The sequence below is a fragment of the Canis lupus genome, chromosome 29 (genome assembly GCF_011100685.1).
Source record: "Canis lupus familiaris isolate Mischka breed German Shepherd chromosome 29, alternate assembly UU_Cfam_GSD_1.0, whole genome shotgun sequence".
Taxonomy (NCBI): domain Eukaryota; kingdom Metazoa; phylum Chordata; class Mammalia; order Carnivora; family Canidae; genus Canis; species Canis lupus.
The window spans coordinates 13996386-14284743 of NC_049250.1; positions in this window are offsets into that span (position 1 = coordinate 13996386).

Here is a 288358-nt window from a genome sequence, read left to right on the forward strand (position 1 = left end):
ATATATTCAAAGGATCATATACCATGTTCCAGTGAAATTTATTCCAGGGATGTAAAGATAGTTTGACATCTGAAAATCAACCCATGTGACACATTACATTAACAAAATGAAGAAAAACAATCATATGGTAATATCAATGGATGTAGAAAAGGCACATGACAAAATTCAACATCCATTTATGATAAAAAGTCTCAGCAAAGTGGGTATAGAGAGAATATGCTGCACCACATTAAAGGCTATAAACGACAAGGCTACAGCTCACACACTCAATGATGAAAAACTGAAATCTTTTCCTCTAAGACAAGACTGCCCACTTTACCACTTTTATTCAACAAAGTACCAGAAGTTCTAGCCAGAATAAATAGACAAGAAAAAGAAATGAAAGGCACCCAGTTTGGAAGAAAGAAATAAAATTGTCACTGCTTGTAGATGATGGGATAGTATATATTGAAAACTCCAAAGACTCCCCCAAAACACTCATAGAACTAATTAACAAATTCAGTAAAATTTCAGGATACAAACTCAATATACAGAAATCTGTTTTGTTTTGATACCCTAATAATGAACTATCAGAAAGAGAAATAAAGAAAATAGTCCCATTTACAAAAGCTTCGAAAAGAAGATGGTGAAAGACATGAAAGAAGATACAGATGAATGAAAAGATATTCTGTGCTCATGGATTAGAAGAATTAATATTATTAACATGTCCTTACTATCCAAAGCAATCTAGAGGTTCAAAGCAAACCCTACTAAAATTCCATTGGCATTTTTCAGAGAGATAGAACAAGCAATCCTAAAATTTGTCTGGAACTACAAGAGATCCTGAATAGTCAAGTCAAGGCAATCTTGAGAAAGAAGGGCAAAGCTGGAGGTATCATGCTCCCTAATTTCAAATGATGTCAGAAAGCTATAGTAATCAAGACAATGTGGTATTAACATAAAAACAGACACATAGATAGATAGGATAGAATAGAGAGCCCAGAAATAAACCCATGCATGTATGTCTGATTGGTTTGTGACAAGGGAGCCAATAATATACAAAGGGGAAATGAAAATCTATTTAATAAATGTTGGGGATGCTGGACAGGCACGTGCAAAAGAATGAAACAGACCAGTGTCTTACTCTGTTCACCAAAATGAACTCAAAATGGATTAAAGACTTGAAGTAAGACTTGAAACCATAAAACTCCTAGAAGAAAACATAAGCAATAAGCTTTTTGACACAGGTCTTGGAGATGATGTTTTGGATTTGATAGCAAAAGTGAAGACAATAAAAAGCAATAATAAACAAGTAGGACACCAACAAACTAAAAGTTTCTGCACAGCTTTAGTTATTAGGAAATCATTAAAGAAATGAAAAGGTGACCTACTGAATGGAAGACAATATTTGCAAAGCATATATCTGATAAAGAGTTAATATCCAATATACGTAAAGAACTCATGCAACTTAATAGCAAACAAATCCAATTAAAAAATGACAGAGGATCTGAATAGACATTTTTCTAAAAAATAACATACAGATGGTCAACAGGAATATGAAAAGATGCTTGGCATCACTAACCATAAGGGAAATGCAAATTAAAGCAGTAAGATATTGGGGTGCTTGTGTGGCTCAGTCAGGGTCCTGGGATCCAGTCCCACATTAGGCTCCCTGCTCAGCAGGGAGCCTGCTTCTTTCTCCCCAACCCCTCCCCTCTGCTCATGTGCATGCTCTCTCTCTCTCTCAAGTAAATAAATAAAATCTTTTACAAAAACCAAAACCAAACAGAAAACAAAACAAGCAAGATATTGCCTCACACCTGTTAGATTGGCTACTATCAAAATGGTAAGAAATAACAAGTGTTGGCAAGGATGTGGAGAATATTCTATAACTATGTGTGGTGATGACTGTCAACTAGACTGATTGGGGTGATCATTTCATAATATATAAAAATATAAGTCATTATGTGGTATACCTGAAAACAATATAATGTATGTCAGTTATAGTTATACCTCAATAAAAAAAATTAAAAGCCAAATGATACCAATAAAACAGGTAAATACATTAAATTAAAAAAATTTTCAAATAAAAACTACCTAAATGTACAATGTCTCAGCTCTTGGTACAATTGCAATAGCTTTGAGGGCTTAGGTAGTATCTCAGCGGGCTGAAGCAGACCAGTGCTACCAAACTGTAATATATAATGTTAGCCACATATATGAAAGCTATACATGTACTTTAAAAATTTCTAGTGGCCAAATTAAAACAGTAAAAATTCATGTAAAATTGATTCATGTTATTTAACCCCAAGTTATCCAAAATATTATAATTTTAACATGTAATCAATAGAAACATTATTAATAATATATTTTATATATTTTTTGTGCTAAGTCTTCAAACCACTCCTGGTCCTTCTTCTGCCCCAAAGAATGTAGGGCAAATTGAATTACTTATCCATAGGACAATCTCTTCTATGTTTTGCAAAAGATCCTATTTTCTCCCTAAGACAGACATCTTTTTGACATTCTAAATATTCAAGTTCTAGTAACTCTTCTTTTGAGTCTTCACATCTTCTTGATCACTGTCCTCTGGACATCTTCCAATTTTAATATTGGCTTTATAAAGTTTGATTCTCAAAACTGGTCTTATGAGTATGTTGGACATCACCCCTCCTTATTCTGAATTTATGCCTCTATTAGTGCAACAAAATATTAGATAAAACTGCTAGTTTACTAGCTGAGATAGTAGACTCAGTTAAAGGGTTCAGGGTGAAACTGTCAATTTCTTTTGCCTGAAAATACATTGAAGCCAGGGTGTATTTACTGTGAAGTGATGAAATTTTAGTTTTAGGATCTTCTCTTGATTGGTCCCCATCAAGCCTCTGGGCCTTAGCCATACCTTCATATAGTCATATATATATATTTTTTGTAAATTTTACAAAAGTAACATATCCTATTATCTTTTACCACTCTGATTTAACCTTGCTTTCTTCCCCATGTTTGGAAAGGCTGTGGATAGTTTTGGAATTGAGCTAAGGAGGGGCTGAATTGGGAATACATTTATTTAAACTGGTACAGTAGGATAACTATGTAATTTGCGATCATTTCATGTATAATTATTACAACTGGACACATTTATGTGTAGTCGTTTCAAGCTGACCCAGTGTAGGAATGGGTTCCAGAAATCTTCCTCCTTTCCCCTAGGCCTACTCACCAGCATCAAAATACAACGGCAGGCAAGGGAAACAAAAGCAAAAATGAACTATTGGAACTTAATCAGGATAAAAAGCTTCTGCACAGTAAAAGAAACAGTCAATAAAACTAAAAGACAACCTACAGAATGGGAGAAGATATTTGCAAATGACGTATCAGATAAAGGGCTAGTATCCAAGATCTATAAAGAACTTATTAAACTCAACAGCAAAAAACCAACAATCCAATCATAAAATTGGCAGAAAGCATGAACAGAAATTTCACCAAAGAAGACATAGACATGGCCAACAAGCACATGAGAAAATGCTCCGCATCACTTGCCATCAGGGAAATACAAATCAAAACCACAATGAGATGCCACCTCAGACCAGTGAGAATGGTGAAAATTAACAACACAGGAAACAACAAATGTTGGAGAGGATGTGGAGAAAGGGGAACCTTCTTGCATTGTTGGTGGGAATGTGAACTGGAGCAGCCACTCTGGAAAACTCTGTGGGGGTTCCTCAAAGAGTTAAAAATACAACTTCCCCATGACCCAGCAATTGCACTGCTGGGAATTTACCCCAAAGATACAGATGCAGTGAAATGGCAGGACACCTGCACCCCAATGTTTATAGCAGCAATGTCCACAATAGCCAAAGTGTGGAAGGAGCCTCAGTGTCCTTTGAAAGATGAATGGATAAAAAAAGATGTGGTCTATACATACAGTGGAATACTACTCAGCTATTAGAAACGACAAATACCCACCATTTGCTTTGATGTGGATGGAACTGGAGGATATTATACTAGGTGAAGTAAATCAATCAGAGAAGGACAATCATTATAGGTTTCACTCATACAGGGAATATAAGAAATAGTGAAAGGGATTATAATGGAAAAGAGGGAAAATGAGTGGGAAAAATCAGAGAGGGTGACACAACATGAGAGACTCCTAACTCTGGGGAAAAAATGGGGTAGTGGAAAGGGAGGTGGGTGGAAGGATGGGATGACTGGGTGACAGGCACTGAGGAGGGCACTTGACGGGATGAGCACTGGGTGGTATACTATTTGTTGGCAAATTGAACTTCAATAAAAAAATATATATATTAAAAATAATAAAATAAAATAAATACAATGGCAGGGTCAGAGGTTCTATATCAATATAACTATATCCTAGAGACCCTAGTGTATCCTATAGAAGCTAATCTGTGAGAAGTTCTTTTATTTTTTATTTTTTTAAAAGATTTTATTTATTTATTCATGAGAGACACACACACACACACACAGAGGCAGAGACACAGGTAGAGGAAGAAGCAGGCTCCATGCAGGGAGCCTGACGTGGGACTCGATCCCGGGTCTCCAGAATCAGGCCCTGGGCTGAAGGTCACACTAAACCGCTGAGCTACCCGGGCTGCCCAAGAACTTTTAATCATCCATGTACAATTGAAGTAAATGTACAAATGTAATAAATAAGAACAAAGGTATCCTTATTGACATAGTTAAAACAAAAACTCTCTTTTGGCAGATGTATACATGGCAATATAATATGTAAAATTATCACTATATATTTTTTTGATGGGCTTACACAAAATAGAATTTATCAGACTTCTGTGCTTTTAGGATGCAAATTTATAGCAGTACTACAAAATAGGTCTTTTATAAGAAAATAACTTGGCAGGTATTTCCCCAAATTTGACAATACTCCTAAAAATTTATGTGACATTAAGTGTAATGAGTTATGAAATCAAAGGAACCCTTTTATACTATAAATAATAAAAAAAATTTGGTCAACCAAATCAATAAAAGATTAAAGTATCTTTCTTGTCTCTGTAGAAAAATATTATAAAATTAGTGTCATATGAAGAACTGATTTAAAGAGCATGTAGCCAAAAATGTCAGGTAGTAAGTTAATATAAATATTATGTTATTTTTCTAGTTGTTGTGATGTTTTGGTACTTATCAGTTTTTAAAAGTTCATTGACATTTCTTTTTTCATTCTCATTAAATGATTGCTTAATGAATAATCAATATTTAATGAATGGTGAATACTTAATTTTGTGTTGTCACTTTGCATTCTATAAGAGTCCCTCCTTCTGTCATTTCTACAGGTTTCAGGCCACACAAAATCTGAATCCACTCTTGCTTTCAGCAATCCTGCTAATAAAAATTATTCATCACTCAAAACCTAGATCAAATGTCACTTCCTTTATAAACTATTTCCTGAATCCCTAATTAGGTAAGAGCTACTTTAGAATTGTACAGTGATTTGTTTGAACACCTTAAAATCATTATTAAAATGTGCTTCATTTTTTTTTTTTTTCTGAGTGTCCTGCATTATTTGTATTATCACCTGTCTTCATTGTTGGAGAAATGTAAGTCTTAAGCAGAAAAGGTTGGCAGGGAAGGCACTGGGATCTGGAAATTGATGCAGCCCATTGGGTTTCCAGGAACAGACCCAGGAGCACGGTTTCAGGTAGACAATGCTGCTGGTGTCAAAGAGGCTAGATGGTAGGTGAATCACAGGGACACTGAAGCTCTGAAGCTCTTTGGCTTATCGTAAACAGCAAGCTGATGGTCTTTATCAAGTCGATTTTTAACACTACTCATGAAGGCTCCAGTAGAATTCAAAGTTAGAGGCAAGAATCAATCTCCCAAAAGACAAAAGTATGCAAGGCCAGATATCAACCTTAGAGAAATGCATAGCGAGCAACAATCTTAGGGTTTTAGTCACTGTACCCAGAAGAACACTAATTTCTAACAGAAGAGCAATGAGTTACAGCTACTGCACCAAGTGGGCTAACTTGATTACCATCTGGATACTTTGCATTCTGCATACGCTAGAATGGGTAAGAGCATAACCAGAGAGCACTGACTCTGCTAATAGGGGTGGAGTGGTCAGAGCCCTGAGAAGGGCACTATGATTGAGGAGTAGGCCAGATAATTGTTTGTGATGTTCTTTGATGGCAGGAACTGTGGGTTCACTTGAATCTTCCTAGAAAAATGTTGAGCACTGGGTAAATACTTGGTATTTGTAAAATTAAAAGGAAAATGGTTTTTAGACATCTCCTATCCTGTGTACACTCCAGAGCTTGGCATTGCCTTTCTTGAAATGTGGCTCCCAGAAATCAACAACTGGCATGTAACAGTGAGAATTTATACTTCTCTAGATCTTGCTGCAATACTTTATAAATACTATGTAAGATTATATCATTATTTTATGGTAGATATGGGTATTATTGGTTTAATGAACATCATGAGCACCTAATATGCTTATAGTTAAGTAAGGTTTCTTTGTTTTCAAAAAGGTATAATTTCAACTTGTTTCTCTGATCTTAGACATGTAATTGATTTCTTCAACCAAAATAGAAAGAGAGAGAGAGAGAGAGAGAGTACAAACAGGGGGAGAGGCAAAGGGAGAGGGAGAAGCAGACTCCCTGCTGAGCAGGGAGCCCACATAGGGCTTGGTTCCAGGACTCAGAGATCATGATTTGGGTTGAAGGCAGATGCTTAACCGACTGAGCCACCCAGGCACTCCCAATAATGTCCTTTGATGATTTTTTCCCTATCATTAAAGAATCCAGTTTAGGATCAGGTATTTCATTTAATCGATATGTTTCTTATTTGACTTTACTCTGAAAATTTTTCCACTGGTTTTTATGACATTGGTATTTTTGAAGAATTTAGCATTTTTTTCCTGTTTTCAAAATGTGACTTTCCTTATTTTGAGATTGCCTAATGTTTTCTCATGGTTAAAATCAGTTTATACATTCCAGGATGGACCAGAAGAGATGTTATAGTCTTCGTGTATCATTTCTGGAAGAACATCATGGCTATCTGCTCCTCATTGGTATATTGATTTTGATTACTGGGTAAAATGTATAGTTATTATTTTTTTATTGCAACTGCTAGAAATCTATAAGCAGACACTCTAAGATGATGCAAATTTGATGGTCCTCATCGAAATTTCCCCTGTGTTTAGAATCCATAGATAATTCTTACCTGAAACAATCTTTACTCCACAGGTGCTAAATGGTGATTTTTCTAACTCTGCCTTTCCCATCACATTTACCCTTTGGCTCTCAAAATTATACTGCAAGCAAGAGCTTTCTCTTCCTATTAATTAATTAATTAATTAATTATTAATTTGGAATCATGAATTCCTATTTTTGCAATGTCTATAATTAATTACCAACCTTAATTATTTTGATATTTAAATTGTCCCTGTTTTGGCTGGTAGGAGCTCCTTCATATCTTTGGGACAAATACTCACTGGTTTGTTGTTGTTACAAGTTGTTTTAACATTTACTTATTTGAGGGAATAATAAAATATCCTGGGTTCATTTTGTTCCCTTCATGGTACAGGTCTGCCAGTCATTACTCTGAAAAGAACTATTTCTATTTGGCACAGAATAGTATTAGAGAGCAAGATGTTATTTATTTTTGATAGAGATCAATATCATTTTTCTAAATGAATTATTCCTGGAATCTACCTCTTTTCCTTTTGAAAACAAGAATATCTCCCTTATCCAGTTCTCCTACAACTTCTTCATAATCACTGTTGTTCTCTTAGAGATTATATTAACAGGATCCTTTATACTGGAAGATGTGTTTCACTTTGATCCAGTGACTTGAACTCATTTTCTATTGTTGGATACTTTTTCTTTTTTAAAGATTTTATTTATTAATCATGAGAGACACACAGAGAGAGGCAGAGGCACAGGCAGAGGGAAAAGCAGACAGAGAGATGGAGCAGGAGATCCATGCAGGGAGCCGGATACAGGACTCGATCCCCGGGCTCCGGGATCATGCCCTGAGCCAAAGGCCGACGCTCAACCACTGAGCCACCCAGGTGTCCCTATTGGACACTTTTTTATTAGCCCTGTTTTCAAGCTCAATATCTTCATTACAATGCAGCTTTCTTTCTTGTGTTGCCTGTATTATGCTGAATAATGAGAATAGAAACCAAGTATGATATGATTTGATTACGTTTTTCTGGCACCCTTTAAAAATTGAATATAACATACATATGGTAAAGTACCCAGATCTTACATGCACAATTCAATGAAATTTTACAAATTAAGTATACCTGTGTAACAATCATTAATAGCAAACTATAAAAACTTGCAAGCAACCCAGAAGCTTCCCTAATGCACTATCTCATTATTTTTCTCAAAACAACCTTTTCTTTCAATGTTTGTAGTTTTCATTGTGTAAACCTTGTACTTCTTTTGTTAAATTTATTCCTGGGTATGTTCGATGCTTGATGCAACTGTAAATGAAATTGTTTTCTTAATATAATTTTATTTTTTTAAAGATTTTATTTATTTATTCATGACTGACAAAGAGAAAGAGGCAGAGACACAGGCAGAGGGAGAAGCAGGCTCCAGGCAGGGAGCCGGATGTGGGACTCCATCCTGGGACTTCCAGGATCACTCCATGGGCCAAAGGTGGCGCTTAAACCCCTGAGCCACCTGGGCTGCCCTCTTAATATATTTTTAATTGTTCAGTGCTAATGTATAGAAATAAAATACATTTTTTCTATATTGATCTTTGTATCCTGAAACCTTGCTGAACTCATTTATTACTTCTGCTGTTTTTCTTTTTTTCCTATAGATTCCTTAGGTTATACACGCACAGACACACACACATACATGTGTCTGCTGAGATGCTTCTGTAATTTTGGCCCGTTATTCTATTAATATAGTGTAATACATTGCTTGATTTTCATATGTTCAACCAACTTTGCATTCCTGGGATAAATCCCACTGAGTCATGGTGTATAATCCTATTTATATGTTGCTGGCTTTAGATTTTATAGAGGATTTATACTCATGAAAAGATATTCTGTAGTTCTCTTTTCTTGTGATGTCTTTGGTTTGAGTGTCAGGGTCATACTGGCCTCCCAAGATGAGTAAGGACTCCTTTTCTATATTTTGGAGGTTTCTTAAAGGATGGTATTAATTCTTTACATGTTTGGTAGAATTCACCTGCAAAGACTTTTTGTTTTGGCTTTCCTTTGTGGATTTTTAAAAAATTACTAATTTAGTGTATTTGCTTGTTATAGGTCTATTCAGATTTTCTATCCTGTTTTCACTTTCAGCAGTTTGCATCTTTCTAAGATTACTTACATTTCATCTAGATTATCTAACTTGCTGACATACAATTGCTTATAACAGACCCATATTGTCCTTTTTATTCTGTGATTAGTAGATTATTAATCTTATTAATCTACTATTGTTTATCTTGATTCCTATTTCATATTTTGTCAATTTTGTTGATTGTTTTAAAGAATCAACTTTTGGCTTTTCTAATTGTCTCAATTGTTTTTGTATTATTACATTATTTTGATGCTCTATTACGTATTTCTTTTGCTTGATTTTGGTTTAGTTGCTTTTCTTCTTCTAGTTTCTCTAGGTTAAAATTAGTTTATTGATTTGAGATCTTTTTTTTTTTTTTTTTTTTTTTTAGAGAGAGGGAGAGGGGGTAGGGTAGGGGCAGAAGGAGAGAGAGAGAGAGAATCTTAAGTAGGCTCCATGCCCAGTGCTGAGTCTGATGCAGGGCTCCATGAGGGTCTTGACTCAGGGCTCGATTTCCCAGTCCCGAGATCATGACCTAAGTAGAAATCAAAGTTGGAGGCTTAACTAACTGTGCCACTTAGGTGCCCTGAGATCTTTTCTCTTTTTCTTTTTCTTTTCTTTTTTTTTTTTTAAATATAGGCATTTACAGCTATAGATTTCCCTCTAATAACTACTTCACCTGCATCTCATAAATTCTGGCAGGTTGTTTTATTGCTTTCATTCATCTCAAAGTATTTCCTCATCTTCCTTATGATTTCTTCTCTGATCCACTGATTATTTAGGCATGTGCTGTTTAATTTTCATATATTTGTTAATTTGCCAAATTTTCTACTCTTTTGGATTTTACATTTCATACCAATTGTGGTCAGAGACACATTATGTATGATTTCAATCCTTTTAATTTTATTTAGAGTTACTTATTGGGCTTATTATAAATCAAGTGACCATATCTATGTGGATAGGATTCTACATTTTCTGTTTTTTCTGTTGGTCTGTTTGTTTATCTCTGTGTTATTACCACAAATATTTTAGTTATGGTAGCTTTTTAATGAGTCTTAATATATGGTAAGTCCTCCAATTTTGTTCTTATTCAACATTGGTTTTGCTGTTGTTAGCCATTTGGGTTTTCATGTAGATTTGTAATCATCTTGTCAATTTCCACACAGAAATTCTTTTGGGATTTTGATGGACTACATAACACCTATAGGTTAATTTGAGGAAATTGCTATTTCTACCAAAATGAACCTTTTAATCTATGTATGTTCTACCATTACTAGTTTTCTTCAATTTATCTCAGTGAAGTTTAGTTTCCGGGGAAGGTTTTTGACACACCTTTTACTGAAATTATTGCTAAGTACTTGATGTTTTTGGTGCTGATGTAAACGATATCACTTTTAAAATATAATTTTCTATTATTTATATTTAGACATATTATTGTATTTTGTTTATTGAACTTCTATCCAATGACCTTGTTAAATTTACTTATTAATTCTTATAGTTTATCTGCATATTCTTTTGGATAATCCACATATATAATAATTTGCCTTTAAACAATTAGTGCATTATTATTACTTTTAAAGTCATTATTTGTATAAAAAATAAAAGCATTATTTGTATATATATATTTGTCATATTGCATTAGTTAATTCTTCCAGCAAATGATTGAACTGAAGTGATAGAAGGTATAATTGTCTCATTTTTATTGCATTGAGAACACTTTCAATATTTTACCATTATTATGATCTTTGTTTTTTTTTGAAATGTACTTTACATGTAATACAGTAATGTTTCACCAGTTTTCTATTATATTATATATATTACATTATAACATTATCACTAGTTTCTATTATATTATTATATTATCATTAGTTTCTAGGACTTCTTTTGATTTACTTCAATTCATTTTTAAATTTAATATAATTACTGAGAAATTTAATTTTGCCATATGTTTTTAATGCACATTTTTAGATAACTGTAATTTTTTTTCTTTATTCTGTTGAGAATGAAGTAACTAATTACTTGATTTTATGCTGTTAAAATAACCTTGCAATATTGGTTTAAGTACCACTTTGCCATGATATATTATCTTTTTTTTAATACAGCTGTGGTTTATTTGCTAATATAAATTATTTTTACACATGTGTTCAGAAGAGAGATTGGTCTATAATATTCCTTTTTAAAAATATCTTTGGAAGAATATGGTATTAAATTTATGCTGGTTTTGTATATTGTAGTTGATAGTGTTTCCTCATTTTTTTATCTTCTGGGTCAGTGTAGGATGATGCTTTTTACCTTAGATCTTGAAGAATGTACCAGTTACTCCATCTAGACTTGAAGTTTCCTCCTCCTCCTCCTCCTCCTCCTCCTCCTCTTCCTCCTCCTCCTCCTCCTTCTTCTTCTTCTTCTTCTTCTTCTTCTTCTTCTTCTTCTTCTTCTTCTTCTCTTCTTCTTCTTCTTCTTCCTCTTTTAGGTTTTATTTATTTATTCATGAGAGACACACAGAGAGAGGCAGAGACATAGGAAGAAGGAGAGGCAGGTTCTCGCAGGGAATCTGATGTGGGACTCGATCCCTGGACTGGGATCACATCCTGAGCCGAAGGCAGGTGCTCGACTGCTGAGCCACCCAGGCGTCCCTAGGCTTGAAGTTTTCTTTGTAGAAAGATTTCAAATTATAGATTTGATTTTTTAAAATAAGAGCAGTACTATGCAGATTTCTCCATCCCCTTTTTGCTGAAAATCTTAGTAAGTTTTATTTTCAAGGAATTTGTTTATTTTTTCTTTGATTTATGGTTTTATTTTTTCAAAAATTTGAAGACTTTTAAATTATATATTGTTACTGATTTGTAATATAATTTTTTTCTTTAAATTTATTTCTCAAGCTTTTTACTTCCTTAGAGCTTTAGACTTTATCTCTCTTTCTCTCTCATTCTCTCTCTCTGTCTCTCTGTCTCTCTCTCTCTCTCTCTCTCACACACACACACACACACACAGTTTTAGATAAGATTATAGAGGAATAGAGCATAGTGTGAGAAGCCCACTTATCCATAGTTGCAATCTTAGGAACACCAATGTTTAGGAAGAAGAAAGGGATCCAACTAAGAACACAATGAAAGATTCGAAGAAAGAACTTTTTATTTCCACAAAGCTAAGAGATTAGGGCTGCAAAAAACAGTATAGGCCTTTGTGCAAATAGATACTTATTAGCTGTTATAATTTCACTCTTCCCCATAATACTGGGATGTTTAAAAAAATGTGGCTGAAGCAGCAATTTCTAACTTTATAGAAGCCTTTACAAAATCATATCTTATGTCATAGTTCTCCCCAAATCCTAATAGGTAGAGTGTTAGAATATAAGGAATTCAAGGTGACCTTGGAAGTCAGTTCTCTCTATTTGAACAGACAAAAGTTAGAAAAAAAAAAAAAAAAAGCCCAGCAGGGAAGCAAAACCAAGCCTGGCTTAGAGGAGAAAATAATAAACTGCAAGGAGGATTCTTGGAGCATATAAGAACAGAACATGGATAAGGATAAGGAAAGGTCTAGTTTTCAGGAGAGACCAAGATGAACTTTTTTCTTAGGCTAAAGGCTTAATGAGCTTTTCCCAAAGTCTAGAAACTCACATGTTTCCCAGTTTGAAGTCATTAGCATATCACAGGCTGCCCCTTTTCTAGTATATAAAATTGTGATAACATTTCAATAGAAGAAGTGGGAACCTGACCTGCTGTGTTTCACTTCTTGCCTCATTAACATACTGGAGGGTTCAGGGAAATAAATTTATTAAACACATGGCTTTTTAATTTCCCTTCCTGGATTTCTAACATTTCCTGCTAGTTCAGGTATTCTTTCTTGGAGAAATTGCACTGGAATGTTTATATAAGATGCTTGTTGAGAATATGTCTAAAGCTTTTTTATAAAGACTAACTTGCTTTTTGCTAGATTTTCACTGGGGGAGTTTGTTCCATTTCAGGGGACAGAGTTTGATCTGAAGCTAGCTGTGTAACCACACAACTGTGAGGTACTGTAATGGTGAAAAGCTGTGTGGGATGTAAAAGTTATCTCTATCTTCTCTGGTCCTGTTAGTGCCCAGGCCTGGGTTCTGCTAAGAGCCTCAGTGAGTCTGTGTAACCAAGTTTGATAGAAGCTGATCACTACCCCTTTTTTAGTATTAAGATTTCCGAAGAAAGGGAAAGCTAACTTTGCCTGGAGGAATGTAGAGGGTGATGTTGGGGTAAGTACATGCTTCTGAGTGAGAAGGTAGGGAGCAAGAACATGCAAGGAGAGGGTGGCAGGAGGTTGTGATGTGATCCATCCTGACAACCATATGCAGCTTGAATGAATTCTTCCAAAACTGATGAAGTGCTTAGAAGTGAGTAGATGTCACTGGAAACTGGTGCAAGTCCTGAGCTGCATGCCCAGAGGAATATAGGAAAGGAAATAAGACAGACTATGAGAATGATGCTGGTTTGATCCCTAGAGTTGGGCAGGAATTATGGGATAATTGTCAGACTTCCAGCAGTCGAGGAGTAAGCTGGATTTCCAGCCAAGTAAAGCCTCGGTCTCCAAGAGGCAAGGGGCTACATCTGACACTTCCAGTACATTTCTGTGGCATCTCCTCTTTTCTTTTTCATTTCTCTATTCTCGTTGTCCTTTCCAGCAGAGTCTTCAGAATGTATGAGAAAAACAGCTCTCAAAGTTTGTAAAGATCAAGTTACTTTGAGGGAAATTCAAAGAAGAGATTTAAACTTGAAATTTTTGGAAAATCTGAAATAGATTATATACAGCTGGAGGGAGTGACATAACTGGAAGGTCCAATGTGCTCTACGTGAGGCAGGAATCTGCATAGACAGTAATAGCAGTTCCCTGATGCTAAACCACTTTATTTTCCCTTATGCACTGTGCATTGATTAACATAGAAAAATTTCGATTTGGGGGGCATATGTTGGTATCCTACTAAATCATTCTATATAGTATAAAATATGATAGCAGTAGCTATGATCAAAACAATCTTTTTGATATGAAATGATACGTTATCCAAATAGTTTTCTTCCTTGCTTATGTTTATTTATTTCTGGTAGATGTATATTTATCTTGCACCTGTCTCATATGTATGTATGCATGCATATATTTTTAAGCTGGCCATTTGATTTTATTTTTTTAAAGCTTTTTATTTATTTATTTAGGAGAGAGACAGAGAAAACTTGAGTAGAGGGAGGGGCAAAAGGGAGGGAAAGGAACAAGTAGATTCCCCATTAAGCATGAAGCTCCACAGAGGGCTTGGTCCCAGGACCCTGAGATCATGATCTGAGTCGAAGTCAGACACTTTAACCCACTGAACCACCCAGGTGCTCCTTAAGCTGGTCATTTTAAAACCTCTTTACTTTCATTTTATGAGCTATCATTTAAATTATTAGTAATTCTGTTCAACATGGAGTCATCTACAGATATAATGAACACAAATCTAAACTTTATTTATTCAAATAATACCAGCTGCAGGAGCCTTTTGGAGGACATCATTTTGTATGTGTGCAGATTACCAATGACTTTCTAATTACCAGATTCAGTAATTTCTTTTCTGGTTAATCTATTACATTTGAGTTTGGTGATTAACTTCTTGAAACACTCTTTTCACTTGAATTTCTAGATTTCACTCTTCTCTGGTTCTCTTCTAACCTACCTCATTGTCTTTTCTCTATTGCCATTCTCCCTGTATTTAAATGTCCCTACTATGTTAGAGATGAAATTTTAACTTTATCTATTTACTTTGCCTAGGCCATGTTACACATTCATATGGATTTAGCAACTATTTTAAGCCAATTATTTTCAAATCTTGATCTTAAGCTATATTGTGTCCCCTTTAATTCCAGGTTCGTGTTTTCACTACCTATAGGAGTTCCATAATCAGATGGGCTGCAGACATCTTTTTTTTTTTTTTTTTTTTTTTTTTTTTTTTTTTTTTTTTTGGCTGCAGACATCTTAAACTCACAACTTCAATAATAAATTTATCACTTCCATAACTCTCAAGTTCCAATTCCTTCCTATATTGTACTCTGTTTTGTGTAGTGGTACCATGGCCTACCCATGATTTATTAGATGTAGTGGGGTGGAGGACTCCATACCCTTGGAATATGGTTGGATCTGGCCAATGAGGAGCCGGCAGTAGAGTGAAGGTTGGATTACTCTGCTGTATTTGTGTTTTGGAATTGCTCTTCTGGCAGTGGCTTCTTCCATGGCTATTCTTGCTGAGGGTACTCTCTTCCACACCTCCAGCTCTCACCTGGTTTTGGTAAAAGCGTTTCCTCAAAAGATAATCTTTTTTTCTTCTTAAAGTGAACAAGTGAAGATAAGGTCAACCTTTTTCTAATCACGTTTCTTTAAGTAAATATATAATTAGTGTTAGTACCTACTGAGCTAAGCTTTGTGAAGAGACAGATTAACTTTTGGAAAATGTACTTTGATTTCAGGATGCTCACCAGTAGATGGTGAGCATCTACATAAACAAATGTATATATAGACACACACATGCACATACATAATGTGGAAGAAATAAAAACTAAATCTCCAAAGAGATACAAATAAGATTTAAAAAGTCTGGCAATTGACACAAATGTGCAAAATGTGGAATTTCTTAAGATGCTGATAGTGCAAATATCTGCAAGGTATTTTTGAAGTGGTCAATTGAAATGCATCTACCCCCCCCCCCACTAAAAAAAGAAAAAAAGCCCTCCCCAAATTGCCCCCAAATCAAAATGTTTCCTCTTTCTGTTGTTTCAGGGCTAGGTAATATCTTCGTCCCATTGCTTGTCTTTGGATATCTAAGTATCTCCTGTTGTTTCCTTCAACTTTGACCCTATGACTATGTATAGTCCCTTTGTTAATTCTCCCCAAATTCCCTCTGAGTTTCCTTTCTGTTTTCTACCAGACCTTTATTGATCAGTGGTCTTAGAGTCTTTCACATTGAAAACCAGGCAGGTCCTCTGGCTCTTGCAACCTATTCTGCCTTCAATAGAGATGTGTTCCTCCAATCCCTACCCTTTGGAATCCAACTCTGACTTTAGTCCCTTGATAGTATCCTGGCTTGAGGCCCCCACTTCCAATAAGGTATTCAGGCACTTTAACATTTATAAACCTTTAACTATGAAGGGAGCCTAGAATTCGAAGGCATTACCTCTACAAGCGCCACCTAGCTGTCTATCACTTTTCTGTCACTCATTCATTTACTCTTCATAAATTCCACAAGATCAGGAACTGGTTCTTCCTTACTTCCAACTCTATTTCCAGAGTCACCAAAGCTCATTGCAGGCACTTGATATTTGTTAAGTGGGTGAATGAATACATAAATGAATGATTTAAACAAAAAAAATTTTGACTACTATTTGTGTCTTAGGTCTCTGTTGGTGTGGGGAATTGTTTATAAGGGTGGCTACAAAGCTTCCCTGATCCTGGGCGCCTGCCCCTTGGCCAGGTGACTTTGCCAGTCCTCTTACCACAAGGTGGTGTCTATTTCCCCCCATCTGTACCTGGGCTACCTTCTGACTTGTTTTGACCAATAAAACTTGGTGGAAGTTATGCTGTGTGACCTCTGTGGGAAGCTGTATGAGGCCTTGCAGCATTGCCCAGAGGCAGAGTATAAGGAGCAAGTTGAGTCAACTAGAGGACAGGAGGAGGGCACATGGAAGAGGACAAAGGAAGCCCAGCTGACAGGTGGCACTTACTGCCATACCTGTGAGTGAAGCCAGAGACTTTCAGCTCAGCCAACCATTCTAGATGAATGGTTGAGTGAGCCCAGGTAAAGGCATGACAGGAACCACCAGTCAACATGCAGAATCACATGAAATGATAAATTGTTACTTTTGCAGGCACATGACTTAAAAGATGACATGACTTTAAAAATAAACAAGTCAATGTCATTCCCTTTAAGGAGCTTATAATCTACTGGGAAAGACATGTCACATATACTAATAATCTCTGGTTCTTGTTTGAGTAGATTATGGATACAATTGCAAAATCTTTCTCCTGGAGTTGTGAATAATTCTTGGCAGCTGAGAAAAGGACATCTAACAAAAATAAAATGAAGACAGAGAGGCCTTGAAAAAAACCTCACATTTGGCCTAATACATGTGAAATATTGAAAATGCGGAAACACAGAGACATAAAGCTGGGGAATCGGAGCCATTTATTTTATGCATTATTTGGGAAGGAGGTATGAAATTAGTATTGTCCTAACCATCTCAGCTGTTCTCCATGGAAGCACGCAGGAAGAATATATTTACACTGGGTTCTATACAGATATTACATGTATTTTACATACAAGTTCTGACAGACTCAATTCAGACCGGGGAGTAATCTTTCAGATACTTTTTATTGCATTTATATTATAAATTCCATTTGGTGGGTGAATATCACTGTAAGCCTCGGCATTCATATGCTAATGTTATAAGTTGGAGTTGTCAAGAGAATTATGCACAGGCTTGAGTACATGTGTGTGTGAGTGAGTGATATTTGTGTTTGCCAAAGCAGCATGTGCTCCTGAAGGGAGAGTGTGTCTTATCTTACTAGCTGTCTGGTCTCAGTTTCTCTCTCTAATGTGCCAGGAAGAAAATGTCTTTATCACTGAATATTTTGGTGATGCACAGATTCCAGGATGCCCTCCAGTGGTATGAGACATCTGTGTGTGTGTGCGTGCATATATGTATGTGTGTGTACATAGACTTATTAGAAGTAGGGGATTAGGATACTTTTTGCTTCTATGTTCTCCTTATTTCATGGGATAGAGTAGCATTCTCTCAGAATTTTGAACTCCTTTGGTCACTATATTTATGAGATAATTTAACATTCCACAGACAAAAGGAAAGTGCTCTAGTCCTTTCACTCTTAACACTTAAATTGATCCTATGTTTCTGTAAGAACAATAACCTTATTTAATTGGATATTCTCAGTGGAAATCCTTCTATATGTGTTTTAAATTTTAGTAACTTCATAACAATGATAAGCAGCAGTAGAAGGCATAATGTTTGATATAATTGTAGGGCAGAGTTTGAGAAGTGAGACTAGAGGCGAGGCCAGGGAAGAGGGCCAATTCATGTGAGGCCAGGGATGCTCTGCTAAAGCCTTGGGCATTCTTTGGTCAGTGGGATATCACTGAAGGATTAGAAACTGAGAGTTAATATCCAGGTTCATATCTTGGATGGTTCACTCAATTAGGGGTTTGGAGGAAAGATTTGTCCACACCAGAGTGGATCTTCTCTCTCACCAACTCAAATAAGGGGTTTTACCTACCATCAAATGTTTCTTACCAAGTTTGCCAATTACTAGAATGTGGACCGTTGTTTCTCCAGGTCCATATATGGTAGTTCTGCATCAGAACTACCCAGGGATGCTTGTTAAAGAAGCTAATACCTAGATCCTATCTCATATTTGCCGAATTAACATCCTTGTAGATTATTTAATATTTTATCCTGATTTTGTTCAAACTGTTTCCTTTATCCAGAACACACTTGATTTCTCCCTTTCCATCTCAGTCATTTTTTTTCAAAATCCAGCTAAATGATCACTTCAATCTTGAGTCAGGATAGAGTTGACCATTCCTTCCATTGTGTTCCTAATATTCCCTTTAATTATTTTTACACAGAATATACTGGCACATTAAGGCACATCTTTATTCATATTTGTATTCTTCCCACTAGATCTTTAGAGAACAGTGATTATGACATATGTGTCTCTGTTTTCTCTCTGCCTACCATAGATGTTTAGGGGCTTTGTAAACATTGTTGGATAAATATACAAATAGATGAAAGTTTTTTGAATGCATCCACATTTCTAATTTTTCCCTAGCTATTTGTGTTTAAGTGTTTATTGAATGCTTTTTTGGTGCCTAAGTATCTGTTTACTGCCAGTGGAAGGTCATAGGTTTCTGGCTGGGGGAATATAACACATCGAGTTGAAATGCATGTGCTGTGGTTCATTTTGTGATGCTGTGGAAGAGATCAGCATTGGTTAGTATCTCAGACAGCTAGGTGAAGAATTTGGGATTTGAAATGGACCTTGAGTGTCCAATAAAGTTTAGAAGGATGAGTAAAAACCATGCTATTCACAGTCAATGCTGAAGTAGACATGTATATGGAAGAAGTCAACTTCAAAATAAGAATTGAGGGTAAAAAAAAGATGAGTGAATTGAAGAGCAGCAATCTATAAGTATGGAAGAACAGATAGATAGGTAATTATTGGAGGAAAATAAAGAAAACCTCTGGCAACATCTAAGAAAATCATTTGTTATACAAAATGGAAAAAATATGATGTAAATAGCGGGAACCATAAAAACCAAATGAAAATATTCCAAATCATGAATTTGTCTAAATAACCCGAGCACATCTTGTCTAAGGAAGGAAGCCATGCAAAACGTGACATGTTTGCACAATGAATAAGGCCACTTTGTCCATTTTACCCTTTCTTAAGCTTTACTGTGACTTAAAAATGAATCTGGGACCTATAAATCTGCCCCACGCTGGACATGTGGGGACTGTCTTTCAGGTTGTACCCGGGCTTCCAGTCTCAGGAGTTCCTCCCACAGAGCAACTCTGTGAGGAGGCATGTTTTGGTGGTGGGGAGCTGGTGAAGTTTATCCTATAACGTGAAGGGTCTCACTGGTGACACCAGAAGCTATTCAAAAGTCAGAGAATGAGGCCTAATCGAGGGTCCAATCACAAATAACCAGGCATAGTAGAACTCTTGTTCCACATGAATTTCCCGACCAATATGCTACTTCTATTATTTGTATAAAAATTTCTCTACCTGTGAGTCTCATTCTGGTTGGCTTTTGCTGATGAAAACTTTGACACTATGGATGAGGTATATGATTTTTCCCTTGGCAGACTCATCTGTAGCTTTGGGCTGTCCAGGCTTGTAATGATAGAGCCATCTTATATGTGAAGCAGCCTTGGACTTTCTGCAGAAGTACTTCCAAAGAGCCAGATGGATGGTGCCAGAAAGCAAACACTGAGGCAGATGTGCTTGCCTAGTCAATGCCTAAAATCCAGAGAAAGTTGAAGTGCATATGACTAAGATATCACAACAAAAATGACACAGATAAGCTTTGAGAAAGTAGCATTGTACAAACAGGGTTTACGGTTTGTGAATTATGGGGCCAGATAAATGTGAACTAAATCGTCAGGACAACTTGGAAAATTTTTGCTGCATGAGAGTTCCCAAAGATTCATTTATATTTCATTTCTCTGTGATGTATAGCTCCATAAATTCTGGGCAAAGGGAGAAGGAGAAAGACTTGCACCTGCATTCCAGGAGTTCCTGCCCACCTTGAGGGGTGCTGATTCTGCCAGTTATCACTTGGAGGCCATGCGTTTTTGGAAGAGGAAGTGGATTCTTGCAGAGTGGCCGTGTATGGGTTTGGGAGAATGGGGGTTCAGCCTGACACTGTACCATTTACAGTGGGGACGGCCTCAGATGACCTTAGTTAATATTCATTCTTTTATAAAACTGGATTTGGCTGACAAACTACATGAGTTACTGCATCTTTTTATTTGTGTGAAGTAGAGATGGGAAATTTATGGAATAGGAAGTGATAAATCAAAGAGATGGGAATGAATAAGAAATGGCTCTCTTAAACTTTTGTATTTGTTGATGCACCAGCAAAAAATAAACAGCCTGGAAAAGTGAAGACAGTAAAATACTTTTGAGTTCCTTCTAGAGATGCATGATATAAATGGGATGCATTATATTCATTTATGCTCCTAGAAGGCACAATTTTTTTTTTCGAGTGCTCAAAAGAAAGAATGATTTGATACATGGGGAAAAAGTGCTAAAAGAAACTTTTAAAACATTTGCCACTGGAACATCATTTCAAACCTGTCAGAAATGTGGGCAGGAAATAGAAAACTTCTGCCTTGACAATGTTTTTGGGAAAATGGGCCAACTAAACATCATTTGAAGGCAGTAAGGAGGAAAATGCTCAGAAACACAATTTTATTTCCTTTTACAAATTCTTCCTCCAGAGTTTCTAGTCACTCACAAAACAGATGTCATTTTTGAAAATGCAGAATTGCAAAACACAAAAAAATCAGCATCCTTCAAGAATACTGTTGTGCTTTCTTCTTATTTGCTGGTAGAAAACATGTGTGTCTTGAATACCAATTATCTTTTCAGTTCAGTATTTTCTTCAGAGAACAAAAACTTTCTGGTACAGCTGCAAAAGCACAAACAAAATGGTATCACAGAAGAGCAACTAGCACCTTGGAACCAGATGTTTATGCTATTTTGTCATCTTCTTTTTAACCCTCTGAGTCCTGAATGAGAGTGAGGAACATTCTGGAATATTATTAGCTCTCTTTGTGTGAGTGTGTGTGTGTGTGTGTGTGTGTGTGTGTGTGTTTAATGCTCTCTTAGCTTGCATTGGAGGACTGTAAGGAGACAAACAGGCCTGCATTCTAATCCCAGCACTGCCATGTATTAATCTTGTGACTTTGGGAAATTTAATGTTTCCAAGCTTCATTTTCTCATCTGCAAAATGGCTATAATAATATTTGCTTCAGAGTGTTGTTATGAAAAGTAAGTAAGACAATGCATATTAAAATACCTAGCATAGCATGTGGCATATAATAGGTGCTCAATAGATGGTAGTTATCAAGAGATTGTGATTTATTTAAAGTCAAAGTCTTGTTTCTCAGCCCTGCTCTACTGATCTGTGATGGTGCTAGGCACACAGAATATTTACTATTCAGGTGATAGTTCCTCTGCTGCATTGCATAAATATCTGAGGTCCTGTGTGTAGGCACTTTTACCTATGCTGTGGCAATTGTCCCAGAAACCCATATAATTGAGTCATTATTGCCATTTTTCTAGATGCACCAAGTTCAAGGCAATTAGTAGTATGCTGGGTTCAAATTCAAATTCTAAGTCAAGCATTGTTTCCAGGGAGACTTCCTAAAACAAAACAGAATGAAACAAAAAACCCAACAACTATACAAAACTAAACCAATAGGGGTGAGAATATGTTAGTGTATCACAGTATGTGTTTAGTGGAAAAGTCAGTCTGCAAAAGCAGGGGAAGGCAGGCAGCCTCTGGGGCTCTGATTCAATCAGGAAGCCTCAGAGGTGCAAGTGTTCAAATGGGAGATTTACTATGATCTGGGGGTATGAAGCCAGAGGCTGCTTCCAATTGAAATTATAATTTCATTTTTCCAATCCACAGAAAGTGCATTAGCTATAATTTATGTTACTTTGAGCCAGGCTCATCCACACCTTTGGTGTTTTGCAGGCTCCCACTGACTTTCAGAAAAGGAAATTTAAAGGTATCTACATAGTATGTGCTGCACCTTTACTGACACACGGCCAGGAACTACAAACTTCTCTAAGAAAAGGAACTTTTACATAAAAGGCTCAATTCCATACCCTTTAGCTTCATGTAGACTAAGTAAAAGAGTTTTTTTTTTTTTTCTTAAATGAAGTTAAAAAGTAAGGTACTGAAGTTTCATTAGTGTGAACGGAATTGATTCAGAAAACATCCTTTTGGGGCAGCCTGGGTGGCTCAGTGGTTTGGTGCCACCTTCAGCCCAGGATCCTGGAGACCCAAGATCAAATCCCACGTCAGGTTCCCTGCATGGAGCCTGCTTCTCCCTCTGCCTTTTTCTCTGCCTCTCTCTCTCTCTCTCTCTCTCTCTCTCTCTGTCTCTCATGAATAAATAAAATCTTAAAAAAAACACACCCTTTTTTCACAAGCTCCCTTTAAAAATCAAAGAGGACACAGGGGCAAAGGAAAAACAACCTATCCATCTCCCCAAAGGAGGGAGGTATTTGTATTAGATGATGAGTCCAAGGGCAAGGACAATATGCTATTTCTCTTACTGTCTATCTTCTCAGTAGGTATTTCTTTTTCACAAAGTCAGGGAAGTTTAATCTGAAATTAAAATTCCCGATACTTTCTGCATGAAGGTTGGAAGTGGGGGCTCAGGCCCTTGAGGTTGCCCTGGATGAGGTTGCCATGGCTGCGTTTCTGATGGATGTAGTGACTTTGAGGAAGAAGAGGCTGGGAGGCCTGGGGACAGTGCCTGCCATCAGGGCTCATGGGGAAGAGCATAGCCAAATTGAAGCAGAGTGGCCCTGAAAGACCTTTGGGGTGGAAATCACAGTCCTTTGCTTGAATACCTCTTGCTGCTAGGTGACACAGGCTTCCTCTTGTAGATGTCTGTGCTGTTTCTCCCCAAAGAAAGCCCCAATTGACCTTGCAGTTGGCTTTCCATTTTGCTCCAGCTGGAATGCTCAAGGAAGCAGAGTTTAATTTCTCTGAATCCTGTATGTCTCTTTGCTCGATGCCTTCTAGGTCAATCCATGTTTTTCCAGAGTAATGGTGGGGAGCAAAATTGGCTGGTACCAAACTCCACTCTGTCTTTAACTTTTGGAATATTTTTCTAGATTATAATTGGTGTTGGAAACAAGAGACCCTCTGCAAATTTTACCGATGATCTGCTAGTCCTAATATAATTGGGTAAGGAGGTGGAGATAGAGTCTTGATCGTATGACTTGGAATTGATGATGGTATTCTTGTCACAAGTGAGATTGGAAAGTGAAGAGGTTCTTACTCATCTCATCTACCTGTTGACATAAAGTCACTACTCCTCAATGTTAAGGCCACCCTTTTATTCTGGAGTGGTTTTGGCCCACCAATGGATGATGAATTTTTGCCGTGATGAGCCATGAAAACTATTCTTTAAGATTATGGGACTATGAATAATAATTCCTATCTTCATTAGGGTGACTGACCATCCTCATTTGCTTGGGACTGAGAGGTTTTCTTGGATAAGAGATGTTCCGTTTTAAAACCACCACAATATCAGGGGTGCCCAGGTGGCTCAGTCGGTTTAGCTGCCTACTCTTGATTTTGACTCAGGTTGTGATCTCAGTGTTTTGAGATTGAGCCTGGTGTGGGACTCTGCGCGCAGAGTGGAGTCGGCTTGAGATCTCTCTCTCCCTCTCCCCCCACTATTTCCCACACTCCCACTCTCTCTGAAATAAGTAAGTAAATAAATAAATAAAATCTTAAAAAAAAAAAAAACAAAGAACCACAATAATACCAGACAAATATCATCCTATCACAGGAAGACAGAAGAATATAGAGAGCTGAACTGAGAAGCAGAAGACCTGATATTAAGATTGGACTGTTAATTGACCAGATGTATGGCCCTGAGTAACCTTTCTCCAGGACAGTCGGTTACTGTGAAAGGAAAGCTCTGGCTGGATGGTCCATGGGGTTCCTTCTGGCTTCAATGGCCCATGATTTCAGGACTATTTACAAGGTCTAGAATGGAAGTAAAACAAACAAAAAAAGAGTTCTTTTTTGTTTTACCTATAAATGTCTTAAAGGTTGTATTTCATCTTGCCCAGGCTGGAAACCTGGAAGTGCCTTCATCTCTGTTGCAAGCAGCCCGTGCTCATGCGTCTTCCTGCAGTCTCCTAGAGTTCAAAGCAAGGACATTCAGCCTCCTGTACCCACGCACCCTGCCCTGCTTATTGGAACTGTCTTCTGCACTCGGCGCTCTCTCACACGCCATAACCTTGGTTCAGCCTGCCATCAGCTTCTCCTTGGACCTATTTGGCTTCTGCTTTCATGTTTCCTAAAATAATAGAACTAGGTTATTTATATATTCCATGGTTTAAACTTTTCATTCATTACATTAGCCTTTCTCCACAAGTCCCAATTAATTTGACCTACTGAGGCTTTACCATGCTTAACTATAAATCAAAAATTATAGTTACATGCTGAATTTGGGCAAATGTTCTCTTTGTGGTAGAAAAACTAACATACTTCTTGATCACAGTCTTATTTATACTTCTAGCATCAGCCCTAATTTGTAAATTTAAACTAACCCCTCTGTCATAACTGGAAACACACATACCGTGTTGAAGTCCTACTTGTTTTAAAATTTTTAATCTGAACTTATACTTTTTCTATTTTAAGGTAGCTTTTACAATTTAAGCATAAAATTAGAGGGGATCCCTGGGTGGCTCAGTGGTTTAGCGCCTGCCTTTGGCCCAGGGAGCGATCCTGGCTGGAGTCCCGGGATCGGGTCCTGTGTCGGGCTCCCGGCATGGAGCCTGCTTCTCCCCTTGCCTGTGTCTCTGCCTCTCTCTCTCTGTGTCTATCATGAATAAATAAATAAAATCTTTAAAAAAAATAAAAAAATAAAATTAGAACAGAGACCATTTAAAGCAATAGACAAAGGAGATGTCACTTGGCATTTAAAATAAGATTAGAATTATTAATAACAGCTAGTAATAGGGGTTAACTGTAATGGAGTGCTTACTATGTCCAGCCGGCATTTTTCATGAATTATGTCATTGTTTCCTAACGGCACACAGAGAAACACTTGAGGCACATAACTCTCATTGATTGTCTGATCAAGGAAAATATATACATTGATTTGTAGAAAGCAACATTTTCCTGAGCTAAATTAGAGGGATGGTTTTATTATGTTGTACTTTTCTGTAGCCTTTGATAACATACAGAAAACTTTTTTCAATTATGGTGTTGCAAAAGCCACGAACACTTTTCAAAAGAGTGCTTCTTGTTTTGACCTATAAAAGCTTAAGTAGTGACATGAAATTGTGATTTAGCAGAATAATGAGTTCATCATGAGGGGCTGAGTAATTTTCTTTTCTGATAATCCATGTTAATATAGGGGTAGAGTTCAGGGACTGTAGAGCGGAGGATTGGCATGCCCATTTGAACATTCTCTCTAACATCAGATGTCTTGAATAAGCCACTGCTTAAGTTTCTAGCTTATAGTTAGATCATGATCCATTTCTTTAAACATAAAGCAGGTGTTCTGTGCTTCTGTGGCTAACCTAGGGCCATATATGTTAGGTACCAAACATGTTGGCAGGAAACTGGGTATTCTCTTTTGGTTTAAAATCCAATTCTTGTTTTCTCCTATGCAGAAGGCCTACCCACTTGAATATGGGCAAGGATTCCAGGGCTACCTGCAGTAAAGGTAGTGGTTTTCTCAAAGAAGAGCTTTAAATCTTCTCAAACACTTATACCATCAGTTGTCAGGGGTCCTAGAGGGCAGTTCGATATACATGAAGTAAGTCATTTTAGCATGAAATAATTTTAAAGGCATTTGTTATCAACAGACCGTCTTGCCTGAGAAGGAACTACATCCTGATAAACTAGACAGAGTGAAATCAATTGTAAAAGGCATTTCCTTATAGTTGAAAGAATTGATGCATTGTGTGGAGTTACTTGAAACTGGTGGAGTTAATTGAAATGTAATTAATGTTGGGAAATACCTTCCAATTCACTGAGTTTGCTTTTAGGCTCGATGTTTGATACTGATTTGCATTTCCTGAAAGTAACCAGGAAGTGAATTGATTTTACACGATAATTAAAACATATCACCAGAGTTTAAAAAAAAGAAGTATATTGTCCTGTAGTGTATGTGTGTGGCAGGGGAGGGGTGGGCCATATACCCAGTGTATCTGTTATCTATAGTAACAAGTTGTTTGATGGAAATCAATAAAACAAGAAGGGAATTAGGACATCATTTGTTAATTAACATCACTTGGTTAACATCATTTACATGGACATTTATATATACTATGAAAATATTTCTGCTAATTCTGGTTTTAGCTTTAATATCAAGATATAGTAGAGTCTAATATCACAACTATCCTAAATTTTGTATACATTGGCATTATTGTTCACAATAACAATAGCAATTAATTTTGAATAATAGTTGTAATTTGCCAGGCACCATGTTAAGGGATTTGCACATATGAATTTACTTGATTTGATGTACCCTAAACCTGGGAGGTATATATTTTACTGTTATCCTCATATTACAGGTGGGAAACTGAAAAACGGAGATATTAACACAGTTAGTAACTGAAGAATCCTGGATTCAAACCAGGGCACTCTGACTTCTGAATCTCTGCTCATAACCACTAGATAATATTGCTGCAGTCATAGATTGGTGAATTTCATAAATGGTTTTAAATTGCTTTGATCTGATATTTCATGGAGATAAAACATTCTATAAAATTGATCATGGTGAGAAAATTATGGATAAAACTCTCTTATTCCTCATAAAGTTATTCCCTTTGGAAAAAAAAATGTGGTCCTAAAGTTTGTTTAGAATCAATCTGTCATGTTATTTGAAAAGAGTGTCTAGTTTCCCAATAAGTCTATTGTTTGAAACAGATGAAGCATTTTTCTTTTGGAAAACAAGGCAAACTCAATTTTATACTCTTCCTAAGGGGATTATGCCCCCGGAGCTAATTAGAGTACATAATTTTTAAACATTGGGTTTACTTGAGATAAATTCTTAAAAGATTCTTTGATAAGAGACCTTCTCCTGGGGTCATCTTTTCTAATAGTAAGTGATTGATCAGATATTTCAGAGTAGATGGAGTTCCAGGCTCCCAGCTGGGCCAGTTCCTGGAACCTACAAAATGCAGAGACAATGATGGCTGAGTGAAGTGACTTGTCCAGTCATCGACAGAGACAGGCATTTCCAGACTCCTTTCACAAGTCACGCAATGTCTCAGAACCTGCACTTAATTGCTCCTTACAGCTGAGCCCAAAACCTCCCACTGGGGTCTATTGTAATTATTGCACTCTAGGACCTTTTTTTTTTTTTTTTTTTTTTTTTAAACTGAAAGAATTTGTTGGTTAAAGAATCATTTGGCTATACCAAATAGAATGTACATTTACTAGGTTTTAGACAATCAATATTTATTAAACCAAGACATACATTGGCAAATTCTCTCTTCCCTTCTTCCAAGTAATGGTATAATAAAGCTGATTTAAGCCTATCTATGATGGAGATTATATATAGAGAAGAAACTTCTCCCAAAAGACAGGATGAGTTAAGTACTATCAAATCAAGTAGAGTAGATTAATTAAAGAGTTGGAAAATTCTCACTTGACTCAGCCTTCATATTTTTGTAATAAATAATAAGATAATTTAAAATGAAAATTATTAGAAATTATTATAGCATCAATAATTTCATTATTAAAAGCACATTCTCTCCTGTCTGCTCTCAACTCCCAGATGATTAAACATGTTTTCAAGTTGCTAGAGGCAGGTAAAGGCATTCTGATAGTCCAAGGAGGTCAGAGTGATATTTTTGAAACAGGAAAGTTGTCTCAAGTGTTGGGAGACTATGGTATGGTGCCATAGGGAAGCTGGATACTTCTATTATTTTCTTGGAACAAAATTCACTCATTATTATTTTAACAATATATATTGAGTCCCTACTGTGTGTGCTAGGTGCTTCATACAAGATTGTCTGTTTTAAAAGTGCCATGGGTAGAAGCAATTAATAGGTAATAATAAGATAATTAAGAGTATAAATTATTTGTTCATCTTTATGGTATCAATAATTGATTTACATAATGCACCTTTCTTTCCTGTCTGTGTTCAATCAAAAATAGAATGAAACATATTTGGCTACTTAGTGGGTTTTTAAAAAATCATTCTCAGCATATTTACAAATGGGAAAATCTAAGACATTAAAACTCTGTGACACAGTTTTTAAAATTCATAACTGAAGACAATGAAAGAGCATACCTGAAAAGTTCACAGATGTCATTGTATTCTCTATTGTTGAAGTACCCAGATAAATATACAAATCTGGCTATTTTCCTATTTTGTCAAGATAATCTCTTGACACATTTCCAAAGGTCTCTCAGACCTTTATGAAATAGGTAGTATTTTCTAAATGCCTCACAGAAAGATTATGGTATATAAAATCTTACCATTTTTGCATTTATTTAATAAAAATCTACTGTGTTCATTTATATTAGCATTGTTTTAGGCAGAGAGCATAACGTGATAAAAGGATGCATTCTGGTTTTCGAGGGATTCACAATTCATCTAGGCACAAACAGGTTGAGAGTCAGACATGAAAATGAGCATGGTCTACAGTGATGAAGTGCTATAATAATAGAATAAATAGTGACATGTCACAGAATCACAGAGGAAGAAAGCATCTACATTTGAGATTATTGATATGGTATAGAAAACAACCCTCACTTTTCCAATTAAGTAGCCCAAACGTTTGGGATACATTATTAGTACCATAGCACAAAACAGTTTAATTTTTATTAATTCTAGACTTTTGAATTTATAATCATGAAGTTTTACTTAGAGTATGAAAAAAAGCATGAAGCAATCTGCTATTGGCTTTTCTATTTTGGTCTCTGACATCGAGGACTTTGTGAGGAGAATGTGTGAATGCGTAATGCAGTGTCCATGTATTATGCTTTTCAATTTTTGAAATCAAAGTACTCAATCAGCATTAATTAGGAGATATTGTGCTGTAATTTCCAAGTGCATGTACAATGGGTAGTCTTCTAAATTGTGTGCAATTTTCCTTTTCTTTCGAATTTCCACATGGAGCTTTCCCTATTATATATTAAATTGAGAGGCAGTTAGTTTCACATTCTGGGCATCCAAACATTAGGCTTTTTTATATTTCTATGTATCATGTGCAAAGTATGCCTACTCCTGAAAAACTTGATCCTTCTTGTTCTCTCCACAGCACAGACGTTATAGGCCTCTGGTAATAAACTTGGAACTGTTCCTTTTGGTTTTATAAATCATGTCTCAGGGATTCTAAACCACATTTAATTACACATGACAGAAAAGCTTCATGTGCTAATGTTCTTTTGGTTGACCCACCATGAATTCCTGCTAAAATTTTCATAAGCCTTGGAGACTATTCTCCAGAGTATCCCCCAGAGCATTTCCTGGACACCGATGATGCAAGAGTTTCCCATCCCATTGATGGTTGTCCCAGAGCACCCCAGGATGAATACTTCCATTCCCTGAAAGCTGCTCATGGACCATGATGCTACTATCAATGGCTGAAATGTGATGCAGTTTCCCCTTCAACTTCCTCCAACTCAGCCTAATGGAGATTAAGATCCATTAAGAGCTCTTTGCTGCATGTGCAATTTCTATTGATCAGATTGACTCATTTCATTTTAGCCAATGATCCTATTACAAAAGCTGCCTCCTTCCAACGTTTTACCGGCACAGGGAAACCTGCAAATGCTCTGTACTGTAACAGGCGATACAGAGAGGGATACTGGCTGGGGCTGTGTTTTCCAGTCCCTGCTAAACATCAGTGGCAGCAAAGAATTCTTGCATGTTTGGAGGAGTTTTATCATCATTCATCCTTTTTTCCTCTTTTTTTTAAAGATTTTATTTATTTATGCACGAGAGACATAGAGAGAGAGAGGGAGAGAGAGAGAGACAGAGACAGAGACAGAGAGCGAGAGAGAGGCAGAGACACAGGCAGAGGGAGAAACAGGCTCCATACAGGGAGCCCGACGTGGGACTCGATCCCGGGTCTCCAGGATCATGCCCTGGGCTGAAGGCAGCGCTAAACCGCTGAGCCACCTGGCTGCCCTCATCCTCTTATTTAGGATTGGTTTAGAGGCTAGAAGTCTCTGATTCACTTTGAAATGAAGCATTTGATTGTGAAACTATGTTACCCACAATATAGATGTAGACATAGTTCAGTATGAGCAACGCTGTGGCCTGAAAATGAGGTTTCCCTCAATTGGAAACGTGAGGAAAGCAGTTCGGTAGAGGAAATGTTTGCCTATAATGATGCACTGTATTAAATTAATACTTATCTTGTTTGTAAGAGGAGGTGTTAAGCTAGTGGAAGACAGTATTGTTTTAGTGGTCAACACTAAGTGGAATCACAGATTTTTATAGGTTGTAAGAAGTGGCCCTTCTAGGAAGAGTTTATGGGAAAAGATAAGAGTAGAAGTAGTACTGGAGTGTGGCTACTCTGAGTGGAGTCCTTCGGTGTGTAATTACATGAATATATTATGTGGTAATAATGGCTTGCATATAAAGTCCCTTCCTATTTCCCAAACATTTTCACATAGATGAGTAATAAATTCAACTGCCATTTATTGAGCACCTGTCATATATTATATCTTTAGCATATATTGTGACATTCAATCGCTTTAAGTACCCTCTAAACTTTAAATTACTACCAGATCTGTTTTTTAGAGTAGGATATAAAAATACAGGGCAGTCAAAAGACTTGCCCAAGGTCCTGACCTGGAAGTGTCACAGCCTGGTTTCTGAGGACAGATTTTTGTTTTGTTTTTAAACCACTCCATAATTAAATTGGCTGGATTCTTTCAATGGTTTTGCTTGGTGGGTAAGCTATTATTATTAACTCTAAAGCTTAGCAGAGATAAGCAGTCTATCTTAGGTATTACAGGTGATGACAGTAGGGTCAGGGTTAGGACTTGGCCTGATATACCATATATCATAAAATTTTATAATGAAATCTAGATACAGTTACAGAATATTTGTGTATATTTTATGCTATTCAATAATTATGAAAGTAAATTTATGCAGTTGAAATTCATTAGCAGTGACTAGAATTCTAGTCTTAATTCCCTTACTTTTATCTCTATCCCATAACCTCTATTCTAGCTGTTTATAAAGTAAAGAGGCTGTGATATTTATTGAGCTTCAACGGCAAGGTAGACGGAGAGCATTGTGTTAGGTCCAAGTTAAAAAGAAAGGATGAAGGATGGAAGAGTCTTACTTATGTAGAGGCAGTAGAAATTTTTTGAATTTTTTTCATGAGCAGATAACTCCTGATGTAGAGCTGTGATAGTCTCCTCGAGGTGATAAAGTATTTATTAAATCTATTTGCCAAAATCACACATTGAGCTTAGGAATAACTTTTTTGTCTTGTTTTTTTTTTTTTTTTTAATTTAATTGGACTACTTTTGGAAGTCCAAGTGAACTACTTTTCACTGGAAAAACTATTATTTTAATTATGAAATTAGACAAATGTGCTGTTTCACACAGATGTGTCTTAGTTTGGGGGTGAATTGGAACTACAATGGATGGTTTTTGTTAAAAATAACAAATAGCATTTGATTTTTTTTATGGATTTTATTTATTTATTCATGAGAGACACAGAGAGAGAGGCAGAGACACAGGCAGAGGGAGAAGCAGGCTCCATGCAAGAAGCTTGAGGTAGGACTCGATCCCGGGTCTCCAGGATCATGCCCTGGGCTGAAGGTGGTGCTAAACTGCTGAGCCACCCGGGCTGCCCAACATTTGATTTTTAATCAAAATTGTCTGAGAAACAAGTGAAAAAATGCAGAATGCTCTTAAGCAGGAAAAAATGTGGTAGCAATCAGTTCCCAAGAACATCCTACTGCCTAAATTCTAGCTTCTCATAGCTTAATCCTTCATGATACTACCTATACTATGTCACACATGGGCAGGAAAAGTGATTGTAAAGCATAAGGAGAATATAAATCTTGCTCTGTATATTGAAAAGTTCAGATGTTTTCTGGCAGATGTGCATCTTCTAGGATTGCGAATAGAAACAAGTAATGATTTGGGCTGGGAAACAAGCCAATGGCAGCAAAACATTTTTCTTGAAAACAGTAGTTGACTGATCTGGACTATGCTAAGTTCTTAGAGCTTGAAAAAAAACTAGGGCTTTTTATATTTATTGACTATACACAGAACATATTTTGCTTATTTCCTTATGTCTGCATAATATTTCAAATAGCCACTGAAGAATATGTATTTTTAAAGACACTATTTTTGGGCTTCTGAGAGCTGCTCCAAATGATCATGTCTCTTTTCTTTGAAAGTGGCATTAAATAAAGATATTCCCTCATCTGGTATATGTTGAGAGGAAGCAAAAATCTCAGAACTAAGAACTATGCTTTAGTGACTTGGGATGTATAGGTGTATGCATGTACTTGGTATATTAAGATACTGAAACTTTAGGGGTGCAACTCCCAAGCAGCTTGTTTTTCATTCCCTTGGCCCAGCCCAACATACCCTTTCTGACCCCCGCAACCCCTGATGAAATTCAGCGAAGGCCCATTAGTTTTCCTGGTTCTTTAAAATAATAGCAAGTTCTCTGGTACTTCTCATCATAAAAGAAGCCTTATTTTAGTAGCAGAATTACCTAGTCTATTGTGATAATGACAACTCAGAATTTGACTGGAGATTAAAGCTGTTTCATCCTCCAGCGTGAGGTGTTGCAGAAGGAAAGCTACAGTGAGGACGTGTGGGTTGGGCTGGCGTCTTCTTGATTTCTGTCTGGCCTTCTCCGTGGCAACCAGCCCCACTTGGGACTGACTCTGGTTCTTCCAGAGTTGGAGAGAGTGGAGATAGGGCCTCCTTGACTTGTATTGCCGTGATCTGCAGTTGACATTCTCTTAGCTTCTTGAATACTTAAATGGGAGAAGTATGGGTATGCCTACCTTCTTGCATAGGTCGCTTTGTGGAATCCTCAGAAATACCCCCACAGCCACAGGGCCTTTTGGTCTTTCGACTCAAGGCTATTAACACCCTTCAGGGGGTTGATGTGCAGAGTCACCTGAGACAGAGTGCTTGATCATCTCTTTCAGGAATTGTGAGTCGTTAATCCCTCACCCCTTTTGTAATGACGGGTGTCCTTGGCATCTATCACTCTGCTCAGTTTGCTAAGCTTGAATCAAAACTGAGGGAGAAAGAACATCCTATTAAAAATATTCTGTTTCACACAAACACTGAGGTCAGCAGCGTGGTGTGCTGGAGCTGTCTGAAATAATCTAGAAGTGGCCATGCTGGGTTGTGTGCTCTATAACCTTCCCAGGGATGCTGTTAGGTACAAACTGTCTTTATCCCTATCTTACAGACAAGGAAACAAAGCTTAAAGGAACAGCATAACTTCCACAAGGTCTAGCAGCTATTGAGTAGGGTTGAATTTGGAACATGGCATGAGTAGAGCATATGAATTTTTAGAAATGTCCAATCTTGAATCCATCCCAGACCTACTATACCAGAAACTCTGGGAAGAGACCCTATGATATGAGTTGTAGTGTGACGCTACCAACAATGCTCACCTTTGAGAACCACCACAGTACATATAGTGGTGGAAGATTGAATTCTAATCTTTGTTTTGGCATTACTTATATATAGAAAAGCACAGAAGTTCTATCAAGCCTGTGTTTCGGGTAGCTGTCTATTGTTGAAAGATCTTTAGGTTTCTTAATGAGGGAAACTCATATTGAATAAAGTGCTACTATGGGGCAGATACTGTTCTAAGTGGTTTAGATACAATAACTCCTTTAGCCTTCATGTGCTATTGTCCCCATTTCATAGCATAGAAAAACCCAGATGGGGCAGTGTGGATATCTGCTCCATGTTCCAGTAAATAGCAGATCAGAGCTACTAAGCAAAACTATCCTCTTAGAAGGATGAGTCACCACAGTCCTGGTGACCTAGCTGTATTTGGGTCCACACTGAAATAGCAACATACACCACCGGTTCTTTTCTGGAAGTAAAACCTTAAAACTCCTTTCTCTCAAGACTTCTGAAAGGTTGGATGAGAAACACATTTATAGTGGTTTTCCATAAAGAAAGCCATTTATTCATTCTGCTAGATACTCTGAAATCTATTCTGGGATTAAGCCAGAGCATCATGTGAATTTGCATGCTTGTAGATACACTTTTATAAACTGCATTTTAGCATTATGCCATTGACCTACATTGACGAATGTTACAAGAAACAGTGTTACAAAATGCACTGTATTTACTGTAAGAATATTGCTAAAGAAATGTCCCACCCTGGTACTCGGTAACCTCTTTTTGAGAATCTGAATGAGGATTTTTTTTTTTTTTCAGTCATTGGTAGCAGGAATAAGCTTGCTTTTCCTGAGCATCTGATTTCTTTTTGTCTTGTGGACATGGAAAACTATATAATCACACTTCTGCCTTTGTATTATGGTCTCAGCTCTGTCTTCTCCCCACCCTGAAACATATATTGAAGTTCTAATTCTCAGTACCTTAGGATGTGACTATATTTGGAGACAGGGTCTTAAAAGAGATTATTAGGTTAAAATGAGATAATTAGCATGGGCCTTAATCCATTATGACTCGTATCCTTATAAGAAGAGGAAATTAGGACATAGGAAAGCACAGAGGGAATACTATATGAAGACAGAGGGAGAAGACAGCCAGTTACAAGCCAAAAGAGGAACCCAGAAGAAATCACTCCTGCTGGGACCTTTAGCCACCAGAATTGTGAAGAAATGCATGTCTGTTGTTTAAGTCACCCAATCTGTAGTACCTTGTTATGGTAGGCCTAGCAAATTCAGTACCTTTTGTACTGGCTGTTGCAAAGCTTTACTCATGAACCACATCTATAAATGCAGAGGATTGAATCTCAGTCTTTTTATGTATTACCCTTACTTCTGACTTTTTCTACTTTTTCCTTTTCTTATTTGCTCTTTACCTGTTTCCTTATTTACTCCTTTTCATCTCTCCTGCTGCTACCATACTTACTGGGTACACCATATGGTGTTTGGCATTCCTATGGGCTGCCTACTGGCTTTGCTGCATAGCTGGCTTGGAAAGATGGGCTGGAGCTCTTGTACTCTTCCAGGACCTGGAGAGAGTCATGGGTTATGACTCTAGGCTTGTGATGATCTTCTGACCATGTGTTCCCATTTCTCCCTTATGTGGCCGTGCCACGCACACTTTGCCCTGACTCTTGAACGCAAGCTCCAACACTCAGTTTCTTCTTGGAGGCAGCCAGTCTTGTGATGTGTGTCCTGAAGTTGACTTATATGACTGTGTTCTCTAGAGTAATCCAACAAATCCCGCATCTGGTACCTTTCCTGCTTTGAGCTTTTATATCTCCTGAGTACAGAATATTCTTAGGGCTTTTCCTATCTCTTTGTAGTAGATACATTTGCTTTGTTTCACTTTGTTTTGTTTTGTTTTGTTTTGTGGCATATCCTGGATGGCAGTTTTCCTGCGTGGCTGTGTCTTTTTGCAGCTTTATATCTTCCTGTTTTTCAGAATTCCTCTCAATTTCTTTTTTTTTTTCCTCTCAATTTCTTACTCATTATGAGCTCTTCTTTCAAACACACGTATATTTAGTTTATTTATAATTTAGAAAAATAAATAAATACATATTTAAGTTTTGTTGCCCATAATTAACTTTTGCTTTAAAATCTCTTCTACTACTTCTAAGGATTTGTCTGGGGAGGGAGGGATTGTGGAGTGTACTTAATCCACCATGCTGAAATGGAAATGGGCTTATCTTTTATATTCTGTCTTCTACATTATTTTGTGTGTTTTCTTACTTCCCTTTTGAAATGAAGTTGTTTATGCATATATTTATATCTAACTAATACAACAGGCCATATGCATGACTTCGGACTAGTTTTTGCTTTTTATTTTTTTTTAACCTATCCATACTTGGTTCCTTAAATGTAAAATATGAGAGATTCCTAAGTTCCTGCCAGATATAAGTGAGGTCCAGGGAGACCATGGATTCTTGCATCTGTCTTAAGTCCCATATTGCTGTGGTGATACATATGAAGGACACATATTCCACCTTCAAAATATTGCAAAAGATGGTAAATTTCTCCTTGAGGGGCTAAGAGATGGATTATGCTTCTCAATACAATACCAAAATTTTTCCAATATACTCTTTAGACGTCTCTACTGCTAAAAACTCACTTGCTGTAGTAATTGTTCTCCCCAAATCTCTCTTCTTCCATGTCTCCCTCAAAACTCTTGGTTATTCATACACACCCCCTCCTCTGCTTTCCTCTCCTTCTGGTATCAGGCAGTTTCTTCTTTAGTGAATCAAATTCCTCTCACTTTTTTCCCCTTCTCCCAACCTGTCAGCATGGCAGCACAAACAGGAACTTCTTTAGAAGGTGGGATGTCTGGGTGGTTGAACGTCTGCCTTCAGCTCAGCCTGTAGTCCTGGAGTCCTCAGATGGAGTCCTGCATCGGGCTCCCTGCAAGGAGCCTGCACCTCCCTCTGCCTGTGACTCTGCCTCTCTCTCTGTGTCTCTTGTGAATAAATAAATAAAATCTTAAAAAAAGAGAGAAAAGAAAAAAGAAGGTGGGTAAGGAGAAAGGCTTTGGAAACTTGTACTTTTATATCTTTGTTCCTGTCAGGCAAGATGCTATGACTCCTCATAGACATATAATGCAGGGCTCTGTCGGAAGTACTGTTTTCAGTGGGAAATGTGCAAAGAGGCAGCAACAAATTGAGCTTCCTCTGCTGCCCTGGGACCAATTTGTAGAAAGAGGTATTTAGAGTCTGTCTAATGATTTTGCTTTCAGCATTCAATTGGAAACAAGTGCATAACAAAACTTACTGATTGATAACTGGAGCCCTTAATTCTGGTGCTTGGTGTGATCTAAAATGATGTCCATGTTGACACGTGAAGATAGTTAACTCACCTGCTTGCCATCATCATGGTGTGCATTAAAATTCTTGGAGTTGAAGTATAAAGTAATCATCAAAAGGCATGGACTTGGTGTCTGAAAAAACTACATCCCAGCCCTTTTTACTTAATGTGAGAACGTGGGCAAGTTAATTTTGATGAAGCTCAGCTTCTTCATTTATAACAAAGGAATAATAATGATACTTTCCTTAAAAGTGTTACTGAAACATAAAATAAGGTGATGTGTGTAAAGACAGTTGAGGTCACTTTCCTTGGGTACACAAATCCTTAGCACAGCCTATAGGTTCCTGCAGGATCTGATTCCTTATAAAGCCCGATTTCCAACCTCCCACCCCCAAATTCCAGTATGTGTTCCACACACTAGTCACACTAAATAATGTGTTGCGCACAGACTAGGCACTGTTCTCTGGGGATAAAGACATGAAGAGACATGGCTCCTGGTTTGGAAGCACTCAAAATTTTATCAGAGGGCAAGAGACTCATAAACAAATTAATAATCTTGGTTGTTAAGCATTAACTAAACTGTTAGAGAAAGGAAAAAGATACAGCTGTTAATTTTGCTGGGATAGAAGGTGGATGGGAAGAAATACAATTGATCTAGACAGCTCATGTTTGTCATGAGGCCATAAATACAATTCCAAAAAAAAAAAAAATCACTGCAAAGGGAGATGTTTTATATAAAAGAAGGAGCAAGAAGATTGAGGAGTCCTAGAATCATGACCAAAGCTGGGGAGCTAGTGTGGAGCTATTCCTCTTTTCCCCAGCAAATGAAACTTCCCACGCATCCCAAGAAATGGCTTCACGGGACAGGTGGAAGACATTCCCCACATCCCAGCTGGGTAACTCGACCTTTATTTTATTAAAAAGCCAATATTATAGATGACATAGATAGTTCTGAGCATTTGGATTACTATGACTCAGTTTTGAGCAAGTGCTCTGGGTTCTTTATATGCAAGATTTTTAAAAAAAAGATTTTATTTTTTTATTCATGAGAGACACACACACACACACAGAGGCAGAGAGACCGGCAGAGGGAGAAGCAGGGTCCCTGCAGGTGGAGCCTGATGTGGAATTTGATCCCAAGACCCCGGGATCACAACCTGAACCAAAGGCAGAACTCAACCACTGAGCCACCCAGGCATCCCTATGCAAGATTTTCTGTGTAGCAAGGCACCAGCCCTAGGCATGGCTGGGTATTTTCAGATAGAAGCAAGGTTTCTCCATCACTGGAGATGGTGTTAAGTCCTCATGGCCACAGTGTTTACAAACATAGCCCATCTTTCCTGCCTTAATACTTTGGCTTATTTTGCATCCTTCCTCTGGAATTCCTGTCCTACCTTCTCTCTCTCCAAGATCCAGTTCAAAAAATACTTGGGCCTCTCCCTCTAGTTCAATGGTTGGCATGAAGCAATGACTATGTCTGACGATTTTGGGGTCCCTATGGTCCCTCACACTCATTAGAGGCTCCACAGTCTTAGCAGTATAAATGACCTAGAGCCTTAAATTCCCATCTGTGGTGACAAGAATGCCTTCTACCTTTCTGGTACAGGAAGGCACCCTCACATGAAAGGTGATTTCCTGCTTTTGGGGAGACAAAAGAGAGTCAGTGTATCCTTCTGTACTAGCTGTTTCTTATATTACTTTAATTCAAAATAATCAATATGCCAAAGTAACGTATTTTGGGGTGGCATACTCTGCTCTCCTTTACTTCAAGTGCAGCAATCCTTAAGCTAATATTCCAAATTTTTACTTCATTGCTAAACTGTATTGTCTTTTCTGAATGTTCATAAAGAATCCTGATTGTCCCAGTGCAGTGAATATGCCACAATAATACTAATTTGGTAAGAGACACCTGAAGCTTCTAAACAGTTAGGTGGTAACAGGATGGGAGATTTGAGGTCTATCTTTTCACCCTGTAGTTTGTAATCTGAGGAGATGGAGTACAGAGAAATCAAAAATTGTTACGGGGCCATAAAAAATGCAATGAGTAGAATGTGTACTTAAAATAATTTCAGTGAAGTCTCTATAATGAAGAAAGGTTTTTGTTTTTCTTTCTTGTATCATACAGCTTTAGTATTAAAACCAAATAAAAATACCATGAAACAAGCTAGTAAAAGGCATTTATTCTGAAAAGCAAGTGTAGTGTAGTGTACATTCTGGGATCAAAACAAAATCAACCTGAATTCTTATTTATTCTGCTGCACAATAAAAGGTAATATTCAAGATGACAATATTCAGGCAGTGTATGATTTTTCAAACACAAAAGATCTCATTATATTTATAGCATAATGTCCTTAAAAAGATGGAAGAAATAAACTAAAATTCAGATCAGGAAGATCTCAATAAAGCTTGAAATTAACAGGTCTTCTTGTCTAGTAATTGTTAGAAAGACCTGCCAGATACCTCAACATTCTATGCCAGGAACATTTTTATTGCGAAGTACCACTAAGTACCAAATGATAACATGACTATACATAAAATACATATGATTATATAAAAATGTGTACATATCATATATAACATTTATTAAACCAATTGGTGATCAGTGCTCTTGCTTTGGAGACCCTGAATTTCAGCAGACTTGAAATATTACATATTCAACACCCTTGAGAAGCCCTAATTATACAACTCGCCTACTGGGTGACCTTTGAAGTCAACTCACTGAAACCTCAGTCTCCAGATTTGTAAAATGGAGATAACATCTTCCAATAGCTCCACAGAATGAGGAATATATCCAAGAACCCTTCATAAACAGTAAAGCCCTATCTCTCCGCAAGGACAGCCTTATGATTAATGGACGATCATGGAAAGAGGTGTTTTTGTGCTTGTTGCATCTATTTGTAATTGTTACTGTTGTAAGATGGTGCTTGTAAAAAATAGTTGACCTTTAGAGGTGGGTGTATCAATGGCACCAGTTAAAGGAACATTAACTAATTGATCTGGGAAAGTTTTTTTTTCTTTTAAAGATTTTATTTATTGGACAGAGGGGGAGCACAAGCAGAGGGAGGGGGCAGAGGGAGAGGTTGAAGCAGGCTCCCTGCTGAGCAAGGAGTCCATTGAGGCGCTTCATCCCAGGACCCTGGGATCATGACCTGAGATGATGGTAGACACTTAACCGACTGAGCCACCCAGATCCTCCTAACTTGGAAAAGTTTTATTACTTTCTCTGTGCCAGGCAGTGTTCTAGATTCTGGAGACACAACAGTGTACAAAACCTGGAGCTGGTGGCGAAATGGTCATGCATTCAGTTGTTTGATACGCCTAATATGAGCACTTCCTATAGCAGAGGAAGCTAGTCAGGAGAGTGCTCCACCTCCCCAGCCTATACTCTTTTTCACATTTATAGCTTAAAGTTTGTCTTGCAAAGCATGTGAAGAAACATTGAGCAATGTTCATACAGAGTGTGAAGAATGAGGATGTGGATAAATTATCACATCTAGAAATTTGGAGACAAAAACCACTTCCTAATGTGCTTTTTACAAAGCAATAACATTGCAACGATCATGAATAGATGCCAAAAACACCTCTTACCATGATTTTTCATTAATGATAAGGCTATCCTTGTGGAGACATAGGGCTTTACTGTTTACAAAGGGCTTTTGGATACATTCCTCATTCTGTGGAATGGTTGGAGAATGTTATCTCCACTTTACAAATCTGGAGACTGAGGTGTCAGTGGGTTTTCAAGTGTCACACAGTAAGTAAGTTACATAATTCAGACTGAGACTCACATCTTCAAGCAATTCATGAACATTGATTTCGTGGGCACCTTGATATTACACTCTTCATGGGTTTTGCTGGTTTGGCATGGGACCATGATCCCTGGAGATTTTACTTTCTCAAATTATTACAGTTAAAGTGGCATGTGCTGATTTGATGGATATTCTGATGTCCTGATGGTGAGAATTCCAGGAGAGTCCTGAGTAATATATAGAACACACTGAGTTACTGGAAGTTCCGGCATTTGGATCTGAGCTAATGCCTAGGTTCTGACCTATTTCATTCATTACCAGAGTAGGTGTCAGATTTCATAAGAGGAGGATGATAAATTGCAAAAACCATTATCCTGGCTAAATTCCAAAGCCAACATTCATATATTAGCAATTTTCAAATGGACAAAGTTAATTCTTTAGAAAATAAAATCAGTACTGGACAGTACTTTCTTTGGATCTCATAACCCTGGATGGAGAACTCCATTCACCCGGTATGGGCTCTATATCGGGTGGTACATATGGGGCAATATAATATTGTACCTGAAAGTTTTGCAAAAGGAGTTGTTGTTTATCTGGGGATGGTGGTCAACAGCACCAGCTCCTGAGGACATTTGACACAAGCACATACACAAAAAGCCTTTGGATTTCTAAGTAGAACTCTCCATGGAAATGATCTAGACCAATTTTTTATCGACAATGACTTTTTTCATTCTAATACGACCATCTGGAATTTTGTGGGTGTGAATTTAACCCATGTTTAAAGATGTATACATACAGGATGTGTACAGACTGGTTATTTGTGAAATTATTCTATCTTGTCACATGATTTTACAGGATGAAATTAGAAACAAAAGCCCTCAGAAAATAAGCCTTCGAGGGTTCTCCTAAAGTGAGGAGATCCATTTGAATCAAATGCTGATAGCCAGTCTAGTTGCTCATTTGCAGTCTGAAAGTGGAAGAGGCACCACTGCTTTTGGAGAAGCTCCTGATTTCTTGCTTTTATGTAAGGTTTACAAGTTTCAAAATGCTTTCACAATTTTTAATTTGTTTGTTTTTCACAAAAGTACTCTGTGTGGTGGAAGGGGGTAAAACAATTCTCATTTAAAAGAGGAAACTTTGACTCAGGAAAGATAACTATGAAACCTAAGGTCAAAATCAGCTGAAATTCAGGTCTTGGTATTGGAAATTCAGCTCTTAGCCCTCTAGGCCCATTTTCTTTAGATACAGAAATCTCCCCTTCCCTCCAAATTAGGTGCTAGGACTTTGCACTGGAGTAGTTTTAAATTGCCACTGGGAAAGCTGGTAATTGCAAAACAGGAAGTAAGAGAATGTGATAACTCTGATTTCAGCATTAATTATGCATCAAAGAGTAAGAAGTGAGTCAACGGGATAGCCAAAAGTATATGTGACACACCACTCACTGTAATAGCTGACTTTGGGGCCTGGTAGCAGCATCCTCACTTAGAAAGTATTTTTATAGGGATATGGTTCTCAGGTTTGACCCCTCCAGGATGATGGAAGTCTGTCTGGTTTCCAGAAGCTGACCTAGGGTGTTCTGTGCCCCAAGCTTCTTAATTCTGGTGAAAGGAGTACAGTGGTCCAAAGGACTCAGGTGCTATCTAGTAATAAAAACACAAACTGGAGACAAATTTGCTGATGATCTCTAGGTAATGGCACTAGATAGCTACCATTAAGGTAAACTTATCTAATGTGCAGTTTGTTGAGTGATCCTAGTTGTAATTCAATATACCTTTCCCTATGTGCATAAATCAGGGCAACGGTATTTCAAGTTAGGCTGTACAAGTAAACATTTTTAATATGTGCTAAGCTATATTAGCCCTAACTTTTCCCCTCACTTTGATATTTGTCTTTATAGAACCAAAGAAGACACTAGGAAAAAAGCAAAACCCAGTCATTTGGGGAGGTTTGTTTCAGTTTAGAAGATCCTCCTCAACAGCAGAAACAAACACTTTGAACCAAAGATGAAGACCAAGATAAAGGGAAAAAAAAATGATTCCCTGCTACCCATCATGAAAACACATGCTTAGTCTTTTAGACTAAATTTAAGGAGAGACGTTATATATATATTTTTTCAACTTGCCAAGATATGCTAAACACATTAAACAAACCCAGTCCTCCTGCTCAAAATGTATGAAATTTCTATTCCATTTTTAGGGTATCTGCACACAGCTGACATATCTGTTTGAACTGAAAAATTGCTACTTGTAATTTCTTATTCTTCATGTATTTTATTCTGAGCCAACATGTCAATTTTGATTGTAAGTGTATTGTGTCTGTACCACAAATGGGAAAAAAAGTGCTGATAGATTTAATTATGTTTATCTGAACATTGGATAAAACAAAACAAAACACCTTTAAGATGATCTTTTAAGGATTTTCCAAACTGATTGGAGCTAAAAGTCATTAATATTTTTTCCTAATATGAGACTGTTGTGATTTATACAATTTTGCCATTTTGAGATATATATTTCAATATCTGATATTTTAAGACAATGCTACCAATAGGTTGATTCTGGAATACTGATTATATCTAATTATACACCAGATGCTATTAATTTTTCTCTCAGTAATGACTTTTTAATCTGTTCCCCTACTTCTTAATGCCATGGTTCAAGCTTTCCTTTCTCCTCTTTGCAGTTTTTCTAATAGCTTCCTTCTCTGGAGCCTCTGTAACCCTAAGATAAACTTATTCCAGAATGCTTCACATTGCTGTCAGGGTTATCTTTTAAAAATACAATTATGGTCATGTTACATCTCAGCTGAAGCTTCTATTGGATCCCTCTTGTTTTCAGAATAAGTCCAAGAATAATACAAATAATAACAGAAGCTAAGTGTTCCATACAATCATGTAGCAAATTTGAATAACAAATATTTGCCATTCTAGTGGATACACAAGGTATCTTATTTTGAATTAATTTGTTTTTCCTTGATGATCTGTGATGGTGTAGCCTTATCATGTGATTATTTGTCACTCATATATCTTCTTTGGTAAAATGTTTATTCAAATCTTCTACTTTTAAGAAATTCTGTTGACTGATATCATTTTTAATGATATGATACTAAAAACATTCCCTTTAAAATCAGGAACAAGGCAAAGATTCCCTATTATCACTGATTCTATTCAATATTGTATTGGAACACCTAGCTAGGCACATACATAGATCTTGGACATGTGACAAAAGCAGAAGTAAGGAAAAGATAGACCACTTAATAAAGGATGGTGAGATGATCAGTAATTATCTTTTTGGAAATCTTTTTTGGAAAAAAAGAACCTGCGTAGCTGTCTCAACTATACACTAGAATCAAACCTAGGTAGAGTAAAAATGTAATCTGAAAGATGAAACTAAAACTTTTAGGAAAGAATGTTGGAGACTATTTTTATGTTTGGGGGGCAAAGAAATATTTCAGAAGTAGACACAGATAGCACTAATCTCAAAAGAAAAGAATTGATAGATTAATTACATTAAAATATGACTGTTTATTAAGCCACCATAAAGAATGTGATCTATTTAGGAAAAAAAACAAAAACAAACAAAAAAACCCAACAACACCAAAACAAAGAGTAAAACAAAAACTGGCAGAAATAGAGAAGGAAAGGAAAACACACCAGTCTCACTTATAAAGAAGTATTGATATAAAAGTCTAATATAAAATGTTAGTAGATAGGGGATCCCTGGGTGGCTCAGCGGTTCAGCACCTGCCTTCGGCTCAAGGTGTGATCCTGGAGTCCTTGGATTGAGTCCCGTGTCAGGCTCCCTGCAAGGAGCCTGCTTCTCCCTCTGCCTGTGTCTCTGACTCTCTCTCTCTGTGTCTCTCATGAATAAATAAATAAAATCTTTAAAAAATATATTAGCAAATAGAATCCAGAAACACATTAATAGGTTAGTGCCCACTATTATTGCTTTTATTTAAAATTTCTCAGAAGTGCCAACCAAGGGATACCTGGGTGGCTCAGTGGTTGAGCGGCTGCCTTTGCCTCAGGGCATAATCCTGCAGTCCTGGGATCGAGTCCCACATTGGGCTCCCCACAGGGAGCCTGCTTCTCCCTCTGCTATGTCTCTGCCTCTCTCTGTGTGTCTCTCATAAATAAATAAATAAAATCTTTAAAAAAAAAAAATGAAGTACCAACCAACACAAGTTGTAGAGGTGAAAGAATCAGAGGCACAAAAATTGTAAACAAGGAGAAATTATAATTATCTACAGGTGATGTTACTGTAATTCTGGACAGCCTGGGTTAGTCATCCAAAATTCAATTAGAAAAAATGAGGGAAATTACTAATGTGACCTACTCTCTAACATAAAAACCAATAGCTTTCCAGAATCAAGCCACTGAGTAAGACAATATAAAGAAAATGTTGCATTTATAATATCATGCACAAAGCTAAATACCTAGTCACAAGCTTAATAAGAAATACATAGGACCTATATACATTTTTTAAAAACCCTATTTAGGCATATAAATGAAAACTTTAATAAACAAAAAGCTGCAACTGTTTCTTGAATAAGAAGATTCAGTATCATAAAGATGTAAATCTTCCCTAAATTAATTTATAAATTTAATAGAATCACACTAATAAAACTTATTAATTTTGGACTATTGTTGGAGCTGGTTAAGCTAGTTCTAAACTCCATTAAATAAATAAAAAATATCGGATTTTAAAATAGAAAATCAAAATTAATGGGGCTACATTAAATCTGCCAAATACAAGAATGTATTAGTGCAATATTTTTTGTACTGGTGTACAAAATAGTCAGGCCCAAGGAATAGTATTGGAGTCCAGAATTGGTAAAAATATACAAGATAAGTTAGTCTGATACTACTGAAATTTCAATCAGGTGCCATTGAGGGGGAAAAAATCTGAATACTTATTCTTAAAATGAATTCCAGATTTGTCAAGAATTCAAATGTTAAAATTAAACCCATTTTCCTCCCTGCATCCCCTAAAGCAATTCTGTAAAAATACTAGAAGAAAATGGAAGAATGCTTTAACAGTGGAATCAAAAGCTTTCTCTTTCTAGACAAGACAAAGTCAGATTAGAAAATATATTTGTAACACGTATAAGACTCTGAAGCTTGACTTTCTTAATATGTGATAATTCCTGCAAATTAATAATACAAAACCTAATTTCAAAATGGGCAGAAAATATATCATTCATAATAAAATAAATCTAGGAGATGCTTTTTATGCAAAGCATTTTTGTTTTTTGATACAAAGATCAAAATTAGTACTGCACAGTGTGGACAAAGGGTAGGCAGTGATCACTCTCACATAGTTATAGTGGAACTGTAAACTGATGTAAGGTTTTCTTTTTTTTTTTTTTTTTAAGATTTTCTTGATTTATTTGAAAGAGAGAGATAAAGAAAGAGAGAAAGAGAGAGAGAGAGGGTGCACATGCATACAAGCAAGGGAGGAGCAAGGGAGAGGGAGAAGCAGGCTCCCCACTGGACAGAGAGCCAGAGCCTGACCTAGGGCTCCATCTCAGGACGCTGAGATCATGACCTGAGCCTAACAGGTACTTAACTGACTGAACCACCCAGGTGCCCCTGATATAAGGTTTTTGTGAGAGCAATTTGGAACTATCCAAATTTTTGACAAGAAAATCTCATTTCTAAGACTAAATTTTAGGGACAAATTTTAAGAAACTATGTATCAAGTAGCAGGAGCAGTAAGGAAAGAGTGGATAAAATGTAATGATCGATCAGTAAGTGACTGGCTGAACAAATAAGATAAATGTAATGGAATACAGAGAAACCGATTAAAGGAGGAGATAGATTTATTATGATGATGAAGAAAAATTCCCCAAGAAATTTTATTAAATGAGCAAAACAAGATGTAAGATAATACATCAAATATATCCTTTGTATAAATACTGATATATTTAGTCCAGATTTTTTCTGAAAGAAGTCACAAGACTCTATTACTAGTGATTGAATCAACAAAGAGAAATTGGATTAGAGATGGAAAACTGATTTACTTTGTATAGTATCTTTAGTACTACCTAACCTTTCAAAAAGTCATATTTTTGTATTACTAAATTCTCTAGATGAAAAAGTAAATATTTTGAAAGATATTATAGAAAAATAAAAGGGAAAAGATTTGGGCATCTCTTTGATGATGGGACTCTAGAGATGACTTTATGGGTATAGAGCTCCTTGAGGTTCTCTGGGTGTCTCCTTCAAACATGAACTAACTAGTGGAGATTTGAGAAGCTCTCCTTTGGTTTACTCATTTTGCTCCCACCCATAGGACAATGTCCCATATCATCTGCCTTCTTTTGCTCTTCAATTTTTGTGACCTCCTGGCTTCCCACCTAGATTTTATCTCTATCTTGACCTCTTGCACGGTTCTTGATCACATGTTTTCTTTCTCTTTGGTGGATTTATGTGGAATGCTTACTCACTGGTTTCTTTCTGGCTCTCTCATTCTCATATTCTCTCATCTTATTCCTGGACATGGCATTCTTTCTCCTAGGGTTGAACATAGATGGAATTTGAATAATAAAAGGAAGTGTTGTGTAAAGAAAGTCAGGCAATAAAAGAAAGACTTTTAGCAGGTAATAGAAAGTGGAGGGAGAGGGTGTCAATCTTTAGAGTATATAAAAGTCTGATTGTTTTCCTTAACCTCAGGACCAGTGGGTTAGAGGGGCTTTTATTCATTCTTTCTTGAGCTTTGCTGAAAGTGTAGAAAGCACACTAGAGTCCCCAGGTGTGGGAAGGACAGGGACATGTGAAACAGAATGCTTAAAAACTGGGAAAGAGAAGAGAGGATGGGTGGGTTCTTGGGGTGGGAGATGGGTGAGGAAAGCAAGGCAAAGACTCTCTGGAGAAGTGAGGATCCTGAGAAGAAGGATAAACTAAAGTTAACGTATGGACACGAGTAGCAGGAAGAGGACGCATGGATTTTGTCCTCTTCTTGGTTTGCATTAGGTGCTTGAACTGGATTTGAACGGAACCGTCCTTCATAATCTGCTAGATTCTTCATGTTGGATTGCAGTAGACCATGTTACCCTCCTCTTTGAATATTAAGGTTATAGCAAGGGATTGCAGATTCTCTACTACATCTTTTCCCATGGTAAATGATAACGGTTAAAATTGAGCATTATTTTTGATAGTGTTGAACCTTACCTCCATCCCGTGCTCCTGGAAAGAAGCAATAGTTAAGAAATCCTCTTATCCCTTATGACACCAAAAGCACAGACAGCAAAAGTAAAAGTAGATAAATTGGACTATCAAAATTAAAACTTCCTGTATCAGAGGATACAATCCACATATTGAAAGGGAAACCTATGGAATGAGAGAAATTATTTGCAAATCATATACGTGATATGAGGTTAATAGCTAAAATATATAAAGAACTACAATTCAGCAATGAAAATACAGCCCAATTAAGAAATGAATTAAAGACTGAATAGATATTTGTCCAAAGAAGAAATACAAATGACCAATAAGCATGTGAAAAGATGCTCAACATCATTAAACATTTGTAAAATGGAAATCCAAACCACAGTGAGATACCACATCACACCCATTAAGAAGGCTACTATAAAAAACCAGAAAATAATAAGTATTGGTGAGAATATGGAGAAATTGTAACTGACAGAGTCTCTCCTTGACTAATAAGCCTTGGGTGGATTTTCTGAATCCTCTACTCAACTAAGCCCTGACCTTTGAACTTCTGTGTATGTCTTTGTATTGCTCAGTATCAGCAAGAATCCCTTCTAATCAGTTTAGCTAAAATTCCTCACCCTTGATATCTGAGTTTCTCATCCCCGATGTTCGCCTCAGATGACATCTGATCACCCTGTCCTGATCTCAGTGAGAATTTTGTCAAGTCATATTAGTTAGAATCTTCCTTGCCCTGATGTTTCCTTTTAGTAATCTTCCATTCACTGACCATGACCTTGCCTCTTAGCTATCAGTATCTATTTGCCCAGGCTGTTTTTGGAGTTGAGCCTGCTTCTATACTGAGGTCTCTTTTCCCTATTGCAAAAGTTCTCAAATAAAATCTGTTTTTACCACGTTAACTATTAGATTCTGGTTTTCTCTAACAGAACCCTTGTGTGCACTGTTGGTGGGAATGTAAAATGGTGCAGCCGTTGTGGAAAACATATGGCAGTTCCTCAAAAAATTAAAAATAGAATTACCATATGATCCAAGAATTTCACTTCTGGGTATATAGCCAAAGGAAATGACGGCAGGGTCTCAAAGAGACATTCGTAGAGCTAAGTTCATAGCAGCGTTATTTGCAATAGTTAAAAGGTAGTTGCAACACAAAAGTCCATTGAACAAAAAGTGATACATACATACAATGGGAAATTATTTGGCCTTACATAGTTAAGAAATTTCTGACACATGCGACAGCATGCATAAATCTTGAGGACATTTTGCTAAGTGAAATTAGCTAATTACAAACAAACAAATACTATACAATTCCACTCATTAAAATACCTAGAGTAGTCAAATTCACAGAGATAGAAAAGTGGGATGATGACTGCCAGGGGGTTGGAGAAATGGGGTAATGAAAGTTGTCTAATGGGTATAAAGTTTTCATTTTGCCCAATGAAAATGTTTTGGAGGCTGGTTGCACAACAATGCCAATAACACTACTGAATTGTGCATATAAAATTGGTTAAGATGGTAAGTTTTATGTGTATTTTACCACAATGAAAAATTTTTTTAAAAAGATGAAAAAGAAACACCTCTATTCTTTTGTGTTCCAGGGTTACTTCGAAGAATTCCCTCCTTTCTCATATGACTTAAAGAAGCTAAGGGATGACACCCTAGTTTACCAATGACAAGGCCAGACAGATCTTCCAAATTTCTATTCTTAGCCTCATATTGATTAGCTAACTGTCTGTCCCCACTCATCAATTTGGACAAAATACCTAACAACTTGACTGGATCAAACTGTAGCCACCCCCCCCCCCCGCCCCACCCCCCTTCACAGGTTTCAGATCTTGATGTACTCTTGAGCTTAAACAAACATTGGAAATGGGAAGCAGTGCCTCCTTAATGACTCTTCCTCCAAATTGACTGACCACAAAGATATTTCCTGCTCAGCTCTCCATGTCCCCCTACCCCATGTCCATTTCGATCTAGCCTTGCTCATTCCCCCTTATATAAGAAAAACTCTTTCTGCCTTAACTTTGAGAGACTTCTAGATCTTAAAGTTGGGATGCTCTTACTATTGTAATAGTTCCCCAAACTCCTTTCAATACCTCTTGTAATAGAATAGTCTCCCCTTACCTAAGCCTGGATTTGTTTTTATTTGACACTCTTTAAATATGAGAATGACATTTGTCCCATTTAAACATGTGAAATACAGTGAAAAGATATTTGATGTATGAATTGCTTCTATACCATAGGTAATACACATATAATTGGAATATATGAGTCTAATTGTGTAGTATATGTGTAGACATGCTTTAAGTGTGCCAGCTAAACTTTATTATAATGTTGTCCTAGGGTATTATAATTTTTCTTTATAAATCTGCTACTTGGAAAACAATTACTTTGTTTTACAAGCTGTCAGGTAACACTTTTAAGCTGGCAGTTTCATTCTGGAAAACATTAAATTGTGGACACTTAAACACCTACATAAATGACAAAAAAGTTATGCTTAACTGGTTCGGTTTCCTATGTGAGATTTTATCTCTGTGCATTCTTAAGTTGCCACCTCTTTATATTGACTCTGTGAAATTATACTCAAGAGTATAAACAAGTGTTCTTCATAGTAAAAATTAACATTTTTTTTTTTTACTATAACTAGTACATGTTCAAAGTGTTCTGATTTTAGATTCACGGTGTTTTCAAATAATTTCCTTTTGGTTTTTAAATTGTGGTTGTATGTTAGGATCCCACATATGGGTATTCTGATAAGCCAGTAACCATGTTAATTAACTGAGCCAACATTCTTACCAAGACATCACCAACAACTTACTTTCAGAAGACAAGGGCAACAGACTTTTCAGGTCAAATCTAAATATTTTATTTTATTGTTGTGAAGATTGGCTCATTTGGGATTTTTCTTTCTCTTGTCCTTTTTCAGACATCTTCCTACTTTTAAGTGGTAATTTTTAAGGAAGAGATGATGAACTGCTATCAAAATGAGAAAGTTTCTGTTTTTTATGGCCTTGTAATTTTTATGCTAAAATTTTCATACATTCATTCACCCATTTATTGAGTTCTATGTGGGGGATAATGAAGATTGTGACATGGCTCTATGTAGGAATGTCCTTTACCTTAGCACTGCATTGATTTCTTCTTCTTATTCCCACTCCAGTCCTATCTCAGCCAGGATGTGACACTTCCGCAACCATTCATTCCCACTGCCCTTGCATTTGACTAACTTGGTCTATTTATGAATTTTCAGGAGCTTTTTAAAAAGATTATATTTATTTATTTGAGAGAGAGAGAGGGAGAGAGAGCAGAGAAAGAGAGAATGAGTGGAGGGAGGGGCAGGTGGACAGGGAGAAGCAAACTCCCCGCTGAGCAGGGTGCCTGAAGCAGGGCTTGATCCCAGGACCCAATCCCAGGACCCGAGCTCATGACCTGAGCCGAAGGCAGATGCTTAACTGATCAAATAAGCTACCCATGTGCCCCTGAATTTTCAGGAGCTTTTATGTTCTTATGTCAGATGCACACGAATCTCAGAGGTGTTGGACATCTTTTATTTTTTCCATTATCTTTTGTTCCTAGGTCCCAAATCACCTAAACTCATTTATGTGTTGAATTCATTATATTCAGAAGGAACTGATAGTACTTTCTGGAAAATCAGCAAAAACCTTTTCTTTGCTATGGACTTGGAAGTTTTTGGTCAAAACAGAACTATGACCTTTGGTACTATCAGATCTAATCTCCTTACTCCACAGCTGAGGAAATTAGGTCAAGAGAGATTCAACACTTTTCTGGTATTCCATGTGCTATTGAGTGGCAGAGCAAGGCCCCAGACCCCTTGGTCATAGCCATAGGCCCACATGATTGCACTGCCTCAGGTTCAAGCCAGATAAAAGTCAGGCACCTTGCATATAAAGTAGATCATCAATCTTTCTACTTTGCACAGGTGACAGAAAGGAGAAATTGAAATTTACACCAAAATAATTAGATATATTTGGACTCTCTGGGTATCACAGACTCTGAGACAGTTACAGGTTGGTGTCATTCAGGCAGGTGGTACCTAAGTGCAAATAGATGTAGTCTATGTGACCTTTTACCCAAACTAGATCTTTTTGTTTTCTACTAAATGTTTTCTTCTTCGTGGCTGGGGCCATCTTGATTACAGTTTCTTAATTTAACGCTTCTCAATTGTCATCACTCTGGTGGCTCTGTGACGTCAGGCTCTGTGATGTCAGGCACTAGGGAGACACATTTCAGGTGGCCAAACTATGCACAACCAGCTTTTGAAATGATGAAGTAGGACTGTCACAAACAGCAGCACTACAAACTGGCACCTCTGCAGGCATGCTTTCAGAGAAGAACTAGCTTTAACTAATAAAGCGGAAAAAAAATCCATTTTAATAATAAAAGTTGAATCCTCAAAGAAGAAGCTGGGAAGAGCATGGCTCTGAAGAGCAGGACAACGGGAGGGACTGTGTGATTACCGCCTCTCCAGCCTCAGGGTTTGGTGGCGAACAGAAGTACCTGAACATCTCATGACTTTGGTTGCCCCTTCTGTGAAATAAAACAAAGGCATGGGGCGCTCCTTCGAATACTTCTAATGACAAGTTCTGTGAAATTAGATCCCAAAATTACGTGGTTAACCGTCAAAATTATTATCTTGACTAAGCCTCTGCCCCCTGGGCTTGTCAGTGGCTCAGAAAAGGTGTTGTGACTATGTACTCATAGTCTCAGACAATCTTTTCCCTTTAAATGTGATAAATGTCCAGGAAAAAAGATTCCAAGCGATGTCATACTTAGGTAGGAGTTACCTTAAATATCCCAGAGTTCAGAAGGTTTATTTCAGGCCATTGCTGGGGTTCGCGCAATCTGTCTGTTTGTTCATTTCTCCATGAGACCCTTTCTGTTCTTGCATCTAACTCAGTGTGTTGTGATAAATAATGCAGTGCCTTCCCAACAGTTGCCTTAGCCATACGAGGGGTACATTTTAAAAAGAGAACAAGCAGACACAGAAATGGAAATTAACCCCAGGCCTGCCAGCCTCCGTCAGGAATAATGGCGTCACATAATTCCAGGGTTAAATGAGAAGTAGGTGCCTTTTTACTGAGTTCGGCTCTTTGTCCTTGCTTTAGTGTGTCATTGTAGCGACTGTCATGTAAGGTTAATGACAGCCCCTCATTACCCTTGTCAAATATGTAATAATGTGGCCCAACAACGGGTCTGAATGGCTTCTGCTTGTCAAACCCCTATGTTTTGCCTAGCAGATGGTCACTGTGTTTGGAGGGGCCCTCGCTCAGATCCATCACACTGATATCCTGAACACGTGTGTGTGCGGGAAGCATTTTCCCCTGATGGGACAGTGTGTGGCTAGAATACTAATTGAGCACAGCAAGACGACTGCAGACTTCACCCTCACTCCTCCCCCAAATCCCTGTTAGTTTTCTGTTAGGCTCCGGGGGGAAAGAGGGAAGATAGGACCTTTCTTGCCTCTCTCCTTTATTATTTCCGGCGACACACAACACTTTTCAGCTGTGATACGCACCCGTTTTCAAACCCTTTATTTGGATCACTTACGATGCAGCACCCATGAAATTTAGACACATTCTATTCTCGGAGACATGGAAACAAAGGGGGGAAAAGCCTCAGTGAGGAAAGTGGCAGGGGGCAGGGTTTACTGGAAAAGAGCTACAGTCCAGGTGGCAGGAAGCTAGGATTCTAGCCTGTGACCTTGTGCAAAGTCACTGCTCCTTCCTCTGCTTACTCGTCCAGGAAGGTGGCCTGGCTGCAGGAGGTGAGAGACATACATGAGGCCAGACACATGAAGGATTCGCTGTCCGGCCCCAGGGCTTATCCATTGGGCTCATATTTCTCATCCTCAGGGATTTGTTTCCACATGATGTCACTCCCTTTCTCAGAAATGACCCGTGGCTCCCAATCGCTTGAGAAATCAACTTAAACTCTAAATCACATCAGTGGCATTAATTGCTAGGCAAGTGACTCTTTTTCTCTTCTCATTCTGTTTCCACGAGTTCTGGGGGCCACATATAACTCTTCAGACATCAATCTATCTACCTGTTTCTGTACGTGAATTTTTTTTTTTTTTTTTTTTTTGGCTTCCAGTCTTTCCTCATGCCTTATCTCCCATGTGAAATTCTCTGATGCTTCTTCTAATCAGTTCCTATTCTTGAAAATTGTCACTTGAAGACCTCCACACAGCTCTGATAACCCCTGATTCTCTGAATATTCCTGATAAATAAGGTATTTCCTTAGTATACATTCAAAATAACAGAGAGCTTAGAAAGTATTCCATGCAATCACTTCATTTTCAAGGTGAGATAGTCAAGTCTGCCTTGGTCAAAGCCAAGGTCAAAGAGCTTATATGGTAGCAAGACCAGTACCCAGGTCTTTTGATTCTAGATTTTGCTTTTCTTTTTCCACTCTAGCACATAGCCCAGTCCCCTCACCTCTCTATAGAAGAGCTTGTTGTTGTCATTTGTTCTATTCCACAATGGAGCACATACTCCTTGAGGGGAGAAACAGTGCCTCTTCCCTTTGAGGCTCTGCAAAGGTCAATGGGCACTGGGATGGATGGTTGCAGGTTGTGGTGTTAAAGCCAATCCCTTTTGTAATCTCCACAACATGTATCATTTTTACCAAATTATCAGTTGGCACCAATTTCTTGGCACTAACCTACAAGTGATATTTTCTTTTTCATCTTTTGCATGACTCATCCCTGAGGCCAGCGAGTCACTGTGAAGCAGTCATCAAGAGCAAAATGTTGTGTTAGGTCTTACGAGAGAGAGAAAACTACAGCCTACGACCGGAAGGCATTGGCCAAACTATATGCCATTGGGAGTGCAGAACACCCACCCCTCCACCTAAACCCTGTGATGATCTGAGAAGTAATGCTGATATAAACTAGAGGGAATTGCACTCAGCCTTTCCAGGATAGAAAAGGAAATAAATCCCCAGGCCTTTCCCACCCAGTCTCTTCAGAGTGAGAGATGATTTCACTTGATTTTAGATTTGGCATTTGCTGAGTGTCTTTTTTTTCCCCTCTCATCAAATATGTGGAAATTTTAGCATAACTGTTGAATAACTTTGCTTCTGAAATTAGCTCTAGATGACCAGAGAATACTTCTGCTCTCTTTGATTCTAGATGCTCCTCCCTCAAATGTTTTTCTCATAGTGTTTCAGTTAGTTGCATTCTTGCTCAAAATCATGCAGTATGTATGTACGACCTCTATAGCTTTTCTAAGCCACAGGATGATGTCCTCTGATTATCAGCGAAGATATACTCTGTTCTTATTTAGCAATTGCTCCTTACTCTCTCAACATTTACTCAACATCCAACATTACAAGTATTCTAAAATATAAAAATACGTAAGACAAAATCCTTGGTCTGTAAGCACTACTATCTCATGGGAAAGGAAGTAATAGAAACAGATAAACCTCGTCATTCAAGGGTTTCCCCATCTACCCTAAACTTCTCTCATCTGAATGGGTCGTCTCCGCCTTTATCCCCAAATCTTACCACTTGTTCTCGGGAGTTCTTGTCCACACTCAGCCACCTTCTCTATATTCCCAAACTCTCCTCTGAAAGCTGCCTCCATCTCCTGAATCCTTCTTTGGCACCTAGTTGGTCCATAAGGACATCATTTTCTTAGGAAGGGCTCATTGCTTATTTTCTCAAATGACAATAACTCACCACAGAGGTTTGGATCAGTGTCCTTCTCAGTCCCCATTGCCAATTCTGGTTATTATTTATGCTCCACCTTATACAAAATCCAAGTCCATCCTACTCCTCTGAATCTTATGCCATCTGCCAAAACCACCTGTCTCTCCTCAGTGTGCAGTGTGCCAGTAATCTCCTGGTAACCAGCTCCTTGTTTGTCACTGAGTTCTGGATCCCACGGACAGCCGCAGAGATGACCTCTCCATTCCTTCCTCATTTATCTTTAGTGATTCTTTCCTGATTTCAATCTCAGCCATCTTCTCCCATAGTTGCATTCTGGATGTTGACATATCAGGACTCCCACTACATTGAAAATCACAAAACAAAATGGCCCATCTCCCCCCATCAACCTCCTCTTAATTCACTTGTTGAAGTCTACCCTGGCAGCATCATTCCATGGATTTCTACCTTCTATTTTCCTCTCATTTTCTTCCAGCTACACTTGCCTTCTCATCCAGTGAGGATTCAGTGGTACATCATTGTAATCACTTCCTTGCAAAAGCCCTCCACTGCCGTGCCCCTGTTTTCATCCACCATATTTTCCATCCACAATATTTCTTGGCAAAATCCCAAACCGGGATAAATCCAACCATCTGTCTCCCCCATGGCTACATCTGAGCAGTTGATTGTCAGTGGTGAAAATTATAAACTGGGAAGACGGGTGTTCCTTCAAATGTGTTGATACTATTTCACAGGAGAACGTAACATGGTCCAGAAATCTATGTTAGTCTAGTAAGCTTGCCCTAAAAGGTCACATTTATCTCTTCCTCTTTCTTCAATCTTATCTACATCTTCTTCCCCTAATATTTCTTCCCCAGTATTCCTGCTCCCTATCTGGACCCATCCAACTTACTGCTCACACAGCATTCAAGGTGAGTTTTAAAAAATCCCCAATGGATCCCATTTGTCCCCACTGAAACCACTAAGCCAACGTTCCCATTGTACTGGAACAAAGTGCAAACTCCTCAGTGTGGTCTGGCTCTGACTATATGTCTAGCTCACAGCCTAGCTCCTCTCTAGCCAGGTCCACTGCTTCTGGCTGCCATACTTGCTGCTTTCCCTTTGCCTAGCTCACTCCCTTTCCTGTTTCAGGTCAGATGCTGCTTTCTCAGAGGGTGTCCCTGAACCCCCTCAGCTTCTCTTTTCATATACTCTTCTTCTTGTTCCTTAGAGCATCCTTATAACTTATAATCTATATTCACATATGTGATTCCTTGCTTAATTTCTGTATCTTCCACCCCACTCCATCAAAAAAGAAATCTTGTCTGTTTTTTTGTTCAAAATGGTTTATTCAATATATAATAGATCTATTGCCACATGGCAGGAGCAAAGTAAATATTTGTTGACTGAATGAAAAGTGGTAGGGATGAATTACTGTTCAAAGAGAACTTGCCTGATAAAATTGGGGAACATTTTCACCCAATAATTTTAAAGGTCTTTGAGTATGGAAGCAGGAGGTAGAAGGGTCAGTGTCAGGGTGATGTGATGTGAGAAAGACATGGCCACTGTTGTTGGCTTTGACCATGGAAGGGGGCTGTGAACCAAGGAATGCAGGCAGCTTCTAGAAGCTGGAAAGAAAATATATTCTCCCCTAGAGCATCCAGAAAGGAATGCAACCCTGCTGACACCTTGATTTTATCCCAGCAAGACCCATTTCAGACTTCTGACCTCAAGAAAGAATGCTGAGATCATGAATTTGTGTTGTTTTAAGTCACTGTGTCTGGTAATTTTACAGCAGCAGTAGAAAACTAATACAGAAATGAAGTTATGGATGTAAACTGAAGTCAGAGTGACGAGCCCTATCACAAAGCTGAGCAGTCTGGCCTCCATACTTAAGGAAGTAGGGGAAGGGCTGGGAGTAGGGGAAGGGAAAGACCGTGGGAGCAGCATGGTCCAATTTGTTTTATGGGACCACCCCTCCGTATCAGTGTGGCAGCATTATGCATTGGAGGCATATCGATAGCAGAGGGACCACTCTGGAGACTTCTCAAATATTCCATGTGAGTGATGAGGAAAGCCTGAACGAAGGCCCTATGGGCATTTTGGCTCACATGCTATTTAACTTTTACGTTTTCATAAATTTATGTTGTTTCTTGATCTAGAATAAAAGTTCATGAAATACAGTGGCTTTTAAATATACTGGTTTATGTCTTCCTGAATTCCTAATAATAGGTACTCAGTAAATATTTATTGATCTCGTAGCAGATTATGACCAAGCCAACATCTTTATTTCTCTGGATCTGTGCCAATTTCTTGGGCAAAGGAAGAAACCAATTGTCCCTGTTGTTCTACTGACTGGCTCCATCTTCTAGGGCCACAATTTTCTGGTCTTTAAAACAGGCATTAAGACAATTTCTACTCTCCAAATTTCAAAAATGAATAGGATAAGCTTGAAAACAACATCGATTATTGGGAGAGGCAGCCCTCATTCTGAGGCTCTAACTTCAAAGCAGAATCCTTAAACCACATTGATCATGCAACATCTGCCTATCTAACTCGGGCTCAACTGAAATCACTGGGACCTTAATTTTCGCCTGCTTTTGAAGAGAGTGTGACAGAGGATTATAAAAAGCTGTGTGGTGGTTTAGTTTGTAACTGTCTTCCTTTTCCCTTGTCTAAACTACTTAAAAAAAATAGGACAGCTGTGGAATGAGCCAGTTCAGCAATCTGTTTCTTGCCTATCATCTTGCCTCACTCTCTGTGTGTTCCTCTGGGAAGGAATCCTGGGGAATAGATGGCAGGAAATCACAGGCAAATTCTAGAACTTCTTAGGGGGTGGGAACAGGCCGGGAAAGCACAATAGAAACTATAAAATGCAAAAGTGCAGCCAGCTACTCCCTTGGGGCTAATTGGAGGAAGCTGGCCTTCCTCCTAGGGAACTGAGGCATTTGAAATTAATTGTTTCCATTTTATACAAATAGTTCATCTGAAATGAAAGGAATAAAATACTCTAATGTAACCTTAGGCCTCCTTATAAATATGAATGTGAATGGAAACACGTATATGTACATACCAGAGAAATCAAGCAATATCAGCGTTTAGTCGAATGACTGACAGGTGTTTCTAGGAAGTGGCACCGTCATGGGTGAGTGAACAGGATGCTCTTGTGTGTACCCCAGTTCCCCAGTCCTGTAGCGTCTCTATACTGGGCACTATACGGTATAGCATTCGGGTGCAGCCTGTCTGGAGGTGACCGACAAGCCCATGTGCTTAAGCATCTTATCTGCTCTTGGTAACTCGTCTCTAAAAGCAAAAGAATCTCTGGTGCCCCTTGTCCACAGTGGAGGGACTTAGCTTTTAAAATGCAGACCCGAGGGGTGCCTGGGTGGCTCAGTCAGTTAAACGTCTGCCTTTGGCTCAGGTCATGATCCCAGGGTCCTGGGAAGGAGCCCCGTGTAGGGCTGCGTGCTCAGCAGGAGTCTGCTTCTCCCTCTGCCCCTCCCCCTGGTCGCGTTCTCTCACTGACTCTCTCTCTCAAATAAACAAATAAAACTTCAAAAAAATAAATAAATAAAATGCAGACCTCTGTTTATGTGGGTGTGATCCATTCAGCTGCCCCAAATTTGCCCAGAAAACAGTGCACCTGTTTCTTCTCCATTTGGGCCTAACACTTCCTTACCTCAATATATGCTTCTTCCTTCTCGCCCTTTCCACAGACATCCTGTCCCAGGCCCCTATTCTTCTATTTAAAAAAAATTTTTTTTTATTAGAGTTCAATTTGCCAACATATAGCATAACACCCAGTGCTCATCCTGCCAAGTGCCCTCCTCAGTGCCCATCACCCAGTCACCCCAACCCCCTGCCCACCTCCCCTTCCACTACCCCTTGTTCATTTCCCAGAGTTAGGGGTCTCTCATGTTCTGTCACCCTCACTGATATTTTCACTCATTTTCTCTCCTTTCCTTTATTCCCTTTCACTAATTTTTATATTCCCCAAATGAATGAGACCATATAATATTTGTTCTTCTCCGATTGACTTACTTCACTCAGCATAATACCCTCCAGGCCCCTCCATGTCGAAGCAAATAGTAGGTATTTGTCGTTTCTAGTGCCAGGCCCCTATTCTACGCTCTGTTTTAGGGACCCAAGGTCCTCTGGCATGTTTCTGCGCCACCTTATCTTGCTCCTCAACCTGACCTCGTCCCTTATCTCTTCCTCTGCTTGAGAAACCTCCTCCTTCTCCAAGTCCCCTCTGAGGTGCCATTTCTCCTGGGAAGCCCGAAACAAGTTGTAATGCCTCATCTTCACCCATCCAGTCAGATTAAATCACTACTTGCCTATCATCTGAGCCTTTTCACTTGGTCATTTATTCTTTTATTTTTAGCATCTCTCCCACATGCTGACTGATGTTTTGGGTTTTTGCCCATCTTTCCCACCAGAGGCCCTTGGGGCCTGGAGTTACACCCGCTTCATCTCTGCCAGCTCGGCGGAGGCTGGTACGTTGCTGGCGTTCAGCAAACGCAGGGGGCAGTGAGGTGACCCTGAGCGATTCCCGCCAGGCCCACCCCCTTCTCTCCTCCCGGGTCCCTCTGGAACCAGGTGTCAGAGGAAAGGCGGGAGGCTGCCTCGCGGGGTACCCGCATGCGGGGGGCGCCCAGATCGGGGAGCGGGGTCAGGTCAGGGCCTGCCTGAGCATGGACTCGTCCGAAGGTAGAACGACGTAGAACTCCACGTAGGTCAGGCGACCTGCGGCGTTTGCCAGAAGCAGAACCGAAGAAGCCTTCCTCTCTGACGCGGTATCGGTGTTTGAATTTACAAATTGATGTCAAGTTGGTTTCCAGGCTCAATTTGGAGGCATTCGTTTTTATCCACGCTCGCCTATCTGGAGAGCAGGAAGCATTATGTCAAAGGCACGCGCGTGTGTTCATTTTTGTCTCCCTCCTAAGGAGAGAAGCACTTACCAATTTGGGGACGAGGGTTAAAAAGAGCAGGATAATAACAACAAGCAACAAGCGCATAGCAATTTGCAGCCCGCGAGCCCTTCAATCCGCTATCTCATTTAACCCTCAAGACAATCTTGTGAGGCTGGTATTATTGCCCTCACTTTGCAGAGGAGGAAACTCAGGCTAATGATGTTTAAGTGACTTGTCTAAGGTTATATATAAAAGCACCAAGACTGACAGAATGTTATTTATTCAGAGTAACCTAGAGTGAATTGAACTCCGGGATGATTATACCGGAATTTTTTTTTCCTCTAATAATATGCAACCCTTACTAACTGCTTACAATGGAGCAGACACTGTTCTAAGTGCTTTACATGTATTAACTCATTTAATCCTCAAACCACGGCATGCGGTAGGAACGATTATTATTACCCTCATTTTACAGATGGGGAAACTGAATTCCAGAGAGGTTAATTATCCTGGTCTTGCTCACATAACTGATAAATGACAGAGCGAAGATTTAAACTGAGGCAATCTGGCTCCCAGGTCCATATTCATAACCACCGTAGTCGACTGCCTCTTGGGGAATGTGGTGCCAATATGAAGCAGTGACTCTAATGAATAGTAATGGAATGCTTTCATCCTTAAATAAATGTTTAATGTTTTTTAATTTAAGACTTTCAAAATCAACAAAAACGTTTCAGACACAGAATCCACCGCCTCTCGGATCTCACCCTCTCTTCTCCCTTCTACATACACCCCACTGCCCGGAACAGTGCCTGGTACAAATGAAGGTCCGGGAAAATATTTGTTGAACGAACGAAAATAATGCCTCCTGGTGTTTAATTACCAGTGGCGGAAAAAAATAATCCTATTGACTGGCTGGAACATCAGGCCAAAAATTTATTTCAAACTCCTCCGTACTTAAACTGAAACACTCTTTACAAAAAAAAAAAAAAAAAGATTTTATTTATTTATTCATGAGAGACACAGAGAGAAGCAGAGACACAGGCAGAGGGAGAAGCAGGCTCCCTGCAGGACCTGGATGTGGGACTCGGTCCCAGGACCGTGGGATCACATCCTGAGCCAAAGGCCGATGATCAACCACCAAACCACCCAGGAGTCCCTGAAACACTCTTCTTTTCCTTAACTATTCCTATTCACCTTCCTGATACCAGCTTATATGTCACTGGCATTGCAAAGTCTTTCCTATCCCGCTGCCCTGCTCCACTACCACCGCCAAGATAGAAGCAGAAATTCCTTTGCTGGGCTGTGGAGCTTCCACATTGTCCTCTTATATAGGATTGGTAGTATTCATGTCAGTTTTCTAAGACTCTGGTACACACACACACACACACACACACACACACACACACACACGCTGTAATTTCCATCGAGGCGAGGATGGTGTGTTTCATTCATGTTGTTTCTCTGGGGACTTGAATTGTAAATGTTGCAATGGCAGATATTTGTTGGAGGAATAAATGAGTGAGTGAATCAACATTAGCAGCAGTCACCCAGACATGTTCATTGATGAATAGGAATTTAGAAACAAAATGCATCGCCTTAGCTAGACAGCCAGTTATTAAAATCTCCTCAACACAGTTATCCTAGCACTTGAAGGACTGATGTCAACAGCAGAGTCCCTACACATTTTCTTCTTTCATTTAGAAGGGCTCATAGAGTGGTTACTGTGGTTTCTGATTCTTGCTTGTTAGCTCTTCTATTGAGGGTTTTTGCAGGACCTTGACCTGCTCTGACCTGGATCTGGTTTGAGGTTGGATATTTATGGTGCCGCCATGAATTTTGCTTTTACTTTTTAGAAAAAGGAAAGTGTAGAAATTAGAGATGATCACACACACACGTGTGTGTGCGTGCACACACACACATTTTTCTCTTCTTGATCAAAATCTCCAGATTAACTCTCTCTATGGGTTCTTATATTCATGCTTCCAAGAGTGTTTGTTTATTTGTTGGATTGAGGGTTGGGATATAGAAGGGAGAATGGGAGAGGGTGTATTTCACTGGGACATCTAGTAGAGGTAAATCAATTAGGGAATATTCAGTGAAAGTTTTATCTTGAAAGATCCTAACTTCAGATGCTATTAATATTTAAACCATACTAGCATATTAATATTTATTTGCTTTGCTTTATGTGTATTTTGATTTCTGGCTTTTAAAGTCTGAGTTTGAGAATGCACCTGGATTGACAAAATTAATTTTCGTGAAACTATCAACACTGTGTTCCATTTCACTATGTCATAGGCCTTGAAGATTTCTGCTCAGGTGATTCACTTCTGAAGAGTCTTTTTTTTTTTTTTTAATGAAAGTCAAACAGTCACTATTTAAACACAATACTGCTCTCTGCTTCAGATCTTAAATTGATCTCCAGACAGATAAAATTCAAATGTACTTATTTTCACAGAAATGTAATTCCTAACATTAAGGAGTCTGTAGAAATTTCTTGTTCCCAGTTAAAGAATTATTTGTGCTTGTGGTTTTTTCCTAATGGTATGTAATTTATAATTTTCTAGTATATAGTTTTTAGAAATCTATCCTACTCACATAGTCCCAGTGGAGTTTTTTTTTCCACAAAGACTTCCTTGTTTTTTAAAGTTATCAGTCATAATAGAATATTACAGGTTTTGTTTGTTGAGTTAGAGATAATTTTACAGTGTAGTGTGATGTCCAAGTGAGAAACTTGAAATGGTTGTACTTGGGATCTTCCTCCATCCTTGTATTTTCTTTCTTTTTTTTTTTTAAATTTTTATTTATTTATGATAGTCACACAGAGAGAGAGAGAGAGAGAGGCGGAGACATAGGCAGAGGGAGAAGCAGGCTCCATGCACCAGGAGTCCGATATGGGATTTGATCCTGGGTCTCCAGGATCACGCCCTGGGCCAAAGGCAGGCGCTAAACCGCTGCGCCACCCAGGGATCCCCATCCTTGTATTTTCTAAGTTGGTTCTGGTTTTCTGATTTTGTAATAATATCCTTTAATTTCTTTTTAGTTCTAAAGGGTTTTAAGAGAAGGAGACAGAGACAGCTAATCGTCTCTCAATATTGGCTCTTTTCTTCCTATTTAGCAATGGGATCCCCTGAGTTTTTGTTGGCTAACTTCTGTAAAGACTACACTTCGAAGGACTACTTGGCAGGTGTGGCCAAAGGACTACATGTTGGCCAATAAGATATAAGCAGAAGTCTCATATGACTTCTACAAACGGTCTTGTCAGTAAGGGTCAAACTAATTTTCTTTTTTTTACTTTCTTGCATCTCCCAGGTTAGAAGTCAATAAGGTGAAATCACATGCTGATGACAAACAGCAGAGTAATAAGATAGATGGGACTTTCACCTACCAGCCTTGAACTACCCTCTGCTGGACTTGGTTTGCCTCAGATAGTTTGGTCATTAGCTAAGCTTTATCTCAAACTCTATAAAGAGCTAGACTGGATTTAATGAGACCTTCACAATTGTTCAAAGTTGTGTTGTTAAATGGTTTGTCCTTGCAGAAATTTTGGAGTTGGATTCATGACTGGGATCTATACTCTGGGACTTGTGTGAAGTCTGAGGATCCTGGGTGTCACTTCAGGAGTCATTCCAGTGTTGTCAGTTACTCTCCTCAGGCATATTGTATACAGGCAGATTCAGCATGCTGCTTTTGACATCTCTCTCAGGGATAGTGAGGTTGTTTCAAGGGAGAAGTTACTCCCAGATTTCTAGCCATCAACATGTGATATTCATATTTTGAGCTTAAATATGTCTCCATTTGACCCCAAAGCAAAGATAAACCTTCCCTCAAATCCTAATAATTACCTAAGAACATCCAAGTGTTCTTAAACACTTAAGCATCTTATTAAAATTCAGTGGAGGCTTGGAAATGATTCTGATGGCATGACTTTTAGAAGGGGATTTAAAAATTGTTTAGAAAGAAAGCTTATTAACATGGTGGAACAACTTTATGACAATTTCTTAAGGGACTTTGGTTATCTCTTTGATGGGACTATTTTGTACTACCTCTTTAAATCTAACAGATTATTTCATTTTATCTTTCCATATATTTTTATCTTAAAGAATATAGTGATATAAATAAGCAAAAGTGTGTCTAAAATATTAGTGGGACTAGGATCATTGTGTGTCATATCAGACTATAAAATATATGGTGGCATTAAAAATGATATTTCCATGGCATCTGCAGTTTGAAGGGTAACAAAATACTCATGAATTTGTGTGTGTTTCTCATATACAGACAAGGTTCTTAAAGTTCTAGTCTAAATAATCTTGGTTATGGAGAATGTCCCAATTTTTGATAATGCAATTTAGCATATGAAAATAGTGTTATTGGTTTCCGGTATAAATGAGTATTTTACCCATACTGATACTTTTGGTGTCTCCTTCAATGTAAATCTATACTTGACAGTAATTTTTGTATTGTGATTGGAAAAAAAAGTCGGGAGTTTAAGGAGTGGTTATCCCTGGCACTCACCTTTATAGGTTAGAGGTCTCTCCTTTGAGTGAATAAATCAATAGACACGGCTGTAGAGGGACATAAGTAAATGGCTCCCTTTCTAAACCATGTAGCATGCAGAGACATTTTTAAAAAATACTAATCATTGTGTGTGTGTGTGTATATATATATATATATATATGATAATTATGCCTCATAATTAAATATTTTGAAGATACATATCTCTGGTTTTCCTTAATATGTCCAACTCTTTGAGGCTTTAGCAAAGTACAGCAATTATTGGCAAAATTAAATTGTGTTCTGATTGCCCTCTTGGTCAATTTACTTAGTGTTAGAGAGTTGGGGGTGAGAAAGCACTTATGTAAACAAACTCTGATAGAAAAGGCATAGGCACAAGCATCATTCTTGAATTCCCTTAAATCTTAAAATGAAGGCTCATAGTCTCCCTAAGAGTACTATTTGAAGAGGCTCAGAGAGCATCTGGATTCCCCTGCCCCCAGACTAGAGTTCCCTCTGAATTGCTTGAATACTTGGGTTAACCCAGAGAATTTATGTGAATTAGGTAGGTTCTTTTCTTGTTCTTTGTTTAGATCTAGCCAACATAAAATGCTGACAATTCTTTGTTTAAAAAAGCAGTTCTGCCTTCTGTGTCTTGCAAGGTAGATACCCACATGGCCATTTATCCGGTTTTTAAATTAGTTGTGTATATATCTTAGTGTCTTGTAGGAGAAACAGCATTCATGAGTGGTAGGTGTGGATATGGAATCTCAGAGCAAGCACGTTGAAGGAAAAATTGTGGATGGGATCTCTATATCTAGCCTACTAGTCCGTCATTACAGCTTTAAGTTCTGTTTTCACATCTTGTTCTTTATTTTATCTAAAGTCTGATTGAGAAAGATAAATCGTGAGAAAACTGAGACATAAATCATCTAGACAAAAGAGAGTGTATTTTTAAAGACTTCTTGGTAAAAAAATTCCATGGTCTCCCATTTCAATGTTTAACACACTTCATGCTTCATAGCAGACTCCTGAATCCAAATTTTGGGAAAAACATCTTTTCTCTCGTATAAGACCCAGGTTCCTTTTTGGCAACTGCAAACATCACCTCTCCCTTGCCTTTCCTATCTTTTGCTACAATGTGGGAGGTGTAACAAATGAATGCCATGGAACTCAAGTCACACTTAAGAAATACTCAAGTATTTCTGTCCCTTGGTCTGCCTGTTTGTCCATCTCTCAATCTCTCCATATGGCTTTTGTGGGTTGTGCTCAAAATCTCAGCCTTCAGGCTTCTCTTTAGGGGGGCAGGGTGGGTAGGGATATTAACTTTGGGAAATCTAGGATCACGTCTTTACAACTCACAGACCTAAGGGAAAGAGGAGCTGAAGAGAGTTTATGAGTCTACGATTTGTTGGTGTGTGGGAGGAAGTGCTGAGATTTGCAGCCAACCAGAACATGAAGTGGGGGAGGATCAGTTCCCCAATGGAAGGTAATGAGGTGCTATTTCCAGTGGGAGGAAGAGAATGCTGGAGAGATAGAAATAACAGATGTCTACTCTGAGCAGAAAACTAGAAATACCTAGTACATTATATGTCTATGTCCATATCTCTATGTCTGTACCTATATCTTACCTACTTATCTATAAGTAGGTCTCTATCTCTGTTTATGCCAATATCTTCATCTTTGCATTTCTACAAATGTCAATGTCCCTGACTGTGTTTCCAACATTTGACCATGTCTCTATCTGTATCTTCACTGATGTGTATAGGAGTAATTTATTCTATAGCGCTTCAAAATATGTTTCTGTTAAGGATGATCCATTAGGTGAATGTAGCCACTGGATACCTATTTTTTGAACTCCAACAGTGTGCACAGTCATAGGAATATAAAAAAATCAAGTTAAAATGATCCTTGTCCTTTATCTCTTATTCTTCTCTCATCCATTAGAATATATGCTGCTTCAAAGTATGTAAAATATCTTTATAACATCTTCCACGTGGTACACACATATTATTTGATGACTTTTTCTTTATATGACATTAGCAGGAGGAATACTCCTGGAAGAAGATACATTACACTTTGTATAATTGGAAGTGATTTTGTATTGAAGATATAAAATTTCTTACCTGAAATCTTTTCAATTTTTTTTTCCATTGATGTTTTTAGCCATTGGTTTTCTTTTCATTATCGAGGAAGGTGTTATTCCTCTAGAAAACATTGTTGATTTTACTTGCTAAGATGCAGATTATACAACTAATTTTTAAAGCCTGAATCTGGTAAATAAGCTCAAGATTAATGTAGAAAAATATGACTAGGTAATAAAGATGTTTATGTAATGAACAGTTGTTTTATTGTATTTGGCAACGTGTTCTGAAATTTTTTTATTCCAGAGAATGCAATATAGTTTAATTTAAAATGTTATATAGAATAGTTTGAATCTCTGGTCTAAAAGATGGTTTATAATGATGAGATGAAAAATGTATCCATTAGTAACAGCAGTTTGATAGGAGGCCACATATTTACTTTTATTAATTTTCACTTTTTCATCTTAAAATGAATTAACCATCTTGATGGTTTGCTCTAGGGGTTACTGTGTGAAATTATAAGTCAAAATGATTATGGTACAAGTGGAAAACAGAGTTTATGGCCTTTCCAAACACTTAAACTAGTTTCTGATATAGAACTATATGAATTCTACTTCTGAAATGTTTCTTCATATCATGGTATCTCATACATTATAAATTCTGTGCTGCAATTGCTTATATAAAAATGAGACTCAGGATTTACTCACTTCCAACCACGATTGGTGGCAAGTGAATGAAATATTCTCTAAACTATCTTGAGAATAAGAAAAGGGGGGGATCATTAATTTAATCATATAACCAGTCCATGTACAGACTGGAGTGGATCTAGTCTCAAGGTAAAAAACAGAGCCTGAAGGAGCTTCTGACCTCAGCCTGTCTATATATATATATATATATATATATATATATATATATATATATATATATATGTTGGTTTGTTCTGCTTTTTCATCTCTCAATCTCTTTACCTTGCTTTTATCATGCACCTCAAAGTAACAAATTTCAGGCTTCTCTGTGGAGTGAGAGATAGTAACTCTGGGAAATCAGGGATCAGATCTTTCCAACTCTTGGACCCAAGAGAAAGAGGTATTTGCTGAGAGTTTATGAGTCTGCTGTATGTCTGGGTGTGGGAGAAGGTGCAAGATTTGCAGCCAACCAGGACAGGTGATGCAGGAAGATCAGTTCTCCAATGGAAGGTACCAAGGTGCTCTTTCCAGCGGGAGAAAATGGATGCAAAGACAGAAATTGAAGATGTCTAATTTCAAAAAGAAAATATTCTGGATATTTTTTACCAGTATAGAGCCTCATGCAAATTACTGAGGGCCCCAGAAATTGGTGTTGAAAGTTCCTTTATGGACCACAAATGCGAAGTAGTGTGATAAAGAACAGAAAAACATCTCCTGGCATCAGATAAATCTGAATTAGAATCTCAGCCTTATCTCTGCCACTCTATGGACTTTGTAATGGGCCGAATTGTGTTACTTCAAATTGATACATTGAAGTCTGACCTCCAGAACCACATGCTAGGACCTTATTTGAAGATTGGGTCTTTACAGAAGCAATACAATTAAAATGAGGTCATTGGGGTAGGCCCTAATCCAGTTGATTAGCATCCTTATAAAAAGGGGAAATTTGAATGTGAAGACTTACTAAAAGGGAAGATGATGTAAAAGACACACAGGGACAGATGGCCATCTCCAAGGCAAGGAGGCCAGGAATAGATCTCACCATTTCAGCCTTCAGAAGGAACTAACTCAGATTCCTAGCCTCCAATCTTAGAGATAGCACATTTCTGTTGTTGAAGCCACCCAGCCTGTGGTACGGTGTTATGGCGGTCCTTGGGAATGACTACAGCGTTGAACATCTTACTTAAATTTGTAGAGTCATTCAGTAAAGACTAACATCTATTCGTTCTCCTCTCCCTTCACCTTTTCCACCCATTATCCTATAATCTGGAAAACTGCTGACCAATTTTGTGTCCTTTCACCTTTTTCAAGAGTAAAATAGGTTTTAAAAATATCAGGTTGCCTCACTACAGATCCAGGTAAGAGTTCAAGTAACCTATTTGGAAGGAGGAAGGCTCAAATGGGTTATTAAAGGAAGGGACAATAACTATTACCATAGATTAACATATTGCATTTTAATTGAAACTTTATTAAGTAGGGAGACATGCTATCTTCGGAGCGTAATTGCTAAGGAGGTACATTCTGGAGTTAGACTACCTGCATTTTATTTTTTGTTTTTTAGAATATTTATTTGAGAGAGAGAGAGAGAGACAGACAGACAGACAGACAGAGCATGGGGAGGTGCAGAGGGAGAGAGAGTTTAAGCAGCCTCTACACTGGGTGTGGAGCCCGATGCAGGGCTCGATCCCACGACCCTGAGATCACGACCTGAGCCCAAACCAAGGGTTAAATACTTAACCAACTGCACCACCCAGGCATCACTACCTGCATTTTAAATCTCTGCGCTCATTCTCTATATAATTCTGGGTCATTTACGGTGTGATGTATCTCAGTTTCATCTTCTATAAAATGGGAGATAATAGCTGAGTTAGATCTCAGTGTATTAATAAATACAAAGTGTTCCAAACAGTGCATGAACGATTGAAAGCTTTCACTACAGCCTGGCTTTGGTTAATTTGCCTCTCTTACTTTCAAAGCTGTAATGGAAGGACGATAGTGAATGTTCCAGGGTGGGAAAGTGTAGATCATCCTGCCCCATAACACCCACCATATACTTATATTTCTAAATAGTATCACTGCTGCCTTGGCTTGGGAAATTAGCATTTTAAAGGGCTCTCCTATATAAAGAAGGAAGCAGAACATTCATGGGGCCGCTCATTGTCTCCAAGGCATAGAAACACAACGATCTATTTCTCTCTTGGCTAAAACTTCTATAGGAGCATCTCAGGAATTAATGGTAGGATTACCCAAGAAGCACAGTAAAATCATCTTTTTCCTGCCTCATTTATCCATGAACACAGCTCTGACTGTAATTTGGGTCCTTTATCTTTAATGCCTGGGCAGCGGTAGAATGAATGCCCTTTGTACAGGCAACACACCTGGGAAATGCTGCCATACGCTCCCTAATGAAAGCAGTGCATAGAACAAAAGGCAGGCTATGGGGTCTTCATAGAGACACCAGAAAAGCACCGGCTGTGCTTGTGATGATAATGGCGAGAAGGCCGCTCGTACCTGAACATACCTTTTAGCAACCTGGTCTAACACACACATTTCTCACTCTAAACCTTTGCTTGATCACTGGGACAATACTTTCCTGGTAACCTTGCAGGAGGACAGACTAACTCAGTGATATAATTGCCTGTGAAGTAATTTATAGCTTAGGTATTGGTGCAAGTCAGGCTAAAAGTGGTTTATCATCCTTGGAAATTTTGCCTTAGTGTCCGGGCGTAATGGAGATTTGTGTGGTCTGTTTTCAAAAATCTGAAAATCATTCTTATTTTTGATCTGCAAATAAATGGCAAATAAGATATATTCACTTACAAGATTTTTATGACTTATCTCAAACCTGTATATAATGTGACATGTTGTGTCAATGACTACTAATTTACCACAGAAATCAATTTATTTGGTGTGGCGCTGCATTTCAAATTTATTTACATTTTCATTTTTTAATTTATGTTAGACTCCGCCTTTTTCCTCTCCCCCAAAACAGATCTGTGGGTCAAGCAAATTTGAACAGTAGCTTAAAGGAATGATCTCTCTTAAGCAAGTATGTAGTATCTCCCCTGAAGTCACTGGTATAGAGTTACATATAATAGCATACATAGTTCTTACATATGAATTCAGATGCTGCATGGGGTATGCTCTGAAATCTAACTCCACAGGGAGACCAAATGATCAAGGCCAAGAAATCAGTCCCAGGTATGCCAGGAAAAGGGAAGAGATTTCTGTCATTATGCAACTTATTCATTCGATTCTCTGTAATATTGTATATATTTACATATTATATAAGATTATGAATAGCAAATCACTCTTAAAAATTACTCATGCTTCTTATACTTCTACCTTAAATGTGGCATTTCTTTAGGCTTCTCACTCGTCACTTGTTTTCTTAAAATTTTCATTTTCACTTACACATGTATTTTTCATTTACACGTGAATGTTCTGCAATTTCTATCTTGAGCTTCAGCTCTGCATCTCCAACTGCTTCTTAAACAATTCACGCACAGCACATCCAGCAAAATCAATACCATTTTAGCTCCTCCTCTGAGCCAAGCACTCTGCTAGGCCCTGCTCGGATACAATGAGGAATTAGGCACAGCTCCTGTCTTTGTGAATCTCTAATAACCACATATAAATAGATATCTTCAATAAGGCACATTGGAATAAACAATGAATGAGTTTAACTAAGCATTCTCAGATCTGGGAAGAGAGAACTTGACGTTTACTAGGGGGATTTGGGAAATACTATGGGATGAATAGGATAGAATGGGGTCAGACTTTGACAGATACAGGAAAGATGGGGAGGAGCTTTAGCATTAGGAACGAGGCTGAAAAACCAGCCCTGTCCAGGGAACCCTGAGAAAGACAAGAGTTGCAGCTGCTGTGGAGACTTGGGGGGTTCTCAGGCAGGGTGGGAGGAGACGGGGAGTGAAGTAACATCAGATGAGGTGCAAATGGCAGGTGGGGCTCGCTCTCCCTCAGAAGGTTTTAAGTGCCAGGTGGAAGAGGTTGGGCTTCATTTGGAATGCAATGGAAAGACATGGAAAGTTAAGTAGGTGTGTGTGTGTGTGTGTGTGTGTGTGTTAGGAAGATGTCTGAGGACAGAGGGAAGGATGGATTTGAGACAGACTATAGGCAAAGAGACTGGTCAACAGGTCATTTCAGAGAAGAAGAGAGTTGAGTGTAAAATCCCCACTAGTACTTCCTAGCTGTGTGAATAGATGCAGGTCCTTAACCTCTCTGAGTGTCTTCCTTCAGCCTCTAAGAGAATGGCTATAAATTTTCAATGAGAATGCATAGACAGTAGTCATTATAGTGGCCGGCATTCTAAAATTTTAGCTAGAATTGTTGTCATTAGTGGTATACCTACAGGTTTTGATAGGCTCAGTTCAGTACAAGAAATATTTATTCATCTAGCCATCTAGCCAATCAATAAATTATTCAGCACCTACTTTAGATATAATCATGAACAAAAAGTTCCTGACTTCTTAGAGGTTATGTTCCACTGCAGAGTCAAACAATAAACAGGTGAATGAATAAATACTATGTTGGGTGGTGAGAGTTACTATGGACCATATATCCTGCTTTGCCTGGAAAAATGGTTTATATGTCACCTGTACTTGTCATTAATAGTGCCTCCTTTCAAACAAAACAAAACTTAGATGCTGAGTCCATTTTGGTGGTTGCCAGAGGGAAGGGGGTAGGAGTATGTATAAAATGGGTAAAAATGATCAATAGGTACAAACTTCCATTTATAAAATAAGTAAGTCATGAGGATGTTATGTACAGCATCGTGACTGTAGTCAATAACGCCTATTTGAAAACTGCTAAGAGAGTAGATCTTGAAAGTTCACCTCACAAGAAAAAAATGTTTTGTAAGGTGATGCGTGGTAACTGGATTTATTGTGGTAATTATTTTGCAGTATATACATATACTGAATCATTATTCTGTACACTCAAAACTGATTTAATGTTATATGTCAATCATAATTCAATTTAAAAAAGTTTTAAAAAGTACCTCCTTTCAGCTGCATAAACATCTCTTTAGCTAGTAAATTATATGGTCATTTCAGACAGAATAAATAACTAAGCAGAGCAAAGGGGAGAGGGAATGCTGGTACAGGTCTGGGGGATTACCATTTTTAAAAAATTAGCCAGGGAGGGTCTTACTATTTTGGTGTCTTTTGAGCAGGGATCTGAAAGGAAGAAGTGCAGCATGTATATACCTGAGAAAATAAATTTCCAGGCAGAGGCAAAGACTCTGAAATGAAAGCATGCTTGGAATCACCAAGGACTAGTAAGGAGGCTGGCAAGGCTGGAGATGAGTGAGGTCAGAGGCCCAATTGCCTGTGTCCTTGTGGGCTACAGTAAATACATTCAGGACTTTGGCTTTCATCTGAGTGGATTGGATGCCATTTCAAAATTTGACCAGAAGAGTCACATGAACTAACTCATTTTTAAAGGATCACCTGTGCTGCATGGGATGGCAAAGGTGGAAGCAAAGATGTGAATTGGGACAATGTGGCAATACTTGAGAGAAGAGATGATGGTTGTTGGAAGTAGGGTGGTAGCAGTGGAAATGGTTAGACATGCACATATTTTGAGAATATAACTGGCAAAATTTGCTATGGGTTGATTGTGGAGGGAGAAGAGAGAAGACGTAAGAAAGACTCCATGATTCTTCTCTTGAGCAACTGGAAGAATAGAATTGCCATTTAAAGAGATGGGAGAAGGAGATCCCTGGGTGGCGCAGCGGTTTAGTGCCTGCCTTTGGCCCAGGGTGTGATCCTGGAGACCCGGGATCGAATCCCACGTCGGGCTCCCAGTGCATGGAGCCTGCTTCTCCCTCTGCCTATGTCTCTGCCTCTCTCTCTCTCTCTGTGTGACTATCACAAAAAAAAAAAAAAAATTTAAAGAGATGAGAGAAAGAATACAAAAATACTGATTTGAAGGGATAAATGTGCCCTGATTTTTATAGAAGTATTATCAACAATAGCCAAACTATGGAAAGAGCCCAAGAGTCCGTATACCAATGAATGGATAAAGATGAGATGTACACACACACACACACACACACACACACACACACACACTGGAATATTACTCAACCATCAAAAAGAATTAAACCTTGCCATTTGTAATAACATGGATGGAGCTAGAGAATATAATACTAAAGGAAACAAGTCAGTCAGAGAAAGACAAATGCCACATGATTTCACTCATATGTAGAATTTAAGAAAAAAAAATGAACATATGGAAAGAAAGAAACAACAAAGGAGAGAGAAGCAAACCATAAGAGACTTTTAATGATTGATAACAAATGGAGGGTTGATGGAGGGAAGTGAGTGGGGGATGGGCTATATGGGTGATGGGCATTAAGGAGGGTGCTTATTGTGATGAGCACTGAGTGTTGTATGTAAGTGATGAATCACAGATTTTTTTTTCAAAGATTTTATTTATTTATTAATGAGACACACACGCACACAGAGGCAGAGACACAGGCAGAGGGAGAAGCAGGCTCCATGCAGGGAGCCTGATGTGGGACTTGATCCGGGGACTCCAGGATCACGCCCTGGGCCGAAGGCAGGCGCTAAACCGCTGAGCCACCCAGGGATCCCCTGACCCACTGAATTCTATTCCTGAAACCAATAGTGCACTATATGCTAACTAACTAGAATTTAAATAGAAGCTTGAGAAAGAAAAAACTAACAAAAAATAAAAAATAAAAGTATGGTAAAGAGGCAGGAGTACAAAATTCTGTGATAAGGCAGTTGGGTTATATGAGTTTAGAATTCAGAAGAAGTTCAGCTGAGGATATAAATTTGGCAGTCTTCATAAGGTAAGTGGTGTTTAGAGAGATGGGTCTTGATGAGAACAGCTATGGGTTGAGTATAGTTAGGGAAGAGAAAGGGTTCAAGCACTGAGCCTGAATAAACCCGCCTCAGGGCCCGGCGTGAAAAAGAGGAACCAGTAGGAAGGAGGACCAAGATGGTGGTGTTCTAGCGGCCAAGTGAGGGATAGACATCAAGGAGGGAGTGAAAAGCTGTGTCCAATGCAACAGATAAGGCAGGTGAGTGACAATGTGGAGTTCCTTCACAGGATTGGTTTTGGCGTCGTGAAATGAGTGCCAACTATATGCTAAATACTACAGGCACACTGATATAATTTCTCATACTATTTAATTTCCCCAGCCCATTCTAGTCTCCTAACCATTCACTTAGAATTAGTAATCAAGGGCCATTGGACAGGTTCTTTCAGGCAGGCATAATTGTAGACACCAGGAAGATAGGGCTTATTTTCTTCTGAAGAGCTCCAGGAATGAGCTCTCTATACCCCCTGCCATCCGTTCCTGTGTTTGATCAACCTGAAGGCGGACACGTTTTTCATGTTTAACTGGACTCTACCTTTAGGCCCATTTTGTCCTGTCAGGTCCTTGGCCAATGTGGAGAGCAATCAATCACTATCACTTTCATAAGAATGCCCTTTGTGGACTTGGAACTAGTAATCTGATCACCTCTTAACCTGGTTTTCTTTAGGATGAACAATGCTATTGCCTTTCATCTTCACTTAAAGGCCCTATTTTACCTTTTTCACGTGTATGAAGATAGCATATTAAGTAAGTATGGGCCTCTCTAGGTCTTCTTACCCCCTAGTCGGGCAGATATATTTTTTATACCATTTATAATCCACTGGCATACCTTGACCTAGAAGGGGCAAAAGAATGAATTTCTCTGGCTCTTAGGTTCTGTCATAGACCTGACCTTAGTGTGGGTATGTGTGTGCACTAGCACGTGCTAGCAGTGAGAAGAGAGGGAGGCAGGGGGCAGAGAGAGAGAAAAGGAGAGAGAAAGAGAGAGAGAGAGAGAAGACAAGAAAGCACCTGACTCCCACTTTAGCTCAAAGAGAATCACTTCCCTCCTGGTGGCTGCTCGCCAGCCAGTGTGGTTGGCTGGTTGTAGTCATTTGTTAGCACGATTTCATAATTCAGTATACCTGTATGCCCTTGAAATGGCTGAAGGATTTGTCTTGCTTCTTAACCAGATAACAAACTGGAGCTTTATTGGAGGAGCTCGGCTTCCTATAACTGTTATTCAGTTTGTCTTGCTCCCAAAACACCGTGTCCATCCCCCAAGCCTGAACCTTTGGACCATCACAAACAGTGACAAGTGGGCAGAAACAACCTTAGAAGGAAAATACTCCAGGGCACCTGGGTGCCTCAGTGGTTGAGCATCTCTCTTTGGCTCAGGTCATGATCCTGGGGTCCTGGGATTAAGTCGCACATCAGACTCCCCAGAGGGGCTGCTTCTCCTTCTGCCTATGTCTCTGTGTCTCTTTCTCAGTGTCTCTCATGAATAAATAAATAAAATCTTTAAAAAAAAGAAGGAAAGTACTCCAGATCTTAGATGCTTCAGAAATCCAGTGGTCTTCGGTAGGAATATTGCAGTATTATGGCTGAGCAAGGTTCCGTAGCTCACCAAGCTTTTGTCAATCACAGAGGGTTGTTCAGCCGGTTGAGATTTCACATATTATACATCCTCTGACATTAATTATACCCCACGCACTTAATTCTGTTTTGGCCACTCATCTTGGCTAGCCCAGTGATAGGTTAATCAACATCCAGGGTTTATAAACTGTCTGACTTTAGTTTTTCCATATGTAAAATGGAGTATCCCATAACTGTGAACTGGAAATGCACTTTGATATACGTTAAGAAAAATAAGGTCTGCGCAATGAGATGCTTTATTTGTGTGGATAATCCACACGATAGGAAACCAAGGCATCTTACAAAGAAGATTTATAATTGTTTGGCTGCACCATAATTGTATGCCCTAATTGTATCTGTGTCTGCAATCACTGATGTGCTGATCCGATTTGATATTCTGAAGCCTTGATTTTTTTCAAAGGTTAAAGCTGAAAATAAAAGCAACACTGCTTTGTAATGTCTATTGATCCTGAGTTTATAATAATGTCTTTGGCATTGTGGGGGAATCGTTGCTTATCCTGACAAGCACAGTTTGCTTTTAGTTTTAGCTACAGAGGCTATTAAGTGGGCAGGTGAATGTTCTCTGGAATGTGTTCTTCTTCCAAATGATTCACATTTAACTACACAAAATATGTTAAAATGCTAGGCCTCCGTGTCAGAAACCCACAAAAGCAAGAGGAAGAGAATCCAGCTCCTCTCTTCTTATCTCACACATGCTGACTGCAGAGGCCTCTGAACAGCAGGGAGGCAGAAATGAAATTTATCACTAGATAAGCCTTCCGAGATAAGGGCGATGGTATATCTAGTAGATGGTATTTTCCAGAGGGCAGGGTGAGGCTCCCAGACCCTAGAATCACCACATTTCTCCCTTGCTGAGCTTGGAGCTGAAAAATAGCAAAGCATGCAATGGTGCACAAATGTGCACTGAAATTTTTAAAAATGTTCACTGACCTTTAGGGAGCTTTCATGCTTTTTAAGAATCTACTGACCTACAGGCAATTACTGCACATAAATGCCTAGTTTCTGCTGGGAATTCAACTTTGGGCTTTTGCCTGCTGTTTCTCTCCTTTCCCCCTTTCTCCAAGCAGCCACGTTCTGCAGCAAGATGGCAAGGGCTTCAGCCTACAGGGAGAGCATGGGACTCGCCTCTCTGCCTGGGCTGGCTCCGTACTGCTGTTTGCTTGCAAACATTCAGTTACCAGCAAACGTGGAGTCAGCTCTGCTTCTGTTCCACTCAATTTTCTTCACCCCATGCAGTGGGCTTTTCTCTTCTGCTGCCCCAGCTGTTCTGGCTTTTCCCAGGGTGGCAGAGTCCGCCCCAGCTGCAATCTGTGCTTCCTGCAAAGTTCCTTAGCCGCCTCCTTGACCTCAGCTTCCCTGCCTAGAGTTTTCATTTCCTGAGCCTTCCACACCAGCACTGATAACTTAGTGCTGGCAGCTGCAGCAGTAGCAGCAGCAGCAAACGACGACGGGATTAATGGAAACAGTGGTGTGGCGTTGACTCAGGAGTCAGACCTGGGTTCAAATTCTGCCTCTCATTGTTACCTTAACGCAAGATGCTTAAACTCTGCTGGTAGCCTTGGTTTCTTCAAAGAGAAGATGATGCCAGTCTGTTGTAAGGATGAATTGCAATAATGTGTGCAACTCCTAGCTCATAATAAGCCCCTCTTAGCATCAGTATTCAGCTCTGCTTCCCTTCCTGAAAGTACACTCTGCTCAAGGTAAATGCTCTGGGACCAGTGCACAAATGTACAAGATAAACAGCAACCCTGCCTCTGCTTATAAACCATTTGAGGGTTTGAGCCTAAGTGTGAGAAAAGTTACGACCCCATCCAGGGTTTAAATGACGTTTGAAATGTTGCGATGAGAGAAAAACCACAAGGTAGAGAGAACTGATGAGTTAATGTGAAAGGTGAGGTGTTGTCAGAATGCACTGTGTAATAATCAAGTAAGAGTTTATGGGAATGAGGCAACCTGAACCGGGTCTTCAAGTAGAGTTTGAATAGGAGAGAGAAGGGCATGATGGGTAGAAACAACGCTGAGCAAATGTGGGGAGTTGGGGAAGCGCAGGTGTGTGGGGAACATAGAGTTCCTATTTGGGTTGGAGCATAGAGTTAGCTCTGCTACGGTGGGAAAATTAGCTGACAAGAAGTGTTGGGGCCGGGGCTGTGCCTGATTTAGCAAATATAAATTTAGGATCCCCAGTTAAATGGGAATTTCAGATAGACAACAAATATTTTTTTAGTCTAACTATGTCCCAGATACTGCACACTTATAAAAAAGATGTTTGTTGTTTATCTGAAATTCAAATTTATCTAGGCATCCCACATTTTATCTGGCAATTCGATGTCAAACACCAAGCCAAGGATCCTGCCCTTGACCTCACATCACCGAAGGTTTTAAAGAGAGGAGTAAATGGATAAAAAAGGCATTTTAACAGAAATAAACTTGATAAAATGCCAGAATGGCTTGGAGGGAGAGAGAGAGAAAAAGAGAAAGAGAGGGAGAGCTTAGATGCAGGAAGATTGGCCCTATGCATCCTTCGCCATTTTAAACCCTTGCTCCCATACACATACACATAGTTCTCCTAATAGCTTAACAGTCAAAGACGTTTTTTTTTTTTTCTGAAATTTAGAAAATTATGCAAGGTGAGGATGCTGGATGAGAGTTTAGTGCTAAACATGGGAGAGGTTTCTAATTAACATCAATCCAGTCTCCAAGGACTATTAATGCGACCCACAGAGAGCTGGCAACAGGAACTCCTCATATATCATCCGTGGAGGGGCATCATCCCCAGCTCTTTCTAGAATTCTGTCTGTGACTATTAGTGATGAGCATGTTTCCTGGAACACTACTGCTTTGTTTTGATTTCGAGTCCACGAAGAGAAGGAAGAAGTTTAAACTGTAATGCTTGCCTCGGATATTTCTATAGACAAACTTAGAAAACACTAGCACATAATATTTTTTCATTTTTAGAGATTTATCTGGTTGCCATGAAAAATTAGGTGTTCATATTGAAAGCCTTTTTACTCTCTCAGAGTAAACAAATCTTTAGGGTTTTTGTTTTGAGATAACGGAATTTCTAAGGTTATGATTCTAAGACAATTTTCAAAATGGATTTTTTGCTTTTTATCCACTTTTATAAAATTTATCAAATTTGATCTAATTTGCTGAAATTCAGCCTGTTGAAAATAATAGTATTATATAGCTTGTTGATGGTTTGATTATTTGCTCAAACAATTTAACTAAATATTTTCACTGAAAGAGAAGAGACCCAGGTAACTCTTCCAACCCTGAAATTGATTTAGAAGATTCTGAAAATAATGCATGTGTATGAAAATCTTTCATTTTCCATTGATTAAGTGAGAAGTTAAAATATGTATTTGCAGAATTCTATTAATTATATAATCATCCAAATGCTCACCTTTGTCACCCGGCACAAAGAAAAGTAGATATTAATATCAGATGCTCTGATCCTATGGTCAGTTGAGATCTTATTCTCAAGACTTTTTAATAAGGATATCGGGTGCATATGCCTCGCAATCACTTTTTTTTTTTTTTTAGATGACCTGGTGACTCTTATTTTAGTAATTGATAAGCAGTCTTTGCTCCCTAGAATCCGAAGTTTGGGGTGGCATTAAGCAAATTGTTTTTAGCATGTGATGTTTTCTCACATAGAGACACTTAATGCGTGTCCCAAAAGAGACATTATTCTTTAACTGCTTACTTTATCTTCCAAAGGCAGTGTTGTTTCTCAAAATGAGGATGTTCAGGTGCAAAGATGCAGATGACAGAAATGCATCTCTATTTAATTCTTAGGCTAAAAGTCCACCAAGAAATCTAATCAGTAAAAAATGCATACAGACTATGTAGACTCATCTTCTAGGATTAATCTAGGTCCATCAGTTCAGAATATGAGCTCTAGATCACAGTGATAGCCAAGTGTGTGAAGATGCTGATGCAGGTCTAATTGCTGCAGTGGCTTGCCCGTGCTGAATGCTGGCTATGGACATGCACCTCTCATCACCCAGGTGACAGCAGGGTTGAATCTGCTCACCAGGGAAACACACCTTTCCCAGTTGCTGTGCTCGGAACTCAGGAATTTGAGACCAAGTGGCCAGAACCATCTGCTGGATAGAAACTAATCCTTTGAGTTTCATTTTGGTTGAAGATTTTGCTCCTTCATTTGGTTAGAATTGTGAGTACCATTCTCTGTATGGCTAGAATCCTTATCTTGCAGTTACTAAAGAATATTCTAGAGAATCATGCAAATGAACTCGAGTTTAGGAAAACTGGCCTTCCCTTCAAATCCTGTTTCAAATTCCATAGATTAGTTTTGGAGTTATTTTTGAAATGCTGCTTAACTCTTTTGACCTTCTTCACCCCAATTTAATCGTTTCAAAACTTCGGATTGGTTTTACTCATATTACCAATGTTGAATCCTGATTCTCCTTCCCTTTACAGAATGAGATAATGTACGTAAATGCCTCTAGCAAATGCACACAAGAGTTACTCCATGCAGATTCTCATGAAAGCTAAAGCAAGAAGGATAAACAGAGCAGTAGTCTTGATTTTTTTGAGCTCATTCCAAAGTTCTTCCCAAATTTTGACTTATGGGCCATTGCTTACTTTTATGACTACCTAGATTGTGCTCCCCTGGCTTATATTCCGTTTTTCATGCTTTCAAATATATACGTATATATATTTGTGTGTATATATATTGTATGTATATTTGATATATATTGTATATATTATGTAAACAAATATGTATTATATAAACTTTCAAGTAGTTTTATTGCAGACTAGGTATGCTCAGATAAGTATTAGAGAAAAGCTTCCATTTGGCTTAGGGGTAAGAAGATCAACATTTCCTTTCATGTAGAGAAGGCTTCTAAAGCCTACTTTTTGAGATCTTCTTAAATAATTTGGGATAATTGAGTCTTTCAAAAAATAGACCTAGTGCCCTTTGCCTAAGGCTAGCAAAAAGCCTTTTTTGGAGATGAGGTAGTTTGCCTTTTTAAAAAAAATCTGTATTATATAAGCCAAGGGTCTTTGGGAGAAGACAGGCTGATATACACATGCTTTTTTTCTTTCTTTTCTCTTCTTTTTTTAAAGATGAATGACCCACCAAAATTTACCCAAAATATTATTAACATATGCATTTTCGCATGATTGAGAATTCTAGAAATTGTTGGGTAACCTTTTAGGGTTCTCCAACTCTGGCAGTCTGCCACATGCACTGAGGGCAGTCTCATGAAGACAATGCATTAAAAAATTAGTTACTCGATGCCAACTAAGATGCTTCTTGACCCAGCCAAGAAGTCAGCCACGTTATCCATGAAATCATTCCATTAGCATGTAGAGCAACACTGATTTTTATAAGAGATGAAGTTAATGTCTTATGCTCCCGTTAGAGGAAGCTGTGCTGTGTTGGATTAGCAGGGATAGCTCTCCGAGGAGATGAGGCTGAAGCTCAGGGTAGCAGCCAGAAGGATGGTGGGAAGTGATAAGAGATCTGCCACTGTTGCAACCAAATGGGAGTCTGGATAAGTTGAAGAAAACTGCAGGAGACCCAAAGGGATGTTTACCACATATAGGAGCCCAGAGCTGTCCAGGAAAGGTGGTGCCCTGGTATGCCAACACCCTTCCTCAATTTGATAGTTAAAAATGTGCTAAACAAAAAGCCTCATATTTTAAAAAAATCCCTGAAAGTTCAGGAATCTTCTCTTTGGATGACATCTTTTTTAAATATAGGAAAATCTTGTTGCTGCAAATGAGTGTATAAATATTTCAATACTTTAAAAGCTCCATTTAAATGATTACATGTCAAATGGGTATATCTTTTGTCTCTAGATCGTCCTACAGGCTAAACCAAAGGATGCCTGTATTAATTCCCTTTTGCGAAGACAGCATCCAAGTGTTTTACTGACTGATGAATGTAGTGAAGTAGATAGAACCTGCTAGTTTAGCATCATTCCCCGAACTAATGCAGCACAGATTGGAGTTTCTGGAGTAAAGGTATCTCGTGTTTATGTATTTTATTATTTTGGCACAAAGTGGTTTTTGTTGTGTTGGGAAGCCACATGTAAACTCGTGTCCGATGCCTTCTAAAATAAAAATTGTTAGCATAAAATAAAAAAGATTAGCATTCCAAACATTTCCTGTGCTCCAAAGGAAAGCTATGCCATGCAATCTGAAATCCTTCCAATAGAGGGCTCTATGGGTTTGATTTAGATCAAGAAAGAAAGTGAGAGAAAACTACTTGGGTTTAGGTTGCTATAGTAAATTCTGTATTATCCTTAAAAATAGAACTGATAAAAATGGAGTCAGTTGAGTTGAACTGGAAGAATCATCCAAAGATTAAATGTAAGGTCTACTCTTACAAGGCAGAATTTCGTAATTCTTTGAATTGATGTTCTTTTCAAAAGGCAAAATACATTTTACCGTCTCTAAATAAGAAAGTAGGCAAATTAGAGATATTCGATGCTTTGAAATACTATTAATATTACCTTATTTCAGTTACATTTTAAAAGAAAAAAGGAGCTACTGCATTCATTTTCTCTTTGGAGACATTTTATCTTTACTGTTGTCAAATAATTTAGTGTTGGCGTAAGGCGATGTATTATGTACGTAAAATGCATTGTAAATATTTAATACACAAAATATGTGTTTGTATGCACGCAAAATGCACAATGTTACTAAAATGTTTTACAAAAACAAGTGATACTGTTTAGAAAGGTGAAGTACAAAGGCATAAAAATAAGCGCCTGTGAAATATATTTCTTTACGTAAGCATACATACTATGCAGTCTACTTTTTCACGTTAGGCCTAGCTTCTTATTCTATTTTCAGGTCGGAGAAGCTTACAAGATGTGCATTAAAGTGGAGAAAAGAATAAACTAAAGCAAATTACTTTTGGACCACAGATCCTTGTCTTCTGATTTTAGGGAATATTTTATTTTTGTCTGATCTCCTTCAGTGTTCTTTGAGATGCATAGATGCATAGGCTCATTATGTTCTATGAGCAGACAGCTTTAAAAAATTTTAACTCATCTTATTATGTCTCGTTGAAAATGTTTATTTCATTTGGTATAGGGATGCTTTGATGGCAAACTAATATTCAATTTAATGAAATAATTTTGAAGTTTGGATACATTTCCTAAAATATATCTACCTCAAATTCCCAAATTGCTGTTTTAAAATATTCTGTAAATGTCATTTAGAAATACTAGCATCTTAATAAATGCCTATATTCACTTCCAAAATGTTTCCTTCTAGACCTTGAATACACATGCAGATTATAATTTAATATTCTGGGTAAACCATTAGTATATAAAGTATGTAAAAAGAATTTATTTTATATTTATATTCTTACGTGATACTCTCTCAATATATCCTGTATTTTTATATCTATATTTCTTCAAAAGACATATGGTTATTTTTACTGTAATGGCTTTGACCTGCTAAGATTTTGCTATGTGTGATACTTGGATCTATAATATTAAGAAACAAATCCTCATTTATTTTGAATAATATGTTCATAACCTATATTCTTACTATAGTCTGTTATCAAGCAAATAAAATTTAGTTTGATTTTCTATAAAAGGACTTTCAATGCTTTTTTTTTAAATTTACAAAATATTTCGCTGAAACAGAATAAATACAATTGCAACCTAACTGTTCATCTAGAAGAGTTTGATTAGCAATTATATTTCCATTTGTCTTTTTTTCCCTATGAATTGAGGAACAGAGACTTCTAATAAAATACAAAGAAGATTCAAACCAAATTACTTATTGTTGTTTCAGGTATTTTTAAAAGTAGAGATGCTTTTTTGATATAATTTTCACTGTGGATAAGTATGTTTTCTAATTTTTGCTTTGTTTTGTTTAAAATGAGCCTGTCAGGAGCATGAATGACGACTTTCAAGAGATTTCCTAATAAAGATTCAGTAACAGCAAAGAACTTTGGCTTCATAGGGCTGCTATTTTAATATTGTAGGATTTTACCTTTATCTCCAGAATTCTTTCCTACATATAAATTCTTCCAGAATATTTCCCTCCTTACATGTAGGGAGAATTATTTGGTTTGGCTTATTTTTACTTGTCAAGAGTGAACTTAACATCATAGGTACTATGCCCTGAAAGTGTAGAGGGCAGAGTGAATATGGAGCGCATCTAGAATTATTTGCTAAAATAATTTTCCTTTTTTGTCATGGGTCCAGATATTTACATAACTTTTCCAGGTGGTGGTTAACCTTTGCTAATATTTCAATCTTTTTATTTAAAACATGATCATCTCAAAACACATATGAAATGCTGAGTAAGGGTAATGTGGCTACATCTTAGGCTCAATTTCAGCTAAAGGTAACAATCACGTTTAAGCATTCTCTATATAATGTCAATAACACGTGCATATAGGTAAAATTTAATAAGGAAGTGGAGGAGTAGTGTGCCCCACCGTGTTTACAGCAAGGCATAAATCCGCGTTATTTGCATGTGTGAGTATTGCTTTGTATGGCTAAATGAAAAAAAATAACCAAAAACAAGAATATTTTTCTAAAACCCGAATGCACAACTAATGGTTCGCTTCGCGCACCTGCCAGTTTGGGTTGCTATTAAAGCCACCCTGGAAATTCTCCTTTCTTTGTGCAATATTTTATGCTTTTCTTTTCTTCAGGGCAGATTGGTTCTGCCTGCATTTTATTCCTGAACCCACGTTCATTCAGAATGGATTGGCAGACTTAAATGGTCTATCTAGTGCTGCTGCTGCTGACTAATAATGCCCCTCCCCCAAGCCGGCTCCCACCCATCATACTCGGATGATTCTCTCTCCCTCTCCCTCCATCTCTCCCTCTCTCTCTCTCTCTCTCTCTCTCTCTCACACACACACACACACACACACACACTCAGGCACCAGTGGCCCTATTGTCAACAAAGAATGCATAATGGTGAAGTACTCAGCAGTAATTTTGGTGATGTTTCGCCTTGCATGTTTTGAAAGTATTTCTGAAGAGTATAAATAAATGTGCCCTAAAGTCTCCCCCTTTCTCTATGTCGAGGTGTGGAGCTAAGCTCTCATCCAAAGGGGCAGCCTCAGAACCACAGTGACCAGAATGCTTTCAGGGAGCAAATGTGTGGCTTGATGGCTTCCCCCCTTTTCAATAATATTAGCACCACATAGATTTAATAATGGGGTGTTCGAAAACATTTCGATGATGGGGCAGTTTCTCTGATCTGCAGAGGAAAGCATCTGATTTGTTCGTGTACCAATTAATTATTGAAGCAACAGAAAGTACAGGCTACTATGTGTGCTTCCCTCTTGCAAGAGGCGGTAGTGTGTGTGTGTGCGTGTGTGTGTGTGTGTGTGTGTGTCTGTGCTCTTGGGCTCATGTTTATACATATGTGTATATTACTTAGAAAAGAAACTTGGCCAGAAATTTCCGCATTTTGACCTTGAAAATTATTGGGAGATTTTCTCTGTCTGTGTGTCTGTTAGAGTAATATTTGGATATAATAGGACACAATCCTCGTTTTTTTCTTTTCTCTTTTAATTTGTTCTTTCTCCACACCACATAAATGGGCCTCACAGCCAAACATCACCCTTAATTTTAATGTCTATTTCTAGCTTGTATTTTATTAGCACCTTTTCTGTTTTACAGTCTACTCACTGATATGGCACCAGATCTGTTGTGAGCAAACAATACGGTTTTGTTTCATGTTCCAATAAATATTATTCTACTCTGTAATGCATTCCTTATATTTTGTGCTTATTTCGTTTGGTTTGGCTGGGGGTGAGTACTTCATAATTGTCAGACCCGAGTTCCTTTTTTTCAGTCTAGGACTCCCTAAAGTTTTAAGGTAAAGGGAGAACATATTCTTGGGTTATTGTAAAATTTGTTGCTTTGTATTGTGACAATAGTGTTCATATGCCTGACATCCTCATAATAATATTAAGCTCTATTTTTTAGTGTGATGTACTTTATACATTTGTATAAATGTCACAGCCTGTAATCACTTCCTTTGTCATCGACGATTAATCTAAAAAAATCGAATAATTCACTGCCCCTTGCCATTTACATATCGTCTGCTGCCATCTGCTCTTCTCAGCAGCAGTAAATGATGGGTAATTAACTCAGTGCCTTTGTCTTTCCCTTGCTGAATGTCTGACACATATAGATTTTCCTCTGTGTGCGTATGTGTGCGCGTGTATGTGCAAGTAAGGGGAAGAGGGAGGGAATGAGAGAAGAAAAAGCAAAAAAAAAAAAAAAAAAAGAAAAGAAAAGAAAAGAATGAATGATAGTGCAAATATGGAAGTCAGCACAGGATCATTTCAAGAGAAAAAGCCAAACAAAGATATTGGGTCAAAGAAGGGGCCATATCTCATGACCTTAAGCCTTCTCAAGCTGAAAGGAAGAACTGCTGGAACAGTAGCTGCCTTACACAAGCACAAGGAGCATTTTTCTAAAACCTCAGTGGTCAAGGTCAATATGCAAAATCAAGTAAAGGCTCCATCAGCCATCTCCACCTAACAGAGTGCTAAGAGATTGTGTAAATGAGACTAAGCATAGGGTACCCACAACCCACATAAATAAATGTTCTAATTGACTTCTGAACCAGTAGCCAGAATCTGTGTTTTGAGAAATGATTATAGAAGGAAAATCTGTTGATCCTGATATACACGTATATGTATACATACATATATACATACATATATTTGTGTGTATATATTTATATATATATTGTGTGTATATATATGTATATGTAAACTGAAAGTATATAAACTGAAAGTATCAAGGAAAACTTACAAGGGCTTATAAAACGGGGGATGTACAGATATGCTTATTTTAAAGAGAAACAATATCACTATCTTGGATTTACCCAAACTTCCTCTTAAGTTATTCCTCCTGGTATAGCCCAAGAATGCTTTAGAAAGGAAACCCATGCTACTCTCAAGACTTTCTAATATAATTCTAATAATTCTTGTTGGGAACATAATATCTTATACTATATGAAAATTATTTGAAGGTGGCTAATTTTGATAACATTAAATACAAATAATGAAAAGATAAGATTTAAGGAAGGTCAGAATTTGTCTTGCTCAACATAGTTTTCACGTTAAGTGAAGTTAGCCTACAGGCTGAGTACCTATAAGTTTGCCAACATCATTTTCACTTGGAATTAGTAAAGCTTGCTTAATTAGAGATGATCTATTTTTGCTGTAACTTAAAGGAAGCCAAATGCAATTCTTGTTCTCAAGAAGTTTGTCATTTATATATGTGGGTATATATATGTGTGTGTATATATGTACACATATATACTTAGATTATTCAGTCAATCAAAGGAATAGGTTGGAATACATAATAAGATCTCGATCTTATATTCTTTACGATGTTTGTCACTGTGTGTTCTCAAAGTCTGAGTAATCTTTGAACTCCTCACTGAAGGGGGCGGAGATCAATATAGAAGCCACAGAAACTCTTGGAACCCATTTCAGTCTGCGTGAGACTTTCTGTTTGATATTTCCATCATGTAATCCTAGTTCTTTTTTTTTTTTTCAAGGATTTATTTATTCATGAGAGACACAGAGAGAAAGAGAGAGAGAGAGGCAGAGACACAGACAGGGAGAAGCAGGATCCTCGCAGGGAGCCCGATATGGGACTAGATCCCCGGACCTGGGATCACGCCCTGAGCCAAAGGCAGATGCTAAACCGCTGAGCCACCCAGATGCCCGGCAATCCTTTTTCTGTACCTCTACTTTTCTGTCTGTACAATGGCTTTGGAAACATTCTCCTATTTTTCTAAAATAATATAATTAAAAGTAGTTTTGTCACACATTTAAGCAAACTTATTCTTAATGAAACCATAATGCATTTGGTAGTATTTCTAGTACCTCAATAAGACTATTAACATATCTATGAGTTGTGAATGTTTAAAAATATCTATCTTTTGGCTTCATTTTGGTATTTGTGACTAACCTTTGCTTCAGTATCTATCAGCACTGAACCTCTAAAGGTTAAATGATTTGTTCGTAACCATAAAACAGCCGGACATTACTGGAAAGTCATTGAATCATTGGATTACATTTCCTTAGTTAGTTTCAAATGACTTGCAGAGACAACTTAATATATACATTATGTGATAAAATGGCTAAAAAATACATAATTACTAAGTCACTTAAATGTAAGAAAGGAACATTATAAATATATAAAAATGGACTCCATATCTCAGAGCTATTGTGTTAACTGTGTGAAGTACATGCACTTTATGAAACTATTTAAATTTCATAAAATTTTTATGACTTACAGGTAAATTTGTCAGCATCTAATTGAGTAAGAGATTCTTGAAAGCTTTCACTGCAATTGTTAATTCAGCATCATTGTTCTCTCAGGCTGTTACGTGACCCAACAGGCTGGGAGAACAATATTGCTGAATATAATTGGCATATGTCAGCAAAATATAATTAGTAACAAGCCTCTTTCTGAAATGCTCTTTTTGTTGGTTTAAAAAAGTTGAATACTTCCTCTTGGATTAAATTATAGCTTGGGTTTCTCTCTCATTTGATTTTGCTAGGTCTCTAAAAAAAAAGGTGAATTAATTTAAATTTTGGTATGAAAAGTATATATTGATTTCTTGTGCTGTGCAAAGTCTGTGAAGACTTGGCTTTCCTTCAATGGGTTTTCAGTTTAATTTTGGGCGTGAGAGCTTCGTATAGGAAATACAGGACAGTATGCTATCCAGCGTTATCATGAATTCCTCTCCCCTCATTATTCTGTATTGACCCCTCACCCACCCCCTGGAGGTTTAGAATAGGTGAGATGACAAGCTATTTCTCCAGGACTGTGGCTGGGTAGTTACTAAAATAAAGTGTTTGAACTGTTTTCTTTTTTGTGTGTGAGATTTTTTTTTTGTTTGTTTTGCATTTTAAATTTTTTTTATTTACTTATTTTTTTATATCTAGTTTTTTGAATTGTTTACCTTGGCACCTCCCACACGCTTAACTTCAGGGGTTTTATGGCTAATATTGATAATGGAGGAAAATGTGTTATGATAATCTTCTACCTCACATTATAAAAAGAAGATCTATATTGCTCACCATGGGAAGGAAAAAATAATAAGGTCATATATAGCACTTTTTTGACAGGAACAAAAAATATTTGCCAAATTGTTCTTTTTTTTTTTTTTTTTGTCAGAAAAGGAACTCCGCAAAATTTCTTTAGAACCCAGGATTGGAATGAAGCATCATTTTAATGGAAGGCTGCTTTAGAGTCTATCTAAAAATGTAATCATTTCACCTAAGAATGTTATTACTGCGATCGTAGCCAAGTCTGAGGGAATGGTCCTACCTGACCCAGCCCACAGCTTTTGAGGGATAGCCCTAGAGGAATAAGGCAGACGAGGATACAAATGCTTAGCCATTCATACTGTGCAAAACCTGCTCAGGTGACCCAGCAGAGAGTACTTAATACACAGCAGAGACCACTCGCAATCATGTCCTCATTGCCAAGGTCCTTCTCCTGTCTTCACCTTCATCTGACTCTACATTCTATAGTCCTCATTTGCTCTGTCCCTTTAGATTGAAGGTTCCTGGACACCTTCCCTGCCTTCTAGGCAGTCTGCCCCTAATCTTCCTGGCCTACTGTCTTCATCTTCTTCTTCCACTCCTGGGTCCTGTGTGTCTGGGAGCTTGTCTTCCATTCTTCAGTCCTCCAAACAATCTATGACTATCTGCTTTTTTTTGGGCTCTATATTTTTACTTCACAAGGATCATTTTATTTATTTTATTTTTTTAAAGATTTTATTTATTTATTCACAAGAGACACAGCGAGAGAGAGAGGCAGAGAGAGAGAAGCAGGCCCCAGGCAGGGAGCCCAACGTGGGACTTGATCCTGCATCCCCAGGATCATGCTCTGGGCCGAAGGCAGCGCTAAACTGCTGAGCCACCCAGGCTGCACCACAAGGATCATTTTAAACATAGAAGAGCTCTGTATATAAAATGGATTTGGGGAGCAGAGGGAGCGTGGTAGGAAGTAGATCCTTCTACACAATCATAATCTATTCCAAGTCTTATAAGCTACTATACTTGATTCAGACTTTTGGTCTTAAAGGCATGTGCGATAGAATATAACCATCAGGCAGAATTAATTGAGTGTACTGAAAGGTCTGGAAAGCTCTAAAAATCATCACAATTACAGATTGGTTTTGGAGATTATTTTACAATATACACAAATATTATATCATTATGTTGTACACCTAAAACTAATATAATGTTATATGTCAATTCTATCTCAACAACAACAACAACAATAAAATCACAATTATTCAAAGGAGATTTAGGGATAAAGGCCAACAACAAATTCTACTTTTTCAGAGGTACTTATCCATAAGAAATAATATAGACAGAGGCCCAATAAGCTCATCGCAAATAAGCAGGCTGTCACAGAAGGGTGTAATATAGCAGCAAGCTCTAGGTAGATCAAGTGATAATGAAATCTAGGACTTGGGAAAATTTGATAAGTGCCAACCAAACTTCCAAAACAAATGAATCAAAAGGATGACTATTTGGGATTACCAAAGAATGATGTACTTTATTAAAGGGCTTTCAGTAGCTTCAATAAAAAAGTTAGTTACCCTTGTTTATCAACATATGAGCTCTTCAAAATAATAGTTTATATGTTATCTTTCAGGGAAGCAGATTGGTAGAGTGGGAAGAGAGCAGGACTTAGTTTGCTCATCTATAAAACGGGTCAGTAACTTGCAAAAAACATTCTGGCAATGTGAGGATGCCATGAAAAGGATGATAGGCATGGGTCCTAGGTATTTTCTCCCTTGCTTTAACCAGAATAACTCCAATTTGTGTTTTCTAATTTGTGATTTGCATGTGATTTGTTTTTTAAACCAAAGGCACACCATAGATAGCTAAAACAACAAGCAGAGAACCTCTTGTTCTGATGAACTCAGGAAGTGTAATAAAACATATAAAGGAAGATAAATTTTGAAACAAGCAAACCTAGTTTGAATCCCAGCTCTGGCTCTGAGAGAGTAGGCGAAGACAAGGAAGGTATGCGAAAAGTAATATTTTAGAAAGATAGTCTTTTGTTATGAAGGATGGGTTGAAAGGAATAAAGTCTGGAAGCAAGAAAAACAACATTTAGGAGATTTTTGAAATCATCTGAATATAAAATAATGAGCCCAACTCAGGCACTGACAATAGAGATTGAATTGGGAGTGCAGATTTAAAAAAAAATACATTTAGAGAGTTAGAATCCATAGGAATTGTTGAGGTTTGTGGGATGAAGAAGTAGTCAAGACTGCCCGCTTTCTGAAGACATTGACTGAAGAGAAAATCCAGGGAGAGGAGCCCTTCTGAGGAAAAGAATGATGATTTCACATTGCACATATAGGGTTTGAAAGACAACTGGACATATTTACTGAGGTCTGCAGTATAGAAACAAGATCTGGGTAATACAGAGAAAAACGAACATTTTCATGTATGAAAATAGAAGTCACTAGAAACCATAGCAAAAAAATTAAGACCTTTTCAAGGGGGAAGGGTCTGTGAGGTAATTAAGCCTGAATGCCCTCAGGCATTCATTGTATGTAATGAATTAATTTTATTCCTTTGCATCTAGAACGGTATTAGTTATATAAAACCTGTATTAGTCAAGATTCTCCAGAGAAACAGAACCAATAAGATATATATATGGGGAGGGTTTATTATAAGGAATTGGCTCACATCATTATGGAGTCAGAGAAGTCCCATGATCTGCCATCTGTATGTGGGAGACCCAAGAAAGCCAGTAGTGTAACTCAAACTGAGTCCCAAAACCTGAGAACGAGGAGTGTTAAGTGCAGGAGAAGATTGATGTTCCAACTCAAGGAATCAGGCTGGAAGGGATGAATTTTCTTTGCCTTGTTGTTCCATTCAGTCCCTCAATGGATTGGATGATGCCCACCCACACTGGGAAGGGAAAGCTGCTTCACTGCATCCACCAATTCAAATGCTAATTTCATTCAAAAACATCCTCCCAGATAACACCCAGAAATAATGTTTAGCCAAATGTTTGAGCATCCCATAATCCAGTCAAGTTGACATGTAAAATTAACCATCATGCCAACTTTAGGTGAACTGAAAAACGAGTCAACTCATTTGGTGTGTGGGTTTTGTGATTCATATAAAAAACCCTACTTAGGATGAATGTGAAAGGAAACCCAAATTCAAAGCCCTGACTATCAGGACTTCCCTGATAGTCCTGAGAAGCTCACAGAGCTGTGTCTAATACAGACCTGCTAACAAATAGCATTAACAATAAAATAGGTAAGTGTAACAGCATCAGGGCTGCTGAACAAGTCACTTCTGGTCTCTGTCTCACTCTCTATTTTTCTCTGTCTCTGTCTCTCATCTTCCCTCTGTCTTGGCTTCTTTATCCAGCTGGCACTCTTCATAACATAGTTCTGGGCAGCTCCAGGGTATGATCATCCTCAATTTAGCAATCCCCTTGGAAAATGCACATCTTTCCCACCATGTCTAATAAAATTTCCTGAAATAATTCACATTGGCCTGGTTTCGATCTTGTGCCCCTTTCTGAAACAATCTCTGAGGCTATGGGGAGAGACTACACTGATTGCTTGGGCCCAGGTCACAAACTACTAAGGGAATATGATGAGTTCAGCAGAACCACGTAGACTGGAAACAGGGGGAAGAGAATGCTCATCCAGGATGCCGTCTTCATAAGAAAGAAGCAGTGCTATAAAGATGCACACCTGATTGCCACAAGGAATCAGTAACCAATATTTCCTTTGAAGTCAGGAACTGAAGGTTCCATGGAAGGAACCTTCATGATGAGCTGGACCGTAGAGGTTGAGTAGGATTTCACTAAGCTCCTAAAGCAGTATTTGGAATTGTGACATACCTGGTGAGAGTGATATAACTGAACTGTAAACCTATCATCTTGTGCTCAATAAGGAAGAGATAGAAGGCCAAGCTTCAAATTGTAGCCAAATTTATGAAGATAACAATAAAATAATAAACAATAATAAATAATCATAACACCTGTAACTACAAAGAATGATACCACATACCCTTTTGTATCCTTCATTATTGGGCTGTGAAGCTTCGAGAATATGAACTAAAAATGAGATGATTTTATAATTTTAAAAAGAGGGTGGGTATGGGGAAATGCACTGATTTTGGAAGAGCAAACCTAGGTAAGCTTTCACAGTTGGGAAACAGAAAAAGCAGTATCACATTCTCAGCAGATTTGTTTGGGGAGCACTTCTCATAAGCTGAGAAGGGTAGAGGGTAGAGGGATCAGTAGTTTGCTTTAAATTTATAAGAGACCAAATTTCTGCATATGGAAGAAAGATCAGAGAGTGGGCAGATGGACCTACCAAAGTGAAACTTTTTCAAAGTGCAGAGGGCATCCCAATGAACAAAATGGACAATTTTACCTAAGAAAAAATGGAATTATTAGAATGTCCTTAAAAGTACAATAATTGCAAAAGCAAATTGGATTGTTTTCATTTTCATTTTGAATATGACCTAGAGTTTTTTGGGGAAAAAATAAGCTAAGAGAGAATGCTTCTACCTATTCAAAAAAATTTCAACTTGAAAATAAGAAATCAGAATTACTTCAGGCTTAAAAGGTCAAATGGTTTATAGCAATGGTACTGAGGAGATGCTTTTGGAAAGTAAATTGTTGAATAAGGCGACAACTGTGAACATGTTAATTTTGTATAACAACGGTTAATAATTTCATAGAGAACTTTAGAGAGTCTCAAAAAAGTAAGTGTATAATTATGGGGGGGAGGGGATGTTTTTGTGCCAATAAGTCATCTGCTCACTGTGACAAAAGTAGAGTTGGGCAGTTTTTACATATATTCATGTAATTTGAAATCACAAATTTGAAAACCAATCTTCATACTCTATAAATACTACAAATGATTGGTGCCACAAAATGTACTCATCCATTTATGTATTAATCATCCATTTAACAAATATTTCTAGTAAACCCTCTGTGTCAGGCACTTTTCAGAGTGCCGGGGAAAGAAGAATCAATAAAATACAGCCCCTGATTTGGGGAACTCAGTCTATTGAGAGTGGGAACGTGTAAATACATAATTAAATCCTTCATCCATGCCTGAGGAGTTCAATTAACTTTGTTTCAAATGACAAACATTAGGATAATTTGGTCCTAACAAAATGTTACATTTTGTTTTAGAGGTCCTAAATTTACCACCATTTAACTATTTTGAAATATTTTGGAACTCTTTCTGTAGTTACTCCTTTGTTTCTCTCTCCTTTTTTTTTTCCCCCTTTCTTTGTTTCTTTTCCTTTTCTGCAGCTACTCTCTTGTTTTACTTGTTAAATAGATGCATTTAGGGCTACACTCTTCTGGAAAGGCACTGGCGATATGAAATTCGGCAGGAAGAGAGTGAGCCATCCATTTCCAAGGTTTGTTCAAACCTTGTGTACCCTACTTTTAAGTGAGTACTAGGGCTACTTCACCCATGATGAACAAGGTCAAGTTTCTCTAGGCAAGTCCTAGAAAAGGTTTCTGAAGAAGCCTTGGGAATGGATGGCTCCCTCTCCTCCTGCCCAATATATATTTTTTTTAAAGATTTTATTTATTTATTCATGAGACACACACACACACACAGAGAGAGAGAGAGAGAGAGAGAGAGAGAGGCAGAGACACAGGCAGAGGGAGAAGCAGGCTCCATGCACCGGGAGCCCGACGTGGGACTCGATCCCGGGTCTCCAGGATCATGCCCTGGGCTGAAGGCAGCGCTAAATCGCTGAGCCACCCAGGCTGCCCATCCTCCTGCCCAATATTATATCAATGCTGCCTTTCCAGAAGAGGATGGCCCCCAGTCTATCTATCTAACACAAGTGAAAGAAAACAGTAGCTGCAGAAAAGGAAAAGAAATAAAGAAAGAGGGGGGAAAAAAGGAACAAAACAGTAGAAAGAGATTCAAAATGTTTCAAATTTTTTAAAAGGCAGTAAGCTTAGTGTGTGTGTACTACAGACCCAGAGGTAGAAATCTTAAGAAAATGAAATTGCTAGGAGAAAACTGTAGGCCAACCAGTTAAAAAAAATCATTTTTCATTTTTTGAGGGCAGAATGAAGACAAAGATTCCAATTGTAGGCAGCATTAATTGAAATACAATATTCAGGTCATGGGAAATAAAGTCATCTTCATTGCTGAGCACCATTTTTTAACTGGGACATTGACAAATTCCACTAAATAGAGAGAGGGGAAGTATAAGAATAAGGAAGATCTAAGTTTCCTTCCAATTCTAATTGTTGAGGTCTAAGTTAATTTAGTATTTATCCTATGGGTTAAATATAGTCCCTAAGTAAAAGAAAAGAAAACAAACACCTTCTCTCTCTACTCCACTATATCTCTTTGTGTGAAGGATGGATTCCATAGACCTTATTGAAAGAGTTATCAAGGTCTGTCTGTATGAGTTTGCACCTAAATGCCATCTTGCAGGAATCATTTCCATGATTTAAGCCAATAGACAGTAGAAGTTTGAAGATCTAGAATTGGAATAGAATGAAGGAGTTTGGAGGACTGTGAAGACAATTACCTTTCTTTTGATGCGTATTTCTTTCAGCAAAAGTAAGCATTTTACCTTGAACAGTGTGCATGATTTTTTGCTTGGCCGTTCCACTTTTAGAATTGCACTATACGGAAATCATTAAAGATTTACACAGAGTTTTCTGTAAGTGTTCATCTCAGTGTTACTGATAACAGTGAAAAAATAGAAATATCACACATACCAAATGTTGGAGAACAGGTTAAACACTCCACCCAATGCAATGTATAATGAATAGTTGAGATGGGAAGCCATTCATACTATATTGTTAACTGAAATAAATCAGATTAAAATTTGTATGCATATTATTTTTTGCATTATTTTATCCAAAAATATGGAAGGAAAAGAATTGAAAGAATATTATGGTAATTGTGGCTCACTCTGGATGTGGAAATTATAGGTCTTTTATTTTAATTTTCTCCCATTTGCTTATTGTCTAATTTTTTTCTCTGTGAAATCATATTGCCTTTGTAATGATAAAAATGTATATTAAATTTAAAAGCATATATATTTTTTATTTAAGATGGAAATATTTCTTTTAGGATATTTTATGTATGTATATGTAAGGGATAAAAATCATATAAAGATATATACTTGAAATAAAGACAGAGCCTCTCTTTCTTTCATGCCCCACAAGTAATCCAAGACCAGACATGGTCAGTCCTATGTTCTAATCAAATGATCTTTTTTGGTTCTTTAAACACACCCTGCTTATTCCCATTTTAGGATCATTGCTGAGCTAATCCCTCTGCCTTGAATGTTTTCCAGCATCTCCATGGTTGGCTTCTTCTCATCTTTCAAGATTTGGCTCTGATATCACATTCATAAAGTGAAATTCTCTGACTCCCCTCCTTCAAGTGTCTTTGCCCAATGTCTCCCTCTCTTGTTTCTGTTTATTTCCCTCAGAGCACTGATGACAATCTGTAGTTTTCTTTCTTATTCATGTGTCCACTAGATAAGTGCCTGACTTCTCTGGAATGTAAGCTCCATGAAGGCAGAGAGCTTTCCATGATTGTTGGACCTTCAAAACCTAGCCGAAGGCCTGGTCTTTAGTGAATATAGAATGAATTACTCATGAACATTTTAGCAAGAAAACAGACATTACAACTTTCATCAAAAAAAGCTGGAGAACCAGTATCCAGTGTTAGGTGGAGATAAACTAATGTCAAGACCCTAATAATATTGTTTATTATCTAAATATAAATTTTTATATATACATAAACTATAGATACATACCTATAAATTTATAAATGTATACACATACATACACATTTATAATCTACACATATTTAAAAACTGTGTGTATATATTTATATATACATGTAAATATTAAACAAAATTTCAATTCTTTTCAAAGTAGAGAGAAGATGGTAATCAATACCTTCTGTGGGTCCATCAACCACCTTTAACAGTCATCAACTCATGGTTAATCTTGTTTATAAACAGAACCCCTCACTTCTCTCTCTGTCTGAAATATCTTAAAGCAGATTCTAGACATTTTTTTCTGTAGTTTTAATGTGTACTTAAAAAAATTAAAACAACCATAATTTCATTATTGCACCTAAAATTAACAATAATTCTTTAATATTTTAAATATCTGGTGTTTTCAAAAATGTATGTTAAAAATCTTTTTCATCTGAAACATTTGTTCTTGAATACTCTTTCACATCCCATTTTTTAAAAAAAATTAGCATTTAATTCTTAAGTTCCATGTGGTCAGAAATAGATAACATTTTTTCCCTTTTACTTGGATAATATTTTAGCTTTCTAAAGTAAACTCTTTTTCAAGTTGACTCAGGGATAAAATAGCCAGTTTTTTTTTTTTAATGCATTATCATTTGGTGGTGGTTGTGGTGGGGGGTTCTCATGAATCTTTTTATCTTTCTCGATCTTCTCATTTTGTTAATCTGCCATCAGATGATAAATTGCCTTCAAAGAGTAAATGATCCTGAAACTCTTTCCTAATGAATAGTCTGAACTTATAGATAGTCAATAAGTATTTGTTGATTTTATTTTATTCTGATATTTGGTTATTAGGGATAGCATAGTTTCAATAGTAATTTGTGAGTTGCTATACAAGATTAATTTTGGTTTAGCTATGTAAGAGTTATCTTGCCTTTCTTTTCCAACAAGCTGCTAGAATTATTGTAATTTTTCCCCCTCTTTATAACCTTAGGCTCGTCCAATTTCTTAAAGCAGTTATAGATAATGTTAAGCAATTGATTGTGTTGCGAGTTGTTACTAAGGACAAGAAACATGTATTCTTCATGGTTGTAATACCCTGGCAGAAAGGAACAATGTAGGAACAAAACTGTAAATTTTGGTGAGTTGCTGTAGATATGGCATCTTTGTGCCAGGTTTCCAGTTGTCAATAAATTGCATCGTTGGTCCTCAAGTCAAGATGCTCAGCTGAAACATGAGCGTGAGAACTCCCATCTGTGGTTCCCTCACTTGGTGAGTAAGAGCAAGCTAACTACCCCTTACCTGCTGCAGCCAACAATGTGTGCTACTTATCAGCCAGTGGATCACCAAGCCTGGTCTTTTTTCCCTCCACTTCAAATATTACATTCCATCTATCTAACATTGTCACATGTTCATCAGCTAACCTCAGACTAGAGGATCAAGGAGTGATGGAAACATCCCTGGAGACTTGGAGATTCGCCTCTGGTTTTGATGGGATATTATTCTGAGGATTCACACATGTATTGACCTCAATGCTGGCGAGGTCAACATGACAATGCAGTGTGTATTGATTTGCTTCAATTCAGAAATTGCTCATTTATCGTTTATATTTATGTAAATAAAGCACTAGTCTTTCATCTTCCAATTATAACATGTTACTGAATTAATGTGATTAAAGACAAAGCTGGACTAATGTTAGCAGGGTCTTTCTTTCTGTCATAAAGTGCAAAGGAACAATCATGTAAAATTAATATATTTCTAAGGAGGTGACTATGCATCCCAGTGTCAGTTATTATAAACTCCCTCCTATTTTTCCCCCCTCCTGTTCAAGCCAATTTCATGCTAAAATACCTTGACATAGTTTCTTTTTATTCCAGGCGCTTCTTCCTGTTCTATGCCTGCATCTCCAAATTATATTATGTGGTAGATTTTTCTATAAATGGGAATATGATATCTTTGAGATGAACAAGGTTGGCAGAAATTTAGCATCCGAGGAGTTTTGAATAGGCATGTCTGTTATTTTTATTGAAATATTTTCAGCTATCTATTTTTCTTAACACAATAATAAAAAAGACAGTGTCTGGAGTAGGAATTACCAGTTCATACATTTGGCAACTGAGCTGCTTTTTCCCAGGTCATTGCTTTGTTGTCTAAGCTTGAAATCACATTTTGGAACCAATAATATGGAATACTCATAGCTATGACCCAAAAGATAAATCTTTTTTTTTTTTTCCTTTTTATTGGGGGAAAGGAAAATTCAGTTTAGGAATGAGAGGGATTGTATAGTTCCTGCTCTAATCTATGTAACAGAGCAGCTCTGGCCACTGAAGCATAAACAAATATATACGGTACATTTATAATTGGTTTTATATCTTGGCTTTTAATATTGTTTGATACAGAAATCATTTCACTGAAACATTGCAGTAACAAAGGCCTTACGTACGTGTTTCACCTCATCCCTTATCCATTCAGTATAAAAATAAATTGAGAAGTGTATTCTGTAGGACAGAACTTATGGAAAATACAGTATGGTTGATATTGTGGTCTATTTCTTAAACTTATCAAACTAGCCCACTACCGGAAGACATTCACCATGGGGACAAGAGATTCATTCCTAAGCATTCCCTTTGGCTGCCAGGTAAGGGTTATCCAAGAACTGACAGCAGCATAGCATTTAAGGGCATCAGTCTGGTACAAAAAAATGAATATAGAAGAGATGGAATCACTGGGTATTGAGCAGCGGGGAAGGAGATGATTTGTGCTGCCTGCTGATGTATAAAGGTATATTATGCACAATAAGAACAGCTTAGCTCTCTCGGCTCCGTGGCTTACCACACTCTAGAACTGAAGGTACATAATGTGCAGGATAAGTTTATCTTCCAGCATGGCCTGGGCAATTATTTGGTATTGATTTTCTGAAAGTTTGGTCTTATATGTCAGCATTTTGTTGGCAAACTTTGCAACATAATCCAATCAAGTCGGTGCAGAGATGAATGCGGGTAGAGATAAACCCTAACGAGCGAGTCCTTTGCATGGTCGGTAGGTAGCCTCCCTACATTAGGAACGCTCTTGCAACGGCACTGTCTCGTCAGGGGAATTGTAATCTTGGGGAATCCCTGTGCCTGATTGCGGCTCTCCTCCCAATTGTGCACTTTTGACCTCTGTATTGATTCTGTCCTCTCATCAAAAGCGCTGATGTAATTCCATGTGCTAGGATCACGCAGTGATTTGCATTTAGGAGCTGTAACTGCGCGCTGACCCCAAACCATTTCATCAGAATGAAAGTAGCCCAAATGGCAGATGCGTTTCCCCATAATATTAAAGTCTATTGTGCCATTTGGTGGTTTTTTTTTAATCATATATAGAAAAAGGGCATACATCACCCACTCCAGATTCTGATTTAATTCCAACCAGAAATTGAGAAATTCTTTAAATCATAGCAGGGATCAAAGGGATTTTATTGATTTCCACATTCAGATCAATAAATAACATTCCTATTTGTTAAAGCTTAACACAGAATGCTGAAACCGTCTGAATATTTTTTTCAGCAATTCTAGTGCTTTAAAAAATTATTGTTTTTTTTTTTTTTCAGGGTTTTCGTACTAACCTATACCCATAATGAAGCCTCTTTAGAGACCATCTACCTAAATATGTTAAATAGAAAAGACATTTAATAATTTTCTGAGGAAAATAGTAGATATTTCATTAAAAAACCCAATGCAATTTAAATATTGACTGTTATCTTATTTTGTTTCTCCTCCCCCTCCCCTTTCCCTTTCTTTTCTTCCCTATCCCCCTCCTTCAAGTAGAGTGAAAAAGGGGGGAAACTTCTGAAGTATAGACACCTAAAGAAAACTTCATTAGAAATTGATGGAAATCTATAATTATTTGTATTGTGTTCTGCTTTCCTATCTTCCCTTTAGTTTCTATTCTTCTTTATTAATTTCGATCAACAAATGTTTACTGAAAACTTATATATAGGTGCTAGAAATTCAGTAATGAGAAAAACAGATACAGTGCCTCATGGTGCTGATAGTTCAAATGGAGAGACAGTCAACAAAGAATACAAATAATGGTGAATATAAAAAGAAGGGAACAGTTTATATTAATAGCTGACATAAGAAATTGTTCTATGAATGGAATCTAATTATTTGGAAACATACTGAAAGGAGTTTGGTGGAGAGGAGTGAGGATATTGACGGTCCTAGGTACGGATGGATCCATTCACTGAACACCAAGGGAATGATTGACTAATTATCCTATAGAAGGAGAGGAAGAAGATGCTTAGTAGAGGGAGAACCAAAAAAGAGAAAGCAAGCTGTGGCTTATTAAATGTTCTGCAATTCACAGAAAGTATGGGGATATTCTGTATTCCTATATACTAAGAATTTGGAGGTTCAAGCCAATAGTCCATAGCCTTTTTTTTTTTTTTTTTAAAGAGTCTTCAGTAAGTGCTGTGAAGATAAATTACAGAGAGCATGAAAGAATACAAAAGGAGTTTTAGTTTAGATTGGAGCAGAGTGGTAAGACAAAACAAGACCTTTTGATTTTTTCAGATCTTGGGGATACTTAATTTCATTTAGGAAGAGTTAGATCTCTCTGTGAGAAAATAATTGCAAAATTTTCCGAGTTTACAGAAATATTAAATTTGGAATTTTTTAAAAAAAGATTTTATTTATTTATTTTACAGAGAGAGAGAGCACAAGCAGGGGAAGCAGGAGAGGGAGAGAGAGAAGCAGACTTTCCAAAGAGCAGAGAGCCAGATGATGCAAGACTTGACCCCAGGACCCTGAGATCATGACCCCAGCTGAAGGCAGATGCTTAACCAACTGAGCCACCCAGGGGCCCCTTAAATTAGGAAATATTGATAATAATTTAGATTGCATAGGAAATTCATAGTTTCAATTGTTTCAATAAACCTGTAAAGCAATCTTGTGAAAAAGCTTATGTGAGACCACCAACATTCAGACAGTGACTTGCTAAAGGTAACGGATAGTAAGTGGCAAAGGTAGAACTTGAATCCGTATCTTCTCCCTATAAACACTGTGCTCTGTCCACTAACTTTGTAATACAGTATTTGAAGTTGTAAAAGCATTCGCCAGTTGGTTTTTCTTTAAATTGTTGTTGATACCAATAAGTAGAAAAGTGTTCAATTTTTTTTAAAAAAACATAGATTTTATTTAAATTTCTAGGAATATATATATATTCCTAGAAATATATATATACTACGTTGTGGTTTACTTCTAGAGACTGTACTCATGGCTGTTAGAGAATAGGAGAGGGTTTCAGATCGACTGTCCCATACACTTCTTATTGGCCCGGAAGAAGCAAGTGATGGGATGGCTCTTTATTGGCAGGGGATCTCTAAATTTCTGCCTTTAGAAGCCAGGCTAAAAATAGCAGCAGCATTATAGGGGAAAGTGACAAAAGCCTGCCCCGAGACACGCTCCTACAGAGAAATACTATGGTGTCATTAAATAATCATGTTGTTGACTTTTGTCTTGAGGGAGGGTGGTTTAGAAAGCCTTTGACTAATCCTCTGTCTCTTCCGTCATATTTCTGTGATTAATATTTTATGACAGAGGCTCAGTTCTATGAATAACAATCGACAGCATGATTGTACTTATTAATCATTATTTAAATCAATTATTAGATAACAGATAATCGAGTGGAGGACTGCCCCTTATATAAGTAGAAGATGCTGATTATCCAAGTTTATGACATGTGCATTGCTCATTTATTATCATTGATTATTTGTAGTTTAATTCAGGGACAAGTCATTGAACTCGGACTCTAAGCTCAAAGTTAAAAACCCAGCTTCACCACTTTATCAGGGGCCTGACACCAGTTATTTAAACTTTCTAAGGCTTCAGGCTCATCATCAAGAAAATGGGGTTAATGATGTTTATAAAATACTTTTCAGGATGAAATTAGATTATAAATATGAAATAAAGTAATGCAGGTTTTTGTTTTCTTTTTTTTTTCTTTTTGCCTCTTAGTTTTATTCATATGGGAGATGAATAGAGCAGACCAGGGGTGGTATCAGTGACCAGGGAATGGTATGGATGAGGTTAGACCAAGAAAGAATGCGATCAGCTCCTTTGGTTAGCATTTAGATATTTGGACTCAGATCACAGGATGAAATTCACGTGCATACAGATGTCCTGAGCTTCTCCTCATCTGTGAGCTTCCCACATTGCCACTTGGTTACATTCTCTTTAGCAGGAGTTAAAAGTTTTGATCCAGAAATGGAAGATTGAACCAATGATTTCAGTCGAGGCCTTCTTAATTTATCTTAATACCATGTGTCCTTTTTGTTTATTAAATTCACTGAGAGTGTTCTTCAGAAAATTAAAGTCCACGAGTACAACTTTGCATGTGAACACAATGTAACTGCTTCATCATGATAAGAAATACTTGCAAGAAAAAGTGAATGTTTTTATTAAAGAGCACAGATTTCACCTCCTCTTCCTGGAAGCTCTCTAGGATGATCTGAAGCTACTGATATACTGATTCATTTCCAATGATGATAATTTTAGGAAATGTTATATGGCATCCCGCCTCATATTATCTTATCTTAAATATCAACTGTAGCAGAGAACAATGGTGATGAATTATAAATAGTTTGGGGATTGATATCAAGGACATGTAGGCCAAGAAAGATAGACCTTTAAATTGTGGGTGATCACCGTTTACTGTCTTTCTATATCAGCTTAGTGTTTTCTTTTCAGTTTAGAAGTCTCTTTCATATTGATTGTCATCTGTGTTTCTTTACAGAAAAGAGAATATGTTTTAAAAATTGTTTTATATATTGGAAAATATTACCTTTGACATCCAGGTGTCTTATGTGTGCGTTTTGATTTGCTGCTAAGAAGTATGGGCCATGGCTATTAAATTAGTTGATCCTGAGGCTGGATAGATGTCAGCATTTCATGAGTTAATTCTTACTAGGATGAAATACAAAAGATTAGAAGGCATACTAAAGATTCAGCTTTTCTTCATGATTAAAATCTTTCCAATAATTTTTTAATGAGAAAAAACATTAGGAGGCAAGTCTAGCATTTAAAATAGCATGTGATTATTGCAGCATGTGATCCATACTTGTTTATGGTGTTGAAACCTTTTTTGCCAGGGTTGCTGTTGTGTATTATGAACCTGCATATTTGTGAAGAAGCTATACACTGGATTAGCTTTTGAGACCATAAATATAACATAAGACAGGAAGACATTTCCTGAACTTCAGTAACAATTCGCTTTGCTTTTGATAACTTCAGTTGTCACCATTTAGTATTTACAAAGCAGATTTTAAGAAGTTCCACAGGGCCATCTGAAGCCTCTCTTTGGTTAGAGTAGTCAGAAGGAAAGCCCCGGATACGTCACAGTGCTCTTCCCATGTCACAGGTGTGGGAGATGAGGGCCACAGATGGTGAGGGAGCAGATGTGCCCTGAGGGCCAAAAGGGTGACCAGCAAGGGCACTGGCTTATGGGGGTCTTAGAAGATTGTGGTGGGAGCCACTCCTCCAGAGTGTGAAAATCTGCCTACCTATCCCTCATCATGCTCAGAGCCTTTTTAAGGGTTTGAGCTTAGCTTATGGAACCATGAACATCTGGCTTTTTTTCCACCCTCTGGAAAAGCTCCAGTCCATGCTCACCTGAGAGGAGGTGAGCATCACTAATCCAGCTGCATTCCTGCTGTATCTCTCAAGCAAAATGATGAAAAGACTACATGAAATAGAAACACTTTGATCAGCTGGGAACGTTACCAATAAGTATTTTCTCTCCAGGTTGTCTAATCAAGTTCACCGAGTCTTTAACCCTGTCCTGCGTTGCATTTTGGGTACATTCACAAATGGTGATTTTTTTTTTCCTTTGGGTTGGTTTCTGCTACCTACATGTACAGAGAAGCTGAACACTTCAACCCTTCCATAGTGACAGTTGATGTGCGTGATTGTTTGCTGACGGTGATTTGGAATATTGATGCTTTAGAAAAAAGAACTACATCGAACAGGCAATCCGCACAGCTCACAAACTACACAAAGAACATTTGATATAAATAAAGTGTCAACCGGGTGCTGCAGCTTTGTGCAGAATCATTTTCAAATTTTCCTTTTTGAATTATTAAATAGACCATGTCAGAACAACTCTGATTATTATCCAATCCATATGCTTCAACACCAACCTTTTATGTAATATCAAGTGACTGCAGTGATCAATTGGACCAATCATGAATGCGCCCTCGTTCTGGAAATGATTCAAGCACTTCGCCACACTGCAGCATCTTATGCAGATATGCAAACACCTGCTGCATTGCTTATACAGGAGGCCACAGCAGGATCTGTCTTTAGGAATGTGTGGAGGCTGTGAAAATATATTTAGTTCCTTATCAAGAACTTTGAGCATAAGTCCATCTTTTTGCCATTTTAAGACTGTTTAGGTAAGTTAGATATAGCACAATTATCCAACTATGCATCTATACAGCAGAATTATGTACATAACCTATATTGTAAATAAAATGTGATAATGCATATTTCTGAAAACTGTGGTATAAAAATAAAATGTTGTTTTTGGTTTTTAAAGAAATACAGTGTCTACTGGAAGCAGAGACCGAGATACTCAGGCATGTAGCCACGTGTAATTTATAAAATGTGATAAAATGATAATCTCTCACCTACACTAATACACAGTTTATCTAGATAAATAACTCTTAGAATGAATACTGTGGATGCCTTTAGGGTTTTAGGCATTTAATTAAAACGGAACAAAAATATTAGCTGTCAGCTTTGGGATTTTTAGCATCTTCTCTTGAAAAGGATATTCTTTAGTCTGAGAACAGATTTGTGACATTCACTGGGAATAGATGTGAGGTGGTGTTTTTCTAATCCTCAAGAAAAAAGAGGCTAAAAATGCAAGATATAGAAATCTTAAGATGAAATGGTTACTTGAGAATGCCTCCATTGCCCACTGCAGCTCCCTCCCAGGACCTGGGACTGAGGGAGGAATTCAGGGAGCCTCTGATAATTGCCAGTGATTGGAGGCAGCACTGTGGCCCGGGCACTTTCGCCATCGTGCTGGTGCGTTGCCATCACTCACAATGACTGCAGAAGCAGAGGGCTTTCTTCTTATTGCCTGTGTGTGATTTTGACGTTGGACACAGGGAGGCAGGGCAAAGCAGTGGCAGAGACCAAGCGTAGGGAAGAGCCGGTGGAGGCCCTGAAGCAAAAACTGCCTTCCAGAATGCAGAGATTATAGGAGGCTCTACTGCTGCCCCCTTAACCCTAAAGATACAACCTAAGCTGCTGTGCAAGAGACTTGTTCAGAAATTACTCCTTTTAATTGTTCCATTGTCTACTGAAGATTGATTTGACTTTTCTTTGAGTCAATTTTTCTGGGAAAGCACTGGTTTACCTTTATGTGATAAAAATTCTGTCTCTTTAAATGCATAGATTGCACACTGTGTATACATATCATGTGTGTTTCTTTTGTTTATTTTTGCTCTGTCTTATAGGGTTTGGAATACAAAGAAAGAAAAGAAAATCCTTCTATTGTAATGCAGTGGTACCCTGTTGTTGAACAAATTAATCTGGATATTTGTCCACAATTTTGATAATAGATGACACGCTGACAAAGCATGAAATTATTACTGTAAATGAATGTGGTGTGAGATTTCTATTTTTTTCACATAGTAGACACAGTGTTTATGGAACATGGTTTAAAGGCTTTATTGCATGTGTGTAGATGTTCAGCACTCTTGAGAGAGAGAAGAAAAGGTCTAAAAACTTAAGAAAATAATTTGAATAAGGAGTTAGATTTTATAAATCACTTTTAGTTCTTGTTTGGAATATTCATTTTTCGCTGTGATTTTACTTTTGGATCTGGAAATGGACTATATCCTAATAAAATAATGATTGTTATGGGACTTACTCTAATTTGTGAAATAAAATTTCACAGATCTGGAACAAAGATGCTGTTCAAATGGGCAAATGTATGATATGTTGATAATGGGTAGCAGACCAAAGGTGGTAGGTCAGAAGTGTGTATATGTGTGTGTGTATATGTGTGTGTGTGCCCTGTCTCGTCATACCAGGAGACTCATACAAGAGTTACAATCAAAATCAAAATATAACCCTTATAATTCTAGTGGAAGAGAAATTTAGGTAGTCAGTTGTTAATAATCCAAATCAATAAGCACATTGTCTTTTTCCTCCAGGTACATCTTAGCCATGAGCGCTGAAAAACACTAGCCCAAAAAGGTGTATTTCAACATTTCAAAATTGTCTTTGGTGGGGGGAAAGGGGGTAGGGATGCTATTCTATATATTTTCCTCATGGGCAATGGAAATAAGCTCTTATGATTCCATGTTCTTTTAGCCATCCACCCCTCCCCCCTTCATTTGATCACATTATTCACACAAAGAACCAATGAGCCGTACGCCATTACCTTAAAATCCTATATTAATGAGACAGCTACAGTTTTTAATCATTTGAGTTAAGCCTTGAATATTCTGTTTGTTAATATAGTGCATCCATTTAAAATGAGGACAAGCCTTTTATTGTAATATTTTATTTGCAAATAATGAATAAAATACTGATTTTTTTCTTTGTAAAGTTGTCAAACATTCTGAAGAAAGCATTTTATTTTTGAAGAGTTAATTTTATCTCTAAAAGCATGGTAAAATAAAATGTGTCCTGCAGGGTCAATTAGGGAGATAAGGGCCTGGGATTTGGTTTTCTCGCAAAATTTTTTGGATGGGAATAAATATATAAACAAACCGGATAGTAAGCCAACCTTGATTATTTAACAAGAATCGAAAACGTTTGAGATAGCACTTAAATTGTACCTAAACAACTTATACTTCGTATCTTCTGGAGATGTGTGAACAAAAGGAAGATTTTTTTTCTTTCTTTCTTTTTTTTTTTTTTTTTGCTTAATCTTACATTACTTTGCCTTTGTTTATTAAAACAGCTTAGAGAAGTACTTGAGATAAAGTTAATATAGCACCATAATTTAACTTTTTTTTCCCTTCTAGCTAATAACTGTTCTCTGACTTCAAACATGACATGCAGGCCACCTTGATTCCACGGATGTCAACACCGTATGAATTAGAAAATGGTCTTACCTTTTATAATTCCTGTATAAAAAGGCAGCAGACTTAACCTCTTGAAAGTTGCCAAACCATTTACAAGTGGGCTATCATTATTTTTTCTTTTATAATGTTTTTTTATTTGATGAAAAATCTAATAAATGCTGGGGTGCTAGTAAAAAAAGGGGGGCTAAGCTATTGAATTTTGAATGCTTCTTAATAAATACACACAGTGAGCTGTAAAATATTAATTCTGAATAGGAGGAAAGGTGTTTTAAAATGGAGTTTGGTACTGTTTCCATAATACAATGACATTCACAAATGAAAATCATGAGCAAAATTCAGGAAAAATTAAAAGGAATTTCCATAAGTAGGGTTTTCATGGCTAATAAAAAATACCAGAGAATTTCATGGATGCATAGCATCCATATCACTGAACTATACCTTAAAAACAAACTTAAAGACACAGAATGAGTTTTCCTTGACTTGTGTTTCTCACATCTCAGCAACTTAATCTAGGATTTTTTCAGTATTCATGTAGAAGCCACTGCCCAGGCATTTATAAGAATTTGGGGGTCTGCCTAAAGCTAAAGTCACAATATGTGGGTGGATGGCAATGTTACTTCATTTGCATGGGAAGACAGTAATTTTTAATGCCCCTGAGATTACAGACAACATAGAACAGAAAAACCGTTTGGGAATACCAGGCTCCCATTGCAGCTCTTCCCTTGAAAAATCCAGCTATCTCACCAGTTTATACTAACCAGAATGTACTCAGTTACCCCCTCTGCCCCACTCTTGACTTGTCCTCCCCCCTTAGTCACATACAGACACCCTCTTACTTGGAACCTTTGAGGCGACTTCTTTTTTCTTATCATAATGGTGATTTCTGCATAAATAATCAATCAGTCAACCAAGCATTTGATCCTATTAACTGGCCAGGGCTACCAAAACCACAAAATTTTGCTAAGCTCTATCTGATGCATTCTTCTATAGAAGCAAATATATTTTTCCCCAAGTAGTTATTAGATACTTTATTTTAGATACTGCCTTCTTCTTCTTCTTTTTTTTTAGCAACAGAATCTAAGCAGCCTGATTGGAATTTCAAATGATCGTCACACTGAATTTGAAAGTCTGTCTTACACAGAATGTAACATTTTTCTTATATTTTAACCAAATAGAGACAAGAAAGTCCTTTTTCTCTTTTTCTAGCCAAATGTATGTTCAATATTATTAATTCAAATAGAAAAAAGAACATTCCACGTCTCTGACTATTTAATAAGATTTTTCAGTCTTTTGCTAGGTTATCAGTTGCTTCCTCTCTCATTATGAAGTATACCAATTTTGCTTACGTTCCGATTTGGTTTGTTCATAAGGGATATAAAATCCATGTTGTCATTTACCAGCGCACACAAAAGCCAGTTTGTTAGAAAACAACACGTTGCAGTATTTTATTTATTTATTTATTTATTTATTTATTTGCAAGAAAATGAGTCTGAGGTATCTGCTTACACTTAGTTTTCCTTTCTTTACACACGAAGAAGCAAACACTGTCCCTGTCAAACGATAAATGAGGCAGAATTGGTGACGTGTGTGTTTGTCAACATAAGCAAGATCAAATGATTGCTCAGCAGGAAGAAGCCACGGGAAAGCCAATGATTTTTGACTAATTAGCAAAATAATAATAATGTCTCCCTAATGATTACCTTGTACGGGGTTGTGGCCTTTTATTAGACAGATATTCCATCAGTGCAAACTGGTGTTTTGAAGACAAATTAGCAATTTTAGTTGAAATCATGGATGTGCAGAATTTCTGGGAAATCTTTTGAAACATCCTGTCCTTCTTTACCACTTGAGTAATTGAGAATGAGAACCTAGCTGGACTTTTTTTGTTTCCCACTGTCATATTAACAAAGTGCACTTCCGTTAATATTCTATGAGAAGAAGCAATGTGTGTTTTTGAGGACCATTTAAAATACAAGTTCATTCTATCCTTTCGGGGAATTGTGCCAGAGGGTTTCATGAGGAATAACTTGATTGAAAATAACAATGTAAACCAGATTTTTTTTTTTTTTTTGCAACGTGCTAACCAAAGTTATAGGGCCCATTACCATGTGTAGCTTTATTTTAAGTAATCTTTTAGGAAACTTCAAGAAGAAATAGATAGACCTAAATTCTTGCCCTGGAAAATGTCGCTGTAGCTGACATTTTCTGTGAAGTTCAGTAGTCAACCACTATTTATAGGAAACGGTGAAGACAGGAGCATCTCTCAGGTCGCAGGGCGTGTGCTGAGCTCTGTGGATTATCTTGCCTGAGGCATATTCGCAGGATTCCTGGCTCAGGACAAAGCTACATATTTCTCGCTTTCCTGTGTGCCAGATTTACACCTTAAAAATAGAGATCAAGGATGAGTGAGCTTGAAACCAGGGAATATTGTCTAGGAGAACTTAGTTTGTCATATGGTGTCTAGGTTGGGAAATGCTACATGGACTTTGCTGATTTGGGCATTAAAACTGCTAGAACTGTATTAGAACTGTATTAGATTTTCTAAAGAGAACTGATAAAACTTCCAAATGATCATGGGCAAAAGTATCTCATGAAAATAAAAAGCAGACATGATGATAAAGTTATGGCTTTTCTAGACTAACAAACTACTTGTTTATTTGCTTTTAAACATTTTTACTCTTTAAATAATATCAATTGTTATTTTTCACGTCTTTTCTATTGTGATCGTTTAACTGACATATAGATTCAAATAACAAAAACAATCCTCCCACCCATTTTCTTTCTATTCAAATCACCAAATAAGAAGTTTTATTGTTGGGTAAGTGTTGTTTGTCCTTACAGCAGTGAATACAGGACTTGTGGTTGCCTTTCTTTTATTTTTATTTTTTGGCACCTTAAACCTGTTCAGGAAGCTCTGCTGGCACCCATCTCTCCACCAAGATCGCTCCCAGCCCCTTCCCCAAAGAGCAGTGATTTCTATGCTAGTAACCTGAAAAAAGAAATAGTAGTATTTTTCCTTTGTCTAGCCCAGTACAGAGCACTAATAGGGAGAGACAGGGAGTGAGGAAGTGACAGCGGTGATGGGGCACATGGTAATAAGGGAGGGGGGACAGGGGAGTGGGCTAGCAAAAGACAAGAGCAGTGTTGATAATATGCGGGGTCGGGGGTCAGAGGGTAGAGGTCACTTTAAAGAGTCACATGGCTGCCACTGCCAAACAGATGCTCAGAAATTCTCTTAAGTCTCCATCAACCTCAATGAATTCTTCGATGAATTGTCTAGAGCTGCACTGTCCAATAGAGTAGCCACTAACCATGTGTGGCTATTGAGCACTTGAAATGTGTCTAGTCAAAATCGACACATGCCTTAAATTCAGCATACATACTGGATTTCATGATCTAATACTAAAAACGTAAGATATCATTGATAATTTTTGTATCAATTATATGTTGAAATGATAGCATTTAAGGCATTTCTTTCCTTTTTTAAAATATACTTTAAAAATGGCTACTAGGAAATTTAAAATTACATATGACTCACTTTAATAATCACATTATCTAGTTTCTGTGTTTGATGCTGGACATCTGCGCCTTGCTGACTCTAAAGGGACTGCCTCCTCCAGGGCTAGCTAATTTCTAGAGATAGCAAAAGGACTTGCATATGAGAGCCCCAGCCACATGCAAAGCAACCAATCCAGAGCCCATACCTCCAGCCACCTTTTGTATTGGGCTTTCATACTCTAAGCCACTATTCACCTGTTCTAATCATCCCAGGGCCAGATACCAGATAGCTAAGATAGACCCTATGGCCCAGAGCCCACGGAAATTGTTCAAATTAGTCGAATTTAAGACTGCTTCTCCTATTTCTCTGTGCAAACCACAATAAAGGCCCTTGCCCATGTTTTGCACCCTTCTCTCAGCCTCCTAACTGACCTTGGTACTTCCCATGTGGCCCTCTCGCAAATGGAATGTCTCATCTTCTTGGGATCTGTGACTACAACAAACTACCTTTTCAATGGCAGTAATTTTCTGATTTGTTGGCCTTGCCATACTGGAATAATAATAAAACCTACATGTGAAAACACTTGCATATTATTTCTATGGGCTAGTGCTGCGAGAACTCTGTTTTCTCCAAGTGTGATCCACTGATCACTTAAAAATGTGGAGAATCACTTACAAAATTAAACACCCAGATTCCTGGGACCCCTTAGAATTATCTCTGCTTCTAAAGCATAGTATTAGTTCAATAATTCTTAGTTATTATTACTTTAACACTATAATAACAACAACAGTAATGATGATAATTAAGTGGTTTACTTCTGGTTTGAGAAGAACATTTCTTCTCTTTTTATACTTAGTTTTGTTACTATTGTGTAATATAATAAAATATATATCTCTATATGCAAACTAGCATTTATTGTTTATTATTGGCCAAGCTCATGTTAAGTGTTTTACACATTATCTCATTGAATCCTTATGACCAGCAATTGAGTGACAAAGTAATTTGCCCAGAGTCACACAGCTTGCTAGTATGGGGGCATATATTTATTTTTGAATGATACATGATTTGTATGTTTGCTTAACACTATCAGGTACAATACTCATTCAGAAAGACAATAGAATGTATATGCACAATTTAAGAATTATCACGAAACAAACACACATGTGCACATAACCAGGTGGAGAGCATGGCTCCTCTCTGATCATGTTTCCCCTTTCTTCATCCGAGGCAGCATGCCCTGACTTTTGTGGTTATCATCTAGTGGCTATCAAGACAAGTCACTAAAAATACTCTATTGTTTTTTCCTGTCCCTAGACATTTTCAGTGATGTGTATTCTTTCTTTAAGAAAAAAAAAAAACTAATATTAACTCATATTAGCTAACTAATGTTAACTAATATTGAACTAATAGTTTTAATAAGCATTAAGCTTACAGGAGAGTTGCAAAAATCATAGAATTCCCACAGACGTCTCACATGGCTTCTCCTGGCATTAGCATCTTACTTTATCATACCACAATTATCAACCAGGAAATTAACGTTGGTAGGTTATTATTAACTAATCTGTGGGCCTTTTTGGCTTTCATCAGTTTCTTCAATGATGTCCTTTTTCTGTTCCAGGATCTTATCCAGGATCCCACAATGCACTTAGTTTTATTTGGGGAGACATATTTTGAACCCATTTCTGTCTTACTACAAAATTCACAAGAGCAGTGTTTCAGGGAGATTAATTGTAAGGCAGCATGTGAAATAGATTTTAGGGCAGAGAGCTAAAAGCAGGAATGTCAGGAGACTCTTGCTATATTACCATTGCTTAAGGCAGAGAAGGACTAAGGCAGTGCAGGGCCATCTATGTCTCTTCCTTTATATAGCACACACTGCATTGGAACAATGTGTTCATCTGCCTCCCCTAGAAGCCCACAAGTTCCTTGAGGGCAGGGAGCACTGAAGCTAATTCATTTTAGTATCTCCTCCAGGTACCAAGGAGAGTGACTGGCTATAGAAGTGATTTGGTGAAGGCTTGTCAAATAAATTAGTATGAATGAGAAACGTGAGCAGAGAGGGGAAGCTATGACACACAGGAGGGATAAGCAAAGGCGAAGGGAGAAGAGGGAGAGCAAAAATCAGAGGAGAGAGACCCGATCAGCTGGCAGGCTGGGGGAGACAGCCACATAAGGTACAGCATTGATAGCAGAAGACAAAGAAAGCGAGAAGCCAAAGGAGAGGAAGCCAGGAGATTTGAGGTATAAGCAGCTAAGGCAGCAGCACTATTTTCCCATCATGTTGCTCACTTAGATTCTGTACATTATCATCCATCACTTAACTTTAAAACCTTGCCTCCTTTATTTATTGCTGTTCACAGCTCTCAGACCTTTCTTTATCATTTACTCCCTCATCGCACTCCTCCTTCACAAGATGCTGCTAAGAATAGTCTCCTGCCACAGCAGTGGAGTGTCACGTGATGCCTGGGCTTCATTGTCACCAGGCCACTTCTGGTGCTCAGCCCTTCAAACCACTTCCTGTCTCAAGGCCTTTGCGCTTGCTGGTCCCCCTCTTCCTAAGATTCTCAGCTCCTGGATTTTCAAAGGGTTGGCTGCTTCTCCTCCTTGAAGTTTTAACCCTACTTGCTTTACCCTATATCTTATGTTGTTTTATTGTCTTCAAAGTGCTTAAGGCTCGAGGAGTTTTTCTTATTTGTTTATTTGCTCACTTTGTTTTCATTTGTCTTCATCCACTAGAATACTAGCTCCAGGAGAGAAGGGGGTTGCCTGTCTTGTTTACCAGGAAACTCCCAACACCCAGAAGAAGGTGAGAAGACTCGGAAGTGAGGGACAAATTGCTCTGCACACAGGCTCAACTTAGTCACTGGGGAGATGCCCTAGGAGTCCACCCACCTTACTTAAAACTTCACTGTTTCAAGCATCTAAAGTACTCTCAACACGCACTGTTCATGCTTTGCTTTGTTTTTCACCTGGGCATCTATTCTAGGATAAAGGAGAGTAATTGTCATGGTTCCAAGGTAAAATTAATTTAAAAATAATTCACTGAATGGGGATAGAGGTGAGGGAAGAACAGCTTCTGAACTAAGATAAAATTTCAAGTGAATTTGATATCTCTCAGGCAATTCAATACTTCAATTTAACACCTTTTTAATACCTGTTAAGTACCAGGTACTGTAGCAGAAATGGCAAATATTGAAAACAATTTTCTGTCCTCTAGGACCTATTTGTCAGAAGGAACTGTCTGATAAGCAAATAACTGGTTGCAAAGCAATTTCTTTTTTTCCTTTCTTTTTTTTTTTTTTAAAGATTTTATTTATTTATTCAGAGAGACACAGAGAGAGAGGCAGAGACATAGGCGGAAGGAGAAGCAGACTCCCTACAGGAAGCCTGATGCAAGACTCAGTCCCAGGACCCTAGGGTCATGACCTGAGCCAAAGGCAGACACTTAACCACTGAGTCACCCAGGTCCCTGCAAAGCAATTTCTAAGAGCTATATAGAAGACTATGGAGGAGAAGCAGACAGACCTTAAAGGCAACTTAATATCCACTTCAAATATGCAAATTAACATTCTCAAATAATGTTTTGAATGATGATAACAGGTGTAACTGGGGGCCTCAAGTGAATGTGGCAATACTGGCTTAATATTAACAAGTTGCGTCTAATGCGGTACTTAATGGTGTCTTTAACTTACTAATATGTGTTGTTAATTGGGGTGGAGAGGTTGGTAAGCATCATTACCTAAACTTGACCACTGTGCCTTTTTCAAATATCTTATAAAACTAGTTTCCACTCAACAAATTTTGAAATTTCTTCATGATACATTTAGCTTAAGAATTCTAAAACATAACTTCTTGATGTTCAGGGTTGAGGATTTCACACTTGAAAATTTTAGGAATGGAAATAAGAAAGCTCTTCATTACTTTCTTTTCTCCACTATTGTCCTAGGACTCCTTCAAGACCTGCATACGTGAAGAAGAGTTCTAACTAGTGGGAGATGCCTGATAGTTTAAATTTTTTTTTTTTAGAAATTCTACCTGAAAGAATGATGAAAGAGTAAACAAAAAAGCCTATCATACTAGTGTCTTGTGCCCTGTACCATTCTCTATGAAAAGGAATTGCGATTCCTGAAAGAAATGACTCTTTTCAGGGCTGGGACACAGTAGCTACAGGATGAATTGGGACTATCTTGTTATCTATAAAATAAGAAAGTGCCCACCCCCTGCTCCAAATAAATAAACTGGTAGGGCATATTACAAGGACATGGGAACAACTCTAAGTGATCCCTACTACTGACTCCTAAGACAATCAGAGCACCAAAACAATTAGTATAGTAATAAATCATTGGGAAATGAAAAAAATTATAAGTCCATGTCAAAAATAAAAGTAAATAAACAAATAGAGGAAAAGGCAGCGTTCTTACAGGAGAATGTCAAGTGTCTACTCAAAAATGGAGGAAGTGCTGGAGTTAGATAATCACTATTTTACAACCAACTGGCTAAAGATCAGATCACAAGAGTCATTGATGCAGAGGGAAATTTTGATGAAGCAAGATGTTTGTATGGTATTAAGTATTTCTGCACAGATTGCTTGTAGTTGTAAGGGGAAAAACAGTACCAACACAATACTAACTATATTATAGCTACACACACACACACACACACACACACACACACAACTTAGTTTCTATATAATAAGTAACTACATAGTAGCAATATATAATATAATGGTGAAATCAGACAAACCTTGATTGGATGATGCAAATTAACATCAAGAAAGGGCAGATGGACATCGTGTGCCTCTAGATGTGATAACTTGAGAAGGACACAGCATCACTTATGTATTATTCCAGCCTGGAATGCATTTGTGAATTTAATCATAAGGAAACATAAACCCAAAATGAAGAATATCTCATTGTAAAAAAAAGGACTGTTTCCTTCAAACTTGTCAATGTCATAAAAGACAAAGAAAGGTTATGGAAATGTTTTAGATTAAAATAAGCTAAAGAGACATAATAATAAAATGCATTACTTGACTCTAGACTGAATCTTGCACTGGAGGGGAAAAATGCTATGAAGGACATTATTGGGTCACTTGAAAAAATTGAAGTACAGACAGTAGATTAGAAAAAAGTATCCTATCAATGTTAATTTTACTGAGGTTCATAACTATACTATAGTTTGTATGAGAAAATATCCTCTTCTTAAGAATTAGATGCTGAAATATATGGGGATAATGGGCCCTAATGTATTCAGCTTATCCTCTAGAGTCAGAAAAAAATGATATATATCCATATATATAAATTTATATCCATCCATCAACCCACCCATCTATCCATTACTTACGCATCTCCCTACCTATTGTATCTATTCTTGATCAATCTATAGATTAGTTGATTCAACAATATGTCATCTATTCCTCTGTCTGTTGTGCAAATAACAAAGCAATTGAGTCAAATTTTAATAGATGAATCACATATATGGTATAATGGTATTCTTTGTACTATTCTTATTCTTTCAAGTTTTCTATAAAATTAATATTATGTCTAAATAATGAATTTTTACAAGTTAACATAGCACTAGGGATAGCTTTTGTTTGGCTTGGGATTAGCCTCATGGGCTCTGGAATTATATTCACCTGCTTCTAAGCTTGGCCTGATTACTAATGACTTCTGTGTTCTTGGATAGTCCCTTAACATTTTTATGATTCTATCTCTTTATCTGTGAAATGGTCATAATAAAAGCATGCGTCCTAAGTGTTATTATATAGATTTGATGAGGTAGTCCAAATGAAGTTTAGCAATGTACATGACAAATGATATCGTTCAGTAAGTGTTATTGGGATACAATGAGTATTCAGTAGATGCTAGTTGATCGAAAGGATTCATGGTTGAACCAGCTCAAAGACATTTAGAAAAAAGACACAGGATTGGACTAAATATGCTTCTGAAATCTCTTTAATTGTTATAATCTTTTGGTTATTTAAATAATTCCTTGTATTTGATTTAGAAAGCAAAGGATTGAATTTTTAATGATCTTTACTCTAGAGCAGTCTGTATTTATTTAAAAAAAAAAAAAAGTATAAGAAGCTGACCCTCTGGTCTAACTGAAGAGTATGGCTGATTTTCAGAAAAGCCTTCAAATGAAACAAAATTGAATATCACATGCTCCTTCCCACCAAACCAGACATGATTTATTTCTGTCCAAATTCAGTCAATAGTTCCTATAAAAGAGTGAAATCATGCTGCCACTAATAATGATGCTAAGTTCATATGTCTAGCCACATTGACATGAAATTGGAGTTGCATAGCCCCTGTTTTACCACTTTACTTGGTTTTCTCATCTGAGAGACCAAGTCTTAGGTCAATTGGATGAAAGAGTTCAATGTCACCCACTTATAAATGATGGAATTCAGACTCTCTCCTGGGTCTGGTGAATTGCCTTGATGTTAGTGATTTCTTCCTCTTTGGCTCCTGAGCACCTTCAGCAAAACTGCCAAAACCAACTTCAGCTTTTTACTACCAAAATCTTCCCAATCTTCCAACTCTTTTTTTGCTTCAACTTTCTGTTTTGGCAACTTTGAAAATTCTTTTCTGAATATGGAATGGAAAGAGATCATTTTGGAATTTTGGAGTCAAGCAGAGATGGATACAAAATCTGCTCTGTACCACATTCTTCCTGTGTGCCCTCAGGAAAGACAGAATAGTATTCACATTAAAAGTGCATCTCTGGGGGTGGGGGGTGGGGTGCACCTGGATGGTGGAGCTGGTTAAACAGCTGACTCTTGGTTTTGGTTCAGGTCATGATCTCTTGTGAGATCCAGCCCTGTGTGGATCACTTAGGGAGGAGTCTGCCTGAGATTCTGTCTCCCTGGCTTTCTGCCCCTCCCACTCATGCTCTCATTCTCTCTCTCTCTCTCTCTCTCTCTCTCTCCAAAATCAATCTGGGACGCCTGGGTGGCTAAGTGGTTAAGTGTCTGCTTTCAGCTCAGAGTGTGATCCTAGAATCCCAGGATCAAGTCCCACATCAGGATCCCTGCGTGGAGCCTGCTTCTCCCTCTGCCTGTGTCTCTGCCTCTCTCTCTCTCTGTGTCTCTCATGAATAAATAAATAAAATCTTAAAAAAATCAATCAATCAATCTTTAAAAAACAAATGTATTATCTCTGGGGTCAGACTTCTAGGATTAGAATCATGTTTAGTGGGACCACTTTGTTGGGCAAGCAACTTGACTTCTTTCTGTGTCAGTTTTTTTATCTTTAAGTGGGGATAACAGAGCTTACCCCACAGGCTTGCAATAAAGTTTAAACAATTTAATTATGTGAAATTTTTACCACAGTACATATAAATGACAAGTAACTTTTCAAGTTTCATTTTTCTTATCAAAAATTGAGGATAAGCCTATTTCATATGTATAATATAAGGATTAAACAAACTATTGCAAGTAAAAACACTCAACTCTGTACCTAGTTCACTAGTGACCTTTCATTCATTCGCTGAGTATATGTTTATGGACCTCCTATGCTTTAAGGGCTAGACATTAAGAGAAGACTCAGCTATACAAGAGTCTATGCTCTACTGATCTGTAGGGGAAAAACAAGTGAGTTGCTGTTGTTACAAAAGATGAGGATTGATATAAGCCTGATCTCTAAATCTTAGTAAAAGTATGTTTTGTTTGTTCTATCTCCACTTTTAAGGCTATCTAATTTCCCTTTGATTTAGAGTTTAGAATCTAATTTTTCCCCCTACAAGCAGTATTTAAATGTATCTAAGTTGGCATTTAGCTAATAAGGAAAATGAACATTTTGGGGGCATTTTGAAGTTTGCAAAGGCCTTTCATGTACAGCTCCTCCTTTGGTCCTCCTCTGACGCTCTGAGGGACAGATGTGGGCCCATTATCTTCATGAAAGCTCCCACGGAAACATGTCTGCCACATATTCTTAGTGATTAGCCAAATAAAAGATTTAAAAGTAAAAATATTCCTGTCTCTTTTCTTCAAAAAGCAAACAGATTCTAGAATAGGCAAGGACAAGAGCTGGAGGAGGAAAATTGGCAATTTTTTCTTTGCATAATTTTTCTGACAAAACAAAAAGATTTCTACATCATTTTTGATGACAAACTGCACCCATATCTTTGGAATTTTTGCAAATTTAGCATCAATCATGTACATTTTCCAGTCATTTTCATTGAAATTTCATTCTATTTATCTTGTTGGCAAAGTGAAAGGCAATTTTTGTTTGCTAACGTTGCCTTTTCCCTTGCTACATTAAAAAAAAAAGGCAATGCTGACAAGAGGGAGGTTTTTCTTTTCTCCTGCAGGGAAGCCCCCAGTGTGTTCATTTGTATGTACAGTCTATCATTACTGTTTTAGCATATTTTCATTTTATTTATAGGTTTGAATCATTTATTATTTGCTTGCAAACATTTTGCCAAGGACTCTTAATTGTTACATATAGCAATTAAAACTTTATTACTTAAATAGTTTGGGGACCAGGAAAGGAAAGGTACCCAAATCAACATAATCAATTTAGCTATAAAACACTATGTCTGACTTTTTATTTTATTTATGATAAGGATTTTGTTCTAATGCTTTGTAAGTAGCATGGCTGCTCTCTCTAGTTCTCCATAAATGAGATTCATGCCTAATGTGCCTCCAATTTTCACAAACAATCCCTCAAATACAGTTTTAACTTCCATTAAGGCTATGTCTACCCATCATAAAATGAATGTTTGGGAAGGAATTACTGGTGCATGCAGGGTGTTAGTTTTTTAATAGGAGAATTCGTTTTGGCCCTGCAAGCCTCTTCATCAAAACTTTCCTTTAGAGAAGTGGTTTTTGCTGTTTTTAGAGAATATTTCCAGACAAAAGTCACATCAAGTCCATTCTCCACTGATGTAGCTTTAGCAATCTTTGCTGTAGACAAGATTTTCCAAATAGATGAGAAAGGGTTTTTCATATAAATTTAATGGTTTGGAAATGTTTATTCAGTGTAGGCAAAGCATCTGTTAGTACCTTCTATCCCTCGGGAAGATTTCCGAAAGACTACGATGAACAAAATGGAGAAAGTCGGAAATTTATGGAAACCCCAAAACTATTACAAGAATGATGAAAATTACTTTCGTAAAGTTCTGATGAGTAAGTAGCTAAAAAGTACACACAGACACACACAGATGAACATGCACCCAAAGACTGTATCTGCAGGAGGAAAAATGAGTCAGGCATTGTGCTAGGCGCTTTCACCTACAGTAAGTATCTCATTTAATCTCCACATTATTCCACTGAAAAAGGTATCATTATTGTTATCCTATTTTTACAGTTGAGAGGGCAGATAACAGCATAAAATAATTATAAAATTGATGAGTTAGGTTGAATATGAAACAAACTGAGAGAAAGAAAGACTTTCGACAGGGGAAGAACAACTTCTTTAATGAGGGTTGAAGATGTCAGGAAAGAGATTTTAAGCAAGCCTTGACCGATGACTGCAACTCTCAAGCCCACTCACAGTCCTACGGCAGCTCAGTTCTCCTCCCTCACTCCTGGCAACCTGGATATCTGTCTTCATAGGACTCCACACTCCAACCTCCATGAATTGTAGTCTGTGCTCTACTAACCAGGAGTGACTGAAAGATTTTCTGTGTGCTCTTAAGGACAAAATTGAAAACCCATACTGAAACCTTTAAGGTTTTCTTCCTTAGTACTGGGTTGGCTTCCATGATAGGTTCACTTTTAAGAGAGAGAGAGAAGCACACCAGAGTGTGTCCTCTACATCTGTCAACATCCATCCCATCCTTGTGGCCACCCATGAACTAGGGATGGTTATGCTCGTGGACCGATGAGGAAACTGAGGTCTGAAGAGAGTAGGTAACATATTAAAGCTTGGGTGGCAAGTTAGAGAAAAAACTTAGATGTAAGCCCAGATCTGTCTTATGCCAATGTCTATGAACCTTAAGTTCTTTCAAATCAATAACCATTAATGAGGATCTGAGTGCCATACAATAAACCAAACAACCTGCTCCTTACTGCTGAGAGAGCAAATGTGGAGAAAATGGATGTGAAAACAGATGGGCCCATTTCCCTTTCCAAATAATGATAGGGAAATGAAAAATTTTATTCATACTTCAGTGAAGTTCTGCTGTCATAGGATCAGTTCTAATCATAGAGATTAAGGACCCTATGGACATCAGGAGGAAGTATGCTTCTTTCCATACCAAGATAATGTGAGTGACTTGCAGTTGACAACGACGACTTTGAGTTTGAAGATCGAAGCTCACATAGCGGGTGGCATATTTTGGCAATAAACAAGAGAACCATTGATCTATATTTATGGATGTAGGATGGACAATGTTATCACCTGCTTAACATCCCTCCTCCTTTCCTCCTTTCTAACAGAACTCCACATTTGTTCAGCATGGCGATGTATTTTGCTACCCTGAATCTGATGTAGACTATAATCCATCAGAACCAATCATAACCATCATCTTCCTTGCTTTCCCAGTGTCTGCAGCATACGGGGCAGCCCCGAGAGTCAGTTCTGCCAATGGAATCTAAGAAAAATCTGTTCAGATTGTTCCTGGAAAGGTTTTCCTTTTCTTCAAAAAAAATAAAGACAGACATCATTGACACCACTTTTCACCTCTTTTCCTCTTTTGAATGCAGATGTGTAGCCATCTTAACTATAAAAGTACAGAAATGTCCAGCCTGCGATTGTGCTGCTGTTGAACACACATCAGAAATAGCCTGCCTTTCAACTTGTTTTTTGTTTTCTTTTGTTTGTGGAAAAAACTCAACACTATTCTGTTAAGATACTATATTTTACTACTTCGTTACTTGCAGCTAAGTACATTCCTAACTGGTAAAGGAGAGATTATACCTATAATATCAACTACAGCCGTTTAAACGAGCAAATGATTAAAAGTATTAATATTTGCGCTAATCTAAATGAACAGTTCATCCACCCCCAAACCTAAATGGGTTTAATATGGGTCACACAGTGATAAAAATATGATAACTAAATGCAAGTAAATAGATAACAAATAGGTGAGTGAAAGCTACTACCAAGTCTTGGGAAACTCATTTCAAATTTATTCTTTTATTTTTTGAAATTAAATATGCTCTGAGTTGACACTGTTCCTTCCCTCTTTTTTTTTATCATGGCATTTTATATATATGAAAAAAATTTTCACGCTAATTATCTGCATTCAAGAAAGGCACATCATCACAGTGAAATTAGTTCTTCCTTGATCCTGCTCAAATTTAAATGTAGCCCAAATGACACCTGACAGAAATATGCAGAGGTCATGCAGTTCTTGCTTATGAGAGACATTAATCAAACAAATGGCATTTGTCTAATTCAGCAATTTTATATCAGAAAATTTATCTTTTAAACCATATGAAAAAGGAAGATTAAGTGAAAATAGACACAATACATTTAGCATTGAAGAGGTAAAACTCTAGAGATCAGGGTTACTAAGTTATTATTTCAAAGATCTTGCTCTAAGATTGACAGGTCATTTTGAATCTCCTGCTTCTCTCACACTGACATTTTTAGAAAAACTCTCTCCTTAGTTGTCTCTACTTTACTTTTTAAGATATCATTACTAGTAGGTGAGTAGTTATGGTTTTTCCTACTGTGGTTTTCCTCAATTGTTTGATACTTCTGAGAACACGACATCGCTTTGATAATTCTAAGAAGACAAATCATTTTGCAGCTTTCAAGGGAACATGTCTCCAATTTGTTTTTGTTTTTCACTCAGAGAATGAAAAGTTAGTGGTTGTGAAAGGCTGCTTTCCATAGCCACCACTGTGTAGGGAATGATTTGTTATGTTCCCTCTTCAGTAATTTTTATTTTTATCTCTTTCTTTTTTCCCTTTAAATATCTAACTGGAGAAAATAAATTATATTTTAGGAGGGAAAAAAAGTGAATTTTGCAGAATCCAAAAGGCAGCCCTGGTGGCTAGACAAAGAGCCTGAATGTTTTCATACAATTTGAGTTCAAGGCGTCAGTGAAATCATCCACTTCTCCAATGAACAGATTTCACCTGGGATGAGTTTTGTTACTCAGACTGTGAATAACTTGTTATAAAGCCACATTTTTATTTTGTAAGTTCCTTGTTCATGCGAAGTCTTTGTTGGTCTCTATTGAAAAAGAGGAGATAAGCAGGTATGCTCCAAAATTTTTCCTTAGAATATTTATTTTTTTTCAGGTACCAGATTGGAGTTCAACTAATTAAAGGGCAGAAAGCATCTTCCAAGTTACCTATTCGTATACAGCAGCAAGTGGATGGGTTCAAATGAACATCAAACATGCACACAAATTAAGGCAGAAGAGCTCCCTTATTTGGCTAAGTGAATTATCCCTAAGTTCATACATTAAAGAGACACAGAGAAATACTCCTTTCTATCTTCACTAGCCTCAAAAGAGTAAAACATAGTTTTCCTTATGAAACACGTTTGACACTTCCCACAAAGTCTTCGAGTCCCCACAGTGAGGTCCTCACAGGGGGTTCACGGAGAATGAGATAACATAATTAAATCTTAGGGAAGTGGGGTCATTTAAAACTCATAGAGGATGAACAAATAGAGGTTGGAGTTCGTGCAAAATGAAAACTCTGATTCTTTTCATTTAACTCCTTATTAAGCCACAAAGGACTTTAATTCTCACTTATATGTATCCTGTGGCATAAAAGAAGAGGTGTAGCAGTTCTCAGAAAGATAAAAGTGTATGTGTGTTTGTGTGTGTGCATGTGTAGGTGTGCACATATACATCTACATGCATGTATGTCTGTGTATTGTGGGGAGGGTTGCTATCACTGGCCACTCACTTTAGACTAAAATCTTTATCTTAATCTAAATGTGCTGGAGATGAAATGCATGGTTTAATAATATGGAAACCATTTCTATATTAAATATCTTCCTTGCTTGGCTCTGACAGTCAAATTTGAAAATTATTAAATAGGTACATAGACTAAAGACCTTTTAAAATATATTTAAGAATGTCCTAATTACCCAAAGAGCCATGTGGAAAAAAAAAAAAAGGATTCTTGAATATGGTACTGAACTGGAGTGTTTGACAACTCATTTTAACTATCTTTCAGATAAAGAATAAATTCAAAGATTCAGTCACTTGTGCTTACAGAAGAACATATGGCACGTTCTGTTGGAGGACAGAGTAACCCTCAACATCCCAGCCAAATTTTAGTTAGAGTTATTACAGCCTCTTTATCTACGGCTCCCTGTAGTCTTCACTTCCCAAGTGACAGGGCTGGATGAAGAGATGATTGTGCATAAAGTGGTTTGTGATCTTCCTAAGGGAAAGACTTGATAAAACGTGGGCTCTTCTTAGGATACAGCAGATGTGCAGACTCCAGCGAAAGCCCTGCTCGCTTGAACGCAGACAGCCATGAATCACGCACTGTCACACTTCAGCAGGGCGGCTTGGCCAGCAGGGCTGGGCACTCGGGAAGAAGGCAGGAGCAGGAGGGGCTCACCGGCTCTCCAGTCTCTCTGGGCCTTTTTTTTTTTTTTTCTTTCTCTCCTTAAATCAGGCATGGGGGGTAGCTCTGCAATAAGCTTGGAGCTGGAGCTGGAGCTGAGGGGGAGCTGTCATAATCCAGGTATCTCTACTTTTTATTACTTACCCAAAATGAAAATATGAGTGAGGGTCAAGAGGAAAAAGCTCAATCCCAATTTTGACTTGGTAAGCAGCATCTCACTCACTTGTTGGGTCAGACACAGGGAAGTGCCTCAGACCACTGCTGAGCTTCATCCCTAGGAGCAAAGGAATTCTAGTCAGGGAACAAAGACCAGCACAGGGCAGCATCGAACTGAGGGCTGTGTTGAGAAACCACTTCATAGAGAGGGGAAAGAAGAGGTATGCTGTCCGCCTCAGGGGCACATTTGGCTTCTCTTCCCTTCCAGGTGGAAGGGGAGTCGGCTGTCCTCAATTACATATCTTCCCTTAGGAACATAGAGCTACCTGCCAGATTCAGAAGTGACTCAGCTTTTAGGAGGCTTCTTTGAGGCTATGCTATTTGTATATTCACCCAGGAAGTAACTGTAGAGCACCTGCTGTGTGCCAGGCTCTATGCTGGAGGCGAGGGGTGCACACAGAGCTGCCCTCAAGGAGCTTCTGGCCCAGGCTGAGTAAGCAGAGGCACGGGGAAAGCAAGACCAATTTAAGCCCCGTGGGGGATGCAGGAACAAAATGGTGTGCTTGAAGGGCACTCCAAGAAGGGCGTCTCATGGACCCTGACAGCATTGTGTAAACATCACTTTGGTTCCTTGCAGAGTCTCAGGCTTGGTGTCAGCATTTTTGAGAGCTAGCCGGAGCTTGGCAGCAACCAGCACATCTGCTGCATTGCAGGAAGAGCTTGAGATTTCTAAAGCTGTTTCTTTAGGAAGATCACAGTCCTTGACTTCTGATTTCCACATAGACTTTCAGCATTGGGAGCAAAATCCTCCTGGTGTGTCAGCAAGCAGTCAGGAAATGAGATGCCCTGCTTACTCCCCTGGCACAGGAGCAATAATGCATCGCAAGTTTCAGTTATAAAAAATAAAAGGAAGAAATCAAGATGATGCAGTAGATAATGCCACGTTCCACCATTTGGATGAAATTTGAAATATTCTTCAGGCCTGTCTACAAGCCTAGTGTGACTCCCTAAAAGCACAGATTCACACAACCCACAGTAGGAACTCAGAGTCATGAAATTCCAATGTTGTTGTTGTTTTTTAATGTAAGGGAATTTTGCTAACATTTGTCAGAATATTTAGTTTTATTGATGTCTGGGATTGAATTCTGGAGAAAGTTCTCATATTGGAGGTTGCCATTACAGCTTTATCAGCTAATACTGCACGTGTATGTGTGCACGCGCATGTTTTAATATATGTGATAGCAATAATGAAAAAGAGGAATGGAATGTTAATACACACCAGCTCCCAAGAGAGCAAGGAAGCACTGCAAATATACACAGTGGCATCAAAGCAACATTTCTTTTGAACTAAATAATGCAAATTAGGTTTACCTCGATCCATCTCCCTTTTCATTGGAATATATTTTCAAAGAAATGAAATATGGGTTGTCCTTGTTTTCTTGCTAAAAACTAGGCCTCCCTAAACAAAACCAAGTTTTTGAGGCTGTCAACACTTCTTACAAATGATGACATTTTTTTGTAAGCATGTTAAATTAGAATAGAGAAGATCCTGGCTAATTTGGGTAGCTCAAGCTTCTGAGGGCTTGTGTTGCGCCCTTTCTTTGCGATGGAAGCAAATTCATATTGACTGTCTTCTCCCCTTTCTCATTCAGTTTTCATCATCACATCAGCTGTGGGCCCCTGCACTCACCCTCACATTCTCTTTGTTGTGTTGTTTCCTGCAGGTTTGGCTTATTTTTCCCTCCCCTTCTCTTGTCTTCCTGTACGTATTCTCCACGAGTTTATTTTCCATTTGGAATCTATTTTATCCCTGCTACGGGAGTATCGATCCTCTGTCATATAGACCACCTGCTTCCTGGTGTCCCGTCTTGACTGTCACACAGGCTATTATTGCATGTAGGTCACTTTTGATTATTCCAATGTTGGCTGCGGTTTTCCCAGCTGATGCCATATAGCCTTCCCGTATATCATCAAGAGCATGCAGAAGGCCCCCTGGCCTTTTGCTTTGGCCAGATAATTCATTCAGAGGCTTGGATTGAAAAACAAAAAGTGGCCACATTTTCCTATTAATGGAAACATAACTTTTTGGTTGAGGATGAGGAACAGGAAAGAGAATAACACGTAAAACTTGGCTTTTGCATGTTACCAAAGAGAGAGCAAAAGTCCTTATGTTTTCAGGCTTTGACGTACAGCCATTTGTGTGGACATGCCCGTAGCAAGGACTTTGATGGATAGCTCCCCACCTTCCCACTCCTCATCCAGACTTGCATGCTGTTGAAGAACAGGCCTGCTATCGTTCTTCTGTCAGGTTGAGAGGCCAGGCAACCACAATCATCGTTAAAAATGTAGGGCTATTTCAGGAAGGTGTAAAGTATGCTAAATCCTATGAAATATATTTTTAGACAGATCTAATCTGGAGAATGATGCCTTTGATTAAGGAAACTTGGTAAAAATCATCTTGCTGCTCAGAAAAATCATTTTAGGTAAAATAAATCAAGAGCAAAGATATTTAATGGGTTCAATTAGTCACGTTGAAGTCATGGGAGCAGCTATACAAGTGTACTTTCCCAAGTATAGAGGGGACCAGACATTCTCTCCTTCTTTGTGTCCACTTTCTTTTCAAGAAAGCTAGTACCTATGCTTCTATGCCAGGAAGCTCCTGATGAAATATTTTAAAGGAGAATGAGCAAGAGATGTGTACTTTTTCATTCCTCCTTGAGCACCTTGGACCATTTTTCCTCTTCTCTTAATGGCAGAGTGAATGTATCTATGTATCACAAAACGTCCCTCCCACTCCTGCCCAAGAGCTCATCATATATTACAAAGAGCAGCAACCTTGTCTCTGTGGAGGTAGCCTGTGTCTCTTTCCATGATATAACCTTGAGAGACATGGAGTAGGGTAGAGAGTTCTTCATGATTTCCTTTTATCTGCCTCTTGTTTTCTCACACACAATCAAATGGTGTTGAGCTGCCAACCCAAAAACCCTTGAAGATTTATTCCTTGGCTAGGGAAGTGCATAATATTGAAGATGAAAACTGATAGGTGGAAGGGTAGGGAAACAGCAAACATCTTTCCTTCAGCTGTCTTGGGCAGAGCATCACGTACTGATCTGAAGTTCAATACACCTATTTCTATTCTTCATTCATTCATTCATTCATTCACTTATGTATTTATTTATTTATGGGGGCAGAGGGAGAGAGAATCTCAAGCAGACTCTGCAATGAGCACTGAGCCTTATGTGGGGCACCATACCACAACCCTGGGATCATGACTCAAGCCAAAATCAAGTCTGATGCTTAACCTTCTGAGCCACCCAACCCCCCTCAATATGCCTATTTCTTACTTCATTGCTACCTATTCAGGGAGAATGAGGCAGCAGAGGCAAATGTGGCATCACCTTCTTCATTTCAGCCTTGGAAGGGGGGATGTAGGAATTATATACTTTAATGTGTGTGTGTGTGTGTGTGTGTGTGTGTGTGTGTGATGGTTAGGCGGTTTGGGGACAATGCTGGTAAAATAAAACTCTCCTGAAAAAATTAATGACGGCAACAAAAATTTTGAGTAGGAATAGAACAGATACTGTGCCTTTAAGAGTCTCACAAATGTTTGCGTTGAAAATAAAAGGCTTTGAAACCACAGGTTTTATTCCAGTTTCTGGAAAGTGTTGATCCAAACTGGTATCTTCTTAATAATTCTCAGACATGAAAAATCGTTTTAAAGCTCAAGTTAAATGGTTTGTATATAATACACTGTCCCTTGAATAACTCTGCTTGAATTAATTTCAACCAAGAGCATTGCCTGTTATAAACAGAACTGATGTTTTCAATACCAAAATTCTCTCAGAAATATAGGTCTTTTGATAAAGCAAAAAAAATGACATGTCATTTCCCTTTTTAAAGGCTTACATAAATCCCACTTTGTTATTCTGTGGATTTTTCCTTTGTCTAACACACTTGTAGGAGCTTAGGCAATACCTGCAGCCATGGAGCATAATGATTGCAGTCAAGTGTCTAATAGGTGTTTTCCTTTGTTCTGGTTTCAAACTAAGTCTCTGCCATGGTCCATGTCCTTGTATTTAAATCACTGACTTAGTAGTGCTCGAGCCACAATAGATGCCATTGGGGAGAAGCAAAAGACAAAATACTGTAAAACTCGAAGCTAAAGAGATAAATAAAGTCTTAGTGGGAAATCTCTGAAATATTTTAAGTGGTGAAGTAATGTGAACAGATTTAGTTTGGGGGAAGATAAGATTAGTTGCAGAGTAGGGATTTCAGCTGGGGGGCCGAGGGGTGGGGACCATTCTGGGTGGGAGGAGAGTGGTTAGAAAAACCTTGGAGTGCAGCCTGAGTGGTAGAAGGGTAAGGGAAATGTCAGATTGGGGGGTGGCTAGGTTGAGAAATTAAGGAGTTGAGTAGGAGAACTTGCTAACTGATTGCGGGTAGGGAGTGAAGGAAATAAAGGATTCAAAGATGAGGTCCATATTCTTGCATACGTAACAGATGGTCATTTATTGGGAAAACCCAGCAGGAGATGATACATTCATGTTGAGATATGTGAATTTCAAAATACAGATGGGACAACCAAATTTATTAAGAGGTGTGGAGTGCAGATTATTTGGGAATCAATACTTGGTAGAGAAAAGTATTTGTGGGCATAAAGAAAGATGGGGACTTGCATGGAGGGCCCCACATTAAAGTGAGAAGAGGAAGCCCAGGATAAAATGAGAGGAACACCCACACTGAGAAGATAGGATCAAAGGGAGTAGAACCCCAGAGGTGAGGATGTTTTATGAAGGAGGAAGTAGTTGACAGTAAATTCTACTGAGAAGATAAAGACGGAAAAGAATTCATTTGATTTTGTTGTAAGGGAAAATAGGTTCAGTGCAATAGAGGGGATGGAAATCATCTTGCGATGGGTGGACGTTGAGGAGCATAGACAAAGTTTTCCATAATTTTGACAGTTGAATCAAAGGCAGTGAATTCTCTATGGGGAATTTTTAACCCTACCACATATGAAAACTTCGTTTAGATACAGACATCATAACAAGTTTGATTTTTAACTTTGACTTGACTTATTACTATGGCAGAAGGCCCAGCTCAAAGAAATAGAACCTGTTATAGAAGTACTATCAGAAAAGAATGGCCAAGTCAGGTGAAACCGCTATCGTATGACTGTGAGTATTTGCCTTTGTCTCTGTATGTGTTTTGGTTTGCGGCCATTAATAGCTTAGATTCCATGAAGCAGTGGCAAAGGGGAGTGTGTCAGAGCAGCAGGCCAAAATTAAATTACAGCAACCTCGCACTTTGCATTAAAACCTTCACTCGGAGATGGAGGCTGGTAATCACATCCAGATTTTCCTTAAAGACAATGGCCCTCCATGCAACTGGCCACACTCAGTTAATTCATGCTGTCAGCTGCCTTTATTGGCTGTGGGGAATGCAGTATTGATTCTTGAACTCAGCAGCAGCACAAAGAGCCACTAGTGCATGGTCAAAATGCTGCAATAAAGGGCTGGCAGCTTGAGAAAAGCAGCCATTCCGTTGCACAAACAAGGTCAATTAGAGGACAGTGCAGTGTAATATAAATAGCATTAGCATCCCTCTTCAACTCCGATGATATCACGCTGGCAGAATGACAGTAAGGAAAATAAGGTTTAATGTCGAATAAATATAAAGGCATTTAGTGTAATTTAATTTCAAGCTCTCTATCATTTTAAAAGTGCTATGAGTAGCAAAATATTTAGTTTCATCATGGGTAGGAATTTATGTCTACAACACTGATTTTTTGATAAAACTTTGTGCTCTAGCCAATTAGTCACGTACAGTAAAACTGATGTCGTTAATGCTATTGAGAAGTAAACAATTTCTCATTCACAGTTTCAATGTAGTGTGCCTATCTGTTATTTATTATCCTATTTAATATTGAAATTTCAGAATCTCTAGAGTATCATGAAGGAGGAACAAAAGATATCTTGGTATTTTTAGTTTAAGAGATAGAGCAAGTTGCGTCTTTTTCTTTTCTTTTAAGTTGCTGGAAATTACTAGGACCTTTTGTTTAAATACTTGCATTCATTACTTTTATTTATGGGAGAATTTTTCCTACCTTCTTTGTCAGTTCAAAATTAATTACAAATGTAAAACGCATCATGCTGTTAACACATACTCTATGCGGGAAACAAATTATACTCTCAAAATAGATAATGGACAGCTTGGAGAGGTAATTGATAAACCTACCCTGCCTACAATAACTGAATAGATTTTAGAAAAATATATAATTGTAAGGAATGGAAAGACTGTGTTTGAATTCTCTTAGTAATGAGTGCGCCCAGGGTTGACTAGGAGCAACTCATTAAAGTGCATAAAAGAGTTTAAAGAAAGTTTGAAATCATGGTGTCTTTGAAACGTCCATTAACCTCTGAGAGCGTATATAGTTTCTCAGGCTGATGTTGTCCAGTAATTTGGTCAAAACCAGTTTCTAAAAGATGAATGTACCAAGTAGCCTAATGTATTTCCAACAAACCAGCTGTGTTCATTGTGAGTTGGATACAAGAATCCCACAATGCTTTCATAAACTTCCGTGAGTGAGTTAATATATCTCATTTTTTTTTAATCCCATAGGTCCTCCTCCATCAGCTAAAAGATAATTTGTGGGCAGCCCTGGTGGCTCAGGGGTTTAGCGCCACCTTTGGCCCAGGGCGTGATCCTGGAGACCCAGGATCGAGTCCCACATCAGGCTCCCTGCATGGAGCCTGCTTCTCCCTCTGCCTTTGTCTCTGCCTCCCTCTCTCTCCTCTGTGTATTCTCATGAATAAATAAATAAAATCTTAAAAAAAATAAAAATATGATATACCATAAATGACTTTCTGGCCAGTGTTTATAAGTCTAATAAACATCCTTTCTAATGGATGCATAACATTCCATCTTATAGTTATAGCCTCACTTAATTATCAAATCTCCTTTTGTACTACATTTGGATTTTTTCCAATTATAGTTAATATGTAATGAATATCCTTATATACATTTTTTTCGTACTTAAAATATTTCTATAGGATACATTTCTCAAAAACAGAATTAACCAGCAGGTTAAGTGAAATTTTTTCTAACAAACCCTTTATTTTGAAATTATTTTAGATTTATAAACTAGTTGGGAAGATAATACACGCCTCATCCAGTTTCCTCTAAAATTAACATCTTATATTACCATGATAATATCATAAACTATGTTTCGCTGTGAAAACTAAGAAGCCAATATTGGTACATTACTATTCACCGGACTCCAGATTTCAGTAGGATGTTTTTACTAATGTATTTTGTTATTGTTTGAGGATCCAATCCAGAATAAATGCATTCAGTTATGTTTTCTGTTTCTTTGGGGCTGTGATTATTTTCACTCTTCACATGTTGCCCATCACCCTGACAGTTCTGAAGAGTACTGGCCAGGTATTTTGTAGGAGGGATTGATTGATATTTGCACTTAAAATTTAATCCCCAAGATGTTTTATTAATCTATTATACCAGTGAATGTTAGTGACTATTTTTTTCTAATAACCTTGACATTGGAAGATATTTATCTCTTGTTAAACTTTGCTTCCTGGCTGGTGATAAATAGAATTATTTCATGGATTTAATTGATGTGTAGATTGAGAATATTTTCAAAGACTTATCATTTGTTTTTCATTTCTTATGAATTGATCATTCATGTTCTTTGTCCATTTTTCTACTAGGATATTGAACTTCTCTGATAAATTTGTTAAATTCTTCACGTATTAGAGCTCTTGGCCTTAGGATTGCTCCAAAAATCTTAACAAATATTTATATCATCGTGGGGTTTTTTCAGTGTTTTAATGTTTTTTTTTTTCTATAGATAAGTTGTTGTAAGTTACTTTCCCCACACTGTCTGAATAATTTGTCATGTTTAAAGATAGTACTTTCTTTACACCTAGATTACAAAATGTTCATGAATTTATTTCTTGTATATTTTGGCCTCATATTTTACATACCTATCTTTGACACATCTGGGATTTATTCTGATGTTAGGAATGTTGGAGGGATCCAGTTTAGTTGTGTATACTCTTATGCCTTTTGTTTATTTGGTGAAATGGAACTGACAACATCTGAGGGAGAAGTAGTCATAATTTTTGGCTCCAAACACAGTAGAGCCTCATCTGAAGAAGAGTATGAGAAGTGATATTTTACTGTACACCTACCTGCTACCTTAAAATCCTTTATAGTCTTTATTTTGCTTGATCTCTCAACTGCATCTAACACTTATTCACTACTCCTTTGGGTTTTCTGATCCCACATTACGTTTCATTCTTTTCTCTTTCTTGATCTATTTCATGCTCCACTTAAGCTCTAATTCTTGAGGGTGGGTGTTCCTGCCATTTGGGTTCTGTACCACTTATCTCCTCACCTTGAGTGTATGTGTGTGTGTGTGTGTGTATACATATACATATTGTACAGTTGTCATCTGTCTCTTGTTGTAACCCAGAAACTATTCTAAGCATATTAAATATAATTACTTATATAATCCTCATGATAGCCTTATGAAATTGGTACTATCATTATCATCTTCTTTCTATAGATGAGAAAACTAGAAAAATTCATACACTCTCCTAAGTTAACCTAAATTCTGAAAAATGAAGATAGAATTTGAACCCAGCCTCTCTGGCTCAAAAGTTCATAGTCAAAAAAAAAAAAAAAAAGTTCATTGTCTTCATCAGTGTGGTGAAGTGTCCCTCAGTACTATGTGGCTGCTATTGGTTGAGAGAATTGTCATCTACTCCTGTCATGTTTGTTGGTATCATTATTCACTGAAGTAAAGAACCTGACTTATTCTCTACCTCCCCTTCCATGTATAATGCATAGCCAGTATTGTAGATTTTACTTCTATATGATTTGAACTCAGCTTCTCTCCCTCAAGTCTTATCTGCTATGCTAGATTTGGCCTTCATTATCCTTTGTCTGGGCCACTGCAATAACCTTCTAACCATAGTGCCAAATCTGTTTGGATGGATTACTGGACATTTATCTAAAAGACCAGTTTAACCGTGACGTTCCTCTGAATGAGCTCCTCAGCAGCTTCCTCCCCATCCTAGTGTGAGTTCTAAGCAAGGTTCTCCATGCCCTGACACTCACTCCCGGACCTCGCTGATTTCCATTCTTCCCTGCTTTCATCCCAAACACTCCACTCCAGACTGTTCTGCTTGGGTCATGTTTCTCACTGTCTAAGTCTCTCCTCATTCATTGCCCTCTACAGACAGTCCTCTCTCTAGCCTCTTGCTTCCAGGATGGCTGGAGCAGGTACCCTTTCTCCATCATAACACTGGATTTCCCAGGTACTGAAGTCATCTGCCTATTTGTCTGTCTCACTGAGCTCCTTGAAGGAGGACTCAACACTGTTTCATTTGTCTTTACTTTTTTAGTACCCAGGTGCCTGATACTGTATAGGGCACTTGTTAAATATTTGCTAACCTGAATTCTAGAGGCAATTTTATAATATCCTAAGTACTATGCCTGCCTTATAGTCACATCAGAGAGAATCTTTTGAGCTCTTGAACTACTTTAAGCAGACATTCAAGTCACTGAAGGAATAATTGTACACAAGTCAACTATGGAAATCATTGCTTTCAAACAGCAAGTAAAGGAACGTTTCCCGGATGGATAGATGCTATGTTATTATAGTGTTTGGTACATGTAATTAGCGAGCTGCTCTTGTAGACGTTCCTTGACTTGCTATTAAATCTGTGCTCTGAATCTCCATTTCTATTAAAATGTAACTGCAGCTGATTTACATCCCACATCCACAACATTAAGGGCAATGTAGAAGCCACCATCTCTAAAGACCCAGTGGTGAGTCTTTCTGACATTGGTTTGTGATGGAAACAGGAATTTAGGGGGACGTTAAGGCAGCATGTACAAAAAGAAGTCAGGGTGATGGAGAATAGACATTAATAGAAAAACAAAAACCATTTATTTGGCATTCTTTATGTGCCAGGGACTGTATTATCTCATTTAAAATCTTACATGCTCCTCCTCAAGTCTTCAAGACATGACTATTGCCTTGAAATTATGGCTCCTGATAAGCAGGAACAGCATAAAAAAGAACTCAGATATCTTCTATACCTTTCGTGGAGTAAAACCTAAGTAGTTAGCTGCAGCTTTTCCTTGTCCAGTATGGACTATGTTGACTGGAATTCAGTGCCATAGAAAAGCCTCCCCATCCCCTTAACACAATGGTCTCAGGAGACTCAGAAACCCCAAGAGTAGAAACTCCTTCCATAAACCTTCGAAGTTCAAATCTTTCAAGCACACAAACATCTCAAGGGCCCCTTTGGGCTACTGTGAAATGTCTTCACATCGAAAAATATTTTTTTGCAGGAAGTTAAAATGGAGAAAGAGTATGTTCTAAGACATGCAGGGATGTTTGTGACTATCCCTGCCAGTATTTCTACCTCCTTTGGATTTTTTCCTATCATTATGTACGGCATTTGTTTTGCCCTCCTCAGCCTTCCTATAGAATGCCAATGTGTTGATTTTTGCTGATTTTGGCCAATGTGTTCCTTAGGATTTCTTCCTGGGAAAGCTGGATGAATAAAGTAGGGGATGTGCACTTCCTACTTCCTAGAGAAATATGAAGTCTAACTCTTGCTGTTGAGTCAAGTATTACAGACTTTCTGTCTGATTTGCCTTCCCTTCAAGGTTGTCCCACACAGGGATTCCGGATTTTGAGTTAAGTTAAACAAAACAGATAAAAATAGCCCATTCTAAAGCATAGAAGAAAAACTCAGTGATATTTTAGATGTGTTTCGGGCAGGAAGTAAAGAGCAATCTGAAGAGGAGGTCCTTGAAAACAGGGAGAGTCCTGGCAAAAGGATAGCAATGCTAGATTGATGATCTGAAGTTCGTAGATTTTTCAATCAATCTCTTCTTCATGTAAGGGGCCTTGCCATTCTTACCATGAGACTACTGTCCAAGACTCTGCAAATGGATTGAATGGAGACTAGTTTAAACAAAACAAAACTTATGGACAGCCCATATTTTAGGATCTCCTTCCTTATTCTTACCATGAAAATATTATTTTGTTAAATGTGTGCTATTTAGTTTTTTTAAATTCATCTTTAAAATAGATTTCCCCTGAAAGTGTGTGTGTGTATACGTGTGTGTATGTATTGCTTGCATATTTATTTGATCTTCTTACTCTGTTTTTCCTTTTTTGTTGTTGTTGCTCTTGGTTATTTTAAACGTTGTCATTAGCTCTATGTTTTATTGTACTTCTACCTTAAGGCCCTTAAATAAAAGTATCTTTTATTAAGCCATAAAAGTCATTTTAACTATGTATACTCTCTTAATTATGTCTGTATAGGTAGACACATGTTCATATTTTATTTTATTTTTTTCTCATGTTTATATTTTAAAAAATAAAACAAGAACCTTTAACTGTTTTCTCAGGAGCAATGAGAATGCAAATGAATAAGAATTCATGTTGATCTATTCCGGAGGTTTTTGGAATTTGCTTGGAAATGGGAATGAAATACCATGTTTCTTCTTCTTTCTTTTTTTTAAAAATTTATTTATTTATTTATGAGAGAGAGAGAGAGAGAGAGGCAGAGACACAGGAGGAAGGAGAAGCTGGCTCCATGCAGGGAGCCCGTCGCGGGACTCCAGGATCGCGCCCTGGGCCAAAGGCAGGCGCTAAACCGCTGAGCCACCCAGGGATCCCCCAAATGCCATGTTTCTATATGCATTTCCTCTCCGTGTGTTTTGCTTAAATATCAGTGGCAATGTGTCTGTGAAAATATAATTATCAACAGCCTCATCATACATGAGTGGAATCTCAGCGTCCACTAAATAGATTTTTATATCTCTTCCATCTCTATTTAAATGTGACTTCATTTTATTTCCTTAGCTGGAAACACTGACAAAGGAAAAAAAATGAAGGAAAGAAGTAAAAAGAGGAAGACAGGGCTGTTCATTTCTGCTATCAAATGACCAACAGAAAATCTATTAAAAACTACATTTTTATATGAAAAATAACATTTGGTTATAATAAAACTCTAGTGTACATCTTTAAGCTAAGATGTTCTCTGGTTCTTTTGATTAATCTGTATAATTAAACAATACCAATAAATTAAAATAGCAATAAGTTAATTGTAGTCAAATTATTTTTCATTATAGACATGCTAGCTAAAAGGAGATCTGAGACACAGAAAACTGAAAGTATTGTTCAACATGTATTGAAGTCTTACCATGTATCAGTCATTGTCAAATACTACAGATACAAAGGAGATAGAGACTTTGTCCTTGAAGACTTCCCATTTACTTGGAAAAACAGAGGAAGACAACCCTCTAAAATACAGTACTTCCTAAGCTTCAGAAAAGTTGCACAGGAAACAAATGATTGATACACTTTGGTGGAAGCTTGTACAATGGATAATGAGTAGAACTTGCAAGGGTAGGAGGAAAACTGGTGCATTTCCTAATGAAGATTGGAAAAGTGCTGGGGGACAACTGTGACTGTTACAGAATGCCATTCAAGTGGTATCATAAAATATGTAGTCTTTTGTGTATGAATTTTCCATTTAAAAAAATGCCTCCAATATCTATATTGTTACATGTGACACTAATTCCTTTTTTGTTTATTATATATAGTTGGGGACTAATCCATTGTATGGATATACCACAACTGTAAATGGGTTCACTAGTTAATGGACATCTGGCAGGTCTTTTTTGTGGACATATGTTTTCATTTTTCTTCTTTAAATTTCTAGCAGTGGAGTTTCTGAGTTGAATGCAAAGTGTAGGTTTAACTGTAAAAAATTGCCAAACATATTTCTAAAAAAGCTATAGCATTTTTCATTTCCACCAGCAACATATGAGAGTTTTAGTTGTTCCATGTGATATTTAATTTCACATGTCAACTTGACTTGGCTAAGGTAAACTATTATTTTGGGGCATGTCTATGAGAGTGTTTCTGGAAGAGGTTAACATTTCAATTAGTAGACTAAGTAAAGAAAATCACCCTCACAAAATCTGGTGAGTATCATCCCTTGAGGGCCTAAGTAGAAAAAAGAAGGGGAAGGGCAAATTTACTCTCTGTTTCAGCTGGGACATTCACTTTCTCATGCCCTCAGATATCACTGCTTTTGATTCTTAGGTCTTTGGACTTGGACTAGAACTACACCATGACTTTGCTGGGCCTCCAGTTTGCAGATGGCAGATTGTGGAATTTATCCTCCATAATTTAGAGAGCCAATGATGCATAATCTCTCTTTCGATATGCCTATATGTAACCTATTGGTTATGTTTCTCTGGAAAAATTCGGATACATTCCTTATCCTTTCCAATACTTGATATTGTCAGTCTTAAATTTCTTATTTTATTTTTTAAATTTAAATTCAATTAGCCAACGTATAGTATATCATTAGTTTCAGATCTAGTGTTCAATAATTTATCAGTTGCGTATAACTCCAGTACTCATCACATCATATGCCCTACTTAATGCCCATCACTCATTCAATCTTAAATTTTAGCTATTATAGTGAGTGTGCAATGGTATCTCATTATGGCTTGAATTTGCACTCTTCTAATTACTAGGAATGTTAAATATACTTGTCATGTCATCATTTGCTATTCATATACCATCTTTAGTGAAGTATCTGCTCAACTATTTTGCTCATCTTTAACAATTGATCTGTGTCCATAAATATTCCTTATATAGTCTCATATATTTTTGTATTCTGGTTCTTTATCAGATATGTGTTTTCTTTTTAAAAAATTTTTTTAAATTTATTTGAGAGGAAGAGTAGAAAGAGAAAGAGAGAGAGAATGAGAATAGTCGTGAGGTGGGAGAGGGAGAAGTAGACTCCCTGCTGAGCAGGAAGCCTGAAGTGGAGCTCAGTCTTAAAACCCTGGGATCATGACCTGAGCAAACGTTTAACCCACTGAGCCACCCAGGCACCTCTCAGATATATATTTTTAAATATTTTTTCCAGTCTATGGCTTGCCTTTTATTTTTTTTAATGTTTATTTGAATAGCAAACATTTTTAATTTGAATAAATTCATAAATTTTAAATGGTATGTGTTTTTGTGCTTTTTGTTGCAAAGTTACAAAGATTTTCTCCATGTCTTTGCACTTTGATTTATAATCTGTTTGAGCTAATTTCTGGATTTTATATTAAATAAGAGTCAAGGTTAACTTTTTCTTGAGTGTATATGAAATTGTTCTAACACTATTTAAATGATTATTTTATCCTCACTGGATTACATTGGCACATTGTAAAAAATCGTCCAAGGCTAGACTCTCTATTCTAGTTAATTGATCCATATGATCCATTATCCTTTGCCAACACCTCTTTATCTTTACTGTACTAGCTTTATTGTAAATCCTAGAGTCAGGTAGCATAAGTTATCCAACTTTGTTCTTCAAAAATGCTTCTTTAGTAGTCTAAACTTTCACAACTTAATACATTTTAGAATCACTTTATAAATTCTATTCCCAAAATCTGGTGGGATTTTGACTTATATTTTGTTGAATCACAATACAAATTTGAATGTTTTGACAAAACAGAACAGAATCCAATCCATGAATATGCCACTTTTCCCCATTTATTCAGACATTCTTTAATTTTTCTCAGTAATAGTTTTCAGTACAAGTTTTGCATATCCTTCGTTAAATTTGCCCCTACGTATTTTATGTCTTTAAATTCTATTTAAATGGGATGCCTGGGTGGCTCAGCGGTTGAGCAACTGCCTTCGGCTCAGGGGATGATCTTGGAGTTCTGGGATTGAGTCCCACATCGGGCTCCTTACATGGAGCTTGCTTCACCCTCTGCCTGTGTCTCTGCCTCTCTCTTTCTGTGTCTCTCATGAATAAATAAATAAAATCTTTAAAAAAATTCTATTATAAGTGATATTTTTATTAATACTTCAATTTTTAGTTGTTTATACTAGCAGATAGAAATATAAATGATTTTTGTATATTAACCATTATCCACCTTCTACAAATCTCTATATTTTCTATTCATCATGTTTCTCTGGAGAACTCTAATACATTCCTTATTATTGTTATTCCTTATCAACTTATTTGTTTACTTGCTTTGTGTAGATTCTTTAGGATTTCCTATATAGATGGCCATGTCACATGCACATAAAAACAGTTATACTGCTTCCTATCTATCTCTATGTCTTTTTTTTTAATTATTTTTTCTTTATTGCATGGTCTAGGGCCACTAGGATAATGATTAATAGAGATGGTAAGAATAAACATTTTTTCTTTGCTCTCAATCTTAGGAAAGCTTTCAGATTTTCAACATTAAATATGTTGTTGGCAGTAGGTTTTTTATAAATACCCTTTGTCAGTTTGAAGAATTTCTTTTCTATTCGGGCTTTGCTGTGAGTTTTTACCATGGATCGTTGCTGAATTTTGTCAAATGTTTTCTAAGCACATATTGAGATGATTATCTGACTTGTTTTAGCATATTAATTAATTGATTGACATTGGGTTTAGACATAAAACCAACTTTGCCTTCTTTGGATAAGCCCAAATAGGTCATAATATTTTGTGCTTTGTATATCTACATTGCTAGATGTACTTTTTATAATTTTTGTTAAGGGTTTTGGCATATAAAATAGGAGGATATGGGCCTGTGGTTTTGTTTTTGTTTTTCTTTCTTTTTTTTTTTGTTTCAGTTTTTCTATAATGGAAATATTGACCTCATAAGATGAGTTGGGGTGAGTGCCTTTCTTTTCTATTTTGTGGAGGCAGCAAACTTCAGTAGTAAAGTCTTTGAGTATGGAGTTTTTACTGTGGAAAAGGATTTCTATTAGCTGCAAATTCAATTTCCTTAAAAGATAAAAGACTATTCAGATGATCTATTACTTCTTGAGTTAGCGTCTGTAATTCACATCTTTCAAAAAGTTTGTCCATTTCACCCAAATGGCCAAATCTATTGCCATATAGTTATTCATAGTATTTCCTTATTATCTCCTTAATGTAAGGCTGATCCTGTAGTGATATCTTCTCCTTCATTCTTGAAATTACCAATTGCATTTTCTTTTCTCTTGAACAGTTTCATTAGAATTTTGTTTTTTGAATTTTTATAATTTATTGATAAAAAGAAGGCTGAATATTGACATTTAGGGTATCTTGACAAAGTTAATACAGTATCTGAGGACAAACAGCATTAAATATGGGACATGTCCTATATACAGATGCCTGGAAACCTATAGATTTTATAATGATGTGCAAAGGCCATGGTAAAGGGGCAGACCCTGCATTCCAGCTACTGGATACTAAAGGCATCTGTCTCATAAGTCAGTAACTTGCATTTCCTGCTCAGGCAGAAATCACCTTAGCAGATAGAGCACTGGATGAACAGTCAAGAGGATTCGATTTTACTCATAGCATAATTTTATCACTTCCTTCCTTTCCTTTGTTCTCTTTCTTTCTCTTTTCTGTCTTCTATCAATGGCTTAGCTCTTTGGAGAGATGATGTCAGGTATCTCTGAGGTGCTTCCTTCCTCTCTTCAGTGGAGAGAGGAAGGAAAGAGAAAGAGAGGAAGGAAAACAGGGGAGAGTGAACAGAGATGTAACCTGCACCTGGCACAAGATAGTTCTGTGGGAAAGCTTCCTTGTGGGGTCATGAGGTCTCAAGACTCTAACCCTGGTATCTTGAAGGGAAATGGCTACACTGTGCATTGGGCATGCCTGACCCTGAACACTAGCTCTTGAGCAAAGACTCTTGGGCTCCAAGAAAGCAGTAATAACACCCAAATCAAGACTCTGTAAGGTGTTGGACAAGGAGGAGAGAGTGTGACTTGGGCTAAATGTGAGAGGTCCTTCCTTCTCCTGCTTCCTGGGTCTTTTTTTTTTTTTTTTCAAATTTTTTCTATTCTATTTATTTAAACTGAAAACAAAAACAAAAACAAAAACAAAAACAAAAACAAAAACCGAGGGATGCCAAGTGGCTCAGTTGGTTAAGTGTCTGACCCTTGATTTCAGCTCAGGTCATGATCTCAGGGTCGTGGGACAGGGCCCTGCATTGGACTCTACATTGGGTATGGAGCCTGCTTGGGATTCTCTCTTCACCTCCTTCTGTTCCTCTCACCCTCCCCCTACCTAAAAAATATACATACATACATACATACATATAAAAAATCCTTTCTCCCACACCCAACTCCTACCACTGGCAATCACCAATATGTTTCCTGTATCTGCTAGCTTTTTTTTAAAATTCCAGGTGTAAGAAGATCACATGGTATTTGTCTTTCTTTGTCTGTTATTTTAGTTAGTGTAATGCCCTCAAGGTCTGCTTGTATTGTTGCAAATGGCAAGATTTCATCCTTTTTATGACTGAATAATATTCCATTTGTCCATTTATTCATCAATGGACACTTAGGTCTTTTTCTATATCATGGCTATTGTAAATGGTGTTGAAATAAACATGGGGGCACATATATCTGTTTGAATAAGTTTTTTTTCTTTTTTTTTAAATAAAGACTCACAAGTGGAAATAATAAAGACTTACAAGTACTGGATCATACAGTGGTACTATTTCTAATTTCTTGAGGAACTTCCATAATGTTTTCCATAATGGCAGCACCAATTTACTTTCCTACCACCACTGTACAAGGGTTCCTTTTTTCCTGCTACCTTGGCAACACTTGTTATTTTTTGACTTTTAGATAATAGCCATTTTGAAAGGTGTAAAGTCATATCTCATTGTGATTGATTTGCATTTCCCTGATGATTAATGATGTTGAACATCTTTTCGTGTACCTGCTGAACATTTGTATGTCTTCTTTGGAAAAATTTTTATTCAGATCTGCTCATTTTTTAACCAGACTGTTTTGTGTTGCTGTTTGGGATTTTTTTAACTATTGAGTTTTATCAATTTTGTTGATCTTTTCAGTGAAGCAACTTTTGATTTTCCATATTTTGTTTTGACCTTTATCACATTAATTTCTGCCCTATGTTTATTAATTTCTTCAGGTTAGTTTAGGTTTAATTCTGTTTTCCTAATACCTTAGGGTGGAATCTTAGGTCATCAATTTGAGGTCTTTTTTCTTTTCTAATATGAATGTTTAATTCTATAAAGTAACCACTAAACAATGCTTTAGCTACATCCACAAAAATTTGTGATGTTTAAGTTTTCAAGCAATTCAAATATTTTCTAATTTCTTGTATGATTTGTTAACTTATGTGTTATTTAGATCATGTTGTTTAATTTCTAAATATTTGGAAGTATTCCAGATATTTCACTATTACTTATTTCTAGGTTAATTCTTTTCATGATTTTACAGAAATTTTTGGTGTGTTTGCAGAAATTTTTTTATATGATTTTAATTCTTTTAAATTTATTGTGCTCAGAATATGCTCTTAGTGTTTCATGTGCATTTGAAAAGAATAGGTATTCTTTTCTTGGGTAAGATTGGTTGATAATGTTTTTCAAGTTTCCCATTCTTACTGATTTATATACATTCTATCAATTACTGAGAGATTAATGTTTAAATATTCAATTATAATTTGGATTTTTCTATTTTGCCTTTCAATTCTACCAGCTTTGCTTCTTATATTTTGAAGCTTCGTTGGTAGGTACAAACACATTTAGTACTGTGTGTCTTCATGATGCAACAATTACTTTATTAATTATAAAACATTTGTCTCTGTGATAATATTCCTTGTTCTGAAATCTAGACTATCCGATATTAACATAGCAACTCTAGCTTTCTTTAATTTTTTCATGTATACCTTTCTCTATAATCCTACTGTTTATTTATGTCTTTGTTTATTTTTAAAGATTTTATTTATTTATTCATGAGAGAGAGAGAGAGGCAGAGGGAGAAGCAGGCTCCATGCAGGGAGCCCAATGTGGGACTCAATTCCATGACCCCAGGATCACCACCTGAGCCGAAGGCAGATGCTCAACCACTGAGTCTCCCAGGTGTCCTTAGGTCTTTGCATTTAAAGGGAGTTTCTTATAGACAACATAGAGGTAGGTTCTACTTGTATTTGCTATTACCTCCCCCCCCCCTTTTTTTTATATTACCTCCCTTTTAACTTGAGTGTTTAGACTAGTAGTTCTCAAGCTTTCTGGTCACATGACCGACTTGTATTCTTATCATGATTTTGTTTATGTGGATTTACATCTATTGATATTTAGTCTATTAAAATCTAAAAAGAAAAAATTTAAATATATTTATTGCTACATTTAAAATAATAAGAACAACATTACATCTTTGTGTGTGTGTATAAATATGTATAATAAATTTCTTTTCAAAAAACGTTGAGAAGAATGGTTCTTTTTTTCTCTGCATTTTTGCAAATCTCTTATATGTTTGGATTAATAAAAGACAACTAGATTTGCATATCTGCTTCTGCATTTAACCTATTGTAATATGTTGTGTTGAAGTACCTGAAGAAAATCTGGCCTCACAGAGATACTTAGTTGGAAAATGAGGAGAATTGAATAGCCTTTTCCATTTTTAGCTTTGCCTTTCCTTAGTAATACAGAGAAAGCAAATGATGCTTGAGAGCAATGCTTTGCATTAATGCCCTCATTTATTTAGATTGTCTTCCTACTCAGAACATAGTATATAACTTCACTGTTTTAGTTTCACAAAAATATTATAATTTCTTTATTTAGAGCTTGAGTACTTTTATTAAATTTATTTGTAGTATCTCATTATTAAAATCTTATTGAAACTTTTGTCAACTACATTTTCTAGCTAAAATCTATGATGACTTTATATTTGCCACCTTGCTGAACTCCATTACTTATAGTAATGTGCTATCAGTTAATTTCCTAATTGTCTGAAGATTATACACGTTCTTTTCTTTATCTTCCTTCTTTACTTTTTTGAACACATTGTCTAAGACTGCTAATAAATATTAGAGGGTAGTGGTAATAGATAAACATATTGTCTTCTAATTTTCAGTAAGATTTATTAAACATAATTTTCTGAAAGTTTATGAAAGAAATCCTTTAAAAAGTTGGGGAGGCTTTTCTAATTTACACTTACTAAGGACCTTTGGGAAAGATGAGTATTGATCTTCATCATTTTTGGCATCTGTTGAGATAATAAATATTTTTCTTTATTCTAAGAAATGAATGCCTTTGACAGTTTTTTTTTTTTTTAACACAACACTGGTGTGCTAGTAAACTGACCCTCTGTATGAAAAAAAAAATTCCTTGATTTGTTGCATTTGCCAATTTCTGTGTTGTGCATACTTCCTTAATAGCTGGTTTCAAGCTATCAATTGGCTCACGGAATTACTGATTATGTTACAGCACATTTTTCATGTGCTGCTATAAGGCAACTCCAGCTAACCAGTTCATAAAATAACCTTGTATTCTTGGTTAAATTGTACCTGGTCATTATGTAAAAATACATGAGCCATTTGCCTTTTTAAAAGTAAGATGTTACACTAGTTTTTAAAACTTATGTAATATCATTGGACTATTATGGCTTTCTACCTCTTTGTATGTCAATTTTGTAATATACATATTTTTAAAAATCATTATTTTCTAACATCAAAGATTGGCATATATTTATAGTATTCTTTTATAATTTTAAAAATTTCCCGTGTCTCATGTCCCCTTTTAAGTTTTTAATGTTGCCTGTTTATATTCTCTTTCCATTTTTTTCTTCACCAAACTTGTAAGAATTTACATTCTTTTTCAAGCTTGTTTATTAATTAAACAAAATAGATTCTCAAGTTGTACATTTAAGTCATTTATGTTCACTCTTTCTTAGTTTCTAATCTGTGTATGTAAAGACATAATTTAGTCCGGATTTATTGGGCTTTGACAGTGTTTTGAATGTATTATAGATTTAGTTATAGACATGATTCTCTCTACTGACTGCACCCTCACTCCTGATGCAAACTTTATCACACTTCTATTTAGCCAAACATTAATTAACTTCATAGAAAAGAAGTGGCTACTTAGAACAAAAGCAGATGCATCAGATCTCAGCCAATTGCTGGACCACTAGAAGCCCTAATACAGGCACAGAACTACTTGACACTCCTCTCACAAGATGGCTGCTAGATCTGAGAACATGTTCAGTTATACACAAAAAAGATAGTAAAATGAACCTCAGAAAAGTCATCATCATATTCTGAATAAAGATTTGCCAAATGTGTTTTATTTATTCCTTTTTCCTTCCTTCCATTCTTCCATTTTATGCCATTTTTTCTTTGCAGAATTGTTTAAAAGGGGTTATATATTTGTTTGTGAGAGTGTGTGTGTATGAGCAGGGGGAGAGACAGAGGGAGAGAATCTTTAAGCAGACTCCCTGCTGAGTGCAGAGCCTGACTTGAGGCCCAATCTCAAGACATATGAGATCATGCCCTTAGTTGAAACCAAGAGTCAGATGTTTAACTGACTGAGCCATCCAAGCACCTTTCTTATGCTGATTTTTTAAAAAAGGAAATAATATATAAAATGTTAATTTCCACATACTTCAGAGATTATGTCTAAAATATATAGACTTTTTTTACATAATCACAGTGACATTATCTCACTTAACACAATTAATAAACTTTGTTCCACTGTATTATTTTTTGTTCCTTTGTCAAAAATCAGTTGGCTCTATTTATGTAGGTCTATTTCTGGTCTCCGTTCTATTAAACCATTTTTGTTTCACTGATCCATTTGTTTATTTTTTTTCCCTAACTCACAGTCTTGCATACTGTAGCTTTTTGGAAGTCAGGTAATGTCAGTTCTTTAATTTTGTTCTTATCCTTCAATATTGTGTTGACGATTCTGGGTCGTTGCCTCTCCATATAAACTTCTGTAGACTGCTAATGTGATGGGTTACATTAATTGCTTTCAAATGTAGAGCTAGCCTTGCATACCTGGGGAAAATCCCAAGTATGGTGTATAATTCTTGAGTATGGTATATAGTTCTCATAAATAAATTATTAGATTCAATTCAACATTTTGTTGAGAATTTTTGCATCTATGTTCATTAGAAATATAGGTCTGTAGTTTTCTTTTCTTATTATATCTTTGTCTGGTTTTGTTATTAGGGTAATTCTGGCCTCATAGAATGAGTTAGGAAGCATTCCCTCTGCATTTGCCCTCTGAAAGAAATTGTGGAGAATTGTTATAATTTTTTTCTTAAATAAATGGTAGAATTCACCAATGAATCCATCTGGGCTTGGTGCTTTCTGTTTGGGAAGTTTGTTAATTGTTGATTCAATTTCCTTAATAGACATATATCTATTCAGATAGTTTATTTCTTTTTGTGTGGGTTTTGTCAGATTGTATTTTCCAAAGAATTGGTCCATTTCATCTAGGTTATCATATTTATGAGGATAGAGATGTTCAGAGCATTCCTTTATTAACCTTGTAATGTCCATTGAAGGGATATGTAATGATGTTCTTTCTTTCATTTCTGATATAAGTAACTTGTATCTACTCTCTTTTTTCATTAGTCATCCTGGTTAGAGATTTATATATTTTATTGATCTTTTCAAAGAACCAACTTTTGGTTTCATTAATTCTTCTGTATTGATTACCTGTTTTCAATTATTTCTTTATTTCTTTATTCATGAGCGACAGAGAGAGAGAGAGGCAGAGGGAGAGGTAGGCTCCCTGAGGGAGCCCAATATGGCACTCGATCCCGGGATTCTGAGATCACACCCTGAGCCAAAGGCAGACTCTCAACCACTGAACCATCCAGGCACCCCTGTTTTCAATTTGATTGGTTTCTGACTTAATTATTATTATTAATTTTCTTCTGCTTACTTGGAATTATTTAGGTAATTGATATAAGATCTTTCATCTTTCGTCCCAGTGTTATTGAGATGCAATTGCCTTAAAGCACCATATAAGGTGTACAGCATAATGCCTTGACTTACATATGTTGTGAAATGATTGTCACAATAAATTTAGTAAACATCCACCATCTGATACAGTTACAAAAAAATAAATAGAAAAGTTAAAAAAATTTGTTCTCTGTAATGAGAACTCTTAGGATATACTGTTAACAACTTTCTGATATATCATATGGAGTGGTAACTATAGTCATCATGTTGTACATCACATCTCCATTACTTGTTTATCTCATAAGTGGATGTTTGTACCTTCAACCACCTTCCTCCAATACCCACTCCTCCATCCCTCATCTCTTCCTTTCCAATATATGCATTCAATGCTATAAACTTTCCTCTAAGCACTGCATTCACTGCATCCCACTAATTTTTATATGTTGTGTTCATTTTTATTTAATCCAAAATATTTTTAAATTCTCTTGAGATTTATTCTTTGATCCACATGTTATTTAGAAGTGTGTTATTTAATCTCCATATCCTTTGGGTTATCTTTTTGTTACTGACTTCTAGCTTAATTTCATTGTGGTCTGAGAATAGACACTGTATGATTTCTATTTTTTTAAATTTGTTAAAAGGTGTTTTTTGACGCATAATGTGGTTTCTCTTGGTGATTGTTCTATGTGAGCTTGAGAATAATGTATATTCTGCTGTTGTTGGATGAAGTAGTCAATAGATGTCAATTATATCTGCTTGATTGATGGTGTTGGTTCAACTAAGTCCTCATTGATTTTTTTCTGCTAAATCTTTCCATTTGTAATGGGGGATGTTGAAATCTCCAACTATGGCAGTGGATTCTTCTATTTCTTCTTGCAATATGTCTATTTTGTCTCACATACTTTGATACTCTGCTATTGGGTATATGTACATTAAGGATTGTTATATCTTCTTGGAGAATCAACCTCTTTATCATCATATAATGTTCTTCTTCATCCCTTATAACTTTCCTTTCTTTGAAGTCTGCTCTGTCAGGAATTAATACAGCTACTTCTGTTTCCTTTTGATTATTATTAATATGGTATTTTTTCAATCCACTTACTTTTAATCTGTATATTTCTTTGTCTATGTAGTGTGTTCCTCGTAGACAACACATACCTAGATCCTGTTTTTTGATCCATTTTGATAATCTCTGTTTTTTAATTGGTGGTTTTAGACCATTAATGTTCAGAGTGATTCTTGATATATTTAGATTAATATCTACCATATTTATTACTGTTATCTATTTGTTGCTTTTATGTTTTGTTTCTATTTTTGTCTTCTGTTCTTTTTCTGCCTTTGATTTTAATTGAGCATTCCATTTTCTATCCCTTTTTAGCATATCAGTTATAATTCACTTTTCCCTATTTAGTTTGCAAACTCTAGAGTTTGCAATATATATTTACAACTAATCCAAATTTGCTTTCAAATAACATTACGCCATTTCATTGGTATTGTCAAACACTTACAATAACAAAATAATCCTAATTCCTCCTCCCTCTAATCCCCTATATTGTTGTTTTCATTCATTTCACTTATATATAAGCATATATGTGTGTGTGTGTATATACACACACACACTATTGAATACATTGTTGCTATTATCATTTTGAAAAATGCTATTAATTAGATCAATTAAAAATAAGAAAAATAAAAGTTTTTATTTTACCTTCACTTATCTCTTCAATACTCTTCCTTTTTTATGTAGATCTGAATTTTATTACCTGTATTATTTTTCTTCCTTGTAAAGAACTTCTTTTAAAATTTCTTGCAAGACAGGTCTACTGGCAAAAAAAAAATCATCATTTTTTGTTTGCCTAATAAGGTCTTTATTTCTCTTTCACTTTTCTGAAAATATTTTTAAGGGTACAGAATTCTAGATGGGTGTGGTTTTTTCCCCTCTCAACACTTTAAATATTTTATTCCACTCTCTTCTTGTGTGCATGTTTCCTGAGCCGAAGTGGAATGTAATTCTTTTCTTAATTTTTCTATGGGTAAAGTATTTTTTTCCTCTGGCTTCTTTCATAGTTTTCTTTGATTTCTTGTAATATGAAAATGATATACCTATGTTGAGGGGTTTTGGCATTTATCTCATTTGGTGTTCTCAGAGCTTCCTGGATTTATGCTTTGGTGTTCGACATTAATTCGGGAAAATTCTAAGTCATTACTGTTTCAAATGTTTTTCGTTTTTTGGGTTTTTTTTTCTGTTCCTTTTTCTCTTTCTTCTCCTGGTATTCTCATTATGTGTATGTTACATCCTTTGTAGTTGTCTCACAGTCACTAGATTTGGTGGGATTTTGTTGTTGTTGTTGGCTTTTACTTTTTGTTCTTTTTTATTTTCGGTAATGGAGGTTTCCATGGAGATATTCTCAAGCTCAGTGATTCTTTCCTTAGCTTGTCCAGTCTACTATACTTCCATCAAATACATTATTTCTATTAAAGTATTTTTATCTTTAGCATTTCTTTTTGGCTCTTTTTTAGGATTTCTAGCTCTCTCTGTTTTCATTGCCTATCTATTCTTGCATGCTGCCTACTTTATTCATTAGAGCGTTTAGTATATTAATTCTATTTGTCCTGGTCTGATAATTTCAGCTTCCCTACCACATCTGGTTCTGATGCTTGCTCTTTCTCTTCAATTTTCATTTTCATCTTTTAGTATGCCTTACAATTTATTTTCTTGATAGACATGTACTGGGTAAAAGTAACTGCTATAAATAGGTCTTTAGTGATGTTGTGGTAATGCCTGGGAGGAAGACAATAGTTATACAGTCCTATGATTAGGTCTCAGTGTTTAGTGAGCCTAGGCTGTGAAATTCACAAGTGTTTTACAGTGTTTCTCTCTCTTTAGATGGGACAGGATGACTAGAAAAGGCTGGATTTGGGTGTTTCCCTTTTCCCTACATGGAAGGCTGAACTTGATTATTTCCTTCCCCAGGTCAGTTAGGCTCTAATGATACTGCAGCAGGTTAAGCTCTGGGTAAGTAGTTTCTCTTCAAGGCAGGCCTTGTTAGAAAGAAGAGTGCTATGGTGTATCTTCAGTTGGTGTTTCCTCTCTTCCCTCTGCTAGAGACGTGAGATTTTTCTCCGATATTTACTGTAAGACTTTGGTCAAGCTCCTGGAGGTAAAATTCATAAAAGTGTGGGGGTTCCTCTATAACTGGGTCACACTGGAGTTTTTAACTCTCAGACTTGTCCACAATGGACTTCCAGCCATTTGTTAATGAATAGCTTAGGTTTTCCTACCCTGCCCTGGTTCTGTGGCAGTTTCTGTTCTTCACTCTGTTTCAGTATGCTGTGACTCCCTGTATTCAGCTTTCTGCCTCTTTAACTTTGAGGCAGTGGTTTGTCCTGTAACCTTATAGATCCATGAAGAATTGTTGATTTTTCAGTCTGTTCAGCATTTTAGCTGAATAAGAAAATAAATAAATAAATAAATAAATAAATAAATAAATAAATAAATAAATTTATCACTCTGTTAGTATGTAATGGTGATTTCCATCTTATACATATAAAACTGGAAATAAGAGTCTACTTCTTTTTTAAGTTCTATCTTTTCCTTCACATTTATTAACTAGCTTTCTTTTGTTGTAATAATTCTTTTCAATTTCAAAACTTGAGGTTTTTTTTAATTTTAGCTTTCTCTTTATTAAATATTATTATAAATTACTGTTTTCATCTTCTTTTCTTTTAACTCATGGTTTTTCTAGTCAATAGATTTCAAAAGTTGTGGACTTTGTTCTCTTTGGTGTTTATGTGTTCCATCCTTCTCCATGATGGTTCCTGTCATTTGGACCTAACTCCATTAGTTTGTGATAGAGTCCTCGAGTTCTGGAACAAGATGTCTCAGACAAATCTATATTTTATACTTCAGACTTGTAACCAGATGCTTCCCCAATGAACCTTGGTATTTATGGAGTACAGTCTGCATATAGGAGTGCTCACTGCTGCTGAGCAGTCATTGCTTTTAGGCCCTTTAAATGGACATAACTAGGAAATACATGTTTTAAAAGAAAAGGTCATAATTTAATGTTATTTGCAATTCAAATTTAATATTACAAGCGTTTGCTATTTCATTTTGTTTTTATACCTTATTTTATATACTGTCATTCTTAACTCCTTCTAATAGCCAAAATTCCATGTTTGTTATATTCTACTACATAAAATGTATCTCATTATTAATTATATAATTCAAGCTTTTTGTATCCTTAGTTGATTTGTTAACTTTTGAAAGAGGTGCAGTAAATCTTCAACTATGATTGTAAAATTTTCCATGCTCTTTTATATTGTTTTTCTATTTTCTATTTCAAAGCTGTGCTATGAGGTTTATAAAAGTTCAAAACTGTGATTTATTTATAATGGATGATGCAATTTGACAATATGAAATATTCATCTTTTTCCTGTTTAATGTTTGTCATCTTGATTTTTTATGTCAGATAATACTATTGTTACAGTTGCTTTCTTTATTTATAGAACACATCTTTATATTTAAACTTTTGGTGCTATGGTTTAGATGTGTCTTTTTAAAATAGTTTATCCTTAAAATTTTGTATGTCTCTAATAGAGAGCACATATGTGTTTGTTTCCACATAGACACAATTGCATTTCTAACATTCTCACTTTTTATTTACTTTTTTAAAGATCGATTTATTTAGGAGAGAGAGAGAGCGAGCTAGCAGGGATGGTGAGGCAGAGGGAGAAGAAGACAAGCAGACTTCCCACTGAGTGGGGAGCTCAATTAGGGGCTTGATCCCAGGACCCTGAGATCATCTGACTCTTGGTTTCAGTTCGGGGTCCTGAGATCTAGCTTTGTGATGGAATCCTCAATGGAGTCCTTGTCAGACTCCACACTCAGCAAGGAATTGGCTTGGCTTGGGATTCTTTCCCTCTTCCTCTCCCTCCCCCTCTAACCCTTCTCTCCTAAAGTAAATAAATAAATCTTTATATATATATTAAAAAAAAAACCAACATACTGAAATAGTTTGAATAACAAGATTAAACTATAAGCAATGTTTAAAAAATCATAGTTAAGAGTTCAATGATCTTAAAAATGGATATTTATACTAATAATTAGATGCATGGCCATTCATATGCATAGGAAAAATAATTGTGTAATGAAATAAATATATTACTAGAAATACCACTATCAGTCTATAAGAGATGGAAAAAAATAAAAATGATATTCAATGTTTCTTCTATAAATTAAAAAATGAAAAGAAATGCTTTTTTTGAGTAGGGAAAGTAGGTGGCAGAGAATAGTGGTAAATATTTCTAGTGGTAAATTTTCAGTTTGGGAGAGCACTTGCCCTTTTACTGAAGCCGCACTGTTTAACCTTTTCTCTAATACCTATTATACTCTCAATTAGTTGTTGGTCAAGTGCTACAAACAGATTAAAGTCGAATATTTCTTTTTTAAAGAAATATTTAATTAATTAATTTATTTGAGACAGAGACTGAGCACAAACAGCAGGAGTGGCAGGCAGAGGGAGAGGGAGAAGCAGGCTCCCGTTGAGCAAGGAGCCCTATGTGGCTGATCCTAGAACCTTGGAATCAGGACATGACCTGAGTCGAAGGCAGATGCCTGACTGACCGAGCCAACCAGGCACCCAGCTGTTTCTTAATTAGGCTTAAAATAGGTAAAGCTTAAAATGGTGTAAAATTTTGGGTACTATTTCAGGGAAGATAATAAGAATAATAAACTATTATTAAGTTCTATATACAGTTCTACTTGTTTAATTCTTCCAGTGGTTCCATGAGGTAGGTACTATTATTATTTACAGCTCACATGTGAAGAGTTTAAAACATAGAGTTAAAAATTGTCAAGATCTCAGCTATTACAAAGCCATGCACAAGTTATCTTACCTCATAAGGCCTCAGTCTCCTTAACTATTAAAAGGGGCTTTAATAGTATCCACATCATAATGGTGTTGTGTGAGTTAAAGAAGCTAATTACATGTGAAGTACTGGTAATAGTACTTGCAAAAAAGCAAGCAATATACAAGTGTCAAGTGTCAGGAAACACCTGGGAAGATGTGCCTTATAGGATTTGGCTTTTAATTATAAGAGTTTTCTCATATTAAACGTATAGCACCAGCTCTCACTCAGGTATTTCTTTTTTTTTTTTATAAAAGTGATTTTCATTATGAATACCATATATATTTAGTCAATACAAACTAGAAAATGCAGAAAAATAGGAAAAAAAAACTACCAACTCTTACTCCCAACAACTGGGCAACCACTGTTAACTACTCATTCATTAATGTCTATTAGGATTTTACTATGTGCTCTTTGAAATGTTCCTTTCCAGTCAAGATTATATAATTTAAATGATAATTAGTAATAATGGATTCAATTTTTAGTGCTTATCTTTTGCCAGGAACTATTTACAGAATGTCTTAGTTAATCCTCATAACAATTTTATGAAGTAGATGATATGTTAATCTCACTTTAGAGATGGAGAAAGTGAGTATTAGAATGGTTAAGTGACTTGTCCAAGATACCACTGTTTATATAGCCCTGAAAAATGTATAGAATTTTCCAGGCTAACCTTCCAGTGGAATAAATTATTTTGGACTAATTTTCTGCTGTTGTTATGAGAAATCAATAGACTGCATAATTTTGAAAAACTGGTTCTTTATTGGTTAAGAGTCTGTTTGGCTGCCTTGCAGGCACCTTGAAACTAAGGTGGTCCAGCACATTCTGTTACTATTCCAGGTTCTCTCCATCCCCTGTATCATCCTTATGTTCATCACTGCATGGTCAGAGAGTAGCTCCTTCACCTCACCTTCATGTTGTTGTGGCCGGGTCATGGACATGGAGAAATGTAGAGGTGGTGCTATTAAAAAAATCAAAACTATTTCCACAAATCTACAGAAGACTTCTAATGAATAATATATATCATTATCCAGATGTGTCCAAAACCCACCCTTGTCTGTGATCAAGTTTGGCATATTAAGGGTTTATTTTGGGGGACACATTGTCACCTTAAACAAAAATCTGGATTCTCTCTAAGGAAGAAGAGGCAAATGGATAGGCAACTGGCAAAATCTACCACCTGGCTAATACTTACATAATAACTAATGAATTGAATAAACAATTCTCAATATAATCTCTTGAGGTAAACAGGATTTCAGCTCTCTGGAAAGAAGGAGTATGGGAAAAAAACAATGCAAAACTATAGTGTGAGGAACAAAACCCAATGCTGTTGAAGTTGAAAGAGAAACAAAGTTCCTCCCATTGGCAAGGAATTTCCCAGTTGTGTGGTTTGCTCAGAAGATCAGATGCTTTCCAGGCTCAGCACTGATCATCCTGCATTTTATGGGTCTCCGCAGTGTCATTACAATGGTTCATTATACTGTTTGCAACTGTCTTGGCCAACCTTGAAGATGATTTCAAAAACCCTCCCAACCTACAAACACTTCTCCAGCTCTGTCTGCGCTGATTAAGTCAGCTAGGTTTACCTCCATTCAGTAACTCATTAGGTGAGGTAGGTTCTAAATGAAATCAGGAATCAGGGAAATATAGACAAGAATCTCTGGTACGCCTGCTATCATCCTTGAAGCACTTGCCCACCACTGAAACCTCTCTTCTAGGGACTTTCTCCTTATTGTCAGTGAACATTGCTAGATTCTACTAACTTTTAATCCCTTGTAAAGTTCTAGTGAATAAGTTAAATCAGTGTTTCTCAGATTTTTTTCCACCAGCCTTTGTGTGTATAAAGCATGCCACCTGGAATTATTCACTTTTATTCTAGAAAACATACCACAATTTACATAGTGAGGAGGGAATGGATTCTTCCACTCTCAAGTTATAGAGTTTTGTTGAAGTTCCTGAGGGGGTGTGAAATTTAGCCAATCAGAACATTCTGTAGCTGGCTACAGTGATTCTCTAGGGACACAGTTGAAGCCAGCAAAGACTTTTTCTTTTCCTGGGACTTTTTAGAAGAGACGCTACTGCTTTTCCCCCCTGTGATTTGAAAAAGAGAAAATATAAAAACTGAAGCTTTGGCTCTCATCTTTTGGGTATAAGAGTGAAGTCAGTATGGAAGAGAGAAGATTGTAAGATGGATTAAAAGACAAAATCTAAGAAGCATCTCTTGAGCTTCTGGGCAGGCTATATCCAAAGCCAGTTCCACCCATCAACTTTTCATTTATACAAGCAAATATATACCTTTCATGTTAAAGTCACATGGAGTTCTTTCTGCTATTTGATACAAATAAAAAAATTCTTACTGATTTGCTAACACCAACCCTATCTCCTTAAATTAATTTGAAGTTTTCAGTTTCACACACACACTTTGCATTCTATTCCATAATATAAATATATAATTTAAAAATACAAAACATGTTTAAATTTTTATTTAAATTACTTAAATTTCTGCCTCAAAACTTTCAAGTAAAATTTATTTTCCAGGCAGAGATGTCATATTTGTTATATAGTTTCTCATTCTCTTGACATAATTCTGCATGTGCCAGGTGGTACATCTACCACAATTTTAGAAACACAAGCTTGAGGAGCTGTGTATCCAAGTATAATAGGGAACTTCTGAATACAAAAAGTTTTCAGGACTCAAAGACATGGAATTGTAATGGTAGCATAATAGGGATTGGCACTGGAAGACCCATTTGGGACTTGACAAATAGGCAGCACTCATTCAATCCACAGATAAAGCTCCTTTGTGGAGGAATATATAAATATAAAAATTCCATAAGGTAGTCACCAGTGAGGTTCACACTCTGAATTTCAATGATTTTATCTCTGCTCTGTGAAAGCAGAGATACTCCACACTATAAATTATGACATATGACATTGAAGAAAATCAAGTACAATGTTCATATCTCTGGGGAGTGTCTTTTCATTTCATTTTGTTTCTTTTTCCTTTCCTTTCCTTTCCTTTCCTTTCCTTTCCTTTCCTTTCCTTTCCTTTCCTTTCCTTTCCTTTCCTTTCCTTTCCTTTCCTTTCCTTTCCTTCTTTCCTTTCTTTCCTTTCTTTCCTTTCTTCCTTCCCTCCCTCCCTCTTTCTTCTCTTTCTTTCTTTCTTTCTTTTTTTTATTATATTTTATATATTATATCTACAGCCCAATATATTTTATATTCTGGACTACTGAGTTAAGTTTTTCATGCAGTTAGTTTAAACTCCTATCTTTCAGAGGGCTCAGATTTTAGGTAAGTGTGAAAAAAAAGTACAGATGTTTGATTCATGCTCTGTGAAGAGCCTACTTTACTATCAATTGCCAAATGTACATAGGGTGAATGAGGTAGGAGATGATCAAGACTTCCAATCTTTTGTTATATTCATTTCAAGTAAACTTCTTAATCAGGTGTTCACCCACCATTTATCAGAGAATAGAATAAATTTGATTCAAAGTGGTTATTTCAACATCTGCATGATTCCAGAAATCCTGATAAGATGAAAAAGATTCAGTCAAGTGTCTTGATGTCTTGTTCACTTGTCAGCTAATACCTTAGTAACATATAGATTTTTGTCTGTATGTCTTTACTCATTGAATCATAAGGCTGGAATGATCTTTAGATAGTTTGTAATCTCTTCTCTGGCCACTGATCTAAACACTTCAAGTGAAGAGTTTAAACATTTCTACCTCTCTCTCCCTATTTTATTTTCATGAGCTTTCTTCACAAGGGGATATCTAGAATGCAATAGAGCAGCCACAGATATAGCAATAATTTAATATCCCAATTCCAAGCTTTGTGCCATAGCAATATTTTAGCAAAAAAGGAGAGTATCACTCTTGCTCTTCAGCTCTCATTAATATGACCTAATGGGTATTGGCTCCAAGATTCTCACTTTTATATTTATTTTGAGATACAGTATTACATTTGGACATACTTCTTTTTCTTCCTTGATTGAGCCTCTACTTGGGTTTCTTTCTTTCTTTCTTTCTTTCTTTCTTTCTTTCTTTCTTTCTTCTTTCTTTCTTTTCTTTCTTTCTTTCTTTCCTTCTTTCTTCTCTTTCTTTCTTTCTTCTTTCTTTCTTTCTTTCTTTCTTTCTTTCTTTCTTTCTTTCCTTCTTTCTTTTCTTTCTTTCTTTTCTTCTTTCTTTCTTCTTTCTTTCTTTCTTTCTTTCTTTCTTTCTTTCTTTCTTTCTTTCTTTCTTCTTTCTTCTTTCTCTTTCTTCCTTTCCAAGCAAAGGAAAGAAAATTAAGATTACTTTGCTACTATAAGGATAAATGAGCAAGAGAGGTATATTTCTGATTTTAGGAAATATTTGATGGAATCATTTAAGCCCTAGGACCCATTTGGACTTACTTTACCACTTAAGGAAAAAAATAAAGTATTGTTAGTTGTGATAGCTAAAGATGAGTTGCCTATAGCTAGAAAAATAGTGATGATAACTTAATATTTTCAGGAATATACATAATTAAAGACATTGAAAGCTATATAGAATGTTTTATTAAGTTTGGGTCACAAGAGGATTTTTTTTTTCACTGCATACAGTGAAAGCAATTGAATGAAGTTATTGAAGAACTCTGAATTCCTACCCCTTATTTTCTCAAATTGCCCTAAAATACTAATGATAACTTTCATACTTGGTAGATGGAAACTATTTAGATCCTCCTCAGTCTTGGTATTCACTTAAATACTCCACAAAAACTACTGAATGCACATTCCAGTTGAAAATTATTTCAACATATAGGTTGCTTCATGACATACAAACAAAATGGGATATTCATTATGTGTTAATAAAAATTCTGGAATGACAAATTTTAGTCATGGGCTGTATTAATAAAAGGACATCAGGGATGTCCTTTGGGATGCCTGGGTGGCTTAGTCAGTTAGGTGACCAACTCATGATTTTGGCTCAGGTCATGATCTCAGGGTTGAGATGGAATCCTTCCTTCTCTCTGTGCTGAGTGGGGAGACTGCTTAAGATTCTCTCTCTCTGCACTCCCTTTTCCTTCCACTGCATGTGTGCTCTATCAAAAAAAGGCAACAGTTTTAAGAAAATGGCAGTGCATAATTATAGTCTACAAAATAGGTACCTCTTTAAACCTTCCATTGAAAAGTAGCATGTGGGTTCAGGATCTCAAGCAGAGAAAGGAAAATCTATATTTAATTGAATGTCTATCATGTTCCGAATACTTTGCATATATTATGGCATTTCTATTTCTATTTATCACTATAAAACCCAATGAGGGAACTGTGTGCATTAATCCAAATAAATCTAGTAATTCAAGAAACACGAAACAGGAGGAGGGGCAAGACGGTGGAAGAGTAGGGTCCCCAAGTCACCTGTCCCCACCAGATTGCCTAGATAACCTTCAAATCATCCTGAAAATCTACGAATTCGGCCTGAGATTTAAAGAGAGAACAGCTGAAACGCTACAGTGGAAGAGTTTGCGCTTCTATCAAGGTAGGAAGACCGGGAAAAAGAAATAAAAAAACAAAAGGCCTCCAAGGGGGAGGGGCCCCACGAGGAGCTGGGCTAAGGCCGGGGCGAGTGTCCCCAGGACAGGAGAGCCCCGTCCCGGAGAAGCAGGAGCTGCACCAACCTTCCCGGGCAGAAAGGGGCCCGCAGGGAGTTCGAGCAGGACCCAGGAGGGCGGGGATGCCTCGGGCTCCCGGGGACATTAACAGACACCTGCGCCCCGGGAGAGTGCGCCTAGCTCCCTAAGGGCTGCAGCGCGCACGGCGGGACCCGGAGCAGCTCGTGGGGGCTCGGGGGCGGCTCCGCGGAGGGGGATGCGGGGTGGGAGCAGCTCAGAGGGGCTCGGGGGCGGCTCCGCGGAGGGGCTGCAGGGCGGGAGCGCGGATCCAACAGCGCAGGCTCCGGAGCCCAGGGCGCCGGGACACAGCCCAGGACCTGGCCTCCCCCCGGGACAGGCAGAGGCCGGGAGGGCCCAGGACAGCGAGGACGCTCCTGCCCCAGCTGAGCAGAGCAGCGACCCCGCCCCGGAGACTCCAGGCCCTGCAGACCGAGAGCTCCGTGGTGACTGCGGGAGCTGACTCCAGGGCTCCAGAGCTGGCCCCGCCACTGCGGTTGTTCCTCCTGGGGCCTCACGGGGTCAACAACCCCCACTGAGCCCTGCACCAGGCAGGGGCAGAGTAGCTCCCCCAAGTGCTAACACCTGAAAATCAGCACAACAGGCCCCTCCCACAGAAGACCAGCTAGACGGACCAGTTCCAGGGGAAGTCAAGGGACTTAAGTATACAGAATCAGAAGATACTCCCCCGTGTTTGTTTTTTTTTTGTCTTTTTTTCTTTTTGATTTCTGATTGCTTCCCCCACCCTTTTTTTTCACCTTTCTTTCTTTTTCTTTCTCTTTTTCTTCTCTTTTTTTCCTTTTTTTCTTCCTTTTTTCTTTTTTCTTTTTCTCTTTTCTTTCCTTCTCTCTCTCTCTTTTTCTCCTTTCCCAATACAACTTGTTTTTGGCCACTCTGCACTGAGCAAAATGACTAGAAGGAAAACCTCACCTCAAAAGAAAGAATCAGAAACAGTCCTCTCTCCCACAGAGTTACAAAATCTGGATTACAATTCAATGTCAGAAAACCAATTCAGAAGCACTATTATACAGCTACTGATGGCTCTAGAAAAAAGCATAAAGGACTCAAGAGACTTCATGACTGCAGAATTTAGATCCAACCAACTAGAAATTAAAAATCAATTGAATGAGATGCAATCCAAACTAAAAGTCCTAACGACGGGGGGTTAACGAGGTGGAAGAATGAGTGAGTGACATAGAAGACAAGTTGATGGCAAAGAGGGAAACTGAGGAAAAAAGAGACAAACAATTAAAAGACCATGAGGTTAGATTAAGGGAAATAAACGACAGCCTGAGGAAGAAAAACCTACGTGTAATTGGGGCTCCCGAGGGCGCCAAAAGGGACAGAGGGCCAGAATATGTATTTGAACAAATCATAGCTGAAAACTTTCCTAATCTGGGAAGGGAAACAGGCATTCAGATCCAGGAAATAGAGAGATCCCCCCCTAAAATCAACAAAAACCGTTCAACACCTCGACATCTAATAGTTAAGCTTGCAAATTCCAAAGATAAAGAGAAGATCCTCAAAGCAGCAAGAGACAAGAAATCCCTGACCTTTATGGGGAAGAGTATTAGGGTAACAGCAGACCTCTCCACAGAGACCTGGCAGGCCAGAAAGGGCTGGCAGGATATATTCAGGGTCCTAAATGAGAAGAACATGCAACCAAGAATACTTTATCCAGCAAGGCTCTCATTCAAAATGGAAGGAGAGATAAAGAGCTTCCAAGACAGGCAGGAACTGAAAGAATATGTGACCTCCAAACCAGCTCTGCAAGAAATTTTAAGGGGGACTCTTAAAATTCCCCTTTAAGAAGAAGTTCAGTGGAACAATCCACAAAAACAAGGACTGAATAGATACCATGATGACACTAAACTCATATCTTTCAATAGTAACTCTGAACGTGAACGGGCTTAATGACCCCATCAAAAGGCGCAGGGTTTCAGACTGGATAAAAAAGCAGGACCCATCTATTTGCTGTCTACAAGAGACTCATTTTAGACAGAAGGACACCTACAGCCTGAAAATAAAAGGTTGGAGAACCATTTACCATTCGAATGGTCCTCAAAAGAAAGCAGGGGTAGCCATCCTCATATCAGATAAACTAAAATTTACCCCGAAGACTGTAGTAAGAGATGAAGAGGGACACTATATCATACTTAAAGGATCTATCCAACAAGAGGACTTAACAATCCTCAATATATATGCCCCGAATGTGGGAGCTGCCAAATATTTAAACCAATTAATAACCAAAGTGAAGAAATACTTAGATAATAATACACTTATACTTGGTGACTTCAATCTAGCTCTTTCTACCCTCGATAGGTCTTCTAAGCCCAACATCTCCAAAGAAACGAGAGCTTTAAATGATGCACTGGACCAGATGGATTTCACAGATATCTACAGAACTTTATATCCAGACTCAACTGAATACACATTCTTCTCAAGTGCACATGGAACTTTCTCCAGAATAGACCACATACTGGGTCAAAAATTGGGTCTGAACCGATACCAAAAGATTGGGATCATACCCTGCATATTCTCAGACCATAATGCCTTGAAATTAGAACTAAATCTCAACAAGAAGTTTGGAAGGACCTCAAACACGTGGAGGTTAAGGACCATCCTGCTAAAAGATGAAAGGGTCAATCAGGAAATTAAGGAAGAATTAAAAAGATTCATGGAAACTAATGAGAATGAAGATACAACCATTCAAAATCTTTGAGATGCAGCAAAAGCAGTCCTAACGGGGAAATACATCGCAATACAAGCATCCATTCAAAAACTGGAAAGAACTCAAATACAAAAGCTAACCTTACGCATAAAGGAGCTAGAGAAAAAACAGCAGATGGACCCCACGCCCAGCAGAAGAAAAGAATTAATTAAAATTCGAGCAGAACTCAATGAAATCAAGACCAGAAGAACTGTGGAACAGATCAACAGAACCAGGAGTTGGTTCTTTGAAAGAATTAATAAGATAGATAAACCATTAGCCAACTTTATTAAAAAGAAAAGAGAGGAGACTCAAATTAATAAAATCATGAATGAGAAAGGAGAGATCAGTACCAACTGGTGGAAATACAAAAGATTTTAAAAACATATAATGAACAGCTGTACGCCAATAAATTAGGCAATCTAGGAGAAATGGACGCATTCCTGGAAAGCCACAAACTACCAAAACTGGAACAGGAAGAAATAGAAAACCTGAACAGGCCAATAACCAGGGAGGAAATTGAAGCAGTCATCAAAAACCTCCCAAGACACAAGAGTCCAGGGCCAGATGGCTTGCCAGGGGAATTCTATCAAACGTTTAAAGAAGGAACCATACCTATTCTCCTAAAGCTGTTTGGAAAGATAGAAAGAGATGGAGTACTTCCAAAATCGTTCTATGAGGTCAGCATCACCTTAATTCCAAAACCAGACAAAGACCCCACCAAAAAGGAGAATTACAGACCAATATCCCTGATGAACATGGATGCAAAAATTCTCAACACGATACTAGCCAATAGGATCCAACAGCACATTAAGAAAATTATTCACCACGACCAAGTAGGATTTATCCCCGGGACACAAGGCTGGTTCAACACTCGTAAAACAATCAATGTGATTCATCATATCAACAAGAGAAAAACCAAGAACCATATGATCCTCTCATTAGATGCAGAGAAAGCATTTGACAAAATACAGCATCCATTCCTGATCAAAACTCTTCAGAGTGTAGGGATAGAGGGAACTTTCCTCGACATCTTAAAAGCCATCTACGAAAAGCCCACAGCAAATATCATTCTCAATGGGGAAGCACTGGGAGCCTTTCCCCTAAGATCAGGAACAAGACAGGGATGTCCACTCTCACCACTGCTATTCAATATAGTACTAGAAGTCCTAGCCTCAGTAATCAGGCAACAAAAAGACATTAAAGGCATTCAAATTGGCAAAGAAGAAGTCAAACTCTCCCTCTTTCCCGATGACATGATACTCTACATAGAAAACCCAAAAGCCTCCACGCCAAGATTGCTAGAACTCATACAGCAATTTGGTAGCGTGGCAGGATTCAAAATCAATGCCCAGAAATCAACGGCATTTCTATACACTAACAATGAGACTGAAGAAAGAGAAATTAAGGAGTCAATCCCATTTACAATTGCACCCAAAAGCATAAGATACCTAGGAATAAACCTCACCAAAGAGGTAAAGGATCTATATGCTAAAAACTATAGAACACTTCTGAAAGAAATTGAGGAAGACACAAAGAGATGGAAAAATATTCCATGCTCATGGATTGGCAGAATTAATATTGTGAAAATGTCAACGTTACCCAGGGCAATTTACACATTTAATGCAATCCCTATCAAAATACCATGGACTTTCTTCAGAGAGTTAGAACAAATTATTTTAAGATTTGTGTGGAATCAGAAAAGACCCTGAATAGCCAGGGGAATTTTAAAAAAGAAAACCGTATCTGGGGGCATCACAATGCCAGATTTCAGGTTGTACTACAAAGCTGTGGTCATCAAGACAGTGTGGTACTGGCACAAAAGCAGACACATAGATCAATGGAACAGAATAGAGAATCCAGAAGTGGACTCTGAACTTTATGAGCAACTAATATTCGATAAAGGAGGAAAGACTATCCACTGGAAGAAAGACAGTCTCCTCAATAAATGGTGCTGGGAAAATTGGACATCCACATGCAGAAGAATGAAACTAGACCACTCTCTTTCACCATACACAAAGATAAACTCAAAATGGATGAAAGATCTAAGTGTGAGACAAGATTCCATCAAAATCCTAGAGGAGAACACAGGCAACACCCTTTTTGAACTCGGCCACAGTAACTTCTTGGAAGATACATCCACGAAGGCAAAAGAAACAAAAGCAAAAATGAACTATTGGGACTTCATCAAGATAAGAAGCTTTTGCACAGCAAAGGATACAATCAAGAAAACTAAAAGACAACCTACAGAATGGGAGAAGATATTTGCAAATGACATATCAGATAAAGGGCTAGTTTCCAAGATCTATAAAGAACTTATTAAACTCAACACCAAAGAAACAAACGATCCAATCATGAAATGGACAAAAGACATGAAGAGAAATCTCACAGAGGAAGACATAGACATGGCCAATATGCACATGAGAAAATACTCCGCATCACTTGCCATCAGGGAAATACAAATCAAAACCACAATGAGATACCACCTCACACCAGTGAGAATGGGGAAAATTAACAAGGCAGGAAACCACAAATGTTGGAGAGGATGCGGAGAAAAGGGAACCCTCTTACACTGTTGGTGGGAATGTGAACTGGTGCAGCCACTCTGGAAAACTGTGTGGAGGTTCCTCAAACAGTTAAAAATAGACCTGCCCTATGACCCAGCAATTGCACTGCTGGGGATTTACCCCAAAGATTCAGATGCAATGAAACACTGGGACACCTGCACCCCGATGTCTATAGCAGCAATGTCCACAATAGCCAAACTGTGGAAGGAGCCTCGGTGTCCATCAAAAGATGAATGGATAAAGAAGATGTGGTCTATGTATACAATGGAATATTCCTCAGCCATTAGAAATGACAAATACCCACCATTTGCTTCAATGTGGATGGAACTGGAGGGTATTATGCTGAGTGAAATAAGTCAGTCGGAGAAGGACAAACATTATATGTTCTCATTCATTTGGGGAATATAAATAATAGTGAAAGGGAATATAAGGGAAGGGAGAAGAAGTGTGTGGGAAATATCAGAAAGGGAGACAGAACATAAAGACTCCTAACTCTGGGAAACGAACTGGGGGTGGTGGAAGGGGAGGAAGGCGAGGGGTGGGGGTGAGTGGGTGACGGGCACTGAGGGGGACACTTGACGGGATGAGCACTGGGTGTTGTTCTGTATGTTGGTAAATTGAACACCAATAAAAATTATTTTATTAAAAAAAAAAAAAAAGAACCACGAAACAAAATGGGGAAAGGAGATAATGTAATTCAAGACAGAGCCTTGATAGCTTTTTGAAAAAAAGATGATAGATCTGAATACTGACCAACATGATGCTTTGACTATGGGCCCTGGCTCTGTGGTCAGTTCAGTCCCTGCCAACTGTGAAACAGGCTGTCTGGTGATGGAGGAAGAAAATAAGACCTAAACTTTCAAACGCTTCTTGACCTGTTCCTCTTTTTGAACATCTGTTATATTCCAATTGCTTATCTTTACTTCTAATTCGCACATCCTGCTCTACTTTTGTTTTTGGGAAAATACACATTTTAATTTATCACTTGGTTGCAGGTCAAACAGTTCAAAAGTACTTCTGAAAACATTTCCCATTCACCAACTTTCTTATTCTCAGAGGTGATCTTCTTTTGTGTCCGTTAGTAATTTTATTGGTTGTGATGTTTATAATTAAAAATAATATTGTTATATTTTTATTTCTTGAGCTTAAATATTACACTCCCCTATGATGCCACACTCTGCAAGATAAAGACTTAACTCACATAAACTACCTAGATGGCATTGGGAGGTTGGCAGGTAATTTGCATTTCTCATGCTGATGTTAAGGTTACAGTCACTTCATTAATGGAGTGGGACATATTCCTCTTTGCTATGTTCTGGGAGAGTAAACACAATATGAAGGCTATTCACCTTTAAACTTTGGTAGAATTAATCTATAAAACTGTCTTTACTTTTTTGTATGAAGATTTTAAACAACTATTTCAACTTCTTTAATAGTTATGGGATTTTTCAGGTTTTCTGATTCTTCCTAAATCAGTTACATATCATATATGTCTAGAACTCTGTTCTTTGTACAGAAAGTTTCAAATTTACCAGGAAAACAAAACACCAAACTTTGAATTTTCTCTGATGGATTGCTACTTTTGTAATTCCTGTTCTACATATACTATTGCAACCCTAATTTATATCATTATTTTTTCTTTTTTTCCCACTTAAACAACCTCACTAAAGCTTTTTGTACTTTATCAGTCTTTTTTTAAAATATCGTTTTGATTCTCTCTCTTGAATCTTTGTTTTTGTATATTCACTGATTTATTTTTTTTTACTGATTGATACTTTAACGTTATTTTTTCTTCTTTTATCTGAGCATATTTTATAATACTTAAGACTTCTAAAATTGGATACTTACATCATTTTCAGCCTTTTCTCTTTTCTTATGTGAGAATTTTAAAATTCTAAATTTTCCTGTAGAAACTTCTTTTACTATATGGCATAATTTTTGATATGTTTATTATTATATCAAAATTTATTACCTTTCAGTTATGAAATTTACTATAATTTAATTTATATTTCATCATTATTTTTCACTTTGACCCTTAAGTTATTTAATACAGTGATTTTTTTTTTAATTTCAGAATATATGGTTTTTTAAAAATCTATCTTTTTGTTATTGACTTAATAGAATTGTGATTGGAATATATGATTGGAGTATTAATGATTCTTTGATTTTTGGATATTGGTTTATAGTCTTAGTAATTAATTTTTATAAATGTGTCAAGTTTTCTTGAGGAAATATGAATTCCTTACTTGTTGAGTATAGGTAGACCAAACTTGTTAATGATGTTGACATATCCCACTACTCCAGACAAAGCAGGGTGATCAGACAGCCTGAGGAAGGAAAACCAGAGGCTGACTAGAGGAAAAAGGTGACTTATGGGGAAAGAGAAGAATCAACTGTTTATTTCTAAAAAATGCAATAAAATAGAACTTCTAGTATTTTTTACAAACAATAAAAATAGGCTTCAAGTAGAGTCCTCTGCTTTCGGATAAGACCACAAATATTTATAATATAAATGTAAGTGATAATGTATGACATAGACTATGAAAAAATAATAATCGCTTCCTAATATACATCATATTCCGTTGAATGTAAGAACTTCTGAAGATTATTGTATTCAAGGGGTACCTAGATGGCATAGTCAGTTGAGCAGCAGACTCGTTTTTTTAAAATTTTATTTATTTATTCATGAGAGGCAGAGACACAGGCAGAGGACCAGGCCCCCTGCAGGGAGCCCGATATGGGACTCCATCCCAGGGCCCCATGATCACACCCTGAGCCAAAGGCAGACACTCAACTGCTGAGCCACCCAGGCGTCCTGAGTGGCAGACTTGATTTTGGCTCAGGTCATAATCTCAGAATCCTGAGACCAAGCCCCAGGGCTCCCTGTTCAGCAGGGAGTTTGCTTGTCTCTCTCCCCTTGCCCCACCCCCTGCTCAAATGCTCTGTCTCCAAAATAAATAAATACATCCTTTAAAAAAAGAGTATTCAGTCCTCTTAACAAATAAGTGAGGTAGGAATTATTATATCCCTTTTATAGATGAGACTTAACAACTTGTATAACATCACCTACCTGGTCAGTGATAAAGGCTTAGAATTGCACCTAATTCTGAGGAGCCTTTTCTGTCAAGTCCTTGCTAGACTCTGCAGATGACACAAAAGAAAGGTGAGATTTGTTCTTGCTTTCAAGGATATTGTAATTTCATTAGGGACATATGTTTCATGTACTAAAATAATTAGAAAATGGTACTACTTAGTGAAATAATAAAATTCCAACCTGAAATTCATATGTCAAAATATCTGGTACAAAGCATGTGATATTGCAAGACTGTCAAAGAGGAAAAGTCATGGCTATCTGCAGCTATTAGAAAAAAGTTTCTAGAAAGATGTGAGATTTGAAATAAAACTGTAAATACTGATAGGATTCAGATAAATAGAGGAAATACGTTCAGCTGGACTGTCCAGCTGAATGAAGCATTGCTACTTATATCCTGTATAACTTTAGCCGGTAGGCTGAAACATGGCAGGATCTGCCAAAGTAGAGAAAAAATGTGACGACCATCCTTAGGCTAAAGGGGCAATGGTAGGAATAACTAGGGCATCTGTGGAATGGGAAGGAGATCGGATGAGGTAGTGAGTGCTAAGGGAAGGACATTTGAATAGGTTAGGGGGCGTCATAGTCTTGGTTCCGATTTGTTCTGAGGAAAGATGGAGAACTGTCATGGTTTTCTTTCACCCCTATGGGAATAATAGAAACAATAATCTCCCTGGCCTCTAAATTCTGTACTGGAAACAGCATCACTGAAAAAGAACATTCTCTGCCATCTCACCCTAATACATTTCTTTGTTTCCTAACCCCTGAAGACAAGATTTTGTTTTTCTTTGACTTCAATCTCTTTTATTGGAATTCCAGTCCATTTGCTCTCTTGTCTTTCCTCCAAGAAGGTGGAAAATCAATTTCACTATTTTTCAATACAGTCCTAGTTCGATATTTTAATCTATTCTTAATTTCTGAATGGTATCATTGGAAACTAGTTTTATTTATCTTGTAATAGAAATCTAACCACCCCTGTCACCTTACCACACTTTCCTTTTTGAGGGGGGGTTGAGCAACAAACACACCACGTATCATTTTAATGAAAAAAAAATCTGTCAAACTGATTAAGCTTCCTGTGGATTGATTCAGTTGGCTGAATTTTATACATTTCAGAAACCAGTTATTTTGGTGACATGCAAATGCAGTCTGAATTTTGGTCTCAGAACTGCTGAGTTTGGGAAAGACTTCTGAAAGACCTAGTCAAGCATTTGCTTTTAGCTGTTGCACTTATGAGGATCTGTTCCAGATAAAACTAAGTGACATTGTGTTGAGAGTGATCCTGACACGCATTAAGATGAAAAATAATCGTCAATCTTATGATTCCTGCTGTTACCACAGTTAATTATGGGCTTGTGATTGGTCAGCATTAAACAAGCTCTTCCAAAGTGAACTGAGTTATAATGCATTCCTCCAACTCCTGACTTCTTAACATCAAGGTAATCCTCAAGAACACAGTCCGTATATGGATTGGTTTGCATTCGGGGAGGCGTTTGCATGTCAGGGATTGATAAGTGCATGAAAGTGTCAGTTATTTCTCACCCAACAAAGAGACTGGAGAATTTCTGTCTCTCTAAATTTTGTTGGGTTTAGAAGAAAATTAATAATAGCATCCACTTAGGATCTGATACAGCATTTTTGTATATGCTGGTTTCCAATTTGAGAATTTGCATTTTTGTTTTGTCTTCTTCAAATCAATAATGAGGCATGCTGTCCAGGGTCCTGCAATCCATGTCATCTGTTAGGGCCAGGCTGAAATAAAACAAAACTTGGAAAGTCTTCCCACAATGCTGCAATAGCCAGTGGTAGTCACTAGCATTTTTTTTTTCCTTTAAATGCCAAGATTGAACTTCCTTGACATTGAACCTCATATTGCAGGGTATTTTAAGTTGTTTATCTAGAATCTGACACACTTTAACCTACATAGTTCTGGTGATAATTGCTGAATTTCCAAATTAATAGGAAAACTGGCACAATACTAGATAATATCAGAGTTTGTTATTTGTGAAGTGCCAATTTTCTGTAATTAGAGAAAATTGCTAATTATCACTGGAACTATTCATTAATATTTAAAGGAAGATAAAAATTAATAGAAATGCTTTTTTAGTGGCTGAAATTTTTAGCGGCTACCTGCTGTCATCCTTTTGATGAATCCAGCTCTTTGTGTCCTAGCAAACAACTGGGCAGTTGTGAGGAAGGCAGAAGTAGCATTGTATTTGCAAATGTTGTGATGGAATGTTTAAAATGAAAGACTTATGCAACACTTAACTAGTACTTCCAGTGTTCCAGTGCAAACTGGGAAAGTCTCAGACCGAATCACTTAATACCAGTACCTTTTTCTGTGAGGTCAAAGTGGCCCTGTCTTGCTAAATAAAGGGCACACTCCTCTACATTTATTTAGTGTTATGAAAAGGGGCATTTCTTCACGAGCTTTGCCTATAGCAATGCTAATTATTGCCATTATATCACATAATTTTGGCCGTATGAGATGATACGAGCAAGAGCTTTGAAAATGAGCCACCCTTTTCAAAGTTTACAGAACGTTTACCACAGGTAGCCTTAAAAGCCTTATTTCGAAACAAGTTTTTAAACCAAAAATAAAAATATGCACACGTGTAAGTGATGTTTGAAAGCTTTTAATTGTAATTTTTTTCTCTTTTTAAAGAAAAGTGTAATATATGTACTTATTAGCCTACAGGAAATACCAGAAAAATGATAAACTTTTTTTTCTTAATTAAGCCAAGGGTGTTTTAAAAAGTCATTATGAGATAGCGAATTATTCATTTCTTCCATCAAACATTTCCTGAGCCTCTATCCTGAGAAAGGTGATTGGGCAGCTATAGGAGACTACAGGCTTGTTGGAATAGATGGATTGAAAAGGAAGAAAACAAAGTTGGCAAAGAAACTGGTGATCTAGGGTCAGGATGAAGCTGAAATGAGCTTGTCTGCAGGGAATAGACCAAGAAGACGGAGTGATAAGTGATTAAAGCAATGCCAGTGAACTTGGGGTCAGGAAGAAGGTGAACACAGTTAGGGGACCAGTGTGGGTGATAAGCTGAGAAATTGGAAAAGGTGTCCTTGGCTGAATGGAGCCATGGACATAATTCAGTTCAATTCGGTGCAGTATTGATTGAGTTCCTACTAGGTGTTGAATGTAGTCCATCCATAACTTTGAAAAACAGAGAAAGAAAAATTGGTGAATACACATGAAATTTTACCTGTGGTATCAAATATTCTGTTTTTTTAATTTTAGTTAGTGGTACTGATGACCACAAGTCATCATTGATGGATGTTAGTGCTTCGCAACTTAGGTCTTCCCATGCATGAATAACATCTTGTAGTGGGAAGGAATCTTAGACGTAAACCATGCTGAAATCCCTGAAAGTAGTTCCTTCAGGAAAGTTAATGCTTATGAGGATTATATTGGATTATGGAAGCCTTTTTAACATTTATGAAAATGTCTGGCTCAAAAACCCCGTGGTGTGTCCACTGTACTAGTCAGTCAGTGTTCTCAGACACTGTGACTGATGTATGGAAAGAAGATATGAGGTAACTTACAAAAACTTCACCAGCCAGAGAACTACGCTTAGCTGCTTATATAGCCAGGAATGGAGCCTGGTGGAGAGATCACTGCCACTGGGCACTAAATCCTGAGACTTACTTCTGATAGCACAGAACTGGGAGCCCGAAGCTGCCCCTAAAACACAACCACCACTGCCTGGATGCTGCATGGTGGCTACCCAATTCCCCCCATTCAAGCCCTGAGTATGGCCAGTGCACCATCTGTGCTGTGGCTGTGAGGACGGCACACTGTGCCAACCAAGGGATGATTCTCAAACTGTAGGCAGAGAGTTCAGAAATTGGGGAGTTGACAAGAGTAGCAAAGTGATCACTGGCGTCCCCCTTAACTCCTTACTCCCTGCCTTCTCACTCTTAAACTCAAGCAAAGCCCAGTCCTCTAAATCTGTTACTTTTCCAAGGTGCTCTATGATGGGTAGGGAGTTAGGAGTAGGAGTAAGAATATCAAGGACATAATTTTCAAAAATGAGAAAGTGACAACAGCAACACAGTATTTGAGACTGACTGTGTTTAGCCTCTGTGAAGAACTGGAAGTCAACCTTTTTTTTCCCCCCAAGTGCTCAGAAATCATTGGCATTAACAAAAGAGAAGGTGGATTTATAATGGTTTGCCCAGCATTACATTGCAGAACTGTATTTATTTCGGATGCCAGAGTTCCAAACTTCTTCTCATCTCCTGAACATGCATGATGAGACCCACTGGCCAAAATAATCATAAGAAATATGGGATATACCTGGTCGTGCTGTTTCTCTACAACAGCATCACAGATTTGTAATGATAGACCCAGATAACAGTCATAATGCAAAATTCATCTAGTGCTCAGTGGGTTTCAAGGCAACATTCTGAGCACTTTATGTGAATTAACTCAAGCAATCTTTGCAACTGCCCTCGGAGAAGGGGATGTTAGCACATTTGACACGTGAGGACATTGAAACAAGAAAGAGTAGTTACCTACCCAGGATTCCCCATTTCATACATGGCCAAGGCCAGGCTGGAAGCCAGGGCGACTGACTCCAAAGCCCACAGTCTGACCCACTCAGCGCAGCCGCCTGTTAGAAAATTGGACACGGTGTTTCTCTCCGGTTTCTCTAAGGTGGATCAGAAGTAGCATTCCTGCAGTAAGGGTGCTTTTGCTCTGGTGGTTGCCACTTAGCTGAAATGAGAAGCCATTTTACTGCCACCAGTAAAGAAAAATACGTTGACCCTCTTTCCCCCCCTCTTAGTACAATCCCAATTGCAGAGAGCAATGTGACTATCCAGTGTGAAAAATATTCCAAGCATCTCAGCTGATAAATTCTAATGGGGCTCTGATGCCTTTTGTGACTTTGCTTGGATTCGTTTAGTACACCAAGCATAAACTGCTTAAATCTTTTACATACAACCATTCTATTGCCTATTAATTAGAACCGTCTTTTAATTGCACTGGTGCTCCAGAATTAAGTCTGTATAGTTACAGGGATAGGATCCCCTGGGGGAAAAATTTCTTTATAGGAAGCAAGAGATGTTAAAAACAACAGAAGCAACAAACAATAAGACTCTCAATAACATCCACCAAACACCCCCACAAAAATATTCCTAAATCATTTGAGGATAAAACTCCATTTTCCTAGCTGCAGATTAAAATACACTTGATGCTAAGCCTCTTTCCACGCCCCCGCTGGGTTGTGATGTCGCTCAAGTTATCTTTCTGTGTCTTCGGCTCCCTGTTCTTTAAAACTCACTTCCCTCGCCATGATGTGGCTGGTACCCTCCTTCTGTTTTCAGACTCTCTCCTCCGTCAAAACAGGAAAAGATCACACATCAGTCTTTTCCATTTGATGGATAGGTTCTATTTCTTAATTCACTGATTAACCGTTACCTCATCCAAGCATTTGCATTTTGGGTCATTTCGGCTCTCAGTGACTAAAGCTAATGTCAGCTATTGACAGAGGGTGGGGAAATCTGATCCAAGGCAGGAAGGACTGAAATCATTCAAAGGTCCTGAAGGTAAACTTGACTTAACATTTTTGGGTGATGTCTGGATTAGGTAGTGGAAAGGTTTATAACCTTTCTCCCTGGTCTCCTGAGGAGGCCTTCCCCTAGGGTAAAAAGAGACAGTGAGCAAAGGTTGACAAAGACTTGGTCATGGTCCTCAGTTGCTGGTGGGCCTGGGACCTCAGGTGCTCCTGCCTTCTCCTGCTTCCCCCAGGCCTTCTCCCTTCACAGAGCCCAGCCTCCTTTCCCGGCTCCCTTCCACCCCCACCTCAGCCATCCCTCTGATTCCCCCTCCCTCTCACCAAAAATGCCCAGAAGTACGTATGCTGATTGTCATTAAAGGTATTTTGGGTTATCTTATGAAATTGGACGTATATTCGTTAGTGGACGTATGACTCTATTCAGTTCTGCTTTGGATAAAGCTGCCTTGGAAAATAATCCTACAAGCATCCTAATACTGCAATCTGTGTCCTATATTTCAATAGTATTAGCTCCTTCCTCTGGAGCTCTGAGTCAGGCTTTTTATAGTTCACATAACCTAGATTTGTGAGTCACTATGTACAATAAATAGCATTCCCACTGCTACTGCGTGTCTTGGAATCAGTGCCAGGTGTGGCGGCCGTTGATGCCCTGCCTGCTGATGACGACTGTATTCTAGAATCATGTTCTTCTGAGGCCTCAGTTTCCTCATCTCTAGAATGAGAGATGGGTTGGTAGTTTTCTAACACTTACTTGTAATCTGTGGCATGTCTTTAGCTTACTTTTTATGCAAAGTGAGAACTTTTAAAGAACTTAAATTTTAGCTCACACCATAGATAACCCATTTTGCTTTATTTTGTTTCAGGTTGAAGCTCATGCTAAATCAGAAATGAGGAAAGAGCAAAGGATACAAAGCTGGCGGGAAATCCTGGGCCACATGCTCTAGTTCCCAGTTCCAAATAAAGAGAAAATGGGCAGAGCAAAGGGGCAAATAACGAAAGATCTATTTGCTCACATTGTACTCCCATCCTCTGAAACATGTTGATAAAGCCCTGGAGACATCATTAATTTCTCTTGCTACTTTCCTCAAGCCTGAGTGGCCAGCCTTGAAAAGATGTGGCACTCTGTTACTACTCTAGGGCCCATATTGGCCTACAAGAAATTGAAAGTGAAGTTAATACCCAAGGAACAAATGAAAGCTGCCTGTCTGTGGCAGAATGTTCCAGCAGAGCAAGGGTGACTGCTGGGATAGTCTGTGGGCCAAGGTTAGACAGGCTGACATTGAAGAGCCCTTGTCTCTGTGATTCTCTGATTGTCAACAAAACACAACACACACTTGATAGTGACATTTTCTTGTTTGCTTTGTTTAGTCTGGTCTCCCTTGCCTCTTCTGTTCCCTTATCTTGGCTCTGTGTTTTAAGGATCAATTTGTTGTATGCACCTTCTTTTCCATCTTTTCAACTTCCATTCAGCTCATTTGTTTTCCCATTTCTCTTTCTTTCGTCTTCTAGCTATTAAGGAATCTGTCATATGTCAGCCCCCAAAGGCCCAAGTGGCAGCTCCTTCAATTCATGGAATGCCTAATTTTGCCCGCCTCTTTGGAGATGGGGCTAGGATTCTTTAAAAAAGAAAAAAAGAATCCCTGTTACTGCCTGTTTATATCCCTAAGGCTCAAATAATTAAAAAGCATATTGTTTGAGGAAAGATAGTTTCTAGTGAGCAATACACAAGAAAGAAAATCTGGTTTTCCCAAGTGAAATTCCTGACAAACCATGAACTCTATGGAAAGAACATCTCTCTGTGATGACCAAGATATCATGTCCCTACAAGCTGACACCATAGAAGAGCCTTTGTGCATAAATAAACTGTATGCTAATAAAACAATATTTATGATTCAGCCTTTTTTCCCCACTTTTAAGTATCAAGCTATATCCTGGAGGAACAAAAATAAAAGAAGTTGATGTCTACAATATAACTATTAAGGGGAAATTTGCTCCACTGTTATTTGGATGTAATTGGTACTGAGCATCACAATGCACTTGTAATTGGGTCTGTACTTGTTCACTTCAAGGGTTCCATGCTATTTCTACTTGAACCCATTTTTTTGATACCGTTCAGCTCAGCAGTGCCAGCTAACTCTTGTTATGCAGTTGAAAAACTGTGGCCATTAAAAATAGGATACGGTGTGATTTTGTTTTGCAGCACTGCATGGAAAATCAGTTGCTGTTCATAACAGCTCTGTGGTTGGTTGATTTAAAGCAGGGGGGTGACTTGGAATTGACAAGCAGACAGTTTGTGAAAAGGGATATTGTATCTTTAAGGCTTTCTGACTGATTGTGTTTAACTGCGCCACGCAGCAGGCAGTAATTAGGCTGTAGCTTCACCGAGAGGCTTAAAGCACTGGCTCTGGTTCTCAGTTCTCCAGATTTTTTTTTTTTAAGCACAAACATTTTTTTGGATTTGAGTACATGATAATTTTTTTAAACTGTGAGTGAATGTGTGAGTGAGCAAATGAAAAGCCAACCTTAGAGGCTTCCTGTGCAGACCGTCTCTGAGGACCACCCTGTGCCGAGATGGGCTCTTGGGAGACTGGGTGGCTGCCCTGGGAAGCAGTGAGAACTATGATAGGAGCATATGACGTGACTCCTGGAGAAGGTCAAGGTGCTCTTGAAATGAAAGGAAGGCAGTTCTTATAATGTGACATGGTTTCTTCCTGGCCCAGTTCACAATGTTAATGAGACTAGTTGAAGTATGCTTCTAAGATTAATAGACAAATGCCTAATAGTTTGTATTTGGGGGAAAGAGAAATTTTTTCTTTACCTAGGCTATTAAGTAGAAAAGAAACTATGTTGTAGAAGCAAATTGAAGAAGCCATTAGCTTAAGAAATGTTTTCCATTCACTGCTCTGCCTCCCTTACTACCTCCCTTAACACCTTAAATGTCCCACTGCTTTTTTTGGAAAGTAGCAAATATTGTCAATTTGTTATTATTTGGTAAAGACCGAGTTTCAAGTTTTCCAGGCATTTGTTATCACAGAGGAGCAGTTGACAGATTTTACATTGACCTTATAAAAAAACGAATGTTCAATTACTGTTGGATTGACCACGGTAACTGTCTTCATTATCAATCAGGCAACAGTGCTGAGTCCCAACTGTGTGCAAGATGCTATGCTAGGTGCTGTGAGAGATAAAAATTGTTCTGGAATAGTAATTGAGATCTTTCCTGACACTATGTACAAACTTTTCTTCCTCTTGCTAATTATATGGGTAAGTTATTCTATATAGATTTGCGTACCATTTAATTCTTAAATTGGTATGGTGTTCTTTTTTTCTTATTGAGTGAATTCCTTTCTTTTAAACTTATCTTTCTTTGTTACTGATGCCCATAAAGTATCTTTACTTATCCATTTGAACACTTATGTATATTGCAAATGTGTACAAATTATAGACATTTTTGGTTTTAGATAATAGCTCCTCATATTTGTGAATCACCTCGTGTGTTTTACCACTCATTATGTCATTTGGGTCTTCCTCCATCATTCCGAGGGTGGTAGGGCAGGTGATATTAGCACTTTTAGAAGCTCACGAGTTGGGCAGGGAAACAGGCTGGGAATAGGAGTCAGGTTTGTTGGCTCTGTACTCTTCTCACTATAACACGTTTCTATATTCAATCCCAGAATGAAGCATCTGCTCATTTAAGGATAATGGAAATATTTTGGGATAACTTCACCATATTGAAGCATGGATTAAAAGTCAAAGATAAGCTACCAGAAGGGGATTCTGATTCTTAAAAGTTGCTCCTACCAGTTTTAAGCCAATGTCTGTCCTTTCTCTATAAAGTTTCAAGCATTTAGAAGCACTCTCTACTCTTGGTTTTGATTTTTTTTTTTTGGACTGCCTTAAAGATAAATTACTTTAATCTGTAGGCTAAGTTGCATTGATGTATTTATCTTTCTCAACATGCTTTGTCCTAAGGTCCATACTCCTTTGAAAGATTTGATCTAAATAAATTATAAATGTGTATCAAAATCTATTTGATATTAGCATAAACACATTCCAAATACATTCCATCATTGCTTCGAAAAAAACAAAGGTGAATTCCATTCTGTAGTTCAAATTTTAAATGTATGTGAGTACTTTTATATATGCCTATGCCTAAATGTTGAGGTCAATATTTCTATAAATTCCTAAGGTTGGTTCATTTTGTGGTGTTGATAAATGCTCCTTGGAATTAGGATGTACAGAAGATCAAAGATTAAATTGCAATTTTTTTTCCAAAGTGACAATGAGCCTAATTCACTGTCAGTTAATGCCAGGTGTTTCTCCCCCTAGTATTAAGTTCTTCAAAACAGTGGCTGCATAGGACACCATTCACAGAGGCTTAGCGCTGGGGAGAAAATGATTACATTAAATCGAATGATATGAATAATTCATGACATCACATTTTGTAATCCTGGTGTTAAGCATAAAACCAGTGGTTTATTTTTCAGCAAAATGTTTTTGTATCATTTTAGATAGTGCATAATGCAAAACAATAACTGCATACATAATGCAAGAAGGATGGTGGTGAATAGGGTCCTTAATAGTGCTTGCAGCATCATCTGGGGTGTGATCACAATAAACACATTTTGAGCCAATGCCCATGGGTGCCCAATTCTTGCTGGAATCTTCTGAGTCCAATAGAATGGCTGCCTTTTAATTTGTTTTTGAATATTACACCTGACCTTTACCATGGATCTGAAAGTCAGTCCTTGTATATTGCTAGAACTACAAATCCTTTTGTCCCCTTCCCTTTCAGTTTACTAGAAGGGCAATTCTACTGGGGGTAAATAGCCGATTTTTAAAATGACGTTCGATTTTCCAACATGGAGTTGGAAACACTAAGAAAATCTATACAATCTGAACTTATATTATTTAATAAAGAACTTTAAATGTTCTGGGATAAAATGCCAATTATTTAGCAATTCAGCCAGGTACATATTAGTAATGTCATTTACATCTATGAGACTACATAAGCTATTCCTTGTCTTATTTGACTCTTCTCCCTATTTTTTAGAGAAATCATCTTTTTAAAAATAATTATCAAAGGAGATTGGAGATGGCCCTGCAACCTTCATGAAGCAGTTTCCAGGTCATGTACATTGTACCAATACTCTAACATGAGTCTGATTATTCTGCTGCATTTCGGGCTGAAATAATTGTGTACCTGGACCATCTGCGGCTGCCTTTTCCAGCACCTTCCTGTGGACAGCTCCAGGGCACTCTCTGGAAGCCAGAATGGACTCCTGCTGATTCGCCCACATATTTGTCTTGAATGAAAGAATGGCGTATGCCAGTGGATTTCAAAGCTTTTCACAAAACATCTCCATATCTGAAGTCTCAAGAGTTTATGTCAAGCATTTGTATTACTTACCACTAATTAAATATACCATCCGTGTTTTACAACATGAACACATCTGCTGATAATGTTGTAACTTGTATTATTATTTACTTGAGATAATACATTAGAAATTAATGGTTGGTCAGTAACCTTGAAATCCTGGCCTATCTATAATAGATATTAATGGTCATGTGTATAGAAAATAGTTTTCTTTTAAACATTTCTTACAAAAGGATAATTTGAAGGCATGTTCAAGTGTTTTATTTCACCATATTTATTTACCATGATGCCAAAAATATTGTTTAAATTCCTATTGTTAAGATTTTGAGCAGACTGCCAAAATGGGTAGATTATGGTAATATCCTTAGAGAAAAATCAAGAAATGTAGCATTTAGAAGTAAACTATGTTTTGCTAAGAATGTTTAATGGGGAAAAAAGCTTGATGACACAATTTTTAAAAAATGGAAATGAGAACACTGCATTGGATTTAAACCTAGAAATACTGAGATTCGTGATACATGGTAGTTTGAGATCTATTCCTCCTCTAGATCTAACTGAAAGTAGAAACCAAACTCCATAAAGAAATTGATATTCCCCTGAAGAGTACAAATTCTAAGTTAAACATACCAAAAAAAAAAAAAAAAAAAAGAGTCATGACATGAATGCTTTGTCACCAAACACCTGCTCATCGTGTTTCTACCTATCCTAAGGCTCTAAAGCAGCTGCTCTGTGAGCAGCCAAGATCCCAGGGCTATTTCCTCCCCTGTTTCTTCTCTGGTTTATGGGAACAGTAACTGCTTTGTGGTATTGCTTATCAAGAACAAGAGAAGAATTGTGCATAATGTAATTCCAATTCTAAATACAGAGAACAATTAAAAAATTGCTAAAACAAAAATCTATTTATCCAAATAGCAACTATTTCCATTTTTTCCCTTTGTTATATACAATTATGCTATATTGGATAAAATAAGACACAAGTTCCAGTGCCAATTTGGCCACTTATTAGCTGTGGGAATTTGGGGAAATCAATGGATAACCCAGAACCTGATCTGCCTCCTCTGTAAAATGGGACTAGAGAAGACATCTTGGGTTTCCTATGGAAAAGTAAATGAAACAATGCACCAGACAATATTTTGTAATAAGTCCCCACAAAAATAAAAATTATTCTGACCTATTTAAAGAGTTCCCTTTCCTTGTCAGTTAATAGGTTATAAAAAATTTACTTTAAAAATTAAATTTGTTCAAAAAGAAAAAAGAAGCCAAACCCATTAGGAGGTTCATGTGTATCTTTAAATAATCTTTTAAGCAAGCCAAATCAGTGATGTGGGCTTTCATGTGTGTCTTGCTTTCCCACACTTAAATGCATAACCTTGAAAGTAATAAAACTTGCTGAGTTGGCTATTTCCCTGCTTCCCCAGAACATATGTCAACTGAGCAACAGAGAATTAGCTGTAGCAAAAAGAAAGATAGTTCAGTGGAAGCTTGTTCAATAATTAATCCACTGAGTAACTGTATGAATATTTGATAAATATTTAGTCAACTACGTGTATCATGCAGCACTGGTTGCATACCAAAAGATTTGCAAAGGTAAAAACTGCCGGTCATAGGCATCAAAGATGTCCAGACTTCTAGCTCACAGGTCAGAGATGTGGAAATTATTCCACATAATACAAATCCAGAAATATTAATCCATGACTATCCACATGATGCTACTCTGGGAGGGTGAGAGGAGGCCATTACCTTGCTCTCCACAGTTCTTTTAAAGTGTATTTGGCATCACATTTTAATTTAATAGCAGCTCGCCTGCCCATGTGTGTGAGGTAAAATATTCTGATGCATACATGAAATGGAATTGTAAAATAAAAACCCTGTGTCCCCTTGAAATTCGCACTATGGTGCTGGGAAAGCATTGGTGGGTGATCCACTGCTATATGTTAAATGGAAATAGAATTTGCTTCAGTATCTGGAGACCAGGCATTTTGAGTTTAACTTAATAAACATTTATTAATTCCCTAGGATGTTCAATGCACTGTGCATAAAAAGAAGAGAGGCTAACGTGTGTGTGAATCTTTCAAGAGCAGGAAATGTAAAAATTAAATCTGTGTGGCAAATTCAGTAAATAAAAATAAGATGATCTCTGATTTCTGGAAAGATCGTATTTTGCAGTTAGAATTTAAAAGTTTCAATTTTCTGATCTAGTTAATCACTCATAAATTTTGTTCTGACATGAATTCTTAGTTAAATCCTCACAAATTCTTAAAAACCTCTCCAGAGAGTTCACAATCTCTTTTTGTAGAAGTACACATGCCACCTTTTCACTTCCAGGTCCTCAGCTTTCTTGGGGTGGGTATGAACTGTTACAAACAGAAAGTGGGAGTGGCTGCTCTTCTTGGCACCCCCTGCTGGCCAGAGTAGCACTAATGATGGCACCAGAGAGGCCTCAGCTTTTCTTTTCCAGCCCATATGAACTGTTGCCATGGCAGCCACAGAAACAAAAAAGAAGGGAGCCCAGGGGCTGCAGCATGTAGAAGAAAGAGATGACCCAAATGAGGCTCTGGAATGGAATGCCTAGGATTTCCCCTCAAACAGAAAAGATTGACCTTGGAGGGAACTGTTCTACCTGGGTGTATTCACAGGAACCATGTTCTATTCCTTAATTATGGTTCCTTGTCCATACCACTGTATTTTGATTCTCTGTTTCCCTATTATATGCTCCTTTACACATGACCAATAAACTGAAAAAAAAAAAAAAAAACGGAACAAAGGCAAACAAAGTGATAGTAGGAAATGTCTTTTACAATATTAGAAGCAGTTTATGGATCAGAAAACTTAATATTGTTAAGATGGCAATGGTCCCTAATTGGATTTATAGATAGAATGCCATCCCTATTGGAATCCCAGTTGGCTTCTTTGTAGAAATTGGCAAGCTGATTCTAAATTGTAAGAGATTTACAATTGTAAAAGATTCAAAGTAGCTAAAACAATATTGAAAATTAGTGAAATGGAAGGACTCTCACTTCCTGATTTCCAAACTTAACTCCAAAGCAATAGTAATAGAGATAGTGTGCTGTTACAAGGACAGACATATAAATTGATAGAATAGTTGAGAGACCAGAAGTAACTCATGCATCAATTGTCAACTGATTTTCAACGAAGGCATCAAAATCAAATAATGGCCAAAATATAATCTTTTGAACAAACGGATAGCTACATGAGAAAGAATGAAGTTAGACCCTTACCTCACACCATATGCTCAAATTAATTCATAAAAGATCAAAAACCCAAATGTAAGAACTAAAACTATAAAAATCTTAGAATGAAATATAGGACTAAATATTCATGATACTAAAAGCATGAACAACAAAAGAAAAAAAGATAAATTGGACAACATCCAAATGAAAATCATTTGTGCTTCAAATGACATTATCAACAAAATGAAAAGGGAATCCAAAAAATGGGAGGAAATATTTACAAATCGTACAGCTAACATTAGGCTTATGTGTAGAATATACAAGTAACTACAACTCAATAAAGACATAACCCAATCAATAATGGGCAAAGGACTTGAATAGATACTTCTCCAAAGAAGATATAAAAATAGAGAATACACACAGAAAGAGATGCTTGGCAGCATTAGTAATAAGGGAAATGCAAATCAAAATGGCAATGAGATATCGCTTCACACCAACCAGGAGGGTTAGAATTAATAATAATAATAATAATAATAATAATAAATCAGATAACAAATGTCAGTGAGAATGTGTAGAAATCAGAAACTTTATATGCTATTTGTGGAAATCTGAAATGATACAGATATTTTGGAAGACATTCCGGCATTCCTTAAATGGTTATTACAGAGTTATCATATGACCCAGAAATTTGATTCCCATGTATATTCCCAAGAGAAAAGGAAATATATATGTCTACACAAAAACTTGCACACAAATGTCTATGGCAGCATTATTCAGAAGCAGCCTGAAGGTGGAAACAATCCAGATGTCCATCAAGTAATGAATGGATAAACAAAATGTAGTATATCCATGCAATGGGATATCATCCAGTCATAAAAAGGCATGGGGTACTTGATGTATTCTACAGCATGGATGAATCTTGAAACCATAGTGCCAAGTGAAAGAAGCCAGTCACAAAAGACTACTTACATATCATATGCTTCTATTTGAATGGATGTCCAGAATAAGCACCTCTATGAAGATACAAAGCAGATTAGTGGTTGCTTAGGGCTGGAAGGGTTGGAGGATAGAAAGGTGATGTGATAGCATTTCTTTGGAGAGGATAAAAATGTTCTAAAATTGGCTGTGGTGATGTTTGCACATATCTATGAATATGCTAAAAACCATTGAAATGTACATTTTAAATGTGTGAATTTTATGATATTTAAATTATATCTCAATAAAGCTGTTAAAAAATGAAATGACTTTTACAATATTAGAATCAGTTTACTTGGAGAGAGGGCCAACTCTCATCGAAACTGTGTCTTCATGTTTCTACGATCTTTCCCAGACCTCTTCTTTGGAGCTCTGTTGTTTATGAGCAGCTGCCTTACCCACTACCCATCACCAGGGCTTTAGTCCCTTTGGTGTTTCCAGATGCAGACAGCTATCATTGGCGTTCGACCCCTTCTTGTCTAAAACTGCCTGGTTTCCTTGGTTTGAAGCTCTGCGCTTTCCAAGAAAACATTCAGCTTAGTTAATAGATCTGAATGAACAGAAGAGAAAAGGCTAGCGCTCCTTATGGTTCACATCTCCTCACAAATGCAGTACGTTTTAAATATGGCTTCTAAAGACTGTGTGACTAGAGACTATTTCCAAAGAGGCAAGAAAAGCTAAGAACACATTTTCTAAGTCTCCCTTGTACTTAGGGATGATCAGGTAACACAGTTGACATGGGTAGTGAGCTCAAAGGAGCTGCAAATCAGGGTATGTTTTTGCTTTCTTGATGGGAGGGGCAGACAAACTGACACAGTCCCTTTCTTTTTTAGTCTGCCTTGGATGTAGATGTGAGAGATGGCACTGTGGCATCCATCTTATCACCATCTTGTCACTCTGGTCATGAGAATAACAGATGTACTAGGTTTGACATCTGTGAGCCATTGAACCAGTATTAATAGCCGCTAGTGTTCAGACTTCTTGGTGGGAAAGAAGTGATTTGTTTAAGCTTCTCTTAATCAGGTGCTCTGTAAGTGGCAGGTAATAATAATAATTCCTGAAGCCTCATCTTTTTATCTTTACCGTCTAGTTCAAAAGAGATGGAGAAGGATCCCTGGGTGGCGCAGCGGTTTGGCGCCTGCCTTTGGCCCAGGGCGCGATCCTGGAGACCCGGGATCGAATCCCACGTCGGGCTCCCGGTGCATGGAGCCTGCTTCTCCCTCTGCCTGTGTCTCTGCGTCTCTCTCTCTCTTGCTCTCTCTCTCTTTCTGTGACTATCATAAATAAATAAAAATTAAAAAAAATTAAAAAAAAGAGATGGAGAAATTCAGACTTTATTTTGGAAGGAGAATTAGGATAGAATAGTAGGAAACTGTTTGGGGGCAGATTGAGTCATACACAGAGCATATAAAGTATAAACTTCATGTTTGCCTAGGCAACCCACGGTTTATTTTTACTTTATTTTTTTTTTAAGATTTTATTTATTTAATCATGAGAGACAGAGAGAGAGAGGCAGAGGCACAGGCAGAGGGAGAAGCAGGCTCCATGCAGGGAGCCCAATGTGGAACTTGATCCCGGGACTCCAGGATCACACCCTGGGCTGAAGGCAACACTAAACCGCTGAGCCACTCTGGCTGCCCAACCCACAGTTTATAATAGCTTTCCCCCTAATAATTATAGCTACATAAATATACTCTGTAGGAGTGCAAGGAGCAGAAAGAGAACTGAACCCAGAGTTGAAAGGCTGGATTCAAATCCTGCCTCTACTAATTAGCTGTCTTTACCTTTTCCTTACCATATTCCTAGCCCCCGGGATAGTGCTTGAGAAATGGTAGGTATATATTAGTAAAATCTAAAAAGAGTGGAAAACAGTTTTCTAAAAATTGTGAATATCATGTGTAAAATAGATACATATGCAACTAAATTTAGATTTAAAAAAATAAAAACAGCCATGTTGTACGTAACAATCACAGAATCATAAACTCTTGGCTAGCAGAGCCAGTTACAGGTGAGAAAACCAGGAATTTGAAAACCTAAGCTAACTGACATATTGTTGGCTCTCACTGTCCAACGTAAACACTAATAAAAAGGTAGACTGACTTTGAGGAAGTCAGGGAAAGGCGGAAGGATGAAAGACACCTGAATTACGGCAGCTTGGTGGGGAAGAGTGGTTCTCAGTGGTGACTGCTCGTTAGCATCACCCAGGAAGACTGTTCAGCACACAGATGCCAGTTCCACGCCCACACACATTCCGATTTAATTGGTCTGTGATGAGGCCCAGGCGTCTGATATGTTTTGAAACTTCACATTATTCTGATAAGCAGCCAGGCTTGAGTGTCACTGGCAAAGGGGGAAAAAGATACAGCCTTTGACAAAAGATGCCACTACGTTTGAATCAGCAATTGCTTGCTACTGATTTACTCACCTTGGCAGTTACTTATTGTCTATTAGCGTCAGTTTCCTTACCTGTAGAATGGGGATGATAATATCTGCTTCATAAAGATGTGAAGATTTTATGAGATGACAGAGACGCCATTCTTAACAGAGTGGTCATTTAATACTTAATAATTGCAAGGCATCCTTTCCATGTGTTCCCTGGTCACGCTTTGTTGCAGGTCATAAGGAAACCGGCAGCCTTGGGATTGATGAGTGGGAAGTTGGACAATAATGGGCTCACATGGTTTCTTCCTGGCTTTTGGTGGCACCATAGCATTATCAGTAGGATCTTAGTTTGTCCAATCCTCAGTTTTTAAATTTTGTTTCATTTTCTTTGCTGGAAATGCAGAGTTCTTATCAGTGAAGATTGAAAAGAATGGAGAGAGCATCTGAATTCCTGTTGCATGTCATCTTGAGTCTCCCTGGCTAAAGAATGCTCATTTTTAGAGTTTTAGGAAACTAGCACAAATTTTATTTTCATCTTTTTGCATGCTTCCAGGTCCCAGAATACCATTAAAATTCCCCTGCTAATAGCTAATATCGTGCCTGGCATGTAATCAATGCTCAAGAAATATATGTCTAATTGAACTGAGTTTTAAGATGGTCCTTTTTTGCTGACAGTTTTGTTTGTCTCACTGTTCCCACCTGGTAGTCTTCCAAGATTTGCAGATGAAAGCTTTACTTAGCAGTAAAAATCCAGGTGGCTATTGTTCACATTAGCAATACTAGCTCCCTGCCCCTTCACTCTCCAATATTAATTGTACTTTTTGGCCTAATTCAGTTCATTCTTTTAAAGCCTGGTTTACCCACCAGTTTTGTTCCTAGTTTGAAACCATCTGGCATGTATTCTTCTTCTTCTCTACTTATATCCTGGTGTACATATTCTCTTTAAACCTCAGAATATTCCTGGATCACCATCTTTTTTCTCTTCTTTCTTTTTCAGAAGAAGAGCACGTCCCCTGTTCCCATTTCCAGGTCTAAATGGAAAGTTCTGGGCCTTTTTCACCTTTGCCCCCTGTGCCTTCACCTCTGGAAGCAACTAATGCTTTTCACAGTGGAACATCTCATCTCCTTTTTCATGAACATCTCCTCGTGTGTGCCTTCAGATGTATTTCTTTTTTTCTTACTTTACACACACACACACACACACACACACACACACGAACTCAAGATCACTAAAACTTCTCTTAGCCTTAACACCCACCTTAGGCTATTGTATTTTTCACTCTTCTTGACATCTTATTGTCTTTGTACTCCTTTCTCTTTGTGATTCCTTCTATTTCCTCTCTTCCTTATCTTACTTCTTTTGTTCACAGATGGAATAAAATCATATAATTCAATTCTTATTTATTTTTCTCTTTCCACATCTTGTAGATTTGATTCATTCTTATGATACCAAATGTCATATCACACGTACAGCTCAATTTCTTTCATTTACTGATATCTATTTGCCTACCAGCTCATTTGAAACACAAAAGTGTAGACACATGCATGATCTTGAGAATGATAATTAATGACCTCTTTCTTAAGGTAATTTTCTGAACTGCTGGACTTCATCACAGTTTCCAACAATATGTTAACCATCAAGCTGGTTCTCTTGCCCCCCCCCAACCTATGTATACCACTGCATCAACATACTCTTGGTTTCCTTGCTTTGTTACTTGGACTCACTCTTGATCTCTTCCTCTCCTTACATAATGTGTATATCTTATTTCTCTTTCATCATCTTCACTTCTTTTTCCTCTCCCAATAAGTTTTTTGGTAAAACATCTGTCTGAGTAGTATAAGAGCCTCTAACTGGCTTTTTAGTCAAAGTCTTTGCTCATTTTAGTCTTCCAGCACATGATTTCCAACTTATTCCTCCTCAAAACACAGCTATATCTTCCATTCAAAAACACTGTTAATGATTTTTCTGTTACAATGTCATAATACTCATACTTGGTTAACCAATCAGTTAATATTCTCTAATCTACCTGCTTTTTCTCTATCTTCATAAACTATCCACTTCAGGAGATCCTATTTCCAGGTTTGCCAAATATATTTCTGCACCTCCCGTCCATGAGTTATACCCACCCTTCCTTGTAGTCCAGGTTCAAGTCCTTGGTCATCCCATCCCTCACTAGTCGCCCCAGCCTTACCTGAGCCACAGAGTACTTATTGGTTGATACTTACTGGTTTTCAGTAAGCATGGTGTCTATTTAATGGTTTAGTATATATATGTCTTGCCTATGGAATAGAATATAAGCTACTTGCTGGTAAGGAACACATGGGAGCCCAGATATGCTATGAGTAAAATATCCTAGTTCTTTCTATTAGCCAGATGGTGAGTCTCGAACAGATATTTGTTGATCCTGGTGATTTTTCATTTTTAAACTCCAAGTAGTGTAAAAACTAAACATAAATTGTGAGTATTCCTGATTAGCCTCTTGAAATGACTGTTTTCCTGAGTGAATAATAATGACTGTTTTGCTGATACACTGATAAAATAAAAGAAAGAGAGAAAACTGTAGGGAAAAAGAGAAAAACAGGAGAGAGAGAGAGAGAGAGAGAGAGGACTATATTCTTTGATTTTCCTTTCTTCACATGCTTAAAAGGAGAAGCTAAAGTACTTAATTTTTTTGTGTGTTCCTTAAGCATAAGCAATGTAGTATTTTACTGAAATAACACATAGGCCCAGAGAAAAATAAACACAGTAAAATACTTTGTCCTCTTATTTTGAGATCACATTGTATCTACTGGAGGAGAGACTCCTTTATCACTTTATTTTTGTAGCCCAGTCCTGCCTAGAACCACAGTGCTTCTACAGGCGTTGACAATTATATACCATAGTGCTTGTTAGGCAATTGACAGTTAAAAGGCACACATTTACCTATGTTAAATGTCCATAAAAGAAAATCAGCAAGGAAGGGTATTAGTATGAATAGAGTCGGTGAGTACTTTTTGCTTATGGCAGCTGCTTAGCGGAGTCTCCCCTGGTCTTCTTTCTCTTCCTCCACTTTTCTCCCCAGAACATCTTCCTTCCCTTGGATCAGAATTCATTTTCTTTTATCTCGCCCCACTCTGTTACCCTTCCTGGCTGTTTCCTAATCTGGGAGCAAGCCATCTATATCCTTTTCTGATTTCTTGTAATTAAACTGGAAAAAGATCCACCGCCCCGGGGCCCCTGAATGAAAACCCACAGAAACGACGTTATCTTTCTACTTCACCCTTGACACTCCAAGGAGGGGAGCCTGGCCTGGCCCTCTGTCAAGGGCCTGGCTGATGCTCTGCTGGGGAACTGACACTCCACTTGGGGGTTGGGAACAATGCCTGAGGCCCGCTGTGTGGGTCTGTGAGCCTCCCTTCACCACCGACCAGCCTTCTCAAAACGAACCTGTTCTCTGCTGAAGGAAATCACAACTCGCTAATGTCTTTTCACTTTTCTATGAAGCATCAAAAAACAAGAATTTATACATTCTCTAGTTGACTAGACATTTTCCTCTGTGGCAAAGTGGTGCAAATAAATATGAATCCTAAAACATTTCAGTTTGATGGATAGTGATGGTACAGCTCCTGGATTTTTGTCACTGGGAGCTGCTTTTATTGGCTCTCTCCTCTGGGATTTTAACATCCAACCGTGAATGATAAGTCATCTTTCCCCCTATCACCCAAAAAGAAAATTTGAGCACTTTATGCTCACTGGGGGTGGGCAGAGTATAATTAATTCATGGTTTTACCATGCAGAGACCTAACTCAACTCTATCTCTAGGAAATAAATGACATCCCAGGTGGTAATATGCTTGCTGCTTGAACGACTTACTTTCTCTGTGTTCTTTGCCTAATCGCCCTGGTGACCTCGGCATCTGACCCCCAGCCCCCCCCACCCCCCCTACCCCCACAACCAGGATTCGCTAATTTAACAGTGATTTTTAGGTGTTCTCAAGAAGCACACACCAGATCATGCTTGTTTTCAGAAGCTTTTAGTGATGCTCTAAGTCTTATTAATCAAGTGTATGAAATCTTGGCCCTTGTATCACTGTTTTTCCCATACAGTTCTGTGACTCATCTAGAAATAGTAACATTTTTCTGCATGTTTGTATATTTTGTTAGATTTTATGAAGGTATGTAAATATTTGCTTAGTTTAAAATGTCTGAAAAAGATCTGTAGATTTTTGGAGGGCGCTAGTGAATTGGGTCTTGGAGTGACTAATTGATTATCATGGGAATGGAAGTATAAACAAGAGGAAAAATAAGATGTTTATTATCAAAGGTTAGTTTAATTTCTATGGGTAAGTATAAATATCATGCAGATATAGTGCAATTATTCTAGATAACCAATTCCTAGGTATAGGAGGAGACGTATTTTAATGTGAATTCGATATAATCAATTTCAGACTCTATACATACAGGCAGTAATATATGCGTATATTGATGAATAGATTTTTAAACTATCTGATTTAATTTATTCTTAGTCTATTTTAAAATTTCTATTTAGTGGTAAATCTACTTTTCTCTGATGCTAATGGCAATGTAAGAATTGCGAACAAAAGCCTTTGGTCGGTTCTCTGTCTTTTTAAAAGAGTTTGAACTTCAACATGCAAATGACCATATCTTTTGTTGCTTATACAATCTGATTTATGCCTAATTGGTGGGGAGCTCCTATGGACATTGGTGGTTTGGGCTTGTAATATGAAGAAAATGGTTACCCAACATGTGCTGTTGTTTTTTAATGTGGGCATACATTTAAAATTCTTATGGCTTTCCCTCTCCTCCCCCCACCTCGAAAAGCAAAATGCATTTAGCTCTTAGCTGAAGAAAGCTGCGGCTGAAGCAAGCATCTCCTAGATCACACAAGCATTAACATCCACGGTCATTGTCTCCGCTGCTTCCCACTGCAGCTTTATATAATAAAACAAGCCGCGTCAAATAGGCAAGGCTGTAATATTAGGTAAAATCTAATTTCAGTTTGGTTATCATATAGTGTTCATTTCCCTGAGGGAGGGGAAAAAATTAAATTTGTAAGCTTAGGATTCCAGCTGAAGTAGTAGAAGGTATGAAAGGCTTCCCTCTGCCTTTTATTATTCACTTTATGAATTAGCCTTAGTTTACTTGTTTCGATCGGTGTCGACATATTTCTGAATACTATTAGCATAGCAATCAGGGCTGTTCTCAGGTTATTGAATGGTGTGTTGACTTCCGAAATAAATAGATATGCAGTGTGAAGGGCGAGCTGTCACTTTAGGAGAGCTTTCCTGATCTAAATTAAAAGGCACTTCTAATTGAAAACTATAATAGCAGGAGGGTTAGAGAGACAATGAAACTGCTCAGTCCCTTTCAATTTTCACAGGATTCTGTTAGTGAATACAGAAGAAAAAGTAAAATGAAAATATTAAATTACAAATTGCAATTTAAGTAGCAATATTAAATTATACCTAAATAGCCATATTGCAGTGAAGCAATTTTAGACGCTTGATTTAAAGGCTCTCAGTGCATTTCAGTTTTCGCCATTATTTTCTGATTTATCTAAGTTATCCCTTAACATATAATTCTATGTTTACACCAACAACTGTGTCTTTATATATGAAATAAGAAATCGGTCCTGAAAGACTTTTGATTTTGCACTTTATGCTCGCTAATTCAGTGCTGCATTAGTGTTTTTGTATCTTTTATCCCACCTTGAAGGTACACAACAGGGATAGAGAATCTCAAAGTCAGGGCAATTTTATAAAATCTGAGATGATCATTCTTGAGTTGTCTAAGTGAAATATTTTCAGAAATTAATAACAGCAAATCAATTATGAATTTAAGTAATAGATGAAATTATTAGCTATTCAGTTACGTGAGTAGCTACCAGCTGTCTGCGTCTATATATTTTGGTCCTCTAAGGGTTAACAATTGAGGCCTGTCTATAGCTCATTTCTATAGTAACAGCAAGACTGAGACTTTTTATGGGCACCTAATAATTAGAAAGTGCTAGAAGGTATAACAATATAATGAATCAAAACTGATAGACTTGTGGGTTACCATAGAAACATGTATAATTATGATAATCGGTCCCTGGCGTACCCTCAGAATCGTATACATTCAGTTAAATGCAATAAACATTAGGCACTATTTAGTGAGCTGTGATGCAGATTAACAGTGTGAGATACAGGGAAGCTATGAATAAAATTGCTGTACAGTTTATCTCAAACTAATTTCCCAGATTGCTTTAATAGATGTAGTGTGTGGATGTGAAAAATTGGAAGTGTATTTTTGTTAGTGGTAAAGCTAACAAAGATAATATTTCATAAAGTGGCTGACTGATTGTTAATTTCAGTGCCGATCAAAATGGGCCATGGCACATTATTCAGTGTGGGATCCCAGAGCCCTCCGAGCAAATGGCAGATTGGGCCTCCCTTTGCTGATTTATTTGAAAAGTAAATTATAAATCTTTTTATGGTTGTCCATTTTTCTTTAACCTTTTCTTTTCCTTCTTCTACCTCTCCATTTTAGGGATACTTTTCGCAGCCCTGGAGAGAGGAAATCACATAAGAGAATGTTGATCCAGGAAAAGGTAATAATTCCTCTGGTCCCACCTAGCTTTTATTTTTTCCTTCAGCTTTCAGATTCCAAACATACTAGGCCTTAGCACCAGCAAAGGCCCATGAAACCGCCAGAATTACATTGTAAGATGAGGGAAATAATCGTGTGCGCATTGTGTATGTGTAAGTGTGGAGTGGGATGTGGAGGGGATAGGGGTGCCTGCGGGGGAGGCTGTGTTAGAGGCCGTTAAATAATATTTTATTGGATTTTTCCTATTTCCTTACTGAGAAAGTAACACGCCAATTTGGGAGATCCCATGCTATTCTTGGAGGAATAAAGGGGCTGGGATGAGGTGATGTGTTATGGGAGCAATATGAGAATATTCCGACCCATAAAGTGAATGAAGAGAGAAGCTTCTAAGCTTGTGTATGTGCGTGTGCGCATCTGCGCGCGTGGTCTGGATTATCTATCAATACTGCCGTCCCCTGCCAATGCTCATGATAACCTCTCAAGCGTATTTCACAAGAGAAACGTGAGAGTTTTCCCTGAAGTGGGTGGGATGAGAAGCCAGATAGGCTTGCGTGAGATCTGAGAGTCCTTGCTCAAGAGGCAAGCTTCAGGACGAAATTACACAAATGTGCTGCATTATCTCTTGTACTAACTATAAAAAATAAAATAAATGAAAGCCATTCGGGGGAGAAATGTTTTTCCTCGCCAGCTTCAGAGCTTCTCTTAGACATGACAGTTTAGCTGGGTAGGTCTTTTCTTCTGACTTAGTGCTGCCACAGTCATCCTCACAGGGGGGCTTTTTAGAGTCACCGCGTGCAGATCAAGCCTTTCTTCTCTCCTTTGTGATTGTGTTACTTTCTGATACTATAATGGTGCTCTACAAAAGATTCCAGTGCCTGCCTGGCAGGAATTGAAGTGTGGAGGGTGTGGGGGAGGGAGGTTGGCCACATTCTTTGTACAAGCATAACTTTTCACTCCCTTATTTCCAGTGCCCTTCTCTTCCAAAGACCCATGGAAAACATTTTCATTTCTCTCTCCCTCACCTACAGCAAAAAAATATATACATTAATAGGATGGTAAATAAAAACATGATGTACAACCCTTCTTCCCTCGAGTTCACATCACACCATTTATCTTTTATTTTAATCAAATTTCAGCATTCCTCTTCCTTCACAATTCAATTCGGTGACATTTGGCAATTACCATTTATCCCAACATTTATGGTATCATTCCCCAATGTCTAAACATTTTTTATAGCTTGTTTTATATACACATATGTGAATATATTAATGAATTATTCAACAAATAGGCAGGATCTACTTAACAAGCACATACACATATGCACACATAACACACCTAAACATTTATGACATTATATTTGTGGGTTTGTTCATGTATGAATGACAACTCAATCTGTTAAAAAGCAAAATTCGATAAAGTAAATTTGAAGATCTAATTGACTTTATTTAATGATTCATGAATCAGGCAGCACCCCATCTTAGCAGATAGAAAGGAGCTCTAAGGAGCTGTTCAAAATGGAAGACTTTGGTGGGTGGCCATTGGGGGGGTGGTTTGGGAGGATGTGGCAAAAAGTTTAAGAAGTTTCTAGGGGAGAATGGGTTGTTTCAGGCCAAGTCACTTTATTTGGGGGAAAGCAGGAGTCTAACAGGCAGATTACCTTACTAGGGCTGATCAGGTAATTCCAGATTGATGGGTTAAAGATTACATTCCTGAGAGTGGTTGAAACTGCAATTAGATTAGGCATTAAGTCTTTGTTTGACATGAGGATTAGCACAAGTGACTCCATTTTGGACTTTTTTTTTTTTTTTTTTTCTTTCTTTCTTTCTTTCTTTCTTTCTTTCTTTCTTTCTTTCTTTCTTTCTTTCTTTCATAATCCTCCCCTTTGATCAGGCTCTCAGCTTAACAGAGAGATGTGATCAAAATCTAAGGAGTTAACATCATTCCCACCTGTAGTTCTTGTAGCCTTTACTGATCCACTATGTGTTAATCATAGGTCTCAATATATTTTTTTTTTCTGAATCTCTGTGATATTCACCAGCCATGACTTCAAGTTTACTCTTTTTTTTTCCCTTGGTCAATCATTCTCTTCATTCCTTTTTTGACATTTCAGTCTTAAGGGGACCATCTGCTTGGTGGTTAGTGATGGCGAACATCCATTTAAAGCTTATGAAAAAATGCAGTGCAACTGGGAGAGTACTAAGATAATTATAAGCAGGGTAATTCCCAATGTCTGGAGGGTACTTTGGAGCCATGGTCCCCAAAACCTAAGCCAATCAAAATCAAGTAAGTCAAAGAAAAACCATATTGAAGAACTCACCTTTTTAAGCCAAGTGGCTTGCTCAGTGATCTTATGTAATTGGATTTCAACTTTCCCAGGGTGCTATTTTAAAAAAGCCTCTTACCTCCTGCCTTTGTTTTTGTTTTTGTTTTTGTTTTTCTTTCTTAGGAATTGCCTCCCTGAAGCTGACTTTTTAAGGAGATGGCCAGAGGAGATTAGAGTTCTTGGGGAAGACCAGGTAGCACATTTACATCTTAAAGGCACAGGGAAAGAACACAGATTTCTCTAAGAAGGACCTTTGTTCCCTAAGGCTAGAAGTTCAAGATGAATAAGTGAAGTTCATTGTTATAAAGGGTTAGGTAGATTTTGACTTGTTTCTAGAGCTGCATTTTAGGTGGGATAAGGATAATTGCTTCTAGTTCCTCAAAGAATTTGATTGCAGCTTGGATGGTATCAAAGGACTGATACATCCATCTACTTATACTAGAATGTTTTCTTTCTCTCTGGATACATTTAGCTTAGGGGAGAAGTTTTAATAAAATTTCCTATTGGGCTCTGAATATCAGCTTCCAATTTGGCCAAGTGTCTGATCATACAGTAATTAAATCCTTTCAAATACCATTTTGTTATTTTTCTTCAGCCCGGAAAACAGTAAATATTTCTTGTAGTATTGAACGACCCTATGAGGCATGCACAAAGAGGATGCAAAATCTACTGTCTTCTTAAGATCTAAAGCCCCGACCAATGGCCTAGATTGGGAAAGGAATGAACAATGTGAAATTTTATTTTTCTCTCTCGACCAGGTACTATAGAAATAGATCTCGGAAAACTGACTGGTGAGAATTTACCTTCAGCTAGCTTCTGACAGTTTTTCCTAAGATTTCATCTATAGGTTCTGAGAGGTTTAAAGTAGAGTGTAGCTTCAGGATTTAATACAATTTGGCCAGTTTTTGTTTTATTATTAAATTTTTTAAAGGATTTTATTCATTTATTCATGAGAGACACAGAGAGAGAGGCAGAGACACAGGCAGAGGAAGAAGCAGGCTCCATGCAGGGAGCCCGACATGGGACTGGATCCTACATCTCCAGGATCAGGCCCTGGGCTGAAGGTGGCGCTAAACCACTGAGCCACCCGGGCTGCCCCTGTTTTATTATTAATTTTAATTTTAGTTTCCCACTTGCTGTTTTAAAGGAGTAATTGGTAGCAGTTTCCTGGAGAAGTGCTTAGATTCCCATGAACTCTATAGAGGGGCTCTCCTTTGGGTGCAGATATGAAAGCATTCAAGTTAATGTTGAAAAATGTGTATAGGCCCTTTGAAGACAATCTTTTCCAGTGTCCTAGTTTATTACAACTGAGACATCAACCCAGCGGTCAGTGTTTTATGGTGGACTCCTAGAGGAGTGTGTTGTGGAGGCCCAGATGTTATTTTAAGTGCCTAGAATTGGAGTTGTCATAGGTATAAAGCTAATGATTTGGCCGACTTTTGTTTATAAATTGTATCTTTAAATTTTCATTAGTGTTTTACAACAAATTTTTAAATTAAGCTATTTTGGAATTTTGAAGACTTTTGGAAACTACTGTATACTAATAAAAATATGTGTCCTATTTGGTTTGTTTGATTTTGGAACACTTACTTTCAAGTGCAGTTCTTAAAAAAGTGATTTTATCAAATTGGAACATTCTCCATAATGGTCATTATAGCTCTAGGTTTGTTTTTGTTTTTTTTATGAGACTTTGCCATTTTTGTAGATATCTACAGATTCTGTTTTTGCAGTTCTTAGCCATAAAATAAGCAGGTGTGGCAGAAGGTATGACTTGCTCAGCTCTTTGGAATTTAAAGGTATTTATGTATGTATGTATGTATGTATTTATTTATTTGCTAAGAGTTTGGATTTCTCATTAGCCAAACTAATTCCTAAAAGGTATGTTCCACTCACTGGGTTGGGAATTGTGTGATGTTTTACAATGCACATCAGTATAAGGAAATTTTCTTGAGGTTGGCCAGTGTGTCCTAGTGTTGATGTAATTGATTCTGTAACCAACTTATTCTTACAGGGGAGACTTTGGGTTAGGTGGCAGGTGCTCTAACAGATTTTATTTTATTTTTTATTTTTTTAAAATATTTTATTTATTTATTCATGACAGACACACACACACACACACACACACACACACACAGAGGCACAGACACAGGCAGAGGGAGAAGCAGGCTCCATGCAGGAAGCCCGATGTGGGACTCTATCCTGGGTCCCCAGGGCCCTGGGGTGAAGGCGGCGCTAAACTGCTGAGCCACCCAGGTTGCCCAGATTTTAAATGTTCATTTCATGTCTATCAATTTTTGTGGCTTTTTGGCTCCTGAGATTCCTATTAGCAAAAATTATCCCTCATGTGTATGTTAACAGAAACCAGCAGTAAATGAAGAAATGGTACTATGGATGCCAGCAGCAACCAAAGAGACGTTGCTACCTTAGGTGCACTATCAGCAGTTCCCAACATAGAATGGGGGATTGTAAGAAAGACTAAACCAAGAGACCCCACAGAATGGGTACTATGGACTGATTACAAGCAAATGGAGAACTGGAGACTAAAGACAACCACCAGCAATCTCCAGTGTGAAATCTGGGAGCAGAAAAAGAATTGGAGTTTACAATTAAATGGGAATTCTGACCTCAACTACTGGCTTAGAGACTTGGATTCCATGTAGAATTGTCTGCTAGCTCAAGTTGACCTGCCTGAGACAGGAAAGTCAGGCAGATTGAGAGCCTGACAAAAAACCAAGAACTAAGAAGGATTTACTCAAGGCCTTCAGAAATAGAAATGTTTGGCAGGTATCATGCCTGTGTTTTTCATGGTCCCAAAAGCTGTTGAAAGTCTCCTTTGGTCTTGCTGCTACCACTAAGTTCTGTTAAAAAACAAAATTCAGGGTGCCTGGGTGCCTCAGTGATTGAGCGTCTGCCTTTGGCTTAGGTTGTGATCCCGGGGTCCTGGGATGGAGTCCCTCATCAGGCTCCTCATGGGGAGCCTGCTTCTCCCTCTGCTTATGTCTCTGCCTCTTTCTCTGTCTCTCATGAATAAATAAATAAAATCCTAAAAAAAAAACAAAATTCATATGAGTAAATATGAATATTCAATTGTCTTTTTTAAATTTAGTTACTGATTCATAAATCAGACAGGATCCCATCTAGTAAATAGGAAGGAGCTCTGAAGGGCTGTACAAAATGAAAGTTTTTTGTAGGCAGAAGGGGGGAGTTGCAGAAACGTTTAAGAATCTTCTAGCAGAGATTGGATTGTCTCAGGCAAGGTCACCTCCCTTTGGAGGAAGACAGGGTTCTATCAGCCAGAGAACCTCACTGGTGCTGACCAAATAATTCCAGATAGATTGGTTAAAAGTTGCATTCCTAGAGGTTGAAACTGCAATTATATTAGGTATTACATCTTTGCCTGACATGGAGCTTAGCACAAGTGACTCTATTTTGAGACTGTTATTTCTTTTTTTAATGAATGATTATTGTTTTTTTTTATAAAACTCCTAAAGTACTTGCTATGGCAAATTATAAATATATATATCTATGAAATATATGATTATGGGTTTTTAAAAAGATCTTATTTATTTATTCATGAGAGAGAGAGAGAGAGAGGCAGAGACACAGGCAGAGGGAGAGAGGGAGAAGCAGACTCCCTTCAGGGAGCCCCAAGCGGGACTCGATCCCGGGACTCCAGGATCATGCCCTGGGCCGAAGGCGGTGCTAAACTGCTGAGCCACTCAGGGATCCCCTGATTATGGTATTTTATCTCCAAAAAACCCCCACAGATTTCTCTGTTACAAAAATAAGAAATCATACCTTTCTGCTATCAGAAGACATACTCACGCATATATATTGGTTGAGTAAGAGGCTCATATTAACACGCTCAACAAATATTGATTAAATGTTGACTATAACCAGGGCACTATTAATCTTATATGGAGCTGTAAAAATATATAATTATAATATATAATTATAATTATGATACTATTTATTCATGTACGTAGTTATTTACAAATAACTATTTATGTATTATTTATGTATTGTTGCCAACTCTTTCAGTAAGAAATGCTGGAAACAGCTTCTAATAAAGTAAATTTATAAACCATTATTTTTTTTTATTTTGACAAATATTTGTTAAATGTCCATTATATAAGGAATATTTTTGGGTGGTGGAGATCCACCAGTGAACAAAATTCCTGCCCTTCTATAGCTGGTAGTTTAATGACAGAAAATAGAAAAAAAATAGATAAAATCTTATCAAATGATGATAAGCACTATCAAGTAAAATAAAACAGGGAAAACTATGAGAAAAAATAGATAAACTAAAGGAAAACTTTGAACTTGCCTTGTAAAACTGTAAATGTCCAAATCCTGAAGTATATTATATATAGATACCCTAGTGTTAGTATTTACAGCAGATTATTATAAAAGGAAGAAGCAAAACTAACATTTGCTGAATATGGTGCTTGGTACTATGCTAAGTTATTTTTCTCTCCCTCTCAGTGGGTCATTTTCTGCTTATATTTGCCCTGAGAGGTTGGCAGGTATTACTATCTGTATTTTACAGAGAAGGAAGAAAGGAGGGGGAAATTCAGTTGCTAGTCCAAGGTCACACAGCTGACAAGCTGAGATTTGCACCCAGAGCATCTCATCCCAAAGTCCAAGCTTAGAAACATTGTGCTTCCATATATTAAGAACAAAAAAATAATTAGCACATTAAGCACTACACAGATATGTATGTAGCTTTCTTTATTCTTTTTATAGCTCAAAAATTCTGTTTCTCTGAAAGAAGAAAGGAATAATAACTTCACTGGGTATATCCTAATCCAACCACACACTGCTTTACTGAAGGGCTGCTTTCTCCCACTATACCACACATAGCTATTATTCTAGGCTTTCTTATTTAAACCTTTGGGAATTTGTAAGGTAGAAACTCTTCCACATGGTTGAATCTCTGCTGCTTATTTTTAGTAGAATGTTGTTGTTGTGAAGATACTTTTATATTTTCAGTTACACTGTGTATTATGCTTTTAAAATGAAATTGTTTCCATTCTGTAAAACCTATGAAGACTTTTAGGGTATTGTCTATTTGAGGATCTTGGCTCAATTGATTTAATTGAATTTACCAATGATGTTGATCAAAGAAAAGGAATTTGATTTTTTTTAACACATTTACTACTTGTTTACTAGTTGTCCGGTTTAATTGAATGGTCAGTATTAGCAATACTATTCATCAAGAATTCTCTGGAGAAGAGCCTGAAGTTTGTTCATAAGGATTTTGGAAACGAAAGAGGATAGTCTGCTGCAACACTATAGATAGATCAGCATTTTTCTTCCAAACATGAAGATATATGTGCATTTAAAGTGGATAAAGCAATTATACTATATACATATAGCACAGACTCATACTTGCACATAGTAATCCTCATTACTGGGGACTTTACCTAATCGGCACCTATGACCATCTGATAATACTGCTAGATTTAACTGATATTTTTGGTTTGCTCCATTAAAAAATATTGAATGGTTTAATAAAAAATTCAATAAAATGTAAATACATAAACATACATACATCCTCTTTCTGTGAAGTTTCTTCTAATCATCACTAATGGCTAGTTTGATGATCCAGTTAAAATTAGCTAATATTTTGGTAAAGTTCACTAGATACGTTGTTTAGTTTGATACCCTGACCATCTAGATGCTTTAGAAAAAGCATAAACTCCTCTATAAGAATGGAGAGCATTCAGTCTATATAAACAAGAAAAAGTCTTATTCAAGAAAACATTCTTAATGTGGTTTCCTGCTTTGAGTGTTAATTCTTTTCTAAATGGGGAAATAAGGGGAAAAGTAAGGATTTCTGCTTTGTTTGCTTGTGATTTCCTCTGTTGTTGTATGAAAGTCGCATTGTCTTATCTTTTTATTTTTTCCATTTACAGAACCCAGGAACAAAAAAGCTCTTTCATACAGTTGCTGTAGATAGCAATTAATTCCAATGATTAGTATGAATTTGCAGATGGACATTTGTGGAATGATGTTTAATTATAAAATGCCAAGTATCCCTCTTATTATTCTCTTTGGCAAATTAGAAAATAACAGCACCGTTGTATAGGAAAGAGGTTATACAGATTTTTCTGTTTGGGCCAAGGTTGGCTACTCTGGATCAAAACTGCTGCTATTTTGTCAGGCTTCTTTTGGTAAATTCTACTTTTAATAATTCAGTCGATGGCCACTAGGCAGGTTTAGTATTGTTGATGCTGTTAGATGCAAACATCATAATGGGTCTCTTGGTTTTCAAATTGCAGATGAGTTAGTTATTACTACCACATGCTACTCCCAAACTCTCAGAAACATGGCTTTCAGTTTACAAAAATCTGTAATTGAAAAAGTGTTAGAAAATGGCTATTCATATAATTCAAATATCCTATTATATGTTGGCTAACCAATGGTAGAGCCATTCAGTGGAATGAAAAGAGACATGTTATAAAAACACTGTTGATGACTTAGTAAGCTGTCCCTGATATGTTGTTGAATAAAAAGAGTAGGTTAAAATAGGATGTAGAGTATTAACACATATGTGTATAAAATAAAAAAATAAGAAAAAAATATCTGGACCAAGATACCTAAATATAAGGGAAGTATAATTATGAATTTTTCTTTTTTTGAAATTTCCTTCCAAGTTTTAAAATGTTCTACAATAAACACCTATTATTTTTATATTAAAGTGCAATTTTAAAAGCAGCCATTTGTATCAGTAAATGTCCCAGAATATAATGACCCACAGACTGAGCTTCCAGTAGAAGACCCTGTGATATTCATGTGTTGAATCATGTATTACCATTGGGTCAGAAAGCAATTTTGTATAGTCCCTTAATCCTGTTGGCAGTTGCATTTGTATGAATGAATATTTTTCCTATTTAAAAAAAATCATGATATAGGAGCACCTGGGTGGATCAGTGATTGAGAGTCTGCTGTCGGCTCAGGGCAGGATCCCAGGGTCCTGGGATCGAGTCTCAAATCAGGCTCCACGCAGGGAGCCTGCTTCTCCCTCTGCCTATGTCTCTGCCTCTTTCTCTATGACTCTCATGAATAAATAAGTAAAATCTTTTAAAAAATAAAAATAAAAATCATGATATAGCAATTTCATGTTCTCCAATACTGTCAGGACTCTTCTCTCCCCTAGAACAGGGTGTCTTTCTTCACAGGTGCTTCTGCTTCCCTCTGCCTTTTGTTGGTTCCATTGGTCATTTTGGCAGGAGTTTGCTTCTAATCATAGCTGCTAATGTTAGATGCAGTTACCAATTTGAAGCACTAACTTTTCCAAATTGCCAACTCCAGTTTCTCCTTTGGGCCATTGAAGGGCTATATGAAGATCATTTTCCTCATACAAAAAAAAAAAAAAAGTACAAACTTAAAATTAGCAGACAGAGCCAATTGAAAAATGAAGGGGAAAAATGGGTCCACTTTTAGAGTCTAAGCAAGTCAGAGAATAATGAATCATTCATTAATTAATCTCACTATTTTCCATGTGGTCAGATCACTTTTTGCCTTCTAAGTTGGGATACACTAACTCTTTCTATCAGTTTTTGATATGATTTAAAGAAAGAGGGGATCCCTGCGTGGCTCAGCAGTTTGGTGCCTGCCTTCGGCCCAGGGCCTGATCCTGGAGTCCCGGGATTGAGTCCCACATGGGGCTCCCTGCATGGAGCCTGCTCCTCCTCTGCCTGTGTCTATGCCTCTCTCTCTCTATGTCTCTCATAAATAAATAAAATCTTTTTTTAAAAAAAGAAATAAAAATCAAGTAACGAATCAGTTTTTTGAAACATCAATTTTTGATATTTGGACCTCTTCTCATAGACCAAAAAGAAAAAATAATAATAAATAAAACACTTAAAAGAAAAGGACTACCAAAATTAATTTGTAGTTTGGTAATAATATAGCAACGATTAAATTAGCACACATATAGACTGTGTAGACACAACCTAAAAATAATCTTTTTTGGGGTACCTGGGTGGCTCAGTGGTTGAGCATCTGCCTTTGACTCAGGTTATGATCCGGGGTCCCTATAGGGAGCCTACTTCTCCCTCTGCCTCTGTCTCTGCCTCTCTCTCTCTCTCTGTGTCTCTCATGAATAAATAAATAAAATCTTAAAAAAAAATATTTTTCTAAGAACTATGTCGGTCTCTATTCTATAAAAAAGCCAATTTTCTGCTCGTTTTCCCCTTATATGATATGACAAAACTATTTTTTGCATCCCCCCTTTTTTACTGTAACTTTTGATACAACTCATTGTATGGAGAAGGAAAATGAGTCCAGAGAGGAAGTTAATGACAAGGCACAAAAAAAACACCATCTCTTTCAGCGTTACAAGTAATTTTTTGTGATTGTAGTTTCTACTTGTGCTCAGACCAGAGATCATGACTCCTTAATAAAATGAAATAGATAACTGTATTATATTTAATTTTTTAAAATATGATAAACATTACTAATTATCAGCTTACTCACTCATTAACAACTGGTGGCTATAAACTAACTTCTTGTATCCCTGGGACCCTGTGGCTGCAGAGGAGTGGGGAGTGTGTTATTTGGTGGATAATTTATATCTGACTACCAAAAAAAGCATTAATATACTGGGAGGGGAATCCAGTAGTGATGCAATGAATCTAAGACTTGCATTTTACAAAATTTTGTTGTTGTTATTGTTTTTAAGTATTGATGCGGGATTTTATTTTGCATATTGACTGCATAAAACTGCTTGAAATTTTTGTCTCTTCCCAATTGTCTCAAGTGAGTATTTTGGGGGACGCCTGGGTGGCTCAGCGGTTGAGCATCTGTCTGCCTTTGGTCCAGGGTGTGATCATGGAAACCTGGGATCAAGTCCCACATCAGACTTCCTGCATGGAGCCTGCTTCTCCCTCTGCCTGTGTCTCTGCCTCTCTCTCTCTCTCTCTCTCTCTCTCTGTGTCTCTCATGAATAAACAAATAAAATCTTTTTTTAAAAAAAGTTAGTATTTTGGTACTTTCAACTATTTGTCCCATTTTAAATGTTTTTCCTTCCCTTTCTCCATTTTCATCTTAGGCTACAATTTCTTTTATCTGGGAAGGAACGGCCTAGAGTTCCTTCTTGTCCAAGTCAAGTAACAATACTAGTGCCATTTCTACTGGTAATACTATGACAATAATAACTATAACAGTATGTAATTATTATAATGTGCCAGGCATTCTTTTAAGAACTTTAAATTACATAGTCATTCAATTCTGACATCAGATCTGTAAGATAGGTCCTATTATTACCCCCAGCTTCCTACTGTGGACACTGAGGGCTGGAGAAGTTAAGGCACAAAGCTAGTAAGTGGCAGAGCTACAATAGCAGCTTGGCAGTCAAGCTCTTGAATCAATACTTTCCATGACTCTACACCACCTTTCAAGGTTAAAGTCTCAAACCTAGTGCCTTCTGTAGAATTACTGCTTAACAGCAGTGGATTGGATCAAATTACCCACAGTATTATAAAATCTCAGGACTTATAATGATAAATATCAAGGATCCTTATATGTATAGTTCTGAATTGTCATTTACATATTTGAGTTTGGAGTGCTTTTGTTGGCCTCTTTTTTTACCCACAGTGGGAAATAAGACTTTTGCCATTTATGGAAGCATAAATTAGCTTCACCTGTTTTCTATATCACAGAGCAAGAAATAAGGGGAATCCAAATGTAAACCTACCCAATATCTTGCTTTACTAGTTCAGTTTATAAACATCCATTTTAAATTTTTTTCAATTAATCACTTGAACAAGGAGATCATATGAGCAGCGAAATCCTGGATGTTCTTGAGTTCCCCTGCACCAAAGGTCCAAGAACTCCTGTGGGGAGCATGGGTCTCTCTTTCTGAAGCAGAACCTGTCCCCACTTTAGCACCTCCCCTGGTCTGGGAGGACCTGGAATCACAGCACTATCATTGCCTACTGCTTCCACGTGGTGTCACTTTTGTAGACTTCAGTGTCAGAGATGCTGATCTCCACCAAGTTGCCCGCCATCAAATCTCTGCCAGTGTTGCAAGACTGCCCACATTCCAGCTCTCTCTAATTCACACTCAAGGGTTTGGCCATCATTCCCCAAGCACCAACTACTGGGCCAGCGTGGCTAGGTCAGTAGAAGCTTCCAGAATCTGTCATGAACAGTGACAAATGAACAAACATACAAAAAGTCAGTCTAAAGAACACTTAATCCCTTGTTGAGAGAGCAGAACATTAACCTAGATTCTTCCTTTTCTCCAGATAATTGAATTTTACAAGCATTATTGCTCTTTCTTGCCATTGGACCTTAAATAGAGCATCCACATTTACCCTTGTGATCTCTTTAAATCTGAAACCTTCTGAGTATTGTCCGTAAATTGGTCATAGTCTCCCAGTTCTCTGTATACCCAAGGAGGTATGGAAATTTTGGTATGGAATTCTAAAAAACAAACACATTCCTGAACATTCTTATTCCATTGCTCTCTCAATACCAGGGGTAGCTAGCTATTTATCCTTTATATTTACATACTTAAGAAAAAAATTTAAAGAAAACCCTTCCTGATAGGCCTGCCTGTTCCTAGTGATCAAGGGATTTCTATTTATAAAATCTAAGAGTACTTAGCATTTCAACTACCCACCTTAGATGGAGTTCATTTGAATTCTATTTGAGTAAGACACCCCTCCACCCCCAGTCCCTTTGATAAAGTATAAAATAATTGAAAGAGCAACAAACAATACAGGCACCCAGAAAGAGAATATGTATGTCATACCTAATCATGTGTAGGATATTGTTTTGGGTAATTGACATATATAGCAAGATGCCCTACCTGGCTCTGAAGTTGTGTATGTACATGCCCATAGGAAATATATGTGTTTATGTTTTTGCTATAGCCCTGAAAAGAAATGGTTACTATTTAAGAGAGGCAGGTATAAATGGGACATAAATGTAGCCACCCTTTGATTAGTGTGCTCTGATTAAGGGAGGGGAAAAGTCAGACCTTTTTTACATTTAAAAGAAGCCAGCAAATCCAAACAGAGTTTGATAAAGGGAAGTTGTCAGAACTCTGGATCCATGAGATGACAGGTGCCTGACCCAGCTATGGCCTTACCCTCTGAGGCCATGTTCCTCAGCCCAAAGAGAGCTGTGTAAAATAAGAAGAAAAGTGGGTGCCCGGCTCACTTTTAGAGGCCAATCATTACTCTCCACCAGTAATTACCAGTTCCCCAAATGTCCTTTTGATTAATGACAAGTTAGTGGCAGAGATGTGAACATACGCTTTTCTGATGTTAAAACTCATGTTCAGAAACGTGGTAGTAAAGAGACAGCAAGTAGGTTCTAACTCAAGGTTTAATTCTGATCAAACAGCAGCTTAACTACATTTAACACTATGTTAAGGATTCTGGTATTCTCAGGGGCTACTTCCAGGATGACTCCGGATGTTTGCCAGAGACTGGGGAGGATAGAACTGAGGTACTTGGGTTGGACATCCCCTCAGCAATGCTGTTGGAGCCTTTCCAACCCAAACCAACAGATCAGTAGCAGCAAAGTGTTCCCATGCTGGCTGTCTTCCAAACAAATTAACCAGATTATCTCATGTTAGCAAGGTATAAAAAAATGAAATCCAAATGTCATTTAGAGAAAAACTTGCTTCTGACAGTTTCTACAAAAAAAAAAAAAAAAAAGTGTTCACTTCTAGGCAATTAAAAAATAATAGGGCCAGTCTAATACACACGCATATATTGCACTTGAGGCTTTACTGCCTTTTCTTCTCTCAAGTTTTTTGTTGAAAGGGAAATTTGCTAAAGGCAGAAAGACCCTGACAGATACGTGTGTGTTCTGGATAATACCTTGTAATAGGCTGTAAGAGGTACAGTAAGATGAATTCCATTTAAGAAAACAAAGGCATTGGGAACACAGTGAGGTGATCCATTTCAATTTGGGAAACCTTCAGAAATGAGTTTTAGAAAACGTGGCAATTGTGGGGTTGGGAAGCTGGATATGCAGCTTCTTTTGCAGGAAGTGAAAGCAATTGTCCGGAACCTCACAGCAGAGGTGTGTGTACAAGAAGCTGGGTTGAAGCAGAAAATATGATGCAAGTTTGGAAAACAAGCAATAGGCAATAGATACAGGAAAAAAAAAACTGTAAATATAATGAAATGTAATTCTTTTTCTGCCTTAGGAATTATAGAGCTCAAAATTAAAATCATTGGTGTTTTTCAGCCTTACTTTAAGTAGTGTTAAATAACAGGAAATTCACTGTTGTAGTACATCCTCAAGCTATTTAGACAGTTTATACGTAAACCTTTTATTGAGTAAATCTCAGTGCTAGATTTGTATAGATATTCTGCAGAGGTTCTTAAGAGGTTACAGTCAAAACATTACACATTTGAGTTTACAATATTATTCTAAATAGAATTCAAAACACAAGCAAAGAGATGGTACTGTGGAATGAAAGAAAAGGAAAAACAAAGAAATAAGGGGTAAAGGAGAGTTACAACCTTCTACCAACTCATCTCCATTAGCAGGACGAGAGAAAGGGAAGAGAGGAAGGAAGGAAGGAAGGAAGGAAGGAAGGAAGGAAGGAAGGAAGGAAGGAAGGAAGAAGGAAGGAAGGAAGGCAGTCCAGGAGGGAAAGAAGGTGGAAAGAGAAAGAAAAAATAACACAGAGTTGCTTTCTGTGATTGCTTCTAAAATCATGTGAAAGCAGAATGCAGAGAGACCAGTGGAACTTGAGCTTACATCAGGTGAGGAACAACCCCAAATTCTTAACGGCTTGATACAGCAAAGGTAACTTGCTTGCCCACGTTATATACCGTGTGGGTTGGGAAGCTCTCCTATGAGCAGGAGACACAAGGACTTGGGTTCTTTTCATCTTGTGTTGCTGTCATCGCTACAAGCTGTAGGAGAAACAGCACAGTGAGGATCTCACAAAGGGGATCCTAGAAGTGGCAAATGTTCCCTCAGTCAAAACAGAGTCTGAGGGCCCCCACCTAATTAAAAACCAGCTGGGAAACATAGTTTAACTCTATGTCCTGGAAATGGAAAACAGATTTGGTGAACATCTAGCTAGTCTGTTACAATATGGTCACATCAGTTTAAGGACAGGTAGAAGCAGATGATAGAGGGGGAGAGTTTTACTTTCTATAGAAGCTGAAGTTTATTTATTTATTTATTTATTTATTTATTTATTTATTTATTTATGATAGAGAGAGAGAGCGAGAGAGAGAGAGAGAGGCAGAGACACAGGAGGAGGGAGAAGCAGGCTCCATGCCGAGAGCCCGACGTGGGACTCGATTCCGGGACTCCAGGATCGTGCCCTGGGCCAAAGGCAGGCGCTAAACCGCTGAGCCACCCAGGGATCCCCTGAAGTTTCTTTTATTAAAATTTTTGGACTTGAATCCTCTTTATAAAAATGTCCATATCTAATCATTTAAGATTAGCCACGGCCAAGGAACTGCTTTGACTTCTTCCTAGGCTCTTTACCATTCAAGAGTATATTGCATTTCCTGATGAATGTCAGCAAGCCCCTGTAGGTCATTTTTTTTTTTTTTTCCATAGAAATTTCTTACCTTTGAGAGGTGATGAGCCCTTACCCTTGTCTGAAGGCTGGAGAAGCAGAACGAATCCAGGTGCACTGACTGGTCCATATCACCACTCAAGGAAAAGGAGGAGAGACTTTTCTTGGAGATGATATAGAATAAATTAAAGAGCTTCTTTTTGGTTGAGTTATTTTGGGTTATTCTATATCCTACATATTAAGACAATTATTTTTACACTTTAGTTTTGGTAATAACTTGCCTTTTGACTTTGCTATCTTACTATTCACTGGTCTCACACAGGTAGATGTCTTTGTTCTTAGAAAAATTTTGTATTTTTCTTCTTTACATAATCTCCTCTAATTCCCAATCATCTAATAATGATAAAAAAATAACAAATTTGAAGCTTTCATACTTCAAATCAAAAGTTACACTTTTATATTCTTATAATTATGTAGAAGAGAAAAGAGAATGCAATTACTAGAGTAAATTTAGCTTTTGTATAGAAGAAATCTATGGTAGAACTATAATTATTATAATAGCCTAGTAAATATACAGATCGTAACTTGCAGCTATTTTTTAGTATAATTATTATAGTGTTGCTATTACTAGAACCAATTTACTATAGTTTTACTAGGCAAAATATTAGTTACTCTATTTTTCATGTAATAACTATGGTTTGTTATGGTTTCATGACAAAACTAGAATGCTATTATAATGAATTTTATTACGTTGTACTTCTAAGTGGTAGAGAGGGACTTTAGCTTATTTCTAGCTTGGCTTTGCACTTATGTTACGACTTAGAGTATGTTTACTTGAGTTTCCTTCGTATTTGTTTTCCACTGTGGAAAAAGAGATATTCATAAAAAAAATCGTATTAGAAAATATAATCTAAGATCCAGTCCTCATTAATTGCAGTTAGAATCACTTCATGGATTAACTGAAATGAAATATTAACCTTCTGCTATTGAGTATATGTTGGGATACTTTCCTTTGCTACAAGTGAATTTAAGTTACTCATAATGAAGAATATATTTGCTCTTAAAAACTAAATAATAAAAACTGGACCAAGTCCCAGGAGTCCTTTGTCCTCATTCTTCTTCTTCTTTTTTTTTTTAAATTTTATTTATTTATTCATGAGAGAGAGAGAGAGAGGCAGAGACACAGGCAGAGGGAGGAGCAGGCTCCATGCAGGGAGCCCGACATGGGTCTTGATCCTGGATCACGCTCTGGACTGAAGGTGGCGCTAAACCGCTGAGCCACCCAGGATGCCCCTCATTCTTCCTTTACCACAAACTTTTTGTCTTGTGTCATCTCTCTGAGCTCAGTTTCCCGTCTCATGTGAATATCTGCATTAATCACCAGGCCATCCTGAGATGTTAACCTCCTATGCATTCTAAAGAAAGACAAAGCTATCTTTGAGATCATTTATGTTACTAACCACCCATTTCAAGGTACTACTCCATTTTACTGGTTATAACCAATGCTAGTTAAATACCATGATTAAAAATAAGTGTCAAGTATTATGCAATATAAAAAAAAAAGTTAATGCTTTAATTGTCTTAGACTTCCCAATGGCTGCATTTCCTTCTGGGAGTGAGTTAGTCACCTTAGGGTACATTGATTTTTTTCTTTTGCATACTAATAAATTTTCTACTCTGGGAAAACAAATTAAATAGTAGATTATTATAAGACCAGCTATACTTTCCAACAAATTTGGAATCACCAGGGAGAAAAGATGGAGATGGAGAAAGATGAAGATATCAGCTATATTAGTGAAAAATTTTATTAGGGAAGTGGTTTGGATCCATGCCCAAGTACTTCTAAAATTCACATCCTAAATAACCTTCTCTCCGCTCCCCAACACTAGTCTCAGGCAGAGCCTGAAAGTGTCCCTGACTAGGCAGGCACTTCAAATACAGCAGGAAGATGAACAGGAACATTCTGAAGATAGCCTGTTTTATGTAGATTAGGGGACTGAATCAGGCATGTTAGGGTGCTTCTTTCAAATTTATCAATCAAATATATTACTACAAAGAGTCATGAAGTGAAAATAAGACAACAGCCTCTCCATTATTTTGGAAAGGCCCGAGAAAGGAACAAGAAGCCTGAAAGCTACGTGGTTTTAGAGTCAGGCTACTTAGGTCTGAATTTTATCCATCCCTCTTGTTTACTATGCCATCTTAAGCAAGCTACTTAGTGTCTCCTATCTTCATTTATGAAGCGAAGATAGAAATAGTCACTTCCTCACAGAAAAGAAATGGAGCAAATAAGTGCAAGTATGCAAAAACCGTTTCTTTTTTCTCCTTGGCACCTAGGAAGACTATATTTTCCAGACCACGTGACTGCATTCTGCTCAATGATGAATTTGACAGAAATGAAGTTTGCCATTTTCAGGTCTGTCCCATAAAACTTTCTGGACAATCCTTCACACTCCTTATTTCTTTGTGCTCCAGTCCACTCCAAAGGATCCAAAGTAAGGACTTGAAGCTCTATAACTCAGTGTCATAACAATAATCTAACTTTGTAGTATGATTCATATGGATTTTATAGAGTGGAATATGGCCCCTAAAAGACATCTTATTTCTCATAACCCAAAAGTGATTTTTAGATTTCCTTAAGAATGAAAACAGACAAGAAACAGTTCAATGAATAGGGATTAGAACTAGGCAGAAATGAGGGAACTGAATCAAATACACAAAGTAAAAGAGATCACAGATTCATACTATTATAATATACAGGCAAAATATAATCAGAAAATGGTATATAACACTCTTGTTTAAAGTTAGAGTCACTTCTCTTCTCTTTAAAGGTTTATATAAAATTTTGTCTTTGTGTAATGATAAACTAGGATGCTCATAAGAAAAAATAATGTTTGATTAGTCTTCCAATAATTCCAATGGAACTATTTTTTGAAAACTTTGTGGTAGGGGAGATTGCAGTTCACTTAGTCATGTATTTGCTAGCTCCGGGAAAACTGGACACATAGCATGGAGTCATATTTTTGAAAACTTACCTTTTGTCCTAGTGGGCATTTTATGGCCACTACACTTAAGCTCCTTGAAAACAGGAAGACAATTTATCCTGTTTCCTGCTATATTTCTAATAATTAGTACACAGAGAAAATGTGACAAGTGTTGTTTTTTAAAATAAAAATATAGCCAAATGAATCTCTATGATACCCTTATTTAAAAGAGCAATGTAATTCAATTTTAATTTTTTAAAAAGTTAATTAATAGTACATGTGCTCAAGAGACCAGTTTCCCTTCAGTGTAGAGGGTGGATTGAAGTAGTGGGGATTGATGGATGGTAGAGAGATGAGTTAGGAAGTCCTTAATAATCTAGGCACATGATATTTAAGGCTTCAAATGATGTTGAGACAGTAGAGAAACAAAAGAGTGCAAACTCAGGATGTTTTTGACCTTATTCAATTGAAGATGAATGAGGAAGAGGGAAAAGTAGAGCATATCCTTCAGATTTCTAATTTGAACAATGATGGGAGTGTGGATAATAAAGCTATCCACTAAAATAGAGAATCTAAGCAGTGAAGCCATGAAATTTGAGAAGGACAAAAATATTACTGTCAGTCATGGTATATTATATATAGTTAGAAATGAATGGTAGCGATTGGAGATAAGAGTTAGGAGTTTAGGAAAGAGATTGAAAATCAGCAATCATCTTTGTACAGCTTCATGTGGCTATGGAGCATTTAAAATGGACCAGGTCCAAAGTCAAGGTTCTGTAAGCATAATATCCACACTGAATTTTGAAGACCTAATAAGAAAAAAAAAACATGTAAAATATCTCAATAATTTTTTAATTGATGATATGTTGAAATGAAAATATTTTGGCTCTCTTGGGTTAAATATAATATATTATTAATGTTTTACCTGTTTTGTTTTGTTTTTAGTTTGTAGGGTTTTTTTAAATATAACACTAAAATTCAAAATTATATATGTGGCCTGCATTATATTTCTATTAGAAAGCTCTGTGCGGGATCCCTGGGTGGTGCAGCAGTTTAGCGCCTGCCTTTGGCCCAGGGCGCGATCCTGGAGACCCGGGATCGAATCCCACGTCGGGCTCCCGGTGCATGGGGCCTGCTTCTCCCTCTGCCTATGTCTCTGCCTCTCTCTCTCTCTGTGTGTGACTATCATAAATAAATAAAATTAAAAAAAAAAAAAAAGCTCTGTGCTATTTTATTGACAGGAATATAATTGATAGTTTTCTACTCTATTTGATTGTCCTTCACTTCTTATTTTGAGTGCTGGAGGTATTTGAAAAAATCCTAAAAGTGCATTTTGGTTAATTGGATAACTGTAAAAACACAATCTAAAATGAACTTTACAGAGTAAGAGTTGTGTGTTTCATGCCTCTGTGAGGGAGGTATGAGCTCTGAGCTGCCCAGGAAGTTTTTGCAGTGAAAAGTTCAGGGTTCTGTGCCATATTTGCATCAAGCACAGGATATGTGCATGTGGTGCCCATATGTAGGCATGAAATCCGTTATTTTCTTTTTTGCACTTTATATGTAAAACATTGGGTTTTTCTGGTTCCAAAATTTGTGTGTATTCTTTTAAAAAAATGAACCCAAATTACTGCGACAAAATTTTCCTCTGGCCTTCGACCAATGGAATGAGGAAGTAATTGTTCCAAGTGTATTGCAGGGAGAAAATTGTTCATCTAGAAGCCTGGGAGTTAAATTATACAACATCTATAACAAATGATAGAAGTATGATTGTTACTTAGTCTGTTGCCCTTACTCTCTCCCTTAAATTACATTTATGTAGTAAAATAATCCAATACGTTTTACCCTTTCTCATCAAAACATCCAGAGAAGATTCAGATTGAATGTTACTGCATGGGTAAAATTCATTTCATCTCATATAACTTCTTTACCCTCTCATTCCAGATGTCCTTGAACAAAAGCCATTGTTTCATTCTATCGCCAGTATTGCCTTGTGTAAGATTATCTCTTGTTCTAATATGTTCTCACTAACTTATAGAAGCTCATGAAAGAAGGAATTGAAAGTTACTTTGTAAATGTCCTATAATGTGATCTTTGGGACAGGAATAATTGTGATCTTTATAAATTTTCTATAATTTCTTTATGATTGCTTAGAAAGAAAAAATCAACAGGGAAATTTTCTGTATTGTTGACAAGAAAGGGTACAGTTTTAAAGCATACAACTAGCAGAGATATTCAGTAGTGACATCTTCAGTAACAGATTTGATAGTAATAGATTTAAATAAAACATAAGTCAATCCACATTCATTAAAATCTTTGTCTTACAGAATTTTAGTATTGAATTGATCATGCTAGTTAAGGATTTCTAAGCCTAATTGCTAATGTAACATCTAGTTTTGTTTATCTGCTCTCTGCTCCAGTGAATTTGTTTCTCAGGGAGTCATCATCCATTGTTTTTGTTTGTTTTTAAATTTAAACAGATAGAAATTGGTTAGGAAAGGTTTATCATTGCTATGCCACCCATTTTTAGCTTCTTCCCTAAATTAGAGAGGGTGTTAAGGTGGAAGGAGATTTATTATTTTTTTTCTAAGAAGACATTCAATAAGTGTGATTATATTATGTCACCAACAAATGCCCATTGATGCTGAATTAAGAATCCTAACTCATGTCACCAACAAGCAATTAAATATCAATAATTTTTAGATTTTTCCAACTACTGATCAAATCTGAACAGTAGCTTAATTTACCTGTTTGCAAGCCCCATGAAAATCCAACTCCCCCATGATTCTTTTAAGTTACACTTAATAGTCATCCAATAAATAGATTTTGAACTTTTTTAAAGCAAAAAAAAAAAAAAAAAAACAACAACAACAAACAATGAGCAAAGACAGCAAAATAGAAAACATATTATTTGACCCTAAACAAAGAACAATGAGATCAATTCTACTAAGTAGTGAAAAGTGACTTGGGGAGAGGCAATCCTTGAAAGTTTACTATGTGACTTTGTCATATGTTGTCACAAATAACATTATAATTGAATTTAGAACATTTTAATCCAGGATCCCTGGGTGGCACAGCGGTTTAGCGCCTGCCTTTGGCCCACCGCGCGATCCTGGAAACACAGGATTGAATCCCACGTCGGGCTCCCGGTGCATGGAGCCTGCTTCTCCCTCTGCCTCTCTCTCTCTCTCTGTGATGACTATCATAAATTAAAAAAAAAAACAAACATTTTAATCCAATATATAATTATAGATATTTCCATTAAAATATGGAAAAATATAGCATAACACTATATTTTAAAAGGGTTATTTTGTAACTTGAATGATCTGCAAACATGTCTACTCATAAAGTTGGTCAAATTCATGATATTTTTCTATTATTCCTTCCTAAGACTCAATTTTACCATGTTCTCCTGTAGGTATCAGTTGTCCTCTTAGCTCTACCCTTTTTGGAGAAGAAGTAATAGTAATAAAGACATTGACCACTATTTCTCTAGTCTTTCAAACCCTTTATTTTCTTAATGATGCCTATAGAAACTGAAATACTGAAAGATAACATTACTCTAAATGTCAATCAGTACTTAATGTGGGACTTCAGTAGGATTTTTTTTCCTGACAATGCTACGAATATTCCAGATGCTTTGGAAAACTAAATTTTGTACATTTTGAACCCTCTAGTTGTCTGAACTAGTTGCGGGTGAGAAATGTATCTCAAAAATGTAACACATACACTTGTACTACTGATTTAAAATGGACAAAGTATTCCTCTCAGTCCCTAAAGGCAGGTAAAAGTCTATTCAGATAATTCTCCACAATGGAATAATATAACCTTTTTAAAGGTTACTCTAAGAGGAAATGTTATACAAGACCCTGTGGATTTGTGTTTGTAAAAATAAAAACATACAAATAACTTTGCGGTTCTGTCAATTCAAATGTGCAGTCATTCATTACCCCCTGATGCTCCTTGTGATGGTACCTCTAGGCAAGGTGCATTTCCAGGGCTTCATGGTAGATGCTGCTTGGATATCCAGCTTGGCACTTCTTCACCCTCTATTTTATATTTTGAGCACCTATAGATTAAAGTCTATGTCACAATCTTTTTCCTTCTATTCCAGTCTTGAATGTACAGTTGACTCATGAATAATCAGAGATAGGTATGCCAACTCCTGTGCAGTTGAAAATCCTCACATAACTTATGACTCACCAAAGACTTAACTACTAATAGCTTACTGTTGACCGGAAGACATACTGATAACATCAACAGTCGATTAACATATTTTGTATGGTATGTGTATTATTTTTACAATAGAGCAAGTTAGAGAAGAGAAAATGTTGTTAAGAACATCATAAGGAAGAGAAGGTACATTTACAGGGCTGTACTATATTTATGAGAAAAATCTGTATGTAAGTGGACCAAGCAGTCAAACCAGTATGGTTCAAGAGTCAACCATATTTCCGTCCTTTTTCTAGTATCCAATGTATAACAACTAATGCAATAGAAGTTACCCTGAAAAGAATGAATAGTCTTTTCAGAGAGGAATATATACATCAGGCCATGCCAGTGGTGCCATGATTCAAGTCTTAGTGATCACTAGAGAAAGAAGGACTCTCAGAAACCTAACTTAGAAATGGTTCTCTCATGACTGGATTGTGAACAGATATACCCGGGAGTAGATATGATGATAAAGACATCCTATTGTCCCAGTGTATTTGCATGGTAAGTAACAGATCATAAGCATCTCAAACTAACATGTTCAAAATAAAACACTTTTTTTTTTTCCATGGAAGAGAGAGGTTTGGAATGGACTGGCTGAGGAGGTCAAGAAGATGGATGAGGGATCCCTGGGTGGCTCAGCGGTTGGGCTTCTGCCTTAGGCTCAGGGCGTGATCCTGGAGTCCCGAGGATCAAATCCCACATCAGGCTCCCTGCATGGAGCCTGCTTCTCCCTCTGCCTGTGTCTCTGCCTCTCTCTGTCTCATAAATAAATAAAATCTTAAAAAAAAAAAAAAGAAGATGGATGAAAGCTGGAGGCAGGGAGAGAGTGAGGGCACAGGCATTTAGAGCCACATTAGGGACCATGTTTTGTTCACTTTTCTTTATATCCCTCTGCAAATATTCTGTTAGTGTCACCCCTGTGCCCAGAACTGTATTTGGTCCTATAGTAAATCTAAGATTGCCCATCATGGGATCACAGAAGAGAGAGGTCATGGATGCCCTGGAGCTCTGCCATTCAACAGGATCACATTAGTTTAGGTTCAGATCACCAATATCTGCAAGATGGTTCCAACTATACAAACAGAGAGAAAAATGCAGGAAATATTTTAGGAGAGACTCTCTTAGATTTTGGTGAATGCAAATAAACTCTTTTCCACAGTCTTTCCTCATCATTTTTTCAGGCTCTTTAGTTTACATTTTCCCTGGTTTACAGAGTATCAGAGCTGGTATAATGACCTGGAAAGGTGTGTGAACTTTGGAGCCCTATAGACCTAATTGCAAATCTGCCTCTGCCACCAATATACTCTGTGACTTTGGACAAATTACTTCACACACCTTTCTGTGTCTTTGTTGTTTATCTGTTCTCTAAAATGGGATGATTGTATATTATTGTGAGAATACTACAAAGCAACTCATAGTGAAATAATGCATCATAAACTTCTTAGAGTTGTGACCTGTTACATAATAAGCATACAAAATGGGATGTCTCTTCCCTTTGTCAACAAATTCGATTGAATTAGCAGGAATTTTATGTGGGAAAGACAATATTGTGGCTTCTTATGAGTTTTCAAGCTTTAAAACTGCAGCTAATTCTGTAGCCACCATCTCAATGGTATTCTAGACTTGTGCTCCAGAGGTAGCTTGCAGAAGAAAGGATTGTGTGCTCTCTGTGTGGAAATAAAATTCTGTATATTTATCTACCAAAAATACTTTTGTCATTCTTATTTATCTCAGTACATTATGTCTGATCACTCATGTCAGAGAGTTAGAAATCTCTTTCCATATCTAAATCACCAGAACATTCTATTGTCTCAATCTACAAAATATAGTTTGAATCTGACCACTATTAATGAAGTCTACTATTACCACACCTATCCAAACTACCATCATTTCTTACTTAAACCACTGCAATACTTCCCAGGCTTTAGATTGAAAATCAAAGTTCAATATTCTACGAGTAAGGTTAAGCTAGAAATAAATCTACTCTTACAAGAACCAAAAATCATCTTTGGATAACCTAATACCTTGATTGTTTTAAGATGATCTGAGTTGCTAATGTCCCTGGCCACCTACTAGAGATACAGGTAAATCTGCTCTGGTCGATGATAAAATAAGTTTGGGTTTTAAATTATCTCTATTATTTTTCATATAGCATGGACAGCCCTCAATCAAAAATAACCAAAAAATCCCAAAAGATTTGATTCATTGGAAACATATAATAATTCTAAGTTAACATGCAGCTAATAATGTGGCTTAAAGTCATATGATCCCCAAATTAAGAGAAATACAAAAGGAAATAAACATATAGATAATCACAGAGGAAGATTTTAATATACTTCTTTTTGTAACTCATAAAATAGTCACATAAATGTTTTATGTATATAGATTTAAATAGCATGACTGACAAAGTTGACCTATATGATATATAGGATACTACATTCTAAAACTGAAGAATTTATTTTTTTCCAAATGTACATAAAAGTTTTACAAAAATTAGCCATATGCTGCACCATAAAGTAAATCTCAACATATTTCAAAAATTGTAATAATATGCCCTCTGATCACAGTGAAATTAAAAAATAAATAACTAGAAAATCCTTATATTTTGGAAATGTTAAATGCTTCTATATTACCAGTGAGTTACAAGAGAAAATAGAATAGAAATTTTTAAAATATTTTGAATTATTTTATGTCACAGCATACCAGATGGAGCTAAAACCTTAAATTTACTTACGAAAAAGGAGAACTTAAAAATCAATAATCTAAACATAATCAATGATGAAATGTTGAAAAGGTATTCCCAGCAAAATCAGAACCAAGGGAGAATGATCGTTATCATCCTTCTTTTCAACATTGTATGGAAGCTTTAGTTTGAAGACAAAGGAAAAGACCTATTAGGACAAGGATTAGAAACAAAGAAATAAAACTCTCATGATTCTGAAAAAACCTGATTGTTTATGTAGAAAACTTTAAAGTCCATAGATAAATTATTAGAATTTATGATTTTAGCATGGTCTCCATTTTTTTAAAGGATTTTATTTATTTATTTGAAAGAGAGAGAGCGCGAACAGGGATGGGTATGAAGCGGAGGGAGAGGGAGAAGCAGGCTTCCCACTGAGCAGGGATCCGAATGTGCAGGGCTCCATCCCAGGACCCTGGGATCACAGCCTGAGCGGAAGGCAGATGGTTAACTAATTGAGCCACCCAGGAACCCCTTAGCAAGGTCTTCATTAACAAATAATGAGAAAATTGGGGATCCCTGGGTGGCTCAGTGGTTTAGCGCCTGCCTTCGGCCGAGGGCTTGATCCTGGAGTCCGAGGATCGAGCCCCGCATCCGGCTCCCTGCGTGGAGCCTGCTTCTCCCTCGGCCTGTGTCTCTGCCCCTCTTTCTCTGTGTGTATCTTATGAATAAATAAATAAAATCTTAAAAAAGATAATTAGAAAATAGAAAAAGTTCTACAATTTACAGGAGCGTCAATATACATCAGATTCCTAAGAATAAATCTAACAAAAACTTTGAAAGAGTTCTACACAGAAAGCTATAAAACTTCATTAAGAAAGTAAGAAACCTAAATAGATGGAAATATGTATTATGTTTATAAATTGGAAAACTCTGCATTAAAGAGAGGAGAATTTTCAAATTGATCTATAAATTCTGTGAAATCCTCATCAAAACGACAGCAGGTTTTATTTGTGTGCACTCTTGTCCATTGTGCATGTGTAAATTGACAACCTAGTTCTAAAATTTATATGGAAGTTCAATGGCCACGAACGATTAAGATATATTTGAAAAAGAAAAGCAGAGTGGAAGACCATACTCTACTAGCTATCAAGACTTACTAATGGGATTCTAAGGCACTAACAAAAGGGAGAAAGACAGATAAATTTGTGTAAAATGAGATCTTCTGGTCATTAAAAAAAAAAAAAAAAGAAAGTAAAAATGATTGTTTAGGTGGGAGAAAATGTTTGAACAATAACTAAAAAGACTCTCCTGTACAAAATATATAAAAAGGATTCTTCTTCAATTCAACAATAAACAACAGGGATCGCTCAAAAGGAAAAAGTCAGCAAACTTGAGTAGATACTTGAAAAAATTGGCCTGGTTTTTATTAATTTATTAACTATTAAGGAAATGTGAATTAAAGTCATAATAAGATACCACTACAAAACACCAAATAGCTAAAATTTAAAGGACAGTACTAAATGCTGCAAGTATGCAGAGTGATAAGACTCTCATATGTTGGTGGTAAGAAGTTGAACATAAATATGAATAGTACAACTACCTCGACTGATAGAATAGCATCTATTAATTTGAGCACAGGCCTCCCAGCAATTCTAATCATGGACATATAACCAATATGTGCATGCACATAAAAACATATGCAAAGTATTTACAGCAGCATTATTCAAAATTGTCAAAACTAGAAATCAAATACATTACCATTTATCCACACTATACAGCAATGAGAATAATGAACTCTGGATATATGCATTAACAAGGAAAATTTTTATTAATATTATTTTTAATGAATAATCAGTGGTGCACTTATTTTTTAGATTTATTTATTTTAAAGGTCTTATTTATTTGAGAGAGAGAAAGAGAGCACAACTGGGAGTGGGGTGGGGAGGGCCAAAGGGAGAGGGAGCAGCAGTCTCCCTGCTGAGCAAGGGAGCAGGAAGCCCTACCACGGGCTCAGTGAAGGGCTCCATCCCAGGACCCTGGGATCGTGACCTGAGCTGAAGGCAGATGCTTAACCAATTGAGCCACACAGGTGCCCCTGAATAAGCAAACTCTTAAGATTATACTCTATAATTCCATGTATACAAAGTTCGAAAAAGGCCATACTAATTTACAGTATCAGATGTCACAGGACAGCCTTTACTCTTGGTAACAAAAAAAAGAGACATGGTTGAGAGGGCATAGGGAAGGATTCTGTGGGGCTGGTAATGTTCTAATGTTCTGGGTCTACACCCTGGTGATGGCCTCAGAGTGTGTGCCTTAGGAAAATTCATTTAAGATTTGAGCATGCTTTGGTATGTGTTGTATTTCCATAAAAATGAGTTCAAAGCAGTTTTCTTTACACTCTTCCTCTCTTGATGTACTATGTTATCTCTGTCCCTAACCTTATTGTTACATGTCTGCAAAGAATAATCTCCACTTGATCTCCCTCTCTCTCTTCCTCTGTCTCCCTCTCTTCCTCATCTCCCTCCCTCCCCTTCAGCACCCCCTTTGAATCCCACTCATTCTCAACTCATTATGATCTGGTTTCTGCTCTACTACCCTGAAAGTGCTTTCACCCAAGTCACCACTGACCTCTTAATTGCTGATTGTCTATTATCAGCCTTGTCCTGCTTGGCCTCTCCATGCCTTCTGACACTGCTGCCCAGACCTCATTTGTAATCCTCTCTTCTCTTGACCTCTTCCTCATTCTTCTCTTTCTTTGTAGACAGTTTCAACTATGTCCCTCCTTCCTCACTTGAGCCTCAAATGCTTATGTTCTAGTTTTTTGGCCCTCAAATATGTGTCTTCTAGTTATGCTTGTTCAAGTTGCTTTAAAGAATTACAAATGACTATAGACACATGTTCTATAGTTCAAAGCATGTTTTGTTGTTGTTGTTGTTTTAGCAAATTGTGAGTTATTTGCCATTGTATAAAAATCGGCAGGTCTTACATAAAAATCCAGGTTTCTGGTATCAGAAAATTTAAGTTTGTTAACCCTGGATACACCTTGTTGAGGGAACAACAATTTTCCAGAAGTGAATATTAGGAGTTTTTTAGCCTAACACAGGACCCACATTTTGTTCTATTTTTTACAGCCTGCTTGTTGCCCTAGGGCACCTAAATTTCTCATTGCAGTTATACATGTCTCTTTAGAGCAGAGCTTCTCAAATGGTGCAAAAGAATCATCTGGCAATGTGATGAGTATTGGGTCAGGTCTGTGAAAAGATATATTTTTTAAAATCCCAGGGGACTCTACTGCAAGTTGTCCGTGAAAGACACTCTTTTAGGGCATTTCTTCAACTCTTAAATTTTGAACTCCTTCAACTACATTTCTTGGTCTTAAGTGCCTCACTGTCTGCTAGATGAGACAGAAGTCAAAAGAAGTAGTCATAATAAATATGTCTGATCATTTCTCCCACACAAGTTGAGGCCTGAAGTTCCCATCATTGTGAAGGTCTCTAGTCTGAGTCAAGAGTGAGATATTGAGCTTTTGGATGTTGGTCAAGGCATTGTCTTGCTAAACAGGATAGCTATTCAACGATTCATCACTAGAATTAGACAGAAAGAGAGGTGCAAAGCCAAAGGGGACAAAGATGGTGAAACCAGAGGACAGTGGGAAGTTTTAGAAGAGGATCATGAGGAGCAGGGCCTGAAGCAGCTCTTTTGAGGTACATGAAGGTTGCTGTATTTGAAAGGAAGCTTTTGGTATTAGCACAGAGGGAGGGTATAAAAGTGCTATCTTGGTGTAGATCATAATGTGATAAATGTTATACTGAAATAATATACAGTGTCTGTAAAATGAGGTTCAATCAACTCCAGAGGCTGAGAATAGTCTTGGCTCCTTTAGTGAACCACTTAGGTCAATATTATTTGTGGTAATAAGCTGTAACTATGTAACTATGCTGTCCAACAGCAATATAGGTAAGTGCTGTTCACCTGTAGCTATGGAGCTGGATAATGGTTTTTATCCAACATTGGGAATTTACTGGATCATTAGGACAGAAAAAAAAGGGAGCAAAAGGATTGAGAGCAATGGTGAATGATTTTAGAGATAGACCCTGGTTCCTTGCTTAATAGTGAAGTAAGAAGAAGCTGACTGACTAGGAATGAAAATGTCAAGGATCTGGGGGCCTTGGTGACATTTGAAAACAGGTGGGTAGGCCTGAGAGAAAATGATGAATGAAAGTTATGGTAAAAGGAGGACTTTTGGACATTAAGATGTCAGAAACTAAGTTGTTTAGGGTAATGATATTTCAGTAGGTTGCTGAAATGGAGTACTTGAAGGTTTTTAGAATTGAGAAGACCAAGGAACTGTAAAAGCAAGGTACACTACAGTTGTGGCATAAACAAATTTCCATATATAAATATCAGAAACAAGAAGTGGTTTCTCCTTTTTTTAATGGATTATCCCTGCTATTGCATTAATGTACTCTGACTCATAGTTGTTATCAATTTGATGAAAATACTTTGCATTTTTATCCCTTTTTTAATCAAATTTTTATACCTTGAAAAGATCACACTGTGCAGAGTGGTTCAGTCTAAATAAATGAATGATAGCTATAATAACAACATATCATACTGTGGCATTCCATAGTTTTCAAAAACACTTTTTACATAAACCATATCACATATTAAAACAACTCATGAGGTAGAAATGGGAAGAAATTATCATCTACTTTTAATAGATAAAGAGCATGAGGAGACTAGCCTGAGGTAACAAGTTAATAAGTGCCAGAGGCAGCCCTAGCGCCCTTGTACCTCTATTTTATTTTTAATATTTTAGGCACTTTATAAATTGATAAAGTTACTGCAGATGCCTTTAATGCTATAGTTTTTTGTTTTATGATTATCATTTTAACTTAGTGTGCATTTTCCCATTAATGCTAACTAGAAAATTTAGTTATTCAAAGTCATCAAATAGATAATTAAATTTATTTAACCATTAGGGAAAAATCCAAGAATACTAAGACTTTCATTTCATAATGTTGCACAGTTTGTGTTTTCAGTGTATAAATAGTTAGCTAATGGAATTTATAGGAATCTTAGTTCTTTTCACCTTTTTTGATTTTTGGTAATAATAACATAGTATATACTTGGTGTATGTGTCTGTGTGTGCTTTGTGTGAATTCTCATAGATACATGGGACTCTAATTGTTTATATAAAACACAAATATCAAGAGCCACTGCTAAAATTTTCTATCTGTATTCGATGTCTCAACCTCATTTTCTGGTAGAGTTTAATACAAGAGGTCTCTTCATTGGCTACCTATAGGAGAAAGATTTTGTGTGTGGGTGTGAGTCTCAAGAATGAATCACAAAGGGAGAAAAGTCAAAATGTTTGAGCTCTTTGTCCTTCTTTTCTTAACTCACTTTCAAGGCATTTCCCAGCTTTATTTTCTATGGAATATATTTGAGAGGAACAAGATGTTGGGGGAAGGAGGCAAACTATTATGAAGATGGTTTTCAGGGCTGTGCTGAGAACTTCTTAGCCTATACCTGTAAGGGCTCTAATATTTTTATTGCTCTTGTACTCAGTTTTTACATCTACAAAATGGATCCTATAAAATGTATTGGAATCATTTTGTAAAATATAAAGCCATTTGCAAATAAAGTGTCTGATATGGAAGAAAGCACATAGCTATAGAGTCAAATCTTCCTATGCACAAATGTCCTTATTGTACTACCTTAGCAAATTATTTAAAGTCTCTGAGTCTTAACTGCTCATCTGCAAAATGCAGAGAACACATTATGTCAGACATTGTCTTAATAAACTGGAGTTCAAAATATCAGACCATGTGTAGAATCTATTTTTCCATTTATAAATGTTAAATTTTAACCTGGAAGAACAAGGAACAAGATATCTTCCACAATGCCCTGGGCTTTCTTACTGACTAAAACACATTTTCATTCAGATCAAATTGGCTAGAATGCTATGGCCACTAGGTATTTTTTAAATGTGCAATTATATGCAAATAAAGATACAATATCTGGCTGAGTATGCACAAAGTATATAATGACCTTCCTATTAGATTTCTCTTACAAAGGTTGATGGGTTTTGTCTCTTGTTACAAGTAACTTTTTTAAAAAAGAAACGTATATTTCTTCTTGGTAAACATAAAAATACTATTAGAATTGGATACAGGGGCATTCAGAAGCCAGAGCACATTTTAACTTTGAACTAGCATTTGACCTGGAGGAAAGATATGACATGAACTATAATCAGATATGGCTAATACATAACACAGTTATCAAGACTGGTTTGCATGGTTCTAAAAGAGACAGGAAAATCACCTTTTCTCCAGCTTACAAATAATTTTCATGGGCAGTAGTGGGGACTGCAAGTTTCTAATTCCATCATAGCTAAGTCAGTTACTCCTTCATGTGTGAGATCATCCTTCTTCCCACCCATTCTCCACACTGCTTGTCAGAGTGATCTTTATCAAATGTATACTCTTTTTAAATCCTTCAATGGCTTTCCACTGCCCTCAGGATAAAATTCATATTTCATATCAGGACTCCTGTCTTCCTTTCTACTTTCATCTTCTCTTGGGATTCTATTAATGTTCCTCTAGTCATAATAGCATACCAGCACCTTACCCACAGCTTTGTTCCTTTACACATGCTTCTCTCTATCAACCCTTCCTCACCCTTCAAAACTGTGAAAGTCCTTCCCTGACCTTTTTCTGTTTGAGTAAGTTTCATTCCTCTACATTCCCATTACATCTTGTGCTTATCTTGATCATGCAATTTATCTTATCATATCACATTTATTAGCTATTTTATCTAATAGGAAATAAATGTCCTGTGTGCAGACAGTTTATCCTTTCTATAGATCCTTGATGTCAAACACAATGTAGGAAACACACTAGGCACTGGGTAAACATTTATTGAATGAATGAATAAAGGCAATGGATGTTAACCAAACCCAGACATTGATACAGATTCTTTGGGGGGATTGATATTGGCCAGGTTGAGTTTGTTCAAATCCGTAGTTAATTATTTGGAGGTTTAGAAAGTAAACACAATATTCCTTTTGTAGAGAGGATTTAGAAAAAAAAATGTCAGGAGGAGATTCAGTGGGGGTTCTCGTTCTACTCCTCTATCTTAGGTTAGAAAGATGCCTTGAGAGTTAGTCAAGGTCATATACTTCTTGGGGGAAGAGATAACTCTGGAGTGAAGTCCCTACCAGTCTCCCTTTCAGCAAAGCGTAGATTTAGTTTTCCTAATTCTTCCTTCTCCCTGAGGCATCGGCTAGCCCACCCCCGAGATTAAACCAAATACCAGGTGGCCTTGATGAAGCCCATGAGGAGATAAGCACAGCTTTTCAGGGACAGATGATTCATTTTCTCAAACTTTACCCATTTGTACGCTGAGGATAATAGTATAGCCTGCCTCATAGAGATGATGGGAGGATTAAGGAGCTCACAGAGATAATAAACATAAAAGAGCACTGAGCAGCTGCTTTAGGATTCAGTCTGAGAAGCAGACGGAGATGCTCTGCAAATGCTCCTTCTCTCCAGACCACGTTCTGAATGTGCAGACTCTAAAGGGCAGATGGAAGAAGTGGGGTGCAAGCTCTGGGACGTTATTTTCAGGCTGGGCCTACCATAGCATGACCAATTTCTGCAGGTTATTCCAGCCAATGGCATTCTGAGCATCAACCCCCTTAAACCTCATAGTTACACAAGCCAGATAGGCAATCCCAGAAGCTTCTCTAGACAAATGTTTCTTACACTGAAGAGGCCACAATAACCCTAATAGCAACACGAAGCTGCCCACTTTTGATGATTTGAGTTAGAATTACCCATTTTGTGGACTTTTAGGGTCACATTTTAGAAATCAGAGTGCTTTGCACAGAATAGATGCTGTAAAAATAATCACTGAATCAATTTAAGTGAAACTGAAGTCCTGCATCTTTCTTCAAACATCCATACATTTTATTTATTTGTTTATTTATTTATTTATTTATTTATTTATTTATTTATATTTATTATTTATATTTATTTTGTGAATCAAAAGGCAAATTTGCTCAATGCTTCTAGTCACATAATAAGACATTAGGCTTTTCTCCTTCAGACAGAAGTCTTACAAAACTCTTATATTTTCACTCTTTGGATGCAGATTAAGTAAAATTTGCAATATTTTAGACTCCATACTTGAGGTAATGCATTTGTATTTTGGGTAAGGATTTTCTCAATAAACCAGTATACAACTGGTAGTCTTGGGGTGAGCAAAACAGCTCACTTCATCCGTGGAATTAATTTACATTAATTATAATGTAAAAAAAATATATATATATATATAAATTATATCACTAAAGATATCCGTGTCGGTACGCCTGAGTGGCTCAGAAGTTGAGCATCTGCCTTTGGCTCAAAGCTGATCCCAGAATCCCGGGGATCGAGTTCCATATCTGGCTCCCTATGAGGAGCCTGCTTCTCTCTCTGCCTATGTCTCTGCCTCTGTGTCTTTTGTGAATAAATAAATAAAATCTTAAAAAAAAAATACCAGTGTCATTTTAAAAACTGAAAAACTGATGGTTAACTTGATTCCATTGATTTTCTGACCACATTCTTACTTATTTCGTTCAGGATTCTCTAGTCATAGCTGGGAAAATATTTAATTGTATCTTTGCTTCATCGACCATCTCAGTTCCAGATATTTTCACTTTTATTTTTATTTTTTAGAAAGATTTATTTATTTGAGAGAGAGAAAGCAAGTGTGTGCGTGTAGTGGGAAAGGGCAGAGAAAGGAAGAGAGACATCTTAAGCAGACTCTGTGCTGAGTGTGCACAGAGCCTGATTTGAAGTTCGATTTCATGATCAGGACCTGAGCAAAACCAACAGTCAGATGCTTAACCGACTACATCACCCAGGTGCCCCATATTTTTAAAACATTCACATTTACAAAATTTTGTGGAATAAATTTTACATTTCTTTTCTCTTTTTTCTGACCGGTAAACACCAAGTCTCTTTACTTTACAGTTTGTTTCTATTGTAATTACCTTATTATTCCCAGAGACAACATTATCTTTCAGTTTCATAGAACTTGTATTGAACTTCAGACTTATTTTGGACTCAGCAAGTGGCCCATTTCAGCTTTTTGATATCTTGATTTTAAAACAAGGTGACCCATGCTCTGTATTTTCTATGAGCAAACGTGTACTTACTTTTTATTATAGTAATTCTATTTTTGATTTATAATACTTTTTTTTTTTTACTCTATATTTCTCTGCAATTCTATGTTGGGCTAAAGGCTAAATGGATACAATTTTGTAGCAACGACTCAAATGTGTTTCTAATCAGTATGCCACAACACCTTTCCATTAAGCAGATATTTCCAATTTTATATTCTTTACTCGAAAGCTCATTATTTTGCATTTACCTATAGTGAACTATGATTGTCGTGTATTAGCACAGATACTTAAATGTTCTCAATCTTGATATATCCCTCACAATATTACTCTTCCTTGCTTTTCTAGTCATTTAAAAGTAATCTGCAAACAAGCAGTGTAAAAGTGTGGCAAATCCTATCTAGTTTCTCTCTTTATATATATGTACATTTATATGTATATATACATATATACACATATATATTTATACATTTATATAACATATTTATATATACACATATATACATGTACCCATATACACATATATCTAAATGTATATATATAGGCACGCACATACATATATATATTGTGAAGGCAGATGATTCTGAAACATTTAATAAAAGCAAAGGATATAATGATAATGACTTGATATCTTGGCCTGTTGGCTTGAATGTAAGCTCCAATGTTTTACTATACATCATGATAATAGCAGTAAAACAAAATTCATGACAAAATTTATGACAATAACTAATAGTAGTTGCCCATAGTGATCCTTCCAATAAACATGTGATTATTATTTTACTGCTTCAAAACTACAGAGGAACTATCTTTATACATTCCAGTGAATGAGTTCAAAGACTTTGATATGCCTTTGTATTGATCGAGGTGGCATATGGGAAATTAGTGAATCAAATAATTGAATCAAAAAAGTGACTGAAATCCTATAAAATAATACTAAGGAAAAAGTATTTAGTGGGTTTTGAGTTACAAGGCATACTTTATTCATATTAATTTGTAAATATAATAATAGAAATCTATATAAGGAGTATTACAATTGTGGGATTTAATGTTATTAGATGCTATGATAGCCAAGGAATCTGGAATGCCTAAATCCATCCACATCAATAATCCCTCTTTGAGGAATTACCCCCACCCACAAGAAACATAGCATAATAAGTATCAAGGTAACTTTTCATGGCTTTGTATGTGTCTAATAATTTAACAAAGAGTTTTCATGAAAATTGGATTGGAGGGTGTTTCTTGAGCCTGATTCATGTGGGGATTTTTAATAAAGAGATCTTATTTCCACGTTCTGAATCTTGGAACTAATCTCTGGAAGCAGAGAAGGAGTGTGAGGGAGAAGAAAAGAAAGAGAAAAAAATACCTTCTGTCTAAGAACCCATCCCACTCTGTGTAGCGGAACAAAGAGAGATTTTCTGAATGGCCTCTAGGAACTAGGTCCTTCCAGAGTCCACTTACTACATAGAGGTAGGAAAAAAGGAATTTTCAAGATAGGTAAAAAGAAAGGGTGCATCAGGTATATTTTTGTGTATTTTAAGGTGTGGTGATACCATAGGGACCAATGAATATTCTGGAATTCAGAATAATTAAGTATAAACTCCTTTTTCTCTTTCAAAAGAAAACTCAGAGTCAAAACGTCCTGGTGTGAGGTTGTAGTAGAACATCTTCTAGGTGATTGATGTGTAGAAAATGGCACTTTATTCCAGTTCGGGGAAGTAAGGGTAAGACATTCAACAGAAGTTAATGCTTGATGGTCTTGAAAGACAGGTAGGACATAGCCAGATGATAAAAATGAAAAGGGGACATTTAAGAGCAAAGGGACAGGTGTAGAAAGCTATTCACTTTTTGTTATAGAATTATAAGAAGTTTGAAGAAGTATGGCTAGGCCATAGAGTGGAGCAATCATGTACTAGCTGTGTCCCGGATGGTTCAGAGTGCATCCTCTCAGACTGATTTTAGAACCCTCATGATGAGAAAATATACCCCTCTCAGAATTATTTGGATATTCCCCAAAACCTCACCATGCTACTATTCTGAGGCAAGCATTTTCATCCTGGGTTCAATTTAGCAAAGTTATTAAAACTCTTTGTGTCTTAGTGTAAACATGTATAAATAGGGTAAATGGAAGGCCTACGTCACAGGTTTGTTCAAGCACATATGAGATTTTATCCATGAAAAGTGCTTGTGCTTTGTAACTTGAAAAGCACAATATAAAAGTTATTATTAAGCTGATGAGATTTCTGTCATGGCTTATATTTTGTACTGTATAGCAAAAACAAAATTCAAATATCTTCCAAATGTGATATCCAAAAGACACAAATCATTGAGTATCACTGTGTGCAACTATTTTTTCATACAGTTCAACTCAATAAAAGTGATTATATTTGAGAAAGCCTTAAAGCAGAGATGACAAATATATGGCATATGGATCTACTTCCTGATTTGTGCTCCCAAGGAAACACCACTAATTGGTAATAACACTTTTTACTCTATGGCTGGATGGAGCCTTAAAGTTCTTCTCAACATTCCAAGCAGCTCAAACCAATATTTACAAGTTGACCTCTTGAAATCTACTATAACTTTGACTGGATTGAGCCGAAAGGGGGCATTTTCTTCCCTGTAAGCCATCATTGCAAACAACTATTTTATTTTAGAGACAAAAAGCTCTGTCTTTATACATTTTTAGGAATGAGAATATGAGATGTATGAATCTGAAGTGAGTTTTCTTAGCATGTTACAAGAGGAATTCTCTTAAAAATCGGGTTGCTTTTAGTATTTCAGATACTGATTAATTTCTTTCAAATCAAACATGGTTTCATATCAATTGTGTTAGTTTTAAAGTGATGATTATGGAATGACTAGGTTTGTGCCAAATAATAAATATAAATTCAAGTAAAAATATCCCTAGGTATGTCAGAATGATTTTGTGAATGGGGTCTAGAATGAAGGCAGATGCTTTAAAATGCTATAACCATGTATACACATAGTTACCAAGTCATTGTCAGATACTATTTTCATGCATCATTTTGATGCTACTTAATGTAGGATATGCTGAAAAGCTATTATTTGGTCTTTTCAAAAGTACCTATTAAATAACCTTCTGCCCAATTACACTTTTCCTAAGATTAAAAAACTAAGCCTTTAAAGATTTATAATGGTTTTCTTCTGAATGTGTTGCAAAATTTAAAAAAAAAATCTTTCCTTTTCACTGGTAAATACTTGCTAATTGACATTCTTGGAGTGGATAAGTGGTACCAGGGGAAAGAAGATACAGCATGAAGAGGAAAGTTCTTAGCTTTGTGTAGAGGTGCTGCTATAGGGGGGATAAAGGTGAACATGGGAGTAAAATGGACACTTTTACTCATTCTGAATTGAGGCCACCTTTCTGTGAGACCAGCACAAATGTACTCAGTGAGCAAACTGTGGTGTTAATCATTTTGAGTGATGGGGAGCAATATTGCTCCCTCACTCCCACAGTCCCACTAGACCTGGCCTCATGGGATTTTCTCTCTCTTCATAGTAGAGGTCCATCCCACTCTGCTCTACCTTCTAAGGGATGGTTTCTTGTGCTGAGCCAGGTGACAGAATTATGGCACTAAAATGTAAAGAAAGGGGATGGTTTTAAGATCAACATAGAAACAAAATTCTACTTACTGCCATCTTGTGTGTGAATGCAGTTTGCCAAGAAGCTATATTTGTATGGCTGTGTGGGTGACAAGGGCTGTTCTGTCTGTGGTTTCAACCAATATGTGACATAACACTGGATTCAGATACATTCCATAATGGGGGACACATTCTAGATATCCCTTCATCTATAGGTCAATAAATGCATACATTTGCTCCAATGACCTAGTTCTTTCAGTTTTATTTATTTAATATATGCAGTACAGATAGCTAGAGACCCAGCCCAGCAAGATGTCAGTTTTCTCTTGGCTAGACAGTAGGAAATAGACATAGAACTGATAACTCGGCACACTCAGATGTCCTGGGGGGAGATGTCAGATCACATCAGATCTAAAAGGCAATCTGATAGAAATAGAAGAGGAAAATACTTTCTCCCAACCTCTGTCCAGCATTCATCAGCTCTTTTAGTCATGTAGCATAAATACTGTTATATCTCACATATAGCCATATATTATTTTAAACTATGTAAATAAACAAATAATAAGCAGCCATGGGCTCTGAAAGAAAACTTACATGTAAACTATTCCATGGTTTGGGGGATATGATTTTAACCCTCACTAGTCATCTCCCTATGGTAACAAAAAAAAAGAAATAAGAGAACACTGTAGTTAAACATTTGAGCGTCAGATTGATCAGACAATCTTGACCCAGTCTCATTTTTTCCACTTATTAGTTACATAATACCAAAATTTTCATCTGGCAAAAATGAATAATAACAGAGCCTATCTAATTGTGCTACTGGGAAACAATAAGGATAGGGGCTTGCAATGTATCATGTTTCTATACATGTATGTACATTTTCTGAAAAAGTCTTATAGATAATGTAAAGTATGGTGACTAGCATTCATTTATCTTTTAATCACTCAATAACACACAGAGACAGATTGAATATATATTATGATCTATTTACTGTGTTGTTCACAGATATATAAAAATGAGGAAAACATTTCTAACATCATCAGACATCTGAACTCAGCTCTCTTCTCTTATCAAGACATTTGGAACACCAGCAGCTTGACTTCAATGAATAAAGAGTAATATATATAAACACTGACATAAGACATTGACACCATGAAGATTAGGTAGCTAGAGATCTCAATACACAACTGGAAATGTGTCTAGTGTTCAAGGAGAAAGTAAGTTTTCTAGGTGTCAGCTTCTTGCGGCTGTTGCTCCAAAGGAGGTCACTGCCCAGAGTAATGAGAACAGTTGGGAATCTCTCCCATTCTCTATTGCCTGAAGGTCAACAGCCATCTGGTCTAACTCATGCTGGCTTTCCAATTGAGAGTGAAAACAGATTTTCTATCATGTCCAAGAACAAAGGGCATGGCTGAATCGTGGAAAATGTAGATGACACAGTTGCCTTCATCCATACAGAATGTGTATCTCAATTTTCTGTAAATGCATTCTTGGGCAAAGTGTCCTTTGATTAAGAAGCAGAATATAGGGGGCACTACAAAGAGGGGATGGATGAGCCATGCACCACAATCCCCTTGGAATGATAAAGCAATTACAAAAATGAGAAGATTCTCTTTGGGTAATCCAAGGGCTTTCAAATATAGAGAATGAATCCAACCAGTCAATGAGGTGCCTAGTCTTTGCAAATCATGAAACAGAAGTCATATATGTCACCACTGTGTGTTATGAACTTTTTCTTTTGCATTTTCATAAAAAAATCGGACATCCTGAATAGGGCACTGACCAACAGATTAAAATCACTTACTATGAGTGTCCTTTTATTTTCTTGGCAGGCCACATGCTGATCTAGCAGTCATCCATCTTTTTCCCTTTGTCAGACCCTGGTTAACAAATATTACCTGGTGATAAAACTGTCCAATTTTCTTACAGCAAAAATTACAAACATTAGGAAAAAATGCTGAGCTTGGGTAAGATATCTCATCTGTATTAAATATTTCAGACTTACTACAGAGCTTCATGCAGTTGGTGAAATGTTTAAAATAAATATCTAACCGCCAAATACCTTGTTCTTTCAAATTTATTTGAGGGATATTAAATATGTTACAATTAATTTCATATGCTGTATTAAGACATTCCATTTATATGCTCAAAACTACAGGGGTCTCTGTAACAGCCCTAAGTAATTCCATTTTGCAGTACAAGGGACATTGGTAATGTTCAAAGATTAGAAAATGCACCCTCTTTGATCTTTGCTCCTTACTGAAAGACAGCATTCAGATACCAGGAATGTATTTTTCTTCAAATAGTTGATTTCTCTTAGAGGAAGATATGATTAAATAGAATACTCCAGACTTAATAAGGCAACAAAAGAACTGGCAATTTCTTTTTAGCTCTTCGCATTCTAGTATCTCAAAGCTGTTTGCCTTGGGATTTAGAAATTGAGAGAGAACAGGTTGCTGACCCTAGCATCGAACAACCACATTAGTTATTTTGGTTATGCCAGTATTGAAATGGAGCATGTGCCAGAGGCAGGCACACTTTGCAGAGTGGGCATGTTGTACAGTTTATTTTAATTGATGGCTCAGCATATATATGTACAGATGCTTAAAAAATGAAAGGAATTATTGGATTCTTCCAAGTATCGAAACTTGAAATGTAGAAAAAAAAATTGTTTTCTCTGCTACTTTCACCATGCTTCTTAGACTCAGTCATTGTTTGTAACTTTTTTTTTTTTTTTTTGTAATTCTTGGTTCATTTGGTCATTTGTTCAGCAAATATCTATTAATGGTGCTATTGCCAGGTGTAGTAGTAGGTACTAAAGTTTTGCTGATGCTTACACCCTGATTTAATAGGAATTGCAGTTCATTGATGAGGCTCTGTTAATAGATGTTCAGAGCCCCAAGCAAAAGTCTCAACACGTCTAGTCTATTATTCTCTCTAAAATAAGACTTTGCCAATTTCAAAACACATTTCTATTTATTCCTGTGAAAAAGAAATAGCAGAGAGCTGTAGCCAGGCTCTCCCACAAGCTGTGTCAAGTAGGACTGGATCATCACAATAGCCTCACTCACTCTGCTTTCCAGTTCATTCTCCCCTTACTGGCTAGAGTGATTACAGCTCAAGAAATATTTGATAGCTTCTTACTCTACTTAGGACAAAGATGAATATCTTTAATGTGGTTCTCCAAAATGGGCATAATCCAGTCTCTGTGCACCCTGCAGCTTCATCTCAGGCACGATGTCCTCCAGCTACCCTCACTTTATCACAGTTATTCCTATGTGGCAGGGCTGTTCCAGATGCTGTTCCTTCTACCTTGAATTCCCCATTAGAATCAAACCTTCTAAGCTTGTATACAGGCCTTCTGAAGTTCATGAAACGACATTTTTACAATTTGCCTTGTATTCATTCTGAAGTAGCTGAGAATCTAAGCGTTACCTCAACATCTATAGAAACATTCTGCTTCCAAATCCTTTCATTTTACATTTCTTTCCGTGGCTTGATACTGTGAGTGGCATGACAGGATTGCCAAAGGCTGACCAATAACGTGTGTTCAATGTTACTGGAATTTTATTCAGTAGAGAAAGCCTGCAAAAGCTTTAATAGCATATTAATCCAAAACACTGGGTTTCAGAACATAAATATCATTTTTAAATTAAATCTATCAATTTAATTTAACAAATATGTATTGAAAACCTTCCTTAAGTAAGAAAATTCAGAAATTCTTTGGTAATGACCAGACTTGTTTTAGATGTTTTATTTCAGCAGTGTTTAGTTTCATTTGTGATTTCTTTCCGTCAGTGACATCTACTAATAAATGGGAAGGACACATAATGAATAATACTTGGTCATGGCTCTAATTTTCAACAAGTGTTTATTATATACTAACTTTGTACAGAACATTATCCTAGATTCTAAGAATATAATACCAAGCTAGACATGTTACCCTGGTTGAGTCAGAATCTAGCACAAGAGATATGTGCAGAGTATTAATCACACAGATTTGTAAACACACACTGTGGAAAATACTGCAAAGAAAAACATAAATTGTTTGAGAGGACATAAGAAGTCCCAGGGGAAAGGCTGGAAGGGGTGTGGAGAGGTTGCTCAGCCCCTTTCTGCCTATCACTCAACAGAGGTGATGTTGGTATTGAAGAAGAAATAATAAGCTTGGCTAGTTATGCCTGGGACACTCCTATGTTCACTCAGTGGCTCTGTTGATCTTGTTTGAGTTTTCCCCACAAAGCTAGGGGTCAGTTGGCTGCAGCTGATCTTAGATGGCTTTAGCTGGCACAACTTGGAAATTTACTTTTGTTCTATAGGTCTCATTTATTTTTAGATTGGCCAGTCTAGACATGTTCTCAGAGCCATGGCAGAAGAGCAAGGGTGAACAAATTCAATCATATATGTGCTTCTCAAGCCTTTGTTTATGTCACATTTCCTAACATGCTGTTGGCCAAAGCAAATCTCAAGGCCAAGCCCCGAGATAGAGTGGGAGAGTGCTACAAAGTTATGTGCAAAATATATGGATATACAGTGTATGATGGTCTGAACTATTTCCCCTGCAAAATTCATATATCGAAGTCCCCGCCTCCACTTCCTGTGATGTGACTATCTTTTCGGGGATAGCACCTTTAGAGAAGTAATGAATTTAAAATGAGACTGTTAGGGCTGGCCCAATTCAATCTGACTGGTATCCTTATAAGAAAGGGCAATGCAGACACACTAGCAATTCATGCACACAGAGGAAAGACCATGTGAGGAACAATGAGAAGGCAGCCATCTGCAAGCCAAAGAGAGATGCCTGGAAATAAAACAAACCTGCCACTACCTTGATCTTTGGCTTCTAACCCCTAGAATTATAAGAAAATTAATTTGTGTTGCTTCAGACACCCAGGGCATGATATTTTGTTATGGTAACCCTAGCAAATTAATACAGGGAGGGATGAAAACTAGGGGCCATACTGGGGGAATCCATTACAACAGGTAAAAATCCATACCCACTTAGATCCTAAATTGCAGAATAGAGAAATGGATAATATACATAATAAAAATAGTAAATGACATACGAAAAGATGTAAATGCTATGGAAAAACTTTAAGGTTAAACGGGGTTAAGGGATCAGTAATATTGAAGATAGAGGGTTTCTGTATTAATTGGATGGTCAGGGTAAGCATTGAGAAGGTAACAAATGAGTGAACACTTAAGAGGTGACGGAGTTCTTCATAAGGATAGCTGAGGATAGCATTCCAGGCAGAGATGAGAGAAGTCTAAAGTCTCTGAAACAGAGCATGCCAGGAGCGTTGGAGGCACAGCAAGAAGCCAAGGTGGATAAGAATAGTAAGAGATGAGTCAGAGGCATGATAGGCCAGCCTATGTGGAGCCTCGTAGACCAAGTAAAGACTTGGAACATTGCAAGGTTGTAAAGGACTTCCTGTATACCTGACTCTTTCTCATTTCTCAATATCTATTTCTGCTGTTTGTCCTGTAGATTTCCAGTTTCTGAAAACCAGCTACTGATCTGGTCCAAGGTTTGCCTTTTCTCATAAGACTCAGATATTTGAATGATATGCCTCATACCACTCAAATTCTACTCCTGATTCTGAAGTTTTGTTTTGTTTTTACTAACATGATCTTCCCCCCTCCGCACACACACAACTACTTAACTTTTGGTTTTCTTAAGTTGGAAGAATTAATAGATTATAGGTTTCTTCATTAGATGCATTATAAAAATGCTTATTAATGCTCAGGTCATACTGAAAAAGGGATTTAAGATATGGAACCATTGCTTATAAAGTGCTTAGGACAGAGTTCCTGGCCTATAGTAATTGCTCAGTAGATACTAGCTATTATTCTTTAATTGAATTGCTTTTTATAGGCCTAGTAAGTTGGTTGATGGTCACCTTGCTAGAATCCAGGCCTTCTGGCTTTTTGTCTACTATTTATCCTATTTGAATGAGCTTTTGCTAACTGATGTGTCTATGTACAAATTTAGTATATATGTTCAAACTTTTTTTTCTGGTATGTCTTTAATGAAATATGAATAGTTTTTTATTTAATCTTGTGCATACTGGCGTTCAAATATAGATTTTGTGATTGTTCCCAGCTAAATCTTATCTCCCAAGTTATAAATTATAATTTAAAAATATTTCATAAAAAAAAGAAAATAAAAATATTTCATATTGATTTTTAATAACATGCTTTCAAGGATATCTGCATTCATAAGGTAAGACTACCAAGGAAAAAGTTTATTTCTCTGGCCATTCACTCTACTTTGTATCAAGTTGTAACCTCACATCATACTTTCTTACAAAAGACTAAAAAAACTGATGGTTTCTAGGGGTGCCTGGATGGCTCAGTTGCTTACATGTCTGACTCATGATTTTGGCTCAGGTCATAATCTTAGGGTCATGGGATTGAGCCCTGCATCCATTACAAGCAAAAAGTCTGCTTGAGATTCTCTGTCTCCCTCTCTTTCTTTCCTTTTTTTTCCTCCCTCTCTTTCTGCCCCTCTCCCTGTTCTCTCTCTTTTTTTCTCTCTCTCAAATTAAAAAAAAATCTTTAAAAAATATTAATGGTTTCTAGTGAAAACATTTGCTAGAAACAGTTTCCTGTTATATATCAATAATTATTGGTTCATTAGTTTCAGTAGCTAAATAAATTTTGTTTGAATCAATAATGTTCTATACTGTCATTGTGAGCTAAGATTTTATGCATTTTATTTATATTCAGAAAGTATCACTAAAGTCATTTAAATGAAGAGAATTTAGAAATTAAGGGAGAGGTGGATTTTCATTGCATTACACTTCATGTTTCAGGTGCAAGAGATGTGGTGAAATAGACATTTTAGGTTTCTGTTCTCATAGAACTTATATTTTAGTGGGAGAAATAGATAATAAATGAGTAGATAAGTAAGTAATCAGTAAGACTTTAGGTAGCAAGTACAATGAAGAGAATACTACAGGGGAATGAGATCAAGTGTGACCTTCAGAAATGTTAAGGAGGGTGATTGGAAGCCACCCTCACAGAAGGACATTTGAGCTGAGACCTGAATAAGAAAGAACTTGTCATGTACAGATCTGAAGGAAAAAAAACTCTGTGTAGTCAAAAGTGCAGTGCAAAGGAGATGGAGGTGTGCAAAGTTTTGGGAGAGTGAACAGTGGAAAGGACAGCACAGTGAGGGTAGGTGGTAGATAGGAGAGGATGATATAGAGGTTGGCAAGAATAGGTCATATGAGACTAAATAGGCTTTGCAAGAATTTGCATATTATTTTGTTTCTCTGCAAAAGAAATCCATCAATGGATTTTGAACAAAGGAAAAATATAAATTGATCTAGAAGGCAACACATACACCTGTTAGGAGGACTTCTGTGTTTTCGACTTTGTGTGTAAATGGGCAGTGGTGCTACTTACTCAAAGAGGGAAATAGGAAGTACTTATATACTGATATAGGAAACAGGCTTGGAAAAGAAGGTAAATCAAGCATCCTTGTTTGGACTGGTTACATTTTAGGTTCCTTTGAGATATTGATGGGAGTTAGATTTATCACCTTGCAGCTCAGAGAAGAGGCCAGGGATGGACATACATGGTTCTGAGTCATCAAGGGGCAATGGATAAAATCTTCCCTGATAGTATAGTCAATTTGGTGCCTTGTGCAGTTTGAAAGAAGACTCTAAAAGGTCAGCACGTTGGAAAATTTTAACATCTCTCAAGAACTGAATCAAATCTCTTTCTACTGTCCCACTTCCTTTGCCTTCAAACTCACAGTAATCCTTAAAAGAAACAGTCCCTCCTTCCCTTGCAGTGGTCCATCACTGATTTCTGGTAGTGTTCTATATCTTTCTTTAGCCATCTAAAAGCTTGTTGTCCCATTATACAAAAATAACTGTATAAAATCTGTGGAATATGCTCATGTTCCAAACTCTAGCTACTACCATATTTGTATTACCAGGCTCCATATTTGAACTCTCATTCTCTCTCAAATCATTTTACTCTCTGCTGCTTGTCCCAGATTCTGTTTTGTGTAGGCTGGCTAAGAAACGGTGAGCAGCATAAAGAAGGGTTTTTTTTTCCCCCTTTTCATAAGAAGTATGAAGAAACTAGGACTGGTCAGAATTGTCTAAAAGTAGCTCAATTGATTCCCACAATTATCTGAATTCTTTGCCTTGGCAAGTAAGAGTCAGGATCGAGTGTCAAGATCCTAGGACCAGGTCTGGGTGTGAGGTGTGTGGAGTGATACAGCATAGGATCCACTTCAACAGATCTGAGATCAGAAGCTAAACCTGAGAGAGCCAGGAGAAAGGTACTGAAGTGACTGTTTTGATCCAGACTTTGGTATCATGGGCATTTTCTGGTTCTAAAAGGAAAATGTTTGTGTAAACAAATAATTACCAAGTAATAAGAGCTCCATCTCTGCTCCTCACTTTATCTCTCATTCCCAGAGCCACAAAATGTCCATAGCATCAAAATGGCCTCTCAAAATATCATCTAACAGATCTAAGAAATAACTTTTAGGGTGAGGTTGACATTAAAACGTGATTGTTTGGGACGCCTGGGTGGCTCAGTGGTTGAGCCTTTGGTTCAGGGCATGATCCTGGAGTCCAGGGATTCAGCTGGGCTCTTCACAGGGAGCCTGTTTCTCCCTCTGCCTATGTTTCTGCCACTCTCTCTGTATCTCTCATGAATAAATAAATAAACTCTTTAAAAAAATAAAACCTGATAGTTCAAGGAAAGCTTCAATACAAGGTGGGAAATTAGATGGACCAAGACTGAGGCATATAGTATTAGGTTGGAGATTGGGAACACCAGAACAGAAACAAGGGTGCTAAATTGGATGTGGGGGTGCAATATGGACCCAGAAGGGATCTTCAGAGACTCTGAGGCAGAGTCATGAGATTTCTTGTTTGGCACTAGTGATTGTGCAGAGGTTAATGAATGGGCAGCTCAGTCAAGACACATAATTAGTCTCTGGCTTTCTTACTTCATCCTACTTTTTCTTCTATTCGTATCTCTTCAACCCAGTTGAGCTGCTGCCCAACTGGAGCAGCGTTCCTATGGCGGAGAGAAGAGGCAAGCAAACAACCGACATCTTGACATGATGGAAGCATGAAGTTCTTTCCTGCAAATTATGTCCTCAAGGATAGAGGACTTATCCAGAGTCATCAAATCTGCTGGCTCTTTCTCATCTCTGCAGATACATACAAATAAATAATATGGATATTTAAAACATAAACAAAAACAAAAAGCCACATTTTAAAGGATTTGAAGTTGTGAGTGATGTCATCAGCTCATTCTTACTGAATGTTGTGACTTTTCAGCAGACCAGAGTGATGATGTTAAACAATAGAATTTGGCTTTTTGGATTAGAGGTTGTGACACTAAGGCCTGAGTTCTTGATAAGGGACTGGCAATAGGATGATCAGGAAAAATACCTCTGGCAAGAAGTTTTCTTACAATAGTGGGAGGTTTCTAGATAAAAAGAGAAAAATATTAAGATAAAACTATTAAAATAATCTCTACTGAGGAAGATAATTGTATCAGAAAAATACCACTAAGAAGAAATGCCCAATAAAGCTAAGGAGTAAACAAAAGGAAAGAATGTTGGAAGCAGGACATGGTATATTGATCACATAAAATTCATCACATTTTTTTCTTTTGACACACAAATGAAACAGTAAATGAGCGATAGAGTACTCCTTGATTTCAAGAGGTATATAAACTCCTTCATAGTTTCCCTTACTGAGTGAAGTTTAGAAATGTGATCTGATAGCACAGCTAGGTGGATTCGCAGTTGAATAAACATCAGAGAATGTATATTCTTGTTACTCCAAGAGAAGTCTGTAGTAGCAGCCCAGACTTCCTTTCTTCACCTGGGCCTGTGTAAAATTTTACTGAGAACTTAGATTGAGTCATGAATCACATGCTGTTCAACTTTGTGACTGACTCAAAATTCCAGTTTAATAGCAAATACTAAAATAATAGAGCTAAGGATCGAAAATGATATGAACAGGCTAAAAGGAAGGCTTAACCTGTGAAATAAATTGCAACAGCGATAAACATAATATTCTGAAGTTAGCCTCAGAAAGTCAGCTGCCCAGTGTAGAATGGGAAGGCCAGACTTCAGCAGTAAAAAGATCTGAGTGTAAAGATAACTGTAAGTCCATGTGAGCTGATAGCAGCATGACCTGGCTGTGAAAATGAGGCCACATCTGATTTTCTACTCACCTAGAAAAGCCAATTGCTAATAAATAAAAACAGAGTCAACTACACTCTCAACTATGTAAATAATAACTATATCTAGAATACTGTATCCAGTCTGGGTTTCAAATTGGCTCAAGTAGGTCAAGAGATAGTAGGGTTCCCAAAGCCATATGATGGGAGAAATAAATGAGTCAAAGGGGGCTGTTTAGCTCAAGAAAAGGGGGGAGGTAATTGTGTTAAACAGGTTTGAAGACTTAGAAAAAAAGATCATCTTATTCTATTTGGTTCCAGAGTACAATACCAGGAGAATATTTTTAAAGGTAGATATAAGATTATATAAAAGGCACCTTTCTAATAAGTTCATGCTGTCTCACAGTGCTCTAGCTTGGCTCATATAGTGGTGAGTGCCTGATCCCTGGAATGCATAAGCCTAAGTTGAATTGTCCGCATTCAGTGCTGCTCAAAGGGAACCCCCCCACCCCAGGTGGGAGATCAGACACAGAGTTCTCAAGCCTTCCTTCCACCTCTAAGGGTCCACCATTCTATTCCTTGCCCCACTGCAGAAATGTCACTTTCAGGTGATATATAGCTATGTACCTACAAGGCAAAGTGTGTGTGTGTGTGTGTGTGTGTGTGTGTGTGTCCATCGGAACATGTTTGTATAAGTGCGCATGCTCATACCAGCAGGCATACATCTCAAGGAGCAATGCCACACCAAGGAGAAGGATTCCAGATGGAGAGCACGTGGTGCTCTGGTCCCTGTTCTGACTTATGGATGGCACTTCTTCACAGTTCTGGCTCTAAGGCCACAGCCCAAGGTGTAGCAGGAGCCATTCTTCTCATCTTGTCTGACTCTGTGCTGGAGAACACTAAGCTTAATGACAGGTGACACAGTAACATCACAGGAGAGAAACACGTGGACCTCAGAGCTGGCAAAAGTGGACTTAAACCTAAATTGAACCCCTACAAGATCTAAATTTTTCCTATGTGAATATTTTTGCCAATAATATTTTTCTTAAGAAGCAAAAAAAAAAAAAAGTATCCTTCCAAAATATAAAACTACTAGAAATAGGCATGTTCTGAGATGGAGATTTCTGGCCATTGCTGCATTTTTAGCGAAGCAGTTTCACTGTGTTTTCCAGAAAAAAAAAAAAAAAAAAGCTGCTTTTTTTTTTTTATAAAGCCGCAAAATATTTTCACAAAAAGCAGCTCAAAAAGAAAGGATATTTCCACCATTTCCCATTTCTGTAGAATTTGCATGAGGTTTTTATCTTCTCTGATTTTGTCAGAGGTAAGAATTTTTTTTTTATATGGCTGCAATTTCAACCTTCTGAACATTAAGCAGATATAAATTATCTACAAGGCTAAAAAGTCTTTGATTAACAAGCTGGGGAATTGCAGGTATTAAAATTGCCCCCCAGAGGGAGTGCATATCGTTCCATGAATGCATTAGACATCTACTTTGAATTACAAAGAAAAATTAATTAAAAAGTATATGTTTATGAGTAATGTGTGTTCCCCTGAGTTCATTCTAAAAGCCACATATATGCAGAATCTAATAAAAATTAAATTACATTAGCTGCATATTTTACTTCGGCAACATGAAGAAAAAGATAAAAGCAGGTGCTACCTCATGTTTCATTCTAGAGAACTTCCGGAATGCCCCAAATGGTCTGAATGGATTTTAGTGCTCGACCCACTGGAGAATTCTGTGTGTGGCTAGAAGAAGAACTGCAGCTACCTTAGGAAGGGCGATTCGGTGCTCGTGTGAACAGCTCTGCTTCCAAGCTAACTATGTGCTGTGCTCTGAAGCAGCCCAGCCATGCCCACACGCATTCTGCAGACTTGGTGTGGCTGGATTCAGCAGCTCCATTTACAAGGCATCATCTACACTGGGAAATAGCAGGGCAGCCCTGCCGGTTGTTGGACATTTTAACAAGACCATCCTCAGGCACAGTCTGCTCTGTCAGACAGTAGGGCCTCAGTGTCTCTAGAAGCATGTGGATCTAGAAACAATAAAAGTGTTATGACATCCAACACTTGCCCATATTTTGTTTATTCCATAGATATCTCATTTCATTAGCTTTCTGAGCCTTTTTCCCCCTCCTTGTGCTTTTTCCCTTTCGGTTACCATGGAGACAATTTCCCTGGTAGGGGAGGAGTCTAATGGCATCCAGGAGTGTGAAGTAAAGTCAATTTATATCATGGTTTGTGAAATATTGGGAGTTTGTAATGGTTGTTATCACCACATATGGTAAATCAATCTCTCTCAAGAGCAAATTTCTAAATATTGATATGAGTATGGGAGTGATAGAATTATATAGAATCATGCATCGTGGCAACTTGCACGGCAGCCTTTAGGATATACATTTCTATTTTGTTTTGTTTGTACAAATAGAAAATGAAATACAAAAGATGCTAAATATGCTATTCATGGTTTTTATCTATTTTAAATTCTCCAAAGGCATTAACTGGTCTCTAACATAAAACTTAAGGTTGCTTTAATTATACAAATTAAGAAGCCCTATCTGATCATTTATAAAGTTTATATATATGTGTGTGTGTGTGTGTGTATGTAAATGTGTAATTTCTTACAGATAGCTTATATATATAGTGGAGCACTGATGCCATCTTCATTCTCACTTTAAATCAACTGGTATTTGGACAAACATATTAACTCAGAAAAAAACAGGTTTTAAAAGTTTGTCAAAATACGTGCATTCCACCCAGGCAAGTAAGGTGATTACATTTTCAGGTTTAAAATAGACTAGTTTGTCCCTTGTCAAAACCAAAATTCATTTATTTGGTTTCACTTATAGCTTGCTTGTTCTGGTGTTTTCTCTCAAAAGCCACGAACGATGAGACGACAAAATATTGGATTATTTGTGCTCCTGAAACAGATGCCACCTGAGTTGTGACAGGTATTTTAAGGATAATCTTCTGCATTCACTTAACACTGATTTGAAAATTTTCAAGCCGTGGGTATATTCTTGTTCATTTACCACCAAAATGAGTCACCTCTTAAGTATGAAGGGAGAGCTGGGAATAAAATGGAAACACTGAATGCAGGTGCGAGGGGGAGCCGTTAGGGAGAGGAGTTAGAACCATCATGAAAAGTGTGGCTGGCTCCAAACACAGATGCAAAACAACCAGGGAGGCTGAATATTTTGATTTTTTTTATTTTCCTGAAAGAGCACCCTATGTTAATTTTTATGAACATAGAAATCACAGCTCAGCTGACATCTTTGAAAAACAACCATTCTTAAACTATTTCCTCATGGTATTCTTCTATCTTGTCCTCTTGCAGAACATGGTCAGATGCTTACTGGACCTTTGAAATACTGTGTGATCTCATTCCCTTTTTAGATTTTGGGAAATGTTTAATATTTTATGATCCTTTGAGACAAAGATTCTTCAGCTTAAAAAAGGGAAGAAATTTTAAAGTAAACATTCCCAAAGATGGTTTGGAGATTTTTATAAAATTCACATGAAAAATTAGAGAATGGAACTCGGTGCCAGTCAAGACCGTGGGAGAAACCTGGAGGAAGGGGATGGAAGAAAGCCCAGCACTGTTGTTGGACTTATTTTAAAAAGTTCCTCTGACTTCAACAGAAATCCCAACAAGTCATTCTGGACCCTGACTACTGGACTACTGGAGGTGTCTGCTATTTTGTCTCTCCTTTGCTCCCTTCTACCCAGAGACATAATGTTTGTTTATTTATTTATTTAAAGATTTTATTTATTTATTCATGAGAGACACACACACACACAGAGAGAGAGAGAGAGAGAGAGAGAGAGGCAGTCATAGGCAGAGGGAAAAGCAGGCTCCATGCAGAGAGCCCGACGTGGGACTCGATCCCGGGACCACAGGATCATGACCTGGGCCAAAGGCAGACGCTCAACCGCTGAGCCAGCCGGGTGCCCTGAGACGGGGTGTTTAAAGGATCACCACCATCTCTCCCGGCTCCATTTGTACCACGTGAGTTTTTTACAATGGCTTCTGACCAGAGTAGACTCAGGGATAGGTTGGCAGGAGCAGTAGGAAACAGGAGGCGGCCAGAGAGCAGGTTGGGACAGGGCCTGCTTCCCCATCAGGCCAGGAGCAGCGAGCGCCTGCCAGCAAAGGCCTGAGGCTTGTGCACAGAGGGGAGCAGCCTGATGAGGGCGAGGGCTGAACAGAGGAAACCGCCTCTTCTTCCTCTGAGCTCAGCTCTTAGGTGATTTGAGGCCTCTGCCACCCTATTCTTCCTGAGAAGCCTGTTCCCGTGCAACCAAGAGCTCTCCTCTCTGAAAACACATGGGGGGGCGGGGCGGGGTGGAGAAATGACATTCCTTCAGATATGTTCAGTGAGAACCTTTGTTAGTAGTGGCTGACGTCAGAGTACAGGTACCCTGACTCTGTTTTTATTGTTTCAAATAAAGCCAATGGAAACAGGTTGCTCGTGCCCCACCTCAGCCGCATCGAATACAAAGTACATTAGGCCAAAGATCAGGGTGTCAATTTAGGGAATATCTGCAGTCACCAGAGAAAGTTAACAAAAGAGAGAATATAGAGGGTTTTGTTTTTTGTTTTTTTGAGAATCTTTCACGTTTTCAACAGTATGACACTTAACAGGTTAAATTGGAAAAATCTCAAGTTCCATCCTTATGCTTATTGTTTGTTCAGCTTTGGCTTTGGATGGAGGAAAAAGGTGGATGATTTGAGGCCATGGAAACATTCAGTTGCCTGGATCCGGTGCAGCACAGAGGCCACCACCACCTTATTCAAAAATCCTTTTAACTGGGATCCCTGGGTGGCGCAGCGGTTTAGCGCCTGCCTTTGGCCCAGGGCGTGATCCTGGAGACCCGGGATCGAATCCCACGTCGGGCATCCTGGTACATGGAGCCTACTTCTCCCTCTGCCTATGTCTCTGCCTCTCTCTCACTCACTGTGTGCCTATCATAAATATAAGATAAAATTAAAAAAAAAAAGAAAAAAGATCCTTTTAACCACAGAAATAGGAAGGTTCACAAAGAGCAAGCAGGGAGAAAAGGCCTCGGTTTCAAATCTTTGGTTAGGGCATCCTAGTGACCCTCCGCCTAATCAGTCAGCTTCAGTGTTCTACAGCCTGCCCTAGGACGTGCAGCCTCCCTTCTAGCTGGAGCGCTGGAGACCTTTCCCTCCCCATGGCCAGAGGGACACTGATGGCCACAGCCAGGAAACAGGAGAAAGAACTTGTCGGTCCAGGAAATCAGTGAATGACTGAGGACAGAGAAGAAGGGGTTTAATTGGCAGAAATAAGGAAATGCTTTGAAATTATAAACGGAAAGGGAAGTCATAAGGCCAGGAGCCAGGCAGGTCTGGGAAGCATAGGATGAGAAGGGTGATGACCAGATGTCTGAGTCACACGCCTGGAGCACCACAAGGGTGTCAGAGCTGCTTTAGATGGGTGTTTACAGGGCATCACAGGGGAGGACCTGGCTCAAGACTGGCAGGTTGATAGGGTCAGGCTGTGTCTCAGTCCTCGGGTGTCCTCACAACTTGGGTATCTGGCTTTCTTTTTAATGAAACTTTTACCTTTTGGGGTAACTGGTTTCATGCAGAGTTTTACAGAAAGGGTTCACATATCTCTTATGCAGCTTCTCCTAGTAATAACACCTTGAAGACCTATAAAATGGTATCATAACCAAGATGGTGGCATTGACAGTCAAGATGCAGAAGATTCCACCCTCACTAGAGGCTTTCGGTGGCCATTTTACAACCGCACTCATTCTTCCCATGCCCTCCCCACCCCCCTTACCCGTTAGTGACCACTAACCTATTTCTATAACTTTGCCATTTCAAGTATGTTATATAATGGAATTGTGCCATATATAACCTTTGGGGATTGGCTTTTTTCCTCCCAACACAATTTTCTGGAATTTCATCCAGATGGTTGTACATAATAGTTTGTTCCTTCTTATCTCCAAATAATATTCATGGTATGAACATACCACAGATTCTTTAAGCCTTCACTCATTGAAGGACATCTGAATTGTTTCCAGGTTTTGACTCTTTTGAATGAAGCGTCTATAAACATTGATGCACAGGTATTTATTAGTGTGAACCTAAATAATCTTTCCTCCAGGATATATGCCAGGCTGTATGGTAGTTGCTTGTTGAGTTTTTCAAGAACCTGATAAATTGTTTTCCAGAGGGGGAGCATCATACCCTCCCACCAATAATGTATGAGTGATCCAGTTTCTGTGCATCCTTACCAGCTTTTGGTGTTGTCACTATTTTTTTTTTTTTAATTTTCACCATACCTGTGGGTGTGTAGTGATAGCTCATTGTGGTTTTAATTTGCATTTCATTACTGGCTAATGATGCTGATTATCTTTTCATGTGCTTGTTTTCAGTGAAATGTCTCTTCAAATCTTTTGTTCGTTTTCTAATTGGATTATTTGTTTTTACCGTTGAGTTTTGAGAGTTTTTTATGTATTATTGGTACTAGCCCTTTATCAGATACAGGGTTTGCAAATATTTTCTCCTGATATATAGTTTGTCTTTTTAATCCTCTTAACAAGGTCTTTCACAGAGCAAAATTTTTCAACTTGTCAATGTTTCCTTTTAGGGATCATGTTTTCATTGTCAAGGTTACAAGTTCCATATTTAGTCCTGGATCCTGAACGTTTTCTCCTGTTTTTTTTTCTCAAAAAGTTTTAGAATGCTAATATTTTGAATTTTTTTGTAGACCTGAGACTTAGGTCAAAGTTCCCCCTTACGCCCTCTTCTCTCCCCTCCCCTCCCCTCCCCTCCCCTCCCCTCCCCTCCCCTCCCCTCCTCCTCCTCTCCTCTCCTCTCCTCTCCTCTCCTCTCCTCTCCTCTCCTCTCTTCTTTTCTCCCCATGGCCATAGGAACACTAATGGCCACAGTTAGGAAACAGGAGACTTTGTCCAAGAAATCAAACTATGTTGTGTTTTTAGTTTCATTCAGCTTAAAGTGTTTTGTTTTGTTTTCATTTCCCCCTGGACCAATTTCTTTGGCCAATGGACTATTTGAAAGGGTGTTGTTTAGTTTCCAGATGTTTGGACAATTTCCTATTATCTTCCTATTGCAGGCTTCTAGTTTGATTTCATTGGGTCAGAGAACATGTTGTGTATGATTTCAATTTATTTAAAACTATTGAGGTTTGTTTCATAACATAAGAAGTGGTCTATTTTTGTTTATGTTCTATGGGCACTTGAAAAGTGCATGTATTCTAATGTTGTTGAGTGGAGTGTTCAATAAATGTCAATTGGCTCCTGTTGGTGGATGGTGTTCTTGAGTTCTGAATCCTTGCTGATGTTCTTTCTGGTTGTTGTAGCACTTTTTGAGTGAGGAATGCTGAATTATCCAGCAACAACTGTAGATGTGTTTATCTCTCCTTTTTATCTCTTTCAAGTGTTTTTGTAATTGCTCACTGAATCAATTTTATCATTGCTGCTTTAAAATTTTGTCAGTGTTCTAACATCTCTATGTATTCAATGTTGGCATCCTATTTTCTTACATGTATTTTTTCCCAGATTTATTGAGATATAATTGACATATAATATTGATAAGTTTAAAGTGTACAATGTGATGATTTGATGTACATATATACTGCAAAATGAATATTGCAATAAGGTTAGTTAACAGTTTTATCATCTTATGCACATCTATCATCTGCACATTTTATGTATTACCTTTTGTGTGTGTGGTGAGTACATTTAATGTCTACTCTCTTAGCAATATAAGTATACAATACAGTATATAATACAAGTTTACATCACAGTATTGTTAACTATAGTCACTGTATTGTACCTCAGATAGTCACTGTATTGTACCTAGAACCTATTTTACAGCTGAAAGTCTGTACCCTTTGACCAATGCTCCCCTTTCCCCTATCTTCCTGCCCTGGCAACTGCCATTCTTCTCTTTGTTTCTATGAGTTCATGTTTTTTCTTTTCTTTTTTTTTTTTTTAATTTTTACATATAAGTGAGATCATATAGCATCTGTCTTACTCTGATTTATTTTATTTAACATAATTGCCCTCAAGATCCATTTACATTGCTGCAAAAGGCAGAATTTCTATCTTTTTTATGGTTAAATAATATTCTGTTTTATTTCTATATCACATTTTTCTTATCATGGACACTTAGGTTGTTTCCATGTCTTGGCTATTGTGAATAATGCTTCAATGAACACGGAGGTGCCTCTTGAAGATAATAATTGATGTCTCTTGAAGATAATAATTATATTTCCTTCAGATATATACCTGGAAACGAGATTTCTGGGTCATACGGTAGTTCCACTTTTAATTTAGGGGGGGAACCTCTGTACTATTTTCCATAGTGGCTACTCTAGTTTACAATCATACCATCTACAAGGGTTCCCTTTTGTCCTTGTTCTCTGAAACACTTGCTGTCTCTTTTGCTTTTGATAGTAGCCATTCTAACAGGGGAAAGTACTATCTCTGTGGTTTTGATTGACATTTCCTTGGTAATTAGTGATGTTGAGTATTTTTTTCCAGTACCTGCTGGCCATTTGTATGTCTTCTTTGGAAAATGTCTATTCAGGTCCTCTGCCCATTTTATAATTTGATTTTTTTTTTTTTTTTTTTTTTGCTATTGAGTAGTTTGGGTTCCTTACATATTTTAGATACTAATTCCTTTTCAGATAGATAGTCTGCAAATATTTTCTCCCATTCCATAGGCTCCTTTTGCATTTTGATGATGGCTTCCTTTTCTGTGCAGAAGCTTTTAGTTTGATGTCATCTCATTTATTTATTTTTGTTTTTGTTGCCTTTGTTTTTGGTGTTAAGTCAAAAAAAAAAAAAATCACTGCCATGACCAATGTCAAGGGTCTTCTTCCCTGTTTTCTTCTAGGAGATTTATTAGAGGTCTTACATTTAAATCTTTAATTCATTTTCAGTTAATTTTTTTTGAAAGGTAAATAGGGGCCTGTTTCATTCTTTTACATTTGCATATTCAGGTTTTTCAGGTGTTTAACTCATTGATCACCTTTTTCTTATTCAGTTTGAGATCTTCTGGTGCTTGGCATGATGAGTAATTTTTTGTTAAAACTTGGACATTTTTGTATTTTTTTAAGAGATTTTTTATCTCATTTTCATCTTCTCGTTCAGCTTGCTTTTTGATCTTATTTTCATCTTCTCTTTCAGCTTGTTTTTTGATCTTATTTTCATCTTCTCTTTCAGCTTGTTTTTTGATACTGCTTTAGCATGGGGAAGAGGGTGTCACCTTGCTACTGCTGAGTGGAGGTAAAAATTTAGGCTTCCCAATGGCCCCCATTTTACATAATGGCTTTACTCTGCTACTACTAGGTGAGAACAAAAATTTGACTTCCCAGGTGGTCTCTACCAGTACCACATTGAGGGTGGCCTCAGTTGGCAGGGGTTGAGGGGGTGGAAGTTTGGGTTCAGGATCCTCATATTGTTTTTTTCATCATCTCCCCTGAAGCATGAGGGGAAAGGGGGCTTTCATTATCACCTGAAAAGTTTCAGATCCTCACTTGGCCTTCTCTGACACCACCCCAGCAAAAATGTTGAGCCACTTGTTTCAGCCTCAGGGCGCTGCCTCAAGTTTGGGCTGCCCACCTGGACTTTTCTGTCATGGTTGGGGGTGAGGACTCCTTTTGTTTTTTGTTTGTTTGTTTGTTTGTTTATGGTGTTTGGCTACAGTAGAACAATAATTATCTAAATGCTTTCTCTTTCTAGGTTGCCCTTTTCCTGGTCCTTTGGTTTGGCAGATAGGCTTTTATTAGGGGTTCTTTTGTCTCTGCCTTGGGCTGCTGACTTCCTCAGCCCCATCTCTACAATATATAAGGAAAAAAAAAAAAAACCCAAGGAACTTTTCTATGTCTTTTCTCATGACTCAGATTTTTTGCTGGTTTTTTTTTTTCTTTAAGTCTTTTTTATCTTGCCTTACATGTAATTCATAATCTGTAGTTATATTCGGTGGGATGAATAGGGAAGATACACCTACTCCATATCCCTGGACCAATTAGTGTCTCTGATTTCTTTTTCTTTTTCTTTTCTTTTCTTTTCTTTTTTTTTTTTTTGTCACCAGGATCTTGATTAAGAATAAGAAGCATCCAAAAGCAGCAAGCATGTGTCAGCCCCTGGAGGCCATGAAGAAGACCACTCTATGAGTTTCAAGACCCTCAGAACTACTACTCTTTTCTGAAAACACTGTACCCACCTGAAACTGTTACGACATGTGTGATTGCATCACATTATTTCTGTGAGTATATTTTGTGAAGTATGAACCAAATCTTCCCTACTGTCTTCCCTACTTTCTTTTAACCTATTACACTTCCTCATTTTGGCTATTAGATAATAAGGTTTCTGATAGTCAAAGAAGGATTAGAATGAGTGTAAGACTAAAAGATTTGAAAGAATGCATGTAAATCCAGTTTTGTTCACCTTCATCCAGAGGAAAAAGAGGGGAAAAATAAATAAATAAACCTTCTGGATTGAGGAAAACCAAAGGAATTTGAAGAGAAGCATAAGCAATGCTGGTAAATGTTTGATAACTTGCTTTTGAGGGGGTAAAGACTGTGAATTGTAATGTTTTCCAACTTCTATGCTATAAATACTCTTGGTGTGGCTATTTTCAAGCTACTGAAGTGCCATCACTCAATGCAGAATTGAGAGGAGATGCTGGCAATTGACCCTCACAAGGTGGTGTGTGCCAACTCCTTACAGACCATCATAAGTGATAGTGACTGTTGAAGATCTTTGAGAAGAGACCTCACTGACCACCTCTACTATTTAGCTTCAATAGGGACTTTTGGGGACTCTATTCTACAACCATAACAACATGTAAGAGTTAAAAATGGGTGTGTGGGTCAGTATCAGACATAATTGAGGAACTTACACTGAGTCACTTCAGAGGTAGAGATAGAGGAGAAGAAATGCAGTATCCTGCTTCTGAGAAGGGGGGAGCATTTAGCTGCATGGGAAAGTCTGGATATCAGAGTAATCTCACTGTCATGAGAGGAAGCATGAGGGCAGAATTTGGCATGAGTTTTGTATACAAGCGTGCATATAATCAAGTGTGGTCATGGATGGCTCAATGAATGCATGCATGAAGTTCAGGCAGCACAAAGACCAAGGTATGGCAATTGAACATCTCACTGAAAACCAGCTCAGGGTTAATCAAAACAAGGAAGAAATTCAAATTGTGCCTTTACTTGCTGTGCAACTTTGAGTAAGTTAATAACTTTACTTGCCTTGGTTTTCCCATTGGTAAAATGTGAATAATATGTTGCCTACACTAGCATGTAATGATGATTAAATAAGTATGTAGTTCTCAAAACATACTAAGAATTTGAAAATATGTAAGATGGAATATATATATATATATATATATATATATATATATATATATATTCCATCTCGTTACTGAATCATTTTCTTTTAGGTATATTCTTCTGCCTTCAAAAAGGAAAGGAAAGGGATCCCTGGGTGGCGCAGCAGTTTGGCACCTGCCGTTGGCCCAGGGTGCAATCCTGGAGACCCGAGATCGAGTCCCACATCGGGCTCCCGGTGCATGGAGCCTGCTTCTCCCTCTGCCTATGTCTGTGCCTCTCTCTCTCTCTCTCTCTGTGTGACTATCATAAATAAATAAAAATTAAAAAAGGAAAGCAAGTAAGAATTTTCAAGGGCAGGCATATCCTTTTTTCTCTGGACTCCTAGAGATTCAGATGAGGAGCCCTGTTAGGATGAGGGCTTCCTAGAGTCAGGAAGAGAGGAAAGAAAAGGTGTGACTTGAAAATAGATGATACCCAGAAGAATAAAATATCCTTTGTTCATAACTCAAGCCAAATATAAGGTAATTTTTCTTCATTTTTGATTCTTCTTTTCATTAAATTTTAGTGTCCTTAAGTAAGTCCATTAACCTATTTGGAATTAAGGACTACTGTGTTTTTATTGACATTAATGACAATTTATAGAATGAATAAATTAGATGTAAGGCACATGCTTCTACACAAGTGTCAGTGAACTCTTATTCATGGTGTCAATGCAAGATGGTGAAGCATGAAGTACGTAATGGGAAGCAGGGCAAAGAAAGGCTAGTTGTCAGGGGCACATAACATCTATTCCAAGCTCTGTAACCACGGCATTTGTGTTTGATAAGAATTTAAGAGTAAATTACATTTTTGTAAAAGGAGGAAAACAGACTACTTAATTATTTTGGTGCCTTCATTGGTGAATTGGTGTCAGGGAAATCTTTCTGTGAGATATTTTGCATATTTTCGTTGTTCTCTACAGTCTACTAATGTCTTCTAAGCCAATCATTTTTTTAAACTGTTAGAGGAAATTATTTATTTAAAGAAAAACATATCATTGCTTTAGGGCCTCCAATGATGTGTACAAAATACAAATTCAACAATTAAATTATATTAAATTAAATTAACTCTGGCAGCTGTAATTTCCCATAAAAAGCACAGCAGCGTATTGGGCATGAGAGAATGCCATGTGAAGCCCATTATTTTTTTCTTATGGTTTTAGTTATTTAATCTTTTGATTCCCAAAAGAATTAAAATGTTCAAATATACTTTTTATATCATTTAAATCTTTCATATTAAATACATCTATTTGATTTATCCACAAACTTCTCTATTTGTAGTATCCTATTAATAACTCGTTTATTTCAACTTGAAACATTAAAAACATTAACAACATATTAGAAGTACTTCACAGTAATCTAGTTGCTATCACTATGGACTGATAACCACCACAGAAACTGTTGTCACCATATTATATTGATTATAGCTTTTTTAAAATATTCATATTCCACACTTAAAATTTTTTTAATTTAAATTTAATTTAGCTAACGTATAGCATATTATTAGTTTCAGGGGTAGAATTTAATGATTCATCAGTTGTGTATAGACATATTCCACACTTTTAATTTTATCTGATATTCATTTCATATTATAAGCACCTTACAATCTGGAACTATTCCATTTCCTGTATTTGGCAGTGGCTGATATACCATATTTGTAGTTTAAGTGAAATTGAATGAATACATGATATATGAGATAGTGATTTCTCAGTTTTTGTTCTTACTATGCAGTTTGAGGGTCATATTCAGGCAACCTTAGGGTTCTCTTCTTCCTCCTCCTCCTCCTTCTTCAAGTGTATTTTATTTGCCTGAATTTTAGAATTTGATTCTTACTTACCATTATAGGGTGCAGTTGACTTCAAGAATTAAAGATTGCCTGAAACTATAAAGTTACAATCAAAAATAATTCTGGCTGGTTTGTACAGCAGCATCCATACCAAAAGTCTGCATACAATTTGACAGCTCATTTGGATAATGATGTTGAAAATGGGAACCAGGCAATCTGGCCTATAGTCCTGTTCTGGCACTAACTTCTTTTCTAAAGTTAGAACATTCACCTAATCCCTTTTTGCTTTAGTTTGTTTATACATAAAGTGTTGATGATTTGACTGTCTAAAAGTAAGTTAGCTTTGAGGTATGAAATGAAATGAAATATATATATAAAAACTACTCTCAAAGTAAAAACACTATATAAATGTTAATTATTTTAATTGTCAAGATTTCATAGAAGTTGGTTACTAGAACACAAGGTTAAAATTTATAATTTGAAACATATGTTATTATGTAAAGATTATCACTTATCTTCTAGAAACTTAATAACAATGTAAAATATTATTTCATGCATACAATATTCATTGTCTATGATATAAAGTCTTGAGAGAGATCACTACCATTTTTTCACAAATATGCAAACCACCCCAGGTGTTCTCTGCTTTCATAGGCTTGCAAAATTGAGAATTCATTAGCCCTAAAAGCAATCAATTCCTCAATCACAAGAAATCTTGAAAGCTTTCACTGATATTTGAGGAAGTTTTCCACCCTTTTCCATTGGCCTAAGACTGTTTGGAATTGAATTTGGTCTTGTGAGGAGAAAATAATTGGTAATTTTTCCTTTTAGTGATAGTCTGTGTGTGAGAGTGCACTTATAAATGTGAGTGTGTATGAGAGAGTATGTGTGTATGAGTGAAAGATAATGTGTGAGAGACAGTGTATGTGAAAGAGAGAGAAAATCATAACATGTCTTATAGCTTCTTTCCTTAAAACACTTTCCCTACTAGGCATGAGAAGTTTTGATGGCTTATTTAAAACAGAATTTTGGTTATCACAGCTGTGAAGGTAAAATATATTTTAAAGGTCATCTAGGATTATGGTCTTAATACAATATAATGATTTTGGTCTGTCTCTATGCTAGAATCAGCAGGGCTTTCTGCAAAATTCTCTATTGTCCCTATACTTACTATGCAGTACTGCCATGGCAGAGGGAGGACAACAGTTTTTCATTTTTCTGACATATATTGTTATTATTATTTTATGTGTGTATGACTGAGCCATGAGCATGTCTTTTGCTCATTGAGAGAAAAAAGGCAATGTGTGTACGATAATTTCTATAAAGCTAAAAGATTTTTCTGAAGGCAGTCCAGATTGTGCAACCTCTCAAAACAAACACCAGATGCAGTCTGGTCCACAAAATGTATTGATTTTGTAAGAGATGTTTTAGGGGGAAAAGGGAAGAATCCGACTTTGGAAGCTATTATCAAGAATCTTTGCCAAGTAGCAGGAAAAGGAACTGGAGTCAGAGCATTGGTTCAGACCACAGGTCAGCCACTTAGCAGAGTTACTTCTCTTCTCTGAAACCTCTGATTAAATCTCACAAAGATGAAGGAGAATCTTTTATATGTAAGTGTATAAACTGTGATTGTCAGATCCCCTGAGAATAAAGTTTGATTTAATAACATTTCCCTGGGTGATAGAATTTGGGGAAGCTCTGGTCCCATTGGCCCTTGCTCACAGGATATGAAGGCTGGCAAGGGCTGTGTCACAGTCCTGTTCAGGTCTCAGATCTTTTTTTAGCTGAGAAGACAATACTCTAAGAGATCCTATAACCCACAAATACTGGAGTAAGGGAAGCTTGTTGGTTTGGGATCATGTAGATCATGTTCTTAGACTTTGGTGTACAGGAGAGGATCACTTGGAGAACTTGCTATAACATATTTTCCCGAGCCCCCTCCCCATTGATTCTGATTCTATGGCTAGGGTTAGCCCATGAAATCCCTTTTCTAGTAAGCTCATGGTGACATTAGTGCTGTGGTCTAAGAATACCACTCTGAGAGACTCCGTATTTCTGAAGAGTGAGCACATGATTTCATGTGCCAAGAGCATTGGGGAATCATTTTAGGACATGGAAAAAATGCTTTCTCCAAAGCAAGGAAAGAATAAATTAAATAAAGAGAAGTAGCGAACACTGTCTTCCAGGGCCTGCAGTAGGCAACTTATTGTCCATGTCATCTTTGCAGCACTCTGTAAGAAAGGAAGCGCTATCCAGGTTTTGGCAGTATAAGAAACCAGATTCCAGAGAGAGAAAAAAAAAAAAAAAAAAAAACACCATCCAAGTAACCCAACAAAGCTAAAGGCCTGAGGTCCAAGAAACTCTGACTCTTTCTAGCACTTTCCACCATGGAGAGCACTTCACATGGGCCCTTTCATAGGCTTCTCCTATTAATTTTTTTTTTAATTTGGAAAAAGAAAAGGCATTATTGGAATTCATCTCACTTATTAACAGAGTCACTATCCGATGTGCTTGACCCTGAGCAGACTCATGGGAATCTAGTAAGTCTTACCTGCTGAATGAGGATGCCCAATACTCACTGGTCATCTTTAAGGAAGAGTTGGCTTCCCACCTCCTCTCTCTATTTTTTTCCCAGCTATCAGACCCTCCTTTACTTGACTTTTCTGACACATTTCACTGTGATGATGACTCTTCACCCCTGAAGAAGAGAACAGTAGTAGTCACACTACGGTGCACAAACCAGCCTCTTTCTCATAACGTGACAGGCAGAAATGGAAAACCTCAGATCTTACCTCAGGCCTACTGTGGAATCAGAAACTTCACCTTACCAAAATCCCCAGGTGATTCATATATGCATTCGAGTACCAGAAAGACTCCAGAAATCTCCACATGAAGCTTGTTTCTCCTAACTCTTAGTCATGACTCCTACCTGGACACGTCCTGATTTTTTTTTTTTTTTTTTTTTTACACCTCTCTAATTTGATAGGTACAAACTGATTTCTCACTTAAATATGCTACATCTCTTATTTTCCTTCTCTACGAGAATAGTACCTTGTTTCTTAAATCAAACTGTCCCCAACTGTACAATCATTGTACCTTGACTCCTTAATAATAATGGAATCTATTCCATTCTTTCTAAGGTCTTGGCTATTAATTTATTCCTTTTTTGGTTTAGTCATTTCTTGCCTGATATATTTATTTATTTTTAATTTAAAAATGTTATTAATTTACTATATATGTATTCCCTATCAGTATATTAGTACCATATGTAATTTGTTTATTAATTTTTTAAGCTTTATTAAGGTTAAATGGAAAAGTAACATTATAAAATATTTTAAATGTACATATGATAATTTAATATATGCTTACATTATGAAAGGATTCCTCTACCAATCTAATTTAATTAATATATCCATTATTTCACATATTTAACTTTGTGTGTGTGTGAGAGAGAACACGCAAGTTCTACTCTCTGAGCAAATTTAAATTACATAATCAATGTTATCAACTGGCTATAGTCACTGTTATGCATTAGATCCTTAGACTTTGTCCATTTTATAGCTGAAAGTTAGTACTCTTTCACAAGCTTCTTCTTATTTTCCCCACCTTTTAGCCCTTGGCAACCACTTTTTTTACTCTCTATTTCTGAGTTTGGCTCTTTATTTAGATTCCATATTTTAAGTGATACCATGCTGTACTTATCTTTCTTTGTCTGGCTTATTTCACTTAGCATAATGCCCTCAGGTTCCATCCATGTTGTTAGAAATGACAAGATTCCCTTCTTTTTCATGGCTGAATAATATACAATTGTGTGTATATGCATATACACACATCTTCTTTACCCACTCATACACTCATCCACTGACAGACCTTTAGGTTGTTTCCATGTCTCGGGTATTGTGAATAATGCTGCAATGAACATGAGGGTGCAGATATCTCTTCAATATCCTGTTTTCATTTCCTTTGAATATATACCCAGAAGTCTTGCCTGATTTATTTTAATGACATCTTTTGTTACCTTCTTCTCTATTGTTTTATGTCTCTCAAATCTATTCTGTACATCGCTTCCAAAATGATTGTTCAAAATCTAAACCTAATTTAGTCACCTCTTTTGCTTAAATAGCTTTTTGTGGCCTTCAGGATAGAATTTAAACTGTAGAATACTTTCCAAGGTGCTTTGTTATCTGGTTTCTGCCTGCTTCTCCACTCTCATATTTTATGTCTTTCCTCCTTGAACTTTGTAATTCAGCCTCACTCTGTGACTTGCATTTCTAAAATAAACAAGCTCTACTGCCTCTTGCATACAGAATTGCCATCCTCTTGATACCTACTTATCTTGCAAATCTTCACCTCCCTTTATGACTCAGGCCAGTGCCTTTGCTGTGAAAAAAACTTTGACACTTCTAGTCTAAGGCAGGAGCCTCTTCCATTTGTTGCCACAGGTCTTGTGCATATCTCCATTGTACTACTTATCACACCGTATCACAATGGTGTTTATTTATCAGATCCACCTATGAGCTCTTTTTGAACAAGTACAGTGACTTTTATCTGTATATCGCCATAGTGTAACACAGAGCAGGAATCATTGTAGATCTTCATTACATACATTTTTGTTGTTGATGAATGCATAAATTGGAGGCAGCAATTCTCAAACAGGGGCTCAGAGAGAAGCTGAAGATTATAAATACCTCTTGAGAGCAGGGATCATCACTTGTTTACCTTTGGGCTCTCAGAGCTTAACACAATGCTTGGAATATGGTATGTCTTCCATAAATATTTATCAAAGAAATGAAGGGATATATAGAATAATGAATGAATAGATGCTGTCGATGAAAAGATTGCAATAAAATGTTGTTCTGCCATTTTTTTCATTTCTCCTGCCTTTATCTTCTTCTACTCCCTGCAACTGGGTATGTTGGCAGACAGCCCTGCAGGCCCAGGCCTGTGCCAGTTCTGAGCTGGGTGTGACAGGGACAGGAATTATACCAGGAGCCTCAGTCCTACACTCCTGGGATTCAGTTTTGTTGATTACCAAGCTCTGGCGCATCAGGAATAAGTTCTGGGACTGTGTCAGCAACTTATTAATGACAGCCTTGGGTGAGCAAGGCGCTTTTGGCAGGGTTATTTCATCATTCCTCTATCAGTTTCAATTTCCTCTGTTCTATGCTGGTACATCCCACTTTCCAGACTTGACTTCCTCCAAAGACAGCTTGTAGGCAATTTTTTGTTTCTTTCCATTATCACATCCTGCTACCTGCTCTGTTCCTGAATTATTAGAGTTATCAGCCACTCGATCATCTCCAATACTGAATCTATACATATCTGTTTCACCTTTCTCCAATCCGACATTTCATGAGGTAAGATACAGGAGTAATGATGCTCTTTTGTTTTAAATCCAATGAGGCAAATCTGGTGATTGTTGGGACAGTTCTGGGAAGCCATTTTATCCATCAATCTATTCATGCTGAAAACCATCTATGCATATTTTTTTAGACTTATTTTCTTCTAAATGGACATTGCCAATGTTTCCACACATAATTAGCAACATATTTTTTATGTTGGTGAATTCTTCAGAGGCCCTTTTACACATCATCCTTGAAATAAATATCCATGGCTTCCTACAAATGTAGTTATAAAATTGAATAAGGAAATAAATAGAGAGGAGAAAGGAAGTCTCCCGCTAACAGAAGAATTCCAATGAATAAATATGGAATTAAAGAGGGAAGTTGAAATCACCAGTGGGCAACCATGAGGATAATAGTTATTATAGGTAAGTTATTCCAATGTATGCTAAAATTGGTGGGCTGAAGTTTGAGGAGAAACATTGTATTTGCATAATCCTCCAAATGTCTCCCCCCAGTGTTTATTAATTATAAAAGGAAAAATAGTAACTTTACTGTGGAGAAAACTGGCAGATGCTATCTTATCAGATGATCAAAGCTAGCATCATCCCCTGATAAGACTCTTTGAGAAGGGCACATCGTTTCTGCGGTGTCATTGCCCAAAAAATGCATAATCTTAAGGTAGTCATAAGAAAAAATGAGGAAAAGAAAATAATTAAAGGATATTCTACAAAATGCCTGACTAGTACTCTTCGAAAATGTCAAATCATGACAGACAAGAAAAGATTGTCACAGACCAGACAGGGTGAGGCAAGGAATTGTCACAGATGTAAGAAGACTCTGAAGGCACAACTAAGTGCAGAAAAAAGGACATTAGAGGGCAGACTTGTAAAAATGTCCATAGCCTGTAGTTTAGTTAATATTATTACACCCATGTTACTATCCAAGTCTCCATGATCATGCTCTGATTATGCAAGATGCTGATGCTAGGGGAAGCTGGGTGAAAGATATACAAGAATTCTCTGTATTACCTTCACCTCTTTTCAGAAAGTCTATATTTAGTTCAGAAAAATATTCTTAGGTTAAAAGAATGGAAATGGCTTAGAACAGGGCCTGATATATAGTAAATACTTAACAAAGTCTAGCCAGTCATCACCAATGACACTGTAGCTTCAGGCAGTCCAGACCACCTTGCCAGACCACACCTGGCATGTGCACAAACTTCTACACTGCACATACCTACACTCTGCCCCAAATTTGAGCCTACGTGACAAAGCCCCTGTTACCAACACGTAGTACTCTACAGAACAGACACAGAAAAATTGGACTTTTGTCTTCTGTCCCTATAAGTTTAAGAAAATAACACAGGAAATGCTTATGGCTTGCTTTATCTGTCTGTCTACTTGAAGAGACTGCCTTGGATTTCTCTGACTGCAAATAGAGAATCCTAGCAAGATTGCTTTGAGATCGTCAAGATGGACTCATGCATGGGAGGCCATATTTCTCTAATTGTCTGCAGTTCCTGGACAGCACCACTGCCTCAATAGATAAGAAAAAATTGTTTTCAAAAAACGTTTGACAAGATTTCACATCAGAGATTTATATCTAAGGCAGACCCAGGGAACAGGAGGTAAAATAGCATATTGCAGTGGAAAACTAATTTAAGAGTAGTAGTCGAAAGGCAGTCATAGATGACAAGTTCGGCTTCGAAGGGGGTTAGAAATAGCAAGCTTCCCAGAGCTCTGGGAATAAGGCCTACATATTTGGGGACATGCTCAGAGGAGAAAAGATCATTGAATTTGCTAGTGATACTAAAATTGAAGTCTTAGCAAATAATAAGGTGCAATATTATCAGATTGGAAAGGATTTGAATTGTGGGTGATTAAAGCAGAGGATGCTAAATGCAGTTCAGGTACAAAGATACCAACTAAGAAGTACAGGATCAAGGAGCCAATTATGCAGAACATACACCCAGAAAAGGATTTGGAGGATATTGTGGGAAAATCTGCAAAACCATCAGCATAGAGAAGAGCTGCATTAGAAAAAGCAACCCGGATTTACTAGGTTATCTCATCAAAGAGGGAGGAGATGAGAGAAGAAAGAGATACTGCACCTTTGTAAGGCATTCGCTTGATTCCTACTTTGAATACGGTGTCCACTGCTGGACTGAACAGAAAATGAAAGAAACCAGGCCTGAGGATGGGGTTGTAGTAAAGGGGAACATTTAATTGGGAACCTATTTACATTTTAGCCTCATTGGAAATAGGAGATTTAAGAGTTGAGGTTTTAAAAGTTGAATATTGTCAGGGAAATTTTTGAAATACAGAAAATGGCAGACAAATTATTGTTTAAATGCGTGCACTGTTCTAATAATAGGCTCAAATCTTATTTAAAGGACTCAACGAAAAGTTTACTGTACTAGCAATGTGTTGGTATGTGTGTAAAGGCAAAATTCAGCCCCAGGGTTAATACAGGGGAACCAGAGCAGAACTATTTAATGCTATGTACAAGGAAAAGCTGTCAGGAAAAGCTGGGAAAGTAAAAGTGCAAATGAATTGAAGAGACACTTAAACTTATTTTTGGTGAAGGAGGTGATTAAAAATCATTGCTAAAAAAAATCACAGAGAAAAGGAAGTGAGAACAAATTTTAAATGACCAGTTTTGACAAGCAAAGTTTTCCTAATTGCAATGTCTTCATACATATACTAGAATGTAGTTACATAAACAAGCCTTGAAGTTTTCCATTTATTTATATTTGTGTGCATTGCCTTTCTGATTCTGCCACAGGGAATGTGGATCCATTTTAATATAAGTACAGTGTATGCCAACTTCACATAGCTCAATCTAGCATTCTGTTTAACATGGTCTACCAGACTCTATGTATGAATGAGGCATGGAGTTCTGGCTGTATCGGCACACAGAGTAAAGTCAAAGCAGAAGCAATTTTACTGGTGATTCAGGATTTAAAAATTATTTTCATCTAAAATATGCAGACAAATAAAGCTAAATATTGGGCCTTGTTTACCCTTTGATACAACTGTGTGGTTATCTCAGTTTTCCACTTTACTTTGCATGGTAAAGAATCACAGAAATTTCTAGTTAGAAGGGACCTTAAGAGTCATCTAGTACAATCCTCTTAAATTACAGATAAGGGAAATGAGAAACAGAAGGATTAAGAAATTTACCCAAACTTTCAAAGAAGCAAACCAAAAACTAGATTCTTGATTCCTAATCCAGCATTCTAACATTCAAAGTTGTGTTCTCTTAAGTTTATAAACGCAAATTAAAATATTACCCTGAATTTCTGCAATTATGTCTATGTCTTTTTTTAAAATGGTTCTTTCAAAGTAAGGAAATCTAGAATTCTTGCAGCATTACAGTATAGAAGGGAGTTGGGCAGCAATACAAAGGTCAAGAGGTACACATTATCTCTAGGACAACAAAAGTGACCCCTGGGAATGGGCATACCAGCCCTCAAGAAGTCACAGTCCTTCACAAAAAACTGCAGGCCATAGGGGACAATGTTGACTTGGGAGTCAAAATTGTTTTGCATCCAGTGATGCCAGCTTTACCACTACCTAATGAAACTCGGGACAACCGATTGTTCTTCTTATATCTTTTTCTCCTAAAGTGAGAGGTAGGAGCAGATGATCTACAAAGTCCCTAAAGATTTAAGATTTTAAGATTTTAACACGTGCTCACAGTAAAGATGCTTCTTAATTGGAGGATGAGGAGGTGAAGAGATATAGTGAAGGGAAAAAGTGGAGAAGTGTAGAAAGTAGAGAAGTGAAGTGCAGACGGTAGAGAATATAGTGAAGATGAATTTGGTGTGTGATCGAATTTACAGTTGAAAGTTCTTTAGGAAGGCATCATGTTGGGAATCAACATGCAGCTTCTTAATAAACCCAGCACTACAAGTTTGTCTTTCTGAAGCGGACTACCTATTGGGAGGTATCACATAAAAAGATGCTTCTTATTTAGGGGTGATGATATGTGAAAAATATGTATCGAGGCATTTAAAATTCAGTTGTGCTTTGTATAGCAGGATCCTCACCTTATGAGAAAAGTGATGCTCCTAAGTACAGTTGGGGGGATATATCTCATATCCTGCTCTCAGAACCTAGGAAGTGGAAGTATAGAATCCAATTTCACCTTACAGAGGGTGAAATATTTGTACAACTCTTATTTAGGGAAGGTTTTCTTCATCCTTCCAGAATGATGTTCTTTCACCCAACAGTTTTACTTTAAGCTGCTTAACTATTAATTTGTCATTGTCTCCTGCCAAAGAGCCTCTATCTTGTTGAAAACTCTTAAGTATTAATGTCAGCATAACATGGTATCAGATGTGGATTTTCATAGTTATTCTTACAACAAAAGGATTATACCTATAAAATTTTTTTTCATGCGTATTCCTTAAATGTTATGCCAGGAGAACTTTGCTTTTACTAATGAAGATCTGTTCAATTATTCGAATAACATATGGGGTTACATGTTCAAAGCAGGGTGAGAGGAGAGGAGTCTTGCAAGTGGCGTTTCATTATTTGGTACTAGAACTGGAATGGGAGCAGCCACAACCTATACCTGACTGAACTTCATGTTGTTATCACAAGGCCTCCTTTGGAGTTGATACTGCTTGGGATACCTACTTACTGAGTGTGATCTAAGTATATTGTTCTATAATATTGAATTATTTTGTGACAAAAGTGTAGTAATGAGCATGTGATGGTGGTTCCACAATTTATTCTGTAACATTTTGAGAGCTGCTACAGGATTTTTTTCTTAAGATTTTATGTATTTATTTATGAGAGACACAGAGACAGAGGCAGAGACACAGGGAGAGGGAGAAGCAGGCTCCATTCCATGCAGGGAGCCTGACCCGGGTCTCCAGGACCACACCCTGGGCTGAAAGTGGCGCTAAACCACTGAGCCATCTGGGTTGCCCTGCTAAAGGGTTTTTATAAAATGTTTGGCTCTCTGTGCTTTCCAAACAATGTAATCAAAAAAATTTTAAATGATATAGTAGCTCTAAAGAATCAGCTTTAGGGGTGTCTGGGTGGCTTAGTCGGTTAAGCATCCAACTCCTGATTTGAGCTCAGATCATGATCTCAGGGTAAGCCCCGTGTTGGGCTCTGCATTGGACAGCTGGGCATGGAGCCTGCTTAAGATCCTTTCTCTCCCTCTGCCCTCCCCTCACTTGTGCATGTTGTGTCTCAAATAAACAAATAAGTCTTTAAAACAAACAAACAAAACAGACATAAGCTTTTATTGTTTTATTACCTAGTTGAAGAGTTTAGAAGCCAAAACTTTTAGAACTAGCTGACTTTAATGACAGTTTAATAGTTGATATCTCTTTTATTTTCTTGCAATTTTTTTCTTTTAATTTATTCATTAGGAGTAATGTTTTGATATTGCCTGAGGGAGATTGTTATTCATTTATATGTGGCAAATTTGTATTACAAAGCTTCTGCTATTAAATAATTTTGGTGATTTAATTAAATAGTATTTAATAACAAGCAAGGTCAGAAAGCATTTTGGTGATAATATGATTATAAAGAATTTCTTATGTTTAACTATGAAATTTAATATTTTAACTATTTTTTTGTACTCAGGATAGGTCCATTGAAATCTTATAATAAAGTACATGTTTGTAAGATGCTTAAACCTAAAAATAAATTTAGTTAATGTTAACTAAGAATAATGAATAGACAGCACTGATGTTTGAGCAACTATTCATGGATGCTCCTTTAATTATATTCCCATGTGGAACATTAATATGAAAGAGTAAATTCTACTAAAATCACTAATATTTGACTATTTAAATATTAACCAGAACAGAACACTTTTTTCATCTTTAGACCTTAGTAAAAATACAAACATCTGTGAAACTACTATCCTTAAGTTAAAAATGATGCTGTATGTATATTTTTCATCACTTTACATATTGAGGTAATAGGTTTCCAAGACTATTAGTTGTGGGATTCCACTCAGTTGTAGATTATCTGGTCAATGCTGAAATTAAGCCAAACATGGAATTTAAATGAAAAGTAGAAGTCAAACCTCAGAAATAGTTTTAAAATATGTATTTGAGATATAAAATAGGCACCTAATGATTAATGATATTCAGACTGATAAGAAAGAAAGGAAACACAGGCAGATTCCTGTGCAAAGTTTTCACTTAGTTAGACTCCCCCACCTAATTCACTCCATATTATTTTACTAGAAACGACCGGACCAAATATAACCCACACACACAAAAAAATAGTTTTGCTTCACTTCCTTCGCCTACAGTGCCAGGGGGATGGATTTAATGATCTTATAGGCCTTTTCAATCTCTCTAATATTTGTGAAATGGCAACTGTCAATGTTGAACAAGAAATTGCTGAAATAGCACAACTTTTTGAAATGGATAATATCTCATAGGACAAGAGCCCAGAAATGGAAAGAACAACCATAAACCTCACTGAAACTCATCTCAACAGGATGCCAACTTTACTCTTCAGCTAATAAAAACAACCATCTTTAAAAATGCTATCTGTCAGTGAGTCAAAATCAGTCATTTTGAAAATCTCAGTACCAGGTATTGCGTATGCCAGAGAATAGTTACTCTTTTCTTAGTGTGTTTGTTTTTCATTTTGAATTTTGCTATTGCCTGGTCATTTGGTTTCTTTTTATGTCCAGTTAAGAAGTGTGTGCAGTTATGTATATCCTAGATGTAATTAAGTTTAGCATAAAATATTACTTAGATTCTATTTGTTGATAACTGGAACTATATACATATTTGTGACAATATTTAAGTAGATTTCTATAAAAACAGAACGTTTAAACTAAAGCATGTCCAAGTTCTTATGGTATATCAGGCCATCAAAAACTCTCTCCTTATTTTCCAGCATAGAGTCTGAATTTCTACACATTATCAATATTTGACTATCTATATATAAATAATATTGTGTAGAGACAGAGATAGATAACGATGGTTCTGAAGCATAAGAAAAAGATCTTTGAGTGGAAGAATGCACAGAGAAAAGATAGTTTCATTTCCCTCTATGGATATTTAACAAATTCTAATATTACGCAAGGTGATAGGCAACACAGTCAAGCAGAAACTATTGCACAGGAGCTGAGTTTTCAGTAGTCCTCAGTAGAGTTCAAGACTTGTAAGTAGGGAGAATCCCAGACAGTCAGTGAAAACCCAGGAGAGTCAAGCCTGGGAACAGGAGAGAACCAGAGGTAGAAACTAACTTATAAAACTTCAGTTCAGTTAGTCCATTTCCTGATTATATTAAGGTGATCAGTTCTAACTCAAGTTGCCTACCAGAAGATGAGGTACATATCCTCTAGAGTCTTTTCCATTTTTCTTGTCCAGTATTGATCATAAGTGTAAAAAAATTACATATATACCAAAAAGTCAAGAGAATGAAAACCAATTCAAAATTCCCAGATGACTCACTGGAGTTACCAGACACAAACTTTAAAATAAAGGTGATTACCATGTTTGAGAAAATATATGAATTATTTATGGAATATTCCAATGTATTTCATATGTTCAAAATGATATATTCCACTAGAAAACTGACATCCATAAAAAAGATCAAATGGAAATTATAAAATCACAGAATGCAATAATGAAAGTTTAAAACTAGTAACTGGGTTTGACCCAGACTGGACATAGCAGAAGAATGTTTTTGTAAGCTAGAAGATAGAATAGTAGAAAATATTTGACTTAAATATGAAGATCAAGAATGATGGAAATTTTGTAAAAGAGCATAAGATACATCAGAAATGTGAAAAGGTCTAATATATGTACATCTGAAGTCTCAGAAAGTCAGGAGAGAGAAAGCATGACAGATGCAGTATTTGAAATAAATAATGACAGAAAAATGTATCATCAAAACTGAGAGATGATGTCAACTCACAAACTCAAGAAAAAATTACAAACCCCTAGTAGAAAAAACACAAACACACCACCTCTGCATCCATTAGAACATGATTACTGAAAGAAAGAGATAAACTAGAAAGTTAAAAAAAAAAAAAAAAAAAAAAAAAAGCCAGACAAGAATAAAACACATTACCATCAAGGAAGAAACAATAAGGAAAATAACTAATTTTTTAAAATCAGAGACAGTAGATGCTAGTGGCAATAGAATGACAATTTTAAAGAGAAAAAAATAGATGGCAACCTAAAATTTTATACTCTAGGAAATTATCTTTCAGCAGTACCAGTAAAATATAGGCATTTTCAGATAAGGAAACACTGATACAATTTTATTTATTGCCAGTAATCTGAATTAGGGGGAAAAATACAGGAAATTTTCAGGTAGAAGAAAAATTACTCTAGACAAAAACACAAAACTGCAGGAAAGTAACAAAGAAACAAGGCAAAGGTAAATATGTGGGTAAAAATAAATATTGACTAAACCAAATATTAGACCTAAAATATATACAGAACTAAAAGACATGATAACAATCAAAAATGTGCTGGTAAGAGTGTGATAAATGAGCATATGAACTATTTATCAAAACTGATCATCTTCTGTGCATAAAACCAATTCCACAAATTTTCAAAGTTTGAAAATAATTTAGAATATGTTTTCTGATCACAATAGGGTCAATCTTAAAAGTAATAGCAAAAAGCTAGCCTAAAAATCCCCAAATGGAAATTAGAGGAAATAGAAGTAGCAACTGACCAAAGTATCAAAGAAAACCTCTCAATGGATAAAAAAAACTATTTTTTGTTGTATAATAAACATAGATATGTCAAAATTTGTAAGATACAACTAAACTGGTAATTAGAATAAAATTTGTAGTTTTTTTTTTTTTTTTTTTTTTAGGGAGAGGTTCAGAGAGAGTGCACATACGTGTGTGTGTGGATATGTGTGTGTGTGTGGTAGTAGTAGGAACAGAGGAAGGGTGAGAGAAAAAAATCTCAAGCAGACTCCACATAGGAGTGTGTGGCTCCAGGATGGAGCCCAAAGTAGCACTCTGAAATCATGACCTGAGCCAAAACGGAGAGTTAGCCACCTAATTAATTGACTCAGCTACCCAGGTGCCCCTAAAGTTTGTAGTTTTAAATGCATTTTATTTGAAGAGTTGATAGGATGAAAACTCAATCATTTAAATTTTGTCTCAAAAAGTTAGAGAAAGGGTAGCAATAGAAATCCCAAGAAAATAAAAAGGATAAAGAATAGAAAAACCAATGAAAATAGTAAATAAATGGAGAATTACCTGTACCACAAGTCAGTTTCTTTGAAAATATAGCATTATTGATAAGTATTTGGCAAGATTTATCCAAAAAAGATGGTACAGATTCCTGATCTCGGGAGTGAAAAAAGAAACACTATAGATTCTTCAGATTGTAAGGCTATATTACATAAAATTTTAATTTGAAATTTTAAATAAATGGAAAAAATCTTAGGAAAACAGTGTTAGCCAAGACTGATACAAGAAAAAATAAGGGACACCTGGGTGGCTGAGCGGTTGACTGTCTGCCTTTGACTCAGGGCGTGATCCCAGGGTCCTGGATCCAGTCCTGCATCAGGCTCCTGTGGAGAGCCTGCTTCTCTCTCTGCCTATGTCTGCCTCTCACTCTCTGTCTCTCATGAATAAATAAATAAAATCTTAAAAAAAAAAAAAGAAAAGAAAAAAGAAAACACATTGAAAACTCTCTAATCAATTGAATCCTAATTAAAGACCTTACAAAGAAAATTCCAGGCCTAGGTGATTTTATCACTAAATTTCTTCAAACGTTTAAGGAAGAAATAAAACCATTCTTGCACAAATTCTTTCAGAAGGCAAAAGTAGAGGGACCATTCTCAAACTGCATTCATTATGAGATCAAAGTTGTAATAATATCATAACCTGACAGGTATATCAAAAGAAATGAAAATTGCATTTCAGTATCACTTATGAACATAGATATAAAAGTCCTACAGAACATATTAGCAAATTGAATCCAGCAATAAATAAATAGACTAATACTTCATGACCTAGTTGAAATGATTTCAAGAATGAAGGTTGATTAAAGTCTGAAAATCAATCAATGCAATTCACCACATTAACAGAATGCTGTAGAACAATTATGTGATGATTTCATTAAAAGCAAAATAATTTTATAAAATTCAATACTTGCTAGTAATTTTAACAAATAAAGTAGAAATAATTTATTAATCTGTTACATGATATCTACAAAACAAGCAAAACCTCTGGTACACATAGGACTTGGAGCTCAAATGTTAAATGCTTCATCCCTTGTAGTGAGAAACAGACAAGGAGATTCCATACAACTTTGCTACTTAAAGAAAGGTTTCTAGAGGGATAGCACCTGTCTCCCCTGGGAGATTGTTGGAAATGCAGAATCCTAGGCCTCACTCAAGACAAACTCAGAATTTGTATTTTGAAATCTCCAGGTGTTTTGGGGCTCTTGGGGGCTCAGTCAGTTAAGCATCTACCTTTGGCTCAGGTCATGATCCCAAGGTCCCAAGATCAAGCCCCATGTCAGGCTTCCTGTTCAACGGGGAACCTGCTTCTTCCTTTCCCTCTGTCTCTCCCAATGCTCGTGCTCAATCTCTCTCAAAAAATAAATAAAATATTAAAAAAAAATAAAAGCTCAGGTGTTTCCTATACATGCTGAAGTATGACAAGGAATTCTTTAAACTGCTTCTATTCTTTATGGTCCTATGGTCTATGTTAAGACAGGATGTTTTAACAATTGCAATAAGATAAGGCAAATAAATAACGTGCAAGAGCTGAAAGGAAAGAAAGTTAAGATGTCATGATTCAGGAAAACAAGATAATGTATGTAGATAATCTGAAGACTCTACAGATAAGCTATTAGAATTAATAAATGAAGTTAGCAGAATGGTTGGATGCACACTTAATATACAAAAAATTAAAACTATTTCTATGTACTAGTGACAAGTGATAGTAAACATGGAATTTTAAAATAATACTTAGGAGAAAACTAGGAAAAATATTCTCTGCACTGAAACCGACCAACCATTATTGAGAGAAATCACACAAATTCTAAATGAATGCAAAGGTATGCCATATTTTTGTATTAGAAGATTTGATATTGTAAAGATGCCAATTTTCTCCAAACTGATCTAAAAATGCATTGCAATTCCAATAAAAATTTCAAGTGATTTTTTGGTGTGGAAAATAAGCTTTGAAATTAAGATTCAAAATTAATATGAAAATGAAAAGTTTCAGGAATATTCAAAATGCATTTGAATAAAAAAAGAACACATTTGGAGGACTTACACTACTCGATATGGAGCCTTACTAAAAAGCCATTTTAATTAAAACGGTATGGTAGGCACACTGGGCAAACTGACGACTAATATAATAGAATAACAGCCCCAAAATGTGCATAAAGTCACTTGAGTTTTGCTAGTTACCACTACAATACAGGGAAGAAAGGATTGTCATTTCAATAAATGATGCTGGGTTTGCTATCTGTAAGGAAATTGAACTTTAGCCTTACTTTACTGCAAAAGTAACATAAATTCTGAATGAATTATAGATCTAATTATAAAATCTAAAGTAATAAAACTACTAGAAGGTAACTTAGGAGAATATGTTCATGACTTGGGGTGGGCAAGATTTCTTAAACTGAACAAAAAAATACTTGCCCATTAAGGAAAAGATGGGAAAATTCTACTTTGATAAAATCAAGAACATTTATTCACCAAAAGAACATTATTAGGAAACTGAAAATGCAAACCACAGAGTGCGAAGTAGGGTTTGGAAGGCATGTGTCCCCAAAGTTCTCCTATCCAGAAGCAAATTAATAGGAAATAACTAAATAAATAAAATAGCATTGGAACAGTCACTTCACAAAAAGTAGCCATATCAAAGTAGAAAAATATGAAAAGGTATTCAACCACAATTAGTCAGCAAGAACATGCTGATTAATGTCAAAATATGGTACTAATATAAATCCATTGAAATGTCTGAAGTTAGAAAGACTTAGTAGCAATATCATGTTGAGGATATGGAGCAAGATATACTGTACATTACTAGTGAGAGTAAAAACTAATTTAAGAACTTCAAAATCTGTTTGGCAGTAGCTACTAAAATTATAGATGTACGAACTCTCCATGATGTATATATTGAAAGACATGTGCAAGAATGTCCATAACATTATTTTCAAAAGTTCCAAACAGAAAATTACTCCAACACTCTCCAGCAAATGGCTATATAAGTTGTAGCATGTTTATACAATAGGACATTATCCAGTATTGAAAAATAACAAATTCTTAATATATGCAACAGCATGAATGAATTCAAGTGCTATTTTAAATAAAAGAATCCAAGTACAAAAGAGTTCACTCTGTTGTATTTCATTTATGCAAAAGTAGTCAGGCAAATCTCAACTACTGTTGAAGAAGTCAGAATATTGGTTACATTTTGTACTGAATAATGACTTCAGACTTTTTGGAAGGATTTAGGTTGTAGCAGTATTTGGTTGGTTCCATATAGAAGTGCTTACTTTATTTATTTTTAAGAATATTTTATTTATTTATTCATGAGACAGAAAGAGAGAGAGGCAGAGACACAGGCAGAGAGAGAAGCAGGCTCCCTCCTCTGCAAGGAGGACTTGATCCCGGGTCTCCAGGATCATGCCTGGGTCAAAGGTAGGCACTAAAGTGCTGAGCCACCCAGGGATCCCCAGAAGTGCTTACTTTTAAAAATCATCATTCATCAAGCTGGGCTCTTATGATTTGTGCATATCTTTAGGTTTTTATGGGGATTTTTTGTTCTTGTTTTGTTTTGTTTTGTTTTTTTGTTTTGTTTTGTTTTTACCCAGGGAGAGATGGGGGAAGGGGGAGAAGGAATGAGAGAGAGAGCTGGCTCTATACATGAGGTTCCAACTCACGACCCTGAGACCATGACCTGGGCTGAAATCAAGAGTCTGGCACTTAACTGACTGAACCACCTAGGTGCCCTTCAGCTTAATTTTCTTTAATTAAAAGAAGTTTACAAAAAAAAAAAAAAGGGCAGAAAAACAAGACTCAAATGGGACAAGGTGTTTGCCAACACATAAAACTGACAAATGATTAGTATGTAGGCCATATAGATAACTCTTACAAATCAAAAAGCAAACAAAGAAAAAAATGAAACAAAAGAGAGTAAAAAAAAATTTACATGTTTTTCACAGAGAAGGAAACTGAAAAGACAATTAAATATATGAAAGTCTTCTCTAGTAGTCAAGAAAAAGAGAATTAAAATCACACTGAGGTATCATTACATTTACCAGACTCACAAAAATTGTGGTCTGACGATATCAAATATTGTTAAGGATGTGGATCAATGGTAACTATTAGTGGAAAATAAAAATTAATATGAGTACTTTGGAAATAATTTGACATTATTTAATAAAGGTGAGAATGTATGATTTAATTCTTATATAACTTAGAGATATCAGAACTGAGGGTCTCTCTCTCTCTGTCTCACTAACCAGATGGTAAGTATAAGAAAACTGATGATTAATGATAAGATTCATAAGAGCATGAAATAATAACTCAAATATCCATCAATAGAGAAATTAATACATATGCTGTGATATACTTAAAACATAGGATACTGGGCAGCCCGGGTGGCTTAGTGGTTTAGCACCACCTTCAGCCCAGGGCCTGATCCTGGAGACCCGGGATCGAGTCCCACATCGGGCTCCCTGCATGGAGCCTGCTTCTCCCTCTGCCTGTGTCTCTGCCTCTCTCTCTCTCTCTGTCTCTCATGAATAAATAATAAAATCTTAAAAAAAAACATAGGATACTATAAAAATAAACTAGTAATTTGCATTATCATTTTCAAAAACATATTTTGAACAAAAATATGTGAAAAATATACATATGATATTTTATATATAAAGATTAAAAACACACAAAAATTATATCTTATTTAGAGATACCTAAAAACAATGTAGCACATAAACAAAAGTGCAGGAACAATTAAATTTAGGATCATGATTACTCTGGGAGAATAGGGTGGGTTAATCACTTATGCTGTAATATGAGAGGATGTCAAGAGATTTTTGTTTCTTAAGTTGTGTGGTTGATAAATACTATGTTCTGTTGTTATGTTTTTATTATATGTCATTTCATATGTATGCAATATTTTATAATACTGTTTGAAAATAAAATAACAAATCACAGAGTACCTTGTTTTCATAGGATATAAACATGCAAATTTACGACAGAATGAGGAGGCAGGAAAGAAGGGACAGGGAGAGAGAGAGAGAGAGAGAGAATGGGAGATGATTAAGACTCTCAACTCTGTTTTGCCCTAACTAGTATCTTTTTTCCTTTTCCTTGACAGTCAAATCCATAAAAGAACAGGCTATTACTGTGCACCCAGGACAGTAACCACTAGCTAGATGTGGCTACACAGGGCTTGATGTGTGGTGAGGTCTGAACTGTGATGTGCTGTGCATGTAAAATATACACTAGGTTTTAAATAATTCAAATAAAAAGAATGTAAAATTTCCTATAAATACTTTTAATATTGAAATGATAGTATTTTGGATACACTGGGATACATAAAATATATTATTAAAACCAGTTTCACTTGTTTGTTTTTACCTTTGGAATGTGGCTATTAGAACACTTACAATGACATATGTGGCTCATTTCATAGTGCTATTGGACTGTCCTGGTCTAAAAACAATTTTTCTATTTTCTCCTATATAATTAATTCTTCAAACCCCCATCATATCCTGGGAAAGGTATTGAGTCATCTATTAATTGCCAGAGTCCAAATCCTCCCCCACTCCAATCTCTTCTAAATATTTCATACCTCTTCTCCTGGGACTTTCCTTGTTGACCATGACACCACCCTTTTTGTCTCTTCCAGCACTCTGACCCTCCTTCATCTGTTCTCACCTGTTTTATCCTCTAGGTGTTCTCTTCCTCTGTTAGGCATTTAAGTGTTAGTCCTCTCTTTTATATTTACCTCTTTTCTTTTGTCTTTTTATTAATTTAGTTAACACATATTTATTGAGCACCTATGCCAGTTAAATTCTGGATACTTACCTTGGACTGTCATTAGATGTTGACAACTCCTAACTCCATATCTTTAGTTCTAACCACATTTCTGGGCTCTGGAAAGATATATACAGCTCACACCTGGATATCTTAGCATAGTACAAAGTACAAAATATTTTTTTCCTGATGCAGGGTTCTGAAAATGTAGTTCTGATACTAATGCAATCAGCATCACCTGGGAACTTGTTAGAAATGCAAATTCTCAGGTCCCACCCCAGATGTATGAACCAGACGCCGGGAATGGTTACACAATGTTTGTTTTAACAAGCTCTCCTGGGAATTCTGATGCTTAGTTAAAGTCTGATAGCCATTGACCTAAGACTATTCCTTTTTTCTTTCATTACCCCCAGCTCATCAGTTACAATACAAGCTCCAGTGGATTATTTCATCTACCGTGGCTTGTACGGGCCTCATGCTTCTATTCCTGTGGCCCTGGCTCTCTTCCTTCCAGTACCCATTGCTGCAACAGTACTGACTGTTCCCCTTATCTTCAATTTTACTGATCCTAGCCAGACATTTAAAACAAATTGAATTATATGAACTTCTTCAAAATCTGTCTAATAGTTTCCCATTTCTTATAAAGCTCCAACTCTCAGATGTATACCTTATATACCTTGTATGTGGCCTATCTCTACAACTTAACCTTGAGTTAAAATTTTAGCCAAGTAGACATCATTTTCTTTCCCCCTCTTTGTAACACTTTTTAAAAAGATTTAATTAATTAATTAATTAATTAATTTATTTATTTATTTATTTACTTAGGAGAGAAAGAGCATGTGCACATGAGTTGAGGGAAGCACAGAGGGGGAGGGAAAGGGAGAGAGAAAGAATCTCAGACAGACTTCATGCTGAGCATGGAGCTCAATGCAAGGCTCCATCTCATGACCCTGAGATGATGACCCGAGCTGAAACCAAGAGTTGGTTGTGTAATCCAACTAAGCCACCCAGGCAACCCTAGGATTTAAATATTTATTTATTTATTTATTTATTTACTTACTTACTTACTTATTTATCTACTTACTTACTTACTTATGTTTTTAAATTATTGTTACTGACATATAGTGACTTACAATATTTATGTTAGTTTCAGGTGTACAACATAGGAATTTGACAATTCTCTACATTACTCAATGCTCATCATGTAAGTATGTATACTTACCATCTGTCACCATACAGTGAACATCATTTTCAATTTTAGCTTTATTTTTACCACTTATTACTTTGTACATGTCACCTCACCTCTCTGATTTCAGTTTTCACTTTTATGAAATAGGAGCTATGGTAAGTCTACCTCACAGGGTTTTTGTAAGCATATACCCTCTAGGTACAATGACTAGCACAGTGAGTGGCATATTTCAATCTTTGCCACCTGCTATGACCTGTAATAAAGTTATTCCCTAAAGTATGCTTTTCCTATTTTTTTCATAACATGCTTCATCTCTAGAAAATTTCTTGAAGTTACTTAACTTGCAGTTTCTCTCCTTCACACACATTTCTTACTTAGCTTAGACCCCTGCCTCTATCTGGAATGGGATACTTATTCACTCCCACCCAGAGCATCCTACTAATTTCTCAGGATTGAATTTTTAGGGTCCCCCTTTCTCTCACTTGTCTTCTGTGCATCTACTGGGTCCTGTACATACTCATCTCAGAGCTTCTATTATAATTTACTGAATACCAAACTGTTAAGAGTAGACATTTCTGGGTAGCTAAATTTATGGTAACTTTTGTCTTATTCTTTAATTTTTTCTGATTTCTCCAATTAAAACATACTACTTCTATAATCACATAAAATTATATTGAGGCACCTAGGGTGGCTCAGTTGGTTAAGCATCTGCCTTCAGCTCAGGTCATGATCTTAGGGTCCTGGGATCGAGCCCTGTATCAGGCTCTTGCTCAGTGGGGAGTCTGCTTCCCCCTCTCCCTCTGCCCTTCCCCCTGCTCATGCTCTCTCTCTCTCTCTCTCTCTCTCTCATTCTCTCTCAAGTAAATAAAAGTCTTCAATAAAAATTACATTAAAATTCTGTACATTGTTATTGTACCCAAGAAATCCTGTTGCTGCATCCAAAAAGGATTGTTCAAAAAGTTGGGTTTTACTAAAAAAAAAACCCTATTTTAATGTTCATAAAAAATAAATAAATTTGGATTTTAATGTATAATCATATACAAGGAGAATCTGATGTATTTTAACTAAATATCAAAATAAATTATTACCAATATAATTGAAATAACCAAAATTATACTGGTATGGACAAGCATTGAGATGGATCAGTGTGTCCTCACCATGTTGACTAATGGTAAAAGCATTCTACTCAGAACTATTTTACCACAACCGTATCTCTTAGAATATGTTTTTAGTAGAGATGGTTGCAGACCACTCTTCGGTTTGATGAGACTGAGAACCACAAATCCACAGCCAATCTGATTTTGATGAGCAACTCTATCCTCTTGGAAGTCATAAGAGCACCAATGTCAAAGATAGTGTCACTTCACCCACCCTGGCCATCATTGAAATAGGGCCATGGTAATCCAACATCCACTAGGATCACAATTCTCAAACAACATGATTCTTATTCATGATGGTTTCCATAACCTACCCCCTTTGAGAAACTCTGAACTTGTGTGATGCAGAAATAAACCTACAATAGACTATGTTTGCTGATTAAAAGATTGTTAATGAAAGGGAAGAAGTTATTTTTATGGTAATATTCTTTAATACATTCTCATGTTCTGTTTATTTAATCTAATTTGAATTGCTAAGGAATTAATGTATTTGTGTTATGAGAAATAAAGTATGGATGAATCTGTGGTTCTTAGAGGTCCTGAAAGCATCTTAGCCTACACACACACACACACACACACATTAAAAAAAAATATTCCATGGTAATAAGCAAAGCCATATTGTTAGGCTTATTTTTAGGAAAAGGATGAAATTGTTAAAACAAAGAGACTTCAGATTTCACAGGTACATTTCCACTCTCCACATTTTGTAGAGGTCAAAACTGATTCATAGAAGTCATAGTCTTATTACTGCTAGAAGATAATTTTGGAAAGTTTTACCTCTGCTGTAATGTAAATACTTAAATTAGAGGGAAATGCTTAAAATGGGGAAATATTAAAATATAAGGCAAGGTGGTAAACTTATAGTAAGAATTCTTTAAAAATAAGAGGCTGCGGGCCCCTGGCTGGCTTGGTAGGGGGAGCATTGGAGGCTTGAGGTTAAGTTCCAGACCAAGTTGGGTGTAGAGATCACTTACAAGTGAAACCTTAAACAAAAAACCAAGAGGCTATTTGGTTTTAAAAACAATAATGATGGCTTGTATTCAGAAAATCATGTCTATTGATAGCTACTTAATTCAAAGATTTTCCAAATAATAAATCCACTTCCCTAGAGATACTATTTTAAGACACACAATTTTTTTTTTCCTCTAAGAGCCATGAGGTGAGCAATCTAGGCTTGTGAGGCAGCTGCATTCTAATGAATAATTTTTGTTCTCCTCTACATGGATAATGCTGAGTGTGGTGGTCACCTTCCTCTTTCAGCTTACAGGAAAAGGAAAGAGTGGAAGTTCAGTGAAAACTATTTTCTTTTAAGCAAATAAAACCAATAAATTAATTTCAGGCCCAACCCTGACTGCGAGAAAGGCTTCTATCTGGATCATTACTGCTGTGTTTTAACTCTATCAACTATGGATGAATGGGTGAAGGCAAAGCAGATTTTGGTAGACAACTAAAAGATTCTATTAAGTTTGTGAATAATATAGTCAGCAGCTATCTAACAAACTACCATGGGTTGGGGTGAAAAATTGATAGAGTTAATGGTGGCAAAAACAGTCTCCCATTAGCAGTGCCTTCATCTCCCTCTCTCATTCCTCTTCAATGGGAAAAACTTTAAAGAATTTAGTTGTAACTTTCTCTGACAGGCTTCCTCTCCCTTTCCCCAACAGCAGTATCTGTCATGAATTTAATGATATAGGAACTAATATTGAAATACAGTAGACTTTACTTAATAGAATGTTAAAGTAAATCCCTTTGGGATATAAAATCTTTTATAATGTGACTAACCACTCTCTAATATGGAATACTCACAATGTCAAATTGTTCTACCCTGGTTTTGCTTAAAGTAAAATGTAAGCCTTTCTGAAATGGGGTACTGTTTTAACTATATTAGCCTTTGGGGTCAGTGTGAGGCAATTAATGAGTTAGCAGACAGAGATGGTAATTGGTCAGAGACTAATAAATAATTGAGTCTGTTCACCAGTTAGAATTGGGTACTATTGATGATAACAGTGATCTCAATTAATTGTGTCTTTAACAAGAAGATACTTGTTCACTTTCACACAAAAGAAATCTCCACTATATTTCGGGGGTGAGTTCTATTCTCATGTGTTCACTAGGTGGCTTCTCAAATGTCAGCCCTTACATCCTCATTTTAGACAGGAAGAAAGAAACAAGGGAGAAAAGGAAGGTTATGTCTCCCCCTATAGAAAGTTCCTAAAAGCCCTACACAATAATTTCTTCTTACACCTCATTGGCTACTATAACTGCAAGACAGACATGAAAAAAGTGATTTTATTTTTGGCCGGGGGGGGGTACCATTGACCTGATATATAATGGATCTTAGATAAAGGAGAATGAGTAGGAATCCAGCCATCTGTGTCCATCTTCTTTGGTCAACTACTTTTGCTATCAAAACTGTGATTGACATATGTGCACAGGGTAACAAAGTAACCTAGTAAGGTAACAAAGTAAGGTAAATTAATACTTAATCACTATTTAGGGGACTGGCCCCTAAACCATGATCCAGAATTCTAGTGATATAGTACATTACTCAGGAGAGAGCTCCTTTGTACATCAAGGCTTAGTTATCCTGAGTGCCTTAGAGTGGAAAGAGGGTGCATTAGTTGGCTTTTCTGAGAAGGACAGTCCAAGGATAGCTGCAAAAAAGATTTACTGGGAAAAATACACATCATAGAAAAGAGGGGAGGGATCTGGAGGAGGACAAGAGGGTACTTACCTCTGTGGAGGAGAAAGAGAAGATAAGAAAGTGGGATAGACAGATTGGCAGACTCCACCAAGTTTTAAGAATCTTTTGGCCAGGCCAATGGGAAGTTCTTGAGCCCAAAGTGCCCTGTCAGAGAAGTCTCCTGTCAGGCAGATCCCCATTTTGCAGGAATGGACCTGCCTTCACATCCCTACCATGTTCTGTCTTTCATTGAGAGTAGTAGCCTTGAGAAGTTTGGGCTCAGTGATGGATTCAGGACACAGCAACTAGGGTTATCCATTAATTACCTTCCCTGAAGTAGGAGATATGAGGGACATATTCTGGTGGTCACAACTTCCACTTTGACCTAAAGACCTGTAAAACTGCTTCCCTTCTCCAACTGGGGTCAGATATTAGGGAGAAGCATTAGCAAAGGTGAGAGAGAAAGTATATATATTTTCCTCCCAATTTCATGGAGTAGAAAAAACCCATTACAGTGTCATCAGGTCTTTCAGATGTCCGAAAAATATCTTCTGCCAGGAAACCTAAGTGTAAGCATAAGCCAAATGGGAAGCACAGGAAGAGCCAAAGAACAAAGTAACTTGATGGGGGCAGGGAAATCAGTTTCAGAGCAGCCTTTTATTCTTTAAATGCAGACAGACCCAACCAGTGGCTTAGAGAAAAAGCAGGCAGATTACTTCCCCTTCTGGAGCAGCTTCCACATTGTTACCACTCAAGCACAGTACAAGCAAGTAGACCAAAGAGAGCACAAGCTTTACAATGACTTCCCATTTCCATTTAATTAATTAACTAACTAATTTGTTTGCTTATATTTTTAGTCTGGTAATTGTATTAGTCATCTATTGCTGTATAACAAATTACTCCAAGATTTAGTTTAACACAACGGACTATTAGTTCAAATTTTTCTCTAGGTTTCTCAAGGTTGTGAAACTGGAAGAGGCTAGCTGAACGATTCTCATTCTGGGTTTCTTAGTAGGTTGGAGTCAATTTGTTGACTTGGGGCTTCAGTGTTTTGAAGAAATGGAGAATCCTTTAAACTCTCTTCACTGTGGAGAGAAGACAGTTCAGGTGACTCCATGTGGGCCTCTTATGATCCTACTCATACCTTATGGCATCTGGCTTACTCCCCAGTGAGTGATTTCGGACAGAGTCCTCCAGACAGAAGCTGCAGGCTTGTTATAACCCAACATTAGAAGTGGTATCCCATTCTTCTGTCATATTTTAATTGATAAAAGCGAATCAGTAAGTCCAGCTCACACTCACAGAGAGTTGAATTAAGTACTACTTCTTGAGGAGAGGAATATCAAAGAATTTGTAGACATATATTTAAAGTCATGTTGGCCATACATTCATGTTACAAAATTCAAAATATATCAAAACCTCCCTGGAAACCCCAGTTCTATTCCTTGGAGGTTGTCAGTTTCTTGTGTGTCCTAGAGACAGTCTGTGAAGTTACAAGCAAATACTGCTAACAGTGTAATCCTTTCAGAGCTCTATCCTCAGTGACTGAAACCCAATCCATCTTCCTAGCTTTGATCAGTTCAAATCAGTGCTCTTTTGTGTGCAGGGTGTGAGGAAGAAAGGAGAATGATCTTCCTCATTCCTTTCTTCTAGAAACTCTTGCTAACTTTGGCCCATTTAAATTTGTAGTATATGCCTTTTAAAACATTAGTTTAACAAAAGCTATTTAATTGTAGCTGTTTTTTCCCCTTTGGAACGTTCTTTGTGGCTTTCTCTCACCATTAGCCAGTGCCTTAGGCGGTTGCTAGAAAGGGCTAAATTGAGTTGCTTTAGTTATTAGCTGTGGTTTGTGAGTCAGCTTACTGCTTCTAAAACAATTATAGAAGGAAGCTATTATTTTGAATAGAAATTTGAGTATATTTAGAAGAAAATGAACCATGTATTTTCCTCTGGCTGCTTCTGCTTTCCAATCTCGTTTCAAAGATGAAAAGACTAAAAAGATTGCAGAGGGAGGGAGGAACAGAAGGATGGATTGAAAGTATGAGAAAGTGAGAGCTAAAGATCGGAAGATAAGAAGAGGAGGACTTGAAAGGAGCTTGACAATGCTCAAAGATTGGGAAAACGGCATTCCAAATTTTGCAGAGCACTCAGTGAAATTATTTTATTATCTTGAGATTTCCCCAAATGATAGGATTTGTGCTGACATACTATGCCAATCCATATTAGCCTAAAGAGATCAATTCTGAATAGCTTCATTCTTTGAAAGATATGTAATATGTTCTGTGACTATTCCTGGGGAAATAATGCAGCATAATAAAATCATTGTTTGCGTATGTGTTTGTCCCAGATATGTCACACATGGTTTTGATTCCTAATTTTTTTTTATAAAATGAAATCTAAGCTGAAATGAAAACATAAAGCATGTTTTCTTTGACCCAATTCATATCTAGCTAATAAGAGATGGATTTTTTCCCCCTATGGTTCTAGTATCTAAGCATTGTGGATGTGTCCCTTGTGTTACAAATAGTTCAGAAAGCTTTTGTGTTAGTAATACCATGAAGAAATAATATTTTACCTGTTATTTTGCTAAGCTATATTCCGATTTAAGCTCCCTTACACTCTTTTTGGAAATAAGGCATATTTAAACGGTGATTACTTAGTTTAGAATTTCACAGATCTTAGCAGACAAGCTAAGGAAATTGTCATCAGTAACATGCTTAGGATAGTTACAGAAATAAGTTTACATATCCAACAAGTTCTAAAGCAATGAGTATGGGTGACATTATTTTTGTTTAAGAAAAAAAAAATGAAAGCGAGTCTTCATCTTTCAGTTACATTTTTACTCTGGTTGTTTTGGAATAATGTTAAGGGTTAAAATATGATTTTATACAATTCAGTATAATTAAATAATAGCTGTATGGTGAAAATGCAAAGTTGAATAATAATCCTGAGAATTTTGTCAGTGTGAAATGCCAGTCACTTAAAACCATTTTAGTTTATTTTTTCCCCTAGAACCTTAGTAATGAACACTCCCAAGTTCAAAATGCCTCAATAGTTTATCATTTACTTGCTGTGCTCCAGGCTCTGATCTTGACCTATTTCTCCGGTTCCCACATATCCCCCATGCCACCCCAGAACCCCTACCATCCAGGTAAAATGCATTTCTAAGGTCTCCAGACTCTGGTGGCCACAAAGACCAAAAGTGTTCTGCTTTCCTCTTAGATAGCATTGCTCTTTCAGTTTGTCTAACCTTGAATGGAGGGTAAAAGTGGCTTGTAGATACTTAGTCTTTTGTTTTCTGGACTTCTATTAGGATTTACACCTAACCACAGAGATGTCCCTAAGTGCATATTTGACTTGATTCTGATGCTGAAAGAAGGAATGGATCTAAACATGATCTGACTATAGTGGCAAATTATTAAGTGATCCCAAATGGAACTAGAGATCTCTCTTGTGCTAATAGGTGGATGACAAATGCCATAGCTACCTAGAGTTCACCAAAAGATGGTGAAGATTACCGACGAGAGGTCTTGAGAACCATCTCCAAATCAGAAATTGAAGGTCAGATTTTCAGGTTCACACTTCCTGTATCTCATTCAAATTAATTCTGAAAAGATGGCATAACACATGGAGTATGACAGGCTTTAGCCTATGTAAACTGTTATTACAACTTATTTCTTAAGGTGGAATTGAAAAAATAACATTATCTACTCCCACCCTGCTATTCCCGTGGTCCATAATTTTCCTGACTCTGCAAGCCTGGAAGGACTTTACTCTTATTCCATTAACCAGTGTTTCCAGGGTGCATAACTACCAAAAGGTTTTCCTGGGTGCCTTAGGAGCTTAAGGTCCCTTTAGAGTCAGGGCTAGACTGCTTGTCTTCTGGTCCTTACTCAAGGAGCCTAAAGGTATTTCCTCTTCTCTTTCATCCCTCTAGCTTAGGGGGGATAGCAGCCTCCTACGGCAGCTACTCTGATTTATATCATGGAAGTCCCCATCCTCAGGCTTGGCTTCTTAACTTATATCATTGACATAACTAATTTTTGGTGTTAAATTCTGTTTTAAAGACTAAGAACTATTTTTGTTTCCTTGATTTAACTCTGATTGACACATTATCCCTGGTTCTTTTTTCCTCAAAAGCTAGTCCACTACTTATGATAGGAGAGGCCAATCTCTCAATAAGCACATTTTCCTATGCTCTTTTAATTATGTTATCTAAGCCTTTTATAAAGTTATCTAATGTATGAATTTCTTTGTAAAGTTCTTCTTTCAACTTTCATGCAACTAATGTTGTAAATTTCCCAATTGCAGGGAAAACAACAGATTCTTTGCTAACTCCTCCTTACTTACAATACAAGGTTTATTGTACAAAGGTTATTGATTGTTCCTTGTTATTTACAAATAACACTCACCATATTTACATATTTCAAATTATCTCCAAATCTGAAAATGCAACATTAATATCATCAAGTGGCTTTCAATCAATTGAGGAATGCATTTCATCATAAAAGTTTAATCAAAATACAGCTAGTTAGCATTTCCTGTAGACTCCTGTTCTTATTTTAGAAGTCTTGGAGGAATCCAGCTACAGATTACTGTGGCAAAAGGGGTGAGGGGGATTTCTCTTAAGCATGAATGGCTTAGAATAGTCATAGACTTTTAGAGCTGGAGCTGAAGCTTAAATTATTAGGGCCATAGTTGTCTCCCGTCAGATCCAGGGAAGAGCTCTTCCTACTCATTGTTGATGTTTTTATTACTCTTTTGGCTAGGAAAAAAAAATTGTCTTGGCTTTGCTTTTCTTCTCTTCTCCATCAATTTCTATTGCCCTCCCTTTTCTTCTGCATCTCCTTTTCTGTCAATCACTTTACAGAGCGAAGTTCCAGAACTTCTGTCCTAGGTGTTCTCTTGTTCCTCTACTTTTCTTAATATTGTGTTGTCCAGGCTGCCCAGGTGTCCAGGGTGCCGCCCTGGATTAAACATTTGCCTTTGGCTCAGACTATAATCCCAGCATCAAGTACCACATCAGGCTCCCTACTCTCTCTCTCTCAAATAAATAGATAAAATCTTTTTTAAAAAAGTACTGTAATGCCCATCTAGAACAGAGACGCATGCCACTGCTATTCCACTTTCTGTCCATTATAGAAGTTACCAAACACGTTTTCTTTTATGCGGTCAAAGCATTTTAAGTATTTATTATTTAAAAGATTGAGAGAGACAAACAATTTTTGAAGATGTCATCCTTTCCAACCCATAAGCCAGGCCCTTCAAAATCAGTGTGCTACTCTCTGCTGCTTAACCAAACAAGTATAAACAGCTCTCCACTAGAAAATTGAAGTTGATGGTCTTGTTCAAAAAAAACCACTAAACTTTGCCATTGTTGCGGATGTCACCACACATTATATTTTAAGAGTTCAAAGTGTATAACTTGCATGGAGGAATATGGCTCTTCAGAAACATAAATACCTTCTGGTTAAATATCCAGGTTTCACATTTTGTATAACATTGTAAATGTATGTACTATTGTTTTGAGTCATTTACAGATAATCTCAATAGTTTTCAAGGATAAAGGAAGGAAACATCTATGATTTCAATACTTTTTAAATAGAAATATGACATTAAAAATAAGAATGAAACCAGACTGCATATTAAGAGTTACAAAAATGAGTTGAAATGAAATACAACCCATACATTTTGTGAAATGTTTAGAATCATTAAATGCCTTTCTTGAATATAAGCCAGATTTCATTTGACTATGAAAAATATCTATAATCTACCAGGGACATAAGCCCTTAGGATACTAGATTACTGGGCTAAACCTTTGCATTGGTTTGAAAAAATTTCAGCTCACATTAGAAGTTACAGAGAACTCTTTTAAGGTTCAACTGCACCTTCATTTTAATCTCATACATAATGAAAGTTACTTATGGGAAACTTTTCTAAGCACCCTTTAAGGCATTAGACTTCCCAATTTATTGATAAAATAATAAAGGAGATATTTATTTATTCTTTCAATAAAAACTGAGTACCTCTGGGGGTACAGACTATGCTTATGCCTGAAAAGGGGTCATTTGCAAAAGGGTGTCAAGCACAATATCCTTGAAACTTTGATTACTAGATAGTAGCTGTTACTCCCTAAAGTTTATTGCGATGAGAGGAAAGTTCCAGTGGTGGTAAATCTCAGGTTGCAGCCATAACTTCTCTGTCTGTGTGCAGCATTGGCATGTCCCTAATGATATTCATTACATTTGGCTTCAGGCTTTTCGGTAGCTGTCTCTCCAGCCAATCGGGAATTCATCATTGCCATCGCAGGTCACCTGAGCATGTGCATCGCCTATGATTGCTCGAGTGGAAAGGAGCTATCTCCCATTTTATAGCATTGCACAATCCGTCTCTGCGGATTCAGTCTTAGGCGATAGAATTGTTTTCTTACCCAATCTGAAAGTCATGTGTGAGTTAACTACTTTCTGTTTCTTGACAAGCAAAGAAGCTGACATTTTGATTGGTGGCTGTTTCAGCCAATCTGACTCACTTTCTCCTTCACCTCCCAAACTCTTCTTAAAGTCTCTGAACCCCAAGAAAGAAAAATGCAAGGGGTATGACTTATGTCGTTGGGTATTAGGCAGGTTAGAAATAACTTCAATTCAAACTGAAGGCAATAAACAGTAAACATATAAGAAATCAAGAGACCACAATATAGAAGGCTACTTTTCTTATTTTCTTTTTGTAGTAGTTGGTTTTTCCTTATTGGTTAGAGCACCATGGATCCAAGATTTCAGTGGGAGGTGGAGGGCGGGGGTGCCGCTGGGGAGGGCATCTGGGTGGCTTTTTTTTTTTTTTTTTAAGATATTTACTTATTTATTTATGAGAGACACACAGAGAGAGGCAGAGACACAGGCAGAGGGAGAAGCAGGACCCACACAGGGAGCCCGATACGGGACTCGAACCCAGGACCCCAGGATCACGCCCTGAGCCGAAGGCAGATGCTCAACCGCTGAGCCACCCAGGCGTCCCAGACTCTTGATTTTGGCTCAGGTTGTGATCTCAGGTTCTTGAGATTGAGCCCCGGTTGGGCTCTTACTGAACCTAGAGCCTGCTTGGGATTCTCTTTCCCTCTTTCTCAGCATGGCCACACGTGCATGTGCTTTAATTAATTAAAAAGATTTGTGTAGTTGGAAGGCATATGCTGGGTAGAATCTGACTTATATTGGAAGGTTTGGGCACTTGCCCAGCTCACTTATTTTCCCTAATCTGCTCCTGGGCTTCAGGACTCACAGATGGAAAATTGTATTGCCTAAAGAGACGCGGAGGATGGGCAGCTCGGGTGGCTCAGCAGTTTAGCCCCGCCTCCAGCCCAGGGCGTGATCCTAGAAACCTGGGATCCAGTCCCACGTCAGGCTCCCTGCATGGAGCCTGCTTTTCTCTCTGTCTCTCTCTGTGTCTCTCATGAATAAGTAAATAAAATCTTAAAAAGAGAGAGAGAGAGAGAGAGAGAGACCTGGAGGATAAAGATAACAAAATCTAGATCTTTCCATAAAGAGAGGAGTCAGGTAGGTGTTTCTAGAATCACCTAATGCTGTTAATCTTCTTCCTAGAGCTGATCACTCTTTCCATTTACTACACCCTGAGCATATTAGCTTGGCTTTTTCCCCTTGAGTGTTAAGTGTGATGTCATGGTCCTCATTCCTTTACATTAAAATAAATAAATGAATAAAGCCTTTCAACAGTTGCCTTTGCAAGATGAGCAACAGGCTTTAAAGTAGAAATATCTTGAAAGGATGTAATCTAATAAATGTGCAATAAATTCTGGTAAATGTTTGATATAACATTTATTCATTATTATGCTAAAGGCAGATGAGATTTGTGTTATTGTAAGTTATTGTGAATTTTACAGAGTAATTAAAAAAAAAAAATTCTAGGAGAAGGGAATACCGGGAGGATATTTTGCTCTGTTGCAGCCCATACTGAGTCCTCTGAATTCCCCAGCACCCAGTCTCAGGCTCCACCCATTGTTGGGATTGAAGGTAGCCCTCATAAGTGTGGTTTGCATTATAAGTGATTAAGTGTGTGACTTAGTGTGTGACTGGATGTGTTTAGGGTAAAATGGGATCCCTCCGCTGTGACTTGAAAGGACACTTGACCACATTGCAGGGGAGAGAAACTCAAAGGGCATCAGCTAAGCCTGAGTGACAAGCAAAAGCAAAGGCTAAACTCTCAGTTCAGTCTCAGGCACTAGCGACTGAACAGCAAAAGCTCACCTTCTCCCACCAGCTTTATAAACATACTCAGCCCTTTGGGTTAAATCTTCTAAAATTGCTCAGGGACTATTTTGGTCCAGGGTGGTCACAGGACTATCAGTTATCTTCCAGACCTCCACTCTTCCCTCTTCCCTGGTGAAAGGGATCAAGGAGGAGGTCCATAAACATGCCTTTAGGGCAGCCCTGGTGGCTCAGCGGTTTAGCGCCGCCTTCAGCCCAGGGTGTGATCTTGGAGAATCCGGATCGAGTCCCACATCGGGCTCCCTGCATGGAGCCTGCTTCTGTCTCTGCCTTTGTCTCTCTCTCTCTCTCTGTCTCTCGTCTCCAATAAATAAATAAAATCTTAAAAACAAAACAAAATAAAAGAAAAACATGCCTTTAGTTCTGCCTGTATATGCTAGCTGACCTTTGCCACTGACGGCACTGGCAAGAACTGCTATGGTTTAAGGAGAAACTTGTGGCATCCCCAAACTTCTTTCCCA